Here is a 288,358-nt window from a genome sequence, read left to right on the forward strand (position 1 = left end):
CACGTGTTGTTTGCAATCGTTGTTTTGAGCTCCCTGGCTCAAAATTTCCAGTTATTTGTCCAACTGGTTGCTTTGTATTGAAATGCTAGTAGGACGATGTTCTTGTTCTATTTAAGGACGTGGGACTATGCACTTGAAAATGGCTAACGGCCGAACTCAGTTGATTGAGGTGTAAACAGTGATTCTGTAACTACCAGCAGGGAAAATGGAATTATCCGTCAGTAAATTTCTTGGCTGTGGAGCCCGAAATAAATAAACAACTAACGCACTCCTCTGTTATTGTTCGCCGGCCGGTGTGGCCGTGCGGTTAAAGGCGCTTCAGTCTGGAACCGCGTGACCGCTACGGTCGCAGGTTCGAATCCTGCCTCGGGCATGGATGTGTGTGATGTCCTTAGGTTAGTTAGGTTTAATTAGTTCTAAGTTCTAGGCAACTGATGACCTCAGAAGTTGAGTCGCATAGTGCTCAGAGCCATTTGAACCATTTGTTATTGTTCATGAATACAGCATGCAGTAAACATCTGTTGTTACTGAAAACCGTTTCTCATATATGCGTAAGGGCAACGCATACATTACTTCTAGTTGTTTTATCTCTACCCTTACCTGCATAATGGAAGACTATTAACCAACACGAGAAATGGCAGACATTAACTCCTGTTATAGTGTGACAAAAGGAAGCGACTGACAGACGCTCGCTCTCTAGTTACAACACCAGCTGGTAGTGGCAAACCTCCCACCACTCGTACTCCTAGCTTGAAGGAACGAGCATCGCAAGGGGTAGAAGGAGGTTCTGCAACTCTTATACATAGAACTTGAGCATCTAACCTGCAGTCTGGGCGTTCCTGCATAAAAAAATTGCTATACACGCAGCGTGTCCAAGCCCTTCAGCCACAAGGCTTGCGTGTCAGAAAGCAGTTCTACCAATGGTTGTTGCAAAGACGTGATGAAGACCCACTTTTCACAACAAAAATACTGTTCGCAGATGAGGCTGATTTCATGCGATATGGGATCGATAATTTTCGAAAAATCTTCAAATTTGGGTGAAATCGTATGGGACTTAAATGCTAAGGTCATCAGTCCCTAAGCTTACACACTGCTTAACCTAAATTATCCTAAGGACAAACACACAACCATGCCCGATGGAAGACTCGAACTTCCGCCGGGACCAGCCGCACAGTCCATGACTTAGATCGCTCGGCTAGTCCCGCGCTGCTGATAATTTTCACAACCTACATGTACAGAGTGATGGAAATCCAAAATCAATTTGCCTATCGTATTTCTTAGGTCTTTCGAACTTTGTCTGCTGAAATGATACTTTACAGATGTATAAAAAAGGAGTATCAGTTTTAATTAACTCGCGAAAATGTTCTAAATAATTTTACGTGTGTACATTAATTTTTATATTAATTGAAAGAAACGATGTACTAATGAGGGGATGTATTTTTAATTATTCGTAAATTATTTTGTAAAGGAGGATTTATGAGCTAAAATGTGTAAAGAAAACTCTTTGAAACAACACGTAGTAGGTACGTTCGTTTGTCTAACGAAGTATAAAAGCGGAACGCGGCTTGTTCTCTCTCTCTCTCTTTTGTCCTCCGCTACCGAGGTAAGCAGTGTGTCACTTGCGTAACTTGTACGCTTTTATGAATAATTACGTTAATTTTATGTTAAGTAGCCGTGTTTCACTTGAAGATCCCTTTCCTTGCTATTCATGTTACATGTGATTTTATGATGCATTGTTTAGTTCAGTTTCAGGCTGCATCGAAGAGAAGTTGCCTGTTAATTTTTTGGTGGTCACGGCCGATTACTGTTAGCGCCCATTCCCTGTTTAATCCATCAGATTTCAATTCATACGTCACTGTGATCATATTTACCCACCTTTTTCTCTCGAAATCCGTGCAATGTTATTACGCGAATCGCGTAATATTCAGATTGGTCATTGACTTCCAAACAGTGTCGTCTACCAACGCATACGCCGGTCTGGTGTACTGACGATGCTGCGGGTCAGAGTTCAGCTTAGTTAAAAAAAGGAGTAAAATATTTCTGTGCCATGTTTTACTATTTCAGTACTATTTCCTCCAGCAAGACAAGAAATATTCTTGAAGTGTTCTCAGCCAGTACTGACCAAATACTCAGTGCTTTCTTAAGTCATGTTTACTACCAGAGACAAAATCTATTAACATTCCATTTTTAACTAATTAATTCATATCTATCTAACGAATAATAATACAAAATATCTTTTTCCTTAATTGAGAAAAACTACACTGCCGCATCTTGTAGGTCGCTCATGAAAGCAAAGATCTTGCAACAGAAGAGATGTTTGACCCTAGTCAAGATGAAAAATACAAATAGCTCTCAAGGTATGCATTTCCGGACCTTTGATTATTGGATATTTTTTCTTGTATTGGCACACCCTACCATGTCCTAACTGGAAATGGAGGAAAAAATGTCCTATGAACAAGTATCCTAAAATAGACGGTGTGCGTGCAACAACAAATCGTCCCGGAACACAGTACAGAGGTGCATCGCATCACCGTCACAACAAATGTTCAAAGTGACCTCCACGGGACTGAGGTAATAGGGATAGTAGCGACTGTCACGCAGAATATGAAATCGTTCTTTGGCTTACACCATGTTGGCTGGCCGCTGTGGCCGAGCGATTGTAGACGCTTCAGTCCGGAACCGCGCTGCTGCTACGGTCGCAGGTTCCAAACCTGCCTCAGGCATGGATGTGTGTGATGTCCTTAGGTTAGTTAAGTTGTAAGTCTAGGGGCTGATGACCTCAGATGTTAAGTCCTGTACTGGTAGATAGGACAATTTGGCTGTGGAAGTGGAAGGGTAGCCCACAACATAGACAGACAACAGTATTCACAATTACAAGCACCCAAGCTTTAATGATATTCCAGCAATAAAGGCTCCTAACAAACCTCAATTAAGCAAGGACATAAACTTGGTTACGAACATATGTTAACCTTCAACCAGTGAATAGCCCCAATAAAGAATTACAAATCAATAAAACGTAGATAAAGGACTGCTTTACAAGAATGCTTAAATTAAGTAAAGTCATGAAAGCTAAGTTACAAATTTTATGTTAAGCCTCAACAGGTGATTAACCCGCAATAAAGAATTCTCTTTAAAATAAAACATAGACACGAAAATGCCTTACAAAAATGCTTGAATTGTGTAAAATCATGAAAAGCTGAGTTACAACTTTTCTCACAAACTACTTAGGAATTTGCAGCAAATAGACAAGTTTGATCTGTTTAACCATAGGGTAACTGCCAAGTCCAAGCGACCGAAGCCACTCAGAGCGGACGACCGCCCCAACGCTGGTCATCAACAGACATCGTCACGGCCCAGTGGCCTCCGTGCTAAAACAGACTAACGTTTCTGTAAGCGACCGACAGCAACACAGGAGTAACAGTGACTGAAAGTCGGCGCACGCCTTACGAAACACGGCACACCCTGAAGCGGGAGCAGGCACAGCTGACCAGCGGCCATACAACCGCGAGCAAACAAATCTCACGCCGCCCGTACTAACGCGGGAAATGATAGCGAGCGACAAGACGCCACGCGCAAAGGAGCAACCGTGCCTACCCCTCGACCAAACGCTAGATCAATTAAGTTAGGTCCAGTAAAGATTTACCAACGAATTTACCTTCAAACCAACTTCCGGACCACAGGCGGAAATTAGTAAACTTGGCATAAGTTTTCATCAGACCGATAAACAAGAAATCACACAGTTGCCAAAAATACAGTCACGATACGCAAGCCCTTCAAGACCTTGCTATGTTACTCACAGTTATCATTAACGGCGAAACATACACAAATGAGTGACAAGAAATTCACAATTGAAAGCAAAAAAACAACACACCACAAAAGTTAAATTAATTAATTTGCAGACGAGCCAGTCACTGAAAGCTGAGTTCCACAAGATTAGGACTAACCTCACTCGGCAACAAGACATTTGTGTGCGTGATAACTAGGTTGCCTAAACAGGACTCCCAAACCCAAAACAACAGGTCACACGTTAGGTGTCTTGTTCTCGGATACTAGGCACCACCGGGCTAAGACAATCGCGATGAAAACAAAAATCTCTGAAATTACAGCTGCCTGCAGCAAAACAAATGAGTCAGGGTGCATGAACGTAAAGCACAAGCCACCGTTCCAGCCGGAGCGTAACCTTTTCAGTGCACGTACGGACAGAACAGCACACGTAGGCATAAAGGGAGCAGCAGATGCGTACCGAGCAAACTGTACTGCGCCAAAACACGACCCACGTCACGTCCACAAACCGGAGCACTGCTCCCGGAGCTGGTGTCTGCTCGCTGGACTGCCGCAACTCTCTGTCCCCCGAAAAGCGATGCTGACTGCCGCCTTGCTCAACGCTCCCTTCTCGGCCGTGCGCAACAACTCTTCCCTTGTCGCCTCAGAGTGCGGCCGCAGTGTCCGTTCTCCCCTGCTGTCCGCCCCAGACTCTCTTTACTCGCACTCACTCCCCCGTTAGGACCCGCTCCGACAGGAGGCGCTCGCGATCGCCCGTAGTGCCAATCTCATCCAGAGGAGTAATCGAGAACGTCTTACGCCCGAGAGCCGCGCTACGGCTCAAGTCCCACAGTGCTTAGAGCCATTTGAACCATTTTTTTTTTTTTTGAGCTGGAACACGTGTGTTCAAAGGCATTGGACATTCTCCACTCAGATCAACACACCTTTGACAGAGAAGAAATGTACCACCCATATCATAAATGAGAAGTCCCAAACGTGCCTCCTGCAATTCAGCAACATTCCATCGAAATTAGGCAGAAAGTTAGAAGAATTTGTGTCAAAGGATTGCTATCCCCAACGCAAAGACTTCCTATAATTCTTCATGCTTTCCCGGCAATCTGTTGACATCTTGTATATTCGGGAATCCAGCCGGATGTTCGCGTCGTTCTTGCACGATATTTCAACAGCGTGCCTCGCTGTCTTCTTCAGGTGCTACCTGAGACTGGTCCTTGGGTCGGTCGAGTCCACGGCCGTTCTCTCGGTCTCCAGCCGTGAGACAAGGTGTCTGACATTGGAGACCAGATCTGACACACCCCAGATCATGAACTCGACTGCAGAAGACGGCCAGTTTTTCGACATTGGAATTGTCGAGGTCTGCAAAGTAGCTATTAGTTACTGCAATCTCCTCCTCGTTTGAATGAACTCGTCCCGCGAGCCATTTCTTCAAATTGGGGAACAAACAGTAGTCCGAGAGAGCCAAGTCTGAAGAACAGGGAGGATGTGAAACGAGCTGGAATCCTATTTCCATTAATTTTGCGACCACAACTGCTGAGGTGTGTGCTGGTACATTGTCATGATGGGAAAGGACTTTTTGCGGTCCAATCGCCGGCGTTTCTCTTGCAGCTCGGTTTTCTAGCGGTCCAGTAACGATGAATAATATGCACCTGTAATAGTTTTATCCTTTTCCGGATAGTCGATGAGGATAATCCATTGCGAATCCCAAAAGAAAGTCGCCATAACCTTTCAGACCGAAGGAATGGTCTTCGCCTTTTTTTTGGTGCAGACTCTCTCTTCGTAACCAATTGTTTAGATTGTTCTTTGGTCTCAGGAGTATAGTATTGTATCCATGTTTCATCTAACATGACGAAACGAAGCTTAAAGTCCTGCGGATTCTTCCTGAACAGCTGCAAACTATCCTTGCAACACTTCACACGATTTCGGTTTTGGTCAAGAGTGAGTAATCGCGGAACCCGTCTTGCGGATAGCTTTCTAATGTGCAAATGTTTATGCAAACTATTATGTACCCGTTCATTCGAGATGCCCACAGCACTAGCAATCTCACACACCTTAACTCTTCTGTCGTCGATCACCATATCATGGATTTCATCAATGATTTCTGGAGTCGTAACCTCCACAGGGCGCCCAGAACGTTCAGCATCAATTGTGCCCATCTGGCCACTCCGAAAATTTTGAAATCACTTATAAACTGTTCTAATCGAAGGTGCAGAGTCACCAGAATGTTTATCAAGCTTCTATTTTGTCTCCTGAGGCGTTTTGCTTTTCATAATGTTTAATCTCCACACGAAATTACTTTTCGTCCATTTTGTCACAATTACTCGACTTCCTTGATTCAGACGAATGCCAAACACAGAGAAATAGAGCAATATGGCTGAAACTTGGTGTGTGTTCTTTCCAGAGATGCTACTAACTAAACATGACCTCAATACGCGCCGGTGGTGCCATCTCTTGGACTTAGCACGGACTTTTCAAACGCCCCTCGTAATTTACAAGTCCTGCAATGTGTTACAACTAATTTTATCAATAGTCTTGCCGGCCGGTGTGGCCGAGCGGTTCTAGGCGCTTCAGTCTGGAACCGCGCGACCGCTACGGTCGCAGGTTCGAATCCTGCCTCGGGCATGGATGTGTGTGACGTCCTTAGATTAGTTAGGTTTCAGTAGTTCTAAGTTCCAGGGGACTGATGACCTCAGATGTTAGTCCCATAGTGCTCCCCATCTCCGGACAATCCAAGCCAAGGCACGCTCCCGACTCAGTCTCCTCAAGCTCCTCTCCGGCCGTACGTGGGGTCTGGACCCCTCCACCATCCTCCACACCTATAAATCCCTCATCCGCCTTATCCTGTGTTATGCCCGTCCGGCTTGGATCTCTGCCCCCCCTACCTTTTACAAATCCCTGCAAATCCTTGAACGCCATGCTCTCCGCCTCGCCTATCGCATCCGTCTCCCCTCCCCCACGCGGATCCTCTATGATCTCATCCCCTTCCCCCACCTTCTCCTTTTCCTTGAAAGGATACGGATCCTGTACACCTCCCGTAAACTCGATCCTCCTCACCCGCTCGTCTCCCCGATCCTCTCCCACCCCCGTCCGCTGCCGCGCCTGTCTTCCCACGTCCCACCCGGTCTCCATCTCTCCACCCTCCTTACGCTCTCCCAAGGTGGCTTCCGCCAACTCCCTCTCCCTGATGATGCCCTCCTCCCCTCCATCTACCCCTCCTATCAACTTCGACCCTGCCCCACCCCCCACTTCTGGTGTTCTTTCCTTTAGGCACCCTCCCTCCCTTATCTTCCCTTCTCTTTCCTTTTCCCCCGTCCATTCCCTCCACACCTCTTCCCCCGGGCTTCCCCTCCCCCTTCCTCCCTCCCCCTATCACTCCTGCCCGTGTCATCTCTGCTCTCCCACTCCATTTCCGCCTCCTCCTCTTGGCAGGTCCCCGGACTCGCACACGCACAGTGAACATTCGCTCGCCGGAGATCATTGCCATCAGTGTCTCGTGTGTGTGCCTTCGTTTGTCTTTAGTGTATATTCGCCGTCACGCCGCCACTGTTCACGTGTACCGTCGCCGTCATCCATGTTTTGTGCACCGTGTCAACTAGTGTCAGTGATGTTTTCTCGTCCAGCGTGAACGGCTCCGGGTGTTTTTTTGTTTTTTAGTGTCTACATTGTTTTGCCCACCGTTTTGTTTGTATTCTCTGTGCCCCCTTTATGTATTACTTATTGTAACCTCAAGGCTGAAGAGCGGCGTACTCAGCTGCTGCCAGCCCGCCTTGTGTCAGGTGATAAAAATCACAATAAAGAAAAAAAAAAGAAAAAAAAACATAGTGCTCAGAATCATTTGAAACATTTTGAACAGTCTTTTCAGACTGCTGCTAAGGCACTAGTAACAAAATCTACATGTCATTGCCTATATAATCTCTTTCTCTCTTGCTACAATGTACCAGCAATGCTGAAACTAATGCAAATATTAATCAACGATTATCCGTGGCATCAAACTCTTGGAAAGCAACACAGCCGCGCAGTGCATAGGTCTGGGAAAGATTCCTACCAGAGCTCGGCTCCCGTCCTATGGTACGGAAAAGTGGAGTAGCCGTGCACGGAGGCGGTAACGAGGAGCGCCTCTCGGCGCTTCATCAAGGGCGGCGCGTGCAGGGCCTCGCAACAGCAGAGCCACGGAGGCGGCTGACGTCACACCAGACGCGAGCTCGGTTTCCGCTAGGCTGACGGGAAGGACGCAGTGGGTACCAGCTGCTGTAGAAGTCGCAGTCACACACAGGAAGGTATGGAGAGGAGTCCTCCGAAGTAAGAGTGATTTCAGGTTGCCGCAGGGGAGTTTCATACGACCGTTGCTATTCACAATATACATAAATGACCTTGTGGATGACATTGGAAGTTCACTGACGCTTTTGCAGATGATGCTGTGGTGTATCGAGAGGTTGTAACAATGGAAAATTGTACTGAAATGCAAGAGGATCTGCAGCGAATTGACGCATGGTGCAGGGAATGGCAATTGAATCTCAACGTAGACAAGTGTAATGTGCTGCGAATACATAGAAAGATAGTTCCCTTATCATTTAGCTACAAAATAGCAGGTCAGCAACTGGAAGCAGTTAATTCCATAAATTATCTTGGAGCACGCATTAGGAGTGATTTAAAATGGAATGATCATATAAAGTTGATCGTCGGTCAAGCAGATGCCAGCCTGAGATTCATTGGAAGAATCCTAAGGAAATGCAATCCGAAAACAAAGGAAGTAGGTTACAGTACGCTTGTTCGCCCACTGCTTGAATACTGCTCCAACAGTGTGGGATCCGTACCAGATAGGGTTGATAGAAGAGTTAGAGAAGATCCAACGGAGAGCAGCGCGCTTCGTTGCAGGATCATTTAGTAATCGCGAAAGCGTTACGGAGATGATAGATAAACTCCAGTGGAAGACTCTGCAGGAGAGACGCTCAGTAGCTCGGTACGGGCTTTTGTTAAAGTTTCGAGAACATACCTTCACCGAAGAGTCAAGCAGTATATTGCTCCCTCCTACGTATATCTCGTGAAGAGACCGTGAGGATAAAATCAGAGAGATTAGAGCCCACACAGAAGCATACCGACAATCATTCTTTCCGCGAACAATACGAGACTGGAATAGAAGGGAGAAACGATAGAGGTACTCAGGGTACCCTCCGCCACGCACCGTCAGGTGGCTTGCGGAGTGTGGATGTAGATGTAGATGTAGATGTAGAAGGTATCGAGGAGTACTGTAACATTTCCGGCTTGCAGCCATCATATTCAGGCACAAGAAGCTCTTCTTAGAGTAGTTGAGAAGGTATAAGTGGCAAGATGATGTAATTTGGTGTGAGCTACCGGTCACAGATGGTTTGTTCGGTTGCGGGTATCGCAAGAACGACCGCCTAAATTGTGGTTCTCCTCCGATATTGGTTGCTGCATTCGGAAGTTGCTCGCCAACATGATAATCTTCTGTTATTAATACAAGGCAAACTAAACAGCGTATTTACTTGCATTTAAAATTAAAGTATCTATCAGTATCGTGCAATCATTCCATTTTTTTTCCTTTAAGGGGGCGGGCTGGCAGCAGCTTAGTACGCTGCTCTGCAGGCTACAGACTTTTTAAAACGTAAGAAGAAGATAAGAAACAATAAAAACAGGCGATAAAACGGTGACAAATTGTAAAAAGGCGGAATATTGTGGAAAGTTAAAATATAAAACAAAGGGTTGGCAATGCTAATAAAATACACAGGAAGCAGATAGGTAACATAGTAGATACAAAATTAAAAAACATGGCGACAGTCAGGTTTCTGTACGCAAGAGATATAAAAATCACACCCAGCGACGGTATGATGTCCGTTCGCAACACTTCGCAAAAGACATACGACAATGAACACTCACTGTAAACACTGCACTAAAATGTCGGCACAAAGATGACACACCATAGCCAAGGGCAGATGGGGAAGGGGGGGGGACCTGGAGAGATCAGGGGGAAAACAAGGAGGGAGGAGAGGAAAAACGAAATGGGGGGAATCGAAGGAGGTAGAGGACTCATAAGGGGGGTGGGAGGGGCAGGGCAGACGTGGGAGGAAATGGGAAAAGGCAGAGGTGGGAAACGCAAAAGGACTCGGGGGAGAGAAGGAGGGCAGAGAAAGGGTAGGTGGCAGGTGGGGAAAAAGAGGATGAAGGGGGGGGGGGGGGAAAGGGAGCCCAGGAAAAGGACGGAGGAAAGCAGTGGGAGTTGATAGAAGCCACCTTGGGAAAGGAGATGAAGGGTATAGAGATGGGGGGTAGGGGGAGTCACAACAGTGAAGACGTAGCAGGGGGTGTGGATGGGAGAGGAGAGGAGCAACCAGGGGGTGAGGGGGATCAAGGCGGCGGGAGGTGTAGAGTATGCGGATATGTTTGAGGAGTAGGAGCAGATGGGGGAAAGGAATGAGGCCAGAGACGATCCGCGTGGGGGACGGAAGGTGTATACAGAAGGCGAGGCAGAGTGCATGACACTCAAGGATCTGGAGGGACTTACAGAATTTGGGGGGGGGGCAGATGTCAAGGCGGGACTGGCATAACAGAGGATGGGATGGATTAAGGATTTGTAGGTGCGGAGGATGGTAGAGTGGTGCAACCCCCATGTCCGGCCAGAGCGGTGTTTGAGGAGCCGGAGGCGGTTGTGGGCTTTCGATTGCATGGAGCAGAGATGAGGGATCCAGGTGAGGTGATGGCCAATAGTGAGGATCATTCCATTATCTCTCAAGTATGAATAGCTAGAAGAATATTAAACAACTGCTAAACGAAACGGCAGAAGAAGCACTTTGGTGATCTTCGGATCGCGCCAACTTGGATGGCAGGTGAAGTGGCTCAGCTATAATATACAGGGCGGTCCATTGATAGCGACCGGGCCAAATATCTCACGAAATAAGCATCAAACGAAACAATTACAAAGAACAAAACTCGTCTAGGTTGAAGGGGGAAACCAGATGGCGCTATGGTTGGCCCGCTAGATGGCGCTGCCATAGGTCAAAAGGATATCAACTGCGTTTTTTTTTTAAAATAGGAACCCCCATTTTTATTACATATTGTGTAGTACGTAAAGAAATATGAATGTTTTAGTTGGACCACTTTATTCGCTTTGTGATAGATGGCGCTGTAATAGTCACAAACGTATAAGTACGTGGTATCACGTATCATTCCGCCAGTGCGGACGGTATTTGCTTCGTGATACATTACCCGTGTTCAGATGGACCCTTTACCAATTGCGGAAAAAGGTCGATATCGTGTTGATGTATGGCTATTGTGATCAAAATGTCCAACGAGCGTGCGCTATGTATGCTGCTCGGTATCCTGGACGACATCATCCAAGTATTCCGACCGCTCGCCGGATAGTTACGTTATTTAAAGAAACAGGAAGTGTCCAACCACATGCGAACCGTCAACCACGACCTGTAACAAATGATGATACCCAAGTAGGTGATTCAGCTGCTGTCGTTGCTAATCCGCACATCAGTAGCAGACAAATTGCGCGAGAATCGGGAATCTCAAAAACGTCGGTGTTGAGAATGCTACATCAACATCGATTGCACCCGTACCGTATTTCTAATCACCAGGAATTGCATGGCGTCGACTCTGAACGTCATTTACAGCTCTGCCACTGTGCACAAGAGAAATTACGGGACGATGACAGGTTTTTTTGCACGCGGTCTGTTTAGCGACGAAGCATCATTCACCAACAGCGGTAACGTAAACCGGCGTAATATGCACTACTGGGCAACGGAAAATCCACGATGGCTGCGAAAAGTGGAACATCAGCGATCTTGGCGGGTTAATGTATGGTGAAGCATTATGGGAGGAAGGATAATTGGTCCCCATTTTATCGATGTCAATCTAAATGGTGCAATGTATGCTGATTTCCTACATAATGTTCTACTGATGTTACCACAAGATGTTTCGCTGCATGAGAGTATGGCGATGTACTTCATACATGATGTATCTTCGGCACAAAGCTCGCTTGCGGTTGAAGCGGTATTGAATAGCATATTTCAAGACAGGTGGATTGGTCGTCGAAGCACCATACCATGGCCCGCACGTTCACCGGATCTGATGTCACCGGATTTCTTTCTGTGGGGAAAGTTGAAGGATGTTTGCTATCGTGATCCACCGACAACGCCTGACAATATGCGTCAGCGCTTTGTCAATGCATGTTCGAACATTACGGAAGGCGAACTACTCGCTGTTGAGAGGAATGTCGTTACACGTATTGCCAAATGCATTGAGGTTGACGGACATCATTTTGAGCATCTATTGCATTAATGTGGTATTTACAGGTAATCACGCTGTAACAGCATGCTTTCTCAGAAATGATAAGTTCACAAAGGTACATGTATCACATTGGAACAACCGAAATAAAATGTTCAAACGTACCTAAGTTCTGTATTTTAATTTAAAAAACCTGCCTGTTACCAACTGTTCGTTTAAAATTGTGAGAAAAATGTTTGTGATTATTGCAGCGCCATCTGTCACAAAGCGAAAAATGTGGTCCAACTAAAACTCTCATATTTCTTTACGCACTACACGAATATGTAATAAAAATGGGGGTTCCTACTTTAAAAAAACGCAGTTGATATCCATTTGGCCTATGGCAGCGCCATCTAGCGGGTCAACCATACAGCCACCTGGTTTCCCCCTACGAGCTGGACAAGTTTCGTTCTTTGCAGTTTATTTCGTTTCACGCATATGTCGTGAGATATTTGGCCCAGTCACGATCAATGGACCACCCTGTATAGCTGGTTCGGTAGTGTCGCAGGGCACACATGTTGTTTGCCTCTGTATCAGTTAAGACTTAAATGGCAGTGTCTACTTTGCAAATGTGGGAGCTGTAATTACGGAAATGAGCATTTGAAGAATAGAAAATATTTATGACTTTAAAGTGGGACGTAGTTGTGCAGTTTCTCATTTTCTGCTAACAAAAGGCGAGTGATATCCTGTACAAACAAGCCGATTGGAGACTCAGTTATCTCTAAAATAACTGTTCCTCGCTAAGAGTTTCTTACAGCCTCAAGATAACGGATTCACGACCTACGTGCTGTTTCCTCCGCAGGGATACGTAGTATATAAGACGGCAGGTTGGTGAACATTCATTGGGAACTTATGCATTCCACCCAGAGCGGTGGAAGTCAATAGGCACCTCGCCCGTACTGCAGTCTTCGTACAAATTAGATAAAAAAAACTGGTACAAATGGCTCCAAGCACTATGAGGTCATCAGTCCCCCAACCTTAGAACTACTTAAACCTAACTAACCTAAGGACAGCACACACATCCATGCCCGAGGCAGGATTCGTACCTGTGACAGTAGCAGCAGCGCGGTTCCACAATGAAGCGCCTAGAACCGCTCGGCTATAGAAGCCCGCCAAATGAGATCAGTGACACATCATCTATGGTAACACAGAGGAGGTATGACGGAGAGGGAAGGGTTTTATGATACACACGCATATAAACTACTGGCCATTAAAATTGCTACACCACGAAGATGATGTGTTACAGTCGCGAAATTTAACCGACATTAAGAAGATGCTGTTACATGCAAATGATTAGCTTTTCAGAGCATTCACACAAGGTTGGCGCCGGTGGCGAAACCTACAACGTGCTGATATGAGGAAAGTTTCCAACCGATTTCTCATACACAAATAGCAGTTGACCGGCGTTGCCTGGTGAAACGTTGTTGTGATGCCTCGTGTAAGGAGGAGAAATGTGTACCATCACGTGTCCGACTTTGATAAAGGTCGGATTGTAGCCTATCGCGATTGCCGTTTATCGTATCGCGACATTGCTGCCCGCGTTGGTTGAGATCCAATGACTGTTAGCAGAATATGGAATCGGTGGGTTCCGGAGGGTAATACGGAACGCCGTGCTGGATCCCAACGGCCTCGTATCACTAGCAGTCGAGATGACAGGCATCTTACCCCCATGGATGTAACGGATCGTGCAGCCACGTCTCGATCCCTGAGTCAACAGATGTGGCGTATGCAAGACAGCAACCATCTGCAGGAACAGTTCGATGATGTATGCAGCAGCATGGGCTATCAGCTCGGAGACCATGGCTGCGGTTACACTTGACGCTGCATCACAGACAGGAGCGCCTGCAATGGTGTACTCAACGACGAACCTGGGTGCACGAATGACAAAACGTCATTTTTTCGGATGAAAGCAGGTTCTGTTTACAGCATCATGATGGTCGCATCCGTGTTTGGCGACATCGCGGTGAATGCACATTTGAAGCGTGTATTCGTCATCGCCATACTGGCGTATCACCCGGCGTGATTGTATGGGGTGTCATTGGTTACACGTCTCTGTCACCTCTTGTTCGCATTGACGGCACTTTGAACAGTGGACGTTACATTTCAGGTGTGTTACGACCCGTGGCTCTACCCTTCATTCGAAGCCTGTGAAACCCTACATTTCAGCAGGATAATGCACGACCGCATGTTGAAGGTCCGGTACGGGCCTTTCTGGATACAGAAAATGTTCGACTGCTGCCCTGGCCAGCACATTCTCCAGATCTCTCACCAATTGAAAACGTCTGGTGAATGGTGGCCGAGCAACTGGCTCGTCACAATACGCCAGTCACTACTCTTGATGAACTGTGGTATCGTTTTGAAGCTGCATGGGCCGCTGTACCTGTACACGCCATCGAAGCTCTGTTTGAGTCAATGCCCAGGCGCATCAAGGCCATTATTACGGTCAGAGGTGGTTGTTCTGGGTACTGATTTCTCAGGATCTATGCACCCAAGTTGGGTGAAAATCTAATCACATGTCAGTTCTAGTTTAATATATTTGTCCAATGAATAGCCGTTTTTCATCTGCATTTCATCTTGGTGTAGTAATTTTAATGGCCAGTAGTGTACTTTGAAAATCTTTACTATTAACAGAATAATGTAATTAGTACAGAAAGTGTTACTAAAGATTAGTGATTTTTGGATAAAAGGTTATACATGAATTTACTGAGGATAACAATCAGTTTTCTTCTAATCACAAAATAATTAAGTTTATGATTATATATGTTGCTTAATAATCTGAGAATGAAGAAAAATATAAAGAAGCTTCAAATTTTGAAAAACAATAACAAATTACAAGTATACTGGAATGATATGGCTCTTGAGGGTTGATAACTCAAAAATTTATAAAAATTATAAATAAAAATTGGCTTCATTGGCGACTCCATAGAGTGCTGTGCGCACAACTGGCGCCGTGCCAAGTTGGGCAGGTTGCGTCACCGACTCGCTAGGCGCTCAGCGGGCAGTGCAGCACTGTGTTATCGAATTCGAACTGCTGCATCCTTGAGCCACCGTTCACCAGATGTACGCTTACAGCTTTAAACATAGTTGTGTGCAGCAACCTTGAAAATATTTTTTACAGTAAAGACAGCCCACTGGTTGCAATGGATTTTATAGTCGAATTGACCATGGTTTCGACTCCTAAACTGAGGGAGTCTTCATCAGAATTTATATTACCTAAATAAGGGGGATACAAAAGTTAGTCATTAATAAGAAAATACAAGACAGTAATTTTTTTTATTGTAATTTTTTAACCAGTTTACAGACAGGCCAGCAGCAGCATACTATGTCGCTCTTTGGCCACAGAGAAACACAAAAGATACAAATGAAGACAATTTGAGAAAAAGTACGGTGGACATATAAACGGAGACAAACACTTGTTAAAATACATGGAGCCGTTCACGGGCGTAGAGTCCAAGATAAAATTTGTTCAGACACTTGGACACACACACACAGACGAAAATTGTCACACGCGAACGTAGGTGCACAAAATGAATAACACTGAACCACTTAAGCACAAACGACGGCACACACAGAAACACGAGGCGTTGATTTCCGGCGCGCGAATGTTCACTAAGCGTGTACGAGTCCGGGGACCTGCCAAGAGCGGAGGAGGGGGGGGGGTGGGAGAGGGAGTAGGGAAAGCAGAGATGCCATGGGCGGGGGGATAGGGGGGAGGAAGGAAGGGGGAGGGGAAGCCCGGGGGAAGAGTGGTGGAGGAAGGGGGGGGAAGGAGAGAGAAGGGAGGAAGGGTGCCCAAAGGAAAAGACACTGGAAGTGGGAGGAGAGGATCAAAGTTGATAGGAGGGGTAGATGAAGGGGAGGAGGGCATCATCAGGGAGATGGAGCTGGTGGAAGCCACCTTGGGAGAGGGTAAGGAGAGTGGAGAGATGACCGGGTTGGACGTGGGAATACAGGTGCGGCAGCGGGCGGGGGCGGAAGAGGATGGGCGAGACAAGCAGGTGAGGAGGATCGAGTTGTGGGAGGTGTACAGGATCCGTATCCTTTCAAGGAAAAGGACGAGGTGGGGGAACGGAATGAGATCGTACAGGATCCGCGTGGGGGAGGGGAGACGGATGTGATAGGTGAGGCAGAGAGCATGGCGTTCAAGGATTTGAACGGAATTATACAAGGAAGGGGGGGCGGAGATCCAGGCCGGATGGGCGCAACAAAGGATAGGGCGGATGAGGGATTTCTAGGTGTGGAGGATGGTGGAGGGGTCCAGACCCCACGTACGGCTGGAAAGGAGCTTGAAGAGACTGAGTCGGGAGCGTGCCTTGGCTTGGATTGTCCGGAGATGAGGTGTCCAGGAGAGTCGACGGTCGAGGGTGACGCCAAGGTACTTAAGGGTGGGGGTTAGGGCGATAGGACGGCCATAGATGGTGAGATAGAAATCAAGGAGGCGGAAGGAAGGGGTAGTTTTGCCTACAATGAAAGCCTGGGTTTTGGAGGGATTGACCTTGAGCAACCACTGGTTGCACTAAGCGGTGACCTGGTCAAGATGAGATTGAGGAAGGTGTTGGGAGAGCTGCAGGGTGGGGCAAGGACAAGGAAGCCGGTGTCATCGGCAAACTGGAGAAGGTGGACGGGGGCTGACGGCGGCGGCATGTCCGCCGTATATAAAAGATACAGAAGGGGAGAGAGGACGGAGCCTTGGGACACACCGGCAGAGGGAAAAAAGGTGTAGGAATCCGTGTTATGGATGGTGACGTAGGAAGGACGGTGGGAGCGAAAGGAGCCGATCAGATGGACATAGTTAATGGGAAGGGCGAAGGTGGCCGAAAGCCACACTGGGTAATGGGAAGGAGGCGGTGCTGGTGGAGATGCTGGTGGATGCGGCGGGTGAGGATAGATTCCAGGACCTTTCTGAAGACCGAGGTAAGGCTGTTGGGATGGTAGAAGGAGACAGCAGATGGCGGTTTACCAGGTTTAAGGAACATCAGAATACGGGAGGTTTTCCACAGGTCGGGGTAGTAACCGGTGGACAGGACTAAATTGTAGAGCCTGGCCAGGATGGAGAGGAAAGAGACAGGAGTTTCACAAAGGTGACAGTAGGTGACACGATCAAGACCAGGAGCGGTGTTGCGTTTCGTGTGGAGTGTAGCAATGAGATCCTGTGTAGTGATAGGGGCATTGAGTTCCGTGTGTGCAATGTTGTCCAAGTACTGGAAACCAGGTGCGAGGAGAGGGACAGAGGTGTCAGTTCAATCGCGGACATCCGGGAAGAGGGAGTAATCGAACTGGGGATCATCGGGGATGGAAAAGACATCGGAGATGTAAGAGGCAAAGTGATTGGCCTTACTCAGGGTGTCAGGGAAGGGGTGATCATCATGGAGAAGAGGATAGTAGTGGGACGGTTTAGTTCCGGTAAGGCGACGGGAGGCTGACCAGAACTTGGACGAGTTTATAGGTACGGTAGCATTAAAATGGGTGTATGTCTGTCGCCAGTCCCAGCGTTTCTTAGCCGTGAGCAAATTTCGAATGTGTCGCTGGAGTTGCCGGTGGCATCGGAGTGGGTCCGGGTCACGCGTGTGGAGGAAGGCATGGTAGAGACGGTGGGATTAACGGAGGAGGAGGACGGCCTGTGGGGGTAAGGTAGGATGGTGGTGGCGGATGGCGACAGTAAGGATGTGGGCCTCCACGGCTTCAGACATGGTCTGCTGGAGAAAGGATGCGGCATGTGTTACATCGCCAGGGTGGTGGTAGGTGAAGCGGTGGCTATCGACCTGGGTGGAGAGGGTATCCCGGTAGGCATTTCAGTTGGCATGGGAAAAGTCATGGACGTACTTTGGGGAAGGGTCATTACGAGGGTCGGGGCGGGGCCGACGACCGTCTGAAATGGTGAGGAGGACAGGGAGATGGTCGCTACCAATAGGCTCCAGGACACCCACCATTATCCAGCCAAGGAGGTTAGGGGAGGAAAGGATAAAATCGGGAGTGGAGTAGGATTCGGGATGGGTGTGCTGGAGGATGGGGATGAGGTCGCCTTGAAGGGAGGAAAGGAACCGATGCCACTGCCGTAACTGGATGGGGGAACGACTATGGATGTTGAGGTCGGCAGCGATCACGGAGGAGGAGAAGGTATGGTCAATGTGGGAGAGGAAGTCGAAGGGAATAGGGGCGTTATGGTGGACATAGATGGTGGCGCAGGTGACGGTAAGGCCGGGGAAGAAGAGACTAAGGATGAGGTGTTCAGTGGGATTGGGAAGGAGAGGTTGGAGCCGAACTGGGATCTGGCGCTGGTGACCAATGGCAACTCTGGGTTGGGGTGGAGGAAGGTTTCATTGAGGAGGAAGGCATCCACGTGGTGGGTGGCAAGGGTGTGCAGGAAGAGGTTCTTGTTGGCGGGAAGGGAGCAGATGTTGTTGTAAAGGATACGGTGTTGTCGCGCCATAACAGGGATTTAGGTGAGGGTGTCAAGACAGGAGAAGGTGAAATGGGCCTGGTTGTGGGAGTGGGTGGGATACATTTTGAGGTGGAAGACGGAACGGGTGGTGAGGGAGACCTGTTGCAAGGTGTGAGGGCGCTGGAAAGGGTGGACGTTTTGTAGGACAATGGTGAGGAACCTCATGATGTCCTCAGCGGTGGGGGGGGGGGCGACGAAGGGAATTGCCAGGAGGGGTGGGCGCGTCCAGAGGATGGACAGGGACGGTGAGTTCTGGAGTGTTTGGAGGGGGTCGGGCTTTCCACTTTTGGGAGTAGGTGGGACGGGGGAGATTGCTGGTATTACAGGAGGGAGGGGAATGAAGGTTAGGGCACTGCCGGAGGAAGTGTGCTTGCCTAAAATGTGGGCAGGTGGGGGCCTCGCAGCACTTGGCTGTTGGGTGTGCATTATAGCACAGACACCTCTGGCAGCGCAGGGATTGAGGAGGGGAACCGGAGGGGTCGACCTTATAGCGCTGGTTGAAGGGGAGGGCACCCTCCTTCAGGAGACGGTCAACGGAGGGGGCGTCCTCGGAGTAAACCCGCATAAGGCAGGTTGGGCCGGCCGAGTTGAAAATGCTACGGACCGCCTGCAACTCCAGTGTGGGATGCGCCTTGAGCTCCGCCATCACCTCCTCCTCCATGATCGTCGGACTGAGCCAAGTGATCACATCGGTGAGGGTCAGCGGGCGACACGGTGTTTGAGGTTGGTGGGTAGGAGATGGAGAAGGAGCAGAGGTGAGGGAGGTGTTGGGGCCAAAACGGGTGATGGGGAGGTGGGAGAGGATGTCAGTATGGAGGGTGGGGCTGGGGGACGAGATGAGAACTGAATCCCGTCTGGGAGTGAGGAGTGAGATGGGGGCACCAGGGAAGTGTTGGTGGAGGAGGAGGGAGAGATTCCGGGCCTCGAGAAGGGAAGGATTGGGATGGGAAAGGAGGTATTTGTATAAAGAGGCGGGGGAGGAGGTGGAGGAGGAGTTAGAGGGAGCAGGGCAAGGTGGGGAGACATCCATGGCATCCTGGGGGGGGGGGGGAAGGAGGACGGGGTGGGGCCTTTTTGGGGGCAGAGGAGGTGGTGGTGCCACTAGGGCGTTTAACGGCGTCAGAAAGGTGGGTGTTGACATGAGGGATGGGAGCTATAGGGAGGTGGTGGGAACGGGCAGGTCCCGGCGTGGACACAGCAGTCGGGACCAGAGATGGTGACGGTGAAGGCGACAACGATGGCGGTGGTGGTGGTGGTGATGGCGAAGGCGATGGGAGAGTTGGGCATGGGCAGTGGCCACCACGTGCCACCACCCTAGATGGAGCTGCAGTGACAGGCTGGGGGAGTGGAGGGAAAGGATCAGAGGGAGTGGAGCGGGAGGAAGAAGCTGGAGACGGGACGACAAAAAGCGAGGGCGAGGGGCGAGTGACAAGAGGCGGAATGGAAAGAGGGGGGTGTGACTGGGCACACCATGTAATGGTGGTAGTGGCGGCGGAGGGCGACGTGTACACAGTGGCAGTGGTGTTAGTAGTGGCCGTGGTGGTGGGGGCTGACATGATGACAGGGATAAACAAAAAAGCACAGGACGAAAAGGAGAGGAAAAAAAACTGGGGACGGACGAAGACGGCTGGCTGGCTGGCTGGCTGGCTGGACCGCTGCTGCTGCTGCTGCTGCTGCTGCTGCTCGGCTAGCTGGCACCTGTAACCCTAGCGCTTCGATTAGTGCGGGAATGGCACAATCGAAGGGCGGTATCCTTTCGGAGTACCGCCGGAGATGGAAGACAGTAATAATTAATATTTGTATATAAAGATGTACTTACATACGTAAGAAGTTGACCATAACAGCTCTCGTCATACAATTTTAACACCAAAAAGGTCACGTCACATAATAAAACATCCTACGTAAAAGTTTTACTGTCATTTCTACTTATAAATTAAAGATTGCCGCTAAGGTTTGCTTGTGTATACTGAAACAGGTGGCATCAGGCTGGGTGGAGAGTGCGCCGGCTATACTACAATGTAGACATGACGTGTCACGCCATCTACTAATGAAAATTGGTAACATCTGCTTTACGTGATAGAAAGGTTACAGCAGTTTGTATAGCAGATGTGCCTACAACTTTTAAACATTTTATAGTATGAAGACTTATTATAATTTAAAAGCAGTAAGAAAAAAAATTTTCAATAATTTGTTACAGTAAAATACAGTAAGCGATTAAGCTGCAATGAGAGTAGGGGAGGAAAACAACATTTGAGAAAAAACACGAGGAAAAATTGTCATAGATGAAAAATATCTTTTAAGGATCCTTCAGTAAAGGTTTGAAGCCACTCAAAAAATCCGTGTTACGTAATTGTAACTGTTCATTAAGAATAAGGTTATCATTGAGAGAGAAGTGTTTGAATATTTCCATTTCCTCAAGAATATCAAGTCTACAATCTTTTTCTTCTGTGTGCAGAATATTAATTTCATTAATTTCCTTAGGTTTGTGGCTTGTGATCAGCAAATGATCAGCGAAAGAAGAAATATGAGTGTTAGTGCCTTTTTTCCCCAATAGATGCTCTTTATGTCTGACTCAAAAAGCTTGCCCTCTTTGTCCTATATAATATGAAGGACATGTGTCGCAAATGATTTTATAGACTCCTGAATGTAACAAAGGGGAACGTACTGATTTTAAATTGTGAAGGAGATTAGTTTTCAGGTTATTATTAGTGGAGAAAGTAACATTGCAGTTATATCCGTTTTTAAGGAGGCGCTGGATTCTGTAAGAGATAGGCCCTACAAACGGAATGGAAAAATATTTCTTTTCTTGCTGTTTAGTATTGGAGGAACCGAGAGTAGTAACTCTGTTGTTAGTTTTCGGCTTGAAGATATCTACTATAATGGATTCGTATCCATTATTAACGGCGATAGTTTTAATCAAATCTATCTCAGCATTGAGGTTTTCAACAGATAAGGGTGTAGAAACCGCTCTGCGTATGGAGGAATGAAAAAAGGCACTTTTGTGAGACTGTGGGTGTGTAGAACTACCTGGTACGATTTGATCTGTGCAACTTTCTTTTCGGTAAATGTTGAAAGAAATTTTACTGTCGATCAAAGTTAAAGTTAAATCAGAATAATTTAATTAACGGTGTTCATTTTCTAGTTCAACTGTAAAATTGATTTTCTCGTGAAGTTCACTGAAGACCTTAACTATATTGTCTATACCGTTAATAGGTCCTTTGTAAAGAATTAAAATGTCATCAACGTATCGGGAATATGCCTAAGGTTGCGGCTGAGAAATTTTTGAAAACTTTTTGTTCCAAGGAGTTAATGAAGATGTTTGCAAGGATACCAGCTAGTGGGTTACCCATAGCTAGACCATCAGGTTGCTGATACAGTTGTCCGTTAAATTCAAAACAATTATATTTCACTACAGTTTGACTGAGATTCATGAAATCGTTAACTTGCACATCAGAGATTTCTATTTTGAAGAAACGTAAATTATTTTCTACTATATTCAGCGTTTCCCTCACAGGTACATTCGTATTAAGGTTTTTAATGTCAAGTGAAAATATTTTTGTATCTAGATCACAATGCAAGTCTTCAATTTTTTTAACCAGACATTGACTGTTAGGGACCGAATAATTGTTCTGAAAAACGTATGATTTTTTTTTAGTTATCGTGTAAAAATGTTGCAAGGTCGTGGTAGGCACTGTTCATACTGATTGAAATAGTGCGGATTGGGTGGTTTTCTTTGTGGAAATAGGCCACTTCCATCGGCCGCCTCGGTCTGTGATGTCTGAGAAACGTTTAGAGATGGAATCTTTATTACACCTCATAGCTAGGACTAACATGCTCCAAGGCACAGGTGATTTAGAAAAAAGATCTATAAGATTTTATCTGTTCACTTGTTGCCGCGGGAAGCGACGCGACTTCGGAGAAAAACATCTTCTCCCTCCGCGAAATCCTAAAAAGGCCAGTAATTGGCAGTTTCTTTTTTCTTCAGAGACGTAGGTTTCTTAAGGGGCTCCGGAAAGGCTCAAAATCATGTCAAGTTCAATTTTTACTTTTTTGCGTTTTCTGAATCTGCAGACTATTACCTTTTAATAGATATATAATTTATTCAATTCCGAAGACTACAACTATTTTTAAATTTTTTTTGAAATGTGTTCTACATGGGCGTGACCCACTGTGGCGCTGTTAAACTGCTGTCAAATGGTGTTATTATTAACGTCCGTGTTCATCAGGTACATTTTACTGATGTGAGATAAAGTATGTGTTGTAGCTAACCTGTGATGGTTAAATATATATCGCTGGTGTGATTGTCGATTGTTTCATGTTTATTTACTCTGTGGTTATCTCGAAAATTTCGTAATTAATTCTGTTTCTTAAGTCTCTGTTTTGTTGAAGTATAATAATGAGTAAAAGTAAAGTTATTATAAATCCTCTGAAGGCTTTTAAGAAAAGGAGAAAAGTAGGAAAGCCAAAGGTATGTGTTATTACTGTAAATAATAACATTCTAACATGGTACGAGCGATGCTTGCTTTAGACAAGGAACGCCTTCGGGCTGCAGACAGGGCTGTAAAGAGTCTAGAAATACAAGCAAGAGTAAACAGGAGGAGGAACAAGAGGAAGCTGGAGGAGGAGATTGCAGAGGATGAAGATAGTCGATCCCCTTGGACCTGGAATGCACTAAAAAGTTAATCCAATCTTTGTCGCTCGATTCCCAAAACTTTTATTTTCTCATACTAATTACATGTTTTCTAAGGATCTTCCAAACATATTTGTTTTCAACTTTCAGTAAATGTTACACAGTACCTTCTGCATAATTTAACACAGCCTTTTTCCAAAAAACTGTATATTTTTTAATACACTCCTGGAAATGGAAAAAAGAACACATTGACACCGGTGTGTCAGACCCACCATACTTGCTCCGGACACTGCGAGAGGGCTGTACAAGCAATGATCACACGCACGGCACAGCGGACACACCAGGAACCGCGGTGTTGGCCGTCGAATGGCGCTAGCTACGCAGCATTTGTGCACCGCTGCCGTCAGTGTCAGCCAGTTTGCCGTGGCATACGGAGCTCCATCGCAGTCTTTAACACTGGTAGCATGCCGCGACAGCGCGGACGTGAACCGTATGTGCAGTTGACGGACTTTGAGCGAGGGCGTATAGTGGGCATGCGGGAGGCCGGATGGACGTACCACCGAATTGCTCAACACGTGGGGCGTGAGGTCTCCACAGTACATCGATGTTGTCGCCAGTGGTCGGCGGAAGGTGCACGTGCCCGTCGACCTGGGACCGGACCGCAGCGACGCACGGATCCACGCCAAGACCGTAGGATCCTACGCAGTGCCGTAGGGGACCGCACCGCCACTTCCCAGCAAGTTAGGGACACTGTTGCTCCTGGGGTATCGGCGAGGACCATTCGCAACCGTCTCCATGAAGCTGGGCTACGGTCTCGCACACCGTTAGGTCGTCTTCCGCTCACGCCCCAAAATCGTGCAGCCCGCCTCCAGTGGTGTCGCGACAGGCGTGAATGGAGGGACGAATGTAGACGTGTCGCCTTCAGCGATGAGAGTCGCTTCTGCCTTGGTGCCAATGATGGTCGTATGCGTGTTTGGCGCCGTGCAGGTGAGCGCCACAATCAGGACTGCGTACGACCGAGGCACACAGGGCCAACACCCGGCATCATGGTGTGGGGAGCGATCTCCTACACTGGCCGTACACCACTGGTGATCGTCGAGGGGATACTGAATAGTGCACGGTACATCCAAACCGTCATCGAACCCATCGTTCTACCATTCCTAGACCGGCAAGGGAACTTGCTGTTCCAACAGGACAATGCACGTCCGCATGTATCCCGTGCCACCCAACGTGCTCTAGAAGGTGTAAGTCAACTACCCTGGCCAGCAAGATCTCCGGATCTGTCCCCCATTGAGCTTGTTTGGGACTGGATGAAGCGTCGTCTCACGCGGTCTGCACGTCCAGCACGAACGCTGGTCCAACTGAGGCACCAGGTGGAAATGGCACGGCAAGCCGTTCCACAGGACTACATCCAGCATCTCTACGATCGTCTCCATGGGGGAATATCAGCCTGCATTGCTGCGAAAGGTGGATATACACTGTACTAGTGCCGACATTGTGCATGCTCTGTTGCCTGTGTCTATGTGCCTGTGGTTCTGTCAGTGTGATCATGTGATGTATCTGACCCCAGGAATGTGTCAATAAAGTTTCCCCTTCCTGGGACAACGAATTCACGGTGTTCTTATTTCAATTTCCAGGAGTGTATATAAATAAAAAATTGCAAAAAAATGTTGTGAATTTTCATTACAATTGAAAAGAAATCATCTTTATTAACTGAACTAAAATTTTGTAAAATCCCCGTGTTAAGTTGTATCCCATATTCCAATAAATAATCTGTAAAAAGTTCAACTTCCTACCTCAAATACTTTGTGAGGAAAGATGTAATTTATAAGCGTTATTTTAACATTGCAAGTATAGGGCGTTCCGGATCCCCTTAACTCTTGCGCTATTTCGACGTGAGTTTGTGCTGTCGTGTAGGAGGGGAGATTTAGCGCCTCTAAAACCCTGTGATTGGCTCAAGGCAGGGTGAAGGCGGTGTCGTTCGTGCACTTTGCGGAGGAACGTTATTATTTTATCTGGAGAGGTGCGAGCCACTCTGGTTCCGGACTGTGGTCTGGAAGCAACTTCTGGTCGAAGCTCTGGCATGTGTGGTTGCTACTTTGGACCTGTCCTAAGACTGACTTCACTTGCGAGTAATAAGCCTGGGGCGCCTGTGGTGGAGTTCTTGCTGTAGCAACAGTGTGACTACAAACGTCTCCGACTACTCGTTTGCCGAGGGCACACTTATTCGATTTTGGTTTACCAGTCATAGCATTTGGCAGCCTTGTGCGCTCTGTCGTATGAGTGAGCCATATTGCCAGATTGGTCCTCGGTAAAACCAGCGAAAGGGTGTCACACACTGATATCTGCCGTGATTTCAGGGATCTATTAGAGAGTAAATTGTGATCCGTCTGCCTGATCGCTAGATCGTGAGATTTTTCATTTATTTCGTGGCCGCAATCGATTCCCAGGTGCCTCCATAGACCTCTCATCTCCCGCCCACTTCTCGCCAGCTGCAAGTAACATCGCTGCCCGAAGCAAACAGGGTAACGTACTGCCGCTCCGGCCTTGTCTGGTCGTACAAATCCCAACTACCACTTGCTGTCAGCTGCACCAACAGAAACTTCTGTAGATTTGCACAATCAAAACCTGCTCAGCGTCAGATTAAGGGGCTCCAGAAAGGCTCAAAATCATGAAAAGTTCAATTTTTACTTTTTTGCGTTTTCTGAATCTGCAGACTATTACCTTTTAATATATATATATAATTTATTCAATTCCGAAGACTACAACTATTTTTATATTTTTTTTTTTTTGAAATGTGTTCTACTTGGGCGTGACCCACTGTGGCGCTGTTAAACTGCTGTCAAATGGTGTTATTATTAACGTCCGTGTTCATCAGGTACATTTTAGTGATGTGAGATAAAGTATGTGTTGTGGCTAACCTGTGATGGTTAAATATATATCGCTGGTGTGATTGTCGATTGTTTCATGTTTATTTACTCTGTCGTTTTCTCGAAAATATTCGTAATTAATTCTGTTTCTGGAGTCTCTGTTTTGTTGAAGTATAATAATGAGTAAAAGTAAAGTTCCTGTTGCGACTTTCAATGATGGAAACATTGTAAAGTGCAAGGTATTTAGAAATATGGGAATGAAGATAGGTTCTAACATGGTACGAGCGATGCTTGCTTTAGACAAGGAACGCCTTCGGGCTGCAGACAGGGCTGTAAAGAGTCTAGAAATACAAGCAAGAGTAAACAGGAGGAGGAACAAGAGGAAGCTGGAGGAGGAGTTTGCAGAGGATGAAGATAATCCATCCTATGGACCTGGAATGCACTAAAAAGTTAATCCAATCTTTGTCGCTCGATTCCCAAAACTTTTATTTTCTCATACTAATTACATGTTTTCTAAGGATCTTCCAAACATATTTGTTTCAAACTTTCAGTAAATGTTACACAGTACCTTCTGCATAATTTACCACAGCCTTTTTCCAAAAAAATGTATATTTTTGAATATATAAATAAAAAATTGCAAAAAAATGTTGTGAATTTTCATTATAATTGAAAAAAAATTGAAAAAAAAAATCATCTTTAATAACTGAACTAAAATTTTGTAAAATCCCTGTGCTAAGTTGTGTCCCATATTCCAATAAATAATCTGTAAAAAGTTCAACTTCCTACATCAAATACTTTGTGAGGAAAGATGTAATTTATAAGCGTTATTTTAACATTGCAAGTATAGGGCGTTCCGGAGCCCCTTAACCCAGGTACCGTTATCCACTTTTTAGGGCCAGAGTAGTTAACTCACTTTTGCTACCCAGGATCCTTGTCCATGGTCGTCTTAAACCACCTGTTAGTTGTTCACGTTTCTATCACAACGTGTTTAACATATATTCTGTCTGTCTTTGTTTTTGAGAAAATAAATGTTGTCTGTAAACTAAATTTTGCTTACATTCTCAATCAAATAATCATTATTATACAGTCACCCCAAGTGTTGAGTTTCATTTTGGCGTCCCCTGCCGGGATGACTTTCATTTTGGTGTCCCATCCCAGGATAGCTTTCATTGTGTACAATCCTGCCAGGATAACTTTCATTGTGTACAACCCTGACAGGTTCTCAATCAATCATTTTTTATACAGTCCACAAACGGGTTCACTTTCAAGGAAGACACCCAAAATTTTAGAAAACATGAAGGTGAAAAAAAATTGTATGCAGCAAAATGCGACTCGCTACATATTGTACTGTAACTTGGCGCGTTTAGGAACCATGCACGGTTACACTGAAATTCTGTTACAAACGAACTGATATTTTATTTTACGATCTTCTGAGGGCTTTAATCGCCGATATGATACTCAATGATATTTAATTATAACAAATCCTACCATGAATGACGCGTTCTTTTTAATGTTCAAAGTGTCGGTGCTTCATACGGCGAACTTTCATAATACGCGAGTTATAACACAAAAATAACAAAATACGAAAATAATGTAACCATTAATATGAAGTTTCCCGTCATTTGATGGCAGTGAACAGTATCGCGATATTGCTGCTCGCGTTGGTCGAGATCCAATGACTGTTAGCAGAATATGGAATCGGTGGGTTCAGGAGGGTAATACGGAACGCCGTGCTGGATCCCAACGGCCTCGTATCACTAGCAGTCGAGATGACAGGCATCTTACCCCCATGGCTGTAACGGATCGTGCAGCCACGTCTTGATCCATGAGTCAACAGATGGGGACGTTTTCAAGACAACAACCATCTGCACGAACAGTTCGACGACGTTTGCAGCAGCATGGACTATCAGCTCGAAGACCATGGCTGCGGTTACACTTGACGCTGCATCACAGACAGGAGCGCCTGCAATGGTGTACTCAATGACGAACCCGGGTGCACGAATGAAAAAACGTCATTTTTTCGGATGAATCCAGGTTCTGTTTACAGCATCATGATGGTCGCATCCGTGTTTGGCGACATCGCGGTGAACGCACATCGGAAACGTGTATTCGTCATCAACATACTGGCGTATCACCCGGCGTGATGGTATGGGGTGTCATTGGTTACACGTCTCGGTCACCACTTGTACGCCTAGACGGCACTTTGAACAATGGACGTTACATTTCAGATTTGTTACGACCCGTGGCTACCGTTCATTCGATCCCTGACAAACACTACATTTCAGCAGGATAATGCACGACCGCATGTTGCAGGTCCTGTACGGGCCTTTCTGGATACAGAAAATGTTCGACTGCTGCCCTGGCCAGCACATTCTCCAGATCTCTCACCAATTGAAAACGTCTGTTCAATGGTGGCCGAGCAACTGTCTCGTCACGATACTCCAGTCACTACTGATGATAAACTGTGGTATCGTGTTGAAGCTGCATGGGCAGCTGTATATTTGTCCAATGAATATCCGTTCATCATCTGCATTGCTTGTCTCTTATGAGTTCAATCTTTTGTAGCACGTTGCCGAAATATTGCAGGACGTATTTTGTGTTTATACTCGGCAAGGGCTCTTCAACGTCAAATGCCAGGAAGAGATATCACAAAACTCCTACAGATACACGTCAGCACTAAATAACTTGTCCCGTGTGAGGATCGCTTTTGTCACGCTCGTGAGCTGTGGGCGATGCGAGAGTGGTCAAGGATTTGCTTAGCTCTGCAACTACTTCAACGTCTCGTAGCGTCCAAGCTGCGATGCTTTGCAACCGTTGTCAATGTAAAATTCCGTGCCACCCACTGCCAGATAGTTATGCTAAATCCTGTCGCTCACAGATTAAGGTGACAAAAATCGTTGGGTACCTCCTAATATCGTGTCAGATCTTCTTTTGCCTGGCGTGGTGCAGCAACTCGATGTGGGATGGACTCGGTATGTCCTTGTAAGTCTCCTGCAGCAATACTGAGTCATGCTGCCACTATAGCCAACCATAATTGTGAAAGATACCTGGCGCAGGATTTTGTCGTACTTGCGAAAGTGTTCCCTGTACAGGATTTTGAGGACGAACTGACCTCTCATTATCTCTCAGAAATGATCGATGGGGCTCATGTTGAGCAGTCTCGTTGGCCTAACCATTGCTCGAACCGTCCAGAATATTCTTAGAACCACTTGCGAACAAATGTGGACAGGTGACAAGGTGCATTGTCATCCATAAAAATTACATCCTTGTTTGGGAACTTTACGCCTATAAATGGCTGCAAATGCTCTCCAAGTCGCTGAACATCCAGAGGACCCTCTCCTTTCCCTGTAAACGCAGACTGACACCAATATGGAGCCACCACCGGCTTGCACAGCACCTTGTCGATAACTTGGGTCCAAACTTGAACCCCACAATCAGCTCTTATCAACTGAAAACGGGACTCATCTGACCGGGGCACGGTTTTCCAGTCGTTTAGGATCCAATCGATATGGTCACGGGCCCAGGGGACGCACTGCAAGCGATCTTGCGCTGCTGGCCAACGCAATCGCGTCGGTCGTCTGCTGCCATAGCTCTTTAACGCCAGGTTCCGCCGCACTGACCTAACGGGTACGTTCCTTGTACGTCCCACATTGATTTCTGTTGCTACTTCATGCGGTGCTGCTTGTCTACTAGCACTGACAACTCTATGCAAATCCCGCTGCTCTTGGTCGTTATGTGAAGGCCATCGCCCACAGCGTAGTTTATGGTGAGAGGTAATGTCTGAAATGTGGTGTTCTCGGCACACTATCGACACTGCGGATCACAGAATATTGAATTTCCCAAAGATTCTGAAACGGAATGTCCCATGTGTCTAGTTAAAAAAATAAAGTAGGTGTGAAATATTATGGGACTTAACTGCTAAGGTCATCAGTTCCTAAGCTTACACACTATTTAACCTAAATTATCCTAAGGACAAACACACACACCCATGCCCGAGGGAGGACTCGAACCTCCGCCGGGACCAGCCGCACAGTCCATGACTGCAGCGCCTCAGACCGCTCGGCTAATCCCGCGCGGCATGCGTCTAGTTCCAACCACCATTCCGTGTTTAAAATCTGTTAATTCCCGTCGCGCGGACATAATCACGTGAATTACCTGAGTGCAAATGACAGATCCACCAACGCACATTCCTTTTATACCACGTATAGGCGATACTATCGACATTCCTATATGTGCTTATCGCTATCAAATGACTATAGTCATCTTATTGTATGGATCTACGCTCTTAATACAACTACCCGACGTGCCTGTTCCTGGTATAAAACTTCTGCCTTATGAGATTCAGTTTAGTCTCTTTGCAGATCATGTTTGCTGATCGATCTCACTTTGTCTTATCTGCAACACCTTCATGTGACTGAATTTAGCATGACCTGGTACCTAACGGTTTCCAGAAACGCTAGGTGAAAACAGTTTGAGATATCGTCACATTATCGATTCATATTCCCAGTCATTCCTCAGTTTACACAGGTTTTCTCAGACTGAAATTTGAGTTGCTGTTCCATCGTGACTAATTGTTGTTCCGAAAGAACAGATACCATTGCTGACCATGCAGCTCGCTAGAATGAAATTACAATGAAATGAAAACTCTTAGCTGCTTACAGGCGTTGACACACGTAAACGAGACAGATGAAAATGTATGCCCCGAGCGGGACTCGAACTCAGCATCTCCCGCTTACATGGCAGACGCTCTGTCAATCTGAGCCACTGAGGACACAGACCATAGTGCGACTGCAGTGTTTTATCACTGGCACGCCTCCCGCGAAACCCACATCCTCAACGTATTGTCCCGCACTACATTCGTAGTGCCCCCGCCCATTATACGATTCCTGTAAGAGTTCGGGCACTGTTTGTTGCTCATCCGCACATAAGATGATGTTCAAGTGGCCGGTGACTAAGATGGTATCTGTTCTTTCGGGCATCTGTTCTTTCGGACATCTTTCTGTCCGAAAGAACAGACAGCATCTTAGTATATATATATATATATATATATATATATATATATATATATATATAGTTAAGGCTCACCGGGCACTTGACCATCTTCTTCTTCTTCTCTTACGGGATTCAGCAAGCATTTCGATCAGTGCCTTACGTTGTAAAATTACTGTAGGGGATAGAGCAAAATTGTTTACAGGATATAAATCATATATCACGCAGTAGTAATAGAAGGTGAGCATCCTTGCAGACAATTAATACTACCACTCCCTTCGCCCCCCTCCCCCCCCCCCCCCCCACAGACACACACACACACGCGCTCGAAACACGTGATAACACATGAGACACTTCAGCTTCACCTAGTAATTTTTATGAGAAAGCGTAAGTTGCTAGTAGGCTAGCCCTGGCGAAAAGGGCGTTTCTGGCCAAGAGAAATCTATTAATATCTAACATAGGCAGTAAGTTGAGAAAGAAATTTCTATGAATGTACGTCCGGAACACAGCATTGTAGGGTAGTGAAACACGGATTGTGGTAAAATCGGAACAGAAGAGAATCGAAGTATTTGAGGTGTGGTGCTACAAGAGAATGTTGAAAATTAGGTGGACTTGTAAGGAATGAGGAGGTTCTGCGAAGTATCGGAGAGGAGTGGAATATGTGGAAAAAACAGACAAGGAGAAGGGACAGGATGATACGGTAGCTGTTTAGATTTCAGGGAATGACTTCTATTGTACTAGAGGGAGCTGTAGAGGGCAAAGACTGTAGAGGAAGGCAGATATTAGAATAGATCCAGCAAATAATTGAGGACGTAGGTTGCAAGTGCTACTCCGAGATGAAGAGGTTGGCAGAGGAGAGGAATTCGTGGCGGGCCGCATCATTCTTTCAAACAAATGAGTTTACGGGAGTCAAACTTAATAGTAGCTGGGAGCAACTATATCTATTTGTGACTGCCTACATGCTCTCCTCCGTGTACCTTCGATCTGGAGGGAAATGAAATGATCGTGTGGCATTGTCGGAGAGGAGACCCCAACCAGGGAACATCGGCCACGGAGTCGCAAGCCATGACGAGGACAACATATGGTCGGCAATCGAACCCCAGCCCGCTGCACGCTAAGCAAGCATGTTACCACTCAGCTTACCAGGCGAATAGATGAAGTGAATTCAGTAAGAAACAAAGTCCTACCATGGCTGGAACTGAATTCCACCGGGTTCCATTCATGTTACAGAGCAGGAACCCATCTGGATTAAATTGTTGGTTTGTAATGAAAGTACGATAACAATGGGCATAAGTTTAAGTAATTTTCGCTGATTAGTTCTGACGACGTGAAATAGTCTTGCGGTACTCCTCCAGAACTGGAACATTTTTACAGTGATCTACTACTCAGCAACTGTTCACCATTCGCACAGTCAAAAATTCTTTCTCGTGCTGTGGAAAGTTTCAAGAGATATCAAAATGGCCATGTTTTGCACTGACCACGAATTCGATTTTATAGCAAGTACTACAATAAAATCTACTCGCTGCACAACACATAATGGTTTAAGCATACCAGTTCGAAAAATTCACAATTTCTTGCAGTTTTCTTAACATATTGTAGCGTATCGACCATATTCGGTCAATATAACGACAGAGCGGAAGTGAGTTACAACAGAGCCAGCCACAGGCAGGCGAAAGTGTTATGTCTTGCAAATCAAAACGAGGCCGACTGGCATTGAAAAGCAGAGCAAGTTGGGCGTGGCATAGCAACCGCTGAAACTGCGATTCGCTAGCAGAAGGATCTACATCTACATCTACATTGCATTTATACTCCGCAAGCCACCCAACGGTGATTGGTGGAGGGCACTTTACGTGCCACTGTCATTACCTCCCTTTCCTGTTCCAGTCACGTATGGTTCGCGGGAAGAACGACTGTCTGAAAGCCTCCGTGCGCGCTCTAATCTCTCTAATTTTACATTCGTGATCTCCTCGGGAGGTATAAGTAGGGGGAAGCAATATATTCGATACCTCATCCAGAAACGCACCCTCTCGAAACCTGGCGAGCAAGCTACACCGCGATGCAGAGCGCCTCTCTTGCAGAGTCTGCCACTTGAGTTTGTTAAACATCTCCGTAACGCTATCACGGTTACCAAATAACCCTGTGACGAAACGCGCCATTCTTCTTTGGATCTTCTGTATCTCCTCCGTCAACCCGATCTGGTACGGATCCCACACTGATGAGCAATACTCAAGTATAGGTCGAACGAGTGTTTTGTAAGCCACCTCCTTTGTTGATGGACTACATTTTCTAAGGACTCTCCCAATGAATCTCAACCTGGTACCCGCCTTACCAACAATTAATTTTATATGATCATTCCACTTCAAATCGTTCCGCACGCATACTCCCAGATATTTTACAGAAGTAACTGCTACCAGTGTTTGTTCCGCTATCATATAATCATACAATAAAGGATCCTTCTTTCTATGTATTCGCAATACATTACATTTGTCTATGTTAAGGGTCAGTTGCCACTCCCTGCACCAAGTGTCTATCCGCTGCAGATCTTCCTGCATTTCGCTACAATTTTCTAATGCTGCAACTTCTCTGTATACTTCAGCATCATCCGCGAAAAGCCGCATGGAACTTCCGACACTATCTACTAGGTCATTTATATATATTGTGAAAAGCAATGGTCCCATAACACTCCCCTGTGGCACGCCAGAGGTTACTTTAACGTCTGTAGACGTCTCTTCGTTGATAACAACATGCTGTGTTCTGTTTGCTAAAAACACTTCAATCCAGCCACGCAGCTGGTCTGATATTCCGTAGGCTCTTATTTTGTTTATCTGATAGAGATAATCTTGTGTTCTATGGCTAGTGCCGGGATAAACTTCAGTAAAAAATATTTAACAAAAAAAAAACCCACTGCATCTGGAAAGTGTATGCCAAGGCCGAATGATTTAAAGGACTCAGTTCTCAACAAAATATTACTATCCGGTTAATATGAGTGCACGTAATATTTTTCTTTAAATGTACGTAATCCTTAAGACATTTTGTTTTACCACAATAAATTAAGAGAGTGGTTCTACAACAAAGTTCGCACGACAGTAAATTAAGTTAAAAGCAAAAGATAAAATTTAATATTTCTTTAACGACATTTCATAATCAATAGCATTCCATTATTTGCGGAGAGTCGAATTTGCTACAAGACGTCTCTCCATTGATAACAACATGCTGTGTTCTGTTTGCTAAAAACTCTTCAATCCAGCCACACAGCTGGTCTGATATTCCGTAGGCTCTTATTTTGTTTATCAGGCGACACTGCGGAACTGTATCGAATGCCTTCCGGAAGTCAAGAAAAATATCATCTACCTGAGAGCCTGTATCTAAAATTTTCTGGGTCTCATCATAAGGCGAGTTGGGTCTCACACGATCGCTGTTTCCGGAATCCATGTTGATTCCTACATAGTAGATTCTGGGTTTTCAAAAACGACATGATACTCGAGCAAAAAACATGTTCTAAAATTCTACAACAGATCGACGTCAGAGATATAGGTCTATAGTTTTGCGCATCTGCTCGACGACGCTTCTAGAAGACTGGGACTGCCTGTGCTCTTTTCCAATCATTTGGAACCTTCCGTTCCTCTAGAGACTTGCGGTACACGGTTGTTAGAAGGGGGGCAAGTTCTTTCGCCTACTCTGTGTAGAATCGAATTGGTATCCCGTCAGGTCCAGTGGACTTTCCACTGTTGAGTGATTCCAGTTGCTTTTCTATTCCTTGGACACTTATTTCGATGTCAGCCATTTTTTCGTTTGTGCGAGGATTTAGAGAAGGAACTGCAGTGCGGTCTTCCTCTGTGAAACAGCTTTGGAAAAAGTTGTTTAGTATTTCAGCTTTACGCTTGTCATCCTCTGTTTCAATGCCATCATCATCCCGGAGTGTCTGGACATGCTGTTTCGAGCCATTTACTGATTTAACGTAAGACCAGAACTTCCTAGGATTTTCTGTCAAGTCGGTACATAGAATTTTACTTTCGAATTCACTGAACGCTTCACGCATAGCCCTCCTTACGCTAACTTTGACATCGTTTAGCTTCTGTTTGTCTGAGAGGTTTCGGCTGCGTTTAAACTTGCAGTGAAGCTCTCTTTGCTTTCGCAGTAGTTTCCTAACTTTGTTGTTGTAGCACGGTGGGTTTTTCCCGTCCCTCACAGTTTTACTCGGCACATACCTGTCTAAAACGCATTTTACGATTCCCTTGAACTTTTTCCATAAACACTCAACATTGTCAGTGTCGGAACAGAAATTTTCGTTTTGATCTGTTAGGTAGTCTGAAATCTGCCTTCTATTACTCTTGCTAAACCGATAAACCTTCCTCCCTTTTTTTATATTCCTATTAACTTCCATATTCAGGGATGCTGCAACGGCCTTATGATCACTGATTCCCTGTTCTGCACATACAGAGTCGAAAAGTTCGGGTCTGTTTGTTATCAGTAGGTCCAAGATGATATCTCCACGAGTCGGTTCTCTGTTTAATTGCTCGAGGTAATTTTCGGATAGTGCACTCAGTATAATGTCACTCGATGCTCTGTGCCTACCACCCGTCCTAAACATCTGAGTGTCCCATTCTATATCTGGTAAATTGAAATCTCCACCTAAGACTATAACATGCTGAGAAAATTTATGTGAAATGTATTCCAAATTTTCTCTCAGTTGTTCTGCCACTAATGCTGCTGAGTCGGGAGGTCGGTAAAAGGAGCCAATTATTAACCTAGCTCGGTTGTTGAGTGTAAACTCCACCCATAATAATTCACAGGAACTATCCACTTCTACTTCACTACAGGATAAACTACTACTGACAGCGACGAACACTCCACCACCGGTTGCATGCAATCTATCCTTTCTAAACACCATCTGTGCCTTTGTAAAAATTTCAGCAGAATTTATCTCTGGCTTCAGCCAGCTTTCTGTACCTATAACGAGTTCAGCTTCGGTGCTTTCTATCAGCGCTTGAAGTTCCGGTACTTTACCAACGCAGCTTCGACAGTTTACAATTACAATACCGATTGCTGCTTGGTCCCCAAATGTCCTGACTTTGCCCCGCACCCGTTGAGGCTGTTGCCCTTTCTGTACTTGCCCAAGGCCATCTAACCTAAAAAACCGCCCAGCCCACGCCACACAACCCCTGCTAGCCGTGTAGCCGCTAAGGATGGAGGCCTTCCCTCAGTTATCGCCACGGAAGTGTTTAGTGTACGTGCCTTGACCCCTAAATGAACGTAGTCTGGAGTGTATAAGTACTGAGCAATTTTCGCACTAAATCATTCTCGTCTTAGTATCACAGCCAACACGAGGAGCCTGTGACAGCCGGAGCGACATCCTGAATAGCGGTACGGGGACTGCTGTTCGACCACGAGATAGGTCAGCGTGCCCTTAGTCAGAAGGGAGATGCCCGCACACTGGAAGAAGTTCACGGCCATTGTCAGCTGAGCTGCTGCACTGTCGTCACGGTCGCACCGGGGGACGTCGCTGACAATGGCATCCGAGTGACTCCACACCCGGCCCCGCTCACTGTGCTGTCAGCAGTGACAAACGGCTATTGTTTCGCAGAGGGGACATCTTCACCAAGCTGTTCCTGGGCTCGAATAAAGAAGTGACTGAACAAATCTGTTGTCGTCCTGACACTATAAGTGACACTCTGTCCGCCCCGTGTAGCTGAGTGGTCAGCGCGACGGAATGTCAATCCTAAGGACCCGGTGTAGTGTAACGACGTAAGTTCTTTATAAATGATTTTCTTTCGACATATGACCATGTGTAGACTTCGTCACCTACGTCAGTTACAACCCACTTCAAAATTATTTATATTCTTTTTAAATTGTCACAGAATGGTTCTTGAACGAAACTGTAAAACATCATTTGAGTCGTATGCCCAGAATTACGTCACTCGGGTCAATTGGTTTGCGTAAACTTTTTCAATTTAGATGTCGTTTGTTTCTCCTCAGAAATTATATTGATACACGTTATCTGATTTAATCGAAATTAGAACCACACATTGAATAAACTTTTGAGATTCAAAGTTGCGATGAACGCCGTCAAAATTCAATAATCTTGTCAAATATATTATTAATCCATTCACATAATTCTTCATAAATAAATCCTCAGAACACGTATTTCAACTTTAGTAGCATCCACTAGTTTATTATCTTCCTACATACAGACGTGAACCTGAGCCTTGACAAGATAGGACTAACATTTTCAATAAGATTAAACTTCCTATGATATCATTGTTTTACAAAAAAGTTACATATTTTCATTTATCAATTTTTAGAAGCACGACGCAACAACTCGGTTTCAGGATCTTCTGTTGCTCTTTGGCTGTCAACCCGCGACGTATAGTGGCCAGCAATTTTCTCTCTGGTCGCGGCAGCGAAGATGCTGTCTCCGTTCGTTGCGCCGCCCTCTCCGTACATGAAACATAAAAAAAAATACAAAACTTTAGGCAATTCACAACCATTACAAATATTACAAAAATACATAAACAAACTAAATTAAACTTATATTCACCTGCAAACTGGGCTGACACTGGTGGATGGGTGACGCTTCAATTTCGTCCCACTACACCGGTTCGATTCCCGATTGGGTCGGCGATATTCTCCGCTCAGGGACTGATTGTTGTGCTGTCATAATCATCCTCATTTCATCCCCATCGACGCGCAAGTCGCCGAAGTGGCGTCAATTCGAAAGAGTTGCACCCGGCAAACGGTCTATCCGACTGGAGGCCCTCGTTAAAATTATTAATTAGTCTAAGGGTCATTCTACAGTATTATGAATTACTCACTGAGGGCATCAGAGAATGTCCAAGAAGAACTTTCTTTGTGATAAGGAAAAGTAAAGGACACTCGTGATTAGTCCCTGTAGGTCACGTGACAGTCATCCGACAGCCTTTTCATCATCACTCATTTATCATCAGATCTAGTACAAAGGGAACGAAATCACTGCACTAGTCTCCCGCCCGTTGTCGACGCTTTGAGCTCGGAGACGCTACATCAAGTAATTCCTCAAATGGCACCACGAAGCTGAGTGCACTCTGGTCCAGTCCATCCACCAACGGAACATCCCTGACGGTACCGGGAATCGAACCTGGATCTCCCCTACATGAGGATCTGCCATGTTCACCACTCGGTTATAGAGGCGGACTTCCTTGTGATAATTCCTCTCATTTCCTCTTTGCAAAATCGGTATTTCTCGACTACACTAATGTTGAGATTGCCGATAACGTTATTCCTGTAAGTAATTTTAAAGTGCGCGAGCTATTCGGAAAGTAAAGGAACGATCGATCCCAAAATGGAAGCCACAGCGAAAATCCGATGAAGCTTTACACAGATACATTAACGCAGTGCCTAAATCCTGTCCATAGATAGCGTCACGTCTCTCTTCTCAGTTCTGAGCGCAAATTCTCGGCTGCTCTAGTTTCCGAGTAACTCTCGTATCACATTTTCTTAGTCTGTCGTTTACCACAAATCACTTCCCCCGTTTATTATTTTTTGTTGTAATGTTATAATGCACGGTGAAGGAAGATGTTGTTACGGGAGGCTATTGAGCAGGTAGGATCAGAAAGAAGGCTCACCGAACTACTCGCCAGGTGGTCACATAGCGTGAGAACTGCCTCGCGAGCAGAGACCTCATCATATACTGGAGCAGAGAGAGTCAGTGGGTATTCAGCTACAACGCTGGGCGCCAAGTAGCGAACATTTTATTGTTTACATTTGAAAGGGTCCTGTAGCCACCTTTCATTAGTCCGGTAGCCCAATTTCACAAGTATTTCTCTTTCTTTTCCTTGTTTCTCTTTTCTCTTTACTCTCATAGTGGCGTGATTGAATGAATGTGGTTGTGTGTCACGTTGCTAGACGGTGGCGTAGTCTGCTGCAGAAAGTCTGCGATAGTCGTAGAGATTCAGCAGCACTGGTACAGAATAGCCAACTCTCGTAGAGGTCAAGTAGGCAAAGAGGTTTGCACTACTTGTGAGAAATCCCCCTGCGTTAGGTTGGTGGCGGAAATGGCTTCTTTGGGTTTTCCGGTCCACGCGGAGCGTGGAGGAGGCTGTAGAGGAAAAAGGGTGACAGTCAGTCGCCGGTACGGGAAGCGTCCACAGCTGTGCTCCAGTCGAAGAAGGGTGAGTTAGACCGACCGCGTGGCGCGTTGTTACTAGGCGAGGGGAAAACTGTTAGCTTTTGGTCTCGCTTTTCAAATCTGGAAGATTGTTTTGCCTTGTCGCAGCAAGGAATGCTAAACTTTGGCAGATTTTTCTTTTAACAAATTTCTGTAGCAGACTTGGATCCGCCGGAAGAGCGCCACACAAAGGTGTCGATAAGAAGTGAGCACTCGCTTCTGTATGAATGTCTGTTTGCCTTCAGCTGTGCCTGCATAAGCTTTCATTTTTCTAAATATTTAGAGCCTTGCATTCTCGTAAATTTTCCTTGCTTTATGTGTCTTTCGTCCGTGGGGAGCCGACCACGTGGTTAGTTACACATTTACTGTTTAAATGATAACACGCATTTCCAGCCGTACGGATGGTTTTACTTACACTGATAATTTGTTGATAATTATTTCGGTACTACTCAATTCATCAGGAAATGACAATTAGAAATCTTAGTTACTGTCAGTGCTTATTGACGGAGAAGATGGAACACTCACAAGTGTGCCCTGTGAGGGCATGCGCCAAACTGCTAAGACCGGTATGACACTATCATATTTCTTTGTCAAATTTGGTATCCCAAATATTTGTGTCAAGGAAATTTGACAGTGTAATAGGGAACTTTGTCAAATCTCGCCTTTCGTCAAAGAAATATCATTAAATCTAGGGCCTCGCCGTATATTTGATGATAAGTCGTTTGTCTTCTGTTCACTGCAATGTGAAATGTAACCGCTTGAGCGCTGGCATCGCTACAGCTATTTGACGTCTGTAGTGTATTTGTAAACATGACTGTAAAGTTTAGTTCGTGGGTTCCTTTGACTCTTTTTAATAAACCTGATTTGTATCGGGTGTGGGTGAGCAAGTGACACAGCGCACGCTTCTAAACGTATGTCAAAGGGCAGGTGGGATATGCTACAGGCGATTTCAAATCCACAATATCAGCTACAGCCATCCACCACTGCATATGAAAACATCCAGGCAGGTTCGTCTTCTGTTCAGTGCAATGTGAAACGTAACCGCTTGGAGCGCTGGCATCGTTACTGTTATTTGACATCTGTAGTGTGTTTGTCAACACGAGTGCAAAATTTAGTTGGTGTGTTCCTTCGACTCTTTATAATAGCCCTGCTTTGTCTCGGGTGAGGGTGAGCAAGGGAGACAACGCACGCTATTACACGTGTGCTGCAGGCGACTTAAAAATCCACGATCACAGTTACAGTCATCAACATGTACGTCGGGAAACATCCAGGTAATCCGGAATAGAGAAGGAAACATTCTAAAATACAAGATAATAAACATTCTTAGCTTTCGAATCCAATTTTTTTTTAAATCCTGGATGCCACAAGATAAAAATTGCTTCATCTGCTTTGTAATTTTTATTAAGTTTGTAGTTGTTCGAACATTATTCTATTAATTAGGTTTTTCAGAAATACAAATAGTTAGTATTTCCCATATTGTGTGTACTACACGTTCATGTACCTTCAGATATTCCTGCTTCATTGCTTGCTAGATCGCTTCACAGGTTTCTTGAATTATTTTGGTTCGAATCTTGCCTCGGGCATGGATGTGTGTGATGTCCTTAGGTTAGTTAGGTTTAAGTAGTTCTAAGTTCTAGGGGACTGATGACCTTAGAAGTTAAGTCCCATAGTGCTCAGAGCCACTTTTTTTAATTATTTTGGTTAATGTTCTCTGCTGTATTGGAGTAAATTGGACGAGGACGAGAAATACGAGGACAGAGTAATACCCCTTTTTAGTGGCTTGTCAAAGATCTTTCTCTACGAAATTTGACGGATTTTCCTTGTCAAAGAAATATGATAGTGTAATACTGGCCTGAGATGCCTCATCACCATTCTGCGATCCGTCACACACGAATCCGTCTATAAAATCTGATCTCATGTAAAGACTGAACAGTTTGTTGAGAAATTGCCTCAGATTTCGTACTCCTGCGATGCTGTGTTAATTCAAGGCAGTCTACGACTGCTTTTCGAGGCAACAACACGCGATCTAGTGTGTGAAGTGCAATTCCGCGTCAAAACAGTTAATTGTTAAAGTTGCCTCGAAAACCTATTTACGCGACGTCATGTTCATTCTAGGATCGTGTGCAGTATTTTAATGACTTTCTCGGTCCTCGAGAACTAATGACTAACGACCGGGAATCTTGTTATAAAATTTAACGATAGACTGGTTTTTGAAATCGTTTTGCTAATTTTGCCGTTAATGAAATAAAAACCAAATTACCTGGAAGCCTCCCATTCTACGATTATTATTACACTTAGCGTTTGAACCTACCCACCTGTCATATTATTGTGCGCTGTTTACGGCACGGGAGTTAGAGCTCGCGACCGACGGAGAAGAAACCCAGCGGGACAACGGCTCAGGGACATCTAAGACGTGGGGTAAACGCTTGTAGCAGAGAAAGTGGCTACAGACGGTTCGTGCTAAAATCCACTGTGCTTGTTAATACCAGCACATCTTTAAGGTGGGAAGTTTCATTTACAGTAACCCAATGTGAAGCTTACGGGGGTCAAATCCGCTTTTGTGATGAGACTACATTTTACCACCGACCCTAATATTTGTTACAATTGGCATTTCTTGTGTGGGGAAGAACAGGTTAATTTTAATAAGATGGATTCAGCCTTTATAATAGTCGTTACACTTGGTATCCCTAAGTGGGCAAAACGGCCAGTGTGTAATAGATGTGGCAGGAACTGTTCTGGGACAATAAACTTGCGGAGTGGATATCATGCGTGAACTTTTGAAGACAGCTATACGATCCATGCACCCAATAGATTCCGACCCCATATCTGTTTACAAAATTGACGGTATTCAGCTACAACGCTGGGCGCCAAGTAGCGAACATTTTATTGTTTACATTTGAAAGGGTCCTGTAGCCACCTTTCATTAGTCCGGTAGCCCAATTTCACAAGTATTTCTCTTTCTTTTCCTTGTTTCTCTTTTCTCTTTACTCTCATAGTGGCGTGATTGAATGAATGTGGTTGTGTGTCACGTTGCTAGACGGTGGCGTAGTCTGCTGCAGAAAGTCTGCGATAGTCGTAGAGATTCAGCAGCACTGGTACAGAATAGCCAACTCTCGTAGAGGTCAAGTAGGCAAAGAGGTTTGCACTACTTGTGAGAAATCCCCCTGCGTTAGGTTGGTGGCGGAAATGGCTTCTTTGGGTTTTCCGGTCCACGCGGAGCGTGGAGGAGGCTGTAGAGGAAAAAGGGTGACAGTCAGTCGCCGGTACGGGAAGCGTCCACAGCTGTGCTCCAGTCGAAGAAGGGTGAGTTAGACCGACCGCGTGGCGCGTTGTTACTAGGCGAGGGGAAAACTGTTAGCTTTTGGTCTCGCTTTTCAAATCTGGAAGATTGTTTTGCCTTGTCGCAGCAAGGAATGCTAAACTTTGGCAGATTTTTCTTTTAACAAATTTCTGTAGCAGACTTGGATCCGCCGGAAGAGCGCCACACAAAGGTGTCGATAAGAAGTGAGCACTCGCTTCTGTATGAATGTCTGTTTGCCTTCAGCTGTGCCTGCATAAGCTTTCATTTTTCTAAATATTTAGAGCCTTGCATTCTCGTAAATTTTCCTTGCTTTATGTGTCTTTCGTCCGTGGGGAGCCGACCACGTGGTTAGTTACACATTTACTGTTTAAATGATAACACGCATTTCCAGCCGTACGGATGGTTTTACTTACACTGATAATTTGTTGATAATTATTTCGGTACTACTCAATTCATCAGGAAATGACAATTAGAAATCTTAGTTACTGTCAGTGCTTATTGACGGAGAAGATGGAACACTCACAAGTGTGCCCTGTGAGGGCATGCGCCAAGCTGCTAAGACCGGTATGACACTATCATATTTCTTTGTCAAATTTGGTATCCCAAATATTTGTGTCAAGGAAATTTGACAGTGTAATAGGGAACTTTGTCAAATCTCGCCTTTCGTCAAAGAAATATCATTAAATCTAGGGCCTCGCCGTATATTTGATGATAAGTCGTTTGTCTTCTGTTCACTGCAATGTGAAATGTAACCGCTTGAGCGCTGGCATCGCTACAGCTATTTGACGTCTGTAGTGTATTTGTAAACATGACTGTAAAGTTTAGTTCGTGGGTTCCTTTGACTCTTTTTAATAAACCTGATTTGTATCGGGTGTGGGTGAGCAAGTGACACAGCGCACGCTTCTAAACGTATGTCAAAGGGCAGGTGGGATATGCTACAGGCGATTTCAAATCCACAATATCAGCTACAGCCATCCACCACTGCATATGAAAACATCCAGGCAGGTTCGTCTTCTGTTCAGTGCAATGTGAAACGTAACCGCTTGGAGCGCTGGCATCGTTACTGTTATTTGACATCTGTAGTGTGTTTGTCAACACGAGTGCAAAATTTAGTTGGTGTGTTCCTTCGACTCTTTATAATAGCCCTGCTTTGTCTCGGGTGAGGGTGAGCAAGGGAGACAACGCACGCTATTACACGTGTGCTGCAGGCGACTTAAAAATCCACGATCACAGTTACAGTCATCAACATGTACGTCGGGAAACATCCAGGTAATCCGGAATAGAGAAGGAAACATTCTAAAATACAAGATAATAAACATTCTTAGCTTTCGAATCCAATTTTTTTTTAAATCCTGGATGCCACAAGATAAAAATTGCTTCATCTGCTTTGTAATTTTTATTAAGTTTGTAGTTGTTCGAACATTATTCTATTAATTAGGTTTTTCAGAAATACAAATAGTTAGTATTTCCCATATTGTGTGTACTAAACGTTCATGTACCTTCAGATATTCCTGCTTCATTGCTTGCTAGATCGCTTCACAGGTTTCTTGAATTATTTTGGTTCGAATCTTGCCTCGGGCATGGATGTGTGTGATGTCCTTAGGTTAGTTAGGTTTAAGTAGTTCTAAGTTCTAGGGGACTGATGACCTTAGAAGTTAAGTCCCATAGTGCTCAGAGCCACTTTTTTTAATTATTTTGGTTAATGTTCTCTGCTGTATTGGAGTAAATTGGACGAGGACGAGAAATACGAGGACAGAGTAATACCCCTTTTAGCGGCATGCCAAAGATCTTTGTCAAAGAAATTTGACGGATTTTCCTTGTCAAAGAAATATGATAGTGTAATACTGGCCTGAGATGCCTCATCACCATTCTACGATCCGTCACACACGAATCCGTCTATAAAATCTGATCTCATGTAAAGACTGAACAGTCTGTTGAGAAATTGCCTCGGATTTCGTACTCCTGCGATGCTGTGTTAATTCAAGGCAGTCTACGACTGCTTTTCGAGGTAACAACATGCGATCTAGTGTGTGAAGTGCAATTCCGCGTGAAGGCAGTTAATTGTTAAAGTTGCCTCGAAAACCTATTTACGCGACGTCATGTTCATTCAAGGATCGTGTGCAGTATTTTAATGACTTTCTCGGTCCTCGAGAACTAATGACTAACGACCGGGAATCTTGTTATAAAATTTAACGATAGATTGGTTTTTGAAATCGTTTTGCTAATTTTGCCGTTAATGAAATAAAAATCTAATTATTTTGAAGCCTCCCATTCTACGATTCTTATTACACTTAGCGTTTGAACCTACCCACTTGTCATATTATTGTGCGCTGTTTACGGGACGGGAGTTAGAGCTCGCGACCGACGAAGAAGAAACCCAGCGGGACAACGGCTCAGGGACATCTAAGACGTGGGGTAAACGCTTGTAGCAGAGAAAGTGACTACAGACGGTTCGTGCTAAAATCCACCGTGTTTGTTAATACCAGCACATCTTTAAGGTGGGAAGTTTCATTTACAGTAACCCAATGTGAAGATTACGGGGGTCAAATCCGCGTTTGCGTTGAGACTACATTTTACCACCGACCCTAATATTCGCTACATTTGGCATTCCTTGTGTGGGGAAGAAAACCTCTAAACAGCGGTTAATATTAATAAGATGGATTCAGCCTTTATAATAGTCGTTACGCCGGCCGAAGTGGCCATGCGGTTCTAGGCGCTGCAGTCTGGAACCGCGAGACCACTACGGTCGCAGGTTCGAATCCTGCTTCGGGCAAGGATGTGTGTGATGTCCTTAGGTTAGTTAGGTTTAACTAGTTCTAAGTTCTAGGGGACTGATGACCTCAGAAGTTGAGTCCCATAGTGCTCAGAGCCATTTGAACCATTTTTTATAGTCGTTACACTTGGTATCCCTAAGTGGGCAAACAGCCAGTGTGTAATAGATGTGGCAGGAACTGTTCTGGGACAATAAACTTGCGGAGTGGATATCATGCGTAAACTTTTGAAGACAGCTATACGATCCATACACCCAATAGGTTCCGACCCCATATCTGTTTACAAAATATGATGGTATACATGTGATGTGTTACGACTGTGAAACGTACCTGTGACCACTGGAGGTACTTTATTTTACTTAATTTATGGTTACCGTTAGATCCACGTTTAATTTTTTGTCAAAAGAAACACAAAAACATGTTCTGAAATAGTGGTTTGTTTCTCCACTTGACAGTGCCACAAGTTCCTCCGAAAAATCGTATCACAACACACACACAAATGTCATATTAACATACGTAAATCCACCTGATGATGGAGGTTAAACATTTGAAACGTGTCGTGGAGATAAATAAACAGTGATTGGTAACAGTAAACTTGTTGTTTCATTTAATGTCAGTATCAGTCACGGTAAAGCCTAACCTAAAATGTTCGCATTTAAAGTAAATGTAAGTTGTACTTACAATATTATCAAAGAAGGGAATTTTTGTTGTAATTTCGGGGAATTTCATCTTACAATGTGTTTTCTGAAATATTAATGATGCAAAATGGTTCGTAGTAATGACAATACAGTTGATGAGGTCATCACTCAAACAGATGGAACCAATACTGAGTGCATTATTAATGAATTAATTAATAATGACAATAATAATTTACTGCCATTGGGTGAATCTCATAATGTAACATATAATGAATCTGTTGAGGTTAATGGGGGATGAGATGTTAGTGACTGTGTAAATCATAAGGATAATATAGAAGATGATAACAGTGTAAAAGTCAATGAGGACAAGAAGATTAATGTTAATTTAAATCGTCTGAATCGACAATATTTTCAAGTAGTGGTGATTAAATTAATGTGGAATCCCAATTAGAATGTTGTTAGGTGAAATGGGGGGGGGGCAGATCTCAAAGAATCTTCATGAGATATAAGATACAAAACGATATGTCAATACAATTTCTTGGGGATCTGGAACTAGCCAGTAAAGAAACCAATGATGAGATAAAACAGACTGGGGGAGACTTATCATATAAAATTTATAAGCAAATTGGTCAGCTGACAGAATGCTGTAATAAATTAAGAAAGGAACTCCACTGATGGACAGATACGATAATGCCTAGGAACTAGGACGCTGAAACTTGTGAATTAGAAATGTTAGGAGAGGTTACTTGTAATGATAAATAAAGTCCACAAATATAATGAAATGGGAAAGAGTGAGGATAAGGATTCTAAGGATTATGAATTAATGCCCCCCCATGAACCATGGACCTTGCCGTTGGTGGGGAGGCTTGCGTGCCTCAGCGATACAGATAGCCGTACCGTAGGTACAACCACAACGGAGGGGTATCTGTTGAGAGGCCAGACAAACATGTGGTTCCTGAAGAGGGGCAGCAGCCTTTTCAGTAGTTGCAAGGGCAACAGTCTGGATGATTGACTGATCTGGCCTTGTAACAATAACCAAAACGGCCTTGCTGTGCTGGTGCTGCGAATGGCTGAAAGCAAGGGGAAGCTACAGCCGTAATTTTTCCCGAGGGCATGCAGCTTTACTGTATGATTAAATGATAATGGCGTCCTCTTGGGTAAAATATTCCGGAGGTAAAATAGTCCCCCATTCGGATCTCCGGGGGGGACTACTCAAGAGGATGTCGTTATCAGGAGAAAGAAACCTGGCGTTCTACGGATCGGAGCGTGGAATGTCAGATCCCTTAATCGGGCAGGTAGGTTAGAAAATTTAAAAAGGGAAATGGATAGGTTAAAGTTAGATATAGTGGGAATTAGTGAAGTGCGGTGGCAGTAGGAACAAGACTTCTGGTCAGGTGACTACAGGGTTATAAACACAAAGTCAAATAGGGGGAATGCAGGAGTAGGTTTAATAATGAATAGGAAAATAGGAATGCGGGTAAGCTACTACAAACAGCATAGTGAACGCATTATTGTGGCCAAGATAGATACGAAGCCCACACCTACTACAGTAGTACAAGTTTATATGCCAACTAGCTCTGCAGATGACGAAGAGATTGAAGACATGCATGATGAAATAAAAGAAATTATTCAGATAGTGAAGGGAGACGAAAATTTAATATTCATGGGTGACTGGAATTCGAGTGTAGGAAAAGGGAGAGAAGGAAACGTAGTGGGTGAATATGGATTGGGGCTAAGAAATGAAAGAGGAAGCCGCCTGATAGAATTTGGCACAGAGCACAACTTAATCATAGCTAACACTTGGTTTAAGAATCATGATAGAAGGTTGTATACATGGAAAAACCCTGGAGATACTAAAAGGTATCAGATAGATTATATAATGGTAAGACAGAGATTTAGGAACCAGGTTTTAAATTGTAAGACGTTTCCAGGGGCAGATGTGGACTCTGACCACAATCTATTGGTTATGACCTGCAGATTAAAACTGAAGAAACTGCAAAAAGGTGGGAATTTAAGGAGATGGGACCTGGATAAACTGAAAGAACCAGAGGTTGTACAGAGTTTCAGGGAGAGCATAAGGGAACAATTGAAAGGAATGAGGGAAAGAAATACAGTAGAAGAAGAATGGGTAGCTCTGAGGGATGAAGTAGTAAAGGCAGCAGAAGGTCAAGTTGGTAAAAAGACGAGGGCTAATAGAAATCCTTGGGTAATAGAAGAAATATTGAATTTAATTGATGAAAGGAGAAAATATAAAAATGCAGTAAATGAAGCAGGCAAAAAGGAATACAAACGTCTCAAAAATGAGATCGACAGGAAGTGCAAAATGGCTAAGCAGACATGGCTAGAGGACAAATGTAAGGATGTAGAGGCTTATCTCACTAGGGGTAAGATAGATACTGCCTACAGGAAAATTAAAGAGACTTTTGGAGATAAGAGAACCACATGTATGAACATCAAGAACTCAGATGGAAACCCAGTTCTAAGCAAAGAAGGGAAAGCAGAAAGGTGGAAGGAGTATATAGAGGGTCTATACAAGAGCGATGCACTTGAGGACAATATTATGGAAATGGAAGAGGATGTAGATGAAGATGAAATGGGAGATACGATACTGCGTGAAGAGTTTGACAGAGCACTGAAAGACCTGAGTCGAAACAAGGCCCCCGGAGTAGACAACATTCCATTGGAACTACTGACGGCCTTGGGAGAGCCAGTCCTGACAAAACTCTACCACCTGGTGAGCAAGATGTATGAAACAGGCGAAATACCCTCAGACTTCAAGAAGAATATCATAATTCCAATCCCAAAGAAAGCAGGTGTTGACAGATGTGAAAATTACCGAACAATCAGTTTAATAAGCCACAGCTGCAAAGTACTAACACGAATTCTTTACAGACGAATGGAAAAAGTAGTAGAAGCCGACCTCGGGGAAGATCAGTTTGGATTCCGTAGAAATACCGGAACACGTGAGGCAATACTGACCTTACGACTTATCTTGGAAGAAAGATTAAGGAAAGGCAAACCTACGTTTCTAGCATTTGTAGACTTAGAGAAAGCTTTTGATAATGTTGTCTGGAATACTCTCTTTCAAATTCTAAAGGTGGCAGGGGTGAAATACAGGGAGCGAAAGGCTATTTACAACTTGTACAGAAACCAGATGGCAGTGATAAGAGTTGAGGGACATGAAAGGGAAGCAGTGGTTGGGAAGGGAGTAAGACAGGGTTGTAGCCTCTCCCCGATGTTATTCAATCTGTATATTGAGCAAGCAGTAAAGGAAACAAAAGAAAAATTTGGAGTAGGTATTAAAATCCATGGAGAAGAAATAAAAACTTTGAGGTTCGCCGATGACATTGTAATTCTGTCAGAGACAGCGAAGGACTTGGAAGAGCAGTTGAACGGAATGGATGGTGTCTTGAAGGGAGGATATAAGATGAACATCAACAAAAGCAAAACGAGGATAATGGAATGTAGTCGAATTAAGTCGGGTGATGCTGAGGGTATTTGATTAGGAAATGAGACACTTAAAGTAGTAAAGGAGTTTTGCTATTTGGGGAGCAAAATAACTGATGATGGACGATGTAGAGAGGATATAAACTGTAGACTGCCAATGGCAAGGAAAGCGTTTCAGAAGAAGAGAAATTTGTTAACATCGAGTATAGATTTAAGTGTCAGGAAGTCATTTCTGAAAGCATTTGTATGGAGTGTAGCAATGTATGGAAGTGAAACATGGACGGTAAATAGTTTGGACAAGAAGAGAATAGAAGCTTTTGAAATGTGGTGCTACAGAAGAATGCTGAAGATTAGATGGGTAGATCACATAACTAATGAGGAAGTATTGAATAGGATTGGGGAGAAGAGAAGTTTGTGGCACAACTTGACCAGAAGAAGGGATCGGTTGGTAGGACATGTTCTGAGGCATCAAGGGATCACCAATTTAGCATTGGAGGGCAGCGTGGAGGGTAAAAATCATAGGGGGAGACCAAGAGATGAATACATAAGCAGATTCAGAAGGATGTAGGTTGCAGTAGGTACTGGGAGATGAAGAAGCTTGCACAGGATAGAGTAGCATGGAGAGCTGCATCAAACCAGTCTCAGGACTGAAGACCACAACAACAACAACAACATGAATTAATGACAGACATAGGTACCATAAATAAAAATATGAGTTGTTTAAAGCAGAAACTGGAGATAAACGCTTCTAAATATCTGTAAACAGATGAACAGATTGATATTAATGATGAAGTAATGGAAACTGAATGTAATTATTGAACAGAGGGAAACAGAGGGAATTAAGGGAATTAGTAACGGAATGGCGACAAATGCAGGTAGTATGGATGAGGAGTATATAAATAAATGGACTTCTGAGAACGATAATACTGTCTTTGAGGTCGTAAATCTGTGACGTCGTAAACCTGTGACGTCGTAAACCAGAAGAATGACCTTAAAATCCGCAATACAAAGTTTAACTTCATTTTGTCAAAGATTGGTGTAATTGATGTAGCTCATGATGAGACAGGTCAAGTACAAGGTTATGACTAAAATAAAACATTGCTAACATTATTGAGAAAGCATACTTTATTCTGATAAACTGTGCTTTATGGTTTCAGGAGCAAGGGTATAGCCCCTTCAATCGAAGGCTTCTGGTCATGTCATAGTAGCGTCAGAAGCTGCTGATGATAACAACATGCAGTTGTTTGGATTGTTAGAAGTTTATCTTTAAATTTAGTGTTTATTGTGAAGTCATTTTAAGGTTTTGCTAATACGATGTGGCAGAGACCACAGACTGCGTATGTATGAAACGTTTAAAATAAGAGACGGTTTTGTAATTTGAGTTCACAACTTATGGGCTGTTAAATCATCTGAGCACTTAATAACGGTTCTGCGGACGTGGGTAATGTGTGCAAGCCGACAAATTGCTAGCCACCAGCTGCGCAAGGTCGTAGCCGCAGCGCTTCACAGAGCTGTATAAATGGATGACTCACAGCTGGCGCGTGTGCAGCGGGTCTTAAGAGGGCCACGTTATGTTTACGAACTTGGGACATAGTTGTGTGTGAACTGAATATTTCGTAATTAATACGTACTATGTAACGTATGTTTCATTCACCAAGATGTACGATGGGTAGAGAGAGAGGTTTGTAACAAGAACAGTAATCGCAAGATCAGCGCGTAATTCAGAAAAGAATTATCGACATTGTTGTATTCCGACAGTAGAGCCGAGCACCTCAAAAATTAAAAAAACCTTGATATACTGAAAAGACAAAATAGTAAGGATATCCGATATCGCAGTGCAGTTGACATCCCAGTGCGGTTCGAGTTCTTTCTTATTTTTTAAATTTTCGAATTTTCTCAAAACCGAGTAACCTTAAAGACTTGGAGGCAAGACAAGGCAAGCACTGTGCTGACTTACAATATATTTATTCACAACCGGTCTCCATCACTGATCATCTTCACATATCATATACGCTATTTAAGCAGAAAAGACGCCATCTCAGACTTACAAGTACCTGCTTGCTTAAGCCGGTATTATGGCGTGATGTATGTTCTTCTGACGTTTGCAAGTCAGCTATGGCATCTTTTCTGGTTAAACAGCAACTATGGCATGTCAAGTTGTCACAATATTTTTCCACAATATGATCAATGATCGAAACCGGTTGTGAATAACCATATTGTAAGCTAGCACAGTGTCTACCTTGCATTTGTCGAAGTAAATCGGTGCCGCTGAAAGTCGCCTGAAAACAAAATTTTAATCTTTAAAAAAATTCACGTTGGGGGGAGATGTGGCGTTTATGTCACATCACTGCCCACATTTTTTTTTTACATTTTGTTGTTATGTTTCAATGCAATGCACAGGAAGATTCTGTTACAGGAGGCTAGCGGGTTGGTAGGATCAAAGGCAGACTCATCGAAGGATGCGCCAGACGGTCGGTCGCATAGCGTGAGAACATTTGGACGAGCAAGAACTCTGTCTTGTTAGAACAGAGACAGACAGTGAGGATTCACCTACAACGCTTGGCGCCACGTAGCGAATTCCTTGTTATTCATATTTACTGTCTAAATATGAGTATAGAGCTCAAACCGTGCTGATGACGTTACTTCCTCTGAGAACTTGTTAATAATAATTTCAGTACCACTCAATTCATCAAGGAATGCTAATCACAAATTTTAGTTTATTGTTGGAAAACTTGGACTAACTGCAGGTACGTCCTGAGCTGGCAGGCGCCAGACTGCTAAGATACCTCACGACCAATGTTTCCGAGGAGGTAATTCATGAATCTGTGTATGAAATCTGATATTACGTAAAGACGGAAGAGTTTGTAGAGAAATTGCCTCGGATTGCGTACTTGTGCAATGTGAGTGTTAATTAATGACAGTGTACGGTCTGTGTTAGTCTGTTTGGTCGGTTTGGAATAACCGTGCTGGGAGGCACACGAACAACTAACACAAAGAGCATGAATTAGCATGAAATTTACGTAATGAGAGATAATTACAACTAGCAGTACTGGAATTGAAGCATGGATTCCTGTTGAAACTAAATTGATACCATTAACAGTCTTCCTCGTAGAGTAAGAAAAATACAGTGCAACGTACAAACCACTGAAGTCACAAAAATGAGTAATGTATACAGGATAATTTTTCTTGCTCTGTCCATGGAGATTTTTAGAATGTCTGATTTTGTAGCAAACTAGGTGCTTAACAAAAAGTCAATTGTTAGATTATTACAAATATATATTTAATAGAAGTTACTATTAGGTTACACTGATATCATTAATTTATTTTTAATTTTCTGTGGTTCTGATCATACAGTCCATCCACTAAATCTTGATGATTAGCACCCACACCCACATATATATATATATATATATGTGTGTGTATAAAGATATCTTGCAGGATGGAAGAAATTACTGCCTCTTCTTATGATTGCAGGCGAAAGTCTTGCTTAAGAACGAATATAGCATTTACTACACACATTATTGACGCACTATTAAAAATTACTCGTCCTTTTTACGTGATATCTTGAACATAAGTACTCTCAAGCGAGACTGAAACAAAAGTTGTTAAAAAAATTGAATATTCTCCGGACATTGCTCTTCTGTTGCAAAGATAATTTTAAAAGCCTATCTTCGCTGTCTTCTGCGGCAATGTACAAATTTCTTATTACTAATAAGGAAAAGAAAACATTCGTATAATTTAATAACGAGAAAAATAAAAGGGCATGATATTGGGAGCTAGTTGTTTAGGTATTACACAGGTCGCTTTTCGAGGTGACAAAACGATAACTAGTTTGTGAAGTGCAACTCCGCATGAAGACAGAATTAGTTTCTTTGTCGTTGCCTCGAAAAATTTATTTGTGCTATCTCATGTTGATTCTAAGATCGTGTGAAGCATTTTTGTGACTTTTGCGGTTCTCGAGAACTAATGGTTAATGACTCGGAATGTTGTTATGAATGTTAATGACTGGTTCTAGAAATCGTTTCACTAATTTTGCGATTAATCAAATCAAAACAAAACTAGTTGGCATTCTAACATTTTACGATTCTTATTATGCTCAGAATTTAAACCTACGCTCTTCTCACATTATTATGCACTATTTATGACACAAGTGTTAGAGCTCGCTACCACCGGAAAGAGAATCCGAGTGGGGCAACGGCTAAGGGACATCTTTAGAAGACGTGACGTAAGCAAACTGTCACCAGCTGTGTTAGGGAAAGTAATCGCAGACATTTCTTGCCAAAATCCATCATGTTTGTTAATCCCGGCACATCTTTAAGACTGCAAGTTTCCTTTACTGTAGACCGATGTGTAGTTTATGGGGGTCGAATCCGCGTTTCCTGTGAGACTATATGTTACCACCGATCTAAATATTCGTTGCAATGGGATTAATGACTTGGTAGCTAACGCTTAAAAAATTCTAAAAACCAACTTCTGATTTTATTTTCGAGTTCTCAGTCAACGGGAGGAAGGAAGCTTTTAATTGAAGCATCGGGTTGCCAACGAGGTCATTAGAGATGGAGCACATACTCGAGTTGGTTAGGGATGGGAAAGGAGGTCGGCCGTGTCCTTTCAGAGGAATCATTTCGGCACTTGCCGGGAGTGATTTCGGGAAATCACGAGAACCCAAAATGTGGATGGTCAAAGAGGGAACTGAACTGTTGTCCTGCCGAATGCGAGTCCAGTCTGCTATCAACTGCGCCACCTAGCTCGGTAATTCTCAGTTAGGCCAGAATAGGTCGCGTGTTCTTCAACTCAGCTTCTTACGAACGTCATTCACGTACACCTGCAGACACTCCTCAGAAACGCTGGAGTTTACGTATGAAAGACGTTAGAGACACCATCTCCTGCGCATCACACAGTGGAGGCCGAGCTTTCTCCGACTTTCAGATTCTATTGTTCGTATAATCGTGCTTTCACATTCACCTACCGCCGAAACCCATTACGGCACAACCAACCGAAACACCATTTATTCTCACGAAAAGAGGCAAAAAGAAAAAAAATGAGAGACAAGAGGACCTTCATCACCCACTTTACTTTTACAGAATTCATCGGTGGAGATGTTATTCAGAGCCGGCTGTTAAACTTAGAAGAAGCAAATGCTTCTCTCTTTGTTTTCATAAAACGTTTCGATTTCCTGCAGAAAGTAGCGTCAGTACAGTAAACTGCAGCTACGTATTGAAGGTACAATCACACATTGTCCTACAAGAAACAACAGTCCAAGAGATTACATTTATGGAATAAAGGAACTGAGAAAGCTGTTCTTCAAAAACTGCTTTTAAAATGCTTCTTATGTCTACGTCTGACGCTGTTCCGCGCACGACGGAGAAAAAACTGGAAAACAATGCACTTCGTTATATTTGCAGTTTCGCGCCTGACTCGTAGGAAATATTTTGAATATGATTAAGCTGTTCCAAATTACTGCATAAATTCTGCGATATCATTCATTGTTCCATATTTCAATCTCTAGTGGATGTTTTTGGAGGACTATGTGTTTTCTTGATGAAAATAATTATAGTAAAATCATATAATTCATTCGGTGACCATCATGATCAGGAGTGAAACAATAATAACACAGAAATATTTCTCGAACGATTGATATTGTTCTACGGTTTTCTGTGTACAATATAAAACTTTTTATTATGAATCGCAAGCCTTCAGTCATAACAGTCATGTCTTAATTAGTTGTACCATTATAGCGAAGGTGATTCATAGTTGGCGTACTGCTCTTAAAAGTAGTTCACAAAATATGATTCTGCTCGGCACCTAGTGAAACAAAGCAACAGCGAGTATAAGTTTCCGCTATAAAGTGAGCAGATCTTATCAGCTGATCATAGAGAAACCGCCAGATGACTGGTTTCTGTACATGCCATCAATTACGCAATTAGAATGAGTTAACAGATGGAACGTCCACATTAATTTAAATAAACCAGTATGTGCTAGGAGCAAATCGGCGTTTCTCTTTACTGACGCCTTTGACATTCTCGAATTTTTGTAACTCACACCTACTTCAATACTAACACGGAAATTTGTGTCCCATATCGGATGAGAACAGAGATTTTACGGACGATACTCAGAATCTAGAGTTTCACAACCTCGTAAACAGTTTTAATGAGGCAATATGATTCAAGTCAAACCTACTCTTCTGCGGACTAAAAGATTCATTAATTACTTGGTTGTTATTACGTAATTTTTTAACTTCAGTAGACCATAGTCAAATCATCATGAAATATAAGCTGCAAATGAGAGAAAAAATTAATTAAGCTAGTAGAAATATAAATAAAAAGAGAAAGGAAAAAGAACCGAGAACGTACCCGACAAACCACCATCGAGTCATCATGCTATGCATCAATAATTTTTATTTATATTGTATTTCTTAAATTTATTTTGTTTAGTTTATGTATAGAATCTAAAAGCAGGAGGACAACGAAATCAAATTGTAATCTAAATCGTAAACTAAGCCTTCTGTCTAGAAACAAATTCCAGTTGCAAGGGTTATATACGCTTATGTGCATATATGCTTCATTTATATACATTATAGACTAGAACTGGAGCGATACGGAGGTAAAACACGAAACAAAACGAGCAGGAAACTAGAAGAGAACCAGCCGAAGCAAAACAGCTGGGTACATATGTATCAAAGAAAACACCTATCAACAGCAAAATGAAATTAACCCACACCTTGCCGGCGAAAAACAACATTAAACCTGTTGGCAAAGAGATCTCGATATCGATGCACACGCAAGCGTGTCCAATAGGCAGTGATCATGTACTGCCTGAAGGCCATGGATCTTCCCCCTCGCCTTCTACAACATAATGAACGAAGTGTCCCAGAAACCACATTACGTTATGGTTTTTCGGCCCTGGAAAGACGGGATAACCTGGGTGCAGTATAATGTCCGTAGTGTATACAGTCTCAGACGATCAAGTACGGAAGGCCAATTCTGTCCTAATCAAAGATCAGTTTGCCACATGACCCCCACGAGTAAAACGGCGTCGTATCTTATCTGTAGACATACAATGACTACATAAAACCGTGTGCTAACCCCAGTACGGAAAAGTCGCTCCTTCTTTAGAATCAAGTTATTTACTACGTTATACTACGAGGACGCTACGCGCATCGGCAAAATAGAAAGACTGATATTAACTGTCGTCCAGGTTGTTCGCGGAGATTCACTTTCAAGGAGACTCGGGCAAGGGACTTCTCCCCAATGAATCTTTTGGAATTTCATAGTGGGGACGGGTCTCCATAATATGTCAGCCCCTAAATAAATCACCACAAGATAGAAGTCGCCAATGTGTTTTAACTTATAATTTATGCAACCAACATCTGTTGGGGGTTCAAGATTAGCAGGACGGACACAGACAAATAAACGAGACGTGAATGTGTGAGTTTCTTGAGTCACCGTCAGAACAGCACATAAAGCGTCTGCGTCGTAGTATATCAGCCAGACCCAACCCTCAAAGGGACTAGACTTCGTGACCACCTCGTACCGTAAGCGAAAGGTATGTCGTTTCCATAAGAAACGACGAAACAACTGCTGTAGTTCCTTCGCCGCCATCGAGAAAAGCGGATAAACTTGTTGTGGTTGTTGCTGTGGTCTTCAGTCCTGAGACTGGTTTGATGCTGCTCTCCATGCTACTCTATCCTGTGCAAGCTTCTTCATCTCCCAGTACCTACTGCAACCTACATCCTTCTGAATCTGCTTAGTGTATTCGCCTCTTGGTCTCCCTCTACGATTTTTACCCTCCACGCTGCCCTCCAATACTAAATTGGTGAACCCTTGATGCCTCAGAACATGTCCTACCAACCGATCCCTTCTTCTGGTCAAGTTGTGCCGCAAACTTCTCTTCTCCCCAATCCTATTCAATACTTCCTCATTAGTTATGTGATCTACCCATCTAATCTTCAGCATTCTTCTGTAGCACCACATTTCGAAAGCTTCTATTCTCTTCTCGTCCAAACTATTTACCGTCCATGTTTCACTTCCATACATGACTACACTCCATACAAATACTTTCAGAAACGACTTCCTGACACTTAAATCTATACTCGATGTTAACAAATTTCTCTTCTTCAGAAACGCTTTCCTTGCCACTGCCAGTCTACATTTTATATCCTCTCTACTTCGACCATCATCAGTTATTTTGCTCCCCAAACAGCAAAACTCCTTTACTACTTTAAGTGTCTCATTTCCTAATCTAAATCCCTCAGCATCACCCGACTTAATTCGACTACATTCCATTATCCTCGTTTTGCTTTTGTTGATGTTCATCTTATATCCTTCCTTCAAGATACCATCCATTCGGTTCAACTGCTCTTCGAAGCCCTTTGCTGTCTCTGACAGAATTACAATGTCATCGGCGAACCTAAAAGTTTTTATTTCTTCTCCATGGATTTTAATACCTACTCCGAATTTTTCTTTTGTTTCCTTTACTGCTTGCTCAATATACAGATTGAATAACATCGGGGAGAGGCTACAACCCTGTCTTACTCCCTTCCCAACCACTGCTTCACTTTCATGCCCCTCGACTCTGATAATTGCCATCTGGTATCTGTACAAATTGTAAATAGCCTTTCGCTCCCTGTATTTTACCCCTGCCACCTTTAGAATTTGAAAGAGAGTATTCCAGTCAACATTGTCAAAAGCTTTCTCTAAGTCTACAAATGCTACAAATGTAGGTTTGCCTTTCCTTAATCTTTCTTCTAAGATAAGTCGTAAGGTCAGTATTGCCTCATGTGTTCCAGTATTTCTACGGACGGATAAACTTGGGCCACGTAATAAACTTTACATAGGACATATGTACCCAGTATTTGGGCTTTCTCGAGCAGAGTAAGAGAACGCCTCTCATGTTCTAGTATCGCTTGCTGAATTTTGTCCGTAACAGACTTCCAGTTGAACGTCGTCATTTTGGGTGGACAGCGGTCCATAATGATACCAAGAGACGCATGTCGATCAACTGCAGTAGCCCATGGAACAACCGCGTCATCAAAATCTCGCAAAGTAAGAAGCCTGCATTTACCTTCATTAAGTAGTGCATCTGAACTCCGACTATCATCATCGATTACAGCCATCAGCTGTGGTATCTCACAGGGTTGTGGAGTAGAGCCATCACGTAATCCGTCTATCCACGAACGGCTATATTCCCTCCAGAAAGCGTCCAACCATTCAGCTGGGATGCCAGCATCCGACGTAGGAGCTCCAGAGAAGACATAAACAAAGTCATTGACAGTGGCTTCCTTGAGACACTCCCCGAATGATATTTATCGGGGGCCTCAGTTGACAATTAACAACCACAGAAGCTGAAATACCCCTAAAGAGATCTGATAGCACTTGCTGTGTGTAAACAGTTAAGCCAAATGTCTCCAGAAACCTAAGCAAAATGTCGTTGTTAACACAGTCAATTGCAAAATGACTATGAAGGTAGGGGCACAGGGGACAGGAGTAGGGAGACAAGGGGGGCACCAAGACATGTTGCATTGTTGCCAAATTTATTCAAGATGGCGGCGATGACGTCACCCAAGATGGCGGCATGTAGACTTGGCAACAGCGCATGACGTCACCCATGATGGCGGATTTTGGCGGGAAAATAGGCCAATTGTGCTACGTCCACTAACCTAACCTTCAGAAAAAATGGCGGGAAGTTTCAATTTTGGCGGCAAAAGAGTCCAATTGTGCTACGGCCACTAACCTAAGCCTCCAGAAGAAAAAATGGCGGGAAGTTTGAATTCCAACAGGATAATGCATGCAAAGACTGTACTTGTCTTTTTATTATTATTGATTATCATTTATTAACATTCATTATTATGTATTATGATTTGTATAATTTATTACTATTTATTATTATTGACCTGCCTCCACTAGAAAATTCCCTCCAAATTCAAATTCCAACATTATAATGGCTGAAAACCTTACTTTTGTTTACTATTCATTATCATGTATTAATATTCATTATCATTCATTGCCATCTGTTATCATTCATTATCATTCATTATCATTTATTATCATTTATTATCATTTACTATTATAGGCCTACCTCCACTAGAAAATTCCGCCACATTTATATTCCAACATGATACTCTCTCGAAAACTGTACTTCTATGTATTATTATCATTTATTATTTATTCAAGATGTCCGAATTTCTCGGTGAGAAAGCTATTTTCCTTACATCCATAACAAAAATCTATCACAAGTTCAAACCCCAACATCATAATTGATCACACGTACGAGCTTTCTCCCTCACTTTTCTTTTTTTCACTGGTAGCCTATCATAATTACGTCAAATAATAAATTGCTCTCATAGTAATGTAATTCACGTCCCTTGATTTTGCAGGGGGGAAGGGACTGAAGACTTTATTTCAAGCAGTACGGTCATCACTTGTTCTCCAACACAGTCAGCGCACACATCTTTGATATCGCAGTGCAGTCACCACGACGTCCGCGCTCCAACTGAATTAGTTCAAATCCTCACCCCCCCCCCCCACCCCGCCGGCAGCGCGCGGAGACACTAACTACGCCTGTCACATGAGGCGGCGGGCCACTAGCGCGGGGGGCGAGCCCAGCGATCGCTCCCACGTCATAAACATGTTTTCGCTGGACACGCTGGAACTTGTCGAGTTTGATGTCACAGCGACCCCTTGTCCGCTCACCACGTGCATTCGTCACCTCCACACGTTTCCCACCAAAATTCTCTCCCTCGGAGCTGAATCGCACAATGGTCGGCCGTTTCCCTGGAACACTTTCGGCACCACGTTCAAACCTGTCGATGCCGACCTCACACAGCCGTTCGCCACATGACCCTGTGCGAGCGAGAACACAGTGCTACACTTTTGGCTGCAAAGTTTGCTCGACAGTGGAATCCGCCATGACTATATAACAGCACCTTTGGGCCGCACTAGAACGCCCGCTAATTGACTTGCCCTCGCGTGCGCATAATAACTGTACAATTGCTGCGCCACCGCCCCGATTATGTCACACACCGTCCATACACGCAACGGATATAGCCTTCCGTAAATACCTGGAAAATGACTCTGTATTTCAGGCATTACGGTCATGCAGGTGTGTCCCAACTGACTTCTCCATGCTCACACAGCGAAACTCCAGAGCGCAGCTGACGTATGCGCGGCCGCCTGAGCCCACTCCCTGGCCCGCTGACGTCAAGCACACCCCCGCGGCCAGCGCGACAGGTAGGCGGCGGGGAGCGGAGCATGAGGGTCCCACCAGAAACGGTCGGCTGGACCTGCGAGGACTTAACACCGGACACGATGGAACCTGTCGACCGCGTGCCGTACAAACAATACCTTTGGCGCCAGAATTTGACCGACAGTGGAATCCACCATGACCGTATAACAGCGCGTTTGCTCGTCACGAGAACGCTTGCTAATTCACTCTCACCACCCCGCTATATTAAATAATTCCATTTACAATTTCATATACATATTCAAATGTGTTCAACTCCCTAATTTCAACTACTTTTTGAGGACCAGACCGCCACCTCCACCTCCTCCTAGGAACCAGCGCCAAGTTTGTAATCTGCCAGTAAACAAAGCTCCCTTGTGCTTCCGCCACCAACCTAAGGAAATTGTTTCAAACTAAGCCACCAGCACTCAACCTCTTCCAACACATTTCTGGTGAACGGACTCACCCGTCACTACGTCCATGGATGGAGGAACGAATTTACTTTATTTAGGAATGGAGTATATGTATCACGCCGACATGTCCTACATGATACAGACCTGCAAAGCACTCCTACATAACTCATTTATAATGTTCTACACACACGCTTGCTAATTGTAAACAGTTAAAAATAACTCCTAGCACAGCCTATAGACATGCGAACTGCTCGTAAATAATGTAAAACATTTACCTCCAAATAGCCAAACAACTGCTAATTTTCGGAAATAATTTCAGTGCATAGGCTGATGGAAGGAGGAAAGAGTGTACTTTATTTATTTGCAACATATCTTTTTGAAACTTTTACTTCTCATAAGTTTCGATATGTAAGGCTGACATAAGGCAGTTTCTGAACTCCAGTAGTGCCATACACTTGGCAACACAACCACACCCATCAAGATATTCATTCCAGTCCAGACCATTAACTCCTCTACAGATAAATTTGTGCAGTTATTTGCCTGCTCACTCACATTCTGACGACACTGCCGTTATTGCGCAAAAACAGCTCAGACTGCGCTGTGCTGCTCGGGGAAGTAAGGAAGGGCTGCACTTTATTTATTTGGAGCCCTTTTATTTAGTCGTGGAGTATTTTTGTCACAAAACACCCACACTGATCCCACTGTGGTCATCTGACACAGGCCACAAACACGTAAACAACTCCTAATTTCACGGCACAATACCAAGCAGCTCTTAAATAATGCAGTACACAATATCAGCAGACGAGCTCTGTTCTCTTAAACTCTCCACATAAAGCACCGCACAGTGCACAGACATGCTCGCAAAATAGTCCAACAGACGCGCCCTAACACCACCAGCTGCCAAACCCACCAAAAAGTCTCTGCTCGGCCTCCCCCAAACATGACCTCAACACAGTCGCATTCGCACCTAACACTGGAGAAATTGATATCGCCTGTGCGCCTTAGATTACGCTCCAACGCAGGTCGCGCGCACGTGCGGTCGGCGGGGAAGGGAGTTCCAGAGTCTCCAGCCAAGTGCAGCTTCCGAGCGCTCGTGACAGCCGATACATTTGAAAGCTGCATTTTCCTTCTCATGTATACAGCCAGCGTCTCAGGTCTAGACCTGCCTTCACGTTATTGACAGAATAGCTTATGGCTCGTTGACACACACGATTAACGGGGCCGGGAAAACATTTACTACGCGCATGCAACCGAGGTGGTGACGAGAAAACCAATCACTCTGATCTGCGCTGCAGACGCGTGTAATCATTGAGAACACTGTATTTATTTTTTCGAACAACTTATTTATCCATACAGTGTATCTATCACGCTATCACGAAACACCCACCCAGATGTGCCCTGGGCCACGTTGCACAGCCCACAGCCACGCACCTAATCATAATTTCAGTACACACTATAGCAAACTGCTACTAAATTATACGCTCAGTACTCGTAAACTATCCTAATAACGCATAGCAGAGCCTGCAGATCCTCTCGCAAAATAACTCAGCAGACGTGCGCAGGTACCCCCACTCTGCACCCTGCCCACAGGATCATGAAGCCACCCATCCGTCTGATTTCAGGCCTCGCACAGCCCCTGCTCGGCTTCCGCAAGCGTGAGTTGGTGCGGTCAACGCTCCCGTCAGCGGTCAAAGCACACACATACGTCCGTCCAGGAACGCAATCCATCACAACCCCGAGCCCCTACCACCTAACGTGGGTGAAAGTCAATTTTATATCAACGTATCATAATTATCAAAACGCAGCCTCCATACGCTAGATACATCATAGTTGCACCTGTCTTTACCTCCTATGACCCTGTGGCACACTGCGCATTGCTCCTCACACGACATTACACGACCCTTTAATTGAACATAATTACACATCCCTACTCTCGCCTCGTCGCGTGAACATCCATCTAAAACTTTCTCAATATTATTCTTACATTACAAAATTTAAAAAAAAAAAAAAAAAGATCTAATTTACCGCTCTCACCGCACCGAACCTCACACCCGTCCCACAATCAACATACGCAAACTTCCTCAATCCTATCTTGACACTCATATATCACCCCACAAACCATGTCCATCAATCAATTTACCATTCTCATCCCCTCTTATCGAATTACAAACGTAGCCTCTGTCTAAACACCAATCAACTCATCTTTCTCGCACTTTCAACAGTAAAATTAATTTTACACACACCCAGAAATACCAAACGCAATTAATGAGTCAAACTTTTATATAGAGCATCTAGCACATACGACAATATTCAAAGCCTGGTCCATATTTACCACCTCCACCTTGAATTAAATATTAGTACCATAGCCGTATCATTCTGCCAGCGTTCGTTTTGTACCTATTTTTTCCGCTCTTAACTGTTGTCACTAGCGGTCGAATACCACTGACTATAGATTACATAAATTTCCACATGAAATAAATCTCGCCCTGCCGTTTAGAGACTCCTATATCCGAACACATATCATCATTCAGCTATCATAACTCATTCATCAGGTGTGGGGGCAAGGTCACCCCTTTCTTTCTTTCTTTCTTTCAGCAGCAGACACCAATTTTTTTTACAGTGGCAGCTAAATTGCACCATCAACTTAACATCACAATTCGCGAAACATATCTTCAAATACGTAAACAAACTTACTCAAATACACAGCGGTTCCGCTGAGGACATGAATTTCAATATTACAGTTCATAATCCAATAACCACCGAGAGAAGTACTAAATGCTCAAACTAATCCTATAGCGCCTTACAAAGTGAATGTCCGAGCGCCGCCAGCGGCATTTCAAATCCACGTAACTGTCCATCTAAACAGCCATCCACTCAGCCACAGGACCGGAATGCTATAGTGGGCTCTCACTATACCTGCTCTCCAACTATTGTCTAACGACATACTGTGCACAAATGGATTCCGGAATAGCGCAGATCTCTATCTCCCCCTTGCATCTCCAACAGGACATGTAAACAGGGGGACTGATGACCAGAGCTGTTAAGACACATAGTGCTCAGAGCCATTTGAACCAGAGCCATGTAAACAGTGTCTCCCCCAGCCAGCGAACACGACATCTTTCACCTTTCGCTGACAATTTCCACTCACAAATCTTAAAAGTTCTCACATATAAAACAATATTCAATCCTTCCAAAACTCACTTAATAATAAAAAAGCATTCTGCCTCTCTAAGTATAGATGAGTATGTATTTATCTTCACTCATCTGATCTCTGCAATTTAAGTCGGAGAAAGACATATCTATTACCTCCTGCAACCTGTCTATAAACAGAACGATCTCAGTTACTAGAATTAGACCTTGTTTTGACCATTCGCCGGAAATGCGCGCAATTTTGTACGCCTTAAACTAGGTACAAGTACAACAGATCCTCAACACACTATCATCTTTATCCTCTACCATCAAACAGTGAAAAAGTCACGAAGGCACCAATGCGATCCACCTCCAGCGCGGACAAACGGAATTCACAATAATCCCCCGAATAACTCAGAGTGCGACCATCCAAGAATTCCTAACAGCTCGCCAAGTCCGACAACGCCAACTACAGGTGCCTATATGATCAAGATCATATTAAATACACACACGCTGCAGAGACCCCTTTAAAGTTTGATCACCCATACTCTAAGCGAATGAGAAGCTGCCTCTCGCCCTTGTTCAAACAGTGTTTTCTAACACGCTTTTGAGCACTGCCGAGCATTTCGTCTTTCTGCGGCGACTTCGAAGTCAATGTCTGATTCTAAACAGACATTAACACGGACTGATGCACAGCCTCTCACAGGAAACTATACCTTGCACCTTGTAAATCAGTCTTACAGTCGATAGCATAACGTTGTAGCGACTTCCCTCGAAAGTGATTGACCACCTCTACATTTAAACTCATATGTCGAAGTGACCGAATAGTTTATAGCTATGCATTTCAATTTCTAGTTATTGGTGATTTTTGCACACAAGTATAGGATCACCGTTTTCGGTGCTAACAACCCTGGAAGTCACGGTCCATCAGCCAAAATTTTTCCCCCAACTCAAGCAAGCATTGCCAGTCAGTCATTATGTCGTACTCAATGCACAGATGCGATGGATAAGACACCACCGATCTAATATAATATTATCCATCACAGCTGATATCGCGAAAAATTTTACAGTAAGTCCAACACTGGCCAATAGTGTGACAGCTTGTTTTCTTAATTTCAGTATCATAGCTGAACCATACTTCCTCTACTTTGCAAGTATCATCGCGATCATTCATAGATGACTGCTCAGCACGTCCATTCACACTTAATTCTCGAACGCATAAAGACGATCAAATTATACCACACAGCGCTATACATATTTCTAAGACCTCGCGCATAGTACTCGATCAATCTCTCTGCGGATGGCGGTCACAGAGCTATCTAGTCCTCTTACGTTAAAAGACCATCCTCACCTCGGCATTGACCTACCTACCCTTCAACATCGCTACCCAATTATTCCTCAACCGAGCAGACGAATACAGCTACACTCCACCTCTCTTGACTGAATAGAGCTTTCCTAGTCCCTACCCATCCAAGTGCACCACATTTCTCGAAATGTAACCAAGTCTTTGAGCTTAGCACACCATATAGATCTACAGTAACAGATCTCAAAGTGCCTTAATTTAACAGCATACAGTTAAGAAGAACAAGAACGGAACGATATTTGTACACAACGTAGTTAGATTTTTAAGCAAATCATCCAATCTATCATGTGTAAATTATTGTTCTAGAGTCCATGATCGGTGCATCGAAGGTTCCGGTAGGAGATAGAGGGAGAGAGAGAGAGAAATAGAGAGAGAGAGAACATAAACACACACACACTCCTAAGACTATGACGTTCAGTACTTAAAAACGGGCAATAACCTTAGATCGCTTACTTTTCCGTCCTTTCACACATACATCCTTCTCCCCGGTCACCTTACGCTGAGCTATCTCTACCCCAAGCGTAAAAATATGTTACAATTAGCAAGCGTGTGTGTAGAACATTATAAATGAGTTATGTAGGAGTGCTTTGCAGGTCTGTATGATGTGGGACGTGTCGGCGTGATACATATACTCTATTCCTAAATAAAGCAAATTCGTTCCTCCATCCATGGACGTAGTGCAGTGTGAGTCCGTTTACCAGAAACATGTTGGAAGAGGTTGAGTGCTGGTGGCTTAGTTTGAAACAATTTTCTTAGGTTGGTGGCGGAAGCGCAAGCGAGCTTTGTTTACTGGCAGATTTCAAACATGGCGCTGGTCCCTAGGAGGAGGTGGAGGTGGCGGTCTGGTTCTCGAAAAGTAGTTGAAATTAGGGAGTTGAACACATTTGAATATGTATATGAAATTTGTAAATGGAATTATTTAATATAGCGGGTTGTGAGAGTGAATTAGCGAGCGTTCTCGTGACGAGCAAACGCGCTGTTATACGGTCATGGTGGATTCCACGGTCGGTCAAACTCTGGCGCCAAAGGTATTCTGTGTACAGCACGCGGTCGACAGGTTCCATCGTGTCCGGCGTTAAGTGCTCGCAGGTCCAGCCGACCGTCTCTGGCGGGACGCTCATGCGCCGCTCCCCGCCGCCTACCTGTCGCGCTGGCCGCGCGGCTGTGCTTGACGTCAGCGGGCCAGGGAGCGGGCTCAGCCGGCCGCGCATACGTCAGCTGCGCCCTGGAGTTTCGCTGTGTGAGCATGGAGAAGTCAGTTGGGACACACCTGCATGACCGGAATGGCTGAAATACAGAGTCGTTTTCCAGGTATTTATGGAAGGCTATGTCCGTCGCGTGTATGGAGGGTGTGTGACGTAAGCAGGGCGGCGGCGCAGCGATTATACAGAAATTACGCGCGCGCGAGGGCGGGTCAATTAGCGGGCGTTCTATTGCGGTCCAAAGGTGCTGTTATATAGTCATGGCGGATTCCACTGTTGAGCTAACTTTACAGCCAAAAGTGTAGCACTGCGTTCTCGCTCGCACAGGGTCATGTGGCGAACGGCTGTGTGAGGTCGGCATCGACAGGTTTGAATGTGGTGCCGAAAGTGTTGCTGTAAAATTGCTGACCGTCGTGCGATTCAGCTCCGAGGGAGATAATTTTGGCGAGAAACGTGTGGAGGCGACGAATGCACGAGGTGAGCGGACAAGGGGTCGCTGTGACATCAAACTCGTCAAGTTCCAGCGTGTCCAGCGAAAACATGTTTATGACGTGGGAGCGATCGCTGGGCTCGCCCCCCGCGCTAGTGGCCGGCCGCCTCACGTGACAGGCGTAGGCAGTGTCTCCGCACGCAGGCAATGTGGTGGCGAGGATTTGAACTAATTCAGTTGGAGTGCGGACGTCGTGGTGACTCCACTGCAATATCAAAGATATGTGTGCTGACTGTTTTGGAGAACAAGTGATACCCGTACTGCTTGAAATAAAGTCTTCAGTCCCTTCCCCCCCTGCAAAATAAAAGGACGTGAATTATTTTACTATAAGTGCAGTTTATTACTTGACGCGATTATGATAGGCTACGAGTGAAAAAAAAGATAAGTTACGGAGAAAGATCGCAAGTGTGATCAATTATGGTGTTGGGGATTTGGACTTGTGATAGATTTTTGTTATGGATGTAAGGAGAATGGCTTTCTCACCGAGAAAATCGGACATCTTGAATAAATAATAAACGATAATAATACATAGAAGTACATCTTTCGAGAGAATATCGTGTTGGAATTTGAATTTGGCGCAATTTTCTAGTGGAGGTGGGCCTATAATAATAAATGATACGCAATCATAATAAATGATAATGAATGATAATGAATGATAATAAATGACAATGAATGATAATGAATGTTAATAAATGATAATGAATGATAATGAATAATAAACAAAAGTAAGGTTTTGCAGCCATTATCATGTCGGAATTTGAATTTGGAGGGAATTTTCTAGTGGAGGCAGGTGAATAATAATAAATAATACTAAATCAGAATATATAATAATGAATGTTAATAAATATAATCAATAATGATAAAAAGACAAGTACGGTCTTTGCATGCCTTATCCTGTCGAACATTTTTCAAAAATGGCTCTGAGCTCTATGGGACTTAACTTCTAAGGTCATCAGTCCCCTAGAACGTAAAACTACTTAAACCTAACTTACCTAAGGACATCACACACATCCATGCCCGAGGCAGGATTCGAACCTGCGACCGTAGCAGCCACGCGGTTCCAGACTGTAGTGCCTTTAACCGCTTGGCCACCACAGCCGGCGCCATTTTTTCTTCTGGAGGCTTAGGTTAGTGGACGAAGCACAATTGGACTATTTTGCCGCCAAAATTCAAACTTCTCGCCATTTTTTCTGAAGGTTAGGTTAGTGGACGTAGCACAATTGGCCTATTTTCCCGCCAAAATCCGACATCTTGGATGACGTCATGCGCTGATGCCAAGTCTACATGCCGCCATCTTGGATGACGTCATCGCCGCCATCTTCAATAAATTTGGCATTAATGCAATGTGTCTTGGTGCCCCCCTTGTCCCCCTACTGACGGGCATTACAGCAGCGATCGAAGCCACATCACGAACTTCGACTATGGGGGTGGGAATTGTGCGAGCGGTTACGAGCTTTGATGTTTTTCAACAATCGTCTCCATCAGAGCCGACGTCCTACTATTAACTGACCTCGCCACAATTTTATAATCAAAGTTTAACAAAGTAATTGGCAAAAGCTATCAGGGGCAGCCGGTAAAGGGCGTTTCGGGATTAAAAATATTTTTCCCACTTTGAACGAGGTCGGCACTACTCTCATCTGTAAGTCTTCATTCAAAACGGACGTAAAGATAGCATCCAACAGCGGCCAAAGGCGCACGTAAAACTCCTTGGTAAGTCCGTCCAGAGTGGAGACTTATGAGAAGGTGATCACACAATAAATTTTGTAAGTTTCCTCAGGCTGAAAGGCAGCTAAGAGCATTTCATTATGTTCTGGTGTAATTGTCGTATCCAAGGTACTGGCTAGTGGGTCGTACAAGGTATCAGTGGACTCATCCACGTCGGAGATGTCTACATAGTATTGGTGTAGGACAGGCAGTATATCAGCTTCCGCTATGACGATACGTCCATCATTTGTCGTGGGGAATGAATACAGGAGCGCCGACGACGGGTCTGCTGCCGAAGGAAATTGTGGGGTCCTGCCCACTCGTCACGTATAGGGTGCCTAAGGGATACTGCGTTCTCGGAATGATATACAACAATACAAGCAAATAACAGCAGTAGTTTTATTCCAATAAAGCAGATTGATAATACTTAACTTTGGATTTAGTCGGAAGCGATGAGCGGCAGGCAAAATAATTCAGAGTCCTGTGATTCACTACTGGCCATTAAAATTGCTACACCAAGATGAAATGCAGATGATAATCGGGTATTCATTGGACAAATATATTATACTAGAACTGACATGTGATTACATTTTCACGCAATTTTGGTGCATAGATCATGAGAAATCAGTACCTAGAACAATAACTGTAGGCTGTAATAACGGCCTTGATACGCCTGGGCATTGAGTCAAACACAGCTTGGATGGCGTGTACAGGTACACCTGCCCATGCAGCTTCAACACGATACCGCAGTTCATCAACAGTAGTGACTGGCGTATGGTGACGAGCCAGTAGCTCGGCCACCATTAACCAGACGTTTTCAGTTGGTGAGAGATCTGGAGAATGTGCTGGCCAGGGCAGCAGTCGAACATTTTCTGTATCCAGAAAGGCCCGTACAGGACCTGCAACATGCGGTCGTGTATTATCCTGCTGAAATGTAGGGTTTCGCAGGGATCGAATGAAGGGTTAAGCCACGGGTCGTAACACATCTGAAATGTAACGTCCACTGATAAATGTGCCGTCAATGTGAACAAGTGGTAAGCGAGACGTGTAACCAATGGCACCCCATACCATCACGCCGGGTGATACGCCAGTACGGCGATGACGAAAACACGCTTCCAATGTGCGTCCACCGCAATGTCGCCAAACACGGATGCGACCATCATGATGCTGTAAACAAAACCTGGATTCATCCGAAAAAATGACATTTTGTCATTCGTGCACCCAGGTTCGTCGTTGAGTACACCATCGCTGGCGCTCCTCTCTGTGATGCAGCGTCAAGGGTAACCGCAGCCATGGTCTCCGAGCTGATAGTCCATACTGCTGCAAACGTCGTCGAACTGTTCGTGCAGATGGTTGTTGTCTTGCAAACGTCTCCATCTGTTGACTCACGGATCGAGACGTGGCTGCACGATCCGTTACAGCCATGCAGATAAGATGCCAGTCAGCTCGACTGCTAGTCATACGAGGCCATTGGGATCCAGCACGGCGTTCCGTATTACCCTCCTGAACCCACCGATCCCATATTTTCCTAACAGTCATTGGATCTCGACCAATGCGAGCAGCAATGTCGCGATACGATAAACCGCAATCGCGATAGGCTACAATCCGACCTTTATAAAAGTCGGAAACGTTATAGTACGCATTTCTCCTCCTTTAACGAGGCATCACAACAACGTTTCAGCAGGCAACGCCGGTCAACTGCTGTTTCTGTATGAGAAATAGGTTGGAAACTTTCCTCATGTCAGCACATTGTAAGTGTCGCCACCGGCGCCAACCTTGTGTGAATGCTCTGAAAAGCTAATTATTTGCACATCACAGCATCTTATTCCTGAAGTTAAATTTCACATCTGTAGCACGTCATCTTCGTGATGTAGCAATTTTAATGGCCAGTAGTGTACATGCAATGTTCAGGCAAGTATGTCACACAGTTCGTGAATCACTTCTACGTGTTCTCGTAGCACTCTCTGCTAGGCCGTGCTAATACTCCACAAATGCTTTCCATTAATGTGCAGCCGAGGCTGGCTGGAGCGGCTCTTATGTTCTCACCTTGTAGAGGCCGCTGCTGTCGTGGTGCGGTCCTAATCAGCGCACCATTGGCCGACGTCGTTTCAACGCCTTCTCTGATCTTGCATTCTTCGTCTTCGTTCCGGCGCTTGTGGTTACGCCAGAACACAAATGATATAACAAGGAAGTCAGTTCCTCCGTCACCAATGAACGTGCTTGGATCGCATCTTCAAGCCTTCCATTTGTTACATTTTCTTGGTTAACAGTTTTGCCTTTGCACGGCTAACATCCGCAGTTCGCAAAGGGGCGAGTTCCGCAGCATCATAAACTCAGCCAGGACGGACTAGTTGTTGTGGTCTTCAGTCCTGAGACTGGTTTGATGCAGCTCTCCATGCTACTCTATCCTGTGCAAGCTTCTTCATCTCCCAGTACCTACTGCAACCTACATCCTTCTGAATATGCTTAGTGTATTCATCTCTTGGTCTCCCCCTACGATTGTTACCCTCCACGCTGCCCTCCAACACTAACTTGGTGATCCCGTGATGCCTCAGAACATGTCCGACCACCGATCCCTTCTCCTGGTCAAGTTGTGCCACAAACTTCTCTTCTCCCCAATCTTATTCAATACTTCCTCATTAGTTATGTGATCTACCCATCTAATCTTCAGCATTCTTCTGTAGCACCACATTTCGAAAGCCTCTATTCTCTTCTTGTCCAAACTATTTACCGTCCATGTTTCACTTCCGTACATGGCTACACTCCATACAAACACTAGTAATATTCGTAAATTCTCCGAAAGTATCGCCCTTGGCAGCACAAAAACGTATCAAAGCTTCCCCTAGCCTCGGTTTTTCCAGCTGTGTACACCAGTCAATGATAGATGAGCACTTCCCAGTGGATCACACAGCTCGCATCGCGTCATCGAGAGAGGGGTGAGCTAGGAGAGCGACGTTTAGCATCGACGGAGTGCGAAACAATTTGACCGGTTGCCATTCAAGATTGAGTAGTAGTCACAGCTTAATGATCCGTGAAGGAAACTGGGATGAGTTCAACATTGAGACATTAGGAATCCTATCGTGCAGGCAGTCTGATAAGGAAAACCCATCTAATCTGCCACTATAAGTCGCAGTAAAGTGGGTAAATTTAACTAATGTTGGGTATTTACATATCCAGACGTTTTTCAGGTACAAGGAGCAGACCAATTCATACAATTCACGAGCGAGATTAAAATTCGGATATTGGTCCGCAGGACACAACACTCAGATAAAAACACCATCCAACAGAATACTCGTAAGGACTCTTACACTACAGACAAACAATTTCCTAATTATAAAAACGTGAAATATCCACTGAGCGACCAGTGCCAAACGGGGCGAGTAAGAGAATCAAAGTAACACTAAAAAGTTGATAATCTATGCCCCTACCAGAATCCAACAATTCCACCTCAGCAACAAGAATGCCTTTGCTAAAGAATAAGCCGGTTCCCGTTGGATATTCAGGTGGTGTATTACGGATCATACAAAAACCAGGTAAGGATAAATGCATAGATAACGTCTGCTGTAAGAACACAACGTCCGCACATGAATCATAAATCAACAGGTGCAGTGAAGCCGGTCGTAATGCTGATGCCACACGATTAACATTGAAGGAAACGAACGTGCAGGCTTGGGCCACTGACCAGAGCTACGCAGGGATGTACGGAACGTACCGAGCACAGTTACGTACACAGCTGAGCGTCAAGGTCAATTTCGGGGTCAGCAGACGAATCAGATACCGGGGGATCAGCATACCCGTCATCGGAACCTTCTTTCTTACTGCCGGCCGAAGTGACCGTGCGGTTCTAGGCGCTGCAGTCTGGAACCGCGAGACCGCTACGGTCGCATGTTCGAATCCTGCCTCGGGCATGGATGTGTGTGATGTCCTTATGTTAGTTAGGTGTGGTCTCACCGCCAGACACCACACTTGCTAGGTGGTAGCTTTTAAATCGGCCGCGGTCCGCTAGTATACGACGGACCCGCGTGTCGCCACTGTCGGTAATTGCAGACCGAGCGCCACCACACGGCAGGTCTAGAGAGACGTACTAGCACTCGCCCCAGTTGTACAGCCGACGTTGCTACGCATGGTTCACTGAGAATTACTCTCTCATTTGCCGAGACGATAGGTAGCATAGCCTTCAGCTGCATTTGCTACGACCTAGCAAGGCGCCGTATTCAATTGCTATAATATTTCTGTATCATCAAGAGCAATGTTCTACAAATGTGGATTAAAGTTAAGTATTCCAGAAGCTACGTACTTTTCTTTATAGCATTCATTACGTATCCTGTTTCATACCTCACGCCAGCCTGAGTGAGCTTATAGCGTGCATTCTGCCTCCTCTAAAAACTGTGTTGGCAATTCTGCCGACACTTCATTAGGTTTAACTAGTTCTAAGTTCTAGGGGACTAATGATCTCAGAAGTTGAGTCCCATAGCGCTCAGAGCCATTTGAACCATTTTTGAACTTACATTTGTTACGTGCCGCCACACGGTCAGGTTGTACACGCTGTTTCCGTCAACCACGCGGCACGGCGGCCTCTGCAAAAGGAAGTGTGGGAGGGGTCATAGGCACTGATTCCTATCGCTCAGAACAAAGCACATGTAATGCAGGTCCAGTCACTAAGGCGGGAGCACTCTGTGGTACGACCAATACAACAGGTGATGCTTTGTCGCCAATTTTATTCTCCTGGGGAGCCGCTGTAAGCGGAAAATTCTGGAAACCGTCGGCGGCTGAAGACGAAGGAGAAGGCGGACATTTCCACGTCTCAGACTGTAACTGGGGACACAGAGACGAAGGGAAGGACCCGTTCCCTCTCCACATACTGGCAGCTCAGAAGCAGCCACTTCGCGAGCTGGAGGGATGTTGGAGATTGCTTCGCCACTCACCGTACCACGGACGGGGGGTATCGGAGCATCGAGAAGAGCAGGGGACACAAACTATAAGGACGAGGTTGGGGCTGAAGACGGTACAGCCGAATCCTCAGTCTCACCATCGTGAGTGCGACGTCGCTTGTTTGTCACCGTAACAGCATCTCTCCTGGGGGCAATCGGATTCGGAACCTGTCGCGAAGGTAAAGGCAGAGACTCATTAACACAATTATCAGAATTGACTGTTTGTTCAGTATGATCAGTTGCAGAGGTAGGTCTGACGGCGGGAGTGAAAGGAACAAGATCACCAGCCGACAATTTGCGACGCTGCACTAATGACGGCTTTAATACAATAGCCCTCCGAGGGCAATTATATCGAACGTGTCCCCTTGCATTACACAGGAAGCAGGTTCTCTCTTCACCAGTATAGATGACACGTACGCGGTAACCACACACTTGTAAATGTGATGGAATATTCCGTTTGGTATGCATTTCCGCGGAACGAGTTCCACTATAACACTGTACTGTGTGTTGAGTAGACCAACGTTGACGACGGACGTTTTTCACGTTACCGTAAAGAGTCACTATGTCCTTTAGAAAGCCGTCATCTACCTCCGGCGGGAGGCTTAACACTTAGTCAACTTAAGCATACTAACGGAATTATCGTGATGCTTGAACGGGACATGAGAACCATGTTGCGGCAGTGATCTTTCGACGTGAGTGGGATACATAAGATTCAGGTAAAAAACGTTCTCGTCTGCGTCAAAATAGGCGGTGTGGATCTGATCAGAGTTCACATGTACTGTACCGACAAGCGAATCGTGAAATAGTAGAGGCCCAGGCTACACGTGTCGCGGTGTTTTGTCGAAAGCAAAGCTGACAGTACCTTCTCCTGGAATACACCTGGAAACCATGGGAGCTATAGAGGAACGGCCGCCACCGCTGCAATTAGACGAACACAAAAAAGTGAGACCTTAACTTTTCCCGGCGAATCGAATGTTCAAATAACTTACGAGTTTGCTCCCGGGTGACGTCGTCGAACACCGACGATATTTCGACAGGAGCACACCCTGCCATTCTCAAGGCGCAAATGCATGGAAGGAAAAATGTACAAGCAAATTTAATACCTCGGATCATAGAGGAGAAACAAGGAAGACACCACACACAGAACAAGTGTCAACACAACCAAAGGTAACCAACATCGGAAATATCGATGGTTACTATTAATCAACAGGTGAGGTAGCACTAATTCTGTCCCTCTGTTTTTTGATGAGAGAGCCACATACCAAGCAGCATTTAAACAAAACCCACCATCTCTGTTAATAAGGTTGCTTGATAGTCTGATTTCAACAGCTTCCTTAATAACACTATCCCGGTAGCTTGACGTGCAAGCCAGAATCTCCGAGTTGTTGTATTCCATAGGATGACCGGTGTCAAGGCAATGTTCTGCAATAGCGGATTTGTTCGGCTGTTGTAAGCGTGTCTGACGCTTATGTTCAACCGACACCGGTCTTCCACGGTCCTGACTGTCTGACCAATATATGACATGCCACAACTGCAAGAAATACGATAGACCCCAGTCTTACACAAACCAAGATCACCTTTTACGGACGCCAACAGGGCCTTAATCTTAGAAGGTGGTCGAAAAACACATTTCACGTCATATTTCCGCAAAATGCGGCCAATCCTGTTGGAAATGCTTCCTGCGTAAGGCAAAAAGGCCGTAGACTTGGGTGCCACTTCGTTGCTATCGTCCCTCACCCGTTGCACAGAAGGCTGATGGCGCAACGCACGTTTGATCTGCCTCTCACTATAACCATTCTGACGAAAGGTGACTTCGAGATGTGATAGCTCAGCTGCCAAAGTTTCAGGGTCTGAGATAACGTGGGCTCTATGAACCAAGGTACGAAGTACTCCTTCACGCTGAGCTATCAGCTCGCAGATACAAATGAGTGTGAGTAGGCTTGCTATAAACAGAATGTCCCAACGTACCATCAGTCTTCCTTTTGACCAACACATCAAGGAAGGGAAGGCATCCATTCTTTTCCACCTACATATTGAACTGAATATTCGGGTGGATTGAATTCAGATGTTCTAAAACCGGTTTAAATTCTCACTACCATGCGGCCACACAACAAAAGTATCGTCTACATATCTGAAAAAACACGCAGGTTTCAAGGTCGCTGACTCCAATGCACGTTCCTCAAAGTCCTCCATAAACAAATTGGCCGCAATAGGTGACAACCGTCTTCCCATTGCAACTCCATCAGTCTGTTCGTAGTACTGACCATTAAATAAAAAGTAAGTGGAAGTCAGCACATGTCGAAACAAATTTGTTAACTCGACACCAAACTTAACCTCAATAAGCTGCAACGAATCGGAGAGAGGAACACGTGTGAAAAGAGAAACCACATCAAAACTGAATATCAGAGTTATTCAAATTCAATCCCTGCAATCGTCGTGAGAAATCTGCAGAGTTCTTAATGCGGTGTTCACACCTACCTACTAGTGGGCTCAACAAACTAGCAAGATGTTTAGCTGCACGATATGTCGGAGCACCAATATTAGAAAAAATAGGCCTCAGCGGGACATCCTCTTTATGGACCTTAGGGAGGCCATGTAATCTAGGTGGTACAGCACAGTAAGAATTAAGACTCTTGATGGTCTCCTGTGGCAAAGAACGTTTCTTCAGGTGGTTATTTGTCTTTCTCTCAACACTCTTAGTAGGGTCAGCAACGATTTTGCGATACGCCGAATCAGGAAGTAGACACTGCATCTTTTGAATGTAATCGTGCTTGTTCAACAAAACGGTAGCGTTTCCCTTGTCCACAGGTAAAATAACAATATCAGGATCCATTCTAAGTGAACGTAAAGAAGCCGCCTCAGCTGCTGTAATGTTACTCTTGGGTGGACGGGCCCCAGTCAACACACGACAAGCTTCCCTCCTAACCTCTTCCGCAGCCTCGGAAGGTAGTTTATAAACAGCCTGTTCGACAGAACTAATAAAATCAACGACTGGCAAACTCTTAGGCGTCAGTTCGAAGTTCAAACCTTTCCCCAGCACAGACAAAGCTGCGTCGTCAAACGTTTTCTCCGTGAGATGATCACATAACGTCGAGAATTAGAATTAGACACTGAGACAAGGAAACGTTCAAACTTCGCCGAATGACGAGCAGTTATAGATTGAAATTCCCAGTCAGACTGGGTCTAAGAGGCACCGTCCACCGAATCCCAAGAAAATTCAGAAACATTAGACGCCATCATTAAATGAAGCTGAAATAATTCCTTAGAAACAAAATCTAATTGACGGCGAGTATAGTGGATCCTTTCTCGAACAAGAGCTAACCCAGCACGTTGCTTGATGCGATTGGCGGTAGGAGAATGAATATGATGCACAACATTAGCAAACGTTGGAACCACACTATGATTTCGACACTTCAATAAAAACGATAATGCACATTCCAACCGTACTCTACTGCTTCGAAGTTTATCCAACCTCCGCAGGCAACGATACACTTCCTCCCCGTAGAGGTAAACAATGTGAGACCTTAACTTTTCCCGGCGAATCGAATGTTCAAATAACTAACGGGTTTGCTGCCGGGTGACGTCGTCGAACACCGACGATATTTCGACAGCAGCACACCCTGCCATTCTCAAGGCACAAATGCAAGGAAGGAAAAATGTACAAGCAAATTTAATACCTCGGTTCACAGAGGAGAAACAAGGAAGACACCACACACAGTACAAGTGTCAACACAACCAAAGATAACCAACATCAGAAATATCGATGGTTACTCTTAATCAACAGGTGAGGTAGCACTAATTCTTGTCCCTTCTTGGATCAGTGTCTAATTCTAATTCTCGACGTTATGTGATCAATCTCACGGAGAAAACGTTTGACGACGCAGCTTTGTCTGTGCTGGGGAAAGGTTTGAACTTCGTACCGACACCTAAGAGTTTGCCAGTCGTTGATTTTATTAGTTCTGTCGAACAGGCTGTTTATAAACTACCTTCCGAGGCTGCGGAAGAGGTTAGGAGGGAAGCTTGTCGTGTGTTGACTGGGGCCCGTCCACCCGAGTGTAACATTACAGCAGCTGAACCGGCTGCTTTACCTTCACTCCGAATGGATCCTGATATTGTTATTTTACCTGCGGACAAGGGGAACGCCACAGTTTTGTTGAACAAGCACGATTACATTCAAAAGATGCAGTGTCTACTTCCTGATTCGGCGTATCGCAAAATCGTTGCTGACCCTACTAAGAGTGTTGAGAGAAAGACAAATAACCTCCTGAAGAAAAGTTCTGTGCCACAGGAGACCATCAAGAGTCTTAATTCTTACTGTGCTGTACCATCTAGATTATATGGCCCCCCTAAGGTCCATGAAGAGGCTGTCCCGCTGAGGCCTATTGTTTCTAATATCGGTGCTCCGACATATCGTGCAGCTAAACATCTTGCTAGTTTGGTGAGCCCACTAGTAGGTAGGTGTGAACACCACATTAAGAACTCTGCAGATATCTTACGTCGATTGCAGGGATTGCGTTTGAATGACTCTGATATTTTATTCAGTTTTGATGTGGTTTTCTTTTCACTCGCGTTCCTCTCTCCGATTCGTTGCAGCTTATTGAGGTTAAGTTTGGTGTCGAGTTAACAAATTTGTTTCGACATGTGCTGACTTCCACTTACTTTTTATTCAATGGTCAGTACTACGAACAGACTGATGGAGTTGCAATGGGAAGACTGTTGTCACCTGTTGTTGCCAATTTGTTTATGGAGGACTTTCAGGAACGTGCATTGGAGTCAGCGACCTTGAAACCTGCGTGTTTTTTCAGATATGTAGACGATACTTTTGTAGTGTGGCGTCATGGTAGTGAGAATTTAAACCGGTTTTGGAACATCTGAATTCCATCCACCCGAATATTCAGTTCACTATGGAGGTGGAAAAGAATGGATGCCTTCCCTTCCTTGATGTGTTGGTCAAAAGGAAGACTGATGGTGCGTTGGGACATTCTGTTTATAGGAAGCCCACCCACTCTGACTTGTATCTGCGAGCTGATAGTTGTCACCATGCAGCTCAGCGTGAAGGAGTACTTCGCACCTTGGTTCACAGGGCCCACGTTATCTCAGACCCTGAAAGTTTGGCAGCTCAGCTAGCCCATCTCGAAGTCACCTTCCGTCAGAATGGTTATAATTAGGGGCAGATGAAGCGTGCGTTGCGCCATCAGCCTTCTGTGCAACGGGTAAGTGACGATAGCAACGAAGTGGCACCTAAGTCTACGGCCTTTTTGCCTTACGCAGGAATCATTTGCAACAGTATTGGCCGTATTTTGCGGAAATATGACGATAAATGTGTTTTTCGACCACCTTCTAAGATTAAGGCCCTGTTGGCGACCGTAAAAGATGATCTTGGTTTGTGTAAGACTGGGGTCTATCGTATTCCTTGCAGTTGTGGCATGTCATATATTGGTCAGACAATCAGGACCGTGGAAGACCGGTGTATTGAACATAAGCGTCACACACGCTTACAACAGCCGAACAAATCCGCTATTGCAGAACATTGCCTTGACACCGGTCATCCTATGGAATACAACAACACGCAGGTTCTGACTTGCACGTCAAGCTATTGGGATAGTGTTATTAAGGAAGCTGTTGAAATCAGACTATCAAGCAACCTACTTAACAGAGATGGTTGATTTTGTTTAAATGCTGACTGGGATCCGGCTCTGTCTCTCATCAAAGAACAGAGGGACAGAATTAGTGCTACCTCACCTGTTGATTAATAGTAACCATCGATATTTCTGATGTTGGTTATCTTTTGTTGTGTTGACACTTGTTCTGTGTGTGGTGTCTTCCTTGTTTCTCCTCTATAAACTGAGGTATTAAATTTGCTTGTACATTTTTCCTTCCTTGCATTTATGCCTTGAATATGGCACGGTGTGCTCCTGTCGAAATGTCGGCGGTGTTCGACGACGTACCGGGCAACATACCCGTAAGTTATTTGAACACAAAAATGGTTCAAATGGCTCTGGGCACTATGGTACTTAACGTCTGAGGTCATCAGTCCCCTAGAACTTAGAACTACTTAAACCTTACTAACCTAAGGACATGCCCGAGGCACGATTCTAACCTGCGACCGTAGCGGTCATGCAATTCCAGACGGAAGCGCCTACAACCGCTCGGCCACGACGGCGGGCACAACTGCAAGGAGGAAGCGGTCCTAATTGTCTGACCAATATATGACATGCCACAACTGCAAGGAATACGATAGACCCCAGTCTTACTCAAACCAAGATCGTCTTTTACGGACGCCAACAAGGCCTTAATCTTAGAAGGTGGTCGAAAAACACATTTCACATCATATTTCCGCAAAATACGGCCAATCCTGTTGCAAATGCTTCCTGCGTAAGGCAAAAAGGCCGTAGACTTAGGAGTCACTTCGTTGCTATCGTCACTCTGTTCACAGAGTAGAAACAAGGAAATTACCACACACTGAACCAGGAACAGCAGAATCAACACACAACCAAAGAAAACCAACATCAGAAATATCGATAGTAACTATTAATCAACAGGTGCGGTAGCACTAATTCTGTCCAGAATTAGTGCTACACACAGAACAAGTGTCAACACAACGAAAGATAACCAATATCAGAAATATCGATGGTTTCTATTAATCAACAGGTGAGGTAGCACTAAATCTTTCCGTCTGTTCTTTGATGAAAGACAGAGCCGGATTCCAAGCAGCATTTAAACAAAATCCACCAGCTCTGTTTATAAGGTTTCTTGATAGTTTGGTTTGAACAGATTCCTTAATAACACTATCCCAGTAGCTTGACGTGCAAGCCAGAATCTCCGTGTTGTTGTATTCCATAGGATGACCGGTGTCAAGGCAATGTTCTGCAATAGCGGATTTGTTCGGCTGTTGTAAGCGTGTCTGACGCTTATGTTCAATACACCGGTCTTCCACGGTCCTAATTGTCTGACCAATATATGACATGCCACAACTGCAAGGAATACGATAGACCCCAGTCTTACTCAAACCAAGATCGTCTTTTACGGACGCCAACAAGGCCTTAATCTTAGAAGGTGGTCGAAAAACACATTTCACATCATATTTCCGCAAAATACGGCCAATCCTGTTGCAAATGCTTCCTGCGTAAGGCAAAAAGGCCGTAGACTTAGGAGTCACTTCGTTGCTATCGTCACTCACGCGTTGCACAGAAGACTGATAGCGCAACGCACGTTTGATCTGCCTCTCACTATAACCATTCTGACGAAAGGTGACTTCGAGATGTGATAGCTCAGCAGCCAAACTTTCAGGGTCTGAGATAACGTGGGCTCTATGAACCAAGGTACGAAGTACTCCTTCACGCTGAGCTATCGGCTCGCAGATACAAATCAGTGTGAGTAGGCTTCCTATAAACAGAATGTCCCATCGTACCATCAGTCTTCCTTTTGACCAACACATCAAGGAAGGGAAGGCATCCATTCTTTTCCACCTACATATTGAACTGAATTTTCGGGTGGATTGAATTCAGGTGTTCCAAAAACCGGTTTCAATTCTCACTACCATGAGGCCAAACAACAAAATATTCGCCTACATTTCTAAAGAAACACGCAGGTTTCAAGATCGCTGACTAATACACGTTCCTCAAAGTCCTCCACAAACAAATGGGCCACAATAGGTGACAAGGGGCTTCCCATTGCAACTCCATCAGTCTGTTCGTAGTACTGACCACTGAATAAAAAGTAAGTGGAAGTCAGCACATGTCGAAACCCGTAAGTTGTTTGAACATTTAGTTCGCCGGGAAAAGTTAAGCTCTCATAGTAATATGCTTGTATACTTATTTGTATATTTTACTATATCCTTGCTTTTATGAAATATGGAACAGGATAAGAACACACACAGAACATTTTCAAAGTAACGTTAATAATATACGAGATCGTGCTGAATAGCAATTCCTCCGAATTTTTGGTGTAAAATCTATTAAAGTTTTTTGTTCTTCATTTCTACAAATTTTGCAGCATTCTGCGGCTACTGAGCTTTGAATTGTACCGTGCAACGAGACGGTGTGTAAGGTGCATGGGTGCGTGGCAAACAGATTGTTCTAATCGAGTTTGAAATTCGAACAGTTCGTCCACACACATGGAGCACATTGTCTTGCAGCATGACAGTACAAGGCCAGTCACGCGCGCTGCGACATCTGCAACAGTCCGACGCCTTGGGTTCGCTGTCATCGATCATCTCCCGTACAGTCCCGTCCTGGCCCCATCCGATTTTCATTTGCTTCCAGAACTAACAGAACTCGTTCGAGGACTCCAATTCCATAGTGATGAAGCGGTGCATGCAGAGGTAAGGATGTGGCTTCGTCAACAGTCAAACATTCCACACTGACTGTACCAATAATCTGGCATCTCGTTCGGAGAAAAGTGTTCGTCTCCACATTTCTCGTTGGGAGAAATATGTTCCTGAGTATGTTGAAGAATTAATATGTAGACAAGAAGAATAAATACGTAAAATGTTAGAGCACTTGCCCGCGAAAGGCAAAGGTTGTAAGTAGGCTGTTTAGGTTTTCTTATTGGCAACGTTACGTAGCGCTCTGTATGAAAATCACTGGCTGTGCTGTGTGCAGTCTGTGGTGTTGTCCCATTGTGTCTAACTTTTGAAGCTTTTGCTGTGTTTGTCTCTAATTTTGTTCCATTGTGTCCAACTTTTGAAGATTTCGTCCCATTTGTTGCATTAATTGTAATAACAATGCATTAGTGTCTGGAATCTGTTCCTCTACGCTTTTCGGCAGTGCATTTGCACCAGCAACATTCACATTTTGACAAGCAGAAAATGTGTCTTGACTTATTTGAGAAAACGGTGAGAACCCAAAACCTGAGTCTACAGTATTTGCAATGTTGTGTTCTGTCATTCCCAATTCCTGAGGCGAGCTGTTGCCGACCGATCGATCGATAATGCTTCCCTGTTTACTACCTGTTTCACTGTCTACACCATTGTTTGCAGCCCGCTCCATTTCTCTATGTACAATTACCAAATTACTACTTTCAATATTTGTTAATTCATTACACAGTGGTGCTGATAAGCTACGCTCGTCGTCACTATTATTTCTCAGTTTACTTTGGAGCCTAGTGTTACGTTTTTCACATGCCATTATTGTCAATATTTCACACGACAACACAGAAAAACACAATTTGAAGAGCAACAATAGGGGAACACATTAACATAGCACTGAAAATAATATCTAGTTAATTGCAAGCGTAGCTGCGAAATACTTTGTGCAAATCTACATGCATGCTACAACTGTTTTACTGTACAACAATTAAAGACTGCAACTACAAAGGAGATTCTCTCTACAATTATGCGCTAGCAATAAACAAAATCTACACTAATTACACAAACTACAAGAAAAAATCAGAATATTCCAGTGAGGTATCCTCGGCTAAGGGTCGACATATGAAACGTCCCCTTAGAACAATTTATACACGACTGTACTTAAACTGACACACAATAATTTTAGCGCAACGCAATCTGACTATCAAAAATCCCTACAAAAGAATGGCCCAGACAAACATTAAACTATATCTTTCACAAATAACTTACCTCACAAAAATCTTCGTTACTCGAACTACTGCAATACAGCGAGCGCCACTATTGCCAGCTAAATAAAAGATTCTAACTACTGAAGGCACCAACTACTGATAGGCATAGTTAGCAATTGAAAGATGATAATAGAGAACAAACAATGTATTTACCTTAACAGTCATAATATATATAGTAGTTCATAATATCCAGTATTACAAATTTTCAAAACTCCGCCATCTCTCTCCCCACATCCACCACTGCTGGCGGCTCACCTCCAACAGCGCAACGCTACGCGTTGTTCACATCCAGCTGCCGCTGCCCAACACTACAATGGCAGACGACAATGCAAACTAGCCACAGACTGCACACAGCACAGCCAGTGATTTTCATACAGAGCGCTAAGTAACGTTGCCAATAAGAAAACCTAAACAGCCTACTTACAAGGTCCCGAGTTCGAGTCTAGGTCCGGCACACAGTTTTAATCTGCCAGGAAGTTTCACATCAGCGCACACTCCGCTGCCGATTGAAAATCTCATTCACGTAGAATGTTAATAAATAAATAAATAAAATGCCTTAAGAGTTTTCACATAAGAGGCATAACAGTTCAGCACGCCCTCATATAAGTTTTAGTAGCCATTGTGAAGGATAGTCTGCTAGCGCCAGTGGAATGTTTTCCTCGTCACATAGCAGTGTTGAAGGTATGTATAGCTCTTCCCTTTTCATTCCAAAGCTTTTAAGAAGTTGGAAAAACGGAGAGTGAATAACTCTGCCTGAGTTCGCTAACGCAATTTCCCAAAATCTCGGAATATCTGTATGACCGACATTCTGGTATGGGATTCAGTAGTGGGGAGACGTAAAAAAATGTGTACACGATAATTATCTCAAATCTGCATAAAGATTAAGTAGCATAGACGATATTTGATCTGGCAATGATTGCCACATAAGGTACAATCTACACTTGATGATAGGACGAGGTGTAGGTTACTCGGCTGGTCAACAGGAGATGATAGACGTGTGGAGAGGCAAAAAAGGGAGGGAGAAATCAATCGTGTATTTGATTAAGGAACCAAGCCAGTCTACGCCTGAAGTGAAACCATAGAAGAGTTACAAAATGGCTTTGAGCACTATGGGACTTAGGTCATAAGTCTCCTAGAACTTAGAACTACTTAAACCTAACTAACCTAAGGACATCACACACACCCATGCCCGAGGCAGGATTCGAAGACTTACATTCGGGTGGATAGCCACAGACATGAGTGCAACCCATTTTAGGGCCTCTTGAGGGGAGATACCAGTGAAATTTCAACGCGGTCACAAAAAAAATCGCAGCCATGTTTTGTTACAGGGCTTGGCATGCTGGATTCGGTAGGTAAATCCTATTTGCTAAAAAAGTTTTTCCATACTATTTGATTATTTAGTTTTGAAAAAAATAACAATATTTATTCAAACACTTACCTGGAGTTCTTTGTTACCAAATGATGTATTTACAGAAATGTTTTGAGTGAAAAACTTTTACAGTTGATGGAGGAGTAGCATTTTTCTCATTTCATTTCATTCTCACCTTTTTAAAAGAAATGTAAGTATAGTGACCATTTTAATGGTGTATTAATAATACGTGACACGAATTTAACGTAAGATAAAATTACTACGACATCGTGTAGTATTTGGCCCAGTATGAAGGTAAAAGAAATAAAAGATGACTTGATACGTTTGTAAACGGTATTCTTTATTTTCAATTTACATATTACATCACACATTCCCGTCTCCGCTGCGTCCGCATGGTTTAGTCGTCAGCTGCGGCCACGTGGGATAAAACTGTATCTTTCCTGACACCGCTAGAGTGAATGTATGTATCGTGGTATGACTAAAGTTATGTAAACTTACTGGACTGTACTGATCACCTGCTCGCCCTAAGAACCCCACACACGGCCGCCACACATCCTGGACCAGAAACCTGTATAAATATTTCCTTTCCAGTTCAGAATTGAGTCCGCCACGAATGTAAATCCACATGTCTGGAAACTGCATAAGCACTTAAATTAGAGTTACAGTTATTTATTTCGGATTTACATATAGATTCGGCGCAATACACAGACAATTTCGCATGTTGGTACAGGTTATGCACATATACAGACATATTAATATAAAATTAATGTTTCAGTTAAATTATATATATATACTGATAGAAAATTAATTATACTTCACCTTTTCGGAAAAATATCAAAACGGTCGCAACAAAAAGAATGCTACTCCACCGTCAATCTCAAACATTTTTGGCTCAAACTTTATTTGTGAAAGATTCCGTGACAAACAATACTTCCACGTATAGGTCTAAAAATTTTGATTTTTTCAACACTCAAATCAAAAAGTATGAAAAAATTTGTTTAGCAAACCAGATTTACCCACTGAATTCTGCATGCCCAGATACGTTATGAAACAAATTTTGAGACCCCTGCGATTTTCTCACGACTGCGTTGAAATTTCACCGGTACCTCCCCTTAAGCTGCGTCGTCTCTCCTTCTGTTACAACTCAGGGTCAAGCAGTAATGGATGCGTGCTGGGAAATGTTGTGTTTGCTCAACGAAATGCATTAAAAATCAGATAATATTTGTAGCCAAAAGCATACACTCAGTCGAAAAAGTATTCGGACAGTGGGAAGTTTCATAATGAGTACCCGAGAAACACTATGAAACCCAAACATATTTATTAGCAATATATATGCATAACAACATTAATTACAAAAGAATTATTGTATTATTTCGTTTCCAAAACATAAATAACAGAAAAATTAACAACAAGATTGAAACATCCTGTACACCCTGCTGCTACGAAAGTATTCGGACACTGTCCAATAAAAGTTCATAAGTTGTACGACGAAAATGTCAATACCTTGTGGGACCACCTTTCATTTCAATACCTCCTCCAATCTACTAGGCATCCTTTCCACGAGGTTTTTGTGAAATCTGGGCCTATATTTGCCCATTCTTGGCGCAGTTTCTCTTTCAGGGTCTCCTTCGTATAGATGTTGTCCACGCAGAGGGTCCGTTTCAATTTATCCCACAAATGTTCTATTGGGTTAAGGTCTGGTGATTGGGGAGGGGGTGCAACACTTTCGGGCAACTGAAGAGCAACCACATTTGTACAACATGGGCGGTATGCTTGGGATCATTATCCTGATAAAAATGAAAGTTGTTCGCAATACCGAGATGTAGCTTTTGGCTACAAATATTATCTGCTTCAAATGTCCTCGCAGTCTATTCAAATACGCTTCCTTGTTCATCGTATCATCAATGAACACTAAATCACCCACACCATTGCTGGAAATGCACCCCCACACCATGATGCTCCCACCTCCAAACTTAACTGTTGGTTTGAGGTTCATGGGATTCAGCTCTTCATTGGTCTTTCGCCACACGTTTGCCTTTCCGTCGCTTTGCCATAATATAAATTTACATTCGTCGCAAAATATCGCCCGATTCCACCAAGCCTGATCGTATTTGGCGTATTCCGTCGCAAACTGCATACGTTTCGTCTGGTTCTCTGCATTTATGAATGGCTTTGGCAGTGCTGCCACTCTACCACGGTACTGAGATCATCGTAGTACTCTCCGCACGGTTTCGGGATGAACTTTTATTCCAAGATCTCCCTCCACCTCACATGCAAATCATGTGGCAGATATTTTCGGATTCTGTTGTACCTTTCGCACAACCACACGTTCATCTCCCTGTGAAAATGCCCGTGGCCGTCCTGTACTGAAACGGAATTCCAATCGGTCTTCTTTCTCGAACCGTTTAATAATATCGTGAACTGTACTTTTCTTCAGGTTCACTATTGCGGCAATTTCCCTGCAGGTTTTTCCCTTCGCGTGATGATAAACGACAAGTCGCCTTCGCTCGGACGTAGAACACTTCCCTCTGCGACCCATCGTCGACCTGCACAGGCTGGCGATACGTGTTTACCAATCATCGCTATCGTCTCGCGGAAATGTGGGACACACTGCAGTCGCTTCACCCTCTGTGCGTCTCGGAGTGAACTACTCTCTCACGTTGTCCGCCTTTGTCCGAATACTTTTGTTGCACTGTCGTATGCCGGTCCAACAACAATTCTTCGTATTTGACGCGTGTTTCACTTTGCGACATCGTACCCAGAGTCCCAAATACATTACAAAGTGCAATTTCTGTATTTGTTCATGCGGCAAACTACAAAATTATACGCCGTTACGTGCTGTCCGAATACTTTTGCGGCTGAGTGTATTTTCAATGATAATATGTGAACTTTAACAGACACAAATGTTGGAAGCCGATTGCTCACTCTGTACGAACTGATAGTACACTGGTGCTCAAAACTTAAGGCTAAAAGTAACTTTTGTATTTTGTGTCACAGCCAATTAAGATAGCTCGATGAAAGCTTGATCATATAAAGAAAGAACTGCTACGGTATAATAAAGAATAAAAGTGTAAAAAATACGCAATGAACCGAAAAGAAATTACACTTTTATTCAAATACAATAAATGCAGTGAAGACAACACTATTTACCATAGTCCCCAGGACATTACAAATGGCGGAGCGTGTTTCCCAGTAGGATGCGCGACCACCACGGTGTCTGCAGCGTGCTACCATGCTTCCACAAAGTTGGTAACGAGTTCTTGTGGTAAGGCTTTGCATTCTCCAACTAACAAAAATGGTTCAAATGGTTCAAATGGCTCTGAGTACTATGGGACTTAACATCTGAAGTCATCAGTCCCCTAGAACTTAGAACTACTTAAACCTAACTAACCTAAGTACATCACACACGTTCATGCCCGAGGCAGGATTCGAACCTGCGACCGTAGCAGCAGCGCGGTTCCTGACTGAAGCGCCTAGAACCGCTCGGCCACAGTGGCAGGCCAAACTAACATGGTCGACAACTGCTGAATGATCGTTGGTACGTGTGGATGTGCTGGAGTACGTCTTCCGAAAGCATCCCACACGTGCTCGATGGGATTTAAGGCGGGGGAACAGGCAGGCCACTCCATTTTCCGAGTATCCTCTCTTTCCAAGCGCTCCTACAGGGGATAGGCGAAATAATGTGAACAGCGGCAGTAATGGGATGGTTGTGTTTGACGGTCAGCAACGCAGGTAAGGCACGTGTCGTGCTGGACTGTGCGTGTTCACTACGGACTTGGCATCAGCGCAGGTTTTTTGGGAGTAGTTGGTTGGTTGGTTGTTTCGGGGAAGGGGACCAGACAGCGAGGTCATCGGTCTCATCGGATTAGCGAAGAACGGGGAAGGAAGTCGGCCGTGCCCTTTGAAAGGAACCATCCCGGCATTTGCCTGGAGCGATTTAGGGAAATCACGGAAAACCTAAATCAGGATGGCCGGACGCGGGATTGAACCGTCGTCCTCCCGAATGCGAGTCCAGTGTCTAACCACTGCGTTTAGGAGTAGTGCTCACTTCGTGTTTGCATTCAGAGGCTGAGGTCGACGTGCAATGAAAGACCTAACGAAGTTCCAAAGAGGGCAGATTAAGGTGCGCCCGATTAGCTGAAGCACCAGTAACCAAGAGAGCCAACTTACTGAATGTTTCAAGGCCAACTGTTTCAACCGTCGTGACAGCCTACACAAAACATGAAAAGACATCATCGTGTAAACATAAAACTGGGCTCAAATCAAAACTAAATGACAGAGATCGTCGTACGCTAACACGAACTGTGTCAAAATACAAAACTATGGCGGCTAAAGTGCTGAGCCCAACAGCAATCTTCGAGACAACGTGTCTATCGACATTGGCCACCGAGAACTCCATAAAGCGAGTATTCATGGACGAACTGCTATACCGAAACAATTAGTGACGACAACCAACGCAAAGAACCGTAAACCATGGTGTCAGGAGCATAAATCCTGGACGGCTGATCAGTGGAAACACGTCATATGGTCCGACGAGTCACTGTTTTCGCTATTTACTACATCGGGCCGGGTTTACGCCTGTAGAACGCCGAAAGACGCCTATAATCCTGATTGCTTGATTCCAACGCTTAGTCATGGAGGTGGAAGTATGATGGTGCGGGCAGCCATATCATGGTATTCTGCTGGTCCCGTCATTACTCTCAAAGGCTGCGTTACAGCCGACGATTATGTTAACATTTTAGCTGATCAGGTGCACTCCATGATTAAAATGTTGTTCCCCACCAATAACGCCATGTTTTATGACGATAATGTACCCATCCACACAGTCAGCATATATAGTACAATCGTGGTATGAGGACCATGCAACTGAACTGCAGCGTCTTCACTGGCCAGCACAGTCCTTTGTGGGCGGTATTAGAGCGGAGACCTCGGATTTTCGCCTCATTAGGAGTTAGAAGAGGTTCTCATAGAAGAGTGGCGTAACATTCCACTGGAGACTATACAATTACGAGGTGCATTCAAGTTCTAAGGCCTCCGATTTTTTTTCTCTGGACTGGAAAGAGATAGAAACATGCCCATTGTTTTAAAATGAGGCTGCGTTCATTGTCAATACGTCCCAGAGATGGCAGCACCGTACGGCAGATGGAATTCTACCGCCAGCGGCGAGAATGAGAACTGTTTTAAATACTTAAAATGACGATGTTTTCCTTACTTGAACAGCGTGCAATCATTCGTTTTCTGAATTTGCGTGGTGTGAAACCAATTGAAATTCATTGACAGTTGAAGGAGACATGTGGTGATGGAGTTATGGATGTGTCGAAAGCGCGTTCGTGGGTATGACAGTTTAATGAAGGCAGAACATCGTGTGACAACAAACCGAAACAACCACGGGCTCGCACAAGCCGATCTGACGACATGATCGAGAAAGTGGAGAGAATTGTTTAGGGGGATCGCCGAATGACTGTTGAACAGATCGCCTCCAGAGTTGGCATTTCTGTGGGTTCTGTGCACACAATCCTGCATGACGACCTGAAAATGCGAAAAGTGTCATCCAGGTGGGTGCCACGAATGCTGACGGACGACCACACGGCTGCCCGTGTGGCATGTTGCCAAGCAATGTTGACGCGCAACGAGAGCACGAATGGGACTTTCTTTGTGTCGGTTGTGACAATGGATGAGACGTGGATGCCATTTTTTAACTCAGAAACAAAGCGCCGGTCAGCTCAATGGAAGCACACAAATTCACCGCCACCAAAAAAATTTCGGGTAACCGCCAGTGCTGAAAAAATGATGGTGTCCATGTTCTGGGACAGCGAGGGCGTAATCCTTACTCATTGCTTTCCCAAGGGCACTATGGTAACAGGTGCATCCTACGAAAATGTTTTGAAGAACAAATTCCTTCCTGCACTTCAACAAAAACGTCCGGGAAGGGCTGCGCGTGTGCTGTTTCACCAAGACAACGCACCCGCACATCGAGCTAACGTTACGCAACAGTTTCTTCGTGATAACAACTTTTAAGTGATTCCTCACGCTCCCTTTGGCTTTTTCCAACAATGAAAGACACTCTCCGTGGCCGCACATTCACCAGCCATGCTGCTACTGCCTCAGCGATTTTCCAGTGGTCAAAACAGATTCCTAAAGAAGCCTTCGCCGCTGCCATGGAATCATGGCGTCAGCGTTGTGAAAAATGTGTACGTCTGCAGGGCGATTACGTCGAGAAGTAACGCCAGTTTCACTGATTTCGGGTGAGTAGTTAATTAGAAAAAAAATCGGAGGCCTTAGAACTTGAATGCACCTCGTATTATATGCCAGTATTCCAAGAAGAATCGCAGTTGTATTACGGGCAAATGGGAGTCCAGCTCCTAATTAATAATCCATTCCCGAGTAAGTACAGGTGTTCACATTATTTTGCCCATTCCCTGTACACTGATGGGGTCGCGCGTTGTCGTCTGTGAAAATGAATGCCATCCTGAATCGACGCACGTTGCAAACAAGTCCAGTGTCTCGATTCTGTTGACGGCTGAGTGTACCACGTTCAAAAATGTCTAGGTCAGTATGCCCATTATGCCTCCCCACACTATGTAAGGTGCAATTTTTGTTGTTTTCTTATTGTAGAATTGACAACTGTGTAAGTTGAAATTACATGTTTAATGTCGAAATATTAGCACAAAAATACACGCTTTTACACGGTTTTCAATGTGGCAACAAAAAAGAGTTCTCAGTATAACGCATCTCGTCAACATCAAAAAGTGAAATAATCCTAAATACAACAATATTAAAAATTCACTCTCAGAAGATTAAATTATCCTAAACACGGCAATATTAAAGTTTAACTAGAAGTTTCTTTACAAAATTGTTCCTACACTTACGTTATGATGTTGGTCATTACTACGAAAATCGTCGGATTCCGGTTCAAAGTTCGATACTATTTTTATGATGACAATCAAGTCTACGGTGGATGGTTAGCTATGTGACAAACTGAGCAAAAGATTACACATGGTGGCTCGAGTTACTGTGGACACAAGCTGGTGAACCAACAAGTTTTACGCCTCTGCGCGTGGTATTTACCTTAAGCTGTGATGAGCTGTTGTCTGCTAGGCCGCTCTCTTCCGCTGATATTCCTATAAAACTAATTACACCTTTGCTGAATTTTCCAGCAGAAACTTTCCCTATGTTTCTCGTTATGCGAGAGAACATGTACTCAACCCTAGTCTTAGAATGTGACGATATACAAGCGCGTGGTTGAAGCAGCGTGCATATTATAATGCCCTCTCAGTTCTCACAAGAACAATTAACTAATACGCTGGTTCGTTTCTCCACAGCTGGAGCTAAACAATGCTACAGCTAATTTCTAGCTGGATATCAGACTCTGTGAACGCAGTGTTCACACAAATTACTCCTGTGCATCGTATAGAGTGTTATGCATTCTGTTCTGCACTTGACGCCAGTTCAGAGAAGAGTCCTCTAAACTTTCCCTCTTGTCTTACTCAGAGCCGAACTGTCTTCCCACCTGGGTTCTTTCGTTCTTCATGTCGCGGCTTTTTCGACCAATACGAACGTTGCTCTTATTTTGTGGAAACTCTCTCTACCAATCGCAAGGTCTCTACCATTAAATTGCGTAGAAACTTTGGCTCTTTTGTCCTTCCTAGCACGATTCCGCCAATCGACGATTTATGCCCTTTCTAGGCGCCTAAATGCGTACATTGATGCTCTCATGAGTGTACCACTTGGGGGACACATGATCGAAAATGCGTCACTGGTCTTGTTTCATATCCATTTGGAATTCCGAAACACAGTTTTCTAAAAGCTTTCTTTCCTGTCATCCCTCAGATGGGCCATTATACAGGGTTATTACAAATGATTGAAGCGATTTCACAGCTCTACAATAACTTTATTATTTGAGATATTTTCACAATTCCTTGCACACACATACAAAAACTCAAAAAGTTTTTTTAGGCATTCACAAATGTTCGATATGTGCCCCTTTAGTGATTCGGCAGACATCAAGCCAATAATCAAGTTCCTCCCACACTCGGCGCAGCATGTCCCCATCAATGAGTTCGAAAGCATCGTTGATGCGAGCTCGCAGTTCTGGCATGTTTCTTGGTAGAGGAGGTTTAAACACTGAATCTTTCACATAACCACACAGAAAGAAATCGCATGGGGTTAAGTCGGGAGAGTGTGGAGGCCATGAAATGAATTGCTGATCATGATCTCCACCACGACCGATCCATCAGTTTTCCAATCTCCTGTTTAAGAAATGCCGAACATCATGATGGAAGTGCGGTGGAGCACCATCCTGTTGAAAGATGAAGTCGGCGCTGTCGGTCTCCAGTTGTGGCATGAGCCAATTTTCCGAGGGGTACGCGTGAAACTTGCCCGCACGCGTTCAACCGTTTCTTCGCTCACTGCAGGCCGACCTGTTGATTTCCCCTTACAGAGGCATCCAGAAGCTTTAAACTGCGCATACCATCGCCGAATGGAGTTATCAGTTGGTGGATCTTTGTTGACCTTCGTCCTGAAGTGTCATTGCACTGTTATGACTGACTGATGTGAGGGCATTTCAAGCACGACATATGCTTTCTCGGCTCCTGTCGCCATTTTGTCTCACTGCGCTCTCGAGCGCTCTGACGGCAGAAACCTGAAGTGCGGCTTCAGCCGAACAAAACTTTATGAGTTTTTCTACGTATCTGTAGTGTGTCGTGACCATATGTGAATGAATGGAGCTACAGTGAATTTATGAAATCGCTTCAATCATTTGTAATAGCCCTGTACTCGCTCTCCCCGCCTGAGTCAGCTGGTCTGTCCTTGACTCTCCACCTGGGATACACCTTGAAGTGGTTTCCCTGGTGCCCCCTGCAGCACGGCTCTGACTCTGCGTCGCCCCTCAGAATTCCAAACTCCAAACTAAAACACCTCTCGCTGCTTGTGTCACCTTCCGCTCAAACATGCGTTATAGGAATGGTGTGTTAATGACTGTCGATTGAATGTAATCCCTTTTTGCATTAAATACTGCTAGACAAATTTGCTCATTACCACCGAATTAAGTTAGGTCCTATATTCCCCTTCCTATTGCGATGTATGAATCTCTCATGTAAGGTGTGGCCCTGGCCAACATTTATACTGCCATCTTACAACTATAGCACCTCAACTAAGAAAATGATCACGTTCATCAATGTTACTATGTGCATTATGTGTTTCCATCTGTCGCCATACAAGGCTACGTATCTACATCTACATCTACATCCATACTCCGCAAGCCACCTGACGGTGTGTGGCCGAGGGTACCTTGAGTACCTCTATCGGTTCTCCCTTCTATTCCAGTCTCGTATTGTTCGTGGAAAGAAGGATTGTCGGTATGCCTCTGTGTGGGCTCTAATCTCTCTGATTTTATCCTCATGGTCTCTTCGCGAGATATACGTAGGAGGGAGCAATATACTGCTTGACTCTTTGGTGAAGGTATGTTCTCGAAACTTTGACAAAAGCCCGTACCGAGCTACTGAGCGTCTCTCCTGCAGAGTCTTCCACTGGAGTTTATCTATCATCTCCGTGACGCTTTCGCGATTACTAAATGATCCTGTAACGAAGCGCGCTGCTCTCCGTTGGATCTTCTCTATATCTTCTATCAACCCTATCTGGTACGGATAAGATCAATACTCTGAATCTTCTCTCATATGAGGAGAGCGCACATTCCAACTGTTCATTGGTCCAGTCTCAGCACTCTTGGCACCACAGCAAACGCTGCCACAGATGTGCGAGCGTCAGTGGAACACAACGTATTGGTCGTCGGCCAAAGGGGTCCCACACATACAGACACCATGCCAGCGCGGAGTATGAGATTGGGTGCCTCGCAGTTCTGTTAAATGTTGTTGCATTTACACCCGCTGTTTTATGTCAGTCCCTTCTCATTTGTTGCATGACGTGGCGGTGTTTTATACAACAACGTCTTGATGTAACCCCAGAGGAAAAAGTCTACAGGTGTGAGGGACGTCGATCGCGCTGACCATAGGACAGGACTTCCCCTTCCAACGCAACGATGTGGATACCTCTTGTTCAGGTGCTCGCCGGAATTAACATCGAAGTGGTCTGGTGCACTGTCATGATGAAACCACATCCTTTCGTGGACAACATGGGGTACAGTCTCCAAGAACTGTGGCAATACATCTTGCAGGAACACCAGGTAACATGGACCAGTCAGAAAGGGAGGAAGCAAAAAAGGTCGCTTTAGGTGACGTTGGACAATGCCCCCCCCCCCCCCCATATGTTGACATTCGTTGCTGGTGGCTACCGATTTGGTGTGGAGATTGTTCTCACTCCATATGTGGACGTTGAGGCTGTTGAAAACACGATCGTGGGTGAATGAGGCCTCATTCCCGAACGTTACAAACCACAGTGGGTAATCCATTTGACAGAAGGGAATGTGGGGTTCAAAATCTGTTGGTCCCAATGCCTTCATACGTTCTTTATGGTGGAAGTGTACTACCCACTGGTGCTTACTGCTGTGTGGTCGGTTACACGATCCAACACCATGGTGTTCGGACATGGCTTCGGTGGGAACCATGGCCAACTCGCTGTGGCGTGATCGACCCTGTCTCTCGTAAGTTGATATCCACAGAGATAAACTTCCTCCATTAGGAAAGCGTCATCTGTACATTCGTGCTGCTTTATGGGCTCTATATCCTGTCAACTCACGTGACGAGTAACGTCCCATCATTGACTACGCATCATGCACTGTACACAGTAACACAACTCACCATGGACACATCACAGTCTGCCTGATGCAGTGGATAACTCACGCCAAGGATAGTGATGTGCGTGTAGCACAGGTTAATGCGCTGGTGCGATGCATGCTGTAGTCATATGACACACGTTCTTTGGGCTATATTGTGTTCAGTATGTCTGTTTGGTGGTCAGCGGTGTATGTCGTTTTTCACCTGCTGGCTGTTCAGTGCATGACAGACCTCTGCGATCTTTCCGATACTGCAGCAGAACTCCAAGCTCCATCGGAGGTCGTCGCTTTGAAAAATTGCTGTGAGCTACGTTTTTGTTGTGCTATGTATCCTGTGATTGTCCATAACACAATAAATGCGTATTTCCGACCATGATTTCCTATTTCAGTATAATTAAATGTGGACCCAATGTCACCTGTTTCAAACAGACCCAAAACATTTGAGACACCCTGTATAGAATGAATAACTTTTCAATATGCGAATGTGCCTGACCATCACAGTACTGAAACTGCAATGACGTTATCTATACTGTAAGAAAGTTGTAGTAATTGTTGGAGAGCCAAAAAGCCTTCACAGTAGGAACGTAGGGTTGTTCCACAGGGTCTAATAAGTATCACGCTATAAAAACCTTAGCAACAGGAGTGCATTTCTCTTTTGCCGATCACATAAAGTGGGATCAGAGATGCAATAGAACAGGTAATTCGCGTTGCGCTAACTGAAAAGGACAATGTTGTGTTCGGGCCATTCGAAAGAGGTCCTTGATATTACTGATGAGGATTGCCAGGACCCCGATGCAGAGCGTTCGGCGGATTTGCAAGTCCTGACAAACTCAGCTATGTTTTATTTCAAGAAGGTTCTCCGTGTTGTGACCAGACTAAACTACAATCATCTGGCCGCGCAACTGTAGATTGTTTGAGCGCTTTGCGATATGGTTCATTTCTTACTGCAAAGGATGAAACATAGTTCAGATTATTACATAAGTGGAGAAAAGATTTACTTAACTTTGACCACACTTCTTTCTCACGAGAGTACTGGGTAATTTACAACTGTCGTGGAGTAATAAACCGTCAGTTGATTCAATGAATGGCAAACTGTTCTCTTCAAGTGCGATGTTCAACGTTGACAAAAGTGAACTGAGACGGAACTGATTATTCCGTACCATTTCGCTATCTCGAGGTAGCCACAATTCCTTTATTAGTAATGACACCTTGGTCTTTTTACGTACTTGCTCTGGTACCGAGAAGTTCTGATGAAGTGAACGCCACTGTTTATAGTTGATTACGCTTTACTGCACATTCCTATTATGTTACTCTCAAATGTCAGAATGCATGTTTTTATTGGGTGTGATTCTGCAAGTACGTCAGCTGTAATGCAGACTCGTGTTTTGTCTAGTTTGGAGCCATCTTAACTCTCGTAACTAGCCATACAAAGATGCACTGCTAGTAGAAAAGTAAACGGCGGTTGGTGGGAAGACCTCCCCTCCCCTTCAGGGATGAGCAGAGTGACCCTTAAGGCTGCTCCGCCATTTCTCGTCACTAGGATTCCGGATGGATAGAACCTATTTTGGACTCTGTCAAGCAGTTTGTTCAAATGGTTCAAATGGCTCTATATCTGTGGGCATCAGTCCCCGAGAACTTTGAACTACTTAAACCTAACTAACCTAAGGACATCACACATATCCATGCCCGAGGCAGGATTCGAACCTGCGACCGTAGCAGTCCCGCGGTTCCGGACTGAGCGCCTAGAACCGCTAGACCACCGCGGCCGGCAACAGTTTGCTAATTTAACAAAACGATGAGGTGTATCATAGACTATGTCACCAATCCGTTAATTTCCAACATCATCACAGTTAGGCGTACGTTACGACCTCTTTTTTAAATGTTTTCGGGGTATATCGGGCAGCTAGAACTCATCATTCTAACATGAGCGTGGAGAGATTTGTATATGTTAATCCTGTGGTGCCTTGAGCACATAAAATAGTTTTCGAGTTGCTTTCTCTGTTAGAGAGGGTATAATTACACTCCTGGAAATTGAAATAAGAACACCGTGAATTCATTGTCCCAGGAAGGGGAAACTTTATTGACACATTCCTGGGGTCAGATACATCACATGAGCACACTGACAGAACCACAGGCACATAGACACAGGCAACAGAGCATGCACAATGTCGGCACTAGTACAGTGTATATCCACCTTTCGCAGCAATGCAGGCTGCTATTCTCCCATGGAGACGATCGTATAGATGCTGGATGTAGTCCTGTGGAACGGCTTGCCATGCCATTTCCACCTGGCGCCTCAGTTGGACCAGCGTTCGTGCTGGACGTGCAGACCGCGTGAGACGACGCTTCATCCAGTCCCAAACATGCTCAATGGGGACAGATCCGGAGATCTTGCTGGCCAGGGTAGTTGACTTACACCTTCTAGAGCACGTTGGGTGGCACGGGATACATGCGGACGTGCATTGTCCTGTTGGAACAGCAAGTTCCCTTACTGGTCTAGGAATGGTAGAACGATGGGTTCGATGACGGTTTGGATGTACCGTGCACTATTCAGTGTCCCCTCGACGATCACCAGTGGTGTACGGCCAGTGTAGGAGATCGCTCCCCACACCATGATGTCGGGTGTTGGCCCTGTGTGCCTCGGTCGTATGCAATCCTGATTGTGGCGCTCACCTGCACGGCGCCAAACACGCATACGACCATCATTGGCACCAAGGCAGAAGCGACTCTCATCGCTGAAGAGGACACGTCTCCATTCGTCCCTCCATTCACGCCTGTCGCGACACCACTGGAGGCGGGCTGCACGATGTTGGGGCGTGAGCGGAAGACGGCCTAACGGTGTGCGGGACCGTAGCCCAGCTTCATGGAGACGGTTGCGAATGGTCCTCGCCGATACCCCAGGAGCAACAGTGTCCCTAATTTGCTGGGAAGTGGCGGTGCGGTCCCCTACGGCACTGCGTAGGATCCTACGGTCTTGGCGTGCATCCGGTCCGGTCCCAGGTCGACGGGCACGTGCACCTTCCGCCGACCACTGGCGACAACATCGATGTACTGTGGAGACCTCACGCCCCACGTGTTGAGCAATTCGGCGGTACGTCCACCCGGCCTCCCGCATGCCCACTATACGCCCTCGCTCAAAGTCCGTCAACTGCACATACGGTTCACGTCCACGCTGTCGCGGCATGCTACCAGTGTTAAAGACTGCGATGGAGCTCCGTATGCCACGGCAAACTGGCTGACACTGACGGCGGCGGTGCACAAATGCTGCGCAGCTAGCGCCATTCGACGGCCAACACCGCGGTTCCTGGTGTGTCCGCTGTGCCGTGCGTGTGATCATTGCTAGTACAGCCCTCTCGCAGTGTCCGGAGCAAGTATGGTGGGTCTGACACACCGGTGTCAATGTGTTCTTTTTTCCATTTCCAAGAGTGTATTTCATTTTATTAAATTCCAGAATTTATAAGATTTTTATAGGTTGCATGGGCTTCTTCCTTTGTGCAACCTTCAACCATGTGGTCGCAAACGTGTGACAAAGAATACTGTACTTTCAGTTTAGGAATTGGGTGTGTAAATAGTGTGAAATAATTGACGAATTTTGCATATAAGTTAGTTGGTTAAATTTATTTTTTCTTTTTTGGTCTTTATCTCCACGCTGCTACGTGTGCTTTACTGTTCGGCGAAACAGCAACCGGCATCCTACATGAAATTCAGTTAGATTTTGCGTCTGAAATTATAATGTAAAATCGAAGAACTTTTTTTTTTAATGACCATATGTTAGTGAAACTTTGTAGTTTGTTCATCATAGCATACGACGTATCTATTTGAAATTCAGTGTAGGTTTTGTGAGTGTTCGTGTTACGGATTTAATAGGATGTATTTCACTTTTGTGTATTAATTGTGCGTATTTGTGTCCGTTTCCGTACCACCCGAACCCCCCACCCCCCCGTATAAGATCGAGTCCTAGTTTGCTGTGGCCGAACGGTTCAAGGGACTACAGTCTGGAACCGCGCGACCGTTATCGTCGCAGATTCGAATCCTGCCTCGGGCATGGATGCGTGTGATGTCAAATGGTTCAAATGGCTCTGAGCACTATAGGACTTAACTTCTGAGGTCATCAGTCCCCTAGAACTTAGAACTACTTAAACCTAACTAACCTAAGGACATCACACACATCCATGCCCGAGGCAGGATTCGAACCTGAGACCGTAGCGCCTAGAACCGCTCGGTCACTCCGGTCGGCCGTGTCATGTCCTTAGGTTAGTTATGTTTAAGTAGTTCTAAGTTCTAGGGGACTGAAGACCTCAGAAGTTAAGTCCCATAGTGCTCAGAGCCATTGGAACCATCTGAACCTAGTTCCCTATGTGTTTCCGACAAAATCAGAAAAGCACCCAAAAATTTGTTTTGAATAGGTTATTTTAAAATAGTAGTTGTTACTCAGTCCAGGTGTGGCGTGAGTACGAGAGTGTCGTATGAGAACGGTAACAGCTGAACATTCCTCCTCATCCTGAGCGCATCACTGAACTAAGCGACCACTTAAATTAGAGGGAGTGGGCATAATGTGGTTGTTACTTAATGGATGTGATTTTGGGCAGGAATGATAGTAAGGTCGTGTGGCCCAACAAAAGTGATAGACGAAAATCTTATGTGTATAGAACAGTTATTCCATCCCCTGTTTGTACACAGTAAATGTAATCCTGAAATGAGCCTTCATTATACAGAGTGTAAATTGTAAGTTGACAAACCAGAACAACTCAAAAATAAGCTTCACACGAAAAACGTATGGAATCAAAAGTTGATTATTTTCGAGTGGGACATCTGCTGGTGCTAAAATTAGCCCGCCACCCCAGTCCCTGGAGGTGGCGCGGGAGGCAACTTTAAAGTTCCAAATGGGAACCCCCGTTTTTTATTCCTGAAACCGATTCTACGTAAAAAACTACGTACATTTTGTCTTAAACATTTGTTTTGGGACTTGGTAGTTGGCGCTGTAGAATAGAAAATCCATGTTCTCATTTTTGCGTGGAAAATGGTTACAGATAAATAAAAAATACTTATTAACTTCGTATATTTTGATTCACTAAAACTAAAACTCTCCCTATCTCCCCATAGGGTGGGGTTTGAGAGAGAGGAACTAGAGTTTTACAGATGTTGACCCAAATATTAATTTTTTCCGCAGAACCGGGTAAGTTTGCTTTCTTTCGTGGTAAAACTCTAATTCCTCTCTCTAAAACCCAACCCTATGCGGAGAGAGGGAGAGTTTTAGTTTTAGCGAATCAAAATTTACCAAGTAAATAAGTATTTTTTATTTATTCGTAACCATTTTCAATTTTGAAATTGAATTAAAGCGCCAACTACGAAAAATCAAAACAAATATTTAAGACAAAATGTACGTTGTTTTTTATGTAGAATCTGATTCAGCAATGAAAAATGGGGATTCCGATTTGAAGTTTTACAGTTGCCTCCCGCCCCACCTCCAGGGGGATTGGGTGGCGGGCTAATTTTAGCACCAGCAGATGTCCCCCTCGAAAATGATCAACTCTGGACTCTACACATTTTTTCGTGTGAAGCTTAGTTTTCGAGTTATTCTGGTTTGTCAACTTAAGATTTACACTCTGTATAGCAACGTGAAATCAGGAATTAATGAAAATAAAGATCACATTTAGGAGCATATTGTGTTTGATAGTGGCGCAGAAGCTGTGGGTTAGCTTTTTTTCTCTATTTTGTTCGGTTGCTTGCCCCCCCCCCCCCCCCCCAACCACCCACTCTTCTTTTGTGAAATATATTCATTGAATCATCATTAAATGTAATAACCAATTAAATATCTGGTTACCCTCCATTAAGAGGCTGTTGCACGCAGCGACTGTTATATTGACTTGTAAATAATAGATTTCAGCTATCAGACACCATTTTGAAATTTTATTGGCAGATCTAGATTTCAGCTAGAAACTAGCCATAATCAATGCACTATCATTTTTGACCAATGATGTAATGTCTGTTGGTCGGACTTCATCCACAGTTCATTGAATACTAATAGCTGAAATCTATTATTTACAAACCAATTAAACAATCTGGGCTGTCCCTTTAATGATTAATTTGCCAAGCACTGAGTCATGGAACGCAGCGAACGCATCAGTAACACTGCAGTCACCAGAGTCAGGCCATGACTACTTGACAGATTCGACACACAGTAAAATTTAGTCTCTCGAATTATCCACAAGTAAGAAAGACGCAGGAACAATGGTAATCCTGCAATATGTCCTTCTGAAACTTCACTAACACTCCGCTACTCGATGTCGTTGACTGCGTTGCTGAGGTCTCGAACTGGGCAGAGATCTCGCTGCCTCGACCCCATATTGACCCCAGTGTGAGGGCGAGGAAATGCGGAGAAGGAAAGCGTGGTCGTCAGGAGCGCTACACATACGTCGTTGCAGACTGCAGTGAGCCATCGTTAATGTCTGTGGTATCGATTCACTTTGCGAACTTTGGTGTGGCAACAAGATCTCTATATCTCTATATCACACACTCTATCTCGCGTAGGCTCCTATAGCCTTTTGCAGTACTGACGCCAAATAACAGTATCTTAACTGGCCACTCGATGCCCTTCAGCTACTTTGCAGGTTATTACTATCAGTTTGTGGTCACTTGTGTGAACAGATGCCATTACCATATCAGTCTGAAGGATTACAGGAGAACCGATATTCTCGTACTTCCTGTCAAAGCAGAGCCCATTTAGCATTTTTCTTTTATTCTTTTATTGTGGCTTTGGATTTGAAGGACCATACAGCTAATAACGGTTATAATGTGCCAAAGAAACCTAATCGCAAAAAAGCAGAATAGTGCATAATTTTGAAAGTTAGCATACAAAGATACTCCTAAAGTAAATGGAGGCGGAGTTAGACAAACACCAGAGAACCGGCGGCACTGATGATAATGACACTCCAGTAGAATTATAAACAGCACAATACAGTAACATTATGACACAAAGTTCCAGATGCTCTTATAGCGAAAGACAAAACATCAAAGGGCAAACACCGCACATCATACAATATGTACAACAATAGCTGAAGAACAAAACTACGGCCGGCCGGAGTGGCCGTGCGGTTCTAGGCGCTACAGTCTGGAACCGAGCGACCGCTCCGGTCGCAGGTTCGAATCCTGCCTCGGGCATGGATGTGTGTGATGTCCTTAGCTCAGTTAGGTTTAATTAGTTCTGAGTTCTAGGCGACTGATGACCTCAGAAGTTAAGTCACATAGTGCTCAGAGCCATTTGAGCCAACAAACCTACGAAAACTACGTACAGTAACGTGGGAAGTGTGGCATATATACAGACACACTTAAAATAAGAGAAAAACTCAAAATGGCAAGCACAGTACACCCAACGGTATGTACAGTAGTGCGAGGACAGTGACATAAAGTGCACAAGAAAGAGTAATGAAAACTGAATGTACAACTAGGGGTCTATACGCAAATTACAACACTAAATTATACAGGCGATTACCAATCGGGCTGATGCCACTGGTAAATGAAGATCTCGCCAACGTATAAAATAAATCAGGACCCCAATGGCTTTCAAATAGTCTGTGAGCAAATTATATTTATCAAAACGATGGCGTAAAACAGCAACAGGTGTGGAGGGGGTAACCTCTCGCAACTACACTCCTGGAAATGGAAAAAAGAACACATTGACACCGGTGTGTCAGACCCACCATACTTGCTCCGGACACTGCGAGAGGGCTGTACAAGCAATGATCACACGCACGGCACAGCGGACACACCAGGAACCGCGGTGTTGGCCGTCGAATAGCGCTAGCTGCGCAGCATTTGTGCACCGCCGCCGTCAGTGTCAGCCAGTTTGCCGTGGCATACGGAGCTCCATCGCAGTCTTTAACACTGGTAGCATGCCGCGACAGCGTGGACGTGAACCGTATGTGCAGTTGACGGACTTTGAGCGAGGGCGTATAGTGGACATGCGGGAGGCCGGGTGGACGTACCGCCGAATTGCTCAACACGTGGGGCGTGAGGTCTCCACAGTACATCGATGTTGTCGCCAGTGGTCGGCGGAAGGTGCACGTGCCCGTCGACCTGGGACCGGACCGCAGCGACGCACGGATGCACGCCAAGACCGTAGGATCCTACACAGTGCCGTAGGGGACCGCACCGCCACTTCCCAGCAAATTAGGGACACTGTTGCTCCTGGGGTATCGGCGAGGACCATTCGCAACCGTCTCCATGAAGCTGGGCTACGGTCGCGCACACCGTTAGGCCGTCTTCCGCTCACGCCCCAACATCGTGCAGCCCGCCTCCAGTGGTGTCGCGACAGGCGTGAATGGAGGGACGAATGGAGACGTGTCGTCTTCAGCGATAAGAGTCGCTTCTGCCTTGGTGCCAATGATGGTCGTATGCGTGTTTGGCGCCGTGCAGGTGAGCGCCACAATCAGGACTGCATACGACCGAGGCACACAGGGCCAACACCCGGCATCATGGTGTGGGGAGCGATCTCCTACGCTGGCCGTACACCACTGGTGATCGTCGAGGGGACACTGAATAGTGCACGGTACATCCAAACCGTCATCGAACCCATCGTTCTACCATTCCTAGACCGGCAAGGGAACTTGCTGTTCCAACAGGACAATGCACGTCCGCATGTATCCCGTGCCACCCAACGTGCTCTAGAAGGTGTAAGTCAACTACCCTGGCCAGCAAGATCTCCGGATCTGTCCCCCATTGAGCATGTTTGGGACTGGATGAAGCGTCGTCTCACGCGGTCTGCACGTCCAGCACGAACGCTGGTCCAACTGAGGCGCCAGGTGGAAATGGCATGGCAAGCCGTTCCACAGGACTACATCCAGCATCTCTACGATCGTCTCCATGGGAGAATAGCAGCCTGCATTGCTGCGAAAGGTGGATATACACTGTACTAGCGCCGACATTGTGCATGCTCTGTTGCCTGTGTCTATGTGCCTGTGGTTCTGTCAGTGTGATCATGTGATGTATCTGACCCCAGGAATGTGTCAATAAAGTTTCCCCTTCCTGGGACAATGAATTCACGGTGTTCTTATTTCAATTTCCAGGAGTGTAGTTTCTTACACAAGTCTGATTGTGCAGCCGTGTACCTGCTACATTCCAATAGGATGTGGTTAAGATCCTCTGCTGCCGTTGTGTCCTGATTGCAGTATCGAGATAGCATAATCTTCAACCGATATAGGTGGGTAGGGTAACACCAGTATCGCAGCGACATGCGAATGATAGAAGTCACCTGACGTCTACGAAGCTGCAGCTGGCCGGAGTATCCGTGCGGTTCTAGGCGCTACAGTCTGGAACCGCGCTCCTGCTACGGTCGCAGGTTCGAATCCTGCCTCGGGCATGGATGTGTGTGATGTCAGTTAGTTAGGTCTAAGTAGTTCTAAGTTCTAGGGGACTGATGACCTTAGAAGTTAAGTCCCATAGTGCTTAGAGTCATTTGCACCATTTTTGAATGAAGCTGCACCAAGCCATGCTCTATATTAAATTAATTTTTTCTGGATCTGTGACCACGTTATCAATATATGAAACTACCGATGTTTCGGTCCCTGTTGCAAGCAACCCTCTTCAGGTGTAAACAGAAACTCTGTTGCAGCACGGATCGATAAGTCGGTAGTTTTAGATATATTGACAATGTGGTCACAAACCGAGAAAAATTTTATTGAATGTGACAATTAAATGGTTCAAATGGCTCTGAGCAATATGGGTCTTTTCTTCTGACGTCATCAGTCCCCTAGAACTTAGAACTATTTAATCTAACTAACCTAAGGACATCACACACATCCATACCCGAGACAGGATTCAAACATGCGACTGCAGCGGTCGCGCAGTTCCAGACTGTAGCGCCTAGAACCGCTCGGCCACACCGACCGGCGAATGTGACAAAACCCGCGGAAACCTACGTTTATACATGGTCGAGATGTTTGGTTGTATGGCCGCCAGGAGGCCAACCGCCTTATAGTGCTCATAGACATGCCATTCAAGGTTCGAAGTGCGAGAAGCAGCCTTCCGTATGGTCAACGTGAGAAACTTATAATGGATCGGCGTTGGGCGTCACTGGCTTTGTGTAATATTCCTCCTGCAAGGCGGTCAACAGTTTCATTATGAAGACTGCCATGATGCGCTTTAATCCAGGTTTAGTGTACAGGGTGATTCAAAAAGAATACCACAACTTTAAAAATGTGTATTTAATGAAAGAAACATAATATAACCTTCTGTTATACATAATTACAAAGAGTATTTAAAAAAGTTTTTTTTCACTCAAAAAGAAGTTCAGAGATGTTCAATATGGCCCCCTCCAGACACTCGAGCAATATCAACCCGATACTCCAACTCGTTCCACACTCTCTGTAACATATCAGGCGTAACAGTTTGGATAGCTGCTGTTATTTCTCGTTTCAAATCATCAATGGTGGCTGGGAGAGGTGGCCGTAACACCATATCCTTAACATACCCCCATAAGAAAAAATCGCAGGGGGTAAGATCAGGGCTTCTTGGAGGCCAGTGATGAAGTGCTCTGTCACGGGCTGCCTGGCGGCCGATCCATCGCCTCGGGTAGTTGACGTTCAGGTAGTTACAGACAGATAAGTGCCAATGTGGTGGCGCTCCATTCTGCTGAAATATGAATTGTTGTGCTTCTTGTTCGTGCTGAGGGAACAGCCAATTCTCTAACATCTCCAGATACTGTAGTCCAGTTACAGTACCACCTTCGAGGAAAAAGGGACCAAAAACTTTATTGGCTGAAATGGCACAGAAAACGTTCACCTTAGGCGAGTCACGTTCATACTGAGTTGTTTCCCGCGGATTCTCGTCGATTCACTTCTGCCGTACTCAATAACACAAAAAGCTCTCTGTTGAGCGGTCGCCATCTTAGCATCAACTGACGCTGACGCCTAGTCAACAGCGCCTCAAGCGAACAAATGTTCAACTAAATGAAACTTTATAGCTCCCTTAATTCGCCGACAGATAGTGCTTAGCTCTGCCTTTTTGTCGTTGCAGAGTTTTAAATTCCTAAAGTTGTGGTATTCTTTTTGAATCACCCTGTATTTCGTTCCAGCCCTCCAAGCCACGTGCCGGGGTCTGGGGAGCGGGTCGGTGCGCCACCGGCGACCACTGCAGGCCTCGCCAGTAGCGGCTGCCGCGCGACGCCGCATACAGCGCTGGCGTCCTGTGTGAAACCACCCGTGTTAACTTGTTTACAACATATTGTTAATAAGCCGACAGGTGTCGGTAATCCCTTTGTGCGATATTTTCATTCCTTAACTCGGTTAACAGCTAGGTGGTAGCGGGCCCAGCTAGGCCATCGGAGCCAGTGGAGCGGCAAACTGAGCGACCAGCTGGTTGTGTGTGTGTGTTCCCCTTGGCGTGGGCGCGTTTATTTCTGGCTGCGGTGTGGCCCCACTGCGCAATAAAGCCGCGCCCCGGCAGCTGGCGCCAGCTGTCGCCGCGCCACTTGACCTTTTGTCCCGCTTTTGTCGCCCAGGAGGCAGCTGTTTCGGAAATCGCTGGCTCCACGCTGGCGTGCTATCACGATGGATCACCTGTGGCGCAAACTATAAGAATCTCGAGGTGTACACCCATAACTCCGACCACGAGATGATGACGGTGTGGACCAAACGAGCGATTACATAAGTAAACAAAAGAATTATTACTTTTTGTTAGGTAAATGGTACACCACATGGTTTTCACAGAGTGACCTAGATTTCCTCTTCAATGACATACAGTTTTCAATAGATATACTTGATTAGATTGTTCTATAAAGTACAGTATTGGCTATTAAAATTGCTACACCACGAAGATGACGTGCAACAGACGCGAAATTTAACCGACAGGAACAAGATGCTGTGATATGCAAATGATTTCCTTTTTAGAGCATTCGCACAAGGTTGGCGCCTGTGGCGACACCTACAAGTGCTGACATGAGGAAACTTTCCAACAGATTTCTCATACACAAACAGCAGTTGACCGGCGTTACCTGGTGAGACGTTCTTGTGGTGCCTCGTGTAAGGAGGAGAAATGCGTACCATCACGTTCCAGACTTTGATGCAGGTCGGATTCCAGCCTATCGCGATTGCGGTTTTTCGTATCGCGACACTGCTGCTCGCGTTGGTCGAGATCCAACGACTGTTAGCAGAATATGGAATCGGTGGGTTCAGGAGGGTAATACGGAACGCCGTGCGGCCATGTATCACTAGCAGTCGAGATGCCAGGCATCTTATCCGCATGGCTATAACGGATCGTGCAGCCACGTCTCGATCCCCGAGTCAACAGAAGGGGACGTTTGCAAGACAACGACCAACTGCACGAACAGTTCGACGACGTTTGCAGCAGCATGGACTATCAGCTAGGAGACCACGGCTGCGGTTACCCTTGACGCTGCATCACAGACAGGAGCACCTGCGTGGTGTACTCAACGACGAACCTGGGTGCACGAATGGCAAAACGTCATTTTTTCGGATGAATCCAGGTTCTGTTTACAGCATCATGATGGTCGCATCCGTGTTTGGCGACATCGCGGTGAACGCACATTGGAAGCGTGTATTCGTCATCGCCATACTGGCGTATCACTTGGCTTTGTGGTATGGGGTGCCATTGGTTACACGTCTCGGTTACCTCTTGTTCGCATTGACGGCACTTTGAACAGTGGACGTTACATTTCAGATGTGTTACGGCTCGTGGCTCTACCCTTCATTCGATCCCTGCGAAACTCTACATTTCAGCAGGATAATGTACGACCGCATGTTTCAGGTCCTGTCAGGCCTTTCTGGATACAGAAAATGTTCGGCTGCTGCCTTGGCCAGCACATTCTCCAGATGTCTCACCAATTGAAAATGTCTGGTCAATGGTGGCCGAGCAACTGGCTCGTCACAATACGCCAGTCACTACTCTTGATGTACTGTGGTATCGTGTTGCAGCTGCATGGGCAGCTGTACCTGTACACGACATCCAAGCTCTTTTTGACTCAATGCCCAGGCGTATCAAGGCCGTTATTACGGCCAGAGGTGGTTGTTCTTGGTACTGATTTCTCAGGATGTATGCGGCCAAATTGCGTGAAAATGTAATCACATGTCAGTTCTAGTATAATATATTTGTCCAATGAATACCCGTTTATCATCTGCATTTCTTCTTGGTGTAGCAATTTTAATGGCCAGTAGTGTAGTTTTTAATTAACTGGTTTCACCTGTGGAACCTACATCCTCAGATGATAACAGCTAGTCCAACGTGTATCACAAAGCACGCCCTGACACGTAACCAATCAGCGTATTATCGAGTCTTTCAAATTGCGTCTTGATAGCTTGATTTCTTCTATGAATCCTTACTGGTTGTCACGCAACGCACTTCACGATATAAAACGCATTACTATCTACTGTATCATCTGAAAATCATAGTTCATTGAAAATAATAATCCCATATGGCAGTAGCGCGAGTTCCGTGTCCCTGAGCAACGACCCATCGAGGTGGCGCAGGGGTTAGCACACACTGGACTCGAATTCGGGAGGACGACGGTTCAATCCGCGTCCCGCCATCCTGATTTAGGTTTTCGTGATTTCCCTAAATCCAAATGCCTGGATGGTTCCTCTGGAAGGGCACGGCGAACTTCCTTCCACATTCTTCCCTAATCTGATGGGACCGATGACTTAGCTGTTCGGTCCCCTTCCCCCAAATCAACCAACCTGAGCAACGGTAGCCTGCGCTCCCAGGCGATCACCTATCCCAGTACTAACTGCGCTCAAAGCTGCTGAATTTCTCTGGTTGGGAGGAAAGCTGTGTATTCAATGAGGCAAGACTGTTGCTAGATTCAAACATCTGAAGCTGGGTATCCAACTACTTCCTTATACAGCGATCAAAACAAATAAATTTATTGAGATCATCTGCACCTCCATGGAATAAATGTGCGAGCAGATGAATGTGTAGATTTATCAAAATATTACTTCGTTTTAGACAAGAAAATTTGTCAAACACTTGTGTCTGGGATTTAAAAATATTAATTTTACAGTACTTCATTGAATTACAAATAGGAAAACTCGTATCTTTTAACCCTACATTATAACTAAATATTGATGTCCATTAGCTTACATTTCCTTTCCCCTTTGTCCGCAAAGTATCTAATATCTCTTTTTTCCCAATAAATTACTCGTTATATGTTCCGAGTAGGAAGTCTTTTGTGAAAGTATTTGTCCAGACTGTAGCCTCATACGGAAGCGAAATGTGGACGATTAACAGCGCAAACAAGAAGAAAATACAAGCTATCGGACCTGTGTCGCTTCAGTAGAAATATGATGATCAGATGGCAAGATCGAATAGTGAATGAGGATGTAATGAATGGAATGGACGAGGAAAATAAGTTGTGGGACAATTCAACTAAAAGAACTGACAGTTGACAGGACATATCGTGATACAGGAACATCCGTCAATTAGGTATTGGAGGAGAATGTGGGAGCGTATGGACAGACCAATGCTTGAACAGAGCAAACAGGTCTGTGGGGAAGTCTGGTACGCCCCATCAATCAAGCGTACAACAATTAGCGTACAGATTCACTTTACTGAACACAGAGGAAAATCCACGTACACAAAAACAAAGCGAGTCCAACAAAGATAACAAACTTTATCACAGGTAACATACATTACAGCCCGCCCGGCTATCCGTGCTGTCTAACACACTGCTTCCCTAGCGGGAGGGCGTGCCAGCCCCCGGCACGTATCCGCCCGGCGGATTAGTGACGAAGTCCGGTGTGCTGGGCAGCCTGTGGATGGTTTTTAATGCGGTTTTCCATTTTCCTCGGCGAATGCGGGCTGGTTCCCCTTATTCCGCCTCAGTTACACTATGTCGGCGATTGCTGCGCAAACACTGTCTCCACGTACGCGTACACCATCATTACTCTACCACACAAACATTAGGGCTACACTCGTCTGGAATGAGACATTCCCGGGGGAGTCCACTGGGGGCCGAACCGCACAATAACCCTGGGTTCGGTGTAGGGCGGCGGTGGTGTGAGTGGCCTGCTGTAGCCTATCGTGAGGTTGTGAACCACTGAGGGCTACGGCGGGAACGAAGCCTCTCCGTCGTTTCTAGGTCCCCAGTTCAATACAAATACAAAATACAAATACAACATACACAACCATACATAACACTCCACTGGTCGAGCGATTGTCCCCAAATTGTCCCGAAATGGGCTTAGATCGCAGTAGTTATGCAGACATAAAGTGGTTTGTGCAGGTTAGATAACACTGGAGAGCTGAATCAAACCATACATCGGACTGAAGGGCACAATAAAAAGATCTCGTTTCAGTGAAGAGATCAAATGTTATCTCCCATCATGCTACGACTCCAGTGGTCTTGACTTTGTTGTCTTTATGAAAGATCTCACATTGTTCTTTAGTGACATCATCCGAGGTATCAAGTAAATAAATCAAGGCGACTGAAAAAAGAAACTGAACAGCCAAACTTCATGGACTTTTCCAGCACGTTCGGTAACGCAGATATGTAACGTGGCTCCCTTTAATTCCTAAGAGTAAATAACCTCTTTGAATTATACTAAAGACCCTCTCTCACTCACTGTCTTTTCTGATTCGTAGTCGGCATTGAACATCATCTTTCAAATGTTTGGAATAATAACACTCCTTCTTTCAGTCTCACACTTCGAAACGTTCTTCATCAATGGGTAAGGTTATCACAAATCTGTACATTTGGTGCAACTCATTGATTCGAGGTGTTTATAATTTTTTGGACCATCCATGCAAGAACACGAAGATGCAATTAACTCGTCATAGCAGTTACTAACAACTGCCACCATTGCTACCAAAATTTCAACTTCATATTGTTATTCTTTAAAATCTATTCAAATAAATGAGTTAAAAACACATATTTAAAAAAAAATAATAACATGTTACCTGTGGTGTCACCGCCAACACCACACTTGCTAGGTGGTAGCTTTTAAATCGGCCGCGGTCCGCTAGTATACGTCGGACCCGCGTGTCGCCACTATCAGTGATTGCAGACCGAGCGCCGCCACACGGCAGGTCTAGAGAGACTTCCTAGGACTCGCCCCAGTTGTACAGCCGACGTTGATAGCCATGGTTCACTGAGAATTACGCTCTCATTTGCCGAGACGATAGTTAGCATAGCCTTCAGCTACGTCAATTGCTACGACCTAGCAAGGTGCCATTTATCTTTTGCTGGTTATCTTATAAAGCCTGTACCGTCAGACCTATGTTCTGCAATTATGGAATAAATTTAAGTATTCTACCAGTTACCTCCTGTTTGCTAGTCTTATTTCTCTGACCTGTTCCAGACCTCACGACCGTTTGCGTGAGCTTTAACAGCGTGCATTTCAGCCTCCTCAAGAAACACGGTGTTTGCACTTATGTCAACACCTCATTACCTTTAAACCAATGATGAATGGTTAGGCTTTTTTGCTATAACATTAGGATACATGTCACCCAAAACTCACAAGTATACGCAACAATCATTAAAAATTGTAGATAATCTTTACTGTGTAGATATATACGTAAGCATGGTAAGTTTCTATGACGTAACAAATTTATTTGATTGTCGTGACTGTAGTTGTAAACGTCGTTACATGTAAAGGCTTTGTTGAAAGAGCCGAACAGAAACAATGTACAGTGTTGTTGTGAAACACGAGCTCCGAAAGAATGAATGTATATGGGCTTCATGAAATGACCAAATACTTTTATAAGTAAAAAGTGAACTGCGACCAACGTACAGATTTGGTAGTAGTCCCAGAAATATTCTATCAGCACTAAAGAACATTATTACTGAATAAAAGAATTTAAAACTGGAGATCTTATTCAATATGTATGTCCAACTTATGTTCGATATAGTTCTGTCCAAAAACCAGCAACCGTTAGCGCGGGGTAAATGGATTTACAACCGTAGCTGTGGCACGTTTTATATGCTCGACTGAAGTTTCCCATGAATGCATTGACAACGTTCAGGTTATCGCGAAACGTAGACTCACGTAACGACAATTCGGATTAGTGAATCAGTTATACACTCCTGGAAATGGAAAAAAGAACACATTGACACCGGTGTGTCAGACCCACCATACTTGCTCCGGACACTGCGAGAGGGCTGTACAAGCAATGATCACACGCACGGCACAGCGGACACACCAGGAACCGCGGTGTTGGACGTCGAATGGCGCTAGCTGCGCAGCATTTGTGCACCGCCGCCGTCAGTGTCAGCCAGTTTGCCGTGGCATACGGAGCTCCATCGCAGTCTTTAACACTGGTAGCATGCCGCGACAGCGTGGACGTGAACCGTATGTGTAGTTGACGGACTTTGAGCGAGGGCGTATAGTGGGCATGCGGGAGGCTGGGTGGACGTACCGCCGAATTGCTCAACACGTGGGGCGTGAGGTCTCCACAGTACATCGATGTTGTCGCCAGTGGTCGGCGGAAGGTGCACGTGCCCGTCGACCTGGGACCGGACCGCAGCGACGCACGGATGCACGCCAAGACCGTAGGATCCTACGCAGTGCCGTAGGGGACCGCACCGCCACTTCCCAGCAAATTAGGGACACTGTTGCTCCTGGGGTATCGGCGAGGACCATTCGCAACCGTCTCCATGAAGCTGGGCTACGGTCGCGCACACCGTTAGGCCGTCTTCCGCTCACGCCCCAACATCGTGCAGCCCGCCTCCAGTGGTGTCGCGACAGGCGTGAATGGAGGGACGAATGGAGACGTGTCGTCTTCAGCGATAAGAGTCGCTTCTGCCTTGGTGCCAATGATGGTCGTATGCGTGTTTGGCGCCGTGCAGGTGAGCGCCACAATCAGGACTGCATACGACCGAGGCACACAGGGCCAACACCCGGCATCATGGTGTGGGGAGCGATCTCCTACACTGGCCGTACACCACTGGTGATCGTCGAGGGGACACTGAATAGTGCACGGTACATCCAAACCGTCATCAAACCCATCGTTCTACCATTCCTAGACCGGCAAGGGAACTTGCTGTTCCAACAGGACAATGCACGTCCGCATGTATCCCGTGCCACCCAACGTGCTCTAGAAGGTGTAAGTCAACTACCCTGGCCAGCAAGATCTCCGGATCTGTCCCCCATGGAGCATGTTTGGGACTGGATGAAGCGTCGTCTCACGCGGTCTGCACGTCCAGCACGAACGCTGGTCCAACTGAGGCGCCAGGTGGAAATGGCATGGCAAGCCGTTCCACAGCACTACATCCAGCATCTCTACGATCGTCTCCATGGGAGAATAGCAGCCTGCATTGCTGCGAAAGGTGGATATACACTGTACTAGTGCCGACATTGTGCATGCTCTGTTGCCTGTGTCTATGTGCCTGTGGTTCTGTCAGTGTGATCATGTGATGTATCTGACTCCAGGAATGTGTCAATAAAGTTTCCCCTTCCTGGGACAGTGAATTCACGGTGTTCTTATTTCAATTTCCGGGAGTGTATATACTATATATCCCAGAGAGAAAACTGCAGGCCAAAAAAAGATCGGTGAATGCAAATGCCCACCACAATGCAATGGAATTCATTTTATCGACGAGAAATGTGATGGCGGCTACTCTTGTCACTGTAGCATCCTAACTGACTGTCTGGAAAAGAATGAAACAATGATGGTCTGCTACTGTGAAACGTTAGTGACCTACAGGGTCACAATTATTGAACTATATGAAATAAAATCGTCATAAATTCTGAACGGTTTGCGTTAGGACGTTCCAACTGCACATTCGACAGCGGCGCATGATGGGAATTAGTATGTGCATGCGCGCGTGCCTTGTTTTTGTCGGCCATTTGCACGTGAAAATGTCACGATGCAGCATGCCTGAGCCTGTAGGCTTGTGAAGGCCTACTATACGGGCGATGACAGCGCAGCTGCGGCTCAAAGGAAGTTTGGCGACCGAGTTGAAGCTGAAGACAACCGGTCCAAGTGCGCTAACAATCAAGAATTTGATTGGCAAGTTTGAGAGAATGGGTAGTGTTCATAATGTGGTCGGCCATCCAAAAAGGCTGAAAACGCCTGGAAACATCGAGTGAGACACGCGCTGTGTTCCAAACCATCCCCAGAAAATCGACCAGACGAGATGCACAACAGGAGGGTATCAACAGGGAGGCGCTGCGACAAATTGTTGTTGTAGACCTGTAATTCTTCCTCTACAAAATTCAGTCCCATCAGCCATTAAGCCCTAGGGCCATGGAACAGCAGTTGTGTTTCGCTAACACTATTGTCTACAGAACTACGACCAGGACTCTGATGTGAATATGATTTGGTTTAACGACGAAGCCCACTTTTATTTGGATGGATTTGTCAATAAGCAAAACTGGCGCATTTGGGGACAGAATTTCCGCATTTCGCGATCGAGAAGTCTCTTCACTCAACGGGCGACTGTGTGGTGTGCAATATCCGTCACGGAATATTATCTGCGATATTCCTTGACTGCACGGTGACTACCGAATGGTACATGAAGGTTTTGCAAGATGATTTCATCCCCTTTATCCCCTGATTTCGACAAGATGTGGTTCATGCAAGACGGAACTCTACTTCTTCGAAGCAGGAGAGTGTTTGATATCCTGGGGACCACATTCTGGCTCTGGTGAACCCAGAGGCCACTGGCATGGGCCTCGATTGGCCGCCATATTCTCCGGATCAGAATACATGCGACTCCTTTTTCTTGGGGCTATATTACAGACAAGGTGTACAGCAATAACCCCAAAACCATTGCCGAGTCGAAAATAGCCATTCGGGAGGTCATCGGCAACATCGATCTTCCAACATTTCAGCTGGTCGTGCCGAATTTCGCTATTCGTCTGCACCACATCGACAGTGACGGCAGGCATCTCGAACACATCATAATCTAAATCCGAATATCTGTAGTGACGTTTACATATTGAAGACAGTGTGTACGTCGCAGTTTGTAACTAACTTGTTTTTCTTTTTATATAGTTTAATGTTTGTCACCCCGTATGTTCATTGTTACGTGAAGCAGAAGCGACGAAGATTCCGCGTCAGAATAATCCCCTTCAACTCAAATTCGCGCGTATTCGTCGATCCTGTGGCAAAAGGGCATGAGTAGAAATCGCATATAATACCAGTTCACGCTACGGCTCCTAGTAGGAGTTCCTGCAATTTATAACCTCAAAATAAGGCCTGGATGAAAGCAATTATTGAGTCTTAAAGACTGATTTATGTTTAAAAGACGTATTACGCAAAGCGGCGACCAAAGCTCTTCTCTGAGGGAATAAGAAGAATAATATCTCGGTGAACGAAATTTACATAGGTCAATGCCGACTGACACGTAGGTTGTCGTTCTGACTCAACGGCCTTTCAATTGGACGCAACACGACCCTCACCTACCTCGTAAGTCTTAGCGGGAAAAGTGGACCTACAGTTTAAGGTCAAATCCGTACTAACTTGTGGCGAATCTTCATACCATTAAGTGGTGAAGGCTAGATTAAAGCCATACGGATGTATTCTGCACTCCGACCGGGATTCGATCCCGTGGCCTCACGGTTTCCACGTACGCTCTTTACAACTAGACCATTGGGCCCGACGTTCTGGCAAATAACCGCTGTTTCCTATCACCTTGACTGAAGTTACAATTCTGTTATTACGAATCGGTCGATAGTGGCTAAATACCGACAAGCAGTCTAAAGGGAAATTACTTGCGTCCAAGTGGTGTTTGTGTATTAGTGTTTCTGTGTGTGTGTGTGTGTGTGTGTGTGTGTGTGTGTGAGAGAGAGAGAGAGAGAGAGAGAGAGAGAGAGAGATTGTATTTATACGCTACATGTTGTGAAGGATTAAGACAATGAAACTTATAAGACACAAATTTATTTCAATGCTACATTATTAGCACGTTCAGTCTTTTTTCGAAGAGGTGGGGGGTGTTGTATATTGCTTCTGCGTACATTACTGCCGGTGACATTGGGTACACCATGAATGCATGTCACATACAATAAATACAATAAATCTTGACATGGGAAGTTCCTTGGGAAAAAAATAATATAAATTATCGTATTTTGCGTAAAAATGCTAAGCCTTTACGTAGCGAGGGATTTGGTGGGTCATATGAAAATTCCGTTGTATACATGGAAGAATCCTGGAGATACTAGTAGGTATCAGATAGATTATATAATGGTAAGACAGAGATTTAGGAACCAGGTTTTAAATTGTAAGACATTTCCTGGGGCAGATGTGGATTCTGACCACAATCTATTGGTTATGAACTGCAGATTGAAACTGAAGAAACTGCAAAAAGGTGGGAATTTAAGGAGATGGGACCTGGATAAACTGAAAAAACCAGAGGTTGTAGAGAGTTTCAGGGAGAGCATAAGGGAACAATTGACAGGAATGGGGGAAAGAAATACAGTAGAAGAAGAATGGGTAGCTCTGAGAGATGAAGTAGTGAAGGCAGCAGAGGATCAAGTAGGTAAAAAGACGAGGGCTAATAGAAATCCTTGGGTAACAGAAGAAATATTGAATTTAATTGATGAAAGGAGAAAATACAAAAATGCAGTAAATGAAGCAGGCAAAAAGGAATACAGACGTCTCAAAAATGATATCGACAGGAAGTGCAAAATGGCTAAGCAGGGATGGCTAGAGGACAAATGCAAGGATGTAGAGGCTTGTCTCACTAGGGGTAAGATAGATACTGCCTACAGGAAAATTAAAGAGACCTTTGGAGAGAAGAGAACCACTTGTATGAATATCAAGAGCTCAGATGGCAACCCAGTTCTAAGCAAAGAAGGGAAGGCAGAAAGGTGGAAGGAGTATATAGAGGGTTTATACAAGGGCGATGTACTTGAGGACAATATTATGGAAATGGAAGAGGATGTAGATGAAGACGAAATGGGAGATAAGATACTGCGTGAAGAGTTTGACAGAGCACTGAAAGACCTGAGTCGAAACAAGGCCCCGGGAGTAGACAACATTCCATTTGAACTACTGATGGCCTCGGGAGAGCCAGTCATGACAAAACTCTACCGTCTGGTGAGCACGATGTATGAGACAGGCGAAATACCCTCAGACTTCAAGAAGAATATAATAATTCCAATCCCAAAGAAAGCAGGTGTTGACAGATGTGAAAATTACCGAACTATCAGTTTAATAAGTCACAGCTGCAAAATACTAACGCGAATTCTTTACAGACGAATGGAAAAACTGGTAGAAGCCGACCTCGGGGAGGATCAGTTCGGATTCCGTAGAAATGTTGGAACACGTGAGGCAATACTGACCTTACGACTTATCTTGGAAGAAAGATTAAGAAAAGGCAAACCTACGTTTCTAGCATTTGTAGACTTAGAGAAAGCTTTTGACAATGTTAACTGGAATACTCTCTTTCAAATTCTGAAGGTGGCAGGGGTAAAATACAGGGAACGAAAGGCTATTTACAGTTTGTACAGAAACCAGATGGCAGTTATAAGAGTCGAGGGGCATGAAAGGGAAGCAGTGGTTGGGAAAGGAGTAAGACAGGGTTGTAGCCTCTCCCCGATGTTATTCAATCTGTATATTGAGCAAGCAGTAAAGGAAACAAAAGAAAAATTCGGAGTAGGTATTAAAATTCATGGAGAAGAAGTAAAAACTTTGAGGTTCGCCGATGACATTGTAATTCTGTCAGAGACAGCAAAGGACTTGGAAGAGCAGTTGAACGGAATGGACAGTGTCTTGCAAGGAGGATATAAGATGAACATCAACAAAAGCAAAACGAGGATAATGGAATGTAGTCAAATTAAGTGGGGTGATGCTGAGGGAATTAGATTAGGAAATGAGACACTTAAAGTAGTAAAGGAGTTTTGCTATTTAGGGAGTAAAATAACCGATGATGGTCGAAGTAGAGAGGATATAAAATGTAGACTGGCAATGGCAAGGAAAGCGTTTCTCAAGAAGAGGAATTTGTTAACATCGAGTATAGATTTAAGTGTCAGGAAGTCGTTTCTGAAAGTATTTGTATGGAGTGTAGCCATGTATGGAAGTGAAACATGGACGATAACTAGTTTGGACAAGAAGAGAATAGAAGCTTTCGAAATGTGGTGCTACAGAAGAATGCTGAAGATCAGGTGGGTAGATCACGTAACTAATGAGGAGGTGTTGAATAGGATTGGGGAGAAGAGAAGTTTGTGGCACAACTTGACTAGAAGAAGGGATCGGTTGGTAGGACATGTTTTGAGGCATCAAGGGATCACAAATTTAGCATTGGAGGGCAGTGTGGAGGGTAAAAATCGTAGAGGGAGACCAAGAGATGAATACACTAAGCAGATTCAGAAGGATGTAGGTTGCCGTAGATACTGGGAGATGAAGAAGCTTGCACAGGATAGAGTAGCATGGAGAGCTGCATCAAACCAGTCTCAGGACTGAAGACCACAACAACAACATGAAAATTCCACAGCTTACCTGAGTTAACTGGTTTTGTTAATTACCAATAACGGACTTAAGTGCAATAAACTGCAATCAGGCAGATTAATTTAAGCAGTGGGCTCGATTTCATCACTGGCAGACGTAAAAATTATATTATTACTTGTGCCAATTGCTTAAAATATTATCCGTGTATTCCTCGTTTCCGTGTATTCTTTTTCTGTTTCCTCCATCTTATACACTGTTGTTTATTGCTCTTCACCAGACCAGTCAAGTTTTCTTCAGATCTGATTCCTTCTGTACTGCTGCCATTTATATTCGAAAGGAAAAGTAACAAGGAAATTACGTAACGCTGTTTAATTAGAATGGTATTTCTGAAATGTCTTATATGAGTTACTTTATGTATTACCATTATTTTTATTATTATTTACTTATGATGCGCTAGCGTTCTATTTTTGTTATTAATATTATTACTAGTATTATTACTATTCTGTGTTTCGCTTTATATCACTGTCTGGACGCTTTGCACATGTTTAGAAATTGGTGGTGTATTTCGTGCAGATTTTTGTAGTTTGCAGATGGATATTTTATGAATAAAAATTGTTTGCAAAGGCCAACTAATATCTTTTGGCACTGCTCATAGTGTGCCGAGAACCACTGAAAGCACTTCCACTGAGTCGCTGCAGTTCGATTTTCTACTTCTCGTTCCCGGCAAACTTTTCAAGTGGTTCCACGTCGATTCTGGTATCACCAGGGATGGCAATGTCGACGATCTGCAGTTTTGTTTTCCCCCAAAGTTGTGATGTCTGGTGTACTGTGCTCGACCAGAAGTCGTAAGTCCCACAGTATTTTGGTATGTCCGACGTAGACAACTTTTTCTCGTAATCACTGAGAAAATTTTTCGTGGAGAAATAGCATTCTTGTTCAGAATACTTTAAAATGGATTAAAAACAGTCCCGACTGCAATAAAATATTTGTGGACACGGTTACCGGTTTTGGTCAGAATGGGACTATCTTCAGAGCATTTATACTGAAATATGAACACAGAATGATTTAGAGCGATGTGTGATAGTAATAGTAACGTATAAAATATATGATATATAACAAAAATTAAAACAAGAAATTATATACTTATGATGGGAGGCGGTGGCGATGAATGGAGTAGGTGTTATGGCTCCAAGAACGTCACCTGCTAAGGAGAGCAATGTAGTTGTTCCAGAATGAACATTTCACTGTGCAGTGGAGTTTGCGCTGGTATGAAACTATCTGGCAGATTAAGATCGTGTGCCGGGCCGAGACTCGAACTCGGGACCTTTGCCTTTCGCGGGCAACTGCTTGGGTACTTCTGATGGTAGCCGGTACGGTAGCTCAGCGTGTTCGGACGGAGGGTAAGCTGCCCTCTGCAATAAAAAACTGAGTTAACGTATCAACAATGAATTTGAACAAGCGTTATGGGACGTCAGCTGCAAACAAATAGAAAGAACAACAACGAACAAAATTAGATAGATCAACAAATTATATATATATATATATATATATATATACACTCCTGGAAATTGAAATAAGAACACCGTGAATTCATTGTCCCAGGAAGGGGAAACTTTATTGACACATTCCTGGGGTCAGATACATCACATGATCACACTGACAGAACCACAGGCACATAGACACAGGCAACAGAGCATGCACAATGTCGGCACTAGTACAGTGTATATCCACCTTTCGCAGCAATGCAGGCTGCTATTCTCCCGTGGAGACGATCGTAGAGATGCTGGATGTAGTCCTGTGGAACGGCTTGCCATGCCATTTCCACCTGGCGCCTCAGTTGGACCAGCGTTCGTGCTGGACGTGCAGACCGCGTGAGACGACGCTTCATCCAGTCCCAAACATGCTCAATGGGGGACAGATCCGGAGATCTTGCTGGCCAGGGTAGTTGACTTACACCTTCTAGAGCACGTTGGGTGGCACGGGATACATGCGGACGTGCATTGTCCTGTTGGAACAGCAAGTTCCCTTGCCGGTCTAGGAATGGTAGAACGATGGGTTCGGTGACGGTTTGGATGTACCGTGCACTATTCAGTGTCCCCTCGACGATCACCAGTGGTGTACGGCCAGTGTAGGAGATCGCTCCCCACACCATGATGCCGCGTGTTGGTCCTCTGTGCCTCGGTCGTATGCAGTCCTGATTGTGGCGCTCACCTGCACGGCGCCAAACACGCATACGACCATCATTGGCACCAAGGCAGAAGCGACTCTCATCGCTGAAGACGACACGTCTCCATTCGTCCCTCCATTCACGCCTGTCGCGACACCACTGGAGGCGGGCTGCACGATGTTGGGGCGTGAGCGGAAGACGGCCTAACGGTGTGCGGGACCGTAGCCCAGCTTCATGGAGACGATTGCGAATGGTCCTCGCCGATACCCCAGGAGCAACAGTGTCCCTAATTTGCTGGGAAGTGGCGGTGCGGTCCCCTACGGCACTGCGTAGGATCCTACGGTCTTGGCGTACATCCGTGCGTCGCTGCGGTCCGGTCCCAGGTCGACGGGCACGTGCACCTTCCGCCGACCACTGGCGACAACACGCCCCACGTGTTGAGCAATTCGGCGGTACGTCCACCCGGCTTCCCGCATGCCCACTATACGCCCTCGCTCAAAGTCCGTCAACTGCACATACGGTTCACGTCCACGCTGTCGCGGCATGCTACCAGTGTTAAAGACTGCGATGGAGCTCCGTATGCCACGGCAAACTGGCTGACACTGACGGCGGCGGTGCACAAATGCTGCGCAGCTAGCGCCATTCGACGGCCAACACCGCAGTTCCTGGTGTGTCCGCTGTGCCGTGCGTGTGATCATTGCTTGTACAGCCCTCTCGCAGTGTCCGGAACAAGTATGGTGGGTCTGACACACCGGTGTCAATGTGTTCTTTTTTCCATTTCCAGGAGTATATATATGGTAGAGCACTTGCTAGCGAATGGCGAAGGGCCCTGAGTTAGAATCTCAGTTTTAATCTGCCAGGAAGTTTCAAAGTAGTTGTTTCTGAAACACGCGATACTCCGCCCACTGCAACCTAATTACGTCAGCGATAGTGGAACAGAAATACAGGACGTAAAACAGTTCTTACAATAAGGTGCAAACAGAATAGTCACACAAAATGTATCTATGTCTATTAAAGAACGCTGTTCGTTTTTTTCTCCTTTTTATGTTTTCAAACAATAATTTTAACTTCATGTGTATTGCTATTTTATGCTTTTTGTGAGTGTATACAACTATAATCACAGTATATTTTAACATTTGACTGCTGGCGCGTTTGTTTTATATTTATGACTACGTAGATGGGTCCATGATGTATTGTATCACGATGAAGTAACCTATATTTCCGTACGTCTGACATTATGTACGTCTATTTTAGGGATTTAATGTTCATGTCTGTTAACAAATATTTTCGCGGTATTTTCCAAATTTCGATTGTTTGTGCTCTTTGTTTTATGTTTTGACTATCTCGATCGATTAGTTATATTTTGTGCCGTAGATTCTACATCTACATCTACAGGGTTACTCTGCAATTCACACTTAAGTGCCTGGCAGAGGGTTCATCGAACCATTTTCATACTACTTCTCTACCATTCCACTCTCGAATGGCGCGTGGGAAAAAGGAACATCTAAATCTTTCCGTTCGAGCTCTGATTTGTCTTATTTTATTATGATGATCATTTCTCCCTACGTAGGTGGGTCTCAATAAAATATTTACGCACTCGGAAGAGAAAGTTGGTGACTGAAATTTCGTAAATAGATCTCGCCGCAAAGAAAACCGCCACCCTAACTCGCGTATCGTATCAGTGACACTCTCACCCCTATTGCGCGTAAACACGAAACGAGCTACCCTTCTTTGCACTTTTTCGATGTCCTCCGTCAATTATCTGTGTGTTCTTTCCAATTTAAGTTGCTCGTAATTGTAATTCCTAGGTATTTAGTCGAATTGACAGTCCTTAGATTGGTGCGATTTATCGTATACCCAAAATTTATCAGATATCTTTTAGTACCCATGTGGATGATCTCGCACTTTTCTTTGTTTAGTGCCAATTGCCACTTTTCGCACCATACAGAAATTCTCCCTAGATCATTTGGTAATTGGAATTGATCGTCTGATGACGTTACTTGACGGTAAATTACAGCGTCATGTGTAAAAAATCTAAGAGGGCTGCTCAGATCATCCCCTAGATCATTTATGTAAATCAGGAACAGCAGAGGATCTATGACACTACCTTGCGGAACGCCAGATATCACTTATGTTCCACTCGATGATTTACCGTCTATCACTACGAACTGTGGCCTTTCTGAGAGGAAATCACGAATCCAGTCACACAACTGAGACGATACTCCATATGCACGCAACCTGATTAATAGTCGCTTGTGAGGAACGGTATCAAAAGCCTTACGGAAATCTAGGACTATGGAATAGATCTGAGATGTCTTGTCGACAGCACTCATTAATTCATGGGAATAAAGAGCTAGCTGTGTTGCACAAGAACGATATTTTCTGAATCCGTGTTGATTATGTGTCAATAAATCATTTTGTTCAAGTGATTCATAATATTCGAGTACAGTATATGCTCCAAAATCCTACTGCAAATTGAGGTCAGTGATATGGGTCTGTAATTCAATATGTTTCCTTTCTTGAATATTGGTGTGACCTGTGCTACTTTCAAGTCTTTAGGAACAGACATTTCGTCAATTGAGCGGTTGTATATGATTGCTAAGAAAGGCGCTATTGTGTCTGCATACTGTGAAAGGAATCTGACGGATATACCATCTGGACCGGAAGACTTGCCTTTCTTAAGTGATTTGAGTTGTTTCGGAACAACTAAGATATCTACTTTTATGTCACTCATGCTAACAGCTGTTCTGGTTTCGAATCCTGGAATATTTACTTCGTCTTCTTTCGTGAAGGAATTACGGAAAACTGTATTTAGTAACTACGCTTTAGTGGCACCATCATCGGTAACATTTCCATCGCTATCGCGCAGTGACGGTATTGACTGGTTTTTGCCACAGGTGTACTTTACATACGACCAGAATCTCTTTGGGTTTTCTGCCATATTTTGAGACAATATTTCATTGTGGAAACTATAAAAAATCTCGCATTGACGTCGGCACTAAATTTCAAGCTTGCGTGAAACTTAGCCAGTCTTGGTGATTTTGCGTTCTTCTGAATTTGGCATGCAGGACACACAACACCCAGTCCCCTGCCGGGAATCGAACCCGGACACCTACATGGTAGGCGGTAACGCTACCGCTAGGCTACGCTAACATATTTTTCCAAGCATTAGATATTATATACCCTACTTTACTTGTCATATTTTGGCACTTGGTCACTGTCATATGGGAGATCTGACATATATTACAACAGTAGAGTTACTTGCTTGTCACCCTATTGTGTAACAGTTAATCAAAATGGCTCTGAGCACTATGGGACTTAACATCTATGGTCATCAGTCCCCTAGAACTTAGAACTACTTAAACCTAACTAACCTAAGGACAGCACACAACACCCAGCCATCACGAGGCAGAGAAAATCCCTGACTCCGCCGGGAATCGAACCCGGGAACGCGGGCGTGGGAAGCGAGAACGCTACCGCACGACCACGAGAAACAGCTAATCGCTTTCGTCTTCTGCTGAAACGTGCACAGCGACATTTCCACTCCGCTTCCGTGGGAAATAACGGTGTCGTTCATGTATTTTCTCTGGCACTGCGATCTAAGTGCGATCTACAATACCTGGCATGCATTTCTACAAGTCTACCTGCATGTCAACACGTATTTAACAACCAGTCGCCGTAGCAGTTCTGAAATCGTCTTTAGCTGGATGGCGCATATGCTATCGCCGTCTCCATGGGAACCACTGGTGTCGCTCAACCTCTGTCTTTGCTGGCATACAATGTAGGAATTTTCGACAGATCCCCTCAGATGGCTATTAGAGTTCTCACACTCGATTATTATTGTTAAAAAACATTCAGTAGTCTACATAGCATAAAACATTTCTTTATTGAAGACAACCGATTTAGACAGGCTTCGCTGTCTTCTACACGTGTTTAAAAATCTTTTTGTTGTAAAATATGCTCATTTTCCTTCGAACCTCACCAAGTTGTCAAGTGGATAAACATCAGCATATTGCAAAAGGCCTGTCATAATATTCCATAATCCATTTTAAACGTCGTATAAGGGACGTAGTACGCAGTTTAAAGTGGAGTTTCACTGTTTAGAATGTATGCAGCCTATGTAAACAGATGTGATACTGCCTACTGTGTTTTTGTGATGTAACACGTTTCACAACAAAAAGATTTTTAAGACCTGCAGATGACAGCAAAGTCTGTCTAAACCAATTGGCTTAAATAAAAAGAAACATTTTGTTGTGTCTAGACAAGACAGCCTAGACACAATGAGGGGAAGCCGAAAGGCACGCGCTTAAACTCACGCAGGCTGGCGTGAGGTCTGAAACAGGATACGTAACGAATGCTATAAAGAAAAGTACGAAGCTTCTGGAATACTTAACTTTAATCCACATTTGTAGAACATCTCTCTGGATGATACATAATTTGAATCTCAATATCTATACTGGTAATGGCGCCCTGCTAGGTCGTAGCACATGTAGCTGAAGGCTATGCTAACTATCGTCTCGGCAAATGAGAGCCTAATTCTCAGTGAACCATGGCTAGCAACGTCGGCTGTACAACTGGGGCTGAGTGCTAGTACGTCTCTCTAGACCTGCCGTGTGGTGGCGCTCGGTCTGCAATTACTGACAGTGGCGACACGCGGGTCCGTCGTATACTAGCGGACCGCGGCCGATTTAAAAGCTACCACCTAGGAAGTGTGGTGTCTGGCGGTGACACCACATTCCTCCCCCGCAAATCGGCGAACGGTTGTATTATAAGGCTTCCGCCCGCCGTGGGGGGGACCCCATGTTGGCGTATGCGATGAGGTGGGGAGCCTAACAACAGGCGAGGCTGTGCCACCCGCACCCGGCCATTCGGTCCGAGGGGCGCTAGGAAACACCTGAAAACCTAGTCCAGGGTGCACGCCAACATGAGGTGTATGCGCTCGTAGATAGTCAGGAGGGGCCGATGGGTCGACCTCCATCGAGTCGGAGCACCCGACTGGCGAAGACGACAGATGGTCCGGAGCGGGCAAGAGTTCCTTGGCGGAGGACAGCTGGTCACGGGAAGCGATCGGCGTCGCGTGACCCAGGGAGGCGCCCGGCGGTTGCAGCGACGCGTCCACTGCGAGCGTCGCCGGCGGGAGAACAGGCGGCGGCGGCGGCGATGGCGGCGCGTCACCATGGGGCAAAATGGAAGGCAGCGTCGGTAACACCTGGGGCTGAGGCGAGCCAGTAGATGGGTCCCCAGGGCGCTGACCGGACGGCACCGTCGCTGAAAGCAGACGGGGAGCGGCAGAACCCAGGCGACGACAGAGGCGCAGCTGATTGAGATGCCAACGCACCTCACCAGCGGCCCCCATAACCAGGTACATAGCGCGGCCGAGGCAGCGAAGAATGCGCCCTGCGAGCCAACGCCGTGAACCCCGATAGTGGCGATAGTATACAACGTCGCCAGGAGCAAAAGCAAGCGGCTGCCGCTGCACAGGAACCTGATGGAGCGAATGCAGCAAAGACATCAAGGTTCGATGAGGACGACCATGGAGCAACTCAGCTGGTGAGCGACCATCGCGGGGCTGAGAGCGATACGAGGACAAAAAGAGCAATAACGCGTCCTCCCGAGAATGCGACGCTTTCAACTTCAACATCTGTGACCTGAAAGTCCGGACCAAACGTTCAGCGGCACCGTTTGACTGTGGCGAAAACGGCGCGGACGTCAGATGTTGAATACCATTGCCCTTGCAGAATGACTGAAATTCTGCGGACATGAATTGTGGGTCATTGTCGGAAACAATAGTCTGTGGAAGACCTTCAATGCAAAAGATAGCGGACAACGCTTGGATGGTGGCAGAAGACGTCGTGGAAGACATCCGGACAACAAAAGGAAAATTACTGAATGAATCGACAACAACCAACCATCGTGCATTCCAGAATGGACCAGCAAAATCGATGTGTAAGCGTTGCCAAGGGGAAGTGGCTTTCGGCCATGCAAAGAATTTCTGCGGTTGCGCGGATTGTCGGTCGGCACACGCCATGCAAGAAGAGCACATATTCGTAATCGCAGCATCGATTCCGAACCAAGTACAGTGCTGACGAGCAAACTGTTTCGTTCTCACTATACCCCAATGTCCTTGGTGGAGAAGCTTTAAGACAGAGGACTGTAACGAACGTGGGACCACGACCCTGGACTGATCATTATCAGGACGTAAGAGCAAAACACCACGTCGAACAAAAACTCTCCTTGTGAGCAAAAAATCGGCGAACCAACGGATTCTCGATCCGTGACTGTGACAAGGGCCATTGCGTAGCAACAAAACGCAAAACGGTAGCAAGGACAGGGTCAGCTGCTGTGGCTGTAGCTACACGACGAAAATCAATCGGAAACGATTCGACCACGTCATCGGTTTCCGAATCAATGAACATGCAAGCAAGTTCGGAAGAATCGAATGCTCTATCCTCAGCAACAGGCAAACGGGACAACGCATCGGCGTTTCCATGCTTAGCAGTGGACCGATACAAATTATCGTAGCAGTACTGCGAGAGGAAAATAGACCAGCGAGTGAATTTCTGCGCTGTACGTGGAGGTACAGGCTTGGTCGGATGAAAAAGCGATGTCAAAGGTTTGTGGTCTGTGATGATGGTAAAGTGACGACCATACAAGAAATCATGAAACTTGGTAACACCAAATACGAGAGCCAATGCTTCTTTCTCGATCTGTGAATAACTTCTTTGCGCAGACGACAGCAATTTGGACGCAAAGGCAATAGGTCGATCATGCGAGCCACCTTTGTGCGCAAGCACAGCACCGATCCCGAAATCCGATGCATCTACCATCAACAAAAGGGGTTTCTGGGGATCGAATGGCGTAAGGCAAGTATTAGAAAGCAACGCCGATTTCAACTGGCGAAAGGAGCGTTCGCATTCCGTCGTCCAGACGAACGGAACACCTTTACGGCGTAAGCGATGAAGCGGAGCTGAAATGGAAGAGGCATGGGGGATATAGCGATGGTAATAATTTATTTTACCCAGTACACTCTGTAGCCGCTTCAAATTCTGCGGCGAAGGCAAGTCTTGTATGGCACGAAGGTGCTCTGGACTGGGATGTATGCCTTGGGGATTGAGTACATGTCCAAGATATGGCAAATCACGAGCAAAAAACACATTTGTCCTTCCGCAAGCGAAGACCATTTTGTCGCAAGACCTGAAATAATGTTCGGAGATTGTCTAAATGTTCGTCTTCCGTCTTTCCGGAGATCACAATATCGTCCAGATAGTTTGCTGCAGTAGGGACCGACGCACAAACAGTTTGTAAATATGGCTGAAACAATGCAGGGGCGGATGCACACCCGAATGGCAGTCTTTTGAATCGATACAAACCAAGATGCTTGTTAACCACCAATACGCGCTGGGATTCTTCGTCCACCGGTATTTGCAAGTACGCATCTGCTACGTCCAACTTCGAAAAATATTTACCCGGGCACAGTTTGTCAAAAAGATCTTCCGGGCGGGGCAAGGGAAAAGTTGCAGTCACAAGTTGTGGATTCACTGTTGCCTTTAAGACCACACAAAGTCTCAATTTTCCGGAAGGTTTTTGCAAAATTACTAAGGGTGAAGCCCAGAGAGAAGCCTGCACATGTTCAATTACACCTTGTGATTCTAAATCGTTTAACGTTCTTGCGACCTCATCACGCAATGCGTGGGGAACATTGCGCGCTCTGAAAAATTTCGGTTGCGCATTTACTTTCAGTTCCAAATGTGCTTCATAGTTCTTAGCGCAACCAAGGCCGGGTGCAAAAATGTCTGCAAATTCTTCACATAGACGAGAAACACTGGCTGAAGGCACAGTCTGGTTCACTGATAGGACCTGATTGACGATAGACAAATTAAACAACTGAAATAAATCGAAACCAAACAAGTTCGATGCAGAAGAAGAACGAAGGACGTAAAATGACACGTTTTGTTTGTCCCTTGTATGTTGCAAGAAGGCTGCACTGTCCTAACACAGTGATATGCTGTTCGGAATAACTATGTAACTTAACAGTTGCGGCACGCAATGGAGGTTTGCCCAGCTGTTTGTACGTGTCGTGATTGATCAATGAAACTGCAGCTCCGGTATCGAGCTGGAACGGGATCACTTTTCCGTTTATGACCAAGTCTACAAAAAGTTTACTGTCGTGCTGACGACAAGAGCGACTGTCTCGTGCAACGTGAACTGACGCTGGTACAGAAGCACTTGCGACTTGACGGGATTTCCGTCGACGTCGACGCACACTTTTTGTGGGACGAACACAGTCACCATTAGAGAGAGTATCACTGGGCGGAGTGGAATTAACTACATGAATTTCCATGGGCGAAGGTTCACGAGCCCGAGTATTCTTGGGTCGATTCCGGCGCAAAGCAAAGGGCCTGGAATGGTTGTGAGTGTCCGATCTAAGCTTTTTCTGGCAAACACTTTGAACATGTCCGTTCTTATTACAGAAAAAGCAAATAGCTTGGCATGACGAGGAATTCTCACGCGAATGTCTAGTAGCACACTGCGGGCATGATTTCACTGCATTTGCTTGCTCGCGTGGGACACGTGGCTGAGAGCCAGGCGGCTTTGGCGCAGCCGGGCGCGAGGACTTACTGTTCTGTGCAGCTCGCCCGGCGAGCCGGTTAATGTGACACACAGCTGGCAAGTTTCAAATGATTCCTGAGCAAAGTCAAGTATGTCTTGCCGATACAATATGTCTATCACTTGTTGAAGGGAGGGATTGACTAGTTTCAAAATCTGTTCCCGTATACGAACATCAGAAACGTTCTGTGCAATTGCATCACGCACCATAGTATCTGAATAAGGGAGTCCACATTCACACTCAAATGCACAATCCCTATAAGGCCTTGCAATGTTGCAACCCATTCCCTATTAGTTTGACTGGCCGTACGTTTCGTACGAAAGAACGTATACCTTTTTGCAATTACATTGACTGTTTCTTTGAAATAGGCATCTAAAGCAGACAAAATTTCTTCGTAGGACAGAGTTGCTACGTCGCGTCGGGGAAACAATTTCACTATCACACGGTAGGTGGACACACAGACACAAGAAAGGAGATGAGGCTGCCGCTCGTTACCTTGAATTCTGTAGGCGGCGAGATGGAATCCAAATTGGCGTGACCACTCCGTCCAGCTTTCCGCCTTGAACGGACGAAACGGTGGTGCAACTGCGTGTTGTGGCTGCAGTAGCGATGAAGCGGCGGCGGCCGCATCGTTTTGCAGTGCACGTTCACCCTGGACGAGCTGTCCAAGGGCATCCAATAAGGCCTGCGTCTGCTGATTCTGCAAGCGATAAAATTCGGACAGTACATCTGGAGAACGTGGCGAAGCCATGATACAAGCAAGTAGAAAGAAGAAGACCCTTTTTGAGACTCGTCGCCAAATATGTTGTGTCTAGACAAGACAGCCTAGACACAATGAGGGGAAGCCGAAAGGCACGCGCTTAAACTCACGCAGGCTGGCGTGAGGTCTGAAACAGGATACGTAATAAATGCTATAAAGAAAAGTACGTAGCTTCTGGAATACTTAACTTTAATCCACATTTGTAGAACATCTCTCTGGATGATACATAATTTGAATCTCAATATCTATACTGGTAATGGCGCCTTGCTAGGTCGTAGCAAATGTAGCTGAAGGTTATGCTAACTATCGTCTCGGCAAATGGGAGCCTAATTCTCAGTGAACAATGGCTAGCAACGTCGGCTGTACAACTGGGGCTGAGTGCTAGTACGTCTCTCTAGACCTGCCGTGTGGTGGCGATCGGTCTGCAATTACTGACAGTGGCGACACGCGGGTCCGTCGTATACTAGCGGACCGCGGCCGATTTAAAAGCTACCACCTAGCAAGTGTGGTGTCTGGCGGTGACACCACACATTTTATGCGATCTAGATTGCTGAAATTTTGTAGCAAGTAAAAGAGATTGAGTACTCTTAAAATAAGAAAATTCAATTGATTATTATAGGTTATGACTTCTATACATATTTTTATCATATTGTCAAAATTCTGTTTGTATCAGGTGTTTTATATAATGAAATGTACCCCTGTTTTCATTATTATCAGCTTCTGTGTAGCTATTCTGCATATACTTCATTATAGCAACTTTTATGCCCCTTGTGGCTGACAGGCTATCGCTGACGTAGTTTGGTTGCATTGGGAGCACCGTCCCATATTTAAGCAATAACTAAGTTTCTCTCCAAGTAGTCGACGTTCGTGGAGTCATAACACTTGCTGCTCTCTCCTTCGCCGCCTGCCACCGTGTGTATATTTTATTCTTTTATTTTTTGTCACATATCATGTATTTTATATGTTACTGCTATTATCCGACATCCCCCTAAATTCAACCTGTGTTGACATTTCAGTATAAACGGTCTCAAGGTCATACTTTCTGACCGAAAACAGTAACAATTGGAAATAAGTATTTTATTACAGTCAAGGCAGTTTTTAATATATTGTAAGACTTTTTCTGGCTTTTCGTCCTTGCGATCCACGGATGGTAATTTTCGCATAAGGCGTAGTGGATCTCTCGTATCGAAGCATCGTGTCTCTCCTGGCAATCGGTCTTAGTGATGTTTTCACAGCAGCTCAAGATGTAGTCAAATGGTTCAAATGGCTCTGAGCACTATGGGACTTAACTTCTAAGGTCATCAGTCCCCTAGAACTTAGAACTACTTAAGCCTAACTAACCTAAGGACATCACACACATCCATGCCCGAGGCAGGATTCGAACCTGCGACCGTAGCGGTCGCGTGGTTCCAGACTGTAGCGCCTAGAACCGCTCGGCCACCGCGGCCGGCAAGATGTAGTCGTGTGTTTCCTCAGCTTCTTTGCAAAATCTACGCTTTTGGTCTTCTGCTGAGTTCACTATACTGGTTTTAATGGCATTAGGTCTATAGCTTTTTCCCGTACAGCAAAATTCAATCCTTCCACGGAAGAGAGGTAGGATGATTATGGTGCAACGTTCCGTCGACAACGATGCCATTAGAGAACGAGTAACAGCGCGGATCGTTTCAAAGATGAGGAAAGGAATAATCCGTGTGCTTTCAAAGGAACCAGCCAGGAATTTGCTGTGAGGGATGTAGGGGAACCTAAGACAGAATGGTCGGACCGGTTTTGAACCGCCGTCCTGCCGAATGGAAGTCCGGCAGTCCTTCATTTTCTTTCTTCAGGCTTCTGTTGGCCATCCAACACTAGATCTTTAATTTTCCTATTTTGCCTTCGATCTTCTTCAAAGATTGCCTATGCAATGTGCACGCTGTCAGTCCGACAGTGGAGTGTACCTTTCCGGTGTTGATTCTTGCTTTGCTGTACTTCGAGAAGGTTTCTGCTGCTCATTTCAAGTCAGATTAGAACTTTGGCTGACTTGAGCATAGTGTGCCAAAACACCCATCTCTTCTCCTACAGCCTGCTTCAGTTGCAAGATTCCCGTATCGTCTACTTTTCCGGCCAAGTACAGACTGTCGACGTCACTGCTATTATTACATACTGCTCTCTTATTGATAACGATGTCTGGCTACGTCAAAGAGAGGCCATGAAAGCCATAATCTAGTGAGATTAAATACATGCATAATTAAATAATTCATTTTACGAAGTGGCCCAACAGTACGCTCTGCATGTAATTCTTCTTAATACAGTTTCAGACTCACACAGCAGCCTCAGACATGTTGAGTCGTCGTGCAATCTACCGCTGTCTCGCCCTTGATATCCATTTAGTGCCATCTTGTATGTTATGTAAATGAAACGAGCCCACTTAGAGCAAGGTCTGGACAGAGGCAGCACTTCTCAATGTCTCGAATTTGCTATGCTGCGAAAAGTTTCCATAGAGTATGAAGTATATATATTTCTTGCTGATCATGTCAATTTACACTGTAATTTCATGGATAAACTGAACAGTCGATTTATCAGCATCATTTAATACCAAGTCTAAAGTGCTAAGCCGTGCAACGATTTCCTCGGACCTCCTGTCCACGTTACTCCTAACTCCTGAAACTAATACGCCAGCTGCCGAACTCTGATGATCGTGGCACAGCCAGCTCCCCGAGTACTGGATTCTACACAACTGAAACGTCCCCTGAGAACAATTATACACGACTGTGCTTAAACTGACACACAATATTTTTAGCGCAACGCAATCTGACTTTCAAAAATCTCTACTAAAGAATGGCCCTGACTACCAAATTACTACTTCGAACATTAGTTAATTCATTACTCGGTGGCGCTGACGCACTGCTTTCGTCTTCACTGTCATTTCTCAGTTTACTTTGGAGCCTAGTATTACGTTTTTCACACGCCATTATTGTCACAATATTTCACACGACAACACAGAAAAACACAATTTGAAGAGCAACAATAAGAGAACACATTAACATAGCACTGAAAATAATATCTAGTTAATTGCAAGCGCTGCTGCGAAATACTTGGTGCAAATCTACATGCATGCCACAACTGTTTTACTGTGCAACAATGAAAAACCACAACTACCAAGGAATTTCTCTCTATAATTACGCGCTAGCAATAAACAAAAGCTACACTAAATACACAAACTACAAGAAAAAATCAGAAGATTCCAGTGAGGTATCCTAGGCTAAGGGTCGACATGTGTAACGTCCCCTTACAACAAATTGTACATGACTGTGCTTAAACTGACACAATATTTTTAGCGCAACGCAATCTGACTTTCAAAAATCCCTACAAAAGAATGGTCCTGACTAACATTAACCTATACGTTTCACAAATCACTTACCTCACCAAGCATCTTCGTTACTCGAACTACTGCAATACAGCGAGCGCCACTACTGCCAGCTAAATAAAAGATTCAAACTACGGAAGGCACTAACTACTGATAGGGATAGTTAGCAAATGAAAGATTTTAATAGAGAACAAACAATGTATTTACCTTAACATCATAATATATATAGTAGTTCATGACATCCAGTTTTACAAATTTCAAAACTCCACCATCTCTCTCCTCACATCCACCACTGCTGGCGGCTCACCTCCAACTGCGCAACGCTGCGCGCTGTTCACAGCCTGCTGCCCAACACTACAATGGCAGACAACAATGCAAACTAGCCACAGACTGCACACAGCACAGCCAGTGATTTTCGTAAAGAGCGCTACGTAACGTTGCCAATAAGAAAACGTAAACAGCTTACTTACATAAAGAAAACATAAACAGCCTACTTACACAATGTCAGACACAGCATTTGGGCTGTGTCCAAAACAGCTTGTAAAACACTTCTGTATTATGGATTGAACTGGGGACCTAGAAACGATGGAGAGGCTTCGTGCCTCCGTAACCCTCAGTGGTTCACAATTCCAAAACAGCAGACCACAGCAGTCCACTCACCTCACAGCCGCCCCACACCGAACCCAGGGTTATTGTGTGGTTCGGCCCCCAGTGGATCCCGCCCCCCCCCCCCCCCCCCCCCTTGGAACGTATCATTCCAGACGAGTGTAGCCCCAGATGTTTCCGTGGGAGTGTAATGATGGTGTATACGTACGTGGAGACAGTGTTCGCGCAGCAATCGCCGACATAGTGTAACTGACATGGAATTAGGGGAGCCAGCCAGCATTCGCCGAGGTGATGGAAAACCGCCTTAAAAACCATCCACAGGCTGGCCGGCACACCGGACCTCGACTCTGTCCGCCAGGCCGCTTCGTGCCGTTAGACACTGGACTTGCATTCGGGAGGACGACGGTTCAATCCCGCGTCCCGCCATCCTGATTTAGGTTTTCCGTGATTTCCCTAAATCACTCCAGGTCAATGCTGGGATGGTTCCTCTAAAAGGGCACGGCCGACTTCCTTCCCCATCCTTCCCTAATCCGATGAGACCGATGACAACGCTGTCTGGTCTCCTTCCCCAAACCAACCAACCAACCAACCAATGCTTCGTGCCGGGGACCGGCACGCCTTCCCGCTCTGGAAGCAGCGTGTAAGACCGGGCGCCTAGCCGGGCGGCCTGTGAAACACAATAAACGAACTACCGGTACCTGAGGTTTAGATTTCTATTAGTAAAAGTTCATCTCTCGAATCATCATTTTATGGGGGAGGACTGTACTGTATCATGTTACGTCCCAGCAAACTGTAACTAACTTTATTTTAAGACTAGTACACTTTTAATTACTTCAGATTTTTCTAGGCCTACTGGAGGATATTTTCCGCTGGGGTAGATAGCATTCGATCGTATCTAAATGGTAAATATAATTCAAGGAGTAATTGAGGAAGAATGTAAATTTCCAGAATATTAATATAGCCTGTCAAGCGTTTCAATCACGACCTTACAATACACACAAGACGATTGGACAGGACAAACGACAATTTTAAATTCATGTCAGTAAGACACAGAGCATGCAGTACTTCCAGCCACGCACTTTGAAATACTTTTCAGAAACATGGGTTGCTATACTTTGCGCTACCAACTTTCAACAACTTTTCATCTGGAAGAAACATGTAATTGTCGTAAGTAGAAAACATTTTTAGGGCTTCTGACAGGGGTAACGAATAAGAAATCCAGGTTTGTTACAAAAATTGTTTACTGATTTATGTATATTTACAAACACAAATTGATGTGTTGGCAGAAGAGCCAACACCGTGTAGCTAGAGGAGGCCGAAATGCACGCGTTTAAGCTCACGCAGAGTGGCGTGAGGTCTGGAACAGTTATGGGAATTTATACTAGCAAATAAAGTACGTAGTTGATGTAATACTTAACTTTAATCCATAATTGGTGTACATCGCTCTTGATGATACATAAGTGCAATCTGAATATTAACTGTTAGTGGCGCCTTGCTAGGTCGTAGCAAATGACGTAGCTGAAGGCTATGCTAACTATCGTCTCGGCAAATGAGAGCGTATTTGTCAGTGTAGCATCGCTAGCAAAGTCGGCTGTACAACTGGGGCGGGTGCTAGGACGTCTTGTAAGTTTGCTGTTTATGTTTTTTTATTGACAACGTTACGTAGCACTCTCTATATGAAAAGTTTGAATTGTTGTCTGCCATTGTTGTCATGAACTGCTATAGCTGGATGCGAACAGCGCGTAGCGCTGGGCAGTTGGAGGTGAGCCGCCAGCAGTGGTGGACGTGGGGAGAGAGATGGCGGAGTTTTGATAATCTGTAAGACTGAATGTCAATTATGAATATTAAGGTAAATACATTGTTTGTTCTCTATTAATATCTTTCATTTGCTAACTATCCCTATCAGTAGTTAGTACCTTCAGTGGTTTGAATCTTTTATTTAGCTGGCAGTAGTGGCGCTCGCTGTTTTGCAGTAGCTTGAGTAGCGAAGATTTTTGTGAGGTAAGTGATTTGTAAAAGGTATAGGTTAAAGTTAGTCAGGGCCATTGTTTTGTAGGGGTTATTGAAAGTCAGATTGCGTTGCGCTAAATAATATTGTGTGTCAGGTTAAGCACAGGCTTGTATAATTGTTCTAAGTGGACGTTTCACATGTACAATTGTTCTAAGGGGACGTTTCAGTCTCACTAGACCTGCCGTGTGGCGGCGCTCGGTCTGCAATCACTGACAGTGGCGACACGCGGGTCCGACGTATACTAACGGACCGCGGCCGATTTAAAGGCTACCACCTAGCAAGTGTGGTGTCTGGCGGTGACACCACACAAATCGCTCTTCCTTTATTTTTGGTTGGTATAGTTTTAAAACTATCTAGCCTAATTTTAACTATCATCTTTTGCTGATAATGTCATTTTAGACTGCATCATTGTGGAATCTGATCTAATTTGAATGAAGTTAAGAGCTGAAGAATCAATTTCTGCATCTGAATTATCCAATTCTTCCTCCGGTCAGTAATTTGATAAAAGTGGAGGAGGTGTGCCATCATATTCTAACATGTCCCTGATTGTTTTGTTGTAAAACATCAATTTTACGGCCTTAACAATCAGTTCCATTTCTTTCTTCAGTTCTTCTGACTGACAATATTTAGGGATTTTAATTCTGCCTTTTACTTTCTTCACTACATAAATGTTAAAGCTCTCCATAACTTCTTTGACGTGCGTTTCCAACTCTTCTCCTCAACATTCTTGAGCAATTTTAGTAAATGAATGCTCGCGAAATGTAGCTATTCCATGGTTTTAAACTTTTAAACGGCTTTTCTGTTTCTATATCGAAAACTTAGACTCAACAACATTTTAATACAATGTTAGCACCATTTTTAAGCACATACAAATGGAAATAGTGGTGTACAACAGATTTTTTGAGTATCCTCTAATGTGGTAAATCTCTTTGAATCGACTGTTTTGTGCGAGTACTTTGACCTATGACCACTTTTTATTGGTATTTATAGTAAATGCCGATATTTTAAATCCCCCAGTGGTACTCTCTACATTATGTTTAAAACACTTTTTATACCTTGTTTTCGCATCTACAATGTCTTATGCTTTTTCTAGTAGCGTTTTACATTCCTCATCCGAGGAAACTGTTTTCACCAATACATCTTCCACTCCCAGTTACTTTTTTCTGTACGCATAAATTACTGGCTGCAGCTAAAAGAGTAATTTCCTCAGTACGGAATGGCTTATGTTACAGCAAGATGAATATTGGGAAACTATCATCAAGGAAGCACTGGGAACCATTTCAGGGACATATAAAGATCTAGTGGCTTTGTCATAGAAAGTTGAATTGGTTGACTGACTCGAGCACTATTAGATATGTTATCGAAAGCGTGATACAGACTCCTTGCCAGTAGCTACGTAACGGTCTGCTTTGCATTTCGCCAGGGACATCCTCATGTTGTGTCCCACTGGATTAACAACGGCCAGTTCATCTCTCTCTCAGTCATTTACTATCGGTAGCTGAAGGATGGCCATCTAAGGGCAGGTACTGGTAGTGACGTGGGATATGGACGGTGTGAGAAATTGCCGTAACTGACTACTATTTCGAGCGAGTGGGTGACCTTGTTCTGTCAGCTTCTAGTGAACCGCATCCCCCATATTTGAATGGTGACGCTCCTGTAATTAATCTGCCAATTATGCCTACAGAATTCATAGGCAAGGTGGAATTATCGAATCGTTGGCAATGGCGCCTATTGGATTTGCGTCGTGCGCGCAATAGTGTGTAGACTGTAAAAGCACGTGGCGCTATCTGCTGGACCTTAGGAATCGATCTACTGTGTGTTTTAGGCACGAGTTAGAGTCTGCTCTCGATATGGTGGCCAATGCGGAGTGAGCGACTCTCGTCCACAAGTGCTGGGCGAGTTCATTTGTTTGTTCGGAAGGGGTGGCCGACAGTGTTTGTCACCCTCTGGCTGATCGACGATGACAGAATCGAAGCGCATGCCTTGCAATCTTTCTCAAACGATTTCATAGAAACTGTTCGGAAAGAAAATCATTTCTGCGTTACTTATAGCTTTATATGTCAGGTTCATGATGGTGTGCCCATCGTGCCATTAATGGTCATAGTTATTGTGGTGTTCACATGGTAATAATACACTGCGCGTAATTCGAAAAAAATTGCAATGAAAAACGGGAGAAGCTATGATCTCGCGTTTGGTGCAAATTACGTAATCTGTTGCTGCATATAAAATTTAGATAACACATCGAATTTTTCTTTAGACTTGGGTGGAGGTCGCTATTTGCCACCAATCTCGAGAAAATTGATCTGTTGTAGCACACTGGTTTGCGATCGCGACGCGCCAGCGAGAAATCCAGAATGAAATATCCGGAACATTCCTTATGTTTCATAAAGGGCTTGAGGTATCAAAATGAGATTTTGGCAAATGGAGAACAGAAATAGGAGAGTAGTTTAGAATATTGATCTTTTATTGTTATGGTTTTAGGGCGCGAAAGTGCTACGGTCATTAGCGCCCGAATATGGATATTATGCAAAACTTCTTCATCTGCCGTGTTGTTCCACTAACTAGGCCTACGAACTTTTTTGCCGGAAGAATTTAATTTTTGGGGACCATCGATAGCTAGTGAAACGAGAAATAACAATGAAATGAGTACCTCTAGCTACATAGAAGCGTTGACATACGTCAACAGGAACAGTTAAAAATGTGTGCCCCTACTGGGACCCGAACCCGGGATCACTTGCTTCCATGGGAGATGCTCTGTCCATGTGAGCCACCGGGGGCACAGAGGACAGTGCGACTGCAAGGACTTATCTCTGGCACGCCTCCCGTGAGACCCACATTCTCAACTTATTGTCCCGCAAAATATTCATAGTGCCCCTGCCCATTATACTCGTTACTCGCGGCTTTTTGCCGATTCCCGTAAGACTTCGGGCACTGTTTGTCCATCCGCACAAAAGACGACGGTTAAATGGCCGGACATGTCCGAAAGAACAGATAACGTCTTCATATATAAACGAGAAATACTATGGGTTAGGGAACAATGCAGGAGAAGACACTACACGTTTATTTTCTACCGATGATGTAGTTTTTTAATAAGTTACTGACCTTACTTTTTCTCAGTTCCTCACTTGATGAACTTAGTAAACCACTGTTCCAGAATTCTCTAGCAATTGCGTCTGCACAACACAGCAGTGTGGTGACACTGTGTAAATTCCGCAGTGTTTTGGCAAAAGAAGCAATTTTTAACATGGCGACAAGAGAGGCATGTAGGTTTTACTCAAAATTCACCACTCATGATGCTTCACTGAAAGTTACAAATTGTTAACAAATCAAGTGGAAATAAATCGCTGCATTTTCACTGGACTTCCTTTTAGTTGCTAATGAAAGCGGAGGTGACAGATCTTTTTGTATGGTCACCATGCAAGTATAGACATGGAGGGGCTCCACTTAACATTTACAAAAACTGCGAGTGTAGCTTTCAGTTTAGAGCGGCGCTTCCCCTCCAGCACTCGGCATTTCCCCTACAGCGCCTGTCCGTGACCCCCACCACTACCACTCCCTCCATGTGTACCCCGCCGTCTGTGCATCTGCCCGCCATCGTAATATGCGTGGACTCTAACCCTGGTCTCGTGTGAATAGCGTTTACTGGCCTAACTTACACTGGTAAATTTAATTTATGTCGCTATTATTCCTATGTATTCGCCGTGACCACTGTTAATAATTTATAAATATTATGAGCTGCTTCCATAATCTGTTATGTATTCGGCATACTTACTTTCCTGTCTTAGTAAAATGGGTGTTCTCATTCAAATTTTATTTATGTACTCCTTGCTGCAATTAGCCTCAGTAATCTCCATTTTTAATTAAGCTATATTGTGTATATTAAAGGCATTTATATCAGATTTGAGCCTTTTTTGTAACCTATCTGTATTATTTGTGCTGGCCTTGGTATCCAGGGGTAGTTTTACTACTTGTTATTGTAGCCAGCTGTATATTGTTTTCTTAATTTTCATAATGCATCTTTACTTTTGCCCATTTGTTTCGGTTTCTTATAGTGGCTCATTGCTTATTCTGATCTGATAAGTTACACTACTGGCCATTAAAATTGCTACACCAAGAAGAAATGCAGATGATAAACCGGTATTCATTGGACAGATATCTTATACTAGAACTGACATGTGATTACATTTTCACGCAATTTGGCTCCATAGACACTGAGAAATCAGTACCTAGAACAACCACCTCTGGCAGTTATAACGGCCTTGATAGGTTTGGGCATTGAGTCAAACAGACCTTGGATGGCGTGTACAGGTACAGCTGCCCATGCAGCTTCAACACGATACCACAGTTCATCAAGACTGGTGACCGGTATATTGTGATGAGCCAGTTGCTCGGCCACCATTCACCAGACGTTTTCAATTGGTGAGAGATCTGGAGAATGTTCTGGCCAGGCCAGTAGTCCAACATTTTCTGTATCCATAAAGTCCCGCACAGGACCTGCAACATGCGGTCGTGCATTATCCTGCTAAAATGTAGGGTTTCGCAAGGATCGAATGAAGGGTAGAGCCACGAGTGAATACATCTGAAATGTAACGTTCACTGTTCAAAGTGCCGTCAGTGCGAACAAGAGGTGACCGAGACGTGTAACCAGTGGCACCCCACACCATCACGCCGGGTGATACGCCAGTATGGCGATGACGAATACACGCTTCGAATGTGCGTCCACTGCGATGTCGCCAAACACGGATGCGACCACCATGATGCTGTAAACAGAACCTGGATTCATCCGAAAAAATGACGTTCTGCCATTCGTACACCCAGGTTCGTCGTTGAGTACACCATCGCAGGCTCTCCTGTCTGTGATGCAGCGTCAAGCGTAACCGTTGATAGTCCATGGTGCTGCAAACGTCGTCGAACTGTTCGTGTAGATGGTTGTTGTCTTGCAAACGTCCCCATCTGTTGACTCAGGGATCGAGACGTGGCTGCACGATCCGTTAGAGCCTTGTGGATAAGATGCCTGTCATCTCGACAGCTAGTGATACGAGGCCGTTGGGATCCAGCACGGCGTTCCGTATTATCCTCCTGAACCCACCGATTCCATATTCTGCTAACAGTCATTGGATCTCGACCACCGCTAGCAGCAATGTCGCGATACGATAAACCGCAATCGCGATAGTCTACAATCCGACCTTTGTCAAAGTCGGAAACGTGATGTTACGCATTTCTCCTCCTTACACGAGGCATCACAACAACGTTTCACCAGGCAACGCCAGTCAGCTGCTGTTTCTGTATGAGAAATCGGTTGGAAACTTTCCTCAAGTCAGCACGTTGTAGGTGTCGCCACCGGCGCCAACCTTGTGTGAATGCTCTGAAAGTCTAATCATTTGCATATCACAGCATCTTCTTCCTGTCTGACAAATTTCGCGTCTGTAGCACGTCATCTTCGTGGTGTAGCAATTTTAATTTTCATGTTGTAATTGTTGTGGTGCAATCATTAAATTAAACGTTTTCTCCCTGTTCCATTTCATATTATGCTTTATTTAATCTATGTTGATCCACTGGAGTGAAGAGTAACTCAAGTTAGTTATCTCAAGTTAAGCTATTCACTTTCTAGTTCCAAAATTTTATTCTTCGTTTAATTGCATTCACTTGCATTTATCTCACCTCTTAAAATTAAATCGTCTTCTCTGTCTTGTTTTTGTGACCTGATACCTTACACTCCAAGATCCTGAATTTCTGTAGTCCTGAAAAAGTGTGTACTGCCTGGGATATGGCAGCAGCCCTTTTTGGTCTTTGTTACCTTATGGGCGTGGATATAACACAAGATTTTGCGGAGATTTTTGACAAGATGGAGATGTGTACTTATCTGACCGAAAAACCACATCTACTGTGCGCACGAAGACTACCAAGGAAACAGTGATATTGTTACGAACAACTATATGATGACTAGAATAGTTAAATGTAAATTATCTTCACTTGTAGTGTGTAAGAAACATAACAAATTTGTATGTCAAATTGCAAGCCCAGAAGTGGGCAAAGATATCAGCAATCATCGTATTGAATTTATAATGTGCCCAGACTCGCATCTATGAGAAACTTTCATGTCTTATTTAGCTAAAGAAAATAGTACACCAGGCTGGAGGCTGCGATTTCAGAATTGATGGTATGTTTCCCCTGTGGATGACTGTCTAAGTTTATTAAATGCCAACGAACAGTGTTCACAATGTGCTATGCTGTACCTAGTGACAACTTTATGCAGTGTTCACTACCAAATAGCCTAAAAAAAGATTGCTTTATAGTGATTACTGACTTTGCAGTTTGTCTGCCAGTTGATGGAAAAAAATGGAAATTAGCCTTTGGCGTCATTGGCCGGGAGCCCTCTTACGGGGCAGGTCTGCCGCCTTGGTGCAGGTCCCATTACATTCGACGCCACATTGGGCGACCTTAGTGCCGTATGGGGATGAAATGACGATGAAGACAACACAAAATGCAGTCCCTGAACGGAGAAAAATCCCTGTCGCATCCAGGAATACAACCCAGGCCCCTTAGGACAGCAGTGCGTCACGCTGATCATTCAGCTACCGGAGCGGACTGCCAGGTGACGAGAATACACCAACCTTTACCACTGTACGAGTAACCAATCCACCAGAAGACCAAGACCAAGAAAAGGTTGTGTAGTATGTTCTCTCAGCATATAGCTTTGATTATTCACCTGTAAACTATGCAGGAATTGTTAACACATGCCCCAAAAAAAGATAAAATCAGTAAAATACTTAGGTGTTACACACACATCAAGACACGTTTTGCATTACCCCAGTTCCCAGAACTCCTGTAGATGGACGTTGACTGTGGATATTGTATCACTAACATGGTACATTTGACTGTTCAGATATGTCATTAAACCAGCCCAAAGATGTAAACAACCATGCGTGAGCAGCGCCTATTAGACGGAGGGGGTCAGACAGCCGATGAGTTCCAGGCATTCCACCAGAAAGGAGACACACGAATCGTGTTGTGTGTAGTTCATGCAAGCCTAGGCGGTCAGTGCCACGGTTCGATCGCATCCGCATTGTTACGTTGTGCCAGGAAGGGCTCTCAACCAGGGAAGTGTCCAGGCGTCACGGAGTGAACCAAAGCGATGTTGTTCGGACATGGAGGAGACACAGAGAGACAGGAGCTGTCGATGATATGCTCAGGCCGCCCAAAGGCTACTGCTGCAGTGTATGACCGCTACCTATGGGTTATGGCTCGGAGGAACGCTGACAGCAACGCCACCGTATTAAACAATGCTTTTCGTGCAGCCACAGGACGCCGTGTTACGACTCAAAGTGTGTGCAATAGGCTGCATGATGCGTAACTTCACTCCCGACGTTCATGACGAATTTCATCTTTGCAACCACCACTGTTATGGACTGGCAAGACAGCCAATCCACTAGGAGGAAGCCGAAAGGCACGCGTTTAAGCTCACGCAGGCTGGCGTGAGGTCTGGAACAGGACAAGGAATTTGTAGTAGCAAAAATAGTACGTAGCTGCTGGAATACTTAACTTTAACCCATAATTGGTGAACATCGCTCTTGACGGTACATGTTTTACAGCATCAATAGTAACTGGTAATGGCGCCTTGCTAGGTCGTAGCAAATGACGTAGCTGAAGGCTATGCTAACTATCGTCTCCGCAAATGAGAGCGTAATTTGTCAGTGAACCATCGCTAGCAAAGTCGGCTGTACAACTGGGGCGAGTGCTAGGAAGTCTCTCTAGACCTGCCGTGTGGCGGCGCTCGGTCTGCAATCACTGATAGTGGCGACACGCGGGTCCGACGTATACTAACGGACCGCGGTCGATTTAAAAGCTACCACCTAGCAAGTGTGGTGTCTGGCGGTGACACCACAACGACACCATGCAGCGCGGTACAGATGGGCCCAACAACATGCCAAATGGACCGCTCAGTACTGTTCACCGATGGGTGTCCCATATGCGTTCAACCAGACAATCGTCGGAGACGTGTCTGGAGGCAGCCTGGTCTGGCTGAACGCCTTAGACCCACTGTCCAGCGAGTGCGGCATGGTGGAGGCTCCCTGCTGTTTTGGGGTGGCATTATGTGGGGCCGACATACGCCGCTCTATTTACGAAACAAACGCAAGTATGTTTTTATGTTTCGAACATTTTCCTTCCCACATTTAATTTTGTTTGCCCTTGTTGTTGTGCCAGAAGACTGACAGTGCATCACAACAACAAGGGCCAAGAAAATGAAATGTGGCAAGGAAAATGTTCGAAACATAAAAACATACTTACATTTCGTAAATAGGGCGACTTCTAGCATATTACCAGATGAGAGGAAACGCAGATGCAAACTAGAAACACGAAGAACTGTAAGTAATCACTTATTTACATACAAACAGAGGTGAACTGTTTTATAAATTACGAATAATACATATTAAAACAAAAGCGTATCGTAACTGTAGCATTACAGATCTCACTGATGATGACTTAAAGTGAAAATAGGCGAAACGCGTCTGGGAGAATAGAATAGAGTGCAGCAAGAAAAGGCGTTTTTTATTTACAAAACAAATATTTCTGCGCTTGCTGCGGAGGATGGCCAAGCAAACAAACTCGACATTATATTTTATTTCGCAGTAATTTTCAGAACATTGTTTGCCACCATTATAGTCAATCTTTGACTTGATTGAATTAGTATTCTCAATATGATTAACATCTTGAAACCCCGTACCTCCTAAAAGTTCTCTATGCTTAGGTTACCCTTTATCAAAGTATAACCGGCTTCAGTTCCAGGACATTTGTTTCATTTTGACGAGTTTCCATAGTGTACGGACGAAGCACTGTTTTCAACGATATAAGAAATGCTGAGGTGGTAACGGGTGTCAAACGTCACCGGCTTTTGTAGCTGGGGATTAATTAATTAACTGTGTTAACGAAAATTTTCTCGTGCATGGGGGCTTAATTTATATAGAATGCTAATATTTTTTTGTAGCTGTATGTCCGATTACGCAAGTCTCGTAAACGGCTGGCCCTGACTAGTTTTAGTACGCAATCTGACTGCTTAGAATGACAACAAAGAATGTAAGAAAATTTTCGTTAACACAGTTAATTAATTAAGTCCCCAGCAACTATAAAACCTACGAAATCAACAAAGCACAAGTGTAGCTGTTCTGTATGTGGTAGTATGACTCAACGCACATCTGGCACGGTTCTTCTTCAACAAGACAAGAATTTTTAAATAGCAATTATACTGACGTGATAAAAGAAAATTACAAATACCATAATTGTGCAAGGAAACCAAAATTACACTCTAATACAAGAACACAAGCCAGATGCTTTGTTGACTGAACCTGTAATGACACATTATTCAGGACACACAAATAAATAAACAACATAATATTTATTACCTTCATATATATTGACGAAAAGCACTCTGACCATTACAATATCTCCATTGGAATAACATCTGCTATCTCTCCCATCAAACCACTGCATAAAACATGGAACAACACTCTCCACTACCACATCTCACTCTGACTTCACGACAAGCAGTGTCCACCACAACTTCTCGGCAAGCACTGCCTGCCGCTACGTCTCAATAAGCACTGCCAGTGAAGGCGGCGGAACAATACTCTCTAGCGCGATCTTTGGCGCTGTGGCTCAGTGTAGCCACCTTTCAATGCCTGTGATCGACCTTCCTCAAAGTTTAAAAGATGGCAGTAACCTGGAGTCAACATTCTCTGACTTGTATTCTTGCGAACACAAGCAAAAAATTCCAGAAACCATCGCCTACCCATTCCATTTTTCGTCTTTAGAAATGGTTTTTTTCTGTACTGAAAACACAGAAAATGAGAGTTTATAAAGTTAAAATTTTAATCACCTTGCCCAAAAGACAGAACTATTTGAATATGCATATGGTAGCTCAGGAATAGTCCGAGAATGTATAGTTCGAGATAACAAGATGGAAACCATTATACATAAACAAGTAAATTCCAGTAAATGTACCAAAAGTAGTGAACATATTATTAGAGTGGGAACTCGTTGTGTGATTCCCAGACTAACAGCGAGGAAAGATACACCGAGAAATAGACGGATACTGCAAGAGACCAATAGCTTGAAGAACAGAAAAACAGGAAGACCTCTTCTTTACCATGCACATAGTTACATCAGCCAACCAAATATGTCTGGGATACAGCGTGCCCGTTTTGATTTGTAGACTGCCAGTAAATGTACAGTTAACGCCAGAAAATGTTTTAACTGTTGTCGGTCCGATAAGCGTCGATTAATTCGGATATTCCACATAGACCACGTCACTGGCAGCGAAGCGTAATCAGGGCAAGCTATAGTCGAAATTTGAAAAACAAATTGCACTTCTACTAATTAATGATCTGTTATATCTGTAACAAGAGAGATTACGTTTCAATGCATTTTCTCTCACCAACGACGGCAAAACGCAAATAAGCGCGGTATTCACAGTCATACATTACCATCATTTGATAGAATACTTGTATCCTTAATCCCACGGTTTAGAGTATACTTCAACATGTTTAAATGCGAGAGAGTGCGCTAGTTACAATTAAAATAACAACTCCTTAAAGGCTTACATGCTTTTATGGAAGTCCACGAAACAATAATTGTTACGATGTACGGGGAGTTGAAAAAGAGATGGTAGATCTTTCATATCAGTAATGTAATTGGTGAAGTACTGCGCCGTATCAGATCAGTAATTACTTTTTTACTGAACGCACGAAATTTCTTATTGAAATTGTAAGCTGTATATTGTGCAAAAGAAATAAACCTTTCCCATGAGCAGTGAATAGAAAAGGCATGAACTTTCAAGCTAGGCACTGTGGACGTTCAATACCCACGTGAAATCTGGAGCGCATTATGATCTGTAATGATAAACAGATAAGTCACATACATACACTTATACGATTCACTCGCATATGAAACTGCGTTTTGCATAGCTACCATTTGAACACTGGGCTGTAAGTAATGATGCACCAAGAAAATGATCAATAGTTAATTAAGTGTTCGCTTTCTGCTTCTAGAGCTAAGCACTGCTCAAGAGAATGTCCACGAAGCATGTAGTCAGTAATTTTCAGCATGAAGGATAACATGAGCCATCAAAATCAACGCATAGTTTACGAATACTATTGCTATCTAATAATTCGGTAAGGATTTGAATGACTGTGCTGTAGCACATTTGGTAAAGAGCGATCGCCAAAATTTCAATCGTCGACTGACAGGCATCTGAAACATAATTTCGTGATAAGAGAAAACACTTATCTTTAACTCCTTTAGTTAGAAAATTAATTCAGTATTGGCGCACAATGATATTCAGGAGCTGTGGTTAAAATAGACAAGCTAAAGCAATTTGGTAGCGTGGCCGCAGCGACTCTATCACAGACAAAAAGAAAGGAATGACTTGATGTAAGACGGGAGTAATTCAGAAATAATTTCATTGAAAAATTAATAGTTATCGAGCGAATATAGCTGATTTACGTGCCCACAGGGTCTGTTTAAATGTCACAGTGAGTAGTAAGACTACTGTGTTTCAGGACACAACGTTTCATAACACAGCTCACCTTTTATATGTAAGGAAAGGACGATAGCTTTGAATATGCAGCACGATGGATTGAGAAGGTAACATACGTCACTACGATCAGATTCCATTTGGCTAAAATTGCTCAACCTGCACGTTTCCGTATCGCGATGCCGAAGAGCACTGTGGCAACCTTGAACCGGAATATTCGCGAATAAACTGTACTGAAATCTAGGATGATGTTTCGAGATAACCGAACCAAGTCACCTAAGCGTCATCACGGCAAGGAATTGAAATCTTTTAACCTAAGTGCCCCACCACTGAACAATCTCCTAACCAGTTCAGAACGACGACAGATACCAGAATACACCAAGATACAGAACTAGAATGGTGGATGCGAATTCAACCAAGCTCTACCTCATGGCTTCCAAACAGTACAAGTTTACCATGGCTAACAGGAAAAAGATACGAAGTTTTCTCAGTGTACATGCAAAGAAATTACTCAAATTGCTTATTTCGGTCAATCGAAGCTGACCACAGTAGAGATACATAAAGTATTTCAAAGATGACTGTCGCGATGTGCTAAGAACAAAATTTAGAGGGTAGAAATGAAACTACGGAAGGAACAGGCAACTTTCTGAAAGTATATCTGAATTAGCACCTACTGGTCTCTGACTAGAAATCAAAACATTCTCTGTCCCGATGTATAAAGGAACCACTTCTTAAATTCTATAAAAAAATCATGAGAAATGACGGCCATAGATTCATACCATACGAAGTACCTCTCGTTCTGTCATCGGCCCTGTGAAAGATGGTGGAAGAGCAGACGGAGGTCCAGGACACTCTTTATCCTTAAGGATGGGAGGCTGTCCCTAAAGGAAGGGTGAATTACTAGTGTCTAACTGCGTGATGACGCACTGTGTTAAAGAGACGTACTGTGTATCCACAGGATATACGACATGTAATTGATGATCTCCATGTAGGAAAAACATTCCGGATTAATCACTTGTTTGGATCTCCAGTAGGGGGCTGTCAAGGGGAAGCTGACCATGAGAAAAATACGGAACTATCAACGAAACGGTAGGAAAGTTAGGAAACCCTAAAAGGGAAATTCAAAGGCTTAATCTAGACATAGTAGGCGCGAAACAGGTATTACGGAAGTAGGAATCATTATGAACAGAAAGGCAGGGCAAAGAATGAGTTACTGTTAACAGTTCACTGGTACGGTTATTCTCATCAAATTTGGCAGCAAACCAACGCTGAAAACCGCAGTTCTGGTATACATGTCGACATCGCTAGCAGAAGATGAAGAGATAGAGAAAGTATATGACGATGTTGAACTAGTAATTCAGTATGTAAAGGGAGATGAAAATTTAATAATAATGGGGGACTGCAATGCCGTTCTAGGGCAACGGTAGAAGAAAGGCTTACGTGATAATATTGGCTTGGTAGTGGAATGAGCGAAAAGAAAAAAGTAATTGAGTTCTGCAATAAATTTCAAATGGTAATAGCTAATAATTTGTTCAAGAATCACAAGAGGAAGAGGTATACATAGCAAACGCTGGAGACTCAGGAAGATCCCAGATGGATTACATCTTGATAAGTCAGAGACTCCGAAATCAGATATTTAATTGTAAAGCGTACCCGAGAGCAGATATAGACACAGATCATAATTTAGTATAAGGAACGTTGGGTAACAAAATAATACCTCAGCCGATGGATGAAAGAAGAAAGTAGAAAAACGTTCAGGCATGCAGCAATGTAAATGACTTACGACTGAAATAAACAGGAACTGTGGGAAAGCGAAGTCGGAATCGCTCCAGGAAATGTGAGAAGGCGGAAAAACTTGATGTCGGAAGGACTGACTCATCATATAACAGCCAAAACAGCAGCCTTCGGTGCCATTATATTCAAGGGCAGTAACATTGGGAGTGCGATGGCTATTCCATAGTTAAATGCAGAGGAGAGAGCGGATTGGCGGGAAGAGTACATCGAAGGATTATGTGAATGGGAGGAATTGTCTGACGATGTCATAAAAGGAGAAGTTGGAGTCGATATGGAAGAGATAAGGGATATAATATTAGAGTCAAATTTTAAAAGAACTTTGGAAGACTTGAACTCGAATAAGGCAGAAGGCATAAATAACTTTCAATCGGATTTTCTAAAATCATTGGAGGAAGTGGTAACAAAACGGCTATTCAAGTGATGTGTTAAATTTATGAGAGTGGCAATATACCATCAGGATTTCGAGACGAAATCATCCAGGAATTCCGAAGATATCAATGTCAGGTAAGTGGGAGAACTATCGCATCATGTGCTTAACTGCCCAAGCACCCAAGTTACTGACACAGATAATATTGAGGATATGTAGATGATGATTAGTTTGGCTCTAGGAAAGATAGAGGCACCAGAGTGGCAGTTCTGCCACTGCGCTTAATAATATGACAGTGGATGCTAGACTGAATAAATTTCAAGACACTTTCGGGGGACTTGTCGACCTGGAAACGGCGATCAGCAATGTCAAATGGTGCAAGATTTTCGAAATTCTAAGAAAAATAAGGGTAAGCCATAAGGAATGACGGGTGATATACAACATGCACAGTAACGAAATTGACATAATAAGAGTGATTCGAAGACCTAGAACAGAACGCTTGGAGTAAGAAGTATGTAAGACAGAGATGCAGTCTTTCGCCACTACTATGAATCTCTAAATCAAAGAAGCGTTTACGTGAACAAAAGAAAGGTCCAAGAGTAGGATTACAATTCAAGATGAAAGTATATCGTTTTTTAGATTCGCTGATGACAGTGCTATCCCTAATCACTATGAAGAAGAATAACAGGTAATGTTTAATGGAACGAACAGCGTAAAGAGTACACAACATAGGCTGGAAGTAAATCGAATAAAGACGAAAATAAAGAGAAGTATCAGAAATGAAAACAGCGAGAAACTTACATTAGAACTGGGACTCACGAACTTCACTGTGTTAAGGAATTCTGCTATATAGGCAGCAAAATAAGTCATGATGGAAGGGGGACACACAAAGCTGAGTAACGCTATCAAAAGGGCTTTCCTCACCAAGAGAAGGCGATTAGTATGAAATATAGCTCTTAAAATGAGAAAGAACGTTCTGACAGCGTACGTTTGAAGCACTGAATTGCATGGTATTTAATCATGGATTGTGCGAAAATCAGTATAGAAGTGAATCGAAGCTTTTGAGATTTGGTGCTGCAGAGGAGTGTTGAAAATTAAGTGCACTGATTAGATAAGAAATGAGGAGGTTCTCTGCAGAATCAGCGATGAAAGAAATATATGTAAAATACTGTCATGAATAAAGGACACGTTAATAGGGTATATGCGAAGACATCAAGGAATAGCTTCCATGGTACTAAAGTGCGCGTCATTTATGTTGGCGGCCGAGTTTAGGTTCGTTCTGCGCATCTGACGTCACAAAACACAGTCAGCCAATGAACAGAGAACGACGTTGCCACATCTCGACTGCAGTCGAGAGCATGGATGAGTGTCTTCAGTTTTAGAAACGTTCAGTCATAAATAAAGTAACAGAACAAAAGCAATGTCTTGATAGCAGACATTCTTTTATAGAAAGTTTGGAAAACGCATTCTTTATACCAATTGCTTCATATTCTATTAATTAATTAAACTAAACAAGCAATAAGACTTCTAATTCAGGCGATAGCAAGGAAAGGTGTTCGTATCACTCTCACGAACCGCTTTTTCGCAATATAGAACAGCGGTAATTGTTTATTTCCTATTGTACTTCGACGAAGCGTGAGTAATTCATAGTCATACCAACAGTGTTTGTCAGTATTTTGCGTGACGTGTTATAGTCATCATAGCGTTATGTAGTCACTCATGAAGGGACGTAGTGAGTCGAGGTGCGTTAGCGTAACGGTTAAGGTGTTGCGATCCTATGCGAAAGGTTAGAGTTCAAACCTTGTGCAGTGCTTAATATTTTCATTATTTAAAAACAATATCGAAATGCCTTACTTCATGAATTATATTCGTTTGAATGCAATTTTTTGAAATTTCTAGTGCTTTGTCTCTTCATTAACCCTTTCGCTGCTGCAGACACGTGCTCGCCGCATTCCGCGCTGTGCGCGATTTTGTCATCACTGCACTACTCGCCTGTGCAGACACATGGTGTTCCCACTGCTTTGACACACTTATCATTCGATTTCACAAAAACTATTTGGCCCAAAAATTTGATTTTTACACGTCTTCTTGACTGATACCTTCCCCCCATAAATGACTTAATTTTGTTTCGATGTTCAACGCAGTTATTATGCAGCATTAAATGTAGTAAACCATTGCACGAAATTTTGAACACGATGTGTCTGCAAAGGTGAGCAGTGCAGTGACTAAATCGCGCACAGCGCGGAATGCAGGGAGCACGTCTTTGTAGCAGCGAAAGGGTTAATGCGGCCGTGGTGGCTTTACAGTTTACTTCATGAACTACGCGCTCCCCCCTAAACGTAAGCTTGCGAACTATGCTATACTATGGCGCTGCTTCTATTGGCGCGCGCGTCGTGTGCAACTGGCAACGCAGCAATCTCCCGCGTCTGGGCGGGCATGCGCGAGCCGCGAAGATAAAAGAATTGAACTATAGTGATAGTTGTTGAAGGTAAAAATTGTAGAGGAAGACGGAGATCGAGACACATTCAACAAATAATCGGAAAACTGCAAATAACTGGTAGAGCTATTGTAAGATGAATTTGTTGGCGCAGCAGAAAAATTGTTGGCACTCATATTACTGAAGATTTAAAAAAAAAAGAAAAGAAAAGAAAAGAAAGAAAGAGAGAGAGAAAAGTACTTCTAAAGCATCCGTTTCAGGAAATAGTTGCATAGCATAATTGTCAACATATAATTTCTCCAAAAAAGTTGCATGTTGTCCATAGTGATAAGTTGACCGATTGCGGTCTTTTATTTTCTATATTTTCATGATTCAACAACTCCAGCACTTCCCAGTCTCGTTACGCTTCGATCAGCAGTCTCTTTTTACCTTCTCTATGCCTCACAGCACAACAGAAACTAATGGGATCATTTGTCTAACTAAAGCAATTACCTTGTAAGGACCTGGTACGGCATAGGAAATTTTTTCAAAATATTATGTCATAAAATATAAAAATTAAAGTAACAAATATTTTTATTTCAAGCTGTCCGTGTCGTCCAACTCCTCAGACGTTCCCTACACATTTTTACTAATGCGTATGTTTAAAATTCTTTATTTGTGAATGGATACCTGAAGTTGCCTCTGAACTCGGTCTGCCTTCGATGTATGTGTCTGATTACAGAAATACTGTAATGAAAATGTATTGTTCAGAAGAGTATTGCAGTCCTCTGATCAGCATATGAATGGTACGCATCATGTCTGTTGCTGTCAGTCCCTATGTGATCTTCATGCATCACAGAATGGAACGCGGGTAGAGTCACCTGGCCAAACAGTTGCCACACTAATGTGAATTGGACGGTAGCAGAGGACAGACCTGGACTGGGATTACATGAGCAGAAGTGATAAAATCAACACTTGGGACAGTTGTCAAGGGTACTCTAAATCCGAGACTACTACAAGTAAACTAATGAAACGAGTACAGAAGCTGTTTCAAAGTTAGGGGAAGGCTGTGCAGTCAATACTCACTTTGTACGTAAACAGCTGCTGCTGACAAGCGAAGTGTACAATAATAATTTACAAGTAAAATAAAAGATTGATTGTAGGTTTATTGTTCAACTTGATTATCTATGGACAAAAATTACTGCAACAGAAATGTACAGTTACGTCACCATGAGGCAAGCGACGCAAACCATGAGGGTCTGCCGCCAAGACACAGGTACAACAGATCACAATATTTGCATTACTGGCAACCATTACTTCAAAGGGAGGAAGGAAGTTTAGCGCTTAACGCCCCATCGACAGCGCGGAGATTAGATATGGAGCACAAGCCCGGGTTATGCAAGATGAGGTAGGAAATCTGTCGTGTCCTTACAACGTAACAGAGCTACAGCAAGCGAGGTTTGGAGAAGGAGCTACAGCAAGCGAGGTTAAGAGAAATTCATGGAAGGGGTGGCCCCAGGTTATGACATCATTCATTATTTTGCCAAGTGATTCACCGTTATCAAAGACTTCTTTTAAAGCAACAAAAGTAAAACACATATTATCTTTTAGAAACGAGCAGTTCTTAAAACAGTTAGTGGAATGCTTTAAATTCAAAGGAGCACGATGGCTTAACCAATTTAACAACGATAGCAAAATGTTTAAGCAAATATGATACCTTAAATGTTCCAGGCTAACACGAGGCTTTTAAATTACATATACAAGATTTAACATGGTCATTTAAGAGACCTGACCAATTTAAATCAAAATTTTTGAGGGTCAAATGAAACAATGGGCTTAAAATTAGCGACAGGTAAAATGCACACATCAAAAACAGTTTTCCATTACTCCAGTTCCCAGAACTCCTGAAGATAGACGTTGACTGTGGATATTGTATCACAGACACAGTCCCTTTGACTGTTAAGAGATGTCACTAAACCTGCCCAAAGACGTAAACAACCATGCATGAGCAGCGCCCTTAGACGAAGGGGTCCGACAGCCCATCAGTTCCAGTCATTCCACCAGCGAGGAGGAACATGGCTTGTGTTGTCTGTAGTTCAACCATGCCTAGACGGTCAGTACCGCGGTTCGATCGCGTCGGCAGTGTTACATTGTCCCGGGAAGGGCTCTCAACAAGGGAAGTGTCCAGGCGTCTCGGAGTGAACCAAAGCGATGTTGTTCGGACATGGAGGAGACACAGAGGAACTGACGATGATATGACTCGCTCAGGCCGCCCAAAGTCTACTACTGCAGTGGATGACCGCTGCCTGCGGATACTGGAACCCTGACAGCAACGCCACCATGTTGAGTAATGCTTTTCGTGCAGCCACAGGACGTCGTGTTACAGCTCAAACTGTGCGCAATAGGCTACATGATGCGCAACTACACTCCCGGCGTCCATGGCGAGTGTCCATCTTTGCAACCAAGACACCATGCAGAGCAATACAGATGGGCCCAACAACATGCCAAATGGACCGCCCAGGATTGGCATCACGTTCTCTTCACCAACGAGTGTCGCATATGCCTTCAACCAGACAATCGTCACAGACGTGCTTGGAGCCAACCCGGTCAGGCTGAACACCTTAGACAGACTGTCCAGCGAGTGTAGCAAGGTGTAGGTTCCCTGCTGTTTTGCGGTGCCATTATGTGGGGCCGACATACGCCGCTGGTGGTCATGGAAGGCGCCGTAACGGCTGTACGATACGGGAATGGTATCCTCTGACCGATAGTGTAAGTATATCAGCAACATATTGGCGAGGCATTCATCTTCATGGACGACAATTCGCGCCTGCATCGTGTACATCTTGTGAATGACATGGCCAGCATGTTCTCCAGACATGACCCATATCGAACATGCCTGGTGTAGAGTTGACAAGGGCTGTTTATCGATGATGTGACCCACCAACCACTCTGAGGGATCTACGCCGAATCACCGTTGAGGATTGAGGCAATCTGGACCAACAGTGCCTCGATGAACTTGTGGATAGTATGCCACGACGAATACAGGCATGCATCAATGCAAGAGGACGTGCTACTGGGTACTAGATGTACCGGTGTGTAAAGCAATCTGCACCACTATCTCTGAAGGTCTCGGTGTATGGTGGTAGAACATGCACTGTGTGATTTTCGTGAACAATGAAAAGCGCAGAAATGATGTTTATGTTGATCTCTATTCCAATTTTCTGTACAGGTTCTGGAACTCTCGAAACCGAGGTGATACAAAGATTTTTTTGATGTATGTATTTAAACAAATTTAAATGTACAATCTAAGAGAATGGTTTTAAGTTGCGGACCAAAATTTAACCCCGTCCTTTAAGAGACTTGACAAATTTATAGTAAGGTTTTTAAGAGTCAAATGTAACAATGAGTATCACAAACTTAGTAAAAATGATTAAATAAATTTAAATGTCGCAAGCAAAGAGAACATTTTTTAAACTACAAACCGAATTTAACTTAAACCAAGGTTCTTAAAAGTCAAATGTAACAACGATTAGCACTATTTTTAAACAAATTTAAATGTCCCGAGCTAACAGAACGGTTTTAAATTACACACCAATATTTAACATGGTACTTTGAGAGAGCTGACAAATTCAAGCAAATACAAGGGCCAACACGTGGTCCGGCTGACTAGGGAAAACTTGATACAGCACCAGCACCAGAAGGATCCAAGCCGAAAGGCAAAAAACACGCAGACTTTGAAAAGATTTACGCCCACACGAACCAATGAAGACAAGGCTTAACTTAACCAGCAATCTCCAGGCCATAGAGCAGATTTACATAAGGTAACGGCAGTGGCGAATCCCAAATGCTGGAAAGTAACATCGTGCCGCCGGTATGCTCACTCTTGTCAAATCCGACCAGTTGCATGCACAGACCATAAGAACAGTACCTGATCATCAGCAAAACAACTGTCATGCGACAATTAGTGCAAGAATACACTTCCAGCAAATAGCTGCCTGAACAAGCAATCCAGAATAAGGTATAACAACAGCTGGCAAAGTGCAATTAGCAGACTAAGCTAAAAATTCAGGAATAGTAGAATATAAACGCAGGCAAGAACCAGTGATAGGTATAATAATATAACCAAGCTACAAAAATAGTTTAAATAGATTTAAAATAATTATATGCTTCCTTGGTTTTGTTACTCACATAACGGTCAAATACCAGTAAAAGGGACATGCAGATATAATCAGACTCCAAAATCAGGCAAGGTGTAAAGTGTCAAACAAATAACACACCTTATATTGAATTCCTGAGACAATTGTGGTTAAATCGATGTGTCACACGACATATTTATGTGAAATGTATGAATTTTATTGATAGACAAAGTGAAGCATAGCAACAAATTGACATTTTGTGAATATAAACAACAAAGAATCACAATAGTAATTCCACTTAAGTAATTTCCAGAACCTGAGCTACAAGACACAGTTCTGAGAGACAGAAAAATTTTATGACAGCACGTCGTCCCAAGCAGCTCCAACCCTCACCACAGGACACCTAGCAGACACAGTGCAATGCTGCAGCCGCTGCGTAGGCCGCCAGCGAAAGCAGCGCCTTTCACTGCTTTTAAAAGACGACCCTTCAGAAAGCATTTCTGCAGAAACATGGAAAGAGATCGCAAATAAACGTCAGAAGAAACCAAACTCAAAACACTGGTGACTCATTGTAGCCACCTGCATCAAACGTCGCATGAAAGAAAAAGCTGTTTATCTCAGTATTACGTAGCAGAAGTTTAATTCTGCCCTACGGAAGAAACGACGCCTGTGATGGGCTACAGAAAACTCTAGTGTGTGGAGCCATAACAAGTACGAACGCTCTGACTGGCGAGAAAGAAAATGGGTGGCCACCCCCTTTGATATAGACAAATTGCAGACAGAGTAATTGGCTTCCTCTCTTGCAGAGAATCGTCGAGTGTTTGAGCAAAGCGACTGGCGCTGCAACGAGACAACTGCGAGAGTCATTACGTGAACACTTGTTCAGAAGCTCGCCTTAACACGTAGGGAGTTAAACTGCAAAGCATGGAGAATCGCACCGAGCACCGACAGTTAACTCTTACGAGCGATTTGAGGGCAACAACGTACGCGCTATTCAAGCCAAATAGCATGCACCATGCCAGTTAACTTAGCCAGGAAATAAATAAGAGTCTCAGACTGGTATTTAACAGTCGAGAGAGATTTAGAATAGATTCTCAGATTCACAGTTCGCACCGTCAGCCGCCACTGCCGCTGCCGACGCAAGGTAATCACACACCCTTGCACCACACCAGCAACTGATATTCAATTGACACTCAGAACTGCTGTCGTCTCCATCTCTCCAAATCTTCGTACAGTCAACCATGACCTGTAGTTAAACATATTCACGATTGTCAGGCATAATTGCAACAGAAATGCAAGATGTCCGATCTAACAAAAAAGACTGATCAGTCACTGTAGAGTTATGAATTGTTGTAATTGTGTACGTTGTAAGTAGGCTGTTTATGTTTTCTTATTGGCAACGTTACGTAGCGCTCTGTATGAAAATCACTGGCTGTGCTGTGTGCAGTCTGTGGCTAGTTTGCATTGTTGTCTGCCATTGTAGTGTTGGGCAGTGGCAGCTGGATGTGAACAGCGCGTAGCGTTGCGCAGTTCGAGGCGAGCCGCCAGCAGTGGTGGATGTGGGGAGAGAGATGGCGGAGTTTTGTAATTTGTCATGAACTGCTATATATATTATGACTATTAAGGTAAATAATTGTTTGTTCTCTATTAATATCTTTCATATGCTAACTATCCCTATCAGTAGTTAGTGCCTTCCGTAGTTTGAATCTTTTATTTAGCTGGCAGTAGTGGCGCTCGCTGTATTGCAGTAGTTCGAGTAATGAAGATTTTTGTGAGGTAAGTGATTTCTGAAAGGTATAGGTTAAAGTTAGTCAGGGTCATTCTTTTGCAGGAATCTTTGATAGTCAGATTGCGTTGCGCTAAAAATATTGTGTGTCAGTTTAAGCACAGTCGTGTATAAATGTTCAAAGGGGACGTTTCAACTTCTTTTTGTTTGTCTTTACCTACCCCCATTTAATTTTAGCAACTTAATTGTGCATTCTAGCGTAACTGATATCTCTGGTCTCAATTGTATTTAATTTGTTTGTATATTTATAACCTCCAGTGATGGTCACCAACCATCTTACCATAAAAGAACCTTACACAGTTGTGAGCACCCAGTATCAATATTTTACCATCCTGTACATAATTTTGCTAACATTGCTGTGTTACGAAGGTATACTTGGGAAAAAATAGACCTTAATAAAGAAAATCTAAGATTTTCATTTTTGCTAACATGTAATTACACCTGAATCTGTACAGTAATTTCTGTTTGCGATAGTGTTTCTTCTACAGGGAGTGCAGTGGAACCAACGTTGAGATCACTGTCTGATTACATCACTGTCCGTACTTCTGCACTCTTCTAAACTCTGCATGCGTGAGATCGTATCTTCCTACCTTGCAGGCCCCTTTGTTCAACACCACATTCCTAAAACACTCACACATTGACCTTGCGCAGTTGTAGTAGGAAGACAGATCAGAACTAGTCTCACTCATGATAGATAATGGTCATCCTGCCAGAATGATAAAATATCATGGTGAGGTGGTCATCCTTATGTAATTACTAGGACAAAAAAATAATATCTTCTTAAAAATTATCGTAATAAATCTTTTTGCTGTATCAACCAATGGTAAATATTAGTGACTGATAAGTCAATAGGGAGATAGAGACGTACAATGCACTGAGAAATGTACGCAGTATCCCCAGAGTACAGTTGTAATGCCATTGTCAGCTTTAAGTTTTTGTTGAAAGTGCACAGGTGTCTGAAACAGCGTAGTTGATTTGGTTCCGTCCACGCTTGTAAGTGATGGTCGTGCAGTCGTGTTATTGTCTCAAGTGAATTAGAAACAGTAGAGATAGGCTGAATGATAGAAGTTTTATGAAACGAGTAAGGTCGTATGATCGCTCAATGAAGCGAGAAATAGATGAGGGGGTGCAGGACGTAAATACTGAGCAACAATTCGTCGTAAGCGGCGACCACAGGCGCGAAAGATGAGGAACGTCTCGAGTACCTAGAACCCATAGTACATGTAATAAGACGCCCCGAGTCGAAATGTGTCACCATATGGTTCACTGCAATCAGTTGCAGACAGACACGAGAATGTACACCTACAACGAAGCGCGTTGGAAGAAGAGGTAGTAGGAGCCATCAATTTGTTGGAAGTTCTCCAGCAATTAACGCACATCATAACGATAAAAAACAGATAAAACAACAGACACGTGAGCAGAATGCGGGTACAGCGAGACAACTGCTACAACAGACACGTGAGAAGAACGCAGAAACAACGAAACAACTGCGGGAAAATGGAGATCAAAGAACAATTACGTCACATTGAGGAAGAGGCAAAAGACTCCCAAGACGTGACAGAAAATTTAATAATAGGTCACACGCCATTAAGAACAGATATTGATAAGGTCCAAGTGGGTGTGCAGTCATTGCGGGATGACACCGAGACTGAAATAAAGACGTTGAGTGACGTCACACACACTGAAATTAAAACATTACGGGATGATACTCACGGTGAAACTGCAGTGATAACCAAACAGGTTAACCTAATTACACTCCAAGCAGCAGGCACAGCACAACAAATAGTTGAAGATAGTACCTTGCAAAACGCATCACGAAAGCGGTTCTCAAGAGACACGATACTCGTATCGTGAGAATAGAAGCAAAAACGAAGAATCAATTCGAAAAACTCGCAGAAGATCTGTTGCGAACGATACAAGAGCGAAATGATCAAGATCATACCTGCTCTGAATCGGTAACAACTTCCGAGGCAATAACGCTACCAGAAAGGCAAGAGTTTCACAAGGAATGTAAAAAGATTTCACGCAAATACAACTCCAATCACAGGCGGGGGAGAAATCACGCAATAACCGACCACCTGCGAAGCCACAGGCACGTTTCGAAACTCACGAAGAGCAGACGGCACCACCAAGACATCATGCAAGAATACGCGAAAGTTACAGTGGGCAATATCCAATGGATTTTCCATAACCTGAAACACTGACACGTGACATGACCGGGAACAGAAGCAGCGAGAACTCTCGAACTTCGTACAGTACTATGAAGAGGTACGACAACTATCATTTCCTCACTGTAAGGAAGTTGCCGGCCGTGGTGGCCATGCGGTTCTAGGCGCTGTAGTCCGGAACCGCGCGACTGCTACGGTCGCAGGTTCGAATTCTGCCTCGGGCATGGATGTGTGTGATGTCCTTAGGTTAGTTAGGTTTAAATAGTTCAAAGTTCTAGGGGACTGATGACCTCAGATGTTGAGTCCCATAGTGCTCAGAGCCATTTGAACCATTTGTAAGGAAGTTTCAGCATTTCCGTGAAGGAAACTCACTGCATCCACGAACCTTCACTGATCAGTTCAGAGTAGGACTACCAGAACATTGGACACTTGCGCACAAACTAGACTTTATATGTGCCTATTTTTCTGGAAGAGTAGCAAAAATGGTGCAAATCGTAGCAGCTACATGTCAATCATATGAAGATTTCAGACATAAGTTTCTCTCACGCTACTGGTCGAGTGAAGCGCAAAGTAGTGTGAAGAATGAACTACTACAAAATCCATACTACGAGAATTCCGAAGAGTATAGCCCTGTAATATTTTTCGAAGCAATGGCAAAGAAAAACCAGTGTTTGGACGTGCTATACAGCGATGGAGAATTGATTAAATTGTGTACCATGGAGCTGCCACTAAAATACCAACACTCTCTAGTAGGATGTGGAGGCAATGACATTGAAGCCTTCAACTGAATTTTGAGAGAACTAGAATCCATATTCTCGGAAGATGACGCAACAAAAACGTGAAACCCTTGTGAAAACGTGAATGAAAGACCGCGAAATGCGCCGGAGACCGCACGAAGGAATGTCAGCTATTACGAATCGCGCAAACAAGTCACAATAGATTCCAACAATAAAACGATTATCCACCCAGGAATGGCAATAATAACGGTAATCGCAATGGGTATTGGAGAACAAGCAGGCTGACAAATTACCATCAAAGAAACCGGTGTCACAAAGTCGAACAAAGACAGGAAGGACCGAAAGAAGGCGGGCAGATAAGGCTTTCAAACCCTGCATTATGATGAGGGTCACACCAAACTAAGGCCACATCCTCTTCCAAAACTCGTCGAAGAACGATGCTGCCCACCCAAATGTTTGCCAAGAAGCATCTCACAAAACTCCTTCAGCTTCGAGCAAAGACATTTGTCGCCAACATCAAGCAAAAACATTCATAGATATCGCGTGAAAATAGTGGTAGAACCAACACTGAAAAAGCTGCAACAAGCACAACAATTAACATGGGACTTCGATGTATTCGTAACTATTTGATACAACTTACATCTCTCTATACAGTATGTATAAGTGCCTGAAAACGAACTGTGTAACAGTCATTTCATAAACTTTGTTTCATGAGCAATGCAGGAGAAACCTATTTCAAAGAAATGTTTTATATACTTATAATGTTAAGTAGAATAATGTGCTTAAACAGGAAACTTGTTCATTTATGTTGTATCTTAAAGATAACATTTTTGTAAAGTTAATTTACTGTCTATGAGTGAACTATTTTAAAATTGTATTCATCCATAATTATCAATGCAACATTTCTTATTAACCACATTGTCTGTTTGAGTAATATTTTTAGAATAATATGTGTCTATGAATATTGTTTGTGACTAGAATATTTTTGGAATTTGTGTAAATCAATATAGAACCTTTTAAAATTTTGATATGAGTAGGATTTGCTAAAGAATTATTTTGATGCTTACGTTAGATGTTAGAATCATAATTTTTCAAAAACTAACAGCAAAATGTTTGGGATTATGTTTAAATTATTTAACTTTTTAAGCTGATTTTAAAATTAAGTGGTTGAGAAAATAGTATTAAAGGTTAAATGTAAGAGGCTCCTCATCTTTCATGTAAAACCTAAAATCAAAAATACACAAATTAATTTAAATCAACAAGAGAAAGAAATTGATATCAGTATAAAACTTATAGTCCTCATTTAAGGGAGACCATTAAATCAATAAAAATGTTAATCATGTTAAAAATTAACGTATAAAAACCAGTAGAATGAAAAAATTAGGAGTAGACCAAGTGGCTGACCAGTATTCAAAGCTTCAGAAAAATTATAATTTTTGACTGACATAGACAACGCCTCAACCATTGTCTAACTTCAGTGCAAAAATTATCTCGACAGGGTGGGGATATCTTAGGTGTGAAACAAATAACACACTTTACATTGAATTCCTGAAACAACGCTGATTAACTCGATATGTCACACGACAAAGTTATGTGAAAATGTATGAATTTTATTGATAGGCAAACCGAAATGTATAAACAAACCGAAAATCTGTGAATTAAAACAACCAGCACTAACAGTAGTAACTGCACTTAAGTAATTTCCCCAAACCGAGCTATCTGACGCGGTTCTGAAGGAAAGGACAATTTTATAATACTACACCGTCCCAGACAGCTGGAACCCTCGCCATGGGATACCTAGCACACACAATGAGAAGACGCGGCCACTGCGGAGGCCGCCGGCAAAAGGAGCCCTCGTCGCTTCTTTGAATGACGATCCTTCGGAAAGTTTTTCTGCAGGGCCATGGACATCTAGAGAAGCCCAAAACATTGGTGACTCATTGTAGCCACCTTTGTTAAAACTCACGTGAAAATACTGTTTATCTACATCTACATCCATACTCCGCAAGCCACATGACGGTGTGTGGCTGAGGGTACCTTGAGTACCTCTATCGGTTCTTGCTTCTATTCCAGTCTCGTATTGTTCGTGGAAAGAAAGATTGCCGGTATGCCTCTGTGTGGGCTCTAATCTCTCTGATTTTATCCTCATGGTCTCTTCGCGAGAGCGAGATATACGTAGCAGGGAGCAATATACTGCTTGACTCCTCGGTGAATGTATGTTCTCGAAACTTCAACGAAAGCCCATACTGAGCTATTGAGCGTCTCTCCTGCAGAGTTTTCCACTGGAGTTTGTCTATCATCTCCGTAACGCTTTCGCGATTACTAAGTGATCCTGTAACGAAGCGCGCTGCTCTCCATTGGATCTTCTCTATCTCTTCTATCAACGCTATCTGGTACGGATCCCACACCGATGAGCAATGTTCAAGCAGTGGGCGAACAAGTGTACTGTAACATACTTTCTTTTGTTTTCAGATTGCATTTCCTTAGGATTTTTCCAACGAAACTCAGCCTGGCATCAGTTTTACCGACGATCAACTTTATATGACCATTTCATTTTAAATCACTCCTAATGCGTACTCCCAGATAATGTATGGAATTAACTGCTTCCAGTTTCTGACCTGCTATATTGTAGGTAAATGATAAAGGATCTTCCTTTCTATGTATTCGCAGCACATTCCACTTGTCTACATTGAGATTCAATTGCCATTCCCTGCAACATGCGTCAATTCGTTGCAGATCCTCCTGCATTTCAGTACAATTTTCCATTGTTACAGCCTCTCGATATACCACAGCATCATCTGCAAAAAGCCTCAGTGAACCTTCGATGTTATCCACAAGGTCATTTTTGTATATTGTGAACAGCAAGGGTCCTACCACACTCCCCTGTGGCACATCTGAAATCACTCTTACTTCGGAAGACTTCTCTCCATTGAGAATGACATTCTGCGTTCTGCTAGCCAGTAACTCTTCAATCCAATCACACAATTGGCCTGATAGTCCATATGCTCTTACTTTGTTCATCAAACGAGTGTGGGGAACTGTACCGAATGCCTTGCGGAAGTCAAGAAACACGGCATCTACGTGGGAACCCGTGTCTATGGCCCTCTGAGTCTCGTGGACGAATAGCGCGAGCTGGGTTACACACGATCGTCTTTTTCCAAACCCATGCTGATTCCTACAGAGTAGACGTCTAGTCTCCAGAAAAGTCACTATACTCGAACATAATACGTGTTCCAAAATTCTACAACTGATCGATGTTAGAGATATAGGTATATAGTTTTGCATATCTGTTCGACGTCCTTTCTTGAAAACGGGGATGACCTGTGCCCTTTTCCAATCCTTTGGAACGCCACGCTCTTCTAGAGACCTACGGTACACCACTGCAAGAATTATTACGTAGCAGAACTTAAACGCTGCCCTACGAAACAAACAATGCCTGTGATAGGCTACATAAAACTCTAGTGGGTGGAGTTATAACAAATATGAACTTCCTGATTGGCCAAAAAGAAAACGGGTGGCCACCAACTTTGATATAGACAAATTGGAGACAAGGTAATTGACTTCCTCTCTTGCAGAAAATCGTCGAGTATTTGAGCAAGGCGACTCACGTCTCACTAAGAATTGCGAGAGTCATTATGTGAACGTTTGTTCATTGGCTCGTCTTAACTCTTAAGAAGTAAAACTGCAAAGTCTCCTAGTATGGAGAATCGTACCGAGCATTGATAGTTAACGCTGGCGAGAGATTTGAGGACGTCATACGCGCTATTCCAGCCAAATAGCGTGCGCGATGCCAATTGACTTAGCTAGGGAATAAATAGGAGTCTCGGCTTCACCGTAGACGTAGGACATGTATCAGACTTGTGTGCGCCATGCCTATTAGCTACGGAATAAATAGGAGTCTCAGCTTCACCGTAGACGTAGGACATGTATCAGACTGGTGTTTAACAGTTGAGAGAGATTTGGAATAGATTCTCAGATTCAAAACTCGCGCCGACAGCCACCACTGCCGCCTCTGACGCAAGGTAGTCGCACTTGCTGGCGCCACGCCAGGAAGTGATATTCAATTGACACTCATAACTGCTGTTGTATCTATCTCTCCGAATTTTTCTGCGTTCATCCATGACCTGTAGATAAACATATTCGCGATTGACAGGCTTAATTGCAACAGAAGCACGTAATGTCCGACGTAACGCAAAGGACTGATCAGTCACTTTAGAGTTATTAATTGTTTTATGGTTCTTTTTGATTGCTCTTTACCAAACCCCATGCAGTTTTGGGTAATTCCGTTGTGCATTTCAGGGTAATTGATATCTCTGGCCCCAATTGTATTTAATTTGTTTGTATATTTATCGACCCCCAGACATGGTCATCAACCAAGTTACCATTAAAGAACTTTATAATAGTTAGGAATTTTGATTCACAGTTGTGAACACCCAGTATCCATATTTTACCATCCTGTACGTAATTTTGCTAACATTGTTATGTCGTGAAGTCATAGTTAGAGAAAGAATAAACCTTACTAACGAAAATCTAAGATTTTCATTTTTTGCTAACATACAGTTACAAATGAATCCGTACGCTAATTTCTGTTAGCGATAACGTTTACTTTGTAGGGAGTGTAGTGGAACCTACATTGAGATCATTGTCTGATTGCATCACTGTCCGTACTGCTGCATTCTTCTGAAGTCTGCGTGCGTGAGATGGTATCTTCCTAACTTTCAGGCTGTAGCTTCAACACCAAATCCCTAAAACACTCACAGAGCGTCCTTGTGATACTGTGATAGGAAGGCAGATCAGAACCAGTCTCACCTGTGTTAGAAAGGAATCTCGCCCTACAACACCGAAGGGGGCCAACACGGAAAAATTCACAGCTCTCTGACAGCACACCTGGTATAATAGATCTAGTCACATCAAAGTCTAAAACGTAAGTAAAACAGCACATTAATCATAAATGTCGACAGCATCAGTAGCACTTGCGACCACCATCACATTCCCACCGCTTGCACCGACGAGTAACAATGTTAGCCATCTTTTCGGAAAGAAAAACACTATTAAGACCAAACAGTAAAAAGCTCTTACCACATCCAGAGATCACAGCTAACTTATTTTTTCATTAAAGTAACACAGAGCAGTCAGGGAACACAGAGATGGGCAGACTCAAAGAGTTTCTATAAGCGATACAGACCACACTAACGGCGGACCCAAACTTCCCATAAATCACATTGAAGAATCACCGCATAGGGCAGGGCAGTAACAACAGAGCGCGCTAATTCCGCCAAACTAGACCACACAGTACTGCTCGACAATTGGAAAGACATGCCCTTTCAGCACACATCGATCAGTTAATCATTATCAAAGTCGTTCCCCTTGCAAAGGTCCCTGAGAACCAGAGCGAATAGCTTGAGAAACCGATCACCGGCGGGTGACTGCGTGTTACAGCCACTCAGAATGCTCGAATCCAAAAAACATTAGTCTAATCGCTGAGTGTTGCTTACGAAGTTAATGATACTTGAGAACTTGTATTTATATTTTATTTACTTAAACTGATCTGATGATTGCCATCAGGCCCTGTCTAACATCGATCAGGGTTTCTCATATATTGTGCCTTTTTAAAATCTTAGTTACCTATGAAATAGCAATTTTAATATGACAAATAGTATTAAAATTCTTGAAACGTCTATTCTGTCAATGTGAGTAAGTAATACTAACGATGAACTAATAGAGTTAATATTGGCAGTACTTGTACTGCCGCTGCTGCTTCTGCTGCTGCCACTGATAATGATAATAGTAACAAAGGAATAATAATAACAATAATAACACTAATGGCAGTGGCCGACACAAAAATAATTCTTAGGTGTACAAAAAGGAGACCCCCGACCAGCTGGTTTAGTACTGAGATTCTCGATGCCCGTCTCCAGATTTATTGGTTTTACACTTAGATACATCAGCTCATCAGCATACATGTGTCACTTGCAGAAGAACAAAACTTCTGCTTTGGATCCAGCTACGAGACAGAGTCGATAATGTGGTGTCACCGCCAGACACCACACTTGCTAGGTGGTAGCTTTAAATCGGCCGCGGTCCATTAGTACAGGTCGGACCCGCGTGTCGCCACTGTCAGTGATCGCAGACCGAGCGCCACCACACGGCAGGTCTAGAGAGACTTACGAGCACTCGCCCCAGTTGTACGGACGACTTTGCTAGCGACTACACTGACTAAGCCTTTCTCTCATTTGCCGAGAGACAGTCAGAATAGCCTTCAGCTAAGTCCATGGCTACGACCTAGCAAGGCGCCATTAACCATATCTAGAGAGAGTCTCACTTGTATCATCAAGAATGCTGTATACAAATGATGGATTAAAGTTAAGTATTCCAGCAGCTACGTACTTTTCTTTATAGCATTCATTACGTATCCTGTTTCAGACCTAACGCCAGCCGGCGTGTGTAAACGCGTGCCTTTCGGTTACCCGTCACTGTGGACTGGCTGTCTTGTCAGTCCACAACAGATAACGTGATAGAAAAGCACATGGAACATATCATTGCTCGATTTATGAAAAGACAGATTCATGGAAGAAGATAGAGTCGATCAGATTAGTGAATAACCTGAGTAGATACAGGTTCTCAAATCATGCAGACAACGAAACTTAACAAGACTCACACAACGTCAAAATCTGGTAGTTGGAACGAAGACGCAGGACTTGTGCAGGTGGAAATGAGCGCTGACGTATGCGACTTGACATCACGGTCCACTATCGGCCACACCACCACTGAGTAGACTTGGCCACTGTTTCTATGTTTCGATACAGTGTATCGATACGTGGAACTGTTTCAGTGTTTCGAAACAGCTTATCGAAACATTACATTGTACTGTTTCATTTGTTTCGGAACAGTTACGTGTTTCAGTTTGCCCATCTCTACCACTGAGGACTTACATTCGGCTGCCCATGAGGTCGAGCGCTGCGACACAGGAAAAGTCTCCCCCCCCCCCCCAAAAAAAAAACCGTCTGCCGCCGCCACACAATACCGTGATTCACAGCTGGAAGGCGTGCGAGCGGCAGTATCAACAAACGGCATGCCTGGCATGTCTTGTGGCAAAGGACAAATGCGCGACTCGAACCAACACAGTCCGATTGCCAATCTGAGTAGTCCTTAACGTCCTGCGACAATCAGTTCTCAAGAAAACTTTAATTGTAAATCTTTTGTTGAAGTTCCTGAATAATGTAACGGCAATCGAACACCCATGTTCTAAGAACTAACAATATTTAGCTGCTTGCAGAAATGTCTATTTTACCAATGGCGACTTGTAGAGAAATTAATTTATGTCGATTCAGAGTCAACATAAGTAAACTGTTGTCTTGCTGGGAATGTGTGGACGATGATAAACACTGTTTGACCATTTACTCAGTTAGGCATACACTTGCTACAGCGTTATTTACTTATTCTGTAACTTCATACACTTGTGCTAGACATTTTTGGTAACGTGAAGTGAATCCTTCAACATGAATGAGGTGGCTTTCAATTTGTTTCTCTCTCATATAGGTACCAAGTATGTGATAAAGTTTATCACATAGACATTCACGTTCTACTCCTGTTATAACTGCTATAATATAAGTTCAAAATGGTTCAAATGGCTCTGAGCACTATGGGACCTAACATCTGAGGTCATCAGTCCCCTAGAACTTAGAACTACTTAAACCTAAGTAACCTAAGGACATCAAACACATCCATGCCCGAGGCAGGATTCGAACCTGCGACCGTAGCGGTCGCGCGGTATAATATAAGTATCGTTCTTAAATAGCAGACTATGTTTTATTTTTAACTGATGATCAAAAATGAAGTGAGTGGAGAAACATTACTTCGGATAACTCATGTCGCCATTGGGTGGCAGTCTTGTACCCATTTTAGCAGAAACGTAAATTTCTGTGGGTATGCGAAAAACTGAACGCCAAGCTGTTATTAATTATTACACAACATTTGGACGTGGGAGGTCAGGTGAGACGTCATACCAACAACACTTACTCATTCAGTACACCAGTGTCATAACAATTACATTTTATGATACTGAACAAAACTCACAGCAGAATTTTTAAAAGTAAATACAATGTTACTAATGATAATTCTCTCTCCCGTGATACGCACCCCATTCCAGTAAAAACAGCTACATATACAGTGAAGATTCAAAGAAACTGTCACACCTGTCTAATGTCGTGCAGGACTCCCGAGAGCACGCAGAAGTGCTGCAATACGACTACGCATTGACTCGACTAATGTCTGAAGTAGTGTTAAAGGGAACTGACACCATGAATCCTGCAGGGCTATCCATAAATCCGTAAGGGTACGAGGGGGTTGTGATCTCTTATGAACAGCACGTTGCAAGGCATGCCTAGTATGCTCAATAATGTTCATGCCTGGGGAGTTTGGTGGCCTGCAGAAGTGTTTAAACTCAAAACAGCGTCCCTGGAGCCTCTCTGTAGCAATTATGGACGTGTGGGGTGTGGCATTGTCCTGTTGGAATTACCCACGTCTGTCGGAATACACAATGGACATGAATGGATGCAGGTGATCAGACAGGATGCTTACGTACGTGTCACCTGTCAGACTCGTATCTAGACGTATCAGGTGTCCCATATCACTCCAACTGCACACGACCCAACATCATTACAGAGCCTCCACCAGCTTGAACAGTAGCCTGCTGCCATGCAGGATCCATGGATTCATGAGATCGTCTCCATACCCGTACACATCCATCCGCTCGATACAATTCGAAACGAGACTCGTCCGACCAGGCAACATGTTTGCAGTCATCAACAGTCCAATGTTGGTGTTGACGGGCCCAGGCGAGGCATAAAACAGTGTGTCGTGCAGTCAAGGGTACATAAGTGGGCCTTCGGCTCCGAAAGCCCAAATCGATGTTCTTTCGTTCAGTCGTTCGCACACTGACACTTGTTGATGGCCCAGCATTGAAATCTGCAGCAATTTCCTGAAGGGTTGAACGATTCTCTTCAGACGTCGTTTGTCCCGTTCTTGCAAGATCTTTTTCTAGCCACAGCGTTGTCGGAGATTTGATGTTATGCCGGATTCATGATACTCACAGTACACTTGTGAAATGGTCGCACGGAAAAATCCCTACTTCATCGCTACCTCGCTGATGCTGTATCCCATCGCTCGTGCGCCGTCTATAATTTCGTTCAAACTTGCTTAAATCTCGATAACCTGTCATTGCGACAGCAGTAACCGATCTAACAACTGCGCCAGATACTTGTTGTCTTACATAGGCGTTGCCGACCGTAGCGCCGTGTTCCGCCTGTTTACAATCTCTGTATTTGAACACGCATTCCTCCACCAGTTTCTTTGTTACTTGAGTGTAGATCATAAAAAATTGTCATTTAACACACTGAATATCATACGTGCATCAAATAAATGTGGCATCCCAAATTTTCGGAATTTGTAATAAAAATGTTCGCAGCAGAGATTTGAATGGACGCCATGCAGATCGACTGTCTTCAGTCGTCTTAAAGAATTACCAGCTTTGTCTCAGAACCTAGAAAGTGGAAATGGTAAAGAGAACCTGAAAAGTGAAAATAGGAGATAGAATTATTTCGATAAATTAATTGAATTTCAGTTTAAAACTTTATTTTTAAGAACTCGTAAAATACACTCCTAGAAATGGAAAAAAGATCACATTGACACCGGTGTGTCAGACCCACCATACTTGCTCCGGACACTGCGAGAGGGCTGTACAAGCAATGATCACACGCACGGCACAGCGGACACACCAGGAACCGCGGTGTTGGCCGTCGAATGGCGCTAGCTGCGCAGCATTTGTGCACCGCCGCCGTCAGTGTCAGCCAGTTTGCCGTGGCATACGGTGCTCCATCGCAGTCTTTAACACTGGTAGCATGCCGCGACAGCGTGGACGTGGAGCGTAGGATCCTACGCAGTGCCGTAGGGGACCGCACCGCCACTTCCCAGCAAATTAGGGACACTGTTGCTCCTGGGGTATCGGCGAGGACCATTCGCAGCCCGCATCTCGTGGTCGTGCGGTAGCGTTCTCGCTTCCCACGCCCGGGTTCCCGGGTTCGATTCCCGGCGGGGTCATGGATTTTCTCTGCCTCGTGATGGCTGGGTGTTGTGTGCTGTCCTTAGGTTAGTTAGGTTTAAGTAGTTCTAAGTTCTAGGGGACTGATGACCATAGATGTTAAGTCCCATAGTGCTCAGAGCCAGCCAGCCATTCGCAACCGTCTCCATGAAGCTGGGCTACGGTCCCGCACACCGTTAGGCCGTCTTCCGCTCACGCCCCAACATCGTGCAGCCCGCCTCCAGTGGTGTCGCGACAGGCGTGAATGGAGGGACGAATGGAGACGTGTCGTCTTCAGCGATGAGAGTCGCTTCTGCCTTGGTGCCAATGATGGTCGTATGCGTGTTTGACGCCGTGCAGGTGAGCGCCACAATCAGGACTGCATACGACCGAGGCACACAGGGCCAACACCCAGCATCATGGTGTGGGGAGCGATCTCCTGCACTGGCCGTACACCACTGGTGATCGTCGAGGGGACACTGAATAGTGCACGGTACATCCAAACCGTCATCGAACCCATCGTTCTACCATTCCTAGACCGGCAAGGGAACTTGCTGTTCCAACAGGACAATGCACGTCCGCATGTATCCCGTGCCACCCAACGTGCTCTAGAAGGTGTAAGTCAACTACCCTGGCCAGCAAGATCTCCGGATCTGTCCCCCATTGAGCATGTTTGGGACTGGATGAAGCGTCGTCTCACGCGGTGTGCACGTGCAGCACGAACGCTGGTGCAACTGAGGCGCCAGGTGGAAATGGCATGGCAAGCCGTTCCACAGGACTACATCCAGCATTTCTACGATCGTCTCCATGGGAGAATAGCAGCCTGCATTGCTGCGAAAGGTGGATATACACTGTACTAGTGCCGACATTGTGCATGCTCTGTTGCCTGTGTCTATGTGCCTGTGGTTCTGTCAGTGTGATCATGTGATGTATCTGACCCCAGGAATGTGTCAATAAAGTTTCCCCTTCCTGGGACAATGAATTCACGGTGTTCTTATGTCAATTTCCAGGTGTGTATTTATATAAAAACTTATACATTGCCAATTAGAAGTACTATTAATAAAAGCTAAAGTGGAAATTATTGGCACTTTGTCTTCAGAAATGCATGACAGCATATCCAAAAGCATGTTCTAACAAATCCAGACTTCGTGTTTCAATTGTAGTTGATAATTGCAAGAAAGTTATAAATTACCGACCGTGGACGCTGAACGGCATACGTAGAAGCTACGAGTCGAGGTTGCGAGAACAGTTTGAACAAGCGTGGCCGCTCGAAAAGAAGTCCGTACTGAACTGGAATTAGGAATTAGTGGCTACTCGAAAGAGGACGAGACTGGCCTAAGAGGAACGAGGAGGCAACGAGACCAACCTGAAGTGAAAGCTGTGCGACTATTCCTTAGTAGCTGTTACTCGCTCCTTCCGCTCAATTCAGTGAACCGTGACTTTGAATCTGTTCCGCCGCGATCGACCCATATCTACAGTCTACCAAAGTAGCACTGGCCTGTCTACATCGCTAACTCATGATTCTACTAAATTTTTAATCTCTACATTTTTCCGGTGCGTGTTGGTTACACAGATTGACCCATTTAGTGACGCTAAATCAGTTTCAAAGGATTTTACTTTCTCTCCTTGATTCGCGATCTGTCAGTGCATTTCCCCCAGGGAGTTGGTCACCGAAGAACAAGGAATCACTTACTGATCTAATCACGTATTAACATTGTCATTCTTACTGGTTACTATTTAAAACTGCTTGTTAAACTATCCAGTTCTGTTCCATGTTCCTGAACCATTCTGTTGTCACTGGGTTTAGCCTAAATACTCATGTCCTTTTTCATTAATATTTTAACATGATATTTCCCTGCCTTATCTAAAGAGACATATACGCAGAAACGTTGGTGTCAGTGGTGTATTGTCTCAGATAGCTGTTTGGCCTAGCTTGGTGCGTGGCTTGTCTTGTGGAATGTTCTTTGGTTAGCAGTGCCCAGTCAAATGGTTTGCAACCATAATTCGTTCTGAAATCCTGTCACCAGTACCGCAGCTCTTTGTATGTTTTGCATACAGTTTCGCTCTGGTCTTGGTCTTACTCAGTCATTCAGCTGCAGATTCCTTTTTAACGTCATCCTGCTGCAAACATGTTGATAAGATCGTTACGTGATATTGGTTTACGCAATTCATTGCAAATGTAATGATCTGCATTCTTGTGGAACGAGCGTGCTTTTCCAATGTCGTGGTTAGGTAAGGTAAATCTCTTGCTATTACTTTGCTTTCCAACAGAAAATTTAACTTTGTTCTTTGTAGACGAGTTCGGGTTACATATTCCTATGGACCGGAATATCCGTACACGCTGTTGCCATCTATGATCGTAATAAATGCCCTCCCACTCATTAACAAGTCAGCACGATAGTTTCATAAAATTATTTTCGTGTATTCTGTACATTTATTTATCTCTTTTGTGCTCATTATGAATGAGGAGGTTCAAAGTAGAACCGGATATTTTGTAAACCTATTGGTTTTCTAATACAGCAAGTTATATACAAATCTCGTATTGATCTCCCATTTCTTCTAGATAATGTCTGCGCTTTTTAGTAGCGATTGGCTTATGTAAGCCTAAGCCCTCGTCAGATGACCCATGAATTCGAACGTCAATGTTGAGTGCAGCCGAGCTTTTGATGTAATAGATTGGAAAAAGCACACCGTGGAGATTTTCCCAATGTGCAGAACAATATCTGGCATTCCATATACTCTGGAAGCACATTTTGACGTAGACCAGTGAGATGAAAGAACTCCAAAGACGTTACATGCAGGTCATCTCTCTTCTCAGTATAGAGTACAGAGACACGATACTGGATTTAGTGGAAACCCATATTTGGTGCGTTTTATATAATAATTTACGTCCTTTGAATATGTGCCAGTTCAAAGCACAGGCACACAGAGAATCTACCGAAACGCGTCGGTTTTTGGCACGACTTAAGAAAATTATGGGAAAGGTCATACTGGTGGTTGCAAAATTTTCGTTGTTATAAGTTATGAATGTGTATCGTTTCAAGGCATCGTCACGTTGAAGATCCATTTAAAACTTGTTGTTCTTGGTATGATTTATTATAATTATATGTAGTTCATAAAATATCGACTATTAAGGCCGTGAGGACTATATGAAATATATTCGCATTTTTGGGGGAAATTCAGCGTGGTGGAGTGAATATCGACACGGAATTATGGAATGGTGTGTGTGGAAGGAAGTAGGTTTGCGTCTCACTGAACGCCGAAATAAGAAGAAGAAATCACCTTCACGTTTTCTATAAGGTTTTGGACCTTTCTTATTAAATGAATAGAAGTATTCAATGTGTAAGTAGGCTGTTTATGTTTTCTTATTGGCAAAGTTACGTAGCGTTCTGTATGAAAATCACTGGTTGTGATGTGTGCAGTCTGTGGCTAGTTTGCATTGTTGTCTGCCATTGTAGTGTTGGGCAGCGGCAGCTGGATGTGAACAGCGCGTAGCGTTGTGCAGTTGGAGGTGAGCCGTCAGCAGTGGTGGATGGGAGGAGAGAGATGGTGGAGTTTTGAAATTTGTAATACTGGATATCATGAACTGCTATATACATTATGACTATTAAGGTAAATACATTGTTTGTTCTCTAAAGGGGGGTACATGCTTACTTTGTGTACCATGTGCATGGCAAGCACAAGGAGCCCTAGCTAATATGGTATTTGCTTATACAACTTTACACATCGGTACCATATTTCTCCAACACAGAATTACAGAGCTATCTGATTATTTAACAGAGAAACAATTTTTTTTTTTTGTCAGTGACATGTTTACGTAATTACACAGTTGGATAACTTCACACTTATTAAATTGTATTTTGTCTGTACTTTGTGAACTGTTCATATTTTTTCGGAACCATTGTGATACTATGAGAGCTTTCAATGATATATTTGGTATGGGATCATGATTTTTAAAGTACGTTTGAGGTAGATGACACTATTGAAATGAGCAGAGAATTTTTTTTAGGTTTTAACATTATTGCAGAAAGCTATGACGTTTATGAGATTTGACTGAGGTGTTATGTTGTTATTTTTACGATGACGATGTGTGTTATGCTGTTGAGGTATGTTTATGATCAATAAGATGATGCTACCGTATATGAAGAATTTGATTATGCTACATATTTATTTTGATGAAATATTGAAGAAGTGTCGACGAATATGTATATGAATAATGAGTAGTGGTTAGGGACTCTGATTTGTGGAAAAGGATGTTGGAAACCAAGAATCGTACTTTAAGAGTTATGAAATGTGTGTAAATGCGCGAATGTATCACAATGCCGATGAAAACTTTTTGAACACTGTTGTATTCATAGGATTTTGTTTCTACACATTTGCAACACAAATTCTCAACCTGTGAATTTTTTTATATGTGACAGTCACTGTAGCAGAAACTGCTGTCGTAAATATTTCGGTAAGAAAGTTAAGTGACCACCTTCATGTAATTCATTATGGGCACCCAGCTGTGTGACAGACACCCGGAAAAAAAGCCATTAGTGTGTGCCTTTCAGCGGCACAGGTGGAGAAAAGAAAAGGGGCCATTATCCTCGCTATTGACATTCCTTTGTAGAAAGCATCGCAAATACGACACACTCATTACTTGGAAACATTATCGTACTTTGTGCTACTTACTGAAATGCTTATGAACTGATGGGAAATATTCTTACATCTGCACACCTGATTATGACAAGTGTCTTTCTACGAGAGTTGAGAGAGTTTCTACTTACTTATGAAATGCCGCATGACTATTGAATTATATTTTTATGCTTCGCTTTAGATAGTTGCTTATTTCATTTGATATCTGGTTTCCAGCTGTGTTACAGCATTGGTTTTATGAAATAAAATTAAATGCATTTGCTAATGTGAAAACTTTCTGTCAACAGATCTATTAAATAATAATTTTATGATCCACATTCTTCGAAAAAGGAGCACTTGGAATGGAAAGAACAAATATAAGAGATTAATAACAGTAACTTCATACATAATTTTCTTTTCAACTACTTGGTATTTTTTTTGGTAGAATAACTTGTTGTGGTGCACCACTTTAATTACATAGACATTAAGATGTGAATAGACATTTCCCTTATCTGCATTGTCTTTAGTGTACTATTTTTACTGCTTGAGCTTTGTCATGTTTAGGTAAAAGTAATAGCATTTGCTGCTGCTGTTTGCCTGGCATAATGTTACTGAATTTGACTTTGTATTACTCTGTTAAGCTAGTTTTACTACTGATTTATTTTTCTTGTTGCTGCACATTGGCTCATATTAGTTGTAATGTTGCATTGCTTGGTAATTTAGATTTACTGTAGCTTGCTTTGCAATTTTCCGTTTTTTTTGTCATTGCCGTTTGTGTTAATTGTTTTGTGCTGCTGCATTGCCTCGTCCCTTAGTTTAGCATCTGAGCTCAGTAGATTTAAGTTAGCTTAAGAGGGGGTAGCCTATAAGAGAATGAGTTGCGATGAATTTGAAGAAATGCACTGAGAGGTTATACGAGAAAAGTACAGAAAGCAGGTATAGATAGGACTTTTTGGGAATAATGAAGAACGAAGGGAGATCTTCAAGAAGTGAAGAAAGTTTTGTTTGCAAAGTACTGCAGTAAAACAAACCCTGTCCTTTCCTTGTGTTATCCCACTATGTGTTTGTGTACCCTTGTGTATGTTCTTCCTGTCTTTATGTGTTTATCTGATGAGAGTTACATTGTAGAATTTTTCTGATAATATGTTATTTTCTTTGTAAAGATGTTTAGACATTATTTATTCGGTTCTGTTTTAATGCTCATGTATGAAGTTGATGTTTCAAAATTTATTCTGATCTTTTATGTGTCTACTTATCTCATAATTCCTGTAACACTGATGTATATGTTTATTTCTATTCTTTTGTAAAGCCTGTACTACTACAAATGTTATCTGTATTGTTATGTTCTTTAATGATGTATTTTGTACCTTTGTTATTGTATTCTCATGTTATAAAATTGTAATTGACACCAGTTCATCAAATTAAGTAACTTGTAAGTTCCATTTCACTGCACACATTTCTGTTGGTCATACTATATGGACAATATGTGAGAAGTAGGGACTGTTAGTGTTTGCATGTGTGTTAATAATTCAGCAAGGGACTGGATAACAGCATTGCTGGTTCTAAGGACATTTCCAAAAAGTTTGTGAGTGCACAAGTAGTGGTTATGGACTTGCTATATTATCTGCAAGACTCTTCAATGTTGATTGTGCACCTGCACAGTCACAACAGATGGCTGCTGGCCATCTTCTACAAGGACTGCAGTGGGTCTGCATCTTTGATGACCCACCAGTACCATTATCTCTACAAGGACTACAGTGGGTTTGCATCTTTGCTGACTCACCAGTACCATTATTTCTACAAGGACTGCAGTGGGTCTGCACCTCTGGTGGCCCACCAATACCGTAATCTCTACGAGGACTACAGTGGGTCTGCTCTGTGATGACCTACCTACCAATATTCTTCAAAACGTCGAATGACTCTGCTGTGGGTTTGCTCTGTTGTGGCCCATTACCTGTCAGCATGTCAAGAGTCAGTACTGTCTTTCCGTTGGAAGGACAACACTACTTCTTCAAGACTGCATGGAAATCCACTACTTCTGTGTGCATTGTCTTTTACTGCTCAGACTTTGAGAAAAGAAACGGCAGTTTTACTGTGATGAATGATCAGGACTGTCTTAATGGACTGTGAGAAAATTTTAGCTTTTTACCAACATTGTATTAATAAGTGTGTGCATTTCATTTCTTTGTAATTGTAATTATGAAAAATTTTTTCGAATCTGTATTGGCCACTGCCCAAAACAATTTGTAAAATTTTTTGTGGGGAGCATGGGGGCTATGTAAGTAGGCTGTTTATGTTTTCTTATTGGCAACGTTACGTAGCGCTCTGTATGAAAATCACTGGCTGTGCTGTGTGCAGTCTGTGGCTAGTTTGCATTGTTGTCTGCCATTGTAGTGTTGGGCAGCTGGATGTTAACAGCGCGTAGCGTTGGACAGTTGGAGGTGAGGCGTCAGCAGTGGTGGATGTGAAGAGAGAGATGGCGGAGTTTTGAAATTTGTAATACTGGATATCATGAACTGCTATATACATTACTATTAAGGTAAATACATTGTTTGCTCTCTATTAAAATCTTTCACTTGCTAACTATGCCTGTCAGTAGTTAGTGCCTTCCGTAGTTTGAATATTTTATTTAGCTGGCAGTAGTGACGCTCGCTGTATTGCAGTAGTTCGAGTAACGAAGATTTTTGAGAGGTAAGTGATTTGTGAAAGGTATAGGTTAGTGTTAGTCAGGGCCATTCTTTTGTAGGGATTATTACAAGTCAGATTGCGTTGCGCTAAAAAAATATTGTGTGTCAGTTTAAGCACAGTCATGTATAATTTTTCGAAAGGGGACGTTTCAAATGTTAAGTCAATGTAAGTGTGCTCCCTCACAGGAGAGTTTTGTCCCCTTAATAAACAAGAGAGTTTGCACTACTTGCAGTAAGGTTCCTGCACACTCTTGTTGAAAGTCTTGTACTCGTATTTCAAACGTCCTAAAAATTCTGTCAGTGGACGGAATCAGTGATCAACTGAGAATGACCTTTGAGCGTCACTAAAAAGTGACAATAACGAAATAATTTTTGTCTTCTGTGGAAGACTGTTGCAAATTTGTGTCGCACTATTTGTAATGTGTTTTTGCCTTGTATTACGCTCGTCGATAATGAAGTGTTTATTTTTTGTGTGTTCTGCAGACAGAAAAACATGACTAGCATACGGACAAGGGAGGAAATGTGCATTTTAACAGAGGAAACATAGCACATTTTACCCCCTTCCATTTCGTAATCAAATCGTGTGATTTTCGAGCTAGAAACAGCCGACAGTCAGCCGCTGGAGCACGCTGCCTTCGCGTATACCACGTTGTGTCACACCCTATGCACGAGCCGTGTCGCTTCTGAACGGTCAGCAGGGCGGTGCAGATGAAGCCAGCGCTGCACGTCGAATACCACGGCTCTTGTGAAGCCATCTTCACGGTCCCCAACAGGCCACACAGTCCTTTCATACTCCGTTTAACTGCGCCGTCACCCAAAACATCTTGCACATTCTACTATTCTAGGGATATTACCACATATTATGTGATTTTCCCGTAGTTCTGGGCAAGCATTCGCACAGCAAACTATTGCTAAATGCAGCAGAGCAGCTAGCACACGGTTCACGATCAGTACTGAGAGGAGAGCTCTTTTTTTATGCTCAGAGTTCAGAGTCTTTGCATTTAAGTGTGGTTTCAGGTTGTAAAAAGTGCATGAACATGTGCATTGCATGGAGAACGTGTGTAAGGGGATTTCAGATTCACTGAGATTTACAAAACCTTCCCACTGTCTCAATCTCACTTATTCCCCTTGCAGTACTAACAAGTCGTTTATTTCTGAAACTCACTAGGCGGTTCTTCCATGTGCTTGATAACGTTCACTGTTCTCGAAAATGGCTCAAATGGCTCTGAGCACAGGGACTTAACATCTGAGGTCATCAGTCCCCTAGAACGTAGAACTACTTAAACCTAAGTAACCCAGGGACATCACACATATCCATGCCTGAGGCAGGATTCGAACCTGCGACCATAGCAGTCGCACGGTTCCAGACTGAAGCGCCTAGAACCGCTCGGTCACACCGTCGGCTTGACTGTTGTCGCGATATACATTATAGTAAGATGCGTTTCCACTAGGGCGTAACAGAAAGGAAGCTACAATCAGTTTTTTTATAGTTAATATTAAACACTTTTGTACCATTAACATCGACAAGATACCAGACAAAGGCATCTGAGAAATGCTGGCGCATAACCTCTAGTGCACAGCTGGCAGCGGGCGGTGTATAACCCTCACTATACCACGGGGGTGACGGGTGGTGTACTTTACGCCAACCTTTGGGAATTATTATTATCCAGTCACTTACTTAATATTTTGAAATTTTGAAAAAAACATTTGTTGTTTTCAGTGAATTCTTCTATCAGGCTGCTTTAATGTTATAATTTTATCAGTTAAATTCAACCCAAAAATTTAAGTCTCTGTAGTAGATGTCACTTTCCCTAACGAACGTCGTATTCAGTATTTCACATCGCATCAATGCCTTTTACAAAGGTATGCTGACAGTGAAAATCAACAACAATTACCGAAATTTTCACTTTAGATTTTTTTTGTAACTGTCAAAGTCGGTAGTACATTTTACTGACAGTGCATTGATATTGCTAAGTGTGTGCTGAATGGTAATTTTAGGTTGCGGACCCTACTTACGAATAAGCAGCATTTTAAAAAGTCTGTTGTTAATATTATTCAACAACAAACAACGAATTTTTTATTGAACATAAGACACCCCTGCCCCAGTCGCCTTTGGTAATGTGTGTTACGGAAAATGCTTCGGTGTTGCTAAGGTTAAGTACAGATTAGGCTGCTCCAGCTCTACTTCCAGTCGGCTGGTAGGCAGTGAGGCAGCCGGGTTGCAGCGTACGCTTCGTACTGCCCAGGCCCGTGGGCGAGACCCACCTGGCGGATAGCCTATATTAGCTGCGGCTGGTCGCGAGTGAGGTGACGGGAGCTCCCCAGTAGCCGGGACACACGGCGCAGCATTGGAACAGCCTATCTTACACGCAGGAGGAGTACCTCCACCGTCATTGCATCAGAACTGGTGCGGACGTGAGGCCCCAGAGTCAACGTGGTTATTGGCAGATAGGTCACCTCAGTTCGTTTCGTCGGCACGGCCTTCATTCGTAACGACATGTGCCCTGTGTGCATCCGTCATGTTCACCTCGATGCGAGAATTATCGCACAATCATCTTAACAGCTCATGTAGCAAAGATGCTGATAACAATAATATACAGAACAATGGAAAAGAAAATTGAGATCCGTTAGATAACGATCAGTTTCGCTTGAGGAAAGGTAAGCATCAGAGAAACAATCCTGACGTTGTGGTTTATATTCGAAGCAAGACTGAAGGAAAATCAGGACACTTTCGTAGGGTTTCCTTTTTTTTTGGGAGGGGGGTGGGGGCGGTCATCAGTCTTCTGACCGGTTTGACGCCACCATTTCCTCTCCTGTGTCAACCTATCCATCTCAGAGTAGTACTTGCAACCTACATCCCCAAATTATTTGCTGGATGTATTCCAATCTGTTTTTCTCTACAGTTCTTTCCCTCTACAGCTCCCTCTAGTACCATAGAAGTCATTTCCTCATACTATAATATATGTCCTATCTTTCTGTCCCTTCTCCTTATCACTGTTTTTCACATATTCCTATCCTCTCCAATTCTGCGCAAAAGGGTGTACGACAATGATGTACACTTCTGCCTCTGTTGTTCAGTCTATACGTCGAAGAAGCAACGACGGAATTAACAGAAAGGTTCTAAATGAGATTAAATTTCAAAGTAATAGTATATCATTGTTAAGATTTGCTGATGGCACTGCTGTCTTCAGTGAAAGTGGAGAAGGGTTACAAGACCTACTGAGTGGAATGAACAGTCTAATGAGTACAGCATACGGGTTGAGATTAAATCGAAGAAAGACGAAAGTAATGAGAAGTAGCAGAAATGAGAACAGCGAGAAACTTATCATCATAATAGGTGAACACGAAAGTAAATAGCAGAAATGAGAACAGTAAGAAACGTAACATCATAATTGATGAACACGAAGTAGACTAACTTAAGAAATTCTGTTACATAGGCAGCAAAATGATGCATGACGGAAAGAGCAAGGAGGACATAAAATACGTACTAGCAATGACAGAAAGGGTATTCCTGATAAGAGAAGTCTGCTGGTATCATGCATAGGTCTCAATTGAAGAAGCAATTTCTGAAAATGTTCGATTGGAGTGCAGCATTGTAAGATAGTGAGACACAAACAGTGGGAAAACCGGACGATAGCAGAATAGAAGCATTTGAGATGTGGTGCTACAGAAGAATGCTGAAAATTAAGTGGACTGATAAAGTAAGGAATATTGAGGTTCTCTACAGAGTCGGCGAGTAATGTAACATATGGAAAGCACTGTCAAGAAGAAGGACCGTGAGCATCTGTTAAGAGATCGGTGAGTTATTTCCATGGTAATAGAGAGTAAAAACTGTACTGAGAGACAGAGATTTGGAAACGTACAGCAAATAATTGAGGAAGTAGCTTGCAGCTGATACTCTGAGATGCCAAGCCAGGTCAGGTGGATACAATATTTCGTAACTACTCACAAACCTTTGACGCTTCACCACACATACACTTCTCATCGTAAGTACAGTCGTATGGGTATAAAGCAAAGTTTTTGACTAAATCATCATCAGAAGTAGATTTTCTGACGTTTCGCAGGAAATTGTGTTGGGACACTTGCTGTTACTGCTGTATATTAATGAGAGTGCAGGTAACAAATTTAATAACGTCGGATGTTTTTCAATTGATGTGGTCATCTCTAATAAAGTAGTGTCTGAAGAAAACTGCACATGTATTCAGTCGGCTCTTGATAATATTACAAAGTAGTGAAGAACAAGAGATCTTACAGTAATTATTCTTAAACGTAGCATTTTGTCCTTCGAAAAGGTAGTAGCCTAGACCTAGAACATCAGTGGTCCACAGTGGAGTTCCGCCCGAGCAAGCGAGGCGAGCGGACCGCTGCACCGGTACAAAGGCGAAAGGGGAGTACTCGCGAAGAAGTGTATTAGCGAATACAGCAAATTGTCGCGTTCTTATCACATTGAAGCAAATTGTCACGTCTCTCTACCCCACAGCATGGGCAAAAAGGCCGAGCAGAAGAAAGCCGCTACAATGAAGGGGCCCTCGGTCGCGCAGCTCAGGGACACTATCGACAGACCCATAAAGAATTGCGAAGATGAGTCGCAGTCTGCCCGCCCTTTGTATGCTGAGTGCAGAGGCATCCGGTGGAGAGCGCTGTTTGACGCGATGTCCAGTTGCCCAAGGCCCGAAGTGACCTGGGAGTTTGTTGACCCAGACACTGATCTGTGTCCAAGCAGCGAGCACGGCCGACCAAAGTTGTGGCCGCATCTATTGCCATGGGAGAAAACGACTCCGCAGACAAGACGACCGAAGTACGAGGGCAGTTCAATAAGTAATGCAACACATTTTTTTTCTGAAACAAGGGTTGTTTTATTCAGCATTGAAATACACCAGGTTATTCCCCAATCTTTTAGCTACACAACACTATTTTTCAACGTAATCTCCATTCAATGTTACGGCCTTACGCCACCTTGAAATGAGGGCCTGTATGCCTGCACGGTACAATTCCACTGGTCGATGTCGGAGCCAACGTCGTACTGCATCAATAACTTCTTCATCATCCGCTTAGTGCCTCCCACGGATTGCGTCCTTCATTGGGCTAAACATATGGAAATCCGACGGTGCGAGATCGGGGCTGTAGGGTGCATGAGGAAGAACAGTCCACTGAAGTTTTGTGAGCTCCTCTCGGGTGCGAAGACTTGTGTGAGGTCTTGCGTCTTGCGTTGTCCTTTGAATATCCCAACTGGTGAACAATTGTGACAGCACTACCAACAGAGATGTCAAGTTGAGCACGGAGTTTTTTGATGGTGATCTGTTGATCATCTCGAACGAGTGTGTTCGCACGCTCCGCCATTGCAGGAGTCACAGCTGTGCACGGCCGGCCCGCACGCGGGAGATCAGACAGTCTTGCTTGACCTTGCGGCGATGATGACACACGCTTTGCCCAACGACTCACCTTGCTTTTGTCCATTGTCAGATCACCGTAGACATTCTGCAAGCGCCCTTGAATATCTGAGATGCACTGGTTTTCCGCCAAAAGAAACTCGATCACTGCCCGTTGTTTGCAACGCACATCCGTTACAGACGCCATTTTAACAGCTCCGTACAGCGCTGCCACCTGTCGGAAGTCAATGAAACTATACGAGACGAAGCGAGAATGTTTGAAAATATTCCACAGGAAATTTCCGGTTTTTTTCAACCAAAATTGGCCGAGAAAAAAATGTGTTGCATTACTTATTGAACTGCCCTCGTACTTTTGAGATGGCTCGCTTGGTACTGTGTTGAAGCAGCAGTCCAGAAAGGGCTGTTGCATGTTGGGTTCGGTAATGCTGCTGTAAAGCTGCATAACTGCACCAACAGGTGGAGACCTCCGCCGTTTGCCGTAGCAGTGCAAACACCAGACTGCGCGAGCGGTGTCTACACTCTGCGGAAGCTACTGGGCATCTCTGTGACAGTGGAAGCTCTCGCTACCTGCATGGACCTTCAGCTCCAGTGCTACAGATTTAAGGGCGAGGGCCGTGTGGCCCTTTACCACCGTGACGCACTGCCGTGTGTAAAATGCTCCAGTGAGCACGACAGCCGCACCTGCGACCGCAGCAGATAGGTTTCGCCGACCTGCATTCGGTGCGGTGGGCCACAAATCGCCAGCTGGCGTGGCTGGCCGGGTACCTCATGCAACCCCGGGGCCAACGGTGGCCTCACGGCGGTGTAGACTGGCCGAAGGTGGTCGGTCCGGCAGCACTTTCCGTTAGAGATGGGGGATCCGCTCTTGAACTGATTCATAGAGTGGAATCTTTCAAAGGAGTGAACAATCAGTGATTCAGAAAAAAAGAACGGTAGCTCCAAAGGTTTCTCATGGCAGAGAGAGAGAGAGAGAGAGAGAGAGACGGAGCATATCAGCAGCGCCTCTGCTGGTCACAGCACAGTGCACGCCACACAACACAGCCAGCGCCGGCCTCTGCCCTGCTTCTACCTTGGCTGCCTGCATTGTGCAGTGCCCCATTGGATTTTGTGTTTCACATATGCCGTGCCATCTCTGTGCATCGTCTGCCGCGTGCAGTGTCTGGCGCAGCTTAACTTCGCATCGCACTCTGTCGGCGATCGTTTCAGTCGCACGTCCTGCCCTCTGGGCAGTTGATTCGAGCAACAGGAGAGAGAGCCACCTAGCGGATAACATAGGAACTACTTGCAACAACCTGCTCGCAAGGGAACGGACGATTTGTCTCGGAGTGGGTGAGTGGTGGCAGTTCACCACTCCCCCCACCCTCGGAACTCGCCCGCTCAACGCTCACCCCACCGTTCTCGACTCTAGCCAGAGCGTTGAGCAAAGCAACTCAGGTGTCACTCTGGTCTCTGCAGTCTTAGCTCTCTCAGTAATACAGATCGCTGCTCGACATGCTTGACTCAGTGCTTCTGCATCAGAGTTCGTCTCTACTGGATATTGTTCTTCGTAGTAATACCGCTATGTATATTACATTATTATGTTATGTATACATCATTTGTTTTTATTTTATTTTTATTTGTTTAAACTGATCAGATTAGGTTCCTGACGACTCCTCTTACTATAGGATTTTTATTATGGACACTCGAATTTACGCTTTAATTACGAGCGAACCGATAAAGGTATCGCAAAACGTGATACACCAATATTTTCCTTGTTCTATTCTGCGTAAGGCTATATGCTGCACGTGCGTTTTACAGTCAAATTTATATATTTTTTTTCTTCTTCCAGTACGGATTTTGCGATTTTAGGCGTCTTCGGAAGGAAACGTTCACTTTAAAAATATATGGCTTGCGATGTATTTGTACGAGGTTAATGAAATTTTAATACATTATAGCCAAATATATCGTTAATGTAAATCTCAAGTTACAACATTTCCCGATCACCCAAAAAACCACGACAGTGCAAAATAAATCAATAATCAAAAACTTCGTCATATCGTGGAAATTTCAATAAACAATACAAAATTCTTACTCATTATCTGTGTTACTTCAAAACAGGATCAAATAAGATCAAAATACAGGTATAGTACTGGAATAAACCAAGTTTAAAGGGCAATGTGCCTTCCATTTATTTTCTATTGTAAATGAGTGGTGAGTCATGAAAAAGGGCTAATTCATTTCAGGGAGTGAACAGTTCTGATCCGATCTCTGAAAAGAACAGTTTTGCCCATCTCTACTTTCCGTCCCTGAGAAGAAGACGAGCGACGACTTACGCACCTTCGTAGAGGAGGCAACAGCGGTCCTTAAAGCCGTCATAGAGGCTGAGACGGCCGCGTTCGCAGCTGCTCTGGCTGATGAAGAGGAGAAGGCCTGGAGACTACGGCACACACTTGTCGCGTGAGACCTCAGACCAGCCGCAAGGGTGCCAAACCCATCGACCGGCCCTGCACCATCGCAGAAGGCCGTCGCCAAGAAGCTGACCGCTGTAAGATTGCCGCCCCTGAAACCAGTCCAGCAGCACCTCTGGAGAAGGGCGCAATGCAAAGACCCGTCACCATACTGGGCGGCGACCCCACAATCCACTGGGGTGACCTGGGCCAAGCATGACTAGGAAGCAGCATTTAACGCAAAAGCCCCGCAAGCCGGCTTGAAGCTCACCGAAGAGGACGCAGCGTAGCTCTTCGAGCAGGTAGCCCTGCTGAAAACCCCTGCTGCAAAGCTGCGCCGTGCAGCAACAGGAGGGGCCCAACACCGGGCAGCTGCCGCCGGCTGACGTCGGCCTGATGCGCCAAGTCACCACCGACATGGCGCAGCAGAAGCGTTCACAACAGCGCACTGCGTTGATGCACTGGATCGACCTTCATATGACGAACACCGGCTCTGACACGGTATCGGGTTGCATGACACCCACCACTAGCATTACCTACACTTGCATGATCTGTCGCAGCTAGCAAGAAGTCCTCTACTGCTCTTACTACTCGTCCAGGCTGCACGATCCGTTACAGCCACGCGGTTAAGATGCCTGTCATCTCGACTGCTAGTGAAACGCCGCCGTTGGGATTCAGTACGGCGTTCCATATTACCCTCCTGAACCCACGTGGCTCTACCCCTCATTTGATCACTGCGAAACCGTACATTTCAGCAGGATAATGCACGGCCACATGTTGCAGGTCCTGTACGGGCCTTTCTGAATACAGAAAATCTTCAACTGCTGTCCTGGCCAGCACATTCTCCAGGTCTTTCACCAATTGAAAACGTCTGGTGAATGGTGGCCGAGCAACTGGCTCGTCACAATACGCCAGTCACTACTCTTGATGAACTGTGGTATCGTGCTGATGGTTGTTGTCTTGCAAACGACCCCATCTATTGAGTCAGGGATCGAGACGTGGCTGCACGATCCGTTACAGTCATGCGGATAAGATGCCTGTCATCTCGACTGCTAGTGAAACGCCGCCGTTGGGATCCAGTACGGCGTTCCGTATTACCCTCCTGAACCCACGTGGCTCTACGCTTCATTCGATCACTGCGAAACCGTACATTTCAGCAGGATAATGCACGACCACATGTTGTAGATCCTGTACGGGCCTTTCAGAATACAGAAAATCTTCAACTGCTGTCCTGGCCAGCACATTCTCCAGGTCTTTCACCAATTGAAAACGTCTGGTGAATGGTGGCCGAGCAACTGGCTCGTCACACTCCCCTGCCCTTAAAAACGTTACTCTTCATTGCTTTTCGTCCTCGATGGGCCTGTGTTAGTGGGTAAAGCTACCCAGGCTCATTCACAACATACAGTCCCACATCCCATGAACTCCTCGATTTGTAAGTAATAATATGCAGGTGACAGTAGATCTACCGAGATAGTCGGTCACCACGTGGGTGTGGACGTGGAGAGGCTCCACCCTCAAGGGAAAAAAAAGTCACAGTGCGAATCGATCAACTCGTCCAAACACCCGAGTGTAACTATTTGCAGGGGTATGAACTGGAAAGATCACATATGCTCAATCATAAGTAAAGCAAGTGTCTTTAGTTAGTTGGTAGAATGCTAGGTAAATTCAGTCAGTCTAAAAAGAACAGTGGTTACAATTGATCAGGCCAGTGGAACCCATACTAAATCCAAGGGTAATGATCAGGAACAAAGTGGGGATATCGACAAAATAACGTTCGATATTTGTTCCAATAAGTATCGATAAATTTCAGCTATACTACTGTCCCCGAAGTATCGGTATCGGAATTGTCTTATCGAGTGACGATATTTTCATTTTATATTGTATTTGTTTTTCGCTATTTTTGATAAATATTTGAAATTGTAATAGAACATAATTTTATTTCACTCTGTGAAGAGATCTTACTACTTTTGAGCTTTCATCTCGTCCGGTCTTTGATTGTGCGAAGCAACTATAGGTGTCAAAAAGAAAAGTCAAATTGCACTGGAGAACAGCGGTATGAATGAAATAACAAGATTTTCGATGTGAAGAAATAGCACACAACTTGCGTAGAAAAACGACTAATGTGCCACTTGTTCACATCGCCGTTCTTCAAAAACAGCTGCTGAAAATGATGAACCAAAAACCTGAATGACAAGACTGGTCTCTGAGATGGGCGGAGATGTGTGAGAGGAAATGCTGACTTAATCGGCGCTGGACATTACTACACTACTGGATATTAAAATTGCTACAACAAGGAGAAATGCAGATGATAAAAGGGTATTCATTGGACAAGTATATTATACTACAACTGACATGTGATTACATTTTCACGCAATTTGGCAGCATAGATCCTGAGAAATCAGTAGCCAGAGCAACCACCTCTGGCCGTAATAACGGCCTTGATACGCCTGGGCATGGAGTCAAAGAGAGCTCACATGGCGTGTACAGGTACAGCTGCCCATGCAGCTTCAACACGATACCACAGTTCATCAAGAGTAGTGACTGGCGTATTGTGACGAGCCAGTTGCTCAGCCACCATTCATTAGACGTTTTCAATTGGTGAGAGACCTGGAGAATGTGCTGGCCAGGACAGCAGTTGAAGATTTTCTGTATTCAGAAAGGCCCGTACAGGACCTGCAACATGTGGTCGTGCATTATCCTGCTGAAATGCAGGGTTTCGCAGTGATCGAATGAAGGGTAGAGCCACGTGTCGTAACACTTCTGAAATGTAACGTCCACTGTTCAAAGTGCCGTCAGTGCGAATAAGAGGTGACCGAGACGGGTAACCAATGGCACCCCATACCATCACGCCTGGTGACACGCCAGTATGGCGATGACGAATATACGCTTCCAATTCACCGCGATGTCGCCAAACACGGCTGCAGCCATCATGATACTGTAAACAGAACCTGGATCCATCCGAAAAAATGACGTTTTGCCATTCGTGCACCCAGGTTCGTCGTTGAGTACATCATCGCAGGCGCTCTTGTCTGTGATGCAGCGTCAAGGGCAACCGCAGCCATGGTCTCCGAGCTGATAGTCAATGCTGCTGCAAACGTCGTCTAACTGTTCGTGCAGATGGTTGCAAACGTCCCCATCTGTTGTCTCATGGATCGAGATGTGGCTGCACGATCCGTTACAGCCACGCTGATAAGATGCCTGTCATCTCGACTGCTAGTGATACGCCGCCGTTGGGATCCAGTACTGCGTTCCGTATTACCCTCCTGAACCCACCGATTCCATATTCTGCTAACAGTCATTCGATCTCGACCAACTCGAGCAGCAATGTCGCGATACGATAAACCGCAATCGCGATAGACTACAATCCGATCTTTATCGAAGTCGGAAATGTGATGGTACGCATTTCTCCTCCTTACACGAGGCATCACAACAACGTTTCACCAGGCAACGCGGGTCAACTGCTGTTTGTGCATGAGAAATCGGATGGAAACTTTCCTCGTGTCAGCACGTTGTAGGTGTCGCCACGTGCGCCAACCTTGTGTGAATGCTCTGAAAAACTAACCATTTGCATATCAAAGCATCTTCTTTCTGTCGGTTAAATTTCGCGTCTGTAGCACGTCATCTTCGTGGTGTAGCAATTTTAATGGCTAGTAGTGTACCAGAAAATGCAACGTTTCAACTTCACCACCCAATTTTGACACTCCATCTGCTAGGTCGGTGGCATTTGCAGAGATGAAAAATCAGGAAAGTCGACAAGAAGTATTGCGGACAAATCCGATACGTGACGAAACCTTACGACGGACCCATAGGACAACATGGCTCAAATGGCTCTGAGCACTATGGGACTTAACATCTATGATCATCAGTCCCCTAGAACTTAGAACTACTTAAACCTAACTAACGTAAAGACAGCACACAACACCCAGTCCCCATAGGACATCTTTTATTGTGTCACATACGCAGTTATCACTGTCAGCAAAGTGGTTATCCTCATGCGTTAACGTTCATCTTTTTCCTTTCAATTCTTGCTATAAGGAGGGCTAGGCAGGCTGCTAGCTTGTTGATGTACAGCATTTCTAATAATAAATCAATAGTTAATTAAATGTACAGTTCTATAACCGGCAGTGTATTTACAATCTGCAGCCATTATAAGCCTGTATGTCGATATACCTTCGGTTGACATATCCATTCGTTCTATCGACAACCGTCAATGACCAACAATAATATTTTTTAAATATCGATGTATAGGATTCCCAATATTTTTAAAAATATCAAGAGCCCTAGAACAAAGAAGGGCAACAGGAAGACCCATGCGACAGCATGTCGTAAACGCTGAGCTAACTAATATTTGAAGATAGGGGGAAAAATATCCGCTAAATGATTACTTGGTTGATTTCAAGAAGCAACGTTAAGTTATAGATTTAGGAATACACTCCTACCCCGGTGTTTGTCGCTGCTGTATGGACGGAGAAGGCGAGATCTGACTATTTGCTGCGCGCATAGAACCTTTGAAGCATTCATTATTCCCGCGCTCCATACATGAATGACTTGGGAAAATCTCTACTAACAGGAACAGTAAGAAGTATCCTCTGCTATGCACTCCACAATTGTTTGCCCAGTGTGGATGTCGAAGCAGATAGACATTTATCGCAAAGAAATCAACATTCACGTAGAGACTTGCTTGTGTGAAAGTTGAAGAGAGATTATCACGTGAGGACCAAAGAGTGTAACGGAATATAGACGAATTAGGTGATATTGATAGAATTAGATTAGTTAATGGTACACTAAAATTAACCGATGAGTTTTCCTAATTGGGCGGTTTATAAAATATAGACTGGCAACAGCAAGGAAAGTGTTCCTGAAAGAAAGTCTATCGCAAGAATCGAATATAAATTTAAATGTTAGGAAAACTTTTCCGAAAAATGCAGCGTTCTTTGGGCGTGCAACGTGGGCTATATCTACTACATACAACGTGGAAACAGAAGATTTGAAACTTCAGAAATGTGCCGCAGTACAAGAATGTTGAAGATTATGTGGGTAGAATGAATAACTAATGAGTTGGTAGTGAATGAAATTGGGAAAAGGAGAAATTTTTGGTGCAACTTTTACTAAAAGAAGGGTCAATTCATAGGATACATCCCCAGGCATCAAGGACTCTTAGGTTGGTAATGAGACAAGTGTGACTGGTACAAATTGTAGAGGTAGGCAAAAGCTTGAGTAGAGTCAGGAAGACAAAATGGATGTCGATTGTAGGAGTTATGCAGTGATGGGAGACTTGCACAGAACAGGGTAGTGTGGAGAGCGGTATGACGCCAGTGTTCAGAGTGAAGACTACAACAACAGCAACAACGACGACAGCAACATCTCTACATTACAGAGAAAAGGCAGATTGATGTGCCATTCTTTGTCTTGCAGTTCTCTTTCGTGTGAACTGCTGCCTTATCCCAGATTTGGGGAATAATAATTTTTTGCCAACTATCTCTAAGTTATTTTGCAAGTAACTATTTGTTTAGCTCTTCTGCTATTTTTGCTCATTTCCATTGAAAGACTGTGGTCTCCAGCCGCCACCCCGTTCTCATGTCTCAGAATGGCTTCATGCACGCGCGTTATTAAACAAAATAGGCCAGCGGAAGAAGAATAAAATTTTGTTGATGTAAATGCCACATCTGTTCGAGGACGGGCTCTGTTCTCCTTGCTCTGACACGCGTCGCGGGTAAGCCGGAAATTTACAGTGTCACGCGTTCGCGAGAGGTATTGCATGTTAGCGGTTTCGTGGTATACGATGCCTCTTTTTTAGTCTTCTTCTTGTTTATCCTAGCTTCTTGAGATCTCTTGTGGAGAGACACGATACAACAAGTTCCGTAGTGGTGTAGGACAATCAAAAAAGTTACACAACAGTTAACAACTTAACTTTCGAAACTGCCTGTTTATTGACATTTATGGAAAGAAAGACACTCTCATACTCTCATGCTGTCAGCAAACTTCGTGTAACATTTTGTGTGTGTAACGGGCCTTACTACGTCGCAAATCGTTCCAATGAAATAATTAAGCTGCTTTACAGTGTTGCTAGGCAACGTAATCAACAAGGTGATACGTGTCTGAATTAAAACTGGACCTCGGTATTTTGAATAAACTTTCGGTTCATGATACGTGTTACAGACCGGATACAATAGGAAGGACCAGGCCCCTTTGCTTTTTTCTTTTATCAGAGAAACACACATTTTAAGACAAAATTTAACTACATGAAATATTGCTCCCAGTAAAGGTTAACATAAGCAGTAACAAAACTTAGTTCTCTTAAGGGTTTCTGCTGGCAACATATTTTAAGGAGGCAATGTAAGGTTTATATCAATTTCGCTCAAACACGTAGCTAGCGACTGAATCACGACACAGACACTTTTAACAATTTCGGCAACAAATAAATAGCGTGAATTTGTAATCATAGTAACCAACTAATAAACAGCCTTGCCACTGAATAAGTAGTAGGCCATTTGGATCGAATTAGCAACACCCAGCAACTAGGGGAGTTAATACCGACAGTCTTTAAATATTTTGTTCCCCATTAAATAAACAACCTTGCAGTAATTAAATGAATAACAAATCAAACACACTACGCTCCATTCAAATTCTTCAGTGGAAGCCAAGCCAAAATGAAGATTCCATTAACTGACTAGCACTGAAGTCACACTAAAGCTCATCTCTGTGTTCCCAGACACACATGGGGCAAACTTATACAAGACAAGATTTTGAAGGCAGCACATCAGTAAAACCGGTAGTGGAGCTAACTCGTGCCACTGAAAATTGAGGTACTAGACCGGGGCATAAGGTGGTATACAATGAGGTTGCCATAGTGCTACACTGCATTCCAAAATATAAATTCAAATGGCCAATTCAAAATTAAGTACACAAAAACCAGCATCAATTAACGAGGAGTGACACCAGGTCGCTCGAAGGGATGACAACACATAATTGTAAAGACGAATGCCGGAGGCGGCAGTAACATCAATCACCCTCCAAGTTTTAACCAGGAGTCACTTCCCGCTATACAATAAACATTTAACCAAGCACAAGGAAGGAACCCCAAAGAGAAAATTCAAATAAAACTCCCAAAAGATTATAAAGTACAGGGAACCCCAACTATTTAAATTTAAAAGAATTAGCTCTCCCAAAGGCAGTGTAAACGCTAGGGCCACACATAAGAGGCCACCAAAATTGGTTACAAAAAGTTTTATACATTTGCTCCTTTTCCTTAAAAGAAACACAAGGCTGCTTAACTTCTGCTGGACGTCCGGTACGGCTCGTGTAGGATACACCAGGCAGCAACCCAAGCTAGGCGGTCGCAAGGCACGGCGAGCAAAATCAGGAGAGCAGACAGGCAGGCAGCCAACACATATCCTCTATCCTGAACCGGCAGACCGTGCACAACCAACTCCACATATACGGGGTTGCTTCCCACCTCGTACGTCGCGGCGTCTCAGCAGGTAGCCGGAGCAAACGTCAACTGCCACTCGCCCCGCGAATGCAGAAAACAACAAGGCAAGCAAAGATAAGAAACATCAAAGGATCGATAATGGACATCCAAGAGACTGGAGCGCCAGTAACGATCGCCACAGCTCAGTTCATTTTTCTTTTCTTTTCCTTTTTTTTGTCAAAATCAGCACTTGTTGCAAAGCTCAAAGTTAAATTTCCAAAACCATTTGCAACTATTTTAAGCGATTTACTGGACAGCTCGATCACACACTGGCGTGTAACGTATTTCAAACTGAGCGCGAAGGTTTCAGTTTTCCCTAATGGGCTAAACGACTCTTTCGTAATAACGTGATGTGTCTATCTCACGTAAAATTTTAATGAAACTAAATTTACTCTCCATTCGAGTCAAAGTCACAAAGTAAAATTCTCCACATAGGTCAGCGAACCGTACAAGCACACTTTTAGCACTCTAAGTTGCGAGGTGCCGGGGCAAGCAGTGTATTTAACACTAAATTCTTCTAGAATCTACATATGTAAATGTGGCTCTAAGCCCCCCCCCTATTCTAACTCCGACTTTTGCTGTTGCACAAGAATTAAAAAAAATACGCGAACTGATTCTAATCAACCCTGCCAGTGGAGTAGAAGAGAGTTTGGCACCTGCAATAATTTAATTTGATAAATAAGTTAAATAAACGAAGGTTTGATTAACATAGTGAGGAATGATAGGGTTGCTCCACCGATTAACAGAATGAAAGTTCTGTCCAAAATAACAATATGATTTATTAAGACTAAACACAAAATAATAAACAAAAACACATGAAACATTTACAATACATCAAATTGGCTCAAACTGGATACTCAAACAAACGCTGTGAATGTGAAGTTGCCCCTAAACTAGATTGTGAGGATTATGACGAAGTGGTATGTGGAGCCAATTCCTTGCTACTCAAATCTTAAGAGAAAACACATGGCCAACCCAACATTAATTGCTGCTACCCAAGACAGAACAAAGTTAGAAAAAGACGAACAGGCGCGCTCTGCTGAGCTCTGATTATCACGTAGGAAAATCCCTGTCTGCCAGTGCTGCGGACATACCTTACCAATCTGTTTTCTTAACCGCCAGAACACGATCTGGCGTACCGGAGGCGATGGCTGGTTGCTTCGACGTCCTCGACGGAAAGGCATGAGCCGACTCTCCTCAAGAGCACCCGTACAAAACCGAACACAGAACATTCCCGCCCCCACGACAGTGGCCATGGTTAACCGTTCCAATCAGCAACTCGAAAACTGGTGGAAAATTCCACTCCATTGCCGGAACACTACCATTCCACCAATGAAGATTCTTGGCGCCAATTTCTGCGCCGATTTTGCTACGTCACGGAGCTATGCCCTGAGCAAGCCAATCACAGTTACGATTTTGCAGAAAGCGCGGGAATTTGCCCGCCCCAACTGCCTGGGTACACAAGTCATTCCCACGCCTCGCTGGTAGCCCGCCAGAAAGTGTTTTCGCTAAGTTTCTGCGAAATAACGGAACCTCTAGCCCAGCCACTACTTCAGGCCCCTGCGGGCATGCCTCTTGACAATGTCGGCGTCTGGAAAGCATTCACTCGACTCTCTCACACCGCTCGGCTTACCCTTTCAAAGTCAGCAGAGCCCGCCTGTCACCGGACCACCCGGGTGACGAGAGACGCTGCGTGGGAAGTCCACGTGTGAAGGAATAGCAACTTCCCACTGCATGCAATTAGAGAGGAGAATCGTAAGATAGAAATATGAGAGGGGGCTCATGCCACCTCTCAAAGTGATAACTCGTCTCAGAGTAAGAGCCGCACATAAGTTCACACTTATTTATGCACACAAAATTCAAAACTCCTTTATATCAAACAAATAAATTATGGCATGTAATTACTAATGAAACATTTCCGATTCTAAATAAACTTCGAGAACTTGTATTTCATAATCAATAAAATTTTATCGCCTGAGAGAAATTACGAGTCTGCTAAAACGGATTCAGATTCCAGTCAACTCGTGTCTGGACGACGAGGTCACGAATCGACACCTGCTTGGAATGAACGAAACACCTGTACTGAAAAATACTGTCCGTTGAGTAATTTACTGACTCTTGTAACAAATTTTGTACCCCTTGCATCGCTCCAGCGGGATTCGACAAAAGAGTACCCTTGCGCGAACGTCGGCATCGTGAATACCGCTGACATTTACTGACTGTAAAAACATATCTTGCATAGGCGGACAATACCCGTAGCAAGAAGGACATGGGATACTAAACAGACCGGGCAGGGGTGAGTGGCTGAAAGCGTGGGCCAGCTACGCGCCGCGGCTATCCAGTCCGAGGCGCCTTTGTCTCTTCCGCTAAGCGCAAAATAGCGTTTCGCGGCTGTCACTGCGCCGCCGCGTCAGCGCTGTGGCGTGATGTTTATTTCGCCCTCGCGCTCTACAACAATATCGTTGCTACCGCTTGGCCGCTGCTCGACGAATGTGAACGACCCGCCTCCCCTCGCCCCCCCCCCCACCACCCATCACTCTCTCAACACACACACACACACACGCACACACACAAACACATCGCTGCGCTGCTCACGGGCCACGGGCTATCAGACCTCAACCTCCAAATGCGTGTAAAACGTCATTTCAGTTTAGCGGCGCAGAAATTGGAACTGATGCGACGTGTGCAGCGTGGCTGGCCGCATCCACCCTTCCTACCCTAACACACACACACACACACACACACACACTGGTAGTGCAGCATCAGAAGCGGACAACCTGTGTCCTGTAGCCGTCGCTACATACACCAGTTCGACACAAACATGCGTTTTGCGGCCACGGCTGTCGGATGGAAACAAGCGGCTACCGACACCCCCGTACCCAGTCTCCCCCCACCACGTCACCCGTCAATACGCCCCTCCCACCTGCCACTTCACCCGACCGGCAGCCACCCACACAAGTGTAAAAAATATATATCGCTCTCGGGACACACGCGTGACGTACGGTGTAGCCGCGCGTATTGCCCGCCGCCAGATGAAAGAAGTTTCGCAGCCACAGCGGCAGCACTGGAAAATTTCGTCGCCGCCGGTTTTCGCGCGTTACGCCCGCATTAAAAGTATCTGCTGACACGTCAGGGGGAACGTTTGCTCGTAACCGCGGCACTCGAATTAAAAATTAAAAAGTTATTTCACTCTCTGTCTGTGTTTATCGGAGACAGTTATTAGATTTCTCCGTTGTCTCTCTTCCTTTTTTTCCTGCGTAAACAATAAGCAACTAAATAAACTCTGACGGCGTTATAGAAAAATGGGTAGCACGCCCTTTTATTTCGAACGTTATTATGTGGGTCGCAAAGAAGCAGTAGAAATTCTATACAATCGCTCCGTTTCTGAATTTCGAGAACTCATGAAAACAAAAATACTGGTAAATCTCGTTATTCGCGATCGTTACATTCCATAGAGTCACCGTGCACACGTAATTCGCGAAAACCGAGCGCCATTTTGTATGTAAAAATAGGGTTACGTTCTCGTTCGGTCACGTATTAAGTTTCAAGTAGCGTTCCTTAGTATTGTAAAAAAATAACCATTATCATCTTTGTGAATTTTAATCAAAACTTATACAATTAAAAATGTAACACACAAACGCAAAACAAAATATTAAATTCATTATTCCGTCTTCAGTGAACTCCCAGCCGGCTCTTCGCACAAACTTCTGGTGCCCTAGGATTTTGAGAGTAGTACATTACAAGGTGTTTTAATTTGCAATCCCCAGCAGCATTTCTTCTGAAAAGATAGGAGCATCAGGCCTAGACAGCCTTAAATCCAGTTGCTAGGCACTCGTTTCCAAAATAAGCTAATTTCATCAAGGTGGAAAACCTGTTTCGCAGTGTAACCTTTTCCCGTCCCAATTTCTGCAATCCTCTTTTTAAAGACCTCAGTTCCAGTTTCGTCTGTCACAGCTGTCTCTTCTGCCATTTAAATGTTGTGAAAGCGAAACCGCTGAATCTTCCTCTTCTTTCGTTAAATCTGCTTGCAAGGTCTTGGCTTCAGTTTGAATAGCAGCTACAGAGAGAGGCATATTGGTTATGGTGCTCAATCCGGTATTTTTTCCGTTCTTTCCATCGACTCCCAGCGACATTTGGTCGCTCTAGTCACACGTAAATCAGCCGGACAGTGAGCGCTTTTCCGGATCGATTCCACATTGTCAAGAACAGTTCTTGTAGTGGATTCATTATGTCCTAAATAATGCTGAACGACAACAAAACGCTCAACTTTCTCACAGCGATTCATATTTCTCCTCTTTGTTTCTAATGAATACGAACTTCCTACACGCTTCTTTCCCTCGACAGGCACGCTTGCTTTCCTTTTACCTTAAATTTTACGTATAGCCCTGTCAAAAGCAACTTCGCAGCTCCATTCACGTAAACTGACGATTCCTGCCTCGCTAAACACGACAGAAGACGCGCGTCGAGATGCGCTAACGCATTACTTCTTCCATATATTACTAACAGATGGCAGCACTGGACTTAAATCCAAAACCGGGTATACGCGAAATGCGGATTACGAATCCGCGTATAACCGCGTATAACGGAGTCTACTTGTAAAACTGTTTCTTCTCTTATGTACCTATTTCGGAACTTCAATTTATTTTTCTGATTTAAGGAGAGACGGAAGGCAAGTGGGTTTCAAAAATTCAATTTTTAGATTTTAGCATATTTGAAATGCCTGGTCTTTCCTCCGTGGAACAGTTTTTGTTATATATATATATATATATATATATATATATATATATATATATATATATACGACAATGTTTTCGTGAGATATGATGGTTTTCGAGCGTTAATTGTTTTACGTAGTGAAGTTTGTTGTGAGTGAAGTACCTGTTGAGTTGTATTTTCTTTAGTTCCACGTATTTTCATAAAAATTCTGCGAATAAAGAAATTCTCGCCTAAATTAAAATTCAGTATAGTATTGGAAGATGGGAAGAAGATAGGTGGTAAAGGTCGCCTGACAAATGTTGAAACAGATAGATTACAGAATTATTATGGCTTGGCCGTAAGAAGAAATGTAGAGAATTTAGAAAACATGAAAAAAAGGTGTATGGACCTTCTATTAGCTTTCCACAATGAAAATCCAGCGCACAGTCTTTGCCCAAATGATCCTGACACTTGGTGCAAGTACAGGAGATGTGCCAGATATGAGCACAAACATTCTTTACCTGCATCAGTAAGGAATGAAATTAAACCCGTATTTAGAGATCTTTGTAAAGATACCTTGTTGAAGAAATGTCTTCACGGGAAAACCCAAAATTTAAATGAATGTGTGAATTCTGTCATTTGGAACTGGTTACCGAAAACTGTATTTGTTCGGCTTACAACCCTCAAATTTGGTGTTTGTGGTGCTATTTTATGATTCAATGGTGGTGTAATTAGAAAACTGGATGTCTCGAATTATTGGGCATAAAATCTAGTGGAAATACTACAAAATCCTTGGTGCAAATAGATAACGAGAGAATCCTCAAAGCAGATACTGCTAATTTAAAATGCACAGAAGAAGCCAGACAGAAAAGAAGAGAGGGAAAAGATCAGTATAATTCAGATGATGTTCAGTATGGTGCTGGAAAATATTAGTGATAAGTAATTCTCACCAATAATTATACTAGAATTGCAGCATTAAACTTTAAATGGGTTTTTCTCAACACTACATTCTTTTTTACTTTCCGGTAAAATTTATTTGATAATCTAATTGGATTAGAAACATGAAATATATATATATATATATATATATGCAATAAAAATTTCATTGTTTTATCACTTCCAGTTCTTTTGAAAAGTGTACCGATTCAAAGGGTAGAAAAGCATTGGCAGATAGGGATAAAAATTGCCTTCCGTCTCCACTTAACTATTTGTGATTGTACTACGTCATTTGCACACTCGTATGAACAACGTCAATAACGTGAACTGTTTCATAGTCGCAGCATCATTTGACATATGGTATTCACTTTACTAGATATTGTCACACAATTGAGGGAAGAAAGTAGTGTTAAGAAGAAGTCGCGTTGGGAGCTAATACTGCACATACTGATTTATCTTTTCCTCTTTGTCATCACAACCGAAGGCTCGGCTGTCTTACATCAATTATTTCCATAGGTCTCTCGTATACTTGGTACTTAAGTGCCGCTGTGTCCTCGTTATCTCTGCTAACAATCGATGGCTTTGCTTTTTTTATCTCAAAACTGTATTTTATGCATTTTTATGCCCCATGTTCATCTATAGACTGCAGAGAAACTTACAGTGTGTCATAGAAGGTACTTTTGGCACCACTGATTTTATCCCCCGTCCCGCATCCTTTCTATTTGCGAATGGTGCACGGGCAGATCAACTGTTGCTAAACTTCCATATGAGATCTCATTCGTCTGATTTTCTCGTTATAGACATTCCGCAGACGTATGTGGGAGGAAGTGACATGTTGCCTGAATCTTGCTCGATAATTAGTTCAAGGATTTTCTACAGTAAGTCTCTCCATAAGGGAATATGCCTCTTTTACAGTGTCTGCCACTGGAGTTTCTTGAGAATCTTCGTAATCCTGTCGACCCGACTAAACTATCCCTTTACTAAATGCGCCACTGTTCGTTGGACATTACCTATTGGTTTTATTTACCCGATCTGGTGAGCGTCTGTCTGAAAAGCAGCACTCAAGAATCAATAGAATAACTATTTTGTTAGTCACTTCTTCCGTGGATGAATTACACTGTTGCGCAAAACTTAAGGACGAAAGTAACTTGGCACGATGTGTCACTGCCAAGTAAAATAGCTCGATGAAACTTGAACTGCCGATATATCTAACTGCTTTAACATAGTGCAGTGGAGTACACGAAAGTACAGAACGTAACTGAAGGAAATTTGCAGTGATTCAAACAGAAATGACAATGTTATCCAATTTACACTGAAATCGCCGTATTTGTAGCAGGCGCCTGAACATTACCAGAGGTGGGACATGGTTCGTAATAGTGTGCGCAACCATCCCGGACGGCAGTACACGCTCTGAACCGTGTTCACATGATGTCCACAAGGTTGGTAAGCTGTTCTTGTGGTACGGCCTTCCACTTCTCCACCAGCGCGGTTAGCAACTGCTGTATGTAGACGTGCTGCGGTACGTGACCCCACAGCATCCCAATCGTGCTAGATGGGATTTAAGTCGAGAGAGTGAGGGGGCTGGACGGAGCCGAATACCCTTTCGTTGTAAGATATCCCACACCTCTGGTGCTTGGTGCTGTTGTGAATTATCACCCATAAGAATCAACTGTTGTATACCTGGAAGAATCCTGGAGATACTAGAAGGTATCAGATAGATTATATAATGGTAAGACAGAGATTTAGGAACCAGGTTTTAAATTGTAAGACATTTCCAGGGGCAGATGTGGACTCTGACCACAATCTATTGGTTATGAGCTGTAGATTAAAACTGAAGAAACTGCAAAAAGGTGGGAATTTAAGGAGATGGGACCTGGATAAACTGAAAGAACCAGAGGTTGTACAGAGTTTCAGGGAGAGCATAAGGGAACAATTGACAGGAATGGGGGAAAGAAATACAGTAGAAGAGGAATGGGTAGCTTTGAGGGATGAAGTAGTGAAGGCAGAAGAGGATCAAGTAGGTAAAAAGACGAGGGCTAGTAGAAATCCTTGGGTAACAGAAGAAATATTGAATTTAATTGATGAAAGGAGAAAATATAAAAAATGCAGTAAATGAAGATGGCAAAAAGGAATACAAACGTCTGAAAAATGAGACCGACAGGAAGTGCAAAATGGCTAAGCAGGGATGGCTAGAGGACAAATGTAAGGATGTAGAGGCTTATCTCACTAGGGGTAAGATAGATACTGCCTACAGGAAAATTAAAGAGACCTTTGGAGATAAGAGAACCACTTGTATGAACATCAAGAGCTCAGATGGAAACCCAGTTCTAAGCAAAGAAGGGAAAGCAGAGAGGTGGAAGGAGTATATAGAGGGTCTATACAAGAACGATGTACTTGAGGACAATATTATGGAAATGGAAGAGGATGTAGATGAAGATGAAATGGGAGATACGATACTGCGTGAAGAGTTTGACAGAGCACTGAAAGACCTGAGTCGAAACAAGGCCCCCGGAGTAGACAACATTCCATTGGAACTACTGACGGCCTTGGGAGAGCCAGTCCTGACAAAACTCTACCATCTGGTGAGCAAGATGTATGAGACAGGTGAAATATCCTCAGACTTCAAGAAGAATATAATAATTCCAATCCCAAAGAAAGCAGGTGTTGACAGATGTGAAAATTACCGAACAATCAGTTTAATAAGCCACAGCTGCAAAATACTAAGACGAATTCTTTACAGACGAATGGAAAAACTAGTAGAAGCCAACCTTGGGGAAGATCAGTTTGGATTCCGTAGAAATACTGGAACACGTGAGGCAATACTGACCTTACGACTTATCTTAGAAGAAAGATTAAGGAAAGCCAAACCTACGTTTCTAGCATTTGTAGACTTAGAGAAAGCTTTTGACAATGTTGACTGGAATACTCTCTTTCAAATTCTAAAGGTGGCAGGGGTAAAATACAGGGAGCGAAAGGCTATTTACAATTTGTACAGAAACCAGATGGCAGTTATAAGAGTCGAGGGACGTGAAAGGGAAGCAGCGGTGGGGAAGGGAGTAAGACAGGGTTGTAGCCTCTCCCCGATGTTATTCAATCTGTATATTGAGCAAGCAGTAAAGGAAACAAAAGAAAATTTCGGAGTAGGTATTAAAATCCATGGAGAAGAAATAAAAACTTTGAGGTTTGCCGATGACATTGTAATTCTGTCACAGACAGCAAAGGACTTGGAAGAGCAGTTGAACGGAATGGATGGTATCTTGAAGGGAGGATATAAGATGAACATCAACAAAAGCAAAACGAGGATAATGGAATGTAGTGGAATTAAGTCGTGTGATGCTGAGGGAATTAGATTAGGAAATGAGACACTCAATGTAGTAAAGGAGTTTTGCTATTTGGGGAGCAAAATAACTGATGATGGTCGAAGTAGAGAGGATATAAAATGTAGACTGGCAATGGCAGGGAAAGCGTTTCTGAAGAAGAGAAATTTGTTAACATCGAGTATAGATTTAAGTGTCAGGAAGTCATTTCTGAAAGTATTTGTATGGGGTGTAGCCATGTATGGAAGTGAAACATGGACGGTAAATAGTTTGGACAAGAAGAGAATAGAAGCTTTCGAAATGTGGTGCTACAGAAGAATGCTGAAGATTAGATGGGTAGATCACATAACTAATGAGGAAGTATTGAATAGGATTGGGGAGAAGAGAAGTTTGTGGCACAACTTGACCAGAAGAAGGGATCGGTTGGTAGGGCATGTTCTGAGGCATCAAGGGATCACCAATTTAGTATTGGAGGGCAGCGTGGAGGGTAAAAATCGTAGGGGGAGACCAAGAGATGAATACACTAAGCAGATTCTGAAGGGTGTAGGTTGCAGTAGGTACTGGGAGATGAAGAAGCTTGCACAGGACAGAGTAGCATGGAGAGCTGCATCAAACCAGTCTCAGGACTGAAGATTACAACACAACAAGAATCAACTCAGGGCCAAATGCACCTCTCAAAAGACGCTCCAGGGAAATGAGTTTAGTCTCACAACAACACTTACCGGTGTGTGTGCCGAGTTCAAAAATTTGGAGGTGAGTGCTCCACACCACACCACCTAGACCACCGAAACGATTATGATAGACAATGGTGGACGGACCCTCATACGGCGAGAGGTGGGAACGTGTAATGCACCCAGGAACATTCTATTACATGATCGTTTTATAGATCCACGTGATAGGTTAGCGGAAGGCTCCCCCTTGATAGTTTAGGCGTGCACTACACAAAGGAAGCGGCTATTCGGGTAGCAGAGTAGTTGTGGAGTGCACATGGGATTTTTTACGTAAGGCCATAGTTTGAGATACTCTCATGAAACTCACCAGTGGATGTGCATATAGAGAAATCACACCGCGTTCAGAGTAAAGACAGTTCGACTGCAAAGGTTTTTGCTCTACTGTTCAACCTTTTGATCTCAGCGTAGCACTTGCAAACTACATCCTCAATTATATGCTCGATGTATTCCAATCTCGGTCTTCCTCTACTGTTTTTGTCCTCTACAGCTTCCTCTAGTACCATGGAAGTGACTCCATCATGTCTTAACAGATGTTGTATTATCCTGTCCCTTCTTCCTATCAATGTTTTCCACATATTCCTTTCCTCTTCGATTCTGCGCAGAACCTCCTTGTTGTGACTTGGCAAGACAGCCAAGCCACTATGATTGGTAGCCGAAAGGCACGCGTCTAAGCTCACGCAGGCTGGCGTGAGGTCTGGAACAGTTATAGCAGTTTATAGTAGGAAGAAATGTACGTAGCTTCTGGAATACTTAACTTTAATCCATAATTGGTGAACATCGGTCTGACGGTACATGCATCACAAGATAAATAGCAAATGATAATGGCGCCTTGCTAGGTCGTAGCAAATGACGTAGCTGAACTATCGTCTCGGTAAATGAGAGCGTAATTTGTCAGTGAACCATCTCTAGCAAAGTCGGCTGTACAACTGGGGCGAGTGCTAGGACGTCTCTCTAGACCTGCCGTGTGGCGGCGCTCGGTCTGCAATCACTGATAGTGGCGACACGCGGGTCCGACGTATACTAGCGGACCGCGGCCGATTTAAAGGCTACCACCTGGCAAGTGTGGTGTCTGGCGGTGACACCACACTCCTCATTCCTTACCTTATCAGCCCACCCAGCTTTCAATATTCGTCTATAGCACCGCATCTCAAATGCTTCGATTCTCTTCTGTTCCGGTTCTCCAACAGTCCATGTTTCACTACCACTCAATACTGCACTCCAGACGTACATTCTCAGAAATGTCTTCCTCAAATTAAGGCAGATATTTGATATTAGTAGATTTCTCTTGGCCAGGAATGCTCTTATTGCCATTGCTAGTCTGCTTTTCATGTCCGCCTTGCTCCGTCCGTCATTGGTTATTTTACTGCCTAGGTAGCAGAAGTCGTTAACTTCATCTACTTCGTGACCATCAATCCTGATGTTAAGTTTCTCGCTGTTCTCATTTCTACTACTTCTCATTACCTTCCTCTTTCTTCGATTTACTCTCCGTCCATACACTGTACTCATTAGACTGTTTATTCCATTCAGCATATCATCTAATTCTTCTTCACTGCCACTTAGGATAGCAATGTCAACAACGAATCTTATTATTGACATCCTTTCCTTTTGAATTTTAATTCCACTCCTCAACCTTTCCTTTATTTCCATCATTGCTTCTTCGATGTACGGACTGAATAGTAGGGGCGAAAGACTACATCCCTGCTTCACACACTTTTTTATCCCAGCATTTCGTTTTTGGTTGTCCACTCATTATTCCCTCTTGTCCCTTGTACGTATTGTATACTACCCGTCTCTCCCTATAGCTTACCCCTATTTTTCTCAGAATTTCGAACATCTTGGACCATTTAACATTGTCGAACGCGTTATCCAGGTCCATAAATGCTATGAACGTGTATCGATTTTCCTTCAGTCTTGCTTCCATTACCAAATGGAATCTCAAAATTGCCTCTCTTGTGCCCTTACCTATCCTAAAGCCAAACTGATCGTCATCTAGAGCGTTCCCAATTTTCTTTTCCATTCTTCTGTACATTATTTTTGTGAGCAATTTGGATGCATGAGCTGTTAAGCTGGTCAGCTCTTGCAGTCTTCGGAATTGTGTGGGTGATATTTTAGCGAAAGTCAGACGGTATGTCGCCAGACTCATAAATTCTATACACCAACGTGAATACCCGTTTTGATGCGACTTCCCGAAAAGTTTTTAGACATTCCGATGGAATGTTTTCTATCCCTTCTGCCTAACTTGATCTTAAGTCCTCGAAGACTCTTTTAAACTTTGACTCTTATACTGGATCCCCTACCACTTCTAAATCGACTCCTGTTTCTTCTTCTGTTTCATCAGACAAATCTTCCCCCCTATAGAGGCTTTCAATGTATTCTTTCCACCAATCCGCTCTCTCTTCTGCATGTAACAATGGAATTCCCGTTGCATTCTTTAAAGTTGTCACCCTTGCTTTTAATGTCGCCGAAGGTTGTTTTGACTTTCCTGTATGATGAGCCTCTCCTTCCGACAATCCTTTCTTTTTCGATTTATTCACTTTTCTTCATGCAGCCATTTCGTATTAGCTACCCTGTGCTTCCTATTTACTTCATTCCTCAGTGAATTGTATTTCTGTATTCCTGAATTTCCCGAAAGGTTTTTGTACTTCCTCCTTTCTTCGATCAACTGGGTTCTATTATTTAAGAAGTCTTCGAGCCACTCACATACCTGTCTACTTACTCCATATGTTCGTACCTTCGTTAACAGCGCCGGCCGGAGTGGCCGTGCGGTTCTAGGCGCTACAGTCTGGAGCCGAGCGACCGCTACGGTCGCAGGTTCGAATCCTGCCTCGGGCATGGATGTGTGTGTGCTGTCCTTAGGTTAGTTAGGTTTAATTAGTTCTAAGTTCTAGGCGACTGATGACCTTAGAAGTTAAGTCGCATAGTGCTCAGAACCATTTGAACCATTGTTTTTTTTCGTTAACAGCCTGCAACGGGGCATCGTGTCAAATGCTTTCTCGACATCTAGAAATGTGGAATCTCCCTGTTGCCCTTCATCCATAGTTCTTAGTATATCATGTGAAATAGTAGAAGCTGTGTTTCGCACGAGCGATGCTTTCTAAAACCAAGCTGACTTCTGAATCTCAAAATAGTTTATTATATTCGAACCGAGGATATGTTCAAGGATTCTGCAGCAAACTGAAGTTAGGGATATTGGTCTGTAATTTTGCGGGTCCGTTCCTTTACACTTCTTATATACTGGCGTCACCTGCGCCTTTTTCCAGTCGTTTGGACTTTGTGCTGGGCAAGAGATTCACGATAAACGCAAGCAATGACGTAAACGGAACTGAGATTCCATGTCGACCTGGTGATTTATTTACAGGGTTATTACAAATGATTGAAGCTATTTCACAGCTCTACAATAACTTTATTATTTGAGATATTTTCACAATGCTTTGCACACACATACAGAAACTCAAAAAGTTTTTTTTAGTCATTCACAAATGTTCGGTATGTGCCCCTTTAGTGATTCGGCAGACATCAAGCCGATAATCAAGTTCCTCCCACACTCGGCGCAGCATGTCCCCATCAATGAGTTCGAAAGCATCGTTGATGCGAGCTCGCAGTTCTGGCACGTTTCTTGGTAGAGGAGGTTTAAACACTGAATCTTTCACATAACCCCACAGAAAGAAATTGCATGGGGTTAAGTCGTGAGAGCGTGGAGGCCATGACATGAATTGCTGATCATGATCTCCACCACGACCGATCAATCGGTTTTCCAATCTCCTATTTAAGAAATGCCGAACATCACGATGGAAGTGCGGTGGAGCACCATCCTGTGGTACGTTTAGCTCCCTGGTTGCTTTATTCGTCGACTTCCGCGGGCTACGCGTGAAACTTGCCCGCACGCGTTCAACCGTTTCTTCGCTCACTGCAGGCCGACCCGTTGATTTCCCCTTGCAGAGGCATCCAGAAGCTTTAACCTGTGCATACCATCGCCGAATGGAATTATCAGTTGGTGGATTTTTGTTGAACTTCGTCCTGAAGTGTCGTTGCACTGTTATGACTGACTGATGTGAGTGCATTTCAAGCACGACATACGCTTTCTCGGCTCCTGTCGCCGTTTTGTCTCACTGCGCTCTCGAGCGCTCTGGCGGCAGAAACCTGAAGTGCGGCTTCAGCCGAACAAAACTTTATGAGTTTTTCTACGTATCTGTAGTGTGTCGTGACCATATGTCAATGAATGGAGCTACAGTGAATTTATGAAATCGCTTCAATCATTTGTAATAGCCCTGTACTTTCAAACCTTTCAGTTGTTTCTGTACATCACAACGCTTATTACGGTGTCATCCATACGGGATACGATGGTCAAATGGCGGTATGTTTGTCTGATTCTCCTGTGTGAACTACTTCTTGAAAGCGAAATTTAAAACTTCGGCTTTCGTTTTGCTGTCTTTAATTGCCACACAGACTGGTCAACACGGGACTGAATGGCAGGCTTATACCCTCTTAGCGATTTTCGTAAGTCCAGAATTTCCTCGTGTTCTTTGCCAGATCTTTCGCTAACGTGTGACGGTGACAGTTGTTGTATGCTTCGCCCATTGTATCTACCAGACACGGTATTTTACGCTGCGTAGCGCACTTATACACCTCCACGTCTTGCCTAGCTTTGTGAAAAATGTGTGTGTGTGTGTGTGTGTGTGTGTGTGTGTGTGTGTGAGTGCGCGCACCGTGATCTCTTGGAATATTTTGTCTTCTGTGTATTTTTATCAGTAGGCCTGTCTCCTTTTGGCAGAGGAATGTGCCACTTGTTTGCTCCAGAAATACAGACAACCATTTCTCTGTTTCGCGTCTTTCCTGTAACAGGACGGACCGGCTGCGGCGGCACACCGTCTGGCGGTAGCGCAGACGCACGAATCTACTAACCTTATCTTGTCATCATTTGCGCATTCCCTTATGCACCGAGAGGGCAACAGCCTCTGCTTCCCCAGCATCCTCCGAATTCCATTAATAAACCACGGTGGGTCTTTCCATCATTTATCCACTTACTAGGCACATAACTCTCCAGACCACGATTTAAAATTTGCGTGCACTTTGCCCATAATTCCTCTACATCCGGCTTACTGGTACTAAGTGATACCAATTTCCTGTCTAAATGAGATGCTAACTGTTGTGGCGTATCAATACAGCCACGCCACTCGGAAGTAGCCGAAATGCACGCGTTACACACGCCGGCTGGCGTGAGGTCTGAAACAGGATACGTAATGAATGCTATAAAGAAAAGTACGTAGCTGCTGTAATACTTAACTTTAATCCATCATTTGTATACAGCATTCTTGATGATACAAGTGAGACTCTCTAGAAATGGTTAATGGCGCCTTGCTAGGTCGTAGCCATGGACTTAGCTGAAGGCTATTCTAACTGTCTCTCGGCAAATGAGAGAAAGGCTTCGTCAGTGTAGTCGCTAGCAAAGTCGTACGTACAACTGGGGCGAGTGCTAGTACGTCTCTCTAGACCTGCCGTGTGGTGGCGCTCGGTCTGCAATTACTGACAGTGGCGACACGCGGGTCCGACATGTACTAATGGACCGCGGCCGATTTAAAGGCTACCACCTAGCAAGTGTACTAATGGACCGCGGCCGATTTAAAGGCTACCACCTAGCAAGTGTGGTGTCTGGCGGTGACACCACATTCCTCCCCCGCAAATCGGCGAACGGTCGTGTTATAAGGCTTCCGCCCGCCGTGGGGAGGGCCCCATGTTGACGTATGCGATGAGGTGGGGAGCCTAACAACAGGCGAGGCTGTGCCACCCGCACCCAGCCATTCGGTCCGAGGGGAGCTAGGAAACGCCTGAAAACCTAGTCCAGGGTGCACGTCAACATGCGGTGTATGCGCCCGTAAAGAGACAGGAGGGGCCGAAGGGTCGACCTCCGTTGTGTCGGGGCACCCGACTGGCGAAGACGACAGATGGTCCGGAGCGGGCAAGAGTTCCATGGCGGAGGACAGCTGGTCACGGGAAGCAATCGGCGGCGCGCGACCCAGGGAGGCGTCCGGCGGCTGCAGCGAAGCGTCCACTGCGGGCGGCGCCGGCGGGAGAACAGGCGGCGGCGGCGGCGGCGGCGGCCGCATCGTTTTGCAGTGCACGTTGACCCTGGACGAGCTGTCCAAGGGCATCCAATAACGCCTGCGTCTGCTGATTCTGTAAGCGATAAAATTCGGACAGTACATCTGGAGAATGTGGCGAAGCCATGACACAAGTAAATCAGAGCAAGTTACTATCCAAATGAATGCAACGTGGGCGCGTCACCAATCCTCGGCGCCAACTGTTGTGGCGTAACAAGACAGCCACGCCACTCGGAAGTAGCCGAAAGGCACGCATTAAGCTCACGCCCATCTGCGTGAGCTTAACGCGTGCCTTTCGGCTACTTCCGAGTGGCGTGGCTGTCTTGTTACGCCACAACACTAACAACTGTTTATGTGCTCTGTCCAGCAGAAACACTCTCCTAGCTTCCTTGACTGATTTATTAACTCGCGTAATCATAGTTGCTATAATGACATCATAATTGCTAATCCTCGTTTCTATACTGACATTGTCCATAAGGTCCGGCCTATTTGCAACTACAAGGTCTAAGATATTTCCGTTACGTGTGGGTTGCCAAGCTAGCGCCTCTAGAGAATTTTCAGAAAACGTTTTCAAAAGTATTTCGCATGATCTTCTGTTTGTCCCCCCCCCCTTATAATGAATCCATAGAAATACTCGGTACGTTAAAGTGGCCTCCAATTATTATTGCATGATCTGGGTTTTTATGCCCTATTGACCCTAGACTTCCTTTGAATGACTCTACAACTGTCAAAGCAGAATCGGGTATCCGGTAAAGCACTTGGTCTCACGTACACCTATTATTCGTGGCCAGATGACTTCCTTATCACACTCAAACTCGACCTCACTAGAGACATTTCTCTCAACTGCAATGAACACTCCGCGACCTATGGCCTCTAAGCTGTCTTTCCGATGTACGTTCTACGACTCGCTAAATATCTCAGAGCTTTCCCCTTCGGGTTTCCGCAGGCTTTCGGTCTCAAGCATAATTTGAGTGCGAGACCTTACCTTGAGGACAGCAAATTCGGGAACTTTATTACGAATACATTGGCAGTTTAGCCATAAAATTATGACGGTCGAAGTGCCTTTATTCTGACGCCGTTTCTTCCTTTCCTGCATATCGACTGTCGAGTGTTCATCAGAGCAACTCGAACTACTGCCTGGCATAAATCTCCACACGATAACGCAAGCCTAGAAATCCGCAACCAAGATCGTCGCCGAGTCGATCATGTCTCTGGCTCAGATCCTCCACTCCAAAGCAAAGGATCCCGATCAACTCTGGAAACAATACTGCAAATTGTGAGCTCTGCTTGCACCTCGTGCGCGAGGCCAGCAATCTCCACCACCTCGTCCAACCGCCTGCACGAACTGAGGATCGCCTCAGAACCAATGCGACGGGCGTCGCTATCTACGCAGTGAAAAGATTTCTTTTCAGGCCATATCACAGTAGCTTACATTATACGTAGACACAAAACCTTTGATATGAGTGATACTTTTTCACTATTATATCTTTATTACTCTAAATTAATGTGGTCTTAAAATTCATCTTAATGAAAACGCAATTTTCTTTTTGTTAGTATATTTACAGATCTGAAGGTGGTTATCCAGCAACCGAATGCAGTAATCAATTGAAACGTAATGTATTATTGTCATGAAGACAATTAAAAAGTTATAATTCTATTTTTATGAAAGTTTTCAATAGGTAAGATCGCTTGTCTCCATCACCGGGTGGTGGCAGGTCCCACTGGTCGTTGTCTAGGACTTTGTACACAACGGTAAGAAGAGGTGGGCTGCGGAATAATGGGGCATCTGGACAGGAGCAGAAATGCTTAGCGAGCAAGTTAACACACTAAACAGAATATTTGCTTTACTTGAATTTCTCCAAGCGAACGAAGACTCATTACAAATAGTGTAGTAACAAACAGAGCCCAGTTCATCAGTGCCAACACGGAAAAGACCCCCAGTACTAAAGCAGGAACAATGCTGCTGGAGCCGAGACAAGATGGCGTCTCTGTAGTGTCATCTGGCGATGTACACTATGTGATCAAAAGTGTCCGAATACCCCAAAAAACATATTTTTTTCGTATTAGGTGCATTGTGCTGCCACCGATTGCCAGGTACTCCATGTCAGCGACCTCAGTAGTCATTAGACATCGTGAGAGAGCAGAAGGTGGCGCGCCGCGAAAGTCGCGAACTTCTAACGTGGTCAGGTCACTGGGTGTCACTTGTGTCATACGTCTGTACGCGAAATTTGCACAGTCCTAAACATCCCTAGGTCCACTGTTTCCGATCTGATAGTGAAGTCGAGACGTGAAGGGACACGTATAGCACAAAAGCGTACAGGCCAATCTCGTCTGTTAACTGACATACCGTCGACAGTTCAGGACTGTCGAAATGTGTAATAGGCAGACATCTATCCATATCATCACAGAGTAATTCCAAACTGCATTAACATCCACTGCAGGTACTATGACAGTTAGGTGGTAGGTGAGAAAACTTGGATTTCACGGTCGAGCGGTTGCTCATAAGCCACACATCGCGTCGGTAAATGCCAAACGACGCCTCGCTTGGTGTGTGGAGGGTAAACATTGGACGATGGAACAGTGGAAAATGTTGTCTGGAGTGAGGAATCACGGTACACAACGTGGCTATGCGAACACAGGATGTGGATATGGCGAAGGTCCGGTGAACGTCATCTGCCAGCGTGCGTAGTGCCAACAGTAAAATTCGGAGTCGGTGGTGTTATGGTGTGGTCGTGTTTTTCATGGAGGAGCTTGCACCCCTTGTTGTTTTGCGTCGCGCTATCACAGCACAGGAGTACAATGATGTTTTAAGAACCTTCTTCCTTCCCACTATTGAAGAGCGATTCGGGGATGGTGATTGCACCTTTCAACACGATCGAGCACCTGTTCATAACGCACGTCCCGTGGCGGAGTAGTTACACGACAACAATATCCCTGTAATGGACTGGCCTAGACCGAGTCCTGACCTGAATCCTATAGCACACCTTTCGGATGTTGTGGAACGCCGACTTCGTGCCATAACTCACCGACCGACATCGATACCTCCTCTCAGTGCAGTACTCCGTGAAGAATGGGCCGCCACTCTCCAAGAAACCTTCTACCACCTGACTGAACGTACACCTGCGAGAGTGGAAGCTGTCATCTAGGCTAAGGGTGGGCCAACACCTTATTGAATTCCAGCATTACCGATGGAGGGCGCCACGAACTTGTAAGTCATTTTCAGCCGGGTGCCCGGATACTTTTGGTCACACAGTGAGAGCCAGTTGGTTCAATGGCTGCCCCCTGGAGTCCTATATTGTGGTGGCATACGGTGCTGATAGTACAGAGCCACTGGATTTATGACACACCGGGCGCGCACCATTGGGTCCACCACATCCTGCATGACTGCTATCAGCGTCAGACAGTAACTTGCAATTCCGCCACTAACCTTGATACACCGGTACCTTGATATCGATACATGAGACCATACTAGCAACAAGGAATGTGACTGATCCAATCAGTCAACACATTTTCGATGATCAACAACACTGTGATTAACGATGTTTTTGGGTCAGTAAGGTTACATGTACAGGTAGTCAGCTGCGGACCACCATGTTCCACATTGTACACAGACTGGTGTACTCTGAAACACTTGTGCCTACACCAGCATTGTACCGTCATCAGCCTGATAGAGTAGGCAGATTTCTGCCTCCACATAATATGATGAGTTGTTGATGTCCAACAACATTTCACCTCCTCGTGGTTCCGCTGTCATTCTTTGCGATCTCTCAACAGTAGCACACGAACAGCCTAACATGGCTTCGCCGTTTCCTACCGCCTCACACGCGTACAAGGCCAATAGGAAGCAATCGATGGCGCGGTGGTATTTGGTCATATGGTGTTTTGACTTCAGGAGGCCGTATGCCATCTTCCGCCAACCAAGCGAGGTGGCGCAGTGGTTAGCACACTGGACTCGCATTCGGGAGGACGACGATTCAATCCCGTCTCCAACCATCCTGATTTAGGTTTTCCGTGATTTCCCTAAATCGTTTCAGGCAAATGCCGGGATGGTTCCTTTGAAAGGACACGGCCGATTTCCTTCCCAATCCTTCCCTAACCCGAGCTTGCGCTCCGTCTCTAATGACCTCGTTGTCGACGGGACGTTAAACACTAACCACCAACACCACCATCTTCCGCCCAAGACAAGCTCGCTTTTGGTGTACTGGGGAATTGTATAATTCTCTTATTTAACTGAAAATTTAAATTAACAATATATTTGTTGGTTTAAATATACATTGGTGCGCCAAAGAAACTGGTCTAGGCATGGATATTCTAATACAGAGGCAATACACGGCGCTACGGTCGGCAACGCCTATGTAAGACGAAAAGTGTCTCCCGCAGTTGTTAGATCGGTTTCTGCTGCTACAATGGCAGGTCATCAAGATTTAGGTGAGTTTGAACGTTGTGTCAAAGTCAACCCACGAGCGACAGGACGCAGCATCTCCGAGGCAGTGATGAAGTGGGGATTTCCCCTACGACCATTTCACGAGCGTACCGTGAATATCAGGAATAAGGTAAAACATCAGATCTCCGACATCGCCGTAGCCAGGAAAAGATCCTACGAGAAAGGGACCAACGACGACTGAAGAGATCCGTTCAACGTGACAGAAGAGTAACACTTCCGCAAATTATTCCATGTAGGCTTTCACGGCCGACGTCTTCAGTCTTCACTTCCGGGCTAAGTTGCCGTGGTCGATCAGTAGAACTTCTTCTCCCTGACGTTTCGTTCTCAGCTACGGAGAACATCTTCCGAGGTGAGTCAACGACTGGCTGCTAGGAGCTGGGGCCGCCGCTTATATGGAGATCGTAGAGGGCGCCACCGCACGTCACGTGGCGTCGATGTGCAGCTATCTCTGGCTGTCGTCTGTTCTCTCGATTGCAGGCAATCGATTGTCACGTGATTGATGCAACGTCGACCGCCATATCTTATCCAATTTTAATCCTTCTTCTTTACGATTAAAATTGTATTGATGTTTGTGGATTTCAATTGCCTCTCTATACATACGTGTATAATAATGCGACGTCCTCGCTAGCACCCTTGTTTCACCAAATTTTATTTCCTCATCTCCATCCTTAAAAACATGTTCCGCTACTGCCGATTTGTCGATATGTCTCAAGCGACAGTTTCTTTTGTTCTCCGTCAACCGTGTATTGATGCTTCTTTTGTAGTTCCTATGTAAACCCTGCCACAACTGCACGGAATCTTATAAACCCCTGGGGTGGATAGGGGGTGACGAGCATCTTTTGTTGATCTTAGGCATTCACTAATTTTCTTAGTAGGTGTGAAAATGGTCTGAAACTTGGCTAGTACTTTCCCAATGCGATCCGTGATATTATGGATGAACGGAAGAAATACTTTTCCAGCTGATGGTTGTTGCTGTCTCCTATTTTTGGGCATTTTTCTATTTGGGTGAAGTGCTCGGTTAATCTCGTTTATCGTATAACCATTTTCCTCAAAGGCCATTCGTAAGTGATTTAGTTCTTCTTGTAAGTAGCCTGGTTCACAAACATTATTGGCCCTGAATGAGATTTTCACTCTGCAGCGGAGTGTGCGCTGATATGAAACTTCCTGGCAGATTAAAACTGTGTGCCCGACCGAGACTCGAACTCGGGACCTTTGCCTTTCGCGGGCAAGTGCTCCACCAGCTGAGCTACCGAAGCACGTCTCACGGCCGGGACTCACAGCTTTACTTCTGCCAGTACCTCGTCTCCTACCTTCCAAACTTTACAGAAGCTCTCCTGCGAACCTAGCAGAACTAGCACTCCTGAAAGAAAGGATATAGCGGAGACATGGCTTAGCCACAGCCTGGGGGATGTTTCCAGAATGAGATTTTCACTCTGCAGCGGAGTGTGCGCTGATATGAAACTTCCTGGCAGATTAAAACTGTGTGCCCGACCGAGACTCGAACTCGAGACCTTTGCCTTTCGCGGGCAAGTGCTCTACCAGCTGAGCTACCGAAGCACGTCTCACGCCCGGTACTCACAGCTTTACTTCTGCCAGTACCTCGTCTCCTGCCTTCCAAACTGTACAGAAGCTCTCCTGCGAACCTTGCAGAACTAGCACTCCTGAAAGAAAGGATATAGCGGAGACATGGCTTAGCCACAGCCTGGGGGATGTTTCCAGAATGAGATTTTCACTCTGCAGCGGAGTGTGCGCTGATATGAAACTTCCTGGCAGATTAAAACTGTGTGCCCGACCGAGACTCGAACTCGAGACCTTTGCCTTTCGCGGGCAAGTGCTCTACCAGCTGAGCTACCGAAGCACGTCTCACGCCCGGTACTCACAGCTTTACTTCTGCCAGTACCTCGTCTCCTACCTTCCAAACTGTACAGAAGCTCTCCTGCGAACCTTGCAGAACTAGCACTCCTGAAAGAAAGGATATAGCGGAGACATGGCTTAGCCACAGCCTGGGGGATGTTTCCAGAATGAGATTTTCACTCTGCAGCGGAGTGTGCGCTGATATGAAACTTCCTGGCAGATTAAACTTCCGAGTTCGAGTCTCGGTCGGGCACACAGTTTTAATCTGCCAGGAAGTTTCATATCAGCGCACACTCCGCTGCAGAGTGAAAATCTCATTCTGGAAACATCCTCCAGGCTGTGGCTAAGCCATGTCTCCGCTATATCCTTTCTTTCAGGAGTGCTAGTTCTGCTAGGTTCGCAGGAGAGCTTCTGTAAAGTTTGGAAGGTAGGAGACGAGATACTGGCAGAAGTAAAGCTGTGAGTACCGGGCGTGGGTCGTGCTTCGGTAGCTCAGTTGGTAGAGCACTTACCCGCGAAAGGCAAAGGTCCCGAGTTCGAGTCTCGGTCGGGCACACAGTTTTAAGCTGCCAGGAAGTTTCATTATTGGCTCTATCCACTAGTGTTTTTATGATCCCCCTCTTTTGCTTAGGGTGGTGGTTTGAGTTCTTATGGATGTAGCGATCAGTATGTGTACCTTTCCTATAGACGTTATGGCCTAAGGTCCCATCCGCCCGTTTGATAACTGATACATCCAAGAAGTTAAGTTGTCCGTTCTTCTCCTTCTCCATAGTAAATTTAATGTTTGGGTTGATGCTATTTAAGTGTACCAGGAAATCATTCAAGTCTTCTTCCTCATGATTCCATATAACAAAGGTATCATCCACATACCGATACCACTTCGAGGGGCTTTTTTTGGCCGACTGCAGTGCTTGATGTTCAAAATATTCCATGAATAAATTCGCAATTGCGGGACTTAGGGGGCTTCCCATGGCTACCCCATCGATCTGTTCATAAAATTCACCATTGTACTGAAAATAGGTCGAGGATAGACAGTGTTGGAACAAGGCTACTATATCAGTAGGGAACATATCGGCTATATGGGAGAGAGCTTCATCAACTGGAACCATCGTGAACAAAGACACTATATCAAAACTGACAAGGATGTCATTAGGACCGACAGTAATTTCCCTCAATTTCTCAATGAAGTTTAGAGAGTTTTTAATATGACTCTCAGTTTTGCCTATGTAAGGTTGTAACAAGGAGGCAAGGTGTCTGGCTACTTCTTGGGTAGGAGCTCCAATTGCGCTTCTTCCGTTCATCCATAATATCACTTGGATCGCACTGGGAAAGTACTAGCCAAGTTTCAGGTAGAGACCATTTTCAGACCTACTAAGAAAATTAGTGAATGCCTAAGATCAACAAAAGATGCTCGTCACCCCCTAGCCACCCCAAGGGTATATAAAATTCCGTGCAGTTGTGGCAGGGTTTACATAGGAACTACAAAAAGAAGCATCAATACACGGTTGACGGAGCACAAAAGAAACTGTCGCTTGGGACATATCGACAAATCGGCAGTAGCGGAACATGTTTTTAAGGATGGAGATCACGAAATAAAATTTGGTGAAACAAGCGTGCTAGCGAGGTCGTCGCATTATTATACACGTATGTATAGAGAGGCAATTGAAATCCACAAACATCAATACAATTTTAATCGTAAAGAAGAAGGATTAAAATTGGATAAGATATGGCGGTCGACGTTGCATCAATCACGTGACAATCGATTGCCTGCAATCGAGAGAACAGACGACAGCCAGAGATAGCTGCACATCGACGCCACGTGACGTGCGGTGGCGCCCTCTACGATCTCCATATAAGCGGCGGCCCCAGCTCCTAGCAGCCAGTCATTGATTCACCTCGGAAGATGTTCTCCGTAGCTGAGAGCGAAACGTCAGGGAGAAGAAGTTCTACAGATCGACCACGGCAACTTAGCCCGGAAGTGTTTATTGATGACTTCCGAAAATTGCTGCAGATTTCGATGCTGGGCCATCAAAAAGTGTCCGCTTGCGAACCATTCAACGAAACATCATCGATATGAGCTTTCGGAGGCCCACTCGGGTACCCTTGATGAGTACACAACACAAGGCTTTACGCCTCGCCTGGGCTCGTCAACAGCGACATTGTGCTGTTGCTGACAGGATACATGTCGCCTCGTCAGACGAGTCTCGTTTCAAATTGTACCGAGCGGATGGACATGTACGAGTATGGAGACAACCTCATGAATCCATATACTCCGGATGTCAGCAAGGGTTTGTTCAAGCTGGTCTAGGCTCTCTAATGGTGTGGCGCGTTTGCATTCGGAGACACGTGGGACGCCTCAGACGTCTAGATACGACTCTGAGAGGTGACACGTACGTAAGCATCCTGTCTGATCACCTGCATCTATGCGTGTCCATTTTCCATTCCGACGGACTTGGACAATTCCAGCAGGACAATGAGACACCCCACACGTCCATAATTGCTACAGAGTGGTTCTAGGAACACTCTTCTGAGTTTAAGCGCTTCCGCTGGACACCAAACTCCCAGACATTAAAATCATTTGGCATATCTGGGATGCCTTGCAAGGCGCTGTTCAGAAGAGATCTCCACCCCGTCGTAGTCTTGCGGATTTATGGTCAGCCCTGCAGGATTCATGGTGTCAGTTCCCTGCTGCACTACTTCAGACATGAGTCGAGTCCATGCCACGTCGCGTCGTGGCACTTCAGTGTGCCCGCGGGGATCCCAAAACAATATTAGGTAGATGTACCAATTTCTTTGGCTGTTCATTGTATAGAGATGCATTCTATCCGCATTTCCTTGGTGAACTGTGTTCCTGATTTCATAAATATCACAAATGTTGGCTACCATTAGTGGTTTGGCTCCGAAAAATCATTAAAACGGCTGTAAGTCTCTTTCTAATTGTATAATCAGCGAAGCTACGACGGTGGTGATCGATGTGCTGTGTATTGTTGTGGTTTGTCGTGTTGTGGTTCAAATGGCTCTGAGCACTATGGGACTCAACTTCTGAGGTCATCAGTCCCCTAAACTTAAACTACTTAAACCTAACTAACCTAAGGAGATCACACACATCCACGCCCGAGGCAGGATTCAAACCTGCGACCGTAGCGGTCTCGCGGCTCCAGACTGTAGTGCCTAGAACTGCACGGCCCCTCCGGCCGGCGTCGTGTTGTGGTTTGGTGTTGTGACTGAAAGCAAAATCGTACAAACATGTCGTCCTTTGACCGTCGAACAGACTCCCATACGGTCGACGTAGTAATAAGCATCCTGGCGTAGAGGAACAACTGAAAGAGTTGAAAATAATAACTCACCAGGTTCGACTGGGATCCCAGTTCGATTTTTCAGACATTACTCTACGGCATTGACCTCGCACCTATTTTGCATTTTTCGCAAACAGCTGCAAAGCGAGAAGTCCCAAGCGACCGGAAAGAAGCGCAGATGACTCTTGTACACGTCAGGGGGAAAAGAACGGAACCCTAAAATTACGAGGTGCATTCAATTTCTAAGGCCTCCGATTTTTTTTCTCCGGTGTGGAAAGAGATAGAAACATGCGCATTGTTTTAAAATGAGGCCGCATTCATTGTCAATACGTCCCAGAGATGGAATTTTACCGAGAACTGTTTTAAATACTTAAAATGGCGACGTTTTCCTTACTGGAACAGCGTGCAATCATTCGTTTTCTGAATTTGCGTGGTGTAAAACCAATTGAAATTCATCGACAGTTGAAGGAGACATGTGGTGATGGAGTTATGGATGTATCAAAACTGCGTTTGTGGGTGCGACAGTTTAATGAAGGCAGAACATCGTGTGACAAAAAACCAAAACAACCTCGGGCTCGCACAAGCCGGTCAGACGACACGATCGAGAAAGTGGAGAGAATTGTTTTGGGGGATCGCCGAATGACTGTTGAACAGATCGCCTCCAGAGTTGGCATTTCTGTGGGTTCTGTGCACACGAGTTGGCATTTCTGTGGGTTCTGTGCACACAATCCTGCATGGCGACCTGAAAATGCGAAAAGTGTCATCCAGGTGGGTGCCACGAATGCTGAAGGACGACCACACGGCTGCCCGTGTGACATGCTGCCGAGAAATGTTGACGCGCAACGACAACACAAATGGGACTTTCTTTTCGTCGGTTGTGACAATGGATGAGACGTAGATGCCATTGTTCAATCCAGAAACAAAGCGCCAGTCAGCTCAATGGAAGCACACAAATTCACCGCCACCAAAAAAATTTCGGGTTACCGCCAGTGCTGAAAAAATGATGGTGTCCATGTTCTGGGACAGCGAGGGCGTAATCCTTACCCATTGCGTTCCAAAGGGAACTTCCCAGTAACAGGTGCATCCTACGAAATTGTTTGAAGAACAAATTCCTTCCTGCACTGCAACAAAAACGTCCGGGAAGGGCTGCGCGTGTGCTGTTTCACCGAGACAACGCAGCCGCACTTCGAGCTAACGTTACGCAACAGTTTCTTCGTGATAACAACTTTGAAGTGATTCCTCATGCTCCCTACTCACCTGACCTGGGTCCTAGTGACTTTTGGCTGTTTCCAGCAATGAAAGACACTCTCCGTGGCCGCACATTCACCAGCCGTGCTGCTATTGCCTCAGCGATTTTCCAGTGGTCAAAACAGACTCCTAAAGAAGCCTTCGCCGCTGCCATGGAATCATGGCGTCAGCGTTGTGAAAAATGTGTACGTCTGCAGGGCGATTACGTTGAGAAGTAACGCCAGTTTCATCAATTTCGGGTGAGCAGTTAATTAGGAAAAAAAATCGGAGGCCTTAGAACTTGAATGCACCTCGTACAGACCAACATACTACCATCGGTTTGCTGCAGAATCCTTGAACATATTCTCAGTTCGAATATAATAGATTTTCTTGAGACCGAGAAGCCTATGTCCACGAATCAGAATGATATTAGACAGCATCGGTTGTGCGAAACACATCTTACTCTTTTTTCACAGGTTATATTGAGAATTATGGATGAAGAGCAACAGGCAGATTTCATATATCTGTATGTCTGGAAAGTATTTGATTCGGCACCCCACTGCAGGCTATTAAAGAAGGTGTGACCATACGGATTAAGTTCACAGATAAGTGAGTGGCTGGAATTCTTAAGTTATAGAACCCGTATGAGATTCTCGATGGCGAGTGTTCGTCAGAGACAAGATACCGTCAACAGTGCTCCAGGGAAGTATGATATCGTTGCTATTTTCCGTATACATAAATGATCTGGCAGACAGGTTGGGAAGCAATCTGCTGTTGTTTTCTGATCATGCTGTGGTGTACAGGAATGTGTCGAAGTTAAGTGACCCTAGGCTGATACAAGATGCCTTAGATATAATTTATAGTTGGTGTGATATATGGCAGCTGAATCTTAATGCAGAAACTCTAAGTTAAATCGCATGAGTAGGAATAACAAACTCTTAATATTCGGATACAGCATCAGTAGCGTCCTGCTGACACTGCGACGTCTTTTAAATTTCTGAACATAACGCTGCAAAGCGATATGGAATGGAACAAGCATGTGAGGATTGTGGTGGGGAAGGCAAATCGTTGACTTCCGTTTATTGGGAGAATTCTAGGAATGTGTGGTTGACCTGTAAAGGGGACCGCATATAGGACGCTATTGCGACCTATTGTTGAGTAATACTCGAATGTTTGGGGCCCGCATCTCGTGGTCGTGCGGTAGCGTTCTCGCTTCCCACGCCCGGGTTCCCGGGTTCGATTCCCGGCGGGGTCAGGGATTTTCTCTGCCTCGTGATGGCTGGGTGTTGTGTGCTGTCCTTAGGTTAGTTAGGTTTAAGTAGTTCTAAGTTCTAGGGGACTGATGACCATAGATGTTAATTCCCATAGTGCTCAGAGCCATTTGAACCATTTTTGAATGTTTGGGATATGCACCATGTCGGATTAAAGGAAGACATCGAAGCAGTTCATAGGCTGATTTGTTACTGGTAGGTTCGAAAAACACGCAGGTGTTATGGAGATTCTTCGAAAACGCAACTGGGAATTCCGGAGTGAAGGCGACATTCTTTTTGAGGAACTCCACTGAGAAAACTGAGAGAACCGGCATTTGAAGCTGACTTCGGGAGGGATCCTGCTGCCTGCAACACACGCTGCGCGTGACGACTACGAAGATAAGATTATTGTTCGTACGGAGGTATCTACACAATCGTTTCCCGTCATTGTACTTGCGAGTGAAACAGGGAGAGAAATGGCTAGTTATGGTACGGGGCACCCTCTGCCACGCACCGTACGGTGGATTGCAGAATATAAGAGTGGAAGTAAATTGCTTGTAATCTCTGCTGCCAAACTTAAAAAGACACCACCGAACAGATGGATAACCATCAGCGTAGGTCAATGACGTTCCCTCAGTCCACGAAACTGTGCGAAGACGCTTGGATTTTAAAATCTTTTAGTTGGTCTTTGCTTCTAAGCCTTGTAAACGGAAACTGCATACCCAATCTTGCCAGTAAAATATTTAAAATGAAATTTCTTCATCCGCGAGAATTCGAACTATCTGCCTCTGCACGTAGCGCCGTAAAAGTAGTGGTTTGTGACCTCGTCTTTGCAGTGATAGTTGTAACTGGTAGCCACAGAAAAACAGCTGGAAAAACGAATAACTAGGAACATCAGATAAGCACAGATATATCAGATGACCCGCACGCCGTTGGCTTCTTAACAGAGAGAATCAGAGATAGTGTGACGAAGACTGTGATAACGTCTGAGAATCCAGCGGCTGGAGTGGCGGCCCGGGGCAGAGCGTTCTGTTCCATACTGGAGGGCGGCCGTGTGTTCCAGCGCTGATAAGGCAGCCGGCCGCCTAACCCACGGTAGCCGCAGTACCAGGGATTTGTACAGTCCGAGCCTCGTCGTGGCCCTTCTACGGCTATACGAGTGGGAGCCAACTTTAATGTTAACTGATGTTGCACAGCTGGCTCAGGGATCACCAGTGGTAATCCTCAAGCCGGGCGTGAGCCACATGTAATAAACTAGGTGAACGGCGAGAGGAAATTACTAAGGTAGGTTGGGGTTATCCCGATGCAAGTGCTGCTCCTATCAAAAGATGGTGTTTCAGCTTTATAGAGCTTGCATTGTCAGGTTTAACTTTTCTTTTCACACCAGTCGAGTTGAAAGACACCCGTGTTAATTTGAATGTGACTATATATGAAATATTAATAGTGCAATTTTGTCATATGATGACATGATGCAGACCGTGGCTGTTGTTCGAAGACAAACGTTGATGGTGTTAGGACAGCAACCAGCCACAAATTTACTTTCAGTTCGTTTATTCAAAGGGTACCGTTACCGGTTTCGAATCGTTGTGATTCATCCTAAGACGGTTTACACGCTTTCATTATGACATGTGGTGTGTTTTTTACGGATTAATTGTCCTAAAATATAAATAATTCGTAATTATAAACATACCACACACAGATTGTTGCGTTACAGATTTTCGTTGCATGTGACTTACGTCAAACGTCGGTCTGGAGTGTTTGTTTTCATAACATTCGTCCAACAGACGTAAATGCATTCCCACTGCATTCTTATTGTTGCTCACGTAAATTGTTCTCACTGAACACTTTAGATTTTCCACTGAGAAGATTTCTACCACGCACCACATGTTTTGATAAATACAAAGAGCTTACAAACATATGACTATCACAGATGCTATGATACATCGTAACATATGACGATGATGTCCTATGTTTGGAAAGGATCATATATTCATTTACGCAACTGTAATGCCTTTTACACTAGCACAGAGACATTGAATTTTTGAGTTGATATTGTTAAATTAATTATAAAGTTTATATATAAATAGTATATTATTTAATTACATTTAGTATCATGAGAATTATAGTAAAAAATAAATTTGCTACTTGCTCTGCAGATAGGTGTACTAATATTATTTGCTTTGGAGGCTGGAAAGCAATTTTTGGAAATTTTTCAGGAAAGGGGTGTTAGCTAACTCTTTTTTTTCATTAAGGATATAGTCTGGGGTGCTGTTTTTGTGTGTTTGTGTATTTGTATTTCTTCTAATATATTCATAGTGGCTCCTTTTTCTGCTAGATGCAAAATTTTTAAGTTGTCCTCAATGTTTCCCACTGAATGGTTTTCTTCAGCAATATGGGCTGCAAATGCTGATTTGTTCAAGTTATCAAGTCTTAAAGCATCAATATGTTCTTTGTATCTAATTTCAAAACTTCTGCCTGTCTGTCCGAAGTAGAATTTTGGTCATGTATCACATTTGAGTTTGTATATTCCTGATTTACGGTAGGGACTCTTGGAGGTATTTACATCATGGATTACTTTTTGTTGTAATTGTGGAAAAACTGATTGTGATATTTTTCTTCTTTTTAAATAAGTTTGCTGTTTGGTATGAAAGTGGGTCTATGTATGAGAGAGTAGCATATTTAGGTTTGGCTTCAGTGGCACACTGATTTGGCTTGAAGTGACTGCTGTGAAGTGGATCTGTGGTTTTTGTCTGCGTTTTGTTGTGGAGTTTTTCTATTATTGTGGCTTTATATCCATTATTATGAGCAACTCTTTTAATTATATTGATGGGAATCCTATGAGGACTAGTACGTGAATAAGTTTCAGATTTTTGTCTTAAAAAATTCTCTGTAGTTCCTGAACAAAGGAAAAGTTTACTTTGCGCAAGCCGTACCGAAGTAAGCTCCAAAATTAGAGGACCGTAAAAGTGTCTTCACACAAGACGACGCCCCTATGTCACGCAGACAGCTCTGATACACACAGGATTTTATACTCAATTTTTTTTGTTTTTATGACTTTGTGGGCTCTACAATCTTAGAGACACAAGATTATTAGAGAAGTAATTCCATGGTGGGACTCAAAAGCCAAAAGAGAGGGTTAATCTACATCTACATGTACAGCTACACAGATGCTACCCAAGCACTGTGCCGTGCCAGGTGGGGGGTACCCTGCCACTATTAGTCGTTTTGTTTCCTGCTCCACTCGCATATAGAACGAGGGAAAAACGGCTGTCTATGTGCCTCCGTATGAGCCCTAATTTCTCGAACCTTATCTTCGTGATCCTTGCGCGGATTGTATGTTGGCGTTCGGCAGTCAGCTTCTAATGCCGGTTCTCTAAGTTTTCTCTACAGTGTTTCTCGAAAAGAAAACCGCCTTCAGTCCAGAGATTCCCATTTCAGTTCCCTAAGCACGTCCGTAAAAAATTACGTGGTGTTCGAAACTTCGGTAAGAAATATACGAGGGCAGTTCAATAAGTAATGCAACACATTTTTTTTCTGAAACAGGGGTTGTTTTATTCAGCATTGAAATACACCAGGTTATTCCCCAATCTTTTAGCTACACAACACTATTTTTCAACGTAATCTCCATTCAATACTACGGCCTTACGCCACCTTGAAATGAGGGCCTGTATGCCTGCACGGTACCATTCCACTGGTCGATGTCGGAGCCAACGTCGTACTGCATCAATTACTTCTTCATCATCCGCCTAGTGCCTCCCACGGATTGCGTCCTTCATTGGGCCAAACATATGGAAATCCGACGGTGCGAGATCGGGGCTGTAGGGTGCATGAGGAAGAACAGTCCACTGAAGTTTTGTGAGCTCCTCTCGGGTGCGAAGACTTGTGTGAGGACTTGCGTTGTCATGAAGAAGGAGAAGTTCGTTCAGATTTTTGTGCCTACGAACACGCTGAAGTCGTTTCTTCAGTTTCTGAAGAGTAGCACAATACACTTCAGAGTTGATCGTTTGACCATGGGGAAGGACATCGAACAGAATAACCCCTTCAGCGTCCCAGAAGACTGTAACCATGACTTTACCGGCTGAGGGTATGGCTTTAAATTTTTTCTTGGTAGGGGAGTGGGTGTGGCGCCACTCCATTGATTGCCGTTTTGTTTCAGGTTCGAAGTGATGAACCCATGTTTCATCGCCTGTAACAATATTTGACAAGAAATTGTCACCCTCAGCCACATGACGAGCAAGCAATTCCGCACAGATGGTTCTCCTTTGCTCTTTATGGTGTTCGGTTAGACAACGAGGGACCCAGCGGGAACAAACCTTTGAATATCCCAACTGGTGAACAATTGTGACAGCACTACCAACAGAGATGTCAAGTTGAGCACTGAGTTGTTTGATGGTGATCCGTCGATCATCTCGAACGAGTGTGTTCGCACGCTCCGCCATTGCAGGAGTCACAGTTGTGCACGGCCTGCCCGCACGCGGGAGATCAGACAGTCTTGCTTGACCTTGCGGCGATGATGACACACGCTTTGCCCAACGACTCACCATGCTTTTGTCCACTGCCACATCACCGTAGACATTCTGCAAGCGCCTATGAATATCTGAGATGCCCTGGTTTTCCGCCAAAAGAAACTCGATCACTGCCAGTTGTTTGCAACGCACATCCGTTACAGACGCCATTTTAACAGCTCCGTACAGCGCTGCCACCTGTCGGAAGTCAATGAAACTATACGAGACGAAGCGGGAATGTTTGAAAATATTCCACAAGAAATTTCCGGTTTTTTCAACCAAAATTGGCCGAGAAAAAAAAATGTATTGCATTACTTATAGAACTGCCCTCGTAGTAGCCCGCCTCTGAATTGCGGCGATGGCTTTCTTCAATCCGACCTGTTACGGATCCCAAACACTCGAGCAGTACTCCAGAATAGGTCGCAGCAGCGTCATATATGCGGTCTCCTTTACAGGTGAACCACTCTTTCCTAAAATTCTCCCAGTCAATCGAAGTGAACCATTCGTCTTCCCCTATCAGTGTTCTCACATAATCGTTCCACCTCATATCGCTTTGCTACGTTATGCTCAGATATTTAAACTACTTGACTGTGTCAAAAAGAACACTAGCAATGCTGTAACCGAGCATTACGGGTTTGTTCTTCCCACCCATCCCCATTAACATACATTTTTCCACATTTAGAGCTAGCTGTCGCTCATCACACTAACTAGAAACGAAATGAAATGACCGTATCGCATCGCTGGCCAAGGGGTCCCATCGGGGAAGTTCGGCCGCCAAGTGCAAGTCTTATTTCAGTCGACGCCACATCGTGTGACTTGCGCGCCGGTGATGAGGATGAAATGATGATGAGGACAACATACAGGGTGTTTCAAAAGTGACCGGTATATTTGAAACGGCAATAAAAATGAACGAGCAGCGATAGAAATACACCGTTTGTTGCAATATGCTTGGGACAACAGTACATTTTCAGGCAGACAAACTTTCGAAATTACAGTAGTTACAATTTTCAACAACATATGGCGCTGCGGTCTGGGAAACTCTATAGTACGACATTTTCCACATATCCACCATGCGTAGCAATAATATGGCGTACTCTCTGAATGAAATTACCCGAAACCTTTGACAACGTGTCTGGCGGAATGGCTTCACATGCAGATGAGATGTACTGCTTCAGCTGGTCAATTGTTTCTGGATTCTGGCGGTACACCTGGTCTTTCAAGTGTCCCCACAGAAAGAAGTCACAGGGGTTCATGTCTGGCGAATAGAGAGGCCAATCCACGCCGCCTCCTGTATGTTTCGGATAGCCCAAAGCAATCACACGATCATCGAAATATTCATTCAGGAAATTAAAGACGTCGGCCGTGCAATGTGGCCGGGCACCATCTTGCATAAACCACGAGGTGTTCGCAGTGTCGTCTAAGGTAGTTTGTACCGCCACAAATTCACGAAGAATGTCCAGATAGCGTGATGCAGTAATCGTTTCGGATCTGAAAAATGGGCCAATGATTCCTTTGGAAGAAATGGCGGCCCAGACCAGTACTTTTTGAGGATGCAGGGATGATGGGACTGCAACATGGGGCTTTTCGGTTCCCCATATGCGCCAGTTCTGTTTATTGACGAAGCCGTCCAGGTAAAAATAAGCTTCGTCAGTAAACCAAATGCTGCCCACATGCATATCGCCGTCATCAATCCTGTGCACTATATCGTTAGCGAATGTCTCTCGTGCAGCAATGGTAGCGGCGCTGAGGGGTTGCCGCGTTTGAATTTTGTACGGATAGAGGTGTAAACTCTGGCGCATGAGATGATACGTGGACGTTGGCGTCATTTGGACCGCAGCTGCAACACGGCAAACGGAAACCCGAGGCCGCTGTTGGATCACCTGCTGCACTAGCTGCGCGTTGCCCTCTGTGGTTGCCGTACGCAGTCGCCCTACCTTTCCATCACGTTCATCCGTCACGTTCCCAGTCCGTTGAAATTTTTCAAACAGATCCTTTATTGTATCGCTTTTCGGTCCTTTGGTTACATTAAACCTCCGTTGAAAACTTCGTCTTGTTGCAACAACACTGTGTTCTAGGCAGTGGAATTCCAACACCAGAAAAATCCTCTGTTCTAAGGAATGAACCATGTTGTCTACAGCACACTTGCACGTTGTGAACAGCACACGCTTACAGCAGAAAGACGACGTACAGAATGGCGCACCCACAGACTGCGTTGTCTTCTATATCTTTCACATCACTTGCAGCGCCATCTGTTGTTGAAAATTGTAACTACTGTAATTTCGAAAGTTTGTCCGCCTGAAAATGTACTGTTGTCCCAAGCATATTGCAACAAACGGTGTATTTCTATCGCTGCTCGTTTAGTTTTTATTGCCGTTTCAAAAATACCGGTCATTTTTGAAACACCCTGTAACAGCCAGTGCCCGAGCGGACATAATCTCCAACCCCCGCCGGGAATCGAACCGGGCCTGCTTGCATGGGAGGCGTGCACGTTACCAGCCAGCTAAGCAGGCTGACACACCAATTACAAATTTTGTCGAAGTCGTCTTGTATCTTCCTACAGTCACTCCACTTCGACGCCAACTGTACATCGGAACGGATACTGTTCTTGTAGGACTAAAAACTTCGAAAATAGGTGTGCTGGATGCTATGCTATGTCTCAGTGATGTTTCAGTGTCATGGTTATGAAACTGATGGTAGTATCTGGTGGACTAAATATGCAAAGGACTTTCATTACCACTGACAACCGGAGACTCTTCGAAGAAGAGAAATCAGTGTTGGAAGCCACCAAAGAAGCAAAAATAAGATGAATAAGTGTGAAAAAGATAAGGGAGCGAGGAAAACACAAGAAAAAAGCAGGGTAGGTAGAGAAACAAGGTTTAACATTAACTTGAATTTCCTAGGAGTTCACTTTTTTCAGGTACACATTGATTAAAAACTATTAAAGATAGACGGCTGAAATTTTGTACAATCTCTTACAACATACTTAACTAAAAAATAGACTGTTCTTATATATTGTCAAAAGTACTTTAAAAAATCAAGCTTCTACTATGTTTTCATTTCTAGATATGTGTACCTATGTCTACGTGAATAATTAACATGTTTTATTTCACTTCCAACGCAAGATGCAGTTCGGAAAAATGTTTTAGATCGGAAGCTGTGATTAATACATCAGATTGTTCCCAAAACATCTGATAAGAGATGGTAAGCATTACATGGGCTCACAACTCTTATTCGTTGAGCTACACTATTTATAAAACAGGCAAATTTTTCAAGTTTCCCTTTGGGTTCACGAACCGGTCACATTAATGACCGTGGTCTAAGTCACCTACCTGTAGTTTTATGGCGGGCTGTTCTTGCACCATGACACTATACATGCTAGAAATGCTGTACTGTGCATGTTTCATGGCGCACTCGTACTCGCTCTCACAAATAATTACATATTGTCACTGTAGAAGAACTTTTACCTCCATGCTCCGACGGGCGACTCGACTCCTGTGGGACTGCCGCAACAACTTTAGCGCCAGATCATTCACAATACTCGCACATACGAACAAAAGGCTCTCTATCAACAAACTGTCTACAACTAGGAAAGGCTACATACGGTTTACAAAGTGTTATTAGAGTTCTGTTTATCACGAAATGCTTGTTTATGTCATACAAAAATCTGATTCAATGGGAAAAAATTCTTTGTGAAACAATTTAATAAGTGATCTCAAATAACATTTTCTCCTAAGTATATTTTCGTGCTTCATATTCGTCATGTAGATTGACAATGACAAGGAAAGCGTTTCTGAAGAAGAGAAATTTTTTAACATCGAGTACAGATTTAAGTGTCAGGAAGTCGTTTCTGAAAGTATTTGTATGGAGTGCAGCCATGTATGGAAGTGAAACATGGACGATAAATAGTTTGGACATGAAGAGAATAGAAGCTTTCGAAATGTGGTGCTACAGAATAATGCTGAAGATTAGATGGGTAGATCACATAACTAATAAGGAGGTACTGAATAGAATTGGGAAGAAGAGGAATTTGTGGCACAACTTGATGAGAAGAAGGGATCGGTTGGTAGGACATGTTTTGACGCATCAAGGGATCACCAATTTAGTATTGGAGGGCAGCGTGTAGGCTAAAAATCATAGAGGGAGACCAAGAGATGAATATACTAAGCGAATTCAGAAGGATGTAGGTTGCAGTAGAGATGAAGAAGCTTACACCAGATAGAGTAACGTGGAGAGCTGCATCAAGCCAGTCTCTGGACTTAAGACCACAACAACAACAACAACATTCATCATAGAAGTTTAAGGATTGGATGTTTCGCACAAAAGTAGGGCAGAATGAATGCTTTTCAGGGCGCTGCTTCACTTTCTCCTTTCGCTTCATAGTGCAGTGTAACCTATCTCGTAATACTTCAGTCTTTACAGCCATCACATTCGGCTACAAGAAGCTCTTCTTAGGGCAGTTGAGAAGGCAGCTGTGGCAAGGTGACGTAACGTGGTGTGAGGTACCGATGACGGATGGTTCGTTCGGTACGGATATTGTGAGAAAGACCGTCTAAATTGAGGTCCTGCTTCGCTATCCTCAGATGCAATATTCGGACTCCACAGAGTGAACTCCTGCCTCCTCAGATGCAATATTCGGACTCCCCAGAGTGAACTCGTGCCTCCTCAGATGCAATATTCGGACTCCCAAGAGTGAACTCGTGCCTCCTCAGATGCAATATTCGGACTCCCCAGAGTGGAGTAGTGCCTCCTCAGATGCAATATTCGGACTCCCCAGAGTGAACTCGTGCCTCCTCAGATGCAATATTCGGACTCCCCAGAGTGAACTTGTGCCTCCTCAGATGCAATATTCGGACTCCCCAGGGTGAACTCCTGCCTACTCAGATGCAATATTCGGACTCCCCAGAGTGAACTTGTGCCTCCTCAGATGCAATATTCGGACTCCCCAGAGTGAACTCCTGCCTACTCAGATGCAATATTCGGACTCCCCAGAGTGAACTTGTGCCTCCTCAGATGCAATATTGGGACTCCCCAGATAGAAACTCCTGCCTCCTCAGATGCAATATTCGGACTCCCCAGAGTGAACTCCTGCCTACTCAGATGCAATATTCGGACTCCCCAGAGTGAACTCCTGCCTACTCAGATGCAATATTCGGACTCTCCAGAGTGAACTTATGCCTCCTCAGATGCAATATTGGGACTCCCCAGATAGAAACTCCTGCCTCCTCACATGCAATATTCGGACTCCCCAGAGTGAACTCCTGCCTACTCAGATGCAATATTCGGACTCCCCAGAGTGAACTTGTGCCTCCTCAGATGCAATATTGGGACTCCCCAGATAGAAACTCCTGCCTCCTCAGATGCAATATTCGGACTCCCCAGAGTGAACTCGTGCCTCCTCAGATGCAATATTCGGACTCCCCAGAGTGAACTTGTGCCTCCTCAGATGCAATATTCGGACTCCCAAGAGTGAACTCGTGCCTCCTCAGATGCAATATTCGGACTCCCCAGAGTGGAGTAGTGCCTCCTCAGATGCAATATTCGGACTCCCCAGAGTGGAGTAGTGCCTCCTCAGATGCAATATTCGGACTCCCCAGAGTGAACTCGTGCCTCCTCAGATGCAATTTTTGGACTCCCCAGAGTGAACTCCTGCCTCCTCAGATGCAATATTCGGACTCCCCAGAGTGAACTCGTGCCTCCTCAGATGCAATATTCGGACCCCCCATAGTGAACTCGTGCCTCCTCAGATGCAATATTCGGACTCCCCTGAGTGAACTCCTGCCTCCTCAGATGCAATATTCGGACTCCCCAGTGTGAACTCGTGCCTCCTCAGATGCAATATTCGGACTCCCCAGAATGAACTCGTGCCTCCTCAGATGCAATATTCGGACTCCCCAGTGTGAACTCGTGCCTCCTCAGATGCAATATTCGGACTCCCCAGAGTGAACTCGTGCCTCCTCAGATGCAATTTTCGGACTCCCCAGGGTGAACTCATGCGTCCTCAGATGCAATATTCGGACTCCCCAGAGTGAACTCCTGCCTACTCAGATGCAATATTCGGACTCTCCAGAGTGAACTTATGCCTCCTCAGATGCAATATTGGGACTCCCCAGATAGAAACTCCTGCCTCCTCACATGCAATATTCGGACTCCCCAGAGTGAACTCGTGCCTCCTCAGATGCAATATTCGGACTCCCAAGAGTGAACTCGTGCCTCCTCAGATGCAATATTCGGACTCCCCAGAGTGGAGTAGTGCCTCCTCAGATGCAATATTCGGACTCCCCAGAGTGAACTCGTGCCTCCTCAGATGCAATATTCGGACTCCCCAGAGTGAACTTGTGCCTCCTCAGATGCAATATTCGGACTCCCCAGGGTGAACTCCTGCCTACTCAGATGCAATATTCGGACTCCCCAGAGTGAACTTGTGCCTCCTCAGATGCAATATTCGGACTCCCCAGAGTGAACTCCTGCCTACTCAGATGCAATATTCGGACTCCCCAGAGTGAACTTGTGCCTCCTCAGATGCAATATTGGGACTCCCCAGATAGAAACTCCTGCCTCCTCAGATGCAATATTCGGACTCCCCAGAGTGAACTCCTGCCTACTCAGATGCAATATTCGGACTCCCCAGAGTGAACTCCTGCCTACTCAGATGCAATATTCGGACTCTCCAGAGTGAACTTATGCCTCCTCAGATGCAATATTGGGACTCCCCAGATAGAAACTCCTGCCTCCTCACATGCAATATTCGGACTCCCCAGAGTGAACTCCTGCCTACTCAGATGCAATATTCGGACTCCCCAGAGTGAACTTGTGCCTCCTCAGATGCAATATTGGGACTCCCCAGATAGAAACTCCTGCCTCCTCAGATGCAATATTCGGACTCCCCAGAGTGAACTCGTGCCTCCTCAGATGCAATATTCGGACTCCCCAGAGTGAACTTGTGACTCCTCAGATGCAATATTCGGACTCCCAAGAGTGAACTCGTGCCTCCTCAGATGCAATATTCGGACTCCCCAGAGTGGAGTAGTGCCTCCTCAGATGCAATATTCGGACTCCCCAGAGTGGAGTAGTGCCTCCTCAGATGCAATATTCGGACTCCCCAGAGTGAACTCGTGCCTCCTCAGATGCAATTTTTGGACTCCCCAGAGTGAACTCCTGCCTCCTCAGATGCAATATTCGGACTCCCCAGAGTGAACTCGTGCCTCCTCAGATGCAATATTCGGACCCCCCATAGTGAACTCGTGCCTCCTCAGATGCAATATTCGGACTCCCCTGAGTGAACTCCTGCCTCCTCAGATGCAATATTCGGACTCCCCAGTGTGAACTCGTGCCTCCTCAGATGCAATATTCGGACTCCCCAGAATGAACTCGTGCCTCCTCAGATGCAATATTCGGACTCCCCAGAATGAACTCGTGCCTCCTCAGATGCAATATTCGGACTCCCCAGTGTGAACTCGTGCCTCCTCAGATGCAATATTCGGACTCCCCAGAGTGAACTCGTGCCTCCTCAGATGCAATTTTCGGACTCCCCAGGGTGAACTCATGCGTCCTCAGATGCAATATTCGGACTCCCCAGAGTGAAGTCGTGCCTCCTCAGATGCAATATTCGGACTCCCCAGAGTGAACTCGTGCCTCCTCAGATGCAATATTCGGACTCCCCAGAGTGAACTCGTGCCTCCTCAGATGCAAATTGGAACTCCCCAGATAGAAACTCCTGCCTCCTTAGATGCAATATTCGGACTCCCCAGAGTGAACTCGTGCCTCCTCAGATGCAATATTCGGACTCCCCAGAGTGAACTCCTGCCTCCTCAGATGCAATATTCGGACTCCCCAGACTGAACTCCTGTCTCCTGGGATGCTATATTCGGAATTTCCCAATACTAGTGCACTCCTCACACCTGGAGAGAGAGAGCCGCTCCCCCGCAGTTTCTTGTCTCCACCCCTCCGCAAATTAAGTAGCTCGTACAATTTTTCAAAGCCAACTTTAGATTCTTGGCAATGAAGAAGTCCCTTTCAAAATTTCCTCCCTCCTTGCCGTCGCATTCCGCGTGGAAAAGAGAGCCATACTCTGTGTGAGACAGAGTATACAAATAAACCAAGACTTCTCCCTTTTTTAAGTATTGCCGCTACGTTCCCAGGTGTTCTGCTTGCGGGAAACGGCCAAAATTCTCCGGACCACTTGAGATTCTTGGACACCCAAGTCGTGCTGTTGCTATTCAACTCGCCGCTCTGTCCGTGTTACCTAGATTCGTGGCAAAGCTGTTTTTCGCTCTAAGTTTATAGTTTCCGCTGCCTCGGGCACACGTGCGAATGTCCGCGACTTCCCTTGGCAGCGTGTCGATGTGTGCAGCGACTTCACCTGTCGCTAATCCTCTTGGGGCCTGCCCTCTGTGAAGCGTGCCGACATAGGCCCGCGACCGCCGCTCGCCTGTGGGCGCACTACCTGTGTCCACCTGGTCGCCGGGCTTCCGAGCTAGGAACGCATCAGAAGAATTCCTTTCATGCACAAAGTGTACCAAGTTTGCAGAGAGAAGAATCGTAGCCCTTTACCGATGCTTAATGACACAATAATTCACCTCCATCACACTTCATATATTGCAATAAACTAATGACTGATTTTAATACCAATTATCTCCTTTAATTACAAGCATGAAAAGCTTTGACGCTTTTCAGCACTTAAACGTACCGATTTTGTGTGGCTTTGTTTCCCACATGCGAAATACTTGGCTTATTGGTATGGCTGCTGTGCTCTATGATGTGTCTGAAAGCAACGCGGGCAGGATTTCCGCGATTGTGTGGCCTGCACTGGTCCGCACATGACGTAGACGTCGGGCGACTTCTGGTCTCAGCACGGAAGGGCAGGCGGAGTACGTGGCCCCTCATCTGTCTCACTCTTGACAACAGCTGTTGTGCAGGTGCTCGAAAACCATGCTTAGTAACATCGACAGTGTCCTGTGACTCAGTAATTGTCAATATTGTACTGTGGTCAGGGTTTGTATGCTTTAGCAGGGCAGCACGGTTACGGGAAACAGGCAGTTTCAGTGTAATCGCATCTCTCATTATAATGCTACTATGAGTTAACCAACATTAACACAGAAAGTGATATTATCGAGTTAGGCCACAAAGTCATGTTACCACTGTTTGTTGGACTGTCCTGGCTGCTATTTTCATCTGAAAAACTTACAACGAGCAGCCACTACATGCACTTGTGACTTACAATGATTGACAGTTTGACAATTAAATCGTCGTAGCGGATCTCATGAGTTTGGGCATCCGGAATACGTCTGAGCCCACGGTGGAGAGAAAATGGTAAATGCGCTGGTACCTATTATGCCGTAGGCGTTTCAATCAGCTATCAATTGTGCAACATAGTCAGTCCAGTCGTCACTTTGCCCCAGAAACTTTCTGGATTCAGGAGTTTGAATCGTTTCCTGAGTTTCTTCCATATGAACACGCTGGGGAGACGCTCCTGTTGCTACCACAGTTCCTTGCACTGCTTGTAATAGTTGCTCAGTCATTTGCCCCTGCAACTGTATAGCTTGCATCAAAGACACGTCCAGAAGGGACATCGAGAGACACTCGATATAACAACACACACAAAAACAGAAAAGCAGCACTGCTGCAAGGTAGGTTAGTTACACGATACGTCACAGTGAGATAATCATGAGCTGCATCCTTGGCGTCACTTTACATGTTGTGTCTAACGTCTTGGATACTGACGTGACTAATAATAAAACGGTTAGAACATTCTGTAAGGTGTCAGGCAAATCCAACACCTTCCATGAAAACCCTGACATGATAAGCAAATCCAGTAGTATGTCACATAGCTCCGAATAAATCGTGACATTAAATTAACCAAAGTAATACGAGTAACGAGTGAGCAAATGGAATACCACAGACTAACACAAGAATGCCTAAATGCATGTCATACCTTCCCACCGTGAGACAGACGCAGTTCCGAGGGGAGAAACGAGAACAGAAGCCGAGAGCAGAACCGTGTTAAGCTGGAAGGCCCTACGATAAGGGACGGACGGACACCCACGTCGCCAGCTAACTGCTAGGACCACACCACCCACAAGTTTTAGCGTGAGACTTTTTCGCGTCTCTGTTACGTTAGGACCACCCCCCCAGCCCATGTTAAAAGCTATAGCCCTCCAGAAGAACAGTATAGATCGTACGATAACACAAAAAGGGCTACACCACCCGCAAGTTTTAGCGTGAGACTTTTTTGCGTCTCTGTTACATTAGGACCACCCCCAGCCCATGTTAAAAGATAGAGCCCTACAGAAGAACAGTATAGATCTTACGATAACGCTAAAAGGACAACACCAGCTGCAAGTTTTAGCGTGAGACTTTTTCGCTTCTCTGTTACGTTGCAAACTTTAAAACCATTGCCCCACCACGAAAAGCATAACGTTTCTCATTGGATAGACAGAATTTTTGTAGGCGGAGATTAAGGTTAACATTGAGACCCTGATTGGTCAGATGAAAACACAGCCGGATAGCTTTTTTTAAACCATCTTCGGTAAATTATAGTAAGGAGAAGTTAGGAGAGAGTTGCTAGGGAGTTGCTTCCGAGACAGCGAGGTGAGCGGAGCCGTGCTGCCCGCCGCCCCCTGACAAACGCCGACAAGGTAATGAACGCACGTGATACCGCATTTTTGAGCGCATAAGGCTTCACTCAGAACTGCAGAAGTCTCATCTGTTACATCCCCTTTACGTAATACTAGTGTCGATCGTCAATTAAAGCTCATGGTGTTCACATTTGCCACTTGAAGTAAAAACCTCAAACGCGATGATTTTCCTGTTATATAGTTATTGAGAAGCCACATCAGCCACTGTAATTTACGACAAGTTAGATAAGTAATTAAAGATAATTGAGGGTCACTGTAGACCATTTTGATAGTTTTCTCTTTTGTGAAACTTAATTTAAACCTAGATTATAGATGTGATATGGCATAGGTCATCATTCCATCCATTGTAGAACTTGGAAACCCATTCAGGGAATATTCGTTCACATTTTTGTTGAACGCAGTTGGTTTTTACCATCCTGTATTAAAACATTTCCTTTTATCGATAGTGCAATTCATAAACGATGTTTTGTGAGTAGAATAAAATTTCCAATGGTAAACTTAACTGCTTTTTCGACGTTATTTTACCAGCTAACTAAAAATAGGAAAGCCCTTGAACCCGTTCCACTAAATTTAGTTAGTATTAAGATTCTTTTAGAGGGAGTGCAGTGGAGCTGACGCTGAAGTCATTAATTATTTGGTTATATCATCGCTGGTCTCACTGAACTCTTCTGAATTCTACATGTCATGTGTGGTCTGACGTCTCCTTACCAGCAACAGGTCCCAGGTTCAAACTATTCAATTCCCTAAAAAACACCCTCAGAGCGTCGTTGCGCGAAAGTGGTAGGGAGACACGATATAGAACAAACAGACACCACGCCGAATGTTTAGAATTCTGAATAAGTAATACTTTATTCATTGCAACAAAATTCCTCTTTGCTTGCAGGGCTCAGCTTGTGAGATAACGGGCGAGTTGTGGCGTCCTGAAAATATTCTAAGTTCGGAGTTGGCGTGGCTGCACGGGACGACCGGCTAGCCGGGGCTCGTCAGCAACCGCGTGGTGCCGAACAGTGGCCGGAGCAAGTGGGGAAGCCCCAGCCCCAGCGCGCGGTCCAGGCCGGCCGAGTGGCTGGGAACTCCGTGTTGAGGCTGTGTCAAGGAAGGTGCTTTGTGTCGATGAAGGAAATTTGTATGCCCGGAGTGCCAAAGATGGCGGACTTTGTGAAACCATAATAGCAGATATTTCACAGTTCATGTAGAAATTAACAGTAGCCAGAGGAATCATGATACCTCACAAAGAAACATGTACATTACCATTATTTGCACGATGATTCTGATGGTGCAATCAGATTTTCAATATCTTTATTAGTTCAAAGTTTAGTATCTGACTGTAAATTATACAAGTAACACCCAGCAACGAATTTCCAAAATCTAAACGGTTAATCCGATTTGGTCGATCGATGTGTCTTTAGAAAGCTACTAGTGTAAACGTAAATTGGTATGAATTACAGGCATGTAACTTGAATAGTACATGGGTTATTGGAAGTCAAAGTGGCTAATTACTATTGATTGTATCAGGCCATAAGTACTCCACAGTTACACGAAAAACGGTAGCAGCATGCTTATAAATACATATTTATTCGTCTATGTCTTTGTTTATATCCGATATATATTATTCATGAAGAAATTGGTCAAATATTTACTGTTTTTAAGAAAGCACAGAGACATTAGGCTACTGGCCTATTTTTGCTTCTGTTCCTTTGATATATGTTTATTCAATTTGTTTATGTATTTAATAATGTGTGTTACAGCATGTTTATGGTCCATCCGTAGGAATATCTATTTAATTTAAAGTTATTTAAATGTAAATCCAGTATTTCGTATGTGTTTCAATATGTTTGCGAGTGTTCGTTGGCTTGGAGACATGGTAGGGGCGTTCTAGCCAATCAGAGCGTTCGTTACTTCGGTAGGCGACTACCGAATTCCATGGAGAAACTGTATGGAAGTGGGGGAGGAGCATCGGCTCGCACAGGACGCTGGGGAGTGCTGGACGGGAAGGCGCGACGCACGGTTGCAGGAAATACTTGGAGAGCGTTGAACAGTTTGCGCGTAGTCGCGGGAGATACAAATATTTCGTAGTGCTAACTTGCGCACTTGTGAGATTTCTGTGGCTTCTGCAGCTGAAGACGTAGTATGCGTTTAGAAGTGAATATGTTGCGAGCTATGTTGTTGCTCATAACTAATTATATGAAGTAGGAATCTCATGTTTCCCTGTTACTCAAATTTTATTTTACTTAATTGCTGGGCCATCGACACCAATAAGTTTTTTGCAGAAATAAACGGTATTCTTAAAAGTACTTCTGCAATCATACTCATTAAAATCGTTAAAAAAAGGACCTGCACATTTTATTTAACTGCAGTCTTTCATTTATAAATTTCTATGTTACATTCAAAATTGTCAATTGCCGACTGATAGGAACCTTCGACCATTCGATTCATGTTTGTATTCATATTTATATACTGTAGACTCAGCAGTATTTGGCATTTAATGCGGCAACTGCGTATCTCACCCCCCTTCAGACAACGAAACCAGCCAAAACCTTTAATATTTGAACTCTGAGTCTGAGGGTACGTAGTTGAGGGCCACATTTTTTATTTGAAAGCCTGCAAGCTGTAATTATGAAACTGAACACATGGGCTTGCAGTTCAGAACACATTAAATGAGCCACAAACACTCAGTGGCGAATTGATACAGGGTGGCGCAGGGAAACGGGAAATTTCGAAATAACGTCATTTCCATGAATAAATTCATAAAACTAGTGATTTATTAACGAAAGTGAATGTATTCAGTATGCCATTATTCATTATGTCTTTACAATCAAGTTCTGCAAGGTTCGCAGGAGAGCTTCTGTAAAGTTTGGAAGGTAGGAGACGAGATACTGGCAGAAGTAAAGCTGTGAGTACCGGGCCTGAGTCGTGCTTCGGTAGCTCAGATGGTAGAGCACTTGCCCGCGAAAGGCAAAGGTCGCGAGTTCGAGTCTCGGTCGGGCACACAGATTTAATCTTCCAGGAAGTTTCAGTTTCTCTTTACTTTTTAAAGATGACATAGGAAAGATGTGCTCCCATTCGGCCTTCACACTCTAACAGCCTGTTAAGAAAACTCTGGAATGCGCGGTGTAGCAAATCTTGGGGAATGGCAGTGATTTCGTTTTCAATGTTCTCCTTCAGTTCATGGATTGTTGCAGGACGTGTACGGTACACCTTGCCTTTAAGGTATCCCCACAGGAAGAAGTCGCACACACTAAGATCAAGGGATCTCGCAGGCCATGCAATGTCATCGTTACGTGAAATAATGCGTCTTCCAAATAATTGACGAACTGCTGCCATCGATTGTCGAGCAGTGTGTGACGTGGCTCCGTCCTGCTGAAACCATATGTTTTCGACGTTAAGATTAAGCTTGTACAGACTCGGTGTAAAGAATGTTTGAAGCATTTCAACATATCGAGTGGATGTTACTGTCGCTGCACTACCATCCTCACGTTCAAAAAAATAAGGGCCGATAACACCATGACATGATACAGCACACCATACTGTGACCTTGGCTCTATGTAGTGGTCGCTGGTGAAACTCACAAGGATTGTCCTGTGCCCAATAACGAAACTTCTGTTTGTTCACGAATCCGTTCAGGTGGAAATGGGCTTCGTCTGATATCCATAAGTTACCAAGGAAATTCGCGTCCTCGTTGGTTTTAGCCAATATCTGGATAATAAACTCCATACGTGACGCTGGGTCTCGTTCATGTAAGTGTTGCACAATCTGCATCTTATAGGGATGGAAGTCTAATTCGTGCAGTATTCTTTGTAAGCTTCGTCGCTTAATCCCTAGCGAAGATGCATGCTGTAGAACGGAGCGGCGAGGACTTCTCTCGATTGCAGCTCTAGCAACTGCAATGTTCTCTGGGGTACGTACCGTTGGAATGCCACCTGGAGGTTCCTTTTTCAAGGCAGATCCTGTTTCTTCAAAATTACGCACCCACGTTGTAATCGCATGCGCAGATGGGACACGTCCATGACGTCCAAGCTGGTAATGCTGTCGAAATGTTCTCTCTACGCGGCAGTCGCACTATCACCATTTTTGTAAAACTCTCTCACAGCTACTGCACGTTCCGCATCAGTCCAATTTTCCACGATTTCTAAATGGCAATGCGTTCACATCAACTGTGCAAAGTTTGGAACATCTGCCGGCGCTACAGTGCTGCCAACTGCAACGTTCAAAATTTGACGTTCCCCTGCGCCACCCTGTACAAGTTCAGAATGGTCGTACAGTGGATTGCATGCACTCACTAGAAAGCACAAGTTCGTAGACACTTTCTGACACAGTTCTGAAAGGGTTGGCGTGTAGGCGCAGCTCACAGGAGTCGGAAGTCTCTTCATTCCTTGACACGGGCTGTGTCACGGCGAGTAGACAGCACAACAACGCTACTCCGACAGGAACGTAATGGAAATGGGCAGGATCCGACCTCCATCAGAACTGCCCTCCCGGTCTCTGGCGACGTTCTTTCAGGGCTGAGACGCGGCGGTGGCACATCGCAACTAGGGAGGCACGGCTTCTTCCTAACGTCTCATTGGCGCATCGCCATACCGCCATGCTGTGCAGTATCTGTGTGGTGGTCGATATCTTTTACGCCGCTCTCGATACTCGACGACACCACACAACCGCTTGAAACCTTCCCGTCTCCTCTATATCTCTTTTGTGCCAAGTGAAACCTTCCCGTCTCCTCTATATCATTTTTGTTACACAACCTTCCCTTCTACAATAACCTATGAAACTTTCCCTTAGGATTTCTATCTCTTGCTTAATAACAACAAATGAAATCTTCCCTTTGACATTAATTCTCTTTCTCAATCTTCTCATACAAATTCAAATGCTGCTTATTAATAGTGATTTTCTGATTATTTCGACAAAACATAGAATGCGTCGTCATCGTGGCCCTCAGGCGTTACCTGCAGTAACCCAAAACTGTTCCTTACCTTTTTTACTGCTACTGGATCGCCATCTGACTGCTACGTCGAACTGCGACGTGAATATACTTACTCTGTTTTACTATACTCTATTAGCTGCTGGTGGGCTGTCATAATAAGTGGCTGTATTTATTACCAAAGCTGACGTTATTCTTTAATTAATTTGACTGAAGTTACGTAATTCATTGTTAAACTTTTTCTTGACAACAATAAAAAGTTTTACGTTGATGGTTTTTGAGATGGATTATAATCAGTAATGCAATATTTCTGGCAAAAATTATAATCTGAATGCAATGATTTTACAAGCGTTCAAATGAGACTTATTTTTTACAATAATCTTACAACTAGCATTGCGCAAACACACCTTCACTAGTCTTGAGCTTCTCAAAACAATAATTCAATAATATTAGTTCCTCTTACGATAACAGTTAGCTGATGTCTCTGAACATCCGTTTATAATCCCTTGCAAATCATAGCTGGTGGCTGGCAGACACACCGCTATTCTCAACCTCTCGCTTCAGACCTGCTACCGACTCGCTTCACCTCTCGCTTACTAATGACTTTCTACGAACGCTACAGTACGGTCTCCCCTGCCAACAATGCTTTCTGGTGCAGACAATCCCTGCTACCATTACAAAATGTATCAATGCGCGGTCTCTCCCGCTCTTTTCTTACAATTTATCCATATGCTGTCACTCCCGCCCTTTTTAAAATTATATCCATGTACGGTCTCTCTTGCCAACAATACTTCGGTGCAGACATTCCCTGCTACCACAATTATTTCCAGCATGACAAATATTAATTATTCCTACTTAATCCTACTAATAAAATATAAACATCTTTCATAAATTGTGGTTTGACAATAGATAATAGAAATATACACGTCTTACACGTTTTCCAATTCCCCGCCGGCAGCGGTGGCCAAGCGGTTCTAGGCGCGTCAGTCCGGAACCGCGCGACTGCTACGGTCGCAGTTTCGAATCCTGCCTCGGACATGGATGTCTGTGATGACCCTAGGTTAGTTAGGTTTAAGTACTTCTAAGTTCTAGGGGACTGATGACCTCCGATGTTAAGTCCCATGGTGCTCAGAGCCATTTTCCAATTCCCCATGATTATTAGACTTTCATCTGCCTTTACGTACTGAATTACCTGTTCAATATCCTCAAATACTTACTCTTATATATCTTAATTGGTATTAGTTTTCAAAGATATAGTTACAGATGCGTTTCTTTCTGTTTGACCAATACTACCGCATATAAGAATATGTGCGGCGTTTTTTTAATACACGCTGTATATACACTGAAGCACAAAGAAACTGATGTAGGCATGAGTATTCAAATACAGAGAGATGTAAACAGGCAGGACACGGCGCTGCGGTCGGCATCACCTACATAAGACAAGTGTCTGGCACAGTTGTTAGACCGGTTACAGCCGCTACAACGGCAGGTTAACAAGATTTAAGTGAGTTTGAACGTGGTGTTAAAGGCAAAAGAGCGGTGGGACACAGCATCTCCGAGATAGCGATGAACTGGAGATTTTCGCATGCGACCGTTTCACGATGTACCGAGAATATCACGAATCCGGCAAAATATCAAATGTCCGACATGGCTGCGGCCGGAAAAAGATCCTGGAAGAACGGGGCGAACAACGACTGAAGGGAATCGTTCAGCTAGACAGAAGTGCAACTCTTCCTCAAATTGCTGCAGATTTCAATTCTGGTCCATCAGCAAGTTTCAGCGTAAGAACCATTCAATGAAACATCATCGATATGGTCGTTCGGAATCGAAGGCCCACTCGTGTACTCTTGACGACAGCACGACACAAATCTTTACGCCTCGCCTGAGCCCGTCAACACCGACATTGGACTGTTGGTGACTGGAAACGATGTTGCCTGGTCGGACGAGTCTCGTTTCAAATTGCATCGAGAGGATGGACGTGTACGAGTATGGAAACAACCTCCTGAATCCGAGGACCATGCTTGTCATCAGAGGACTGTTCAAGTTGATTTAGGCTCTGTAATGGTATGGGCACTGTGCAATTGGAGTGATATTGGACCCCTGATAGTCTAGATACGACTCTGACAGGTGATACGCACGTAAGCTTCCTGTCTGATCAGCTGCATCCATTTGTGTCCATTGTGCATTCCGACGGAGCTGGAAAACTCCAGCAGGACAATGCGACACCCCATATGTCCAGAACTGTTACAGAGTGGTTCCAGGAACACTCTTCTGAGTTTACACACTTCCACTTACCATCAAACTCGCCAGATATGAACATTAATGAGCATGTGATTCTTGAGTTTCTCCCGGCGTATTTGATAATCAAAATATTCACGGGTGTGCTGCCGGTCTATAGTGTCCAACGGGCATAATATTTCGGCGCTCATACATGTCGCCATCATCAGGTGAACTGACGGACTGAGCTCCTGTGAACGTGCCGGCACGGAGATCCGTACGCTATGGCTGCTCAGAGGGAACTGGGTTCGGTCGCGGCGGCGGCCGATTTAAATACCCCCCGCCCGCGGCGCGCTCCCTCCACCGTACGCGCCCCGCGCCACGGTCGCGCGGTGGAATAGATTGCGACGGCGTCTGAGATGACATCGGAGTGATGGCTCTGTACGCCGTAGTCGTCACAACTATACGTTTGCTCGATTTACTCTTGATTAACCCAATCGCTGGTTCCCAAGCCTTGCTAAGATTATAGCCACAGTCACAGATTATGAGGTCGCCATTGGTGCGAATTTCGATGGCCTCTCTAACAACGCTGTCCCAGTATCTCGACGTCTGTACCAGAATCCTCGTGCGGTCATACTCCATGGCGTGATTTTCCGACAAACAATTTTCAGCGACCGCCGACTTGCTCGGATACATCAGTCGAGTGTGCCTCTGGTGTTCACGGCATCGATCCTCAATGGTACGCATCGTCTGACCAATATACGACTTGCCACATTGACACGGAATCTGGTACACGCCGGCCTTCCTCAAACCGAGGTCATCTTTGGCGCTCCCCACCAGTGCACGAGTTTTATTTAGAGGACAAAACACAGTTCCGACCTGGTGTTTCTTCAGAATGCGGGCGATTTTCCCCGAGAGTGCGCCTGTGTATGGAATAAATGCAGTGCCTACCTCCTCCTCTCAACAGGCGGAGGGAGCTTGCCGCGGGCGGAGGGTATTTAAATAGTGCCGCCGCCACGATCGAACCCAGTTCCCTCTGAGCATCCATAGCGTACGGATCTCCGTGCCGGCACGTTCACAGGAGCTCAGTCCGTCAGTTCACCTGATGATGGCAACATGTATGATCGCCGAAATATTGTGCCCGTTGGACACTATAGACCGGCAGCACACCCGTGGATATTTTGATTATTATTGAGCATATGCGAGATGCCTTGATACATGCTGTTCGTATTCTTACGGATTTATGGACAGCCCTGCAGGATTCGTGGTGTCAGAGCCCTCCAGCACTACATCAGACATCATTCATGTCACGTCAGCCGGCCGATGTGGCCGAGCGGTTCTAGGCCCTTCAGTCCGGAACAGGGCGACTTCCACGGTCGCAGGTCGAATCCTGCCTTGGGCATGGATGTGTGGATGTGTGGGATGTGTGTGATCTCTTTAGTTAGGTTTAAGTAGTTCTAAGTTCTAGGGGACTGATGACCTCCGATTTTAAGTCCCATAGTGGTCAAAGCCATTTGAACCATTTTGAACCATGTCACGTTGTGGTGCGGCACATTTGCGTACTGGCGGGGCCACTACACGATGTTAGACAGGTGTATCAGTTTCTTGAGATCTTCAGTGTAGTAGCACATTTGAGCGCAGAGTTCTGTAGATAGGTATTGTGAATCGATCATCAGGTACTACAGTTCGCTATCTGAGACTGGAATGGAGGGCATTGTTTTCGATTTTGCCATCGGATATTTTACCCACTTGACAAGATTCTGAGAATAAACCACAGGCCAGGCTATCACGTAGCGTTGCAGTACGCCCCTCTCTCACACAAAGTTTTCGCTGAAGTATAAACACCAACTCCAGTCTATAAACGAGTACAGAACACGTTTACTGTTTACGTGGCAGCTTTCATTTGACAGCTGGAAAGATACTGCAGCCACAGAAAATAGAAGCAGCTTAATCTGCTCGGAGGGTGGAGAACAGGCGAGAACAAAAAGTAGAGGGTGCGAAGCGGGTGGCTGCCCGCGCTGCGGCGCGTAGGGGTGGGGGACTCGGGACAGAGGGCAGGGGGTTGCGACCCGAGTTACGAGACGCTTTAATTACAGCCCGCAAACGTTCCTCCCGAATTATTCGATTTCACATTTACAGGGGCGCACCTGGACCTCGCGCCGTTACTCCTATCGCCAGCGGGCAATAACAATAAAATGTAACACGGTGGCGGGCGGGGCGTTCGCCCAGGGCCCTGCAGCCGCGCCGCGCGACGGTATTCCAAGAATCGCTTTGTATCGGCTATAATTACCAGGATTGAATGAAGCTCTTCACGGTAGCCGGGGTAATTCTGTTTACCGTTTCAGATTTCTGAAAATGGCACATAGTTTCGTTTATTAACTTAAGAGCTGGCTTGCCATTTTCTGCGCAAAGGAGCGAGCTACCAGTTACAACGCTACCCAGTAATACGGTAACTCAGTGGTATGTATCCCTCGCTTGTATTATGAGCTAGAACGTATTACAGCTGGGAACTGCACACACTCTCAAACAGCTGGACCGATTTCAGGAATACTTGACACATCATTTGGTGTCATTTACTGCCCAAGGGGCGAGTGTGAGTGTGAGAAAACGGCGTAGCCCGTGACACGAGAATTTCCATCCAGAATTTGACAATCAGAGCACTTAGAGACTTCAAACAAAAATTACACATAATTTAAAATCTTTACTAACCGTTTTCTTGGTGACGACCCCTCAGAATGGCGAAAGAAAAACATTCATCTCTTACTTCATCATCGCTATTCCCTCAGTAAAACTACCGCATGAAGCATTAAGTTTAAATTTTTTACTTATGTGCTATTGTCCGCAGCTCGCTGTAGTGCGGTAGCGTTCTCGCTTCCCGCGCCCAGGTTCCCGGGTTCGATTCCCGATGGGGCCAGGAATTTTCTCTGCCTCGTGATGACTGGGTGTTGTGTGATGTCCTTAGATTAGTTAGGTTTAAGTAGTTCTAAGTTCTACGGTACTGATGAGCATAGATGTTAAATCCCATTTTTTTTTAATTGTATTTCAATTCCCCATCGGGGCGGGTTGGCAGCAGCATATGCGCTGCTCTTCAGCCGAAAGACATGGAACAAACAATAGAAGACATTTAAAAATATACAAAGGAGAGAATATGGTGAACATAGAGATAAAAAGGGGGATCATCATGGAAGGCAATAGACAAAAAAATGGGGTGACTGTAAAATGGAGATAAAAAACTGTTAAAACTGTTTAAAAGTAGCACACACAAAAAGCCACACACTGCGACAATTAAAAGAACACAAGGCAGAGTATGACTGGAGCATGAAAGGTATCGATGGATGGTGTAGCACATAACAAACACTGATGGCGAACCTCAAGGCAGTACAGAATTAAAATCACACCTCTTGACGCACAGGAGAAACAGCACTAAACACAACACTGATGTGGCACACTGACGATGATCAAGACAGAGGATCTGCCAGGCGCAAGGAGATGAGGGAAACTTGAAGAAGGGAGGGAGGGGAAGAGATGGGGGAGATGAGTTGGGGGCGCGCTGAAGAGGGCCAGGTAGGGAGGGACGTGAGAAGGAAAGAGGCAAGTATGGGGTGCAGGGTCTCAGGGGGAGGGGGGGGAAGGAGGAAAATCCGCTCTGGGAGAAGGAGGGAAGAGGAAAAAAAGGGAGCCCTGGGGAGGCGGGGTGAACAAGGCCAGGTTATAGTTGGAAGGAAGGGTAGATGTCACAGCGAAGTTCGTCATCCGGGAGGGGGAGGCGTTGGAAATGGCCCTGATGAAGGAGATGGAGGGTGTGGAGGTGGAGAGAGGGAGGGATACAGCGATAGAGGCGTGGCAACGGGCGTGGGGTGGAGAGGAAGGAGGAAACCAGAGGGTGAGGGGATCAAGACTGCGGACAATGTAAAGGATGCGGAGATGTTGGAGGAACAGGAGGAGGTGGGGGAAGGGGATCAGTTCATACAGAAGCCGTGTGGGGGAAGGAAGGCGGATACGGAAGGCAAGGCGGATCGCATGGCGTTCAAGGATTTGGAGGGCCTTGTAAAAGCGGGTGGGGGCGGAGATCCAGGCAATGCTGGCATAACTGAGGATAGGACGGATGAGGGATTTGTAGGTGTGGAGGATGGTTTAAATCCCATAATGCTCAGAGCCATTTGAACCATTTTTTTCTGTTCTATTGACTGTATTCGTGACACATTTGCAGGCATACATGGTAGTTCATTGATCGTGACCGGGCCAAATATCTCACGGAATAAGCGTCAAACGAAAAAGCTACAATGAACGAAACCTGTCTAGCTTGAAGGGGGAAACCAGATGGCGCTATGCCTGGCCCGCTAGATGGCGCTGCCATAGGTCAAACTCGTATCAAATGCGGTTTTTTAAGTAGGATCCCTCATTTTTATTACATATTCGTGTAGAACGTAAAGAAATATGAATGTTTTAGTTGGACCACATTTTTCGCTTTGTGATAGATAGCGCTGTAATAGTCACAAACATATGGCTCACAATTTTAGACGAACAGATGGTAACAGGTCGGTTTTTGAAATTAAAATACAGAACATAGGTACGTTTGAACATTTTATTTCGGTTGTTCCTATGTGATACATGTACCTTTGTGAACTTATCATTTCTGAGAACGCATGCTGTTACAGTGTGATCGCCTGTAAATACCACATTGATGCAATAAATGCTCAAAATGATGTCCGTCAAGCTCAATGCATTTGGCAATAAGTGTAACGACATTCCTCTCAACAGCGAGTGGTTCGCCTTCCGTAATGTTCGCACGTGCATTGACAATGCGCTGGCGCATGTTGTCAGGCGTTGTCGGTGGATCACGATTGCAAATATCCTTCAACTTTCCCCACAGAAAGAAATCCAGGGACGTCAGATCCGGTGAACATGCGGGCCATGGTATGGTGCTTCGACGACCAACCCAGCTGTCATGAAAGATGCTATTCAGTACGGCTTCAACCGCACCCGAGCTATGTGCCGCACATCCATCATGTTGGAAGTACATCACCATTCTGTCGTGAAGTGAACCATCTTGTAGTAACATCGGTAGAACATTACGTAGGAAATTAGCATACATTGCACCATTTAGATTGCCATCGATAAAATGGGGGCCAATTATCCTTCCTCCCATAATGCTGCACCATACATTAACCCGCCAAGGTCGCTGATGTTCCACTTGTCGCAGCCATCGTGGATTTTCCGTTGCCCAATAGTGCATATTATGCAGGTTTACGTTACCGCTGTTGGTGAATGATGCTTCTTCGCTAAATAGAACGCGTGCCAAAAAATCTGTCATCGACCCGTAATTTCTCTTGTGCCCAGTGGCAGAACTGTACACCACGTTCAAAGTCGTCCTGGTGCATATAAATTTGGTACGGGTGCAATCGATGTTGATGTAGCATTCTAAACACCGATGTTTCCGAGATTCCGGACTCTTGCGCAGTTTGTCTGCTACTGATGTGTGGATTAGCAGCGACAGCAGATAAAACACCTACTTGACCATCATCATTTGTTGCAGGTCGTGGTTGACGTTTCACATGTGGCTGAACACTTCCTGTGTCCTTAAATAGCATAACTAACCGGCGAACGGTCCGGACACTTGGATGATGTCGTGTCGTCCAGGATACCGAACAGCATACACAGCACACGCCCGTTGGGCATTTTGAGACAATAGCCGTACATCAACACGATATCGGCCTTTTCTGCAGTTGGTAAACGGTCCATTTTAACACGCGTAACGTATCACGAAGCAAATACCGTCCGCACTGGCTCAATGTTACGTGATACCACGTACTTATACGTTTGTGACTATTACAGCACCATCTATCACAAAGCGAAAAAAGTGGTCCAACTAAAACATTCATATTTCTTTACTTACTACACGAATATATAATAAAAAATGGGGGGTCCTATTTTAATAAACGTAGTTGATATCCGTTTGACCTATGGCAGCGCCATCTAGTGGGCGTACCATAGCGCCATCTACACTCCTGGAAATGGAAAAAAGAACACATTGACACCGGTGTGTCAGACCCACCATAATTGCTCCGGACACTGCGAGAGGGCTGTACAAGCAATGATCACACGCACGGCACAGCGGACACACCAGGAACCGCGGTGTTGGCCGTCGAATGGCGCTAGCTGCGCAGCATTTGTGCACCGCCGCCGTCAGTGTCAGCCAGTTTGCCGTGGCATACGGAGCTCCATCGCAGTCTTTAACACTGGTAGCATGCCGCGACAGCGTGGACGTGAACCGTATGTGCAGTTGACGGACTTTGAGCGAGGGCGTATAGTGGGCATGCGGGAGGCCGGGTGGACGTACCGCCGAATTGCTCAACACGTGGGGCGTGAGGTCTCCACAGTACATCGATGTTGTCGCCAGTGGTCGGCGGAAGGTGCACGTGCCCGTCGACCTGGAACCGGACCGCAGCGACGCACGGATGCACGCCAAGACCGTAGGATCCTACGCAGTGCCGTAGGGGACCGCACCGCCACTTCCCAGCAAATTAGGGACACTGTTGCTCCTGGGGTATCGGCGAGGACCATTCGCAACCGTCTCCATGAAGCTGGGCTACGGTCCCGCACACCGTTAGGCCGTCTTCCGCTCACGCCCCAACATCGTGCAGCCCGCCTCCAGTGGTGTCGCGACAGGCGTGAATGGAGGGACGAATGGAGACGTGTCGTCTTCAGCGATGAGAGTCGCTTCTGCCTTGGTGCCAATGATGGTCGTATGAGTGTTTGGCGCCGTGCAGGTGAGCGCCACAATCAGGACTGCATACGACCGAGGCACACAGGGCCAACACCCGGCATCATGGTGCGATCTCCTACACTGGCCGTACACCACTGGTGATCGTCGAGGGGACACTGAATAGTGCACGGTACATCCAAACCGTCATCGAACCCATCGTTCTACCATTCCTAGACCGGCAAGGGAACTTGCTGTTCCAACAGGACAATGTACGTCCGCATGTACCCCGTGCCACCCAACGTGCTCTAGAAGGTGTAAGTCAACTACCCTGGCCAGCAAGATCTCCGAATCTGTCCCCCATTGAGCATGTTTGGGACTGGATGAAGCGTCGTCTCACGCGGTCTGCACGTCCAGCACGAACGCTGGTCCAACTGAGGCGCCAGGTGGAAATGGCATGGCAAGCCGTTCCACAGGACTACATCCAGCATCTCTACGATCGTCTCCATGGGAGAATAGCAGCCTGCATTGCTGCGAAAGGTGGATATACACTGTACTAGTGCCGACATTGTGCATGCTCTGTTGCCTGTGTCTATGTGCCTGTGGTTCTGTCAGTGTGATCATGTGATGTATCTGACCCCAGGAATGTGTCAATAAAGTTTCCCCTTCCTGGGACAATGAATTCACGGTGTTCTTATTTCAATTTCCAGGAGTGTAGTTTCCCCCTTCAAGCTAGACGAGTTTCGTTCATGGTAGTTTTTTCGTTTGATGCTTATTTCGTGAGATACTTCGTCCGGTCACTATCAAAGGACCACCTTGTATAGTACTGAATGTACGAGAAAAATTACGTCATTCTATGACACTTAGTTCAGTATGACGTCATAAACACTGAGATGCGTGAGAAACTGCCGCATCGTGCATGAGATTTTCATTTATTACTTCTTTACTACTAACGGTGTACATAACACATTTCGCAGAAAGTAGACACACGTGCAGCTTTATGTACCTACAAAAATACGTCATTGCATGACACGTACTTCCGGAGATATGACGTCAAATTCTGAAACGCGAGATTTATTTATTCTCTGCTACCAGACAGTATCCACATTACCATCGTAGGACATCCAGTTCAGGAGACATGAAGTCACAAGCACTGTGATGCCTGAGAACCTGCCTCATCATCCCTGACCTTTAAATTTATTACTCATTTATTACTAACGCTCTTCATGACACTTTTAGCAGACAGTAGGCACTAGATGTATCTCCGAAGCTATATTATAAACTAAACTCCGTCCTAACAGGACTCGGAAGACCCAGCGGCACTTGCCGACCGCCGTGATATCCTCTGCCTATAGGCGTCAGTGATTGCGGAGATGGAGGGGCGTGTGGTCAAAAAAAATGGTTCAAATGGCTCTGAGCACTAAACTGCTGTGGGCATCAGTCCCCTAGAACTTAGAACTACTTAAACCTTACTAACCTAAGGACATCCACACACATCCATGCTCGAGGCAGGATTCGAACCTGTGACCGGTCACGCGGCTCCAGACTCTAGCGCCTAGAACCGCACGGCCACTGCGGCCGGCCAAAGTGTGGTCAGCACACGGCTCTCCCGGCCGTTGTCAGTTTTCGTGACCGGAGCCGCTACTTCTCTATCAAGTAGCTCCTCAATTTGCTTCACAAGGGCTGACAGCTACCCGCTTGTCTACAACGCTCGGCGGGCCTGATGGTCACCTATCTAAGTGCTAGCCCAGCCCAACAGCGCTTAAATACGGTGATCCGACGGGAACTGGTGTTATATTTCAGACGAGGTCGTTGGCAAAGTTATAGTATAGTTCAGGAGATACATCATAAATATAAAGGTATTTGAAAATCAAACTGTAGGCTGAAATTCGCTGCACACACAGGTCAAATATGTGAAACTAAGAGTGAAATATGTTAAATACTACGTGAAATATATCTGACATGTGTGTACGCGAGCAAAGCCACGGGTAAAATTATCACCGTAAACCATTGAAATGATTTCAATCAAATTTGGTACATGTACGAGCATTAGTTACAGTCTGGAATGAAATACTGTAGGGGTAAGAACCACCAACCTCCTATTGGTGTGAGTATGATAATGTGAAGGGAGAAAGGAGGATATGGAGAGACAACGACGGGGAAGGAGTAAATAGGCACAAACAAGAGAAGGAGGAAATGGACAGAGGATGGGGAAATGGATAGAGGGGAGAGGATGAAATGGACAGCACAAGGGAAGAAGAGGAGATGGACAGAGTCAGAGGAAGAGATAGGCAGAGGAATGGGAGAGGACGAACTGAACAGACAGAGGGGGAGGAGGAAATGGACAGAAGAGGAGAGGATGGACAGAGAGAGAGGGGAGGAAGAGATGGACAGAGAGAGGTTTGAGGAGGAGGTGAACAGAGAGAGGGGGAAGCAGGAGATTGATGGTTCAAATGGCTCTGAGCACTATGGGACTCAACATCTGAGGTCATCAGTCCCCTAGAACTTAGAACTACTTAAACCTAACTAACCTAAGGACAGCACACACATCCAAGCCCGAGGCAGGATTCGAACCTGCGACCGTAGCAGTCACGCGGTTCCGGACTGAAGTGCCTAGAACCGCACGGCCACCACGCCCGGCTAGATTGATGAAAAGAGGGGTAAAGAAGGGGGAGGAAGTTATGAAAGTAAGGAGGGAAGAGATGGACAGAGGGGGAAAAGGATCAGATGGACAGTGTGGGAAGGAGCAGATTGATAGAGATTGGAGGCGGGGGAGGAAGAGATGGACAGAAAGAGAGTCATAAGGAGACGGACAGAGAAGGGCGATGAAAGACGTGAGGGATGGTGGACATGGAAAGAGAGAGGGGAAAGGAGAAGAAGGGATAATAGAAGATTGCAACAATATGCCACACTTCACCTCAAAGAGCTATCCCAGCTTCTCCTAAATTACCTGAACAGTGATGTTTCCTTCCAGTCCCTGTGCAATTCTGGGTGTTTTGTGTGATGTCCTTAGGTTAGTTAGGTTTAAGTAGTTCTAAGTTCTAGGGGACTGATGACCATAGATGTTAAGTCCCATAGTGCTCAGAGCCATTTGAACCATTTTGAACCCTGTGCAATTCCCTAAACAGCCACATCATCAACCACCACTCCTCTCCTACAAACCGAATTTGGCCAACTTCCTTAACATCCCACAGCCTCCACCACTGCCTCCCAGACCAACGATGGGTACTTACCTATTAAAAGATAAAGTGAAAAAATTATCTTCTTCATTCACTTTTTCTACTCTCCCACGATGGGTTTCGGGAATAAAGACCTTAACATACATGTGGACACAGTGATTTACAAGTTTATTTTTTCTTCCGCAAGCAAACAGTCGTATGCTCTACATTTTACATCTATTGGGTTTCAACTAGAAGTACACTGCAGCCCTTTATATACACACATTTTTACCACAGTACGTCTAACATGTACACATTTCATTCTTATTTATTTCTTGAAATGATCTAACTGTTCTCAATTTCAGGACAGATCTAGCCCGGCATTAATTATACAAGTATTTGAGTTTTAGATGTAAATGCCTAATTCAGGTTTTTCGGTTTTCACATGCTAAATTAAGCCCTTTCCTTTGTTATAGAGGCTTTTAAGGCACTGCCTTATTGCCAAGGTGTTGCAAAACCATTGCCCAGCTGCACTGAAGAGTTCCCAATTGTTTCCCGCCACCTTCTAGTACAAGACGTTAACGAACTATAGAAACGGAACAGAATCCGTCATTGCTATCAAGGAGACACAATCCTTCCCGCCCTCCAACTAATACCTATCGCATGTCTGTCGCCAGTTGTAAAAGAATATGCTTTCGTCATAATGCTTTTCTGTGCAAGCATTTCCTCGTACCTTGTACTTCAAGGCCCCTTAATTGGACAGGACATATCCCTGCCCCAAGTGCGCGTTGCCATATCCTATTTCAGACCTGGCCTAGCAGCACTTCTGCTTTAGCGCTCCGAGACCAGAAACGAATCGGGCTGAGGTGTGAAGAAGAAAATGAAGGTCGTAGCCTGGCGCACTAGACCAAAGCAGTCTCCTTGTAACACGATAAGCAGTTGGCTGGCAATACTACTTGAGTGAAATTAGATTTTAAGTTATGCATTAGGAACAATACAGCGTCTACGCATTTGTCCGGAAATGAAAAAGCAGGGAAGTCACCTCTCTCAATGTCAAATGGTAATTCCCTTACTTTTCATACCGTTTTAAGACCTGTAAAGTGCTTAAAATGTCATCGCACTATTATGACTTGGAAAAACACTTCCTGGAATGTCATTACAACATCAGCCACAAAGACGATATGATACACTTGTCATCCGATGAATGACAAAGATTGCCGGCCTAACTGAAGGCAGGCACAAGGGAAAAAAAAACTGAGATAAGGGTAAGTAAAATAGTTTTTCCAACTCATAGTGGGGATAGTACAATATGAAACGTCCCCTTACAAAAATTATATAGGACTGTGCTTAAACAGACACACAATATTTTTTAGCGCAACGCAATCTGACTTTCAAAAATCCCTACAAAAGAATGGCCCTGACTAACATTAACCTATACCTTTCACAAATCACTTATCTCACAAAAATCTTCATTACTCGAACTACTGCAATACAGCGAGCGCCACTACTGCCAGCAAAATAAAAGATTCAAACTACGAAAGGCACTAACTACTGATAGGCATAGTTAGCAAATGAAAGATTTTAATGAGAACAAACAATGTATTTATCTCAATAGTGTTCAAAAGTCATAATGTATATAGCAGTTCATGATATCCTGTATTGCAAATTTCAAAACTTTGCCATCTCTCTCCCCACATCCACCACTGCTGGCGGCTCACCTCCAACTGCGCAACGCTACGCGCTGTTCACATCCAGCTGCCGCTGCCCAACACTACAATGGCAGACAACAATGCAAACTAGCCACAGACTGCACACAGCACAGCCAGTGATTTTCATACAGAGCGCTACGTAACGTTGCCAATAAGAAAACATAAACAGCCTACTTACAAATAACCAGACGATGAAGAGAAACTCTTGGTTGAAGAGTTGTAATGCTTATTTATTTACCAATTGCGCGTTTCACCCGACTCATGCATCTTCAGATACGCTGATACGGGATGGTGTTAGACACATGGGACACCGAGCCTACAAAACGAAAAAAATGTGCAAATGTGTGTCGGATCTTATGGGACTTAACTGCTAAGTTCATCAGTCCCTAAGCTTACACACTACTTAACCTAAATTTTCCTAAGGATGAACACACACAGCCATGTCCGAGGGAGGACTCGAACCTCCGCCGGGATTAGCCGCACAGTCCATGACTGCAGCGCCAGACCGCTCGGCTAATGCCGCGCGGCCCCTACAAAACGCTCCAGTAAATAATTACCCTCGTCAAATATTTGGGAACATTTCAGGATGTCCTTGTTGAGGCATAAAACGTAGTCTAATGAATACAAAATAAGACCAGGCTTGCACAGATTTGCCAGCATATCAACATTTTGGAGATGTTCGTTGCAGCGGTATCTTCCCACGAAATTTCAATCACCAACTCTCTCCTCCGAATGCGAAAATATTTGGTCGACGCCGAACTACATAGGGCAAAACGATCACCATGATAAAATACAGGAAATCAAAGCTGGCACAAAAAGGTATAGGTGTTCATTCTTTCTGCACGCCATACGAGATTGGAATAATAGAGAATTTTGCAGCTGGTCTGGTGAAACGAACCCTCTGCCAAGCTCTTTAATGTGGTTTCCGCAGTATCCATGTACATGTAAATGTAGATGCTCATATTCGGGCTACACAAGACTGCGTTAGCGCTGGCGTAACACAGCGTTAAATACTTTACTGAAGTCGAGAAATACTCCAGCTAACAGATCGCCTTATTTCTTGGCTTTCAGAATCTAACGCGAGAAAAGAGTATGTTGGCTTTCACACGGCCAATATTTAGGAATCCACGAGGGAGGCCATTCTGTTCGAGATAACTTGTTTTTCGAGATAACTTGTTTCATTTGAGCTCGAATATGTTTTAAGATTTTGAGGATGTGCACGTCAAAGTTATTTAACGTTAATTTTGTAGATCACTTTTGATACGCTTCTTATAGACGGATGTGTCCTATACATTCTTCTTCTTAGTGGTAATTGCTTCATGATCGGAGAATCTACGGTTTATTGTTGTGGCTAACTCAGACGCAAACTCTTTATAGAATCTTATACGGGTACCATCGGTCCTGAGGCGTTTGTTCAGTTCTAACGATTTCATTTATTCCTTAATGTCGCTGACGCTTGTACCTATGTCAATCTTCTTTGCATTGGAGCGCAGAATACACTGTAGCAGCACTTCTCGATTTTACTACGTGCAGGAAAATTTAAAAACAGTATATCAGCAGTTTTCACCTAGAAGAAATCATTAGGCATTCTGCTTGCTTTACACTGCACACGTTTCCCAATATCATGTATGGTACACATCCTAGACTTTGTTTTGTGCTTCCACATTCATATGTAATTTTTCTTCAATGCAGTACTTCTCTGTATGACCTCAATCTTGACATTTTTGAGAACACGTTCCTACTAAGTGGTCTTCTGCTTCAAAAGCCACGAAGACTAAATAAAACTTTCCAGATATCCAGAAAAACTATGGGCATACTGATCCTATATCTGGCAACTACACTCCTGGAAATTGAAATAAGAACACCGTGAATTCATTGCCCCAGGAAGGGGAAACTTTATTGACACATTCCTGGGGTCAGATACATCACATGATCACACTGACAGAACCACAGGCACATAGACACAGGCAACAGAGCATGCACAATGTCGGCACTAGTACAGTGTGTATCCACCTTTCGCAGCAATGCAGGCTGCTATTCTCCCATGGAGACGATCGTAGAGATGCTGGATGTAGTCCTGTGGAACGGCTTGCCATGCCATTTCCACCTGGCGCCTCAGTTGGACCAGCGTTCGTGCTGGACGTGCAGACCGCGTGAGACGACGCTTCATCCAGTCCCAAACATGCTCAATGGGGGACAGATCCGGAGATCTTGCTGGCCAGGGTAGTTGACTTACACCTTCTAGAGCACGTTGGGTGGCACGGGATACATGCGGACGTGCATTGTCCTGTTGGAACAGCAAGTTCCCTTGCCGGTCTAGGAATGGTAGAACGATGGGTTCGATGACGGTTTGGATGTACCGTGCACTATTCAGTGTCCCCTCGACGATCACCAGTGGTGTACGGCCAGTGTAGGAGATCGCTCCCCACACCATGATGCCGGGTGTTGGCCCTGTATGCCTCGGTCGTATGCAGTCCTGATTGTGGCGCTCACCTGCACGGCGCCAAACACGCATACGACCATCATTGGCACCAAGGCAGAAGCGACTCTCATCGCTGAAGACGACACGTCTCCATTCGTCCCTCCATTCACGCCTGTCGCGACACCACTGGAGGCGGGCTGCACGATGTTGGGGCGTGAGCGGAAGACGGCCTAACGGTGTGCGGGACCGTAGCCCAGCTTCATGGAGACGGTTGCGAATGGTCCTCGCCGATACCCCAGGAGCAACAGTGTCCCTAATTTGCTGGGAAGTGGCGGTGCGGTCCCCTACGGCACTGCGTAGGATCCTACGGTCTTGGCGTGCATCCATGCGTCGCTGCGGTCCGGTCCCAGGTCGACGGGCACGTGCACCTTCCGCCGACCACTGGCGACAACATCGATGTACTGTGGAGACCTCACGCCCCACGTGTTGAGCAATTCGGCGGTACGTCCACCCGGCCTGCCACATGCCCACTATACGCCCTCGCTCAAAATCCGTCAACTGCACATACGGTTCACGTCGCGGCATGCTACCAGTGTTAAAGACTGCGATGGAGCTCCGTATGCCACGGCAAACTGGCTGACACTGACGGCGGCGGTGCACAAATGCTGCGCAGCTAGCGCCATTCGACGGCCAACACCGCGGTTCCTGGTGTGTCCGCTGTGCCGTGCGTGTGATCATTGCTTGTACAGCCCTCTCGCAGTGTCCGGAGCAAGTATGGTGGGTCTGACACACCGGTGTCAATGTGTTCTTTTTTCCATTTCCAGGAGTGTATATTATGCGTTAATTTTATTTTCTTGCTCATGTCATAAAATTTTGTTTGAACTGAGATTCGAAATACTCCGTTATAAAGGCTTATTCAACGTCTTTTTCGTACAAAATGGCTATACGGTGGTTCGCTTTCATGTGAGACAAGTGCTTCTATGGTACAACAATGGGCTTCTCCTTCCCAGACAGTGCTTATTTTAAGCAACCCCACAGTTTTGTGTATCATTTTCTGAAACATTTTCCGGGACTATTGTGTTGTTCACTACAAAAGTTAGCTTTTTGTTCTTATTTCCGTATCGGAATTGAAACTGGCAGTTGGCTTCTGTTCTATTTTTAACTTATGTTCTTTTCTGTTGGAGGCTATGATTATTTTATAGCTTGTTTATAATCGAAATTATTGGGTTTGCAAGACACCATGTTTATTTTTCTACGTCTACATCTACATTTATACTCCGCAAGCAACCCTACTGTGTGTGGCGGAGGGCACTTTACGTGCCACTGTCGTTACCTCCCTTTCCTCTTCCACTCGCGTATGGTTCGTGGGAATAACGACTGCCGGAATGCCTCCGTGCGCGCTCGAATCTCTCTAGTTTTACATACGTGATCTCCTCGGGAGGTATAAGTAGGGGGGAAGCAATATATTCGATGCCTCATCCAGAAACGCACCCTCTCGAAACCTGGCGAGCAAGCTACACCACGATGCAGAGCGCCTCTCTTGCAGAGTCTGCCACTCGTGTTTGCTAAACATCTCCGCAACGCTATCAAGCTTACCAAATAACCCTGTGACGAAACGCGCCGCTCTTCTTTGGATCTTCTCTATCTCCTCTGTCAACCGGACCTGGTACGGATCCCACGCTGATGAGTAATATTCAAGTATAGGTCGAACGAGTGTTTTGTAAGCCACCTCCTTTGTTGATGGACTACATTTTCTAAGGACTCTCCCAATGAATCTCAACCTGGCACCCACCTTACCAACAATTAATTTTATATGATCATTCCACTCCAAATCGTTCCTTACGCATACTCCCTGATATTTAACAGAAGTAACTGTTACCAGTGTTTGTTCCGCTGGCATATAATCATACAATGAAGGATCTTCTTTCTATGTATTCGCAATACAATACATTTATCTATGCTAAGGGTCAGTTGCCACTCCGTGCACCAAGTGCCTATCCGCTGCAGATCTTCCTGCATTTCCCTGCAATTTTCTAATGCTGCAACTTCTCTGTATACTACAGCATCATCAGCGAAAAGCCGCGTGGAACTTCCGACATTATCTACTAGGTCATTTGTATATATTGTGAAAAGCAATGGTCCCATAACACTCCCCTGTGGTACGCCAGAGGTTACTTTAACGTCTGTAGATGTCTCTCCACTGAGAACAACATGCTGTGTTCTGTTTGCTACAAACTCTTCAATCGAGCCACACAGCTGGTCTGATATTCCGTAGGCTCTTACTTTGTTTATCAGGCGACAGTGCGGAACTGTATCGAACGCCTTCCGGAAGTCAAGGAAAATGGCATCTACCTGTGAGCCTGTATTTAATATTTTCTGGGTCTCATGAACAAATAAAGCGAGTTGTGTCTCACACGATTGCTGTTTTCGAAATACATGTTGATTCCTACAGAGTAGATTCTGGGTTTCCAGAAACGACATGATACGCGAGCAAAAAACATGTTCTAAAATTCTACAACAGGTCGATGTCAGAGACATAGGCCTATAGTTTTGCGCATCTGCTTGATGACCCTTCTTGAAAACTGGGACTACCTGTGCTCTTTTCCAATCATTTGGAACCTTCCGTTCCTCTAGAGACTTGCGGTACACGGCTGTTAGAAGAGGGGCAAGTTCTTTCGCGTACTCTGTGTTGAATCTAATTGGTATCCCGTCAGGTCCAGTGGAGTTTTCTTCCGTGTGCTCTCAGTTTTTAATGTTTCCGTTACAGTTCCTCCTAGCTGTAACACAGAACTGCTAATTGAAGTGCCCCCTGCCCCAATGACAATTTTCCTCAACTCTTCATACTTGGCTGACATTTAGGTCCCGAATGTTTCCTGTCTGTGAACTCACCTTGAGCCAACGGGCGCACATACTGATAAGCCGGCAGTTTCAGCAGATGCTGACCTCGTCTCCTCAACAGCGAACCCCATCGACCCTCCTGCAGCAGTTGTGTCAGCAAAGGCTATTTACAAGAGAAAGACTCCGTCCAGACCTAAAAGATCAACGACTGGCTGCCGAATTCACGTCACTGTAGCACCAGAAGCAAAGAAATGACTGGCATAGTGTGCAATTTGTAGATACAAGTCGTTAATTACAACTTCTATACCATATTATAATATAATTAAGGCTTGTATTTCAAAACATTATTAGAGGTTGATGACTTTTCTGTGCTACTGTCGCGTTTCTTGTTTTTAATCTCGCATTCAGTAAGTGAGTGTGGATGAAAATTCTTGTTATTAAGCACAGTTTTATTATTTCAAGGAGAAACTTAGTTTATTTACTTGGGTGATAAACGGGGATCTTTGTCGGAATACCCCCCCATGAACCATGGACCTTGCCGTTGGTGGGGAGGCTTGCGTGCCTCAGCGATACAGATGGCCGTACCGTAGGTACAACCACAACGGAGGGGTATCTGTTGAGAGGCCAGACAAACGTGTGGTTCCTGAAGAGGGGCAGCAGCCTTTTCAGTAGTTGCAAGGGCAACAGTCTGGATGATTGACTGATCTGGCCTTGTAACAATAACCAAAACGGCATTGCTGTGCTGGTACTGCGAACGGCTGAAAGCAAGGGGAAACTACGGCCGTAATTTTTCCCGAGGGCATGCAGCTTTACTGTATGATTAAATGATGATGGCGTCCTCTTGGGTAAAATATTCCGGAGGTAAAATAGTCCCCCATTCGGATCTCCGGGCGGGGACTACTCAAGAGGATGTCGTTATCAGGAGAAAGAAAACTGGCGTCCTACGGATCGGAGCGTGGAATGTCAGATCCCTTAATCGGGCAGGTAGGTTAGAAAATTTAAAAAGGGAAATGGATAGGTTAAAGTTAGATATAGTGGGAATTAGTGAAGTTCGGTGGCAGGAGGAACAAGACTTCTGGTCAGGTGACTACAGGGTTATAAACACAAAGTCAAATAGGGGTAATGCAGGAGTAGGTTTAATAATGAATAGGAAAATAGGAATGCGGGTAAGCTACTACAAGCAGCATAGTGAACGCATTATTGTGGCCAAGATAGATACGAAGCCCACACCTACTACAGTAGTACAAGTTTATATGCCAACTAGCTCTGCAGATGACGAAGAAATTGAAGAAATGTATGATGAAATAAAAGAAATTATTCAGATAGTGAAGGGAGACGAAAATTTAATAGTCATGGGTGACTGGAATTCGAGTGTAGGAAAAGGGAGAGAAGGAGACGTAGTAGGTGAATATGGATTGGGGCTAAGAAATGAAAGAGGAAGCCGCCTGGTAGAATTTTGCACAGAGCACAACTTAATTATAGCTAACACTTGGTTTAAGAATCATGATAGAAGGTTGTATACATGGAAGAACCCTGGAGATACTAAAAGGTATCAGATAGATTATATAATGGTAAGACAGAGATTTAGGAACCAGGTTTTAAATTGTAAGACATTTCCAGGGGCAGATGTGGACTCTGACCACAATCTATTGGTTATGACCTGTAGATTAAAACTGAAGAAACTGCAAAAAGGTGGGAATTTAAGGAGATGGGACCTGGATAAACTGAAAGAACCAGAGGTTGTACAGAGTTTCAGGGAGAGCATAAGGGAACAATTGACAGGAATGGGGGAAAGAAATACAGTAGAAGAAGAATGGGTAGCTTTGAGGGATGAAGTAGTGAAGGCAGCAGAGGATCAAGTAGGTAAAAAGACGAGGGCTAGTAGAAATCCCTGGGTAACAGAAGAAATATTGAATTTAATTGATGAAAGGAGAAAATATAAAAATGCAGTAAATGAAGCAGGCAAAAAGGAATACAAACGTATCAAAAATGAGATCGACAGGAAGTGCAAAATGGCTAAGCAGGGATGGTTAGAGGACAAATGTAAGGATGTAGAGGCTTATCTCACAAGGGGTAAGATAGATACTGCCTACAGGAAAATTAAAGAGACCTTTGGGGATAAGAGAACCACTTGTATGAACATCAAGAGCTCAGATGGAAACCCAGTTCTAAGCAGGGAAGGGAAAGCAGAAAGGTGGAAGGAGTATATAGAGGGTCTATACAAGGGCGATGTACTTGAGGACAATATTATGGAAATGGAAGAGGATGTAGATGAAGATGAAATGGGAGATACGATACTGCGTGAAGAGTTTGACAGAGCACTGAAAGACCTGAGTCGAAACAAGGCCCCCGGAGTAGACAACATTCTATTGGAACTACTGACGGCCTTGGGAGAGCCAGTCCTGACAAAACTCTACCATCTGGTGAGCAAGATGTATGAAACAGGCGAAATACCCTCAGACTTCAAGAAGAATATAATAATTCCAATCCCAAAGAAAGCAGGTGTGGACAGATGTGAAAATTACCGAACAATCAGTTTAATAAGCCACAGCTGCAAAATACTAACACGAATTCTTTACAGACGAATGGAAAAACTAGTAGAAGCAGACCTCGGGGAAGATCAGTTTGGATTCCGTAGAAATACTGGAACACGTGAGGCAATACTGACCTTACGACTTATCTTAGAAGAAAGATCAAGGAAAGGCAAACCTACGTTTCTAGCATTTGTAGACTTAGAGAAAGCTTTTGACAATGTTGACTGGAATACTCTCTTTCAAATTCTAAAGGTGGCAGGGGTAAAATACAGGGAGCGAAAGGCTATTTACAATTTGTACAGTAACCAGATGGCAGTTATAAGAGTCGAGGGACATGAAAGGGAAGCAGTGGTTGCGAAGGGAGTAAGACAGGGTTGTAGCCTCTCCCCGATGTTATTCAATCTGTATATTGAGCAAGCAGTAAAGGAAACAAAAGAAAAATTCGGAGTAGGTATTAAAATCCATGGAGAAGAAATAAAAACCTTGAGGTTTGCCGATGACATTGTAATTCTGTCAGAGACAGCAAGGGACCTGGAAGAGCAGTTGAACGGAATGGACAGTGTCTTGAAAGGAGGATATAAGATGAACATCAACAAAAGCAAAACGAGGATAATGGAATGTAGTCGAATTAAGTCGGGTGATGCTGAGGGAATTAGATTAGGAAATGAGACACTTAAAGTAGTAAAGGAGTTTTGCTATTTGGGGAGCAAAATAACTGATGACGGTCGAAGTAGAGAGGATATAAAATGTAGACTGGCAATGGCAAGGAAAGCGTTTCTGAAGAAGAGAAATTTGTTAACATCGAGTATAGATTTAAGTGTCAGGAAGTCATTTCTGAAAGTATTTGTATGGAGTGTAGCCATGTATGGAAGTGAAACATGGACGGTAAATAGTTTGGACAAGAAGAGAATAGAAGCTTTCGAAATGTGGTGCTACAGAAGAATGCTGAAGATTAGATGGGTAGATCACATAACTAATGAGGAAGTATTGAATAGGATTGGAGAGAAGAGAAGTTTGTGGCACAACTTGACCAGTAGAAGAGATCGGTTGGTAGGACATGTTCTGAGGCATGAAGGGATCACCAATTTAGTATTGGAGGGCAACGTGGAGGGTAAAAATCGTAGGGGGAGACCAAGAGATGAATACACTAAGCAGATTCAGAAGGATGTAGGTTGCAGTAGGTACTGGGAGATGAAGAAGCTTGCACAGGATAGAGTAGCATGGAGAGCTGCATCAAACCAGTCTCAGGACTGAAGACCACAACAACAACATTGTCGGAATACTTTGCTTCTTCCACATTCTCTCATAACTTTGAAATTCATTAAAAATAAGTTTACAAAAAAATATTTTGTGCAATATTACGTCGGAAACGCGTACCCACTACGAGTTAGCAGTGCACTCAAATTTAATTATTCTAAACCCGGTACAAGAGGATGAACAACATCACTAAAAGTGTGTGTTGTGGATTTTCTTCCTACATTTACATTTATTTCATTAATTAATGAAAACAAACGTGCATAAATATTTTGACGCTCTGAGAGTATTAATTCCTAGGATTTATTAACTGTAAAATATAAGTAAATGTCGAAAGCATCTGAAAGACTGCAACGTTTACATTTTTAACGTTGAAATACCTTGAAATGGGAAATTTGCCTAGTTTCCTTACAGAACGGAATGTAACCATTTTATAAATCTGTGGTGTTAGTCATTGCTCGTCCTTTTTTAAACTATTATAGCAATGGGTATGCGTGGTTGAAAGAAGCTCTCCTAGACTATATCACCTTGCCCCTCACTTCTCCTTACGTTTCAGTTTCTGAACGTAAGATTAATTTCAAGTTTCACACTTTTATCCCCACCTCAATCCCCTGCTAGTACTTCAGTGCCATGTAATTAGCTTTCGACGTATTGTTGTTGTTTACCCGATACTGTAGTACGTATTACCTGTGTACGGGCATCAGCACAGCATTCGTCGCATAACTTTTTATGTTTTCTACGTTCAATTATTTTAAGTATCACATGTTGACATCCAATGTGTTCCAAGATCCTTACACGTACATTTGTGGCATAACACTCCACAAAGCGCAGATGGCGTAGATTTATGAATTGAAAAGTCGCAGGCATGTAACTTTTCCGTATGTACAGACACGTCAGCTGTATTTGGTTATAGCTTTTCTAGATAATTGGCCTGTCAACATTGTACTGTTCCTGCAGATTCGAAATTTGTGACATAGTCTTCCCGAAAACGGTCATCTAAATAAATAATTTACTAGCGATCTTGGTTGCTTCGAGTTTTTCCGGAGTTTATTATACCACAGATCACCTCTGTCCTGGCAATGTCGGGAAAATGCCAAAGAGCTATAAACATTTTAAACAAAACTGCTCACAATGTCGTACTAGAACCTAATCTGATCCCAAAGAATAAATGACCCCACAAACCAAAACAATACATTATGCATAAACACAGCTATCCAGACATACTTCATACTACTTTATTCCATTTTCTACTCATCGTCAGCTGACGCTGTCACAGTTGACATCTGGACCCTACACACGCCAAAGAAAGTTTGGTGTCTGAGCAAAGAAAAATGTCCCCACACATGCAAAAATGCAACTGCTTTTGGCAAATCTGGTAAGAATAGTAAATAAAGTTATATCTCTCTTAACACAAGGCATTCAGTTTATACACGGAAGAGCCATAGAAACTGGTATACCTGCCTTATACCGTGTAAGACCTCCGCGAGCACACAGAAGTGCTGCAGCACGACGTGGCATGGACTCGACTAATGTCTGAAGTAGTGCTGGAGGGAATTAAGACCACGAATCCTGCAGGGCTGCCCATAAATCCGTAAGAGTACGAAGGGATGGAGATCTCTTCTGAACAGCACGTTTCAAGGCATCCCAGATATGCTTAATAATGTTCATGTCTGGGGAGTTTTGTGACCTGCAGAAGTGTTTAAACTCAGAAGAGTGTTCCTGGAGCCACTCTGAAGCAATTCTAGACCTGTGGGGTGTCGCGTTGTCCTACTCGAACTGCCTACGTCCGTCGGAAAGCACAATGGAAATGAATGGATGCAGGTGATCAGACAGGATGCTTACGTACGTGTCAGCTGTCAGAGTCGTATCTACTCTCCTGGAAATGGAAAAAAGAACACATTGACACCGGTGTGTCAGACCCACCATACTTGCTCCGGACACTGCGAGAGGGCTGTACAAGCAATGATCACACGCACGGCACAGCGGACACACCAGGAACCGCGGTGTTGGCCGTCGAATGGCGCTAGCTGCTCAGCATTTGTGCACCGCCACCGTCAGTGTCAGCCAGTTTGCCGTGGCATACGGAGCTCCATCGCAGTCTTTAACACTGGTAGCATGCCGCGACAGCGTGGACGTGAACCGTATATGCAGCTGAAGGACTTTGAGCGAGGTCGTATAGTGGGCATGCGGGAGGCCGGGTGGACGTACCGCCGAATTGCTCAACACGTGGGGCGTGAGGTCTCCACAGTACATCGATGTTGTCGCCAGTGGTCGGCGGAAGGTGCACGTGCCCGTCGACCTGGGACCGGACCGCAGCGACGCACGGATGCACGCCAAGACCGTAGGATCCTACGCAGTGCCGTAGGGGACCGCACCGCCACTTCCAAGCAAATTATGGACACTGTTGCTCCTGGGGTATCGGCGAGGACCATTCGCAACCGTCTCCATGAAGCTGGGCTACGGTCCCGCACACCGTTAGGCCGTCTTCCGCTCACGCCCCAACATCGTGCAGCCCGCCTCCAGTGGTGTCGCGACAGGCGTGAATGGAGGGACGAATGGAGACGTGTCGTCTTCAGCGATGAGAGTCGCTTCTGCCTTGGTGCCAATGATGGTCGTATGCGTGTTTGGCGCCGTGCAGGTGAGCGCCACAATCAGGACTGCATACGACCGAGGCACACAGGGCCAACACCCGGCATCATGGTGTGGGGAGCGATCTCCTACACTGGCCGTACACCACTGGTGATCGTCGAGGGGACACTGAATAGTGCACGGTACATCCAAACCGTCATCGAACCCATCGTTCTACCATTCCTAGACCGGCAAGGGAACTTGCTGTTCCAACAGGACAATGCACGTCCGCATGTATCCCGTGCCACCCAACGTGCTCTAGAAGGTGTAAGTCAACTACCCTGGCCAGCAAGATCTCCGGATCTGTCCCCCATTGAGCATGTTTTGGGACTGGATGAAGCGTCGTCTCACGCGGTCTGCACGTCCAGCACGAACGCTGGTCCAACTGAGGCGCCAGGTGGAAATGGCATGGCAAGCCGTTCCACAGGACTACATCCAGCATCTCTACGATCGTCTCCATGGGAGAATAGCAGCCTGCATTGCTGCGAAAGGTGGATATATACTGTACTAGTGCCGACATTGTGCATGCTCTGTTGCCTGTGTCTATGTGCCTGTGGCTTTGTCAGTGTGATCATCTGATGTATCTGACCCCAGGAATATGTCAATAAAGTTTCCCCTTCCTGGGACAATGAATTCACGGTGTTCTTATTTCAATTTCCAGGAGTGTAGATGTATCAGGGGTCTCGCATCTCTCCGAATGCACACCATTACAGAGCCTAGACTATCCCCTGCTTGCATCCAGAGTATACGGATGCATGAGGTTGTCTCCATACTTGTACATGCCCATCCGCTTGATACAATTTGAAACGAGACTCTCCCGACCAGGCATCATGTATCAAGTCATCAACAGCACAATGTCGATGTTGACGGGCCCAGGCGAGGCATAAAGCCTTGTGTCGCGTAGTCATCAAGAGTACACGAGTGTGCCTTCGGCTTCGAAAGCTCATATTGATAATGTTTCATTGAATGGTTCGCAAACTGACACTTTTTGATGGCCCAGCATTGAAATCTGCAGCAATTTGCGGAAGGGTTACACATCTGTCACTCTCAACGGATCTCTTCAGTCATCGTTCGTCACGTTCTTGTAGGATGCTTTTCCGGCCGCGTCGATGTCGGATATTTGATGTTTAACGAGGTTCCTGATATTCACGGTACAGTCGTGAAATGGTCGTACGGGGAAAATCCTCGCTTCATCGCTACCTCGGAGATGCTGTGTCCCATCGCTCGTGCACCGACTGTAACACCACTTCCCGACTCACATAAATCTTGATAACCTGACACTGTAGCAGCAATAACCGATCTAACGACTGCGCCAGACACTTGTTGTCTTACATAGGCGTTGCCGACCGCAGCGCCCAAGTCTGCCTGGTTACATAGCTCTGTATTTGAACACGGTTTTTAGTCCATGATTTAAGTCCCACAGTTGTACAAAACAACACGTTGATACCCATCCAACATCCTTAAATCTAACAATCCTGCAATAAATATACCCGCAAAAAATACTACAAAGAACAAAACTTGTGTAGCTTGAAGGGGGAAACCAGATGGCCCTATGGTTGGCCCGCTAGATGGCGCTGTCATAACTCAAAAGGATATCAACTGGTTTTTTTTAAACAGGAACCCCCATTTTTTATTACATATTCGTGTAGTACGTAAAGAAATATGAATGTTTTAGTTGACCACTATGTTCTGTATTTTAATTTAAAAAAGGTACCTGTTCCCAACTATTCGTCTAAAATTGTGAGCCATATGTTTGTGACTATTACAGTGCCATCTATCACAAAGCGAAAAAAATGGTGCAACTAAAACGTTCATATTTCTTTACGTACTACACGAATATGTAATAAAAAATGGGGGTTCCTGTTTTAAAAAACGCAGTTGATATCCGTTTGAGTTATGACAGCGCCATCTACTGGGCCAACCGTAGAGCCATCTGGTTTCCCCCTTCAAGCTAGACGAGTTTCGTTCTTTGCAGTTTTCCTTTGCAATTTTTCCGTGTGATGCTTATTTCGTGAGACATTTGGCCCGATCACTATCAATGGATCAATGGACCACCCTATATATATATATATATATATATATATATATATATATATATATATACTCCTGGAAATGGAAAAAAGAACACATTGACACCAGTGTGTCAGACCCACCATACTTGCTCCGGACACTGCGAGAGGGCTGTACAAGCAATGATCACACGCACGGCACAGCGGACACACCAGGAACCGCGGTGTTGGCTGTCGAATGGCGCTAGCTGCGCAGCATTTGTGCACCGCCGCCGTCTGTGTCAGCCAGTTTGCCGTGGCATACGGAGCTCCATCGCAGTCTTTAACACTGGTAGCATGCCGCGACAGCGTGGACGTGAACCGTATGTGCAGTTGACGGACTTTGAGCGAGGGCGTATAGTGGGCATGCGGGAGGCCGGGCGGACGTACCGCCGAATTGCTCAACACGTGGGGCGTGAGGTCTCCACAGTACATCGATGTTGTCGCCAGTGGTCGGCGGAAGGTGCACGTGCCCGTCGACCTGGGACCGGACCGCAGCGACGCACGGATGCACGCCAAGACTGTAGGATCCTACGCAGTGACATAGGGGACCGCACCGCCACTTCCCAGCAAATTAGGGACACTGTTGTTCCTGGGGTATCGGCGAGGACCATTCGCAATCGTCTCCATGAAACTGGGCTACGGTCCCGCACACCGTTAGGCCGTCTTCCGCTCACGCCCCAACATCGTGCAGCCCGCCTCCAGTGGTGTCGCAACAGGCGTGAATGGAGGGACGAATGGAGACGTGTCGTCTTCAGCGATGAGAGTCGCTTCTGCCTTGGTGCCAATGATGGTCGTATGCATGTTTGGCGCCGTGCAGGTGAGCGCCACAATCAGGACTGCATACGACCGAGGCACACAGGGCCAACACCCGGCATCATGGTGTGGGGAGCGATCTCCTACACTAGCCGTACACCACTGGTGATCGCCGAGGGGACACTGAATAGTGCACGGTACATCCAAACCGTCATCGAACCCATCGTTCTACCATTCCTAGACCGGCAAGGGAACTTGCTGTTCCAACAGGACAATGCACGTCCGCATGTGTCCCGTGCCACCCAATGTGCTCTAGAAGGTGTAAGTCAACTACCCTGGCCAGCAAGATCTCCGGATCTGTCCCCCATTGAGCATGTTTGGGACTGGATGAAGCGTCGTCTCACGCGGTCTGCACGTCCAGCACGAACGCTGGTCCAACTGAGGCGCCAGGTGGAAATGGCATGGCAAGCCGTTCCACAGGACTACATCCAGCATCTCTACGATCGTCTCCATGGGAGAATAGCAGCCTGCATTGCTGCGAAAGGTGGATATACACTGTACTAGTGCCGACAATGTCCATGCTCTGTTGCCTGTGTCTATGTGCCTGTGGTTCTGTCAGTGTGATCATGTGATGTATCTGACCCCAGGAATGTGTCAATAAAGTTTCCCCTTCCTGGGACAATGAATTCACGGTGTTCTTATTTCAATTTCCAGGAGTGTATTTGTGCAGCAAATTTTGTGCCGCTGTCGCCGAAAACGTGTGACTGGAATGAGCACACAACTCTGGCGTTATCAACTCCGCTGTTGTTCGCTTTTCCCTGCTGTGTCACACAGCCGTTCACTTGTTCGCTAGACGAAAACAACCCCAGCTTCGATTTCGTGGAAGTAACAACACGTGCGATCGCTATCGCGTCTCAAACGAAACTGGAGTGATTTCCGTAGTGTACCTTTTAAGGTAAGGATATTCCAAAATACGATATTTTTTTGTTTTTTGCAGTCCCTCCACCTCGATGTAGAGTCTTTTCCAGAAACGAAACCTCTTTACTCGTACTCCTTGTGACCACACCGTGAATTCATTGTCCCAGGAAGGGGAAACTTTATTGACACATTCCTGGGGTCAGATACATCACATGATCACACTGACAGAACCACAGGCACATAGACACAGGCAACAGAGCATGCACATGCATGTATATACACTCCTGGAAATTGAAATAAGAACACCGTGAATTCATTGTCCCAGGAAGGGGAAACTTTATTGACACATTCCTGGGGTCAGATACATCACATGATCACACTGACAGAACCACAGGCACATAGACACAGGCAACAGAGCATGCACAATGTCGGCACTAGTACAGTGTATATCCACCTTTCGCAGCAATGCAGGCTGCTATTCTCCCATGGAGACGATCGTAGAGATGCTGGATGTAGTCCTGTGGAACGGCTTGCCATGCCATTTCCACCTGGCGCCTCAGTTGGACCAGCGTTCGTGCTGGACGTGCAGACCGCGTGAGACGACGCTTCATCCAGTCCCAAACATGCTCAATGGGGGGACAGATCCGGAGATCTTGCTGGCCAGGGTAGTTGCCTTACACCTTCTAGAGCACGTTGGGTGGCACGGGATACATGCGGACGTGCATTGTCCTGTTGGAACAGCAAGCTCCCTTGCCGGTCTAGGAATGGTAGAACGATGGGTTCGATGACGGTTTGGATGTACCGTGCACTATTCAGTGTCCCCTCGACGATCACCAGTGGTGTACGGCCAGTGTAGGAGATCGCTCCCCACACCATGATGCCGGGTGTTGGCCCTGTGTGCCTCGGTCGTATGCAGTCCTGATTGTGGCGCTCACCTGCACGGCGCCAAACACGCATACGACCATCATTGGCACCAAGGCAGAAGCGACTCTCATCGCTGAAGACGACACGTCTCCATTCGTCCCTCCATTCACGCCTGTCGCGACACCACTGGGCGGAAGACGGCCTAACGGTGTGCGGGACCGTAGCCCAGCTTCATGGAGACGGTTGCGAATGGTCCTCGCCGATACCCCAGGAGCAACAGTGTCCCTAATTTGCTGGGAAGTGGCGGTGCGGTCCCCTACGGCACTGCGTAGGATCCTACGGTCTTGGCGTGCATCCGTGCGTCGCTGCGGTCCGGTCCCAGGTCGACGGGCACGTGCACCTTCCGCCGACCACTGGCGACAACATCGATGTACTGTGGAGACCTCACGCCCCACGTGTTGAGCAATTCGGCGGTACGTCCACCCGGCCTCCCACATGCCCACTATACGCCCTCGCTCAAAGTCCGTCAACTGCACATACGGTTCACGTCCACGCTGTCGCGGCATGCTACCAGTGTTAAAGACTGCGATGGAGCTCCGTATGCCACGGCAAACTGGCTGACACTGACGGCGGCGGTGCACAAATGCTGCACAGCTAGCGCCATTCGACGGCCAACACCGCGGTTCCTGGTGTGTCCGCTGTGCCGTGCGTGTGATCATTGCTTGTACAGCCCTCTCGCAGTGTCCGGAGCAAGTATGGTGGGTCTGACACACCGGTGTCAATGTGTTCTTTTTTCCATTTCCAGGAGTGTATATATATATATATATATATATATATATATATATATATATATATATATATATATATATATATATTCACGAACAATCTTGACATGCTCATGACATGACAATATGACCCCCAAAATTCTTAATCTTAGCATGCATAAAGAAATTAAACACCCATATAAGTCCACCATTACCGACATTATCTACACTGGCTCGCTGTACAGGTATATGCTCAGTCACATTTGACACAAGCTTCCTGGTCTTTTGGTAGGCCTACTAAGATTTGGCTGAGTGCAGCTTACTAAAGTGAACGGACTATATTACAGTTTGAACAGCTTCTCCATCTCAATATACATGTTCTTTGACCGATCCTTTAATTTTATGAGCAATGAGATCACCCACTTTGTATCTAAGCTTGTACCTGGTGTCACGTCTACGCTTTCGTCGCACAGCTCCCCTTACCATCTGTTCAGCCACTGACTGTAGTGTCTCCTGGTCTGTAATTGAAGTTCCAGGCGGAAATTCCATTGCCTTGACTATTAGATTTGCTGCTCCTTTATTCAACATCATCTTATATGGTGTGAATCCAAGTGTACTGCTTTCAACACTATTCATCACAGTCTTGAATCTGGCAACATATTGAGAGCATGATGTGTGTTTGTAGCTGCAGTACATTGAGCACAATCGTCCAAGCTCACACACATAAAGTTCCGCTGGATTTCCCAGCAGGTGGTACGGCTTCACTCCTGCTTGCTGCCCTAATTTATTCCCACGGTTTAGAAGTAAATTGTGAACAATTATCTGAAAGCAGTGCCTTCAGCTTCCCAAACTTCCAAAGTTTCTGAACCATCGTTTCGCTCGTGGCCTTTCTTATCCCATAGAAGTTTACTTCTTTAGAAAACAAAGGAAAATGTACTTCTGATCTCCCCTACAGACTAGAAACATATGGCTTGTATTTTTTCTTCGCAGCCACTGTTGAGTTGCAGTATTCACTTCTGCATCCCTCTGTCACTTTCCATTCCAACGTACGCTGAAGTTTTGTTTTAATAACTAATCTATTGGTAACTGCGATTGCATATGGCATAACGTTAATGGGTCATGTGGTTTCACACTGAGTAAATACTAAAATCAGTTACCTTCCCTGGGTGTTCTGAAAACAGAGCTCTTTTCCTACATGACAGTTCATGTAGTTCTGCGTTTTCACTTTCTTTAATATGTTTTGTATTGTTCACTGTATTTCTTATCTCTTCCTAAATCTCCATTTAACCCATTAAGCATTGATCCATACGCAAGTGTCCTAACAAATCATCAACATTAAGTGTACTTTTAAATTTAATTCTCCCCCTCCTCTCTCAAGCATTTAATTCAACACCTGGTCTTTAAAATCAAAGAGTGCTACATGTTACCTAAGAAATCTGTGTCCAGCACCAAATTAATCCACAAATTTAATACCACAAGTAATGACTGATTAATTATTTCTCCTCCAATGTCCATATATAAAACTACTTCCCTTCTTACTGAATTACCGTAATTCCCGGAGGCATTTTTGCTTTTACCCTGTGACTGAAAAATCAACACTCATCCGTAACACACTCATTAAAATCCTTTGATATTCCACAAATGGAAATTAAAATCATTTGAATAAAATTATGTCTTAATTCAGTTTCAGTTAGCAGATTCTTCTCTACCTCATCTACACAGTCTTCCAACATTGTACACATTTCCAAACATTAAATTTAAAGCTTCTTCAGGTTCTGAATGTTCTATACTTAAGCCCCATAATTTTCTGACAACTTCCATTTTCCTCTCTCTCCTTTTTCTGTTCTCAGCTGCTGGTAGAATTTTGAAAAACCTACCCAATCCTTGAATCAATTATTAATTTCGTCTTAGTTGAGTCCCATAGTGCTCAGAGCCATTTGAATTTCGTCTTGCCACACCCATTCAGTATATAATTCACAATCATCTACACCAGTATACTCTTCATCACTAAAAATCAAGAAAGTTGGGATTTTGTCATCAACCTCAACATTTCAGGTAACTGGGGTACTACTCATAGTGCAGTTGTTCCTCATGCTATCTTTCCCCTTCATAAATTCAAAATGTCCTGATATAATTCAAAATCTTTACCCCCATCAATATTTCTTTAAAAACATCTTTGTATTCACAACTATCTTCCCTCAAACCCCTGACAGGTCTAGCAAACCCAATCATTTGCATCAGACTCACTCTCCTTCTTACTCCCCAAGGTCCAACAAATAAACGTGCCTGCCCAACGTTATCACTCATACCATTTGCAACAGAATTTATAACATCACAGTTTACATTATCACTCACAGATTCTGTCATTAAAACGACATCTGTAGCGCTATTCTGGCCATTACAACTACCATCACCAAAACTATTTGATGCGGGAACCACAGCCTTCCCGCAATTAAACTCACCTTCATTACTGGAGCAGGTACCCTCTGGTACATCCCCATTCACACAAACACTAGATTTAATCACTAACGGTTCCCTATAAATGATATTGACTTCCAGTTAAGCAGATTCCATTGTACTAAAATTAGTATCAATGTTGAAAATTACTCTTTCAGTTTCACACTACAGCACACACTTACGCGAAAGAACTTGCCCCCCTTCTAACAGCCGTGAACCGCAAGTCTCTAGAGGAACGGAAGGTTCCAAATGATTGGAAAAGAGCACAGGTAGTCCCAGTCTTCAAGAAGGGTCGTCGAGCAGATGCGCAAAACTATAGACCTATATCTCTGACGTCGATCTGTTGTAGAATTTTAGAACATGTTTTTTGCTCGAGTATCATGTTTTTGGAAACCCAGAATCTACTATGTAGGAATCAACATGGATTCCGGAAACAGCGATCGTGTGAGACCCAACTCGCTTTATTTGTTCATGAGACCCAGAAAATATTAGATACAGGCTCACAGGTAGATCCTATTTTTCTTAACTTCCGGAAGGCATTCGATACAGTTCCGCACTGTCACCTGATAAACAAAATAAGAGCCTACGGAATATCAGACCAGCTGTGTGGCTGGATTGAAGAGTTTTTAGCAAACAGAACACAGCATGTTGTTATCAATGGAGAGACGTCTACAGACGTTAAAGTAACCTCTGGCGTGCCACAGGGGAGTGTTATGGGACCATTGCTTTTCACAATATATATAAATGACCTAGTAGATAATGTCGGAAGTTCCATGCGGCTTTTCGCTGATGATGCTGTAGTATACAGAGAAGTTGCAGCATTAGAAAATTGTAGCGAAATGCAGGAAGATCTGCAGCGGATAGGCACTTGGTGCAGGGAGTGGCAACTGACAAATGTAATGTATTGCGAATACATAGAAAGAAGGATCCTTTATTGTATGATTATTTGATAGCGGAACAAACACTGGTAGCAGTTACTTCTGTAAAATATCTGGGAGTATGCGTGCGGAACGATTAGAAGTGGAATAATCATACCAAATTAATTGTTGGTAAGGCGGGTACCACGTTGAGATTCATTGGGAGAGTCCTTAGAAAATGTAGTCCATCAACAAAGGAGGTGGCTTACAAAACACTCGTTCGACCTATACTTGAGTATTGCTCATCAGTGTTGGATCCGTACCAGGTCGGGTTGACAGAGGAGATAGAGAAGATCCAAAGAAGAGCGGCGCGTTTCGTCACAGGGTTATTTGGTAACCTTGATAGCGTTACGGAGATGTTTAACAAACTCAAGTGGCAGACTCTGCAAGAGAGGCGCTCTGCATCGCGGTGTAGCTTGCTCGTCAGGTTTCGAGAGGGTGCGTTTCTGGATGAGGTATCGAATATATTGCTTCCCCCTACTTATACTTCCTGAGGAGATCACGAATGTAAAATTAGAGAGATTAGAGCGCGCACGGAGGCTTTCAGACAGTCGTTCTTCCCGCGAACCGTACGCGACTGGAACAGGAAAGGGAGGTAATGACAGTGGCACGTAAAGTGCCCTCCGCCACACACCGTTGGGTGGCTTGCGGAGTATAAATGTAGATGTAGATGTACTTACTCATGCTCGACAGCTGATTCTAAATCATCATTTATACCACACAAAAAGTATTTGCTTCTATGTTCACAACACTGGTCTGCTTTCATTATAAAAATCTGCAATATTAATTTCCACCTTGATTCCTTTTCTGTTTACAAAAATTCCATTGCAATAATTTCGCTTGTGATGCTGCTTGCACCACCAATTAAATTACTATTTCCCATAACTGCCCTCATTTTACACATGGGGTTGCTCCACTTCTTTGCTTTTACTATTATTATAAAAACACCTACTATTGTGCCTGTAATCATTTTCCCATTTCTTGTTCCTATGTCTTACATTATTTCTTGTTCTGTAGTGGACCCAGTTGGAACAAAATTTAATTTCCTGAATTTTGTCCACGTTGCCCTCCATGTTTCAGTTTCACTGTAATATTTCTATTTTCATGCGTTGCTCTTGGTTCATTCCTGTAATTACTTTCTCCCAGAATCTTCTGATTCCTGTTCTCATCATTAAACCTTCCCCTGTCTCCTATCCAATTCTCTTCCTCATTCCTATTTCTGGTTTGATTCTCTTGGTTATCCCCTCAGTTTCCGTTATTCCTATTATCTTGGTGATTCCTCTAAATGTTCCCCTACAAAGACTTTCTTATGGCAGATCGCTTGATCCATTCTCTCGATAAAATCGAAGAAAGTTTCAGTGGAATTTGTAGCTCAGTGTATTAACTCCCATTCTATAGTTTCAGGCAAATTTCTTCTTAAAGTTGAAATTTAAGTGAGTACCCCCAACTCTTTCATAGTATACCTGTCCTTTTTCTACACTGGTCCATTAAGAAACTCATTTTGTAATCGACATTGCTTAGCTTGAGTCCAGTATCTGTATGTATACTTGTGGAATGATTTTTGTGTTTTGACTTCATTTAATGTAACAAGGAAGTTTTATAGCAAGCTCCATAAATCAGATGATAGCAGCATAAGACTGTTGAAACCGGTTATCTTGGAGCAATAAATATGTAATAGTGGCACATGAAGTGTGTTCATTGTCAACCGTACCGATCGCCCCACAGCACTAAATGTGTACCTTACAATATCTATTTGTTCAAACATATCATATGAAACGAACTGATCAGCACATTGAGTTGCCCATGTCTGAGCAGAGCCTTTTGATAAACTCTTAATAAACTTACTTCTACTTTGATAACTCTTCTTTTCACTGTAACAGTCTTTGCATGCCGCAAGGATATCCACAGTGTGGTGCATGCTTTCACCTGAATAAGTTTTTTCACTACCTGCCTGCATCATAGGCTACGCCACATTTTCAGATGCACTGACCAATTCTAGATTACTTATTCCATTGTTTACTTTCCAAATTTCATCATTGTTCACAGCTACACCATTTTCCATCTCTTGTCCTAGATTGTTACCTTTTTCTGCTAATTCGCCGAGAAACAATATTTTCGTTTTACAGTCATCGTCATAAATTTTGCTATTCACCTCAATCGGAAATTGCCTTGTCTCTTATGCCTTGTGTAGCACAGTTGCTTGCATAAATCAGTCTCACCCCTCAATTCTGTCTCAGCCGCACCAGTACTGTCAAGCATTTTCCTCCCTATCTTCCCAAACCTTGCACTTAGATCCTCCAATTTCCTGTCAAAATCCACAATTCTACAACCCAGCTCATCATTTAAAGTCCCCGTAGAGTTATCAATTGTATCAGCATAGAACTTTGTCAGTTACACGTGGACTCTGTCTTGCTGTTGATTTGAATCATCAACCATGTAGTCATTTTCCCAGCTTCTTCCTACCTCTGCAGGCTGGGGCTCTCTCCCACTAGCTGTGGCCTTACAATCATTGGGTAGGTTTTTCATTTCGTGATGCATTGCTGTGGCTAGCAAGGAAACCTACACCTGCTGTGGCATTTAACTTATTTGTTGTGACTGTGAGTCTGTCCCTGCTGACGACTGCTGCTGTTGTTCTGCTCCACAGTAGTTAAGACGTGCCGGTCAAGTAGGGCGTGGCGTGGTGCACGGCGTAGTGGCAATCAGGGCTGCGCCTCACCTGGCGGCTGGCTTGGTGGCGCTCCTCCCTGCCGCTTTGCTGGGTCGCTCCTCGGCAGTCGACGATCGCCGTACGCTGGTGCTGCCCACCACTCGGTGACATGTTTGTTGCGGATCGCCGAACTGGATTCACATGCAGTCCTGCTTTGCCTAGCGAGTCAGTTCACTGTGAACTAACCTGCACCTGAGCACTCAGGTGCGACGTAATGCGTAAGTACAATAAAAAATGAGAATGCGATGCTGTGAGACGAGGTCAATCATGTACGACAATGTGGATAATAAATGCTGAACGAAGACACTAAAACTTGTTGTAATTTTTGAAACAATAACTCGCGAGCCCCCGCATGCATCCGCACGAAAAATAAATTATAAATCGGGAAGTCTCTGTTTATTTGGCATCCGAAGTGATACAGTTCACAGGCCAACCAACGTGTCTGTTGCATTAACCCATAAAAAAATCAGTCACAAGTTCAAAAAAATCCAGGCAGGGATTAGGGTTGAAAAAAATTTTCGCTACTCGTAACGATTTAAATTTTAACAGACCTGAGCTTATTTCAGACGAAGTAACACTTATCACAGTTAATAACCTTTCATCACTGAAATAATTATCATCAGTCTGAGGGCTTAAATGGAACGTAACAGTATGACATGTTCACATACATTTCTACAAAAATCACGGAAAAGCAATTAAAATTCCTTTTGTTGTGACTTGGCAAGACAGCCAAGCCACTATGAGGAAGCCGAAAGGCACGCGTTTAAGCTTACGCAGGCTGGCGGGGAGGTCTGGAACAGGTAAAGTAATTATACTAGCAAAAAAGGTACGTAGTTTTTGGAATACTTAACTTTAATCCATAATTGGTGAACATCGGTCTGACGGTACAGGCATCACAAGATAAATAACAAATGATAATGGCGCCTTGCTAGGTCGTAGCAAATGACGTAGCTGAAGGCTATGCTAACTATCGTCTCGGCAAATGAGAGCGTAATTTGTCAGTGAACCATCTCTAGCAAAGTCGGCTGTACAACTGGGGCCAGTGCTAGGACGTCTCTCTAGACCTGCCGTGTGGCGGCGCTCGGTCTGCAATCACTGATAGTGGCGACACGCGGGTCCGACGTATACTAACGGACCGCGGCCGATTTAAAGGCTACCACCTAGCAAGTGTGGTGTCTGGCGGTGACGCCACACCTTTAGTGCAAAGTTAAACTACCACAAATGCGAACTACCTGAATTCTGAGTACAGATCACTCTAAAAAAAAAAAAGTCGCAGCAGAGTTTAAAAAGTTCAGAATAGATCGCGTAACACGAAATATTCAAATTACACATGTTTAAAATATTTGGCAGTATTTGCCAGCAACACAGACAAATGTCACTAGTCAGCCACTCAACCAGTTCACCTGGTGAGAAATATTGTAAGTCCCCAAGTTGGAAATATTTCAGAGTGTTCACTATCAACACACATGAATATTCGTAAGGCCACAATTCAGTTCTTGGAAATATTTCGACTCACGTGAAACGCGACCTTCTGCTACTCACGCTGCTACGGATCTCACACCCAACTGCCACGTGAACTACATGTAGACTGTTCTACGCCTAAAAATCCTCTCGCAAAGATGGACCCTTAAATTTACTTGAATCAAATAAACACACTTCCAACTTCCCAAACACACTTAAGGGGCTCCGGAAAGGCTCAAAATCATGAAAAGTTCAATTTTTACTTTTTTGCGTTTTCTGAATCTGCAGACTATTACCTTTTAATAGATATATAATTTATTCAATTCCGAAGACTACAACTATTTTTAATTTTTTTTTTTTTTTGAAATGTGTTCTACATGGGCGTGACCCACTGTGGCGCTGTTAAACTGCTGTCAAATGGTGTTATTATTAACGTCCGTGTTCATCAGGTACATTTTAGTGATGTGAGATAAAGTATGTGTTGTGGCTAAACCTATTTTCAGAGACTTAGCAGCACCTGAACTGTTGAAAAAGTGTATTCACGGAGAAACTCAAAACCCCAATGAAAGTGTAAATAGTGTTATATGGTCGAGAATCCCCAAGACTGTATTTGTTGGAATAGAAACACTACACTTTGGTGTGTATGATACTGCTGCGACTTTCAATGATGGCAACATTGTAAGGTGCAAGGAATTTAGAAATATGGGAATTAAGATAGGTTCTAACATGGTACGAGCGATGCTTGCTTTAGACAAGGAACGCCTTCGGGCTGCAGACAGGGCTGTAAAGAGTCTAGAAATACAAGCAAGAGTAAACAGGAGGAGGAACAAGAGGAAGCCGGAGGAGGAGTTTGCAGAGGATGAAGATAATCCATCCTATGGACCTGGAATGCACTAAAAAGTTAATCCAATCTTTGTCGCTCGATTCCCAAAACTTTTATTTTCTCATACTAAATACATGTTTTCTAAGGATCTTCCAAACATATTTGTTTCAAACTTTCAGTAAATGTTACACAGTACCTTATGCATAATTTAACACAGCCTTTTTCCAAAAAACTGTATATTTTTGAATACATAAATAAAAAATTGCAAAAAGATGTTGTGAATTTTCATTACAATTGAAAAAAAATCATCTTTAATAACTGAACTAAAATTTTGTAAAATCCCTGTGTTAAGTTGTAGCCCATATTCCAATAAATAATCTGTAAAAAGTTCAACTTCCTACCTCAAATACTTTGTGAGGAAAGATGTAATTTATAAGCGTTATTTTAACATTGCAAATATAGGGCGTTCCGGAGCCCCTTAAGAACTACATATTTAATGTTTATAGAATATTTTGTCGGTTTATGTAGGAACATAGACAAACTAAAAACCTCAATACACAGTATTAACGTTGCACAATAACATTTATTTAATAGTTTATTACGAACCGGCTTTCGGCTTCCTATCCGACGATGGCCTAAGTAGCCAAAAGCCAGTTCATAATAAACTATTAAATAAATTTTATTGTGGTAGATTAATATTGTGTGTTCAAATTGGCGTATTAGACTTAATGGTATATACATGTACCATATATGAATTTGCAAGTGAGTTTCCTCAGCTTTCATCTACATCTACATCTGCATCTACATCTACATGATTACTCTGCAGCTCAGAATTAAAGTCCATGGCAGAGGTTTCATAGAACCACCTCAAGCCACTGCCCTACCTTTCCACTCTCGAAGACCGAGTGTAACACTTAAATCTTTCCTAGTGAACTCTGATTTCTCTCATTTTATTATGAAGATCATTTACCTCTATGAAGGTGGGCGCCAACAAAGTTTCATGACTACACCCTGCTGCAGCAAAGAACGCCTTTCCTTTAATGACTACCACTCCAATTTGAATACGATATCCATGGAACTCTCTCCCCTGTTTCGCGATAATACAGAATGAGCTGGCTTTCTTTGAACTTTTTCGAATTCCGGCGATAATCCTGTCTGATGTACATTCCACACAAGACAGCAATACCGCAGCAGAGGGTATACAAGGTCTCTTTAGTAGACGTGTTGTATTTCCGCCAAAAAATCGCAATCTTTTGTTTGCTTTCCCTACAGCATTATCTATTTGCTCATCCCAGTTTAACTACATTAATAATTACAATTGACTTTACAGCCTTGAGACCTGTGTGATTTACCACGTAACCAAAATGTAACTGATTGCTTTTAGTACTGATGTGTGTAACTTCACACTTTTCATTATTTAGAGTCAATTGCCACTTTTTGAACGATACAGATCTCTTAACTAAACCATTTTGCAATTTTTTGATATCTGATGACTTTACAAGACGGTATACAACAGCATCACCTAGAAACTGTCTAAGAGGAAAACTCAGATCGTCTGCAAAATCTTTTATGCAGATCAACAACAGCAGAGGTCCTATGACAATTCCTTGAGGAACTTCAGATATTACTTTTGTTTTATTCCATGACTTGCCTTTAGTTATTACGAACTGTGACCTCTCTGACAGGAAATCACGAATCCAGCCACACAACAGAGATGACACTCCATAGGTACACAATTTGCTTAGAAGTCGCGTGTGAGAAATGGAGTCAAAGGCCTTCTGCAGATCTAAAAACATAGAACTAGTTTGACATCCCCTGTCGACAACACTTATTACTTAAGTAGAATAAGGAGCTAGTTGTGTTTCACAAGAACGATATCTTTTAAATCCGTGTTGGTTGTTTTTCAATAAATCGTTTTCTTCAAGATAATTCTTAATGTTCGAGTACAGTACATGTTACAAAATCCTGCTGGTCCATATCAAGTTCACCTACGAACATCATAACAGGGCAGTATAAAATGAAAATAAGAAATATTAAAGTTTCTACAATATGTATGTAGCATTTTGTAAAAACATTACGTTATTACTTATAAACTAAGTATCATAAGTTTACATCAGATATCAAATGGCGTATCTAAATGGATCTGACGTGTGTTTTTTGTCATATTCCGTATGGCTTCGGTAGTAAGTCTCAATGTAGATCTCTAAATGTCACTTCGAATTATTTCCTTCATACATCACTTAATTATGCTGGTATAGCATATAGCTGCACTGTTTTGCGAAGCTCTTTGACTTGCATTAACAGAGGTGTGTCACATGTCATGGGAGGTTCTTTTATTGCAATGTTCAATCAGATTTTAGCGACGAGAATCCACTTTTACTGTAAGTTCAAGTTCAGTGTGGAATAATACCACTTTTTCTCTTCTTGGTTGTGGTCGGCCATGTGGTAATCATCAACTATTGCACTTGGCGTTGCTGCAGTCTTTTTCAAGAGAACAGTACGTGACTTGGGCTTAAGCAAACAAACAAACAAATGCAGTCCGAACAGGCCTTGAAAGCACAACGGTAGCTGCCACCTGCTGTGTCGTCCTCAGCGAGACGTCAACGCGCGCAGACACGGACGAGCATGTGGTCAGCACACCACTCTCCCGGCTACTGTCAGTTCCCGTGACTGGTCTCCCTACTTTCCAATCAAGCAGCTCCTCTACTGGTCTCAAAACGGCTGAGCGCAACCCGCTTGCCAACAGCACTCGGCACACACGGATGGTGACCCATCCAAGTGCTAGCCAAGACCGACAGCGCTTAACGTCGGTAATCAGACGGGAACCCACGTTACCACTGCGGCAATGTCGTTAGTCTTGGCTTAAGCAATGTACTGCAAATACAGTCGACTGGTTTCACGTAGGACGAATTTATTTTTCGATGTTTTATTTAGGTACACTAAATCTTTTGCTCTTCCTCGACATTCTAATTGAACACCGAAGTTAGTTGTTTCTCTTTGCGTTTGAGTCGTGTGCTTGGGCGGACTAGGATATCCATTCATTATACTGGCATCCATCTTCTTACTAGATACTAAACCTCCCTCTCACTCAGTAAGAAGTCAGCTGGATTCTTTGACAACTATTTTATCCATACTGCCAAGTGATCCACTTGTTTTCTACTTTGTATGGATTTCGTTGATGTTCAGTGATGTTCGTTGCACATACGTGTGAAAGGAGTGCAACTTCTAACAGAGGAAGTTATTAGCAAACATTGATTCTACTTGACTGTTTTTCCAAAATTACCAATACTGACCTTACGACTTATCTTAGAAGAAAGATTAAGGAAAGGCAAACCTACGTTTCTAGCATTTGTAGACTTAGAGAAAGCTTTTGACAATGTTGACTGGAATACTCTCTTTCAAATTCTAAAGGTGGCAGGGGTAAAATACAGGAAGCGAAAGGCTATTTACAATTTGTACAGAAACCAGATGGCAGCTATAAGAGTCGAGGGACATGAAAGGGAAGCAGTGGTTGGGAAGGGAGTGAGACAGGGTTGTAGCCTCTCCCCGATGTTATTCAATCTGTATATTGAGCAAGCAGTAAAGGAAACAAAAGAAAAATTCGGAGTAGGTATTAAAATACACGGAGAAGAAATCAAAACTTTGAGGTTCGCCGATGACATTGTAATTCTGTCGGAGACAGCGGGAGACTTGGAAGGGCAGTTGAACGGAATGGATAGTGTCTTGAAGGGAGGATATAAGATGAACTTCAACAAAAGCAAAACGAGGATAATGGAATGTAGTCGAATTAAGTCGGGTGATGTTGAGGGTATTAGATTAGGAAATGAGACACTTAAAGTAGTAAAGGATTTTTGCTATTTGGGGAGCAAAATAACCGATGATGGTCGAAGTAGAGAGAATATAAAATGTAGACTGGCAATGGCAAGGAAAGCGTTTCTGAAGAAGATAAATTTGTTAACATCGAGTATAGATTTAAGTGTCAGGAAGTCATTTCTGAAAGTATTTGTATGGAGTGTAGCCATGTATGGAAGTGGAACATGGACGGTAAATAGTTTGGACAAGAAGAGAATAGAAGCTTTCGAAATGTGGTGCTACAGAAGAATGCTGAAGAGGAAGTATTGAATAGGATTGGGGAGAAGAGAAGTTTGTGGCACAACTTGACCAGAAGAAGGGATCGGTTAGTGGGACATGTTCTGAGGCATCAAGGGATCACCAATTTAGTATTGGAGGGCAGCGTGGAGGGTAAAAATCGTAGGGGGAGACCAAGAGATGAATACACTAAACAGATTCAGAAGGATGTAGGTTGCAATAGGTACTGGGAGATGAAGAAGCTTGCACAGGATAGAGTAGCATGGAGAGCTGCATCAAACCAGTCTCAGGACTGAAGACCACAACAACAACACCTTTCTTTTGTCCGCAAACAGATCGTACCGTGTAACAGGTCAGGCTTGTGATTCCCTATCCTGTTTAACTGTTCTGCCCTCACACATATTTTACATATCCGTAACATTCCCAGTATTATTAGATATTACATGGTTTTCTACATATTTAGGTAAGTAACCATGTGGGATAATAATGGTAAATGCATCAGTGCAGCCAGCATTCGTTACAGATCAGCTCTCACCAAGAGCTCACAATTAAGTAGGATTTGTATTCAAAGGTAAGCAATTCTGATTCAGTAATGTCTCGAGTTTTCATACACATTCTAAACTGCAGAAAAATGTACATAGCATCCTACAAGGGATTCTACTTTACACAAAAAGTTGCAATCAAGGCCCTTGCTAGTTCGTTTTTATTTTTCTGCGAGGACTAATGAAACTTTATCACGTACATTTATTTCCTCCTGATTTTCAGGAGTCAATTTTCGGCTGTGTTTCATACAGATAACAGTTGTCGCCCAATACATAACACTCAAGATGTACTAAAATACAGAAGACTAAAGTTGTGTTTGAGTATAAATAACTTTTACCACTTTAGGCTTCTTGCTAAGATGTTACGCTAAGTTCCCAATTGCTCCAACAAGGTATACGTGTCAACACACTAATTCTAAAGTGGTGAACCAAAGATCAACTGCGTTACCTGTGGTGCAGTGCAGCAAGTCGAGGTTACTTCAGGAGCAGGTAGAGCAGATACTGGAACACGCACATAAATTATTAGTAATTTATTAAAACAGGATGTCTGTGAATGTTTACCATGATCTCAAGATTAAATGTTAACTATATTTATGATGGTATTCTTTTTGTTACAGGTCTACTAGGGAACTAATGAAGTTACTATCCAGCTCTGTCTCATTCAACACCTTCGCCAGAAGGAGCACTGCGTGAGCTAAATCGCAAACTTTTGGTAGAAACGTTTTCGCCCCCCTGCCGCTCCCCTGACCGGCCCCCCTCCCTCCCCCCCCCCCCCCGAAGAAGGGTGTCCCATTATGGAAAGAAAGCACCTAACGTCACGTTAATCAGGAGATGGATGGAGACTTTTTTTTAGAAACAGGATAGATTCACAAACGGCCAAGCAGCGGGCAGGAGAGACCATCCATTTTTGAGGAGACTGTGCAGGAGGGAGTTGAAACCGCATTCACAGGGTCGCCACACAAATCGATTATACGAGCTTGGCGGGAGCCTCAAGAGGAAAAAGGTACTGTGCGCAAAGTGGTTCGCAAACGTCTTCAATGGTATGCGTACGTGGTCCAAATTGTTCAGGTATTACAACTAGATGGTAGCCCAAAACGCGAGCAATTTATAGTCGACATGCCGAATCGTTTGGGTGAGGACAATGATTTCTTGAAGCGTGTTTGTCTTTACGATGAAACTACGTTTCATGTCTCGGACTCAGTTAACCGCCATAGTGTCCAGATCTGGGGATCGGGAAATCATGTGGTGCGAGAACGAATTTGGGACAGACCAAAGGATAACGTGTCATGTGAGTTAATGTGTGCCCCAGTGACTGGCCCATTTTTATTCCTTGAAAGTGAAGTGAATGAATATGTTTACTTATCCCAGCTACAACATATGCAAGACACTGTCGCCTTTCGGCACGCTGGCATTCCCTCTCATTACTCTCTACAACTTCGCAGTTTTCTTAACGAAACCTTCCCGAAAAGGCGGATTGGCAGGAGCGTCCAATTTCATGGCCCCAGAGAGCACCTGACACTCATCAGATATGTTTTTTGGGGGTGTGTGAAGGATATCGTGTACGAAACAGCAGCAACAGCTGCCACTACACATCAGAGATGCAACTGACACACCACACATGTTGCGGTATGGGTGGAATTAGTTTGAATATCGGCTTGGTATTTTGTGTGTTACCAAGGGTGGACATGTTGAAGTGACTTAAATGTTGAAGTGTTTTACATATATGAAATGTTTATGTAAGTTTCAAAACATATGTGATATTACGCAAGTTTCATTTACTTCATGCTATAAAGAGTTATGGTGATTTGTAATGAGGGGAGGAGAGCAGGAGAGCTTCTGTAAAGTTTGGAAGGTAGGAGGCGAGATACTGGCAGAAGTAAAGCTGTGAGTACCGGGCGTGAGTAGCGTTCTCGCTTCCCACGCCCGGGTTCCCGGGTTCGATTCCCGGCGGGGTCAGGGATTTTCTCTGCCTCGTGATGGCTGGGTGTTGTGTGCTGTCCTTAGGTTAGTTAGGTTTAAGTAGTTCTAAGTTCTAGGGGACTTATGACCACAGCAGTTGTGTCCCATAGTGCTCAGAGCCATTTGAGCCGGGCGTGAGTCGTGCTTCGGTAGCTCAGAGGGTAGAGCACTTGCCCGCGAAAGGCAAAGGTCCCGAGTTCGAGTCTCGGTCGGGCACACAGTTTTAACCTGCCAGGAAGTTTCATATCAGCGCACACTCCGCTGCAGAGTGAAAATTCTCATTCTGGAAACATCCCACAGGCTGTGGCTAAGCCATGTCTCCGCTATATCCTTTCTTTCAGGAGTGCTAGTTCTGCAAGGTTAGCAGGAGAGCTTCTGTAAAGTTTGGAAGGTAGGAGACGAGATACTGGCAGAAGTAAAGCTGTGAGTGCCGGGCGTGAGTCGTTCTTCGGTAGCTCAGATGGTACAGCACTTGCCCGCGAAAGGCAAAGGTCCCGAGTTCGAGTCTCGGTCGGGCACACAGTTTTAATCTGCCAGGAAGTTTCATATCAGCGCACACTCCGCTGCAGAGTGAAAATTCTCATTCTGGAAACCCTGTACATAACTTTGGAAATAATTATTGTCTTTACAGACGACATGTAATTGGTATTGTCGCTGACACTTTTAACATTAGCGCTTAGCTGACTGCAGAATGATAGCCTCACGTCAGAGTACAGTCGTCTACGACTTGGTGTAAAATGATCAATAACTGTTTTGTTAGCAAGTAGCCGCATCTGTGCTGGAGATGATACTGTTGTCGTTAGTGATGGTCGCTGATTACAGACGATGCGGGC

This window comes from Schistocerca cancellata, chromosome 7, assembly GCF_023864275.1.
Source record: "Schistocerca cancellata isolate TAMUIC-IGC-003103 chromosome 7, iqSchCanc2.1, whole genome shotgun sequence".
Classification (NCBI taxonomy): domain Eukaryota; kingdom Metazoa; phylum Arthropoda; class Insecta; order Orthoptera; family Acrididae; genus Schistocerca; species Schistocerca cancellata.